This window comes from Amphiura filiformis, chromosome 3, assembly GCF_039555335.1.
Source record: "Amphiura filiformis chromosome 3, Afil_fr2py, whole genome shotgun sequence".
Classification (NCBI taxonomy): domain Eukaryota; kingdom Metazoa; phylum Echinodermata; class Ophiuroidea; order Amphilepidida; family Amphiuridae; genus Amphiura; species Amphiura filiformis.
In genome coordinates, this window is record NC_092630.1 from 85,941,448 (window position 1) to 86,159,733 (window position 218,286).

Below are 218,286 nucleotides of genomic sequence, written 5' to 3' on the forward strand. Positions count from 1 at the left end.
CCCCAGAGCAGCCAGCGCACATAACGCCCCCCCAACGTTTATGAGCGCTACCTGGCTCTGAAGTCAGGCCAACTCGGGGCCAATGAGGCTCAACTTCACCTGGTCAACTCGGCAACTCCCACATGGATTTATTATTATAATACATTATGCAGGCTGACATTTATGCGGCAACTTGCATAGCGCCATCTATTTAATATACAAAGTTCTAAAATTTTCAAATGTGGCCCTAACTGACTACCGTAGTTTCAATTTCCTATTTCTTCAAAAAAATTCTGATCATTTTATTGTAGAAATTATTATCTAGTATTAAAATATTGTTGATTTACTTCATGTTTACATGGTTTAAATGCTAATACAGAATTTGGTATTCAGATTATAAGTACAATTTTGTAAGAACTATTTCTTTGTGATAGGCATTCGCAAGATGTTGTAGTGATAAGGTCAGCCCATCCTCTCCAATGAAATCGGTCATTTCAATTATTGGCAGGTAGGTCCGTAATCCATCGACAGTAACACACGGGGATTCCCCGATTAAACACCTCGGTATTTGTTCATTGAACGGAAATTTCCTTTCGTAGACAAGTAGCTGGTCACAGTAAATTCTTTTTGCTCATATTTTCTCGCTTACTAGCTGTGCACGACTTCATTCCTTGCTGCATCAATCTCCTGTGATCTTTACCATTCGTGTCTGATTTTGTGTATCGTTCTCCGTGTATAGGTGCATGCACTCGTTTTCATCAGAGACCCCTGTGTGTTCATTTGGTACCGTCTTTGCTGTGTATTTTGTGTCGGTCACCTTTTCGCAATCGCTTCCGGTACCGGCATAAATTTCATCATGGACTGGTTTAGGTATGCACAAACCCTTTTCAACTTTCTTGCATGTTTTCTCTATTTTTGTACATTTTTAATTAGTTTGATGTAATTTAGATCTACCAAGTAAATAGTGATCGATTTGCATGTGATCGATAGCAGGATTCGCATGATGATGATGACGTCAAAATGATAAAATATCCATTGCATGACTGAGTTTATTTTCAATCGCATAATTTTTATTTGAGTCTGGCGAGCGAGCGAGTTTTATGACTCACCTTTGTAAACACTCCGTGCGTGGTCATTGCTATGTTTAGATGTACACGTACACGTGATGTGCGTTCTTGGAACGTTGATAATCACGTTATTGCATCACTACCTCACAACATCTTTTGTACTCCTATAGTGTAGACCTACCCGTTATCATAACCTAATTACATACGTGAATCTTTTGTGTCTACAAATCGGAAGTGAAACTAAAAGTAAATCTTTTAATTTTGGTGGTGGTCAATTAACATCAATGTTTCAATAAAAAGTGAATTATATGAAAGTATATATTGGATTAAAATAACAATAGATCTACAAGCACATCAAATGTCTCAACCTTTGAGTTTTGTTGGTTTTCATTTTCAACAAAAAGCCTTTGAATTGGCTGAATGTTCATCATCGTCATCTGTTGCGATGGCAAATAAGTCTTCTATCTTTTCTTTCCAAAATCTTGATGATTATCTTGATAGCTCTATTGAACAAATGTTTCGTTTGAAAATCGACAGAGGTAAGAAGAACAAGAACATGATGGGAGAGAATCAGTCGACACAAAGCGGCGTTACAACCAAACAAACATTCTCAGCTAAGAAGAATGCGATTACGGACGACTCATGATATATCAAAGAAAGTACTGGGATTAGGAATTAATGGCAAAGTTCTAGAATGTACACACAAACAGACCAAGGAAAAGTATGCTCTAAAGGTAGGTTGCTATTTTGTTATTAATTTGAAAAGAAAAATTGATAAACAATCCGATCAGTATAGTAAATCCATGAATCATAAATCTAAAATTCCTGAATAGGTGCATGTGATCCACCTTAGAATACAATTTAGCTTTTTGCAAATACGCCTCCCCCCCTAAAAACATTACAGTTAAGGTGGTACTACACCCCTGGCCAATTTTGTGCCTATTTTTGCTTTTTTCTCAAAATTTATAGCGCATTGGTGAGAAGTATCATAATACTAATCACAGAGTGTCCGTCTTATCGTGCGCCAAGAGGGCGCTAATGCATGCTCATGGTGTGCATCATCAGGCGCTGCTGCACTAGCGCGATGCAAAGCGTGGAGTACCGACGGATGCAGTGCGACTAATCGTGCAGGTGCATTTCATCAACACATAACACTAACAGGTACATCTAATCGGACCAATAGGCCTATTTTGAACACATATTTCACCGCGTGCATAGGCCTATTTCAGCAGAACGTGAGTCCTATTTCCGGGGGCCTCCAGAATGGTTGTTGGGCTATTAGAGCTAGGCCTATTACGAGAACCGCCAAACCCGAGAACCGCTAAATCTAGTTATATATATTTAGGGGCAAGGACTACAATTACTGCACTGGAAATTTTATTTCAGCACAGACAACAGTTGTGGAGTTACAGTCAAAAATGAGGGAAACCCAATATTTGATTGTCTTGAGTCACTGAAATTCCATTGTAGTATTAGTAACTGGATTCCTTGCCCCTATAATATACATAGCTTTTGTTACCAGTGTGTTATTTGTTTTTGAGAAAAATGCAAAAATAGTGACAAATTTATCAAGGGGTGTAGTACCACCTTAAAGCCATTATAACATTTCCATACAAAATAGATTAGTATTTCTTTGCTATAAAATGTTAGCAAAAGATGTTTACTTTGCTATAAAATGTTAGCTTTTATTATCAGATATGTCTCCTTTTAATTTTGAGCCGAACAACTGAGGTAAAGCAAAGAAAATTGGAATTTACTACCAGCGCCGATGTCGCCAATGTGTATCACTCCGTCGGTTGTGTTACGGTAGGCCTACTATCCTTTGATGTGTATATCCGTCCCACAAGCCATGTACATGTACGTACTGTACGTGTTATGAACATTGTGTACGAGTTCGACTAATATTTCCATTGTAATAATAAAACAATGTTTCCTGCGTTTAAAACTACTGCACCTAAAGTCTTGACTTTTGCAGGGTATGTTAGTTTAAAGTACAATATAATTAGGTAAAAAACAGAATTTTGAACATTTTTGAGGGCATTCTCCACAACAAATGTTATAATGGCTTTAATTGTGTTGTATGCTTGGATTATATGTACCTACCATATTTGTCCTAGATACCATACTTGGTTCAACTTATGACGAATTGCTGATGAACAAGAACAACATTATTACTTCCTTTTTAAAACACCCCCGTTCATGTACATAAATGTAGGCCAATAATGTTATCTTTTCAGAGCAAGTACCACACGTTAGAAAATGTGTTCCTCAACTTCCTAACTTCCTTCCTTTTCTTTCTTCCTGCATTGTTTCCTTTCTTCTCTTTATTTAAGAAGACAACAATCTTTAAAAATGATCAGATTTCTGTTCAAATTCGAAAACTGTTTTTTGCTATAAAATATGACACCTCACACATTTATTTTCAACTCAGTGTTCTGTGTTTTGAAGTGATGGGTCACAAATTATATTTTGGAACCCTGAAAATCGATATTTCTGTATGCAAGTTTTATGACCCGAAGTTTGAGACATTGATTTCATGCTAATGAAATATTAAATTCCTTTAATGAAATAGTAAATTCTTAATATCACCACATTCAGGTACATGTTGTAGGTGTCTTTTATAGCTTAGATACAGTCTTATTGAAATCACTATGATTCCCAAATTGCAGCATGCATGATTACTGTGGAATACCGGATATGACATGTGATGGGCTTGTCATATCTTGTGTGACCTTTAGACTTGGTTATCTATACTACAATGTAGGACAGTCGGTATGGTCAAAACTGGTAAAGAGAGATAAAGATACCGGTAATAGACATGTGGGCAGTAAGATAATTATAAATGCAATGCGAAAAGGGTGTTTTAAAAAACAATTGTCAAATAAGATTTTGTTTTGAGGGGGAGGGGGTGTCTGTTTGATCAGGGAGGGGGTGTCTGTTTGATCATGGTTGATTGCAGCATCTCTAATAAATAGTGAGCACTAAATATTAAAGGGGTACTACACTCTGTGGTAATTTATGATTATTTTTGCATTTTTCTCAAAAATAATAACACACTGGTAACAAAAGTTATGTATATTATTGGAATTCAATTCAATTACTACACAGAAATGTCAGTGACTCAAGACAAGCGGTTCAGTATATATGATCGGAATGAGGTACATCCTAGCGGTACCTTATTTCTTATCATAAATAACAAACAGCTTGTCTTGGGTCACTGAAATTCCAGTGTAGTAATTGGATTCCTTGCCCCTATAGATAAAATACATAACTTTTGTTCCCACTGTGTTATTAGTTTTTGAGAAAAATGCAAAAATGGACACAAATTTATCGAGGGGTGTAGTACCCCCTTAAAGCATGGGTGGGATGGAGGACTGGCAGGATAACTGACCATGTCAGATTGTCAGGTTTTGACACACAGTGGTTCTTACTAGACCTAAGGAAAATTCCATACAAGTGTGTCTTTATTTTAAAAAACATTTATGCATTTCATGTTTAAGGGTAAATTTTGTAGTGATTTTGACCATCACACGTTTAAATGCTTTGTTAATTGTTTTTGCTATGAGAAACTTGGCAATAATTTCTTTTAAATTGCAACCAAACTTGAGCCAAAGCTGCGTTATGGGAGCTTTCATGTAATGGTTAGGTTCAAGGTCACATATTGAGGTTAAAGGTCATTTGAGGTCAATTTGTAAAATTGGCTGGAAATGAAATAAAAATTCCCTTTAAAGGGAAAGCCAGCTTCAATGCAGAAGATGCCTTGTAATTAGTTTGGGTGGTGGCATTTTTAGGATCACTCTTTTTTATGATCCATCATGTTTCATGACAGTCCACCAAACCATCAATGATGAGAACATGCACACAGAAACAGCAAACCAAACAACTCCTATAACTTCCTGTCAATTAATTACTCCAAATTGTTCTGTCTTTTTGTCTTTTCTGCCTTTTAGGCTACCCTTAGCTCATTATTAATATAAAGAAATGCAGTTTTTAGTTAATTGGCTAAAAACTGCCATCCTACTTGCCTTATACATGCACATTAATTTTATATTAATTCGCAATTTATACTTAATATAGCACATTATAAAATGTATAAAGACTGATATTGTTCAATTATAATAGGCCTACATGTATATAAATTATACCCATATCAAAAATAGGCCCTGAAATTGCATCGAATTTTTCCCGTGAAAAGACAAAACTGATGTTTAAGATATAAATTATTTCATAAATGACATTTTGAGTCATTTTTATCCATAAAACGATACAGATTACAGGATATTTTTACTTTGACTTGTACGTCCATAAAGGTTTTAATCATGTTATCAATACACTCACATCTCATGCTGTGCTGATCTCCAGGAGGTCTGCGAATGTAAATCTAAGAACGCCTGATAACAAGGATTCTATAATTTTCTTTCGTTGATATGCTGTGGAAACTATTATAGGCCTGGCATGAACTTTTAATGTCATATTTCCTTCAAACCATAACTTTTGAAATTCTCACTCGTTTTCATTCGTTGAAACGACAAAACATACTTTCTTTTTCTTACAAATCCAATAACAGGTCTATTATATATTTTCACCATAAAAAGTTCCGCAAAGTAATTCAAACCAATGCTAGTACCCGTAATCTCTTTAGCAAACAAAGACGATCTCCGAATTAGATCATAGCCAGCTAACGCTGGCGAAAAGGAGTTTTGTACAAATGCAAAAAAATGTTTCACATGAATAGTTACTATCAGTATCAATGTGTAAAATTTTAGGACGACCTACGTGTATCTGGAACCGCCATCAGATACTTTACTTGAGAACCCCTGCTGTATTAGTTTGTATACCATAAAGTAGTATAAAGTCTGATCATTTACATGTTTATGTTTTTTGTGATTGTTTAAAAATCACATGAAAATGATGTTTCTTCATATTTGTGTATGGTTGCTATGGCAGCAAGCAATTAGACTCCCTCCAATCTTTGTACCAGCTGGAATTGCAGAATGTGCTGAGTCATCACCTGCCTAGCATTCCAGGAATAAGGCTTGTAACAATCATGGATGAAACTGGCTTGTTGCTGCTCAAGTAGATAGGATTAATTGGCAGCAACATGGAACGTTCAGTTTTATATGTACCGGTACTAATCTTTTTAAAAGATGGGAGTTGAATAAATGATGAAGATTGCCAAGTCCCAGTTTTATTGTTCACCATCAACGTGCAGTGCACGTCCTACAGTGCTTCCTTATTATACACAAGAGATTCATAGAGATGTGAATTGTAATTACAAAACTATTCTCTAGTTTGTTAACTGTCTTGGAATGCAATTAGATTCCTGAGAACTCAGTGGGAGAGTCCCATCTACAGTGACTACATTCACAGGGAGTAGCTAGGGATCCAACCTGCAGCGCATGGGCCATACATGTATATGCGGCCCCTGAAGATATCCAATACACCCTGCAAAGCCTTTTAATATTCACTGGTAAGCAAAAGTTTTCAACCCGGGTCCAAAATAAGTAAATTTTGGATCTGCTTTTAGAACTTTTGCTCACCAGTGACTTTTATGAATAATCTTGATGAATCTGTTCAGAACCTTAAAATATTATAACTGTATGCAGCCTACAAACTTGATGTCTAGCAATGTGGCCCTCAGTATCAAAAAAGTTCATATGGGGTATAATCGTCTTCCAGTTTGGTGAGTCCCAGTTGCACAAATGCAGCATAAATAGTATATCTGCAATAGCGCTAGATTGAAAAACCGGGGGTCTGCAGGGACCCCTGAACTTGCAGAAAATTTAAAAACAGGGGGTCCCAACTCTATTTTGGTGGGTCCGGGACCCCAAAAAGCAACTTAGCGCTACCCTTGATGGCAACTCCTGCAAGACAAAAATGATCATAGTACCCCTTTTCAAAAGGTTTGCCACCCCTGCTTCATGTTCATGAAAAATGTGCATTATAGGGGGGGGGGGAGGGTACCTAGAGCAAAGTTATATACAGTCTACAGAGAGGCCCTGCCAGGGCATAGAAAAAGGCAGTACTTAACGCGGGAACGTAGTTCCCAGAAAATGTTAAGAAGTGGCAGAAAATAAATGAAGTGACTGGCAAATTGCACATTATTTTCTAAGTTTCATGTGTAATTGTCAATTTGTGTTCTCTAATAAATACTCATGCTATTTTTATACGTGCCCAGCAAGGATCAGGTTACCTTTAATAGTGATAAACACACTGTTGAAAATGGCAGACATTTCTTGATTTGCTGGAATTTGGTTCCCAGTAAGGAAAAATTATTCCTAAGCTCTGGGCCCTGCAGTGACAAGAATTGCCTTAAATCCTCATTCCAGAATTTAAATAGCACCAATGTTTTGGTATTAAAAAATATATCCTGTTTTGGCAAATAAAACCTGGCTCAATATCACTGTGTACACTGTTACACCGACCACTTAGGCGACCACCGCCAATTTGGATATGAACCTGAACCATGAAGTGAACCAAAAAGAGTTGTATTCCTGGTGCCGCCACTGTGTTTCGCCACTGTCCTTCGTCGAAACAACCTTTCTAGTTTCGAAGCAATTTTAATTTTAATAATTGTCGAAGTAAAGACATGTGCGTGCACATTCGGAAAAAATGCTTTTTAATTTTTGTTTGATCCTTGGGGTGAGGCTGTCGATCAGATTTTGAAGCTTAAAAAAAGACCTAATTTTCATCAAACCTACTTTTAAACTAATTAGTAGATCCCCATAATTAAATCTGGTCAACCAGAAAAACTCACTTTTGGTCAGATGGAATCACCGACGTTTCGGCCAAAACCTTTGGCCTTCAGCTGGGTGGATGATTTAGGGTCATCCGAGGTCAATCGATGAGGAACGTCGGTGATTCCATCTGACCAAAAGTGAGTTTTTCTGGTTGACCAGATTTAATTATCTACTAATTGATCAAATCCCAGATGACTGAAAGTATACACAGTGTTACTTTTAAACTAATTTGACCACTTTGCAAGTGATTTGACTATTTTAATAATGATAGTGACTTTATGATTTGATGCATTTTACCCTATGCTCAAAAGGGCATTTCCTTGAGTATCTTGCATGCAGATTTTTGGTATGTGGTGGAAGCCAACATTGTTTTAAAGCCTAACCTCTTCCTTGATATGCAGGATACAGCATGATACCATTCATCAGGAGGGTACTATTTATTATCATTACTGGGCACCTCTGGTTACAATGTGTAAAATTACCAATGATCTCACTCAAATACTTCCTGTAGCTATAACCAATAGTTCTTGCCTAACATTTGGTAATATAGACCTGTACACCTATATGTAGGCCTATAAAGCCTGGAAATATCACAGGTTGTTAGGCTTCATCCCCCCCCCCCAGTTCCTGGACACTGGACAAATTATAGAGGCCGCCTATCTGTGCTCAGCTGTAGGTGTGTTCATTATTTTATTGGGGTTTGAGTTTAAAAATTAATAGAATTCACTTCTTCATTTTTACTCTGTTATCTCCACCTTATAAACAAAATTTACACTTTTAATATCCAGGTTTTATAGGACACTGCATTCACAAGGACTTCACAATGGAGAAGTTTATGATTCAGTATTTGGGAATTGGCATTGCTTAGTGAACACTATTGCATTGCATGTCTCTCTGATGAGGCACTGTTATTGTCCAAATAACTGAACCAGTCAAGCAAACAAACTATAAATTCTTACATTTGCACATATGCAATGTCAAATGTCATGAATTATAGAGTAGGAACTTCTTGGAAGCTGTAATGGTGCCAATCAACATGTGTACATGTAAGGAATTTAGTATGTTGTTTGAAATTCAAAAATAAGACCTTAACCTTGACTTGGGCTATCCAAATATGTGTGCACCCCCTACACATACACACACACCCCTGTTTGTACCTGCAATGAGGACCTCATTCTGCATTTTATATATGATTTAATCCTAGATCTAACTGACGACATATACACCCAATTTCAATCGACACACCGTGGACCTATCCCACACACACCCGACAACTTCCTTTCCAACCGTTACCCATCCTCAACCCCCTAAATGTGGACCACTTTTAAATATGCATTTTTTCCGTTAGTTGTGTTGTCCTAGTTCTAGCCAGCAACTGCGGACAACTGGACATCCACAGTTTATAGGTGTGTCCACAGTTGCGATGTGTGTATGTTAATCCACGGTTGCAGGTAATTTCAAATGCGCACACACACCCCCACATGCATCCCTCCTCAAAAACAAAGTGTTTTTTTCTTTGGTTTGCCACAACTAGTCTAACCTTCTTACGTCATTGCAGGTCCATTTCATTTCTTTCGAATTCTAGACATTAAAATATGATTTGCTTTAAAAAGAGAATGGTAAGGATATTGTGCAATAGACTTGGACAACCAACCACAATAGAGGAAGTGAATGTGTACAACTTTGTACATGGCGCTCTAATGCACTTTCAACGTTAAAATTTTTTACTATATTAAATTTACTATTTTCCAACATAAACATCAGAAAATGAAATGTGAAGTTTGTGTAAGCTGCTGATAAAAGCAAATACAAGACTTATGTATACATTGTATACACAGAACTAGTAATATACATTATTTGTATGAAGATACCAAGTTTTCCAATGCTGTGTGAGAGTGCATAGTTTAGAAGTACCGGTATAATCATGGTAATTGTCTACTCAATGGGGGAAATTTAAATACTGGTGACACAATATTTCCTTGACTCCAGTTTCAGTTCTGTTTTCTGAATTCCAATTATTCAAATTGCATTAATTAATTGTGATTTACAATTAATATGCATAGAAAATTATGGAAATTGCAAACATGGATTTTACCAGTATACAATCCCTTGCAGATCTATGGTTCTATCTAGAGAATATCTCTGAAACAGGCAATCATTGAAAAATGAAGGCGCAACCACAGCCAGCTAAACTGGTTTATGAAAAGTATTGCCTCAAGATATTTTGACCACAACCTCGCCAATATTGCTGTAAAAGTTGTTTAGTGCTGATGTCATGTACAAGTTCAACCACAAATGGTCATAAAATAAAGAGAAGTGTGGGAAAATTATGTGTAAGTGCATAGATGTTTGCCAGCAAATGAGGACACACACTTATACTTCACATTTAAACCGTGGACCAATCTGCAATGGGGGACCGTCCTCCGTTTCTGGAGGTCTGCAGACAACTGCAATTGCATGTCTAATGTATTTGCGAAATACCTCCTCTATCGTACATGAGATAACATTCGCAGTTGCTAGGTTTAAATCCATCAATTTCATGCACACAAAAAAAACACAAACAAAGTGGCGTAAAACCCTGGGTGTAAAACTTCCTCGGTATGTTGATTGAGTATGAATTCAAGACGACCATGTTTAGATATACAACATCCACGTTTGGAGGCGATTTCATGTGGGGGTGGGGTGTATTGGAGGGGTGGTGTTTGTAAACACATTCAAAGAAGAACACACTGCTTATATTGGTGTTTCAATGTGTTAATCCAAACAGCATAAGAATACATTATGAAAAATAGCCATTGGATAGTAAAACTGGGGCTTCGATCTGCACTTTGTTAATTTAAACTAAAAGAGTTCACGCTAAATTAGGTGAATAAAGGGTGCTTGTCTGAAGTTGGATTGTAAAAGCCAATTAGGTGTAAGAGAAATTAGAGGCAGACAGCTCACTACGCTTTACACATTCATTCAAAAGAAAAAATACTGATCACTGCTGGTTTTCTCTGCATTCATGTTCCCCAGCCAGCCACTACTTTGAATTCTAACCATTTACACAGTAAGCTGACATCATAGAATTCATGGATGGTAATCCGTACATGCTACCATGCATAATGCATAGCCACTTGCAGCGTAGCTACATAACAGCCGCCTACAATGTTTAGCCTGAGCTACGATGGAACAGCCATTGCATACATATAGATGCTCGTCTTTCTTAGCTCCATCAATTCACAGTTAGTGAATGCTGCATAATACAATGTGTGGGCTAATAGCTTTCTTGCCCACTAGCAGCAATCATGTGATTTATTCTGCCCATCAGAGAAGCCTGTTTTGTTCTAGATACTATTATAGAAGATAGTGTTTAATTTTAATTTATATTTATAAGCCGAAAATGGGGTCAAGCTGTTTAGAGCTCTGCAGAAAATGAAGCTTTTGATTTCTAGATGTTGAAGTCAATTTTACTCTTTTCTATTTGACCTTTGCAACTGCATTCATGTATTGTACTGATATTGACTTTTCAAATCAACTGAAAACTGCATTAATTAACACCATTTGCACATTGACAATTTACATGCCATTACATCTCATTAAGTATGCACGCTTGTTACACTAAAGGAGAAAATATATGTAAACCATATTCAGTGACAACATAAATGCATTATTGCAACAGCTTTTTGCATTGTGCAGACTTTGCTGCTTGGGTAGATTTCGCATGAATATGATAAAGTTTGAAGTGAATAAGACCAAATTATTTCACCTGAAAATGGGCCAGCTATTCCAGTTAGAATCCATACACCCCTTATGGAGATATTACCTTAATCTCCATTTCCCACACAGGGGGTGTAAATTTCAAATGGGAGTCTCAATTCATGTAACCCCATTTGAAATTCACACTCCCTGAATAGAAGATTACGGCCATGTCTTCCATAGGGGGTGTATGAATTTCAACTGGAATATCCCAATAGTCTGACGGCAAGAAGGATTTGTGAAGTCAAAATGTAGTTAATCACAGGGTTTCCAATTCAGCCCATTTGGTGAGAGCGACAGGGCTTTTGAAACAAAATTGGTCAAAAATTGCATTTAATATGGTCTGTGGCTTTCACCATATCCAAAAATCATTTTCAAAAACATGATTTGTTGTTTTCATAGCAAAATTGAATAAAAACAGGCTAAAATTTCCTACTCAAGCTCAAAAGTTGTTTAAATCATGGGAGCCATTTCCAAGGCACCCAATTGGGCTATCAAATGGGGGATTAGCAACCCTGAGTTAATCAGTGATGAAAATCAAATTAAGACTTGAATTTACAGAGATGGTTGGTTGCTACAATTTGAACATCTCTATTTGGCTTGTCATGGCAACACTAACATGTATCATGATGGATAGGGATGATGAAAATAACTCCTTCCTGTTTGCATTGCAGTGCAGTGCATGCTACAATTTATACTGCAAATTTAACTCAATAATGATTTCCAGGATGTACATGTTTGTCAAATTGAATGTTTCACCTGAAGAAAAATATGCAGGGGAGATCTAATACCAGGACAGGCCGGCCTATCAAGTTGATGCACAAATCTATAATCATCATGGTCCAAAAATAGAAAATGACATCACAAGAAATAGTATCCAAATAAGGAGTAGAAGTAACTGATTTATTTAAGTTCAAAGACAATCAGGATGAAGGCATACCACATTGAATCATTGTTTGTTGAGTCTGTAAACTGTAGTCATGATGGTTGCAAGGAAAAGAGCAATGAAGCAAGAAATAGCTAGAATTGCTAGCGGATGACTGGCATGTAGCTAGGACTAGCACGCTGGTGAATATTCATGCAAAATATGTAACAATGTGTTACAGCTGTTGAGAGAAGTCTAAATTGATTAGCTTTCATTAGGGATATTATGTAGTGCAAATTGAGCATAGTGGGAGAAATTATTCCATGGTTTCTTCAGCTGATTTAGGCCCTTAATGAATTTTTAATTGAAACAATTACATTTAATGATGATTATGTCATTAGACCTATAAATACAAGGTTAAACAAATTTGTGGATGCAGTTCATTCAAGTGAACAATGGAGAACTTCTCGAATAGAGTTCAATGTAACATCAGTGTTATACCAAAATCAAAACCTTAACAACTTGTGATCTTTTAATTTGAAGAAGAGAATGAAAATCATTTGACTAGTATTAGTAAATAACACTGAAATTAATAGTAATAAAGATTATGAAATCACAGACCAAACCAGTGCAAATGGCGCCACCCCACCCCACCACCATCATCATCATCATCATCATTATCATGTCATCATCATCACCATCCTTCGGTTGCGCAGGCAACCACAAGATTTCTCCATGCACAGCAATCTTTAGAAAGTGCAGCTATCTGTTCTGCTTGAATCATTCCTTCATCATACCCTAGCACACTTTGAATTTAGGTTACTTAAGAGGTGCGTTGATGTCTGTCTTCTTTTGCCATGAGTTGGTATGGTATGTCGAGAGCATATCTTCTTGCAGGCTCCTTGTCCAGAAAATGAAGGATGTGCCCCAGCAAAAGCACTGAATTTGCCCTGCATGTTAGAGGAGAATTGTCAGGCAAGTAGTGTGGAATAACTTCACTTCCAGAGAGGGATAAGAGACTTTCCTACAGATGTTCCAGCTACCCAAGCACAACATGCTAAATGCCTTGCATCTTTTTAAGAGTGGTTGCAGCAGATTTGGGAACCAAGATATTGAAAAATCTGTCACATGATGATGGGTTCTCACCATAGACTGGAAGTGTTGGATGGAGGGGTTGAAATTGTTGAGGAGAGTAGAAAATGTGTACATTTTGTATTTGTGGTTGGGGTTGGAGCTTCATTTGAGGTGGTGGGTGTCACTATAATAAAGATCCCACTATCCGTACCCCCAGCCCAGGTCCACCTGACCAGAACTGTAGCAGCAGAGGATCTCAGCCTCATAATAAGCACTGTATATGGCTGCTAATTGTCACCCCCGGCCAGTGATTTATTCAAGACCACACTGATTGGACTGACTATGAACACTGCCTCATATTGCAACCATGGTTAGCCATTACTACATGATGATTTACTCCGCCATTCCATGCCAATATCTCTGTTGTCAAGATGATGACTCGGAGCCTCATGGGACTTTGATCCTTTGTTGTCATTTCACTTGTCAAAGAAACCCAAACCAGACAGTGGACAGAATCTTGAATATGATGAGAGCTAGTCTACCAAGTTCAGGTTGAAAGAATTTTAAATGCATATTGCATAGTTTTGGTGATGCTATCTCAAGAGGGATGGTTCCTATTTATGTGATACTCTAAGCAGGTGACAAGTAATCTCTTAATTAATCTTAAGGAGATTCAATTTGCATGAACTCATCAACAGTTTGAACTTCCATGTAATGCTGATGAATTCCTTATCCTGATAATTATGAGATATATTTGAATTGATCAATTTCTTAAGCATCAACTTCAAAACATGCCATGTGTTTGCTTACTTGTGTTTTTTTTCCAATATTTGCTTAAAATGTTATTTCAATCTCAGTTGTGAAAAATAATTGAAAAGTTATATTAAACATGTTCTTTGAAAATACACGTAGCACCCATCCATGAGCAAACAAGCAAGTAATGCATCTAGATATATTTGTGTCAGCTACAGGCTATGTTACCAACTAATTTGATTAGATACTTTGAGGCATCCCTCAGTCCACTGGTGATTTGCTGTAAATGCCATACAACATAGCTTGTCATCTAAGAATGCACTGTCCGGGCTACACAATGGGCCTTCAGTGACAGCTAGGTTATACCTGAAGGATATGCTATGGCGCGATCAGCAGTGTCATGTCGAAAATGCCAACATCAGATGGCTCCACATTTCTTACGTCAAGTAATATTGAGGCCAAATAAGATACAGATTTTATATGATCGATATGTACACACATAGCTATGAAAGATAAAATTTAACCTGATGAATGTGACAAGCATGGCTTATAACCCTCTCCACGTGGGTGTTGACTGCAGACAACAAGTTCGCAATTTCCTTTAAAAATTAAAAAAGTAAGAAATTTACATTTGCATGACCATATTTAGAATCAGCATGAAAAAAACATTAAAATTAGTACAAACAAGCCAAGTATTGGTTCAGTGGTTCTTGAGATAGCTCTTGATATTTTGAGAAAATAACTCAAAATCTTGACCTTTATCTTGAAGCCTATGGCTAGCACGTGAAGTATTAAAGGTTAACATAACAACAATGTAAAATTGTAATCGTTAGACTGAATTGTAAATTGTAATTCTAGTTATGATGAGAGCTTGATGTTACATGAAAGTGACATACCATAGAAATGAATACGTCAATTACTACACATTTAATACTGTTGTAGTGTGAAATCTTGGAAGACATTGGAGGATCAAATTCTATTCTCTTGGTAAAATGAGCAATTATTCCTTGTAGTCAATTTATAGGCAGAACAGAATTCTCTAGAAGTGCTAATTTTTGTGAGGGTTTTATTTTTGTAAATTTCACAGATGGTTAAGTCACATGCAAAAATACTAACACACACAAAGGTCCTCTTTGTCAGAAATCACAAAAAATTCTATATGCAAAAATTACCACTGTAAGGCTATTGAGCTTACATGAGTGCACAGTAGCATGAGATGGTATGTTTACACACAAAAAATAAACTGATACTCAAGTTCAATGTAGCCATTATTGATAATGAAGATTACACAAAATATAATTTGCAAATAACGATAAGATATTCTTTTTTAAAATGTTAATTTTTCATTCATAATAATTACTTCATAGATGCATTGCAAGAACTGTGGAAGACATGACCGTAATCTCCCACAAAGGGAGTGAGAATTACCTGAATGGGCGACTCCATTTGAAATCTACACCCCCTGTGTGGGAGATTTAGGTAATATCTTCCATAGGGGGTGTATGGATTTCGATTGGAATAGCCTATTTGGGAAACCTGAATCCTGCTAGCATTCAATAATGCTTCTCATCACCATGCTGCCATCTAGTCACTCATCATTATCGTGTTCCTCTCAGCGCAACATCATCACATTATAAATTCTGTTTAATAAATCTTCACTTACCGTGATGTTGGCTACAATGGCTTGTGTAATTTGTATTCTAGTTTTAACATCTTTTACAACAGGAAATAGTGAACAGTTAAACCAATCCAAAGAGTTACAATTAAATAAAAATATTACTAACTTAAATATTACAATATTTTTTTCCAACTGGAAAAAGTTGTTTTTAAACTGGGGGAGCACTCTGGACAGTTTATAGAATGAACATGAATGGTGTTTAGGGGGTAAAAATGCCTCTTGTCTAGAAAAGGGTTCTTTTTCTGTAGTTTGTGTGTTTAGGGGTCATTTTAGTGTACTAAGTGTTATTTTTTAAAGTATGTGTTTCCTGATTTGCATCAGGACCATCACCCAAACACTTTTAATAATAGAAAATAATAAAAAACAATAAGGTTGTATAAATAGGTATATATCCTGTGTAGGTGGTACCTTTTGGATAAAATCCTGCTTTACCGACCTTTCAGATACAATCACATTCATGGGGTAACACTGAATTCCTGTTGTTTTTTGCTCAAATGGGCAAATCCTGTTTAGGGTATGTTGAAAATATTTGGTCACGCATGTGTGTACTTGATTAACCCTTATAATGTAAAAAATGTGTGAAATATATTTGATGATTTCAAATTTGAATTCAAAGCTAACTAATCATGTATTGTTGTTGTGTTTCTGCAGGTTTTAGGAGACAGTCCTAAGTCAAGACGAGAAGTGGAATTACACTATAGAGCTTGCCCTCATCCTAACATAGTATACATCAAAGACCTCTATGAAAACATGTACAATGGACATAGGTGTCTGCTGGTGGTCATGGAAAGGTAAGTCCTACCAAAAAAAAGAATCACCTTAATTTGATTTCTATAGCCCCATATTCTTTCTGGTAGTGTCTTTGTTGTGATTTTTCCTGGAAGTTGTTAATCTATTGTTTTGGATTATATTTGTTCACTGTAAGCAGTAGTAATTTGAAGAATTCACCCGAGGAAAATTGAGTCAAATACACACCAAGGTTGAGTGTACATGTACATTAAAGCAAAACATTTAGCATGAATCTCAGATTGCTTAAAAATATAAATCTATTTTTCTAACACGATACTTCCTTGATTTATAAAGTGGACAAAATTACAACCAAATCAGTGAAATCACAGTAATATGTCATTGCTACAAGTGACTGGTACATGATTGGCATGATTTTAAAGTGTGGAAGTAAAGATTTGAAATATGTTACCATCTCAAAAAAAACACTTTGATGACTTTGTGCTCATTATTTAAGACCAGGTCACAAATATTTGATGTACGGTAGTCAATGTTTTTATTTCAATGTCAATGGTCAATGTTTTTTTTTACCACTGCAACAGCTTACATACATGTAGCCTACATACCATTGATGGCAACATAATCTTCTCATAAATGTAGAGCAAATGTGGGCATGCATCATATTCCTTCAATTATGAAATCCTGATCATTTATTTTCGTCAATGCATCGTTTTTGACCTTGGCATACACAATAATAGTAATTAAAATCAGTTCACTGCTGAAGATACACAGGACCTTGACCTCCAACTTACATAAAAATGCCTGTCACAATATCATTGAACAAAATTCTTATACATGAAGTATTCTATAAAATACTGATTTATATTTTGTTAGATTACATGCTTTCAAATAAGCCTACATGTACAAGTTTATAATTCTGTTCTTTATTTAGAATTGATATTTTTGATACTGCATTTTTTAAATCTATTTTACCTCTTCTTCAAATAATGAAATTTGACATTAAGACAAGTTAATTTGAGATAGCAAAGATATGAATGTGGGCCTCTCTTGGTGCTCTTCTAAAGATAGAGGAAGTAGGACAACAAAGATTACAGATCTTAACCTAAGGCTATATATATTCCTGATATGATCATCATGTAACTCTATAGTGCCCAAATATGGTTAAAGCTATTGTACACTTGTTATGAATAAAAGAAAACAAAAATTGCATGTGAAAGATGGGACCTATTTTCTGTAGCACTAATAAAAATTTTCAAGTTTGAAGTCAAATTCTTGTACATGAAGATGTTGCTGACTTCAAAGTTATAGGAATAAAGGATGCTGCAGTCAATATGCCTATAATCAAGCATTGAATAAAGGATATCTATAGTGAGTGGGTAAAAATTCCAATTACATCATGTGAAATATTGAGCTAACATTCAATGGTTATTTTATGTCCGATGAGATCATGAGGTATGGATCCCTTAAATGTGTTGATGTTTTGTATCTTTCAGAATGGAAGGTGGTGAACTTTTTAGCAGAATACAAGACAGGACGGCATTCAATGAACGAGGTTAGTACTAAGAAGCCTATAGAATTGATTGTAGTAACATGCAATCTATATACAATCAGCAGCACCATTACAGTCGTATTCATCTTGTATGCCAACCACGCAGCCAAGTGTTAGTATTTGATATCAATGGAACCATTTAATTGAAAAAGCACAAGAGATTTCACACCAGCTTCCAATGCTATTGCATATGTGTGCAAGGTGTGTTGATGTGTACTGTCCCTGTGTAGATCAGGAAAAGGGAGTTTGAATGGTATTGATGTGTAATATGTGTGACAGTGTGTCTAACTGTCTTTCTGTTTGCGGGTATGTTTGTGTGACATGCATTGTGGTGGTGTGTTTTGGGGATGTGGGTGTACATGGCTTTTTTACAACTTGTGTACCATAAGAGCTTAGTTTCAAAACCCCTTACATCCACTTGCCCAATTTTGAGAACACATCAAAAAATCTTCAAAAAATCACTGATATATGGGAGTTTGCAACAAAAGCAGTTTTTGGCGGGATGCTCATCCTACCCAAGCATTCTGCTGCTTTTGTTGAAAACCCCCTTATATCAGTGATTTTTTGATAATATTTTGTGTGTTCTCAAAATTGGGCAAGTGGATGTAAGGGGTTTTGATACCAAGCTCTTCATATATGTCTTATCTCGGATGCTAAATAATCAGATTTAATTAAAACATTTCAGGCACGCTGATGATAACTTAAACCTAAATGTCAATTGAGTAAAACAAGAAAAGTGTTTAAACATCTATCAAGTGTACAAATCTGAACAAATTCATACAATATGCTCAAATTAATAACAAATGTTGCTTTTAGTGATAAAACAGAGCCAGAGGTGATCCGGTAATAATCACTTAACACCTCTTCATTAAGAAGTGTCAGATCTGTTGAAAAATAGGAGGAAAATAGCATCAATACTTGAACATCTATGTGTGAATACACTCTACGTTATGTAAGCCCGCAATATCACATAGTAGTTAGTTTTTAATCTACCGTCTACCAGATTGAAAAGTAATCAGACGTTGCAATATTTATCAACCATATCTGGCTTGTTTTCATTCCCAAGTACTGTGTTGACAGCGAGGAGATTGAAAATTATAACGATGCTCCAAAAATAAAGATGTCTTAACATTTAGGAATTTGTTCTCAGGATATTATCATTTTTCAGCATTGTTATACAATAATATTTTGGTTTCATACAACCCAAAGAGTTAGATGCCATGAGGGAATTCCCAGAGGGGAATTCATTGCAGATTATTAACCAATATTGACATTGATATTTTATCAGAAAGTATTTACAGTACATGATTGAATCCAATCTATAAGTAAGCTATATTATACTTATAGCAAGCAATGTTAAATGAGAGAAGTTACAATAGCAAGTGATTGATATCAGTCAATGTGTAAAGCATCTCCTACAGCAAGCATTAATGTGATTGTAGAGTGTGTAGAGCCACTTTACTCTCCTACAATGCGTTATATGTCAAGTATACAACAGACAGGTGCAAGTAATACAAGATTCATAGTCAATACCATACTACTGTAAATGGATAGATTTTAACGACATGAATTTTCACACTTTTTGCGCTTTTCCTATAAGCCTATTAACTTACGCAGAGTACACTGTGCATATTTAGTGTACAAGTATATATATATTCGTAGACTACTTAAAATAAATTAAAAACTAGCAAAAATATTTATATTTGAAAAAATTATCATGTGAAAATAGCCCTTACATCTTACCAGTACTTATCATGCTTGACTCTACATCCTTGCTTGTACAAGTAAGAATCCCTTATAGTCACAATTATTGACATTTTAGACTTGAAATGACTTAGGAAAATACAGTGTTATTCATGCCATTATTTCTTTCACCTCAAGTTCGGTAGTGAAGTCAGTGCTTTTTTTCTTGCATTGCATGTAGTACATGCTGTGTACGCTCTTCGCGATTAACTTTACGCCCGGGACTTTACGTGCAACAGGGGTGTTTATTAGAGGTCATTTTTAGAACGATAATACCCGTTTTAAATCATTAGGTAAGCTTAAAAGTCATGCTGAAATGACGAACTATAAACTTAGGAATGATGACTTTTGGTTCATTTCTGGGTTTACCGTCAGATTTTAGCCAACTACCGATGCCATTAACGACCATGTGTGCACCTAAGCTTTAAAGATAGCATGGAAATATCAGCATTTTTTAAACATCTTGGTTGAAAACAGTGGTGGGGCTGTTTGGAAAGAAATACGGTATATTTTGAATAAAATATGCTCTTGGAAAGTTACATGTCAGCCATTATAGGTGTAAAAGATGTCTCACAAGTGTTCAGCACCACAAATTGTACTTTTATGATGAATAATTACCAGATTTAAATGCAATCAATAAATTTATTTTGATTTAAAGCCATATAATATGCCAATATTTAAAACAGATTTTGCCCAATTGAACTCACCATTTAAGACTAGTTATTTGGGGATATCAATAGCATGTGTTGGCTGACGCAAGATGATAAATTACATGCGCTCAATAGCGCAAGTTTTTACTCTCAGCAAACATGACTGCAATGCTCCATGCAATTTGCAAGGATAGAGCTCTCATACTATGCTAGTAGTAGTAGTCTCTTACTAACCTACACGATACAATATCCTGGTTGTATATAGTCTGCATGTATTATATTCTATGTCGGTCTTTGATAAAGGCTAGAGACTGATCTAATTCTAATGTTAGCCACTTGACATTATTACTTAGTAAACTGCTTGCCAGAAAATTGAAATGCAGCTTTGTTTTTATACTGAAGGGTATTTATCACTTGAGTATATGTTGCTCAATGTGGTCCAATGCTTAGGAAAGATGGGTTACAAAGAGGATAGATTGACTGAGATAGGAGGTTAAATCTGGTTCAATTGTGTCTATAAATAGCAATGATTTACAAATCATGATGTTGTAGTGTAGAATATCACAACGTGACAACTCATGTGAATGTAGAGTTAATGTATGTGTGGGGGTGTGTGTGTAATGTATGAGATAAAATGTGTAAATGTTTGAGATAAAAATCAGCCTAATGTGTTAGTGATGCTGCAAATTAATTAGATAATAAAAACAATTAAATATTTTTTTAAGATTGAAGATTCAATTCCAGTCCTGTAGATTGCCAATGCTACAGTTTTAAAGCCCTTGTGCACATCATAGACCCTGGCCTATATAGGGTTTATGTGCACATGCATGCATGTATACGTACACATACACCATACAAGTCGCAATAGTTTTCAGTGGGATCATAATAGCTGGTGTGACTGTTTGTCCTTGGACTTCAACATTTATACAATTATAACTGTGTATCATTAGATTTCAATCATAAAGATTTGTGCACCGGTAACATTAGCACTCCTATTCATTTCCTGATATAGTTGAATGGTGCATAACAATGAAAACAGGACACAGTCAAGTATTCACGGAGGTCATGTACTCATATATAGTACGATGTTAATCTGGGATGAGCCATGTTTTAATTCCATTCTTAGAAGTCAGTATTTAAGTAGAGCAAATGGAATGTTTTGATTGATCTGAAGGTCAAAATTATATGTAAATCTTGATTTGTTATCAGACTACCCTTGGATATTGAAATCAATCAATATTTCATTAGTTGTGACTGTATAAATTTGAACAGTTTCATATTTTATGTTCTGATAAATGGAACCAATTACTTTTACAATCACTTCAAGAGAATCTTGTCACCATTCAAGGCAAATCGTTTTTATGCATATTTATCGCAAATTAAATCAAATTAAACCATGAAAATGCTGGTGAATAAACCAGAGTGCATTTGCTTCTCTTTCAAATATTAAGATTCCACAATGTCAATAAAATAAAAGAATGTGTATCTATATAATAATACGCATCGTCTGTCTATCTATCTGTCTGTGTGTCTGTCTGTCCGCCTATTTTCTCGGAGACTGGGGGTCGCCCGTTGCTCAAACTTGGTGGGTGGGTGCAGCTTGGTATGAGAAAGAACAAGTTTATATTTTTTTAAGGTCAAAGGTCAAGGATGGGGTCAAGTTCAATTGAAGTCTAATTTCAAACACTTTAAATGGCAAATCTAGCCATGCAATTGTGTTGACCTTGGACTATCAAACAAAAGTTTCGACAGTGACCTTTTCGTCAGACCTACGGTTAAGAGGTCATTGGTCAAGAAAGGTAAAAATTTCAAATTGCCCCTAATGGAGCTCAAATTTGGTGGGTGGGTGGACCTTGGACTAACAAATAAAGTTTCCACGGTGACCTTTTTCGTCAGACCTACGGTTAAGAGGTCATAGGTCAAGAAAGGTAAAATTCAAATTGCCCCTATGGAGCTCAAACTTGGTGGGTGGGTGGACCTTGGACTAACAAACAAAATTTTTCAATGACCTTTTTGTAAGACCTACGGTTAAGAGGCCATAGGTCAAAAACGTAAAGATTTCAAATTGATCATGGAGCTCAAACTTGGTGGGTGGGTGTAACTTTGGCCAAGAAAGCTCAGGTTTGCGTTCGTTAGGTCATCCATGGTAACAGATTTTGAGATCTGCAAAAGCCAATAACCATGACAGCCGAGAACCGCGAAATACGGGTAACCGCCTAGTAATATATATTAGAGTATATTTCTTTTATCCCAAGATGTCTTGTAATCAGTTTGATTGCTTACTGAAATGGATGTTTTCATGGAAACTGCAAGTATTTGTTTTTCAAGCCTCAATCCTGGAAATAAATGAGTTGGAACACTTGCTGCATCATGCTCCTTGTTTTCCTCACTATTCGTGCAATTTTTACCATTACAATGTCGTGCATTGTTGAACCCATCTATGATCTTGAATTCTTTCCTGCCCCCACCAACCGATGCTAAGGGGCCCAACAACACGACTGACAATATGGCTCCAATCAACATTTTAAGGGGAAACAGGATTTTATTTTAAATGCATAGTGCTAAAGTGTCCCAAGACTTTTCAGGATTACAGATCTCATAAAAAATGACTATATTCACATGTTTAATGTTTAAGATTCTCCATGTTTAAGGTTATACTGAAGAAACGTATAAAAACGATAAAAGACGATAAAGTTGTTCTCTAAAACCGCGTTTTCTCAGCAATCAAATATCGCAGTGAGTCAAATGTTGGTGCATGGATGTATCTTAACATTATTTTTGTGTGTTTATACAAATTTTTAGAATCCGTTTGAAAATCCTTCGTTTAAATCATTTTACGCACCATGTTCACAAGATCAAAAACACGTTCCATGCAGTTTTTTTTCAAATATTCGCTCCGTATAAAACCACGCAGAGTGATTGTTTTCCCCTTTTTTGTATTGTACTACAAATCGACCAAAGAAATAATGTTGCCATGGGGAAGAACCAAATACAGTACCGATTAAATTGTATTAGCCCGTTTTTTGGGAACAATTTTCGAGAATCTTGTACCACAAAACACTGTTATGTTACATTATCGATATCTGGATTGTGGAACGTTAATTTTGATTTCTAACTGCCTACATTATTTCTCAAAAGTATGTCGATTCCTTTACCATTTGAATTTCACTCCAAATTTAAGCTACTTTTGCAAAAATTGAGGTTTTTCGCCATCGATACCTCCGACATTTACAGCGGTGATGAGATTGTTTATCATAAGAGCCTGGTATGCACTATTCCATAATAGTCAGTTTGAGATCAATCGATTTCACAGGTCACTCAGTAGCTCAATCGGTTAGCGCGCCGAACCCTGCACGTTCGACTGTAGTTTTGAGCTGGAAAACTTTGGTACGCGTTCGAGTCCCTATGTGGTCCATTCCATCTATTTTATTTTATTTTTCTCTCACTTTTTCTTTTTTCTTGTTCGCTTTTTCTTTCTGACTGCAGCGATTGATTGTTTTTGCCCGTTTTTTTCATTAGATAATTCAGGAATTTTTAGGCTATACTAGTCTAATAGGCGCGGCCTATGAATATATTTTTACAAATTAGGTTAACAAAATATTGATGGTTGGTTTTGTTACTGTTGTTGTAGTTATTGTTGTAGGCCTATATATTGCATAATCAGGGTATAAATAGGCATACTAGGCCTATTATAGCCTTGATAGCATTGATTTATTTCACGACAGTTATCATCCAGGATAATTTTAAAAATTGAAAATTTAGAAAATCCAAAGGAAAATTGCCGAAAACGGCTGCCCACAATCACCCCCCCAATCAGCCCATATGGCCCTATCATGGTCGCCCCTTCCCTATCCCTGCAACATATAGGATGACTCACGAGCCGCGGTTTTTCCGTGGCCCTAGTTCAGATTGATACACTAAATTTGTACGCGTGAGTTCATTCTTTTCTGCATGGCTGTTTCCATTATTAACTTACGCCCCTCTGGAATCAAGCCTTGAAAATCAATTGTATTTAACCTTAATGAATCCATCTGTTCATCATACCATAACATCATTAACCTTTGCAATATGTCTTTGTTTTATGTTACAGAAGCAGCAGAAATAGTGCGTATGATTGGTCAAGCAATTCAGCATCTTCACAGCATGAATTTAGCACATAGGGACCTGAAACCCGAGAATCTACTCTTCCTAGACAAATCTACTAATTCAAATCTTAAACTTACAGATTTTGGATTCTGTAAAGAAACTACAACAAAAACTTTACAAACACCATGTTATACGCCATATTATGTAGGTATGTAACAAACATTGTTTCATCAGTATTATGCCAAGTAAAGCAACTTGATTGTTTTGATGTTGTTGACTTTGATGGTTTTGTTGTTGTCACATGACCTGTAAAACTACATGTACATGTATATAGTTGCCCAGGTACAATGTATAGTTGCAACAAAACCAACCAACGAAAGAAAACAAGCATCAGTATATAGCTAAAGGATGCCCCTGAAAGAACTGTATCGTCGGAAACTGAATTGTTTGGATATTTTAAAGCATAAACCAAACATAACTAAATAATCGATGTAGTTGAGGAATATATCGGCTACATGTACTACATACTGTTTGAATTTTGACAATTAACCGCTCCGTTTTTGAAATTTTCCGAAACTAGCTCTTTTTCAATCCGTTCCACAGAGTTAAATATCTATCAATGAAAATAGGCGTCTCATGCACTGATGATATGCAGTGATTAGCACTCTGAATACAGATCATCCATTGAATTTGAATCCGTGCAAAGGCTTGAAAATGAGGGAGTTTTGTCAAATTTATTTCAAGAACGGTGTGGTCAATTGTCAAAATTCAAAAGTATGTGATAACTGATGTATTCCTCAACCACACCACTTATTTACTTACGTTTAGTTGTGGTGTTAAAATTCCAGAACAATTAAGTTTTCGACGATTCAGTTCTTTCAGGGCCACCCTGCATGTGGATAATATTGTCATGAGTTTGACAGAGTGCCAAATATTGTTTCGTCTCTTTGCTAAATTCAAGTTTCGTATGAATTCTCTTGGAACTCTAGGAAGTGCAGGATTAATAGTTACCAGTGAAGCGTCATGCATGGGACGGTTTTAATAATTCAAGAGAATTCATGTGTAGCATGGATTTAACAAAGAAACTATTGATAAAAGACATTCTGTCAAAATTCATAATGATATGAAATATGCCTCATAATCTATTATTGTCTTGTCTATAGATATTTATTTTCATTGTCATTGTCAAATTTTATTTTTAAGGTTTTAAACGCAAACTGGCTGTCTTGATGATGTAACCAGTTTCTATTACTCTATAGGTCACAATTTTTACATAGATATTTTTGCGGTTGCTAGCTCCACTAACGCTTTAGTGGGGTGATGATTTTGTATGTAGTTGTAGATTTCTTAGTAAAATGCATTCAGGGGGGGGGGGGAGTGGGGTTGAATTCCTGAGCCTATGTCAAACCAAGAAATGTGAGAAAAATGGGCAGAAAGTTGCCAGGGAAGAAATGGAGATGGTTCAATCCAGAAAACAGAAAAGGAATTCTTTACTGAAATATTGACTTTTTAATGCAAAGGGAGGGAGCAACAGTGTCAAGTTACATTTTAAAACCTATGATCCAGAAATTATGAATCTGCGCATAACTCAATAAATTTAAATTTGTGACTTAAGTCTTATTTTGTTGGAACAAGTCTCATTCATTATGGCTTAAACAGTACTTAATATCAAGTGAAACCAACTCAACTTTTTTAAAATATGAAATAGTGGCTCTTGAGGCAAGGATATAGGTCAGAACTTATGTACTGTAGGTGGTTGTGATAAAAACACAATCCATTTTCTAACCACACACATTTTGCATAGGAGTTTTATAGACGCATATAAGCATATGATAAAAACAAAGTAATAAGATTTAAGTGCCTGCCAACATAACCGTGATAATTGGGTGTTGGAATGGAAAACTTGGTTAAAATTGGCTCGTAATTAATTCAAGAATTGCACACATCAGTGAAGTCATTGAGGACAAACAAATACAACATAAAGTGTGTTATGTTAGGTTAATGTTGTTGTTTGAAATGGGTTCCCCAAGTTGCAACATACTAAATGTTATTATTATTTTTCATAACTTTTACTTCTATGTTTATTAGTTTACAGTAAAAACTATTTTGCAATGGTTAAGAGAGTGAGAAAAACAAAGCTTTAATACAGAAGTTCAAATAGACAAACACTTTTAAAATGAATAAATACAGGGTGTCCCAGAAAAAATTACAGAGTGAATAAAATTGAACGTAAGTCGAGAAATATACATCAGAATCAAAAAATTCAAAATGTAGCGCATAGCCTATTTTGTTGTGCATTACATAGGAAACTTTTATTTGATTCGGTGGACTGGTTTCGAAGAAATGAACGATCGCCTAATGTGTGCATCAATGCAGTTCATTCCAAGTTTGACCAACAGGCGCTTTTTTCATACTCGCTCTCCGCTTCCTAAAGTTTGTGTATCTCATTAAATTTAGTCTACATTATCTATTAAAATCCGACAGTGTTATGTCATTCATGCTTTCACTGAAGATGAATAACAGTTTGTCCGAGAAAACTTTGATTTCTACAATTGGAAGCTCTCCAACTTTAATTCTTGAGGCTGTGCAAATATACTTTACAAAGAACATTTGAGCCAAGAATGACAATGATCAAGTGCTTACAGCTTTACGTGTGATTTTTGATACTAAGTTTTAAAAGATTTAAACTTTGCAGTACAATTTCTTGGAAATATTCCGAAAACATTAATGTTTGTGAGAAATTTTTAAGCCTGCTGGAATACTTTATGTAGTATTCTTCATGCAACATTTATATCAACATTAACGAAAAAAGATATTTACAAATACCGAGCATCATCTCACATGCAAGCTTTCATTTTCAATATCGTGCAGGTTTTCAAATTTGAACAAAACCTAATTAAATGTTTTCCAAGAAACAGGTTGTTTTAAAAGAACGAAAAGGATTTCAAATATGAAGCCCATTGACAGTTTAACTACTCGTGCGCATTGTGTTGAATGATCTTTCTTTCAAACTTGGAATGAAGTAAATTGCCACATGCGTTATGTAATCGCTCATTTCTTCGCGATCAGTCAACCAATTCCAGTAAAATTGGCGTATAAGATGCAGAATAATATGGGCTACACGCTGATGTTTAGATTTTTGGATTATGATGTCTATTTTTCGACTTACGTCCAAATTCATTTGCCCGGTAATTTTTTCTGGGACACCCTGTATAGGCTGTATCAAAATGATTGGTACACAACTGTTATGGACAAGACTGCCTGGTCAAAATACAACATAAGATCCAAATAATTTGTTAATTAATGTTACAAAATGTCCTAAACTGAAAGTTTGAGTCATATAATGGAAGAAAGTTTTTCCATTTTGATTCAACCTGTACGAGGGGGTATCCAAAAGTTTTTGACATCACCCAGAAGCGAAGGAGCTATATCGATGAAATTTTGTCAGTGTAATAACTGGTCCTTGTGTACACTATGGGGCAAAAATGGTCTCATAAGTATGTTTACTTTTTTTTACAGGTGGCGCTAGATGGGCAGTAGGCGCATAACCTGTAAAATGGTGAAAATTGAGGCACGCAAGCTCACGCAGTGTGATTAAGTTCCTGCATTTGAAGGGTTAGGCCTACAATGCTCAGAAAATCTATGATGAAATGAAAGCTATCTACGGTGATGATTGCTCATCATATGGCACTGTTGCTTTTTGTAAAAGGAATTTCCAAACTGGCCACATGTCCCTCACAGATTAGCCAAGAAGTGGGCGTCCATCACTTTGGATGATGCGGCCACAGTGAAGAAATTCAAGAAAGTGGAGGATCTTATCATGAAAAGGTTATGCGCCTACTGCCCATAGCGCCACCTGTAAAGAAAGTAAACATACTTATGAGACTATTTTTGTCAGTGTAATTACTAGTCCTTATGTACATTATGGTCCAAAAATGGTCTCATAAGTATGTTTACTTTCTTTACAGGTGGCGCTAGATGTAGGCGCATAACCTTTTCATGATAAAATCCTCCACTTTCTTGAATTTCTTCACTGTGGCGCATCATCCGAAAGTGATGGACGCCCACTTTTTGCTCATCTGTGAGGGACATGTGGCCAGTTTGGAAATTCCTTTTACAAAAAGCAACAGTGCCAAATGATGAGCAATCATCACCGTAGATAGCTTTCATTTCATCATAGATTTTCTGAGCATTGTAGGCCTAACCCTTCAAATGCAGGAACTTAATCACACCGCGTGAGCTTGCCTGCCTCAATTTTCACCATTTTACAGGTTATGCGCCTACTGCCCATCTAGCGCCACCTGTAAAAAAAAAGTAAACATACTTATGAGACCATTTTTGGACCATAATGTAGAGAAGGACCAGTAATTGCACTGACAAAATTTCATCGATATAGCTCCTTCGCTTCTTGGTGATGTCAAAACTTTTGGATACCCCTCGTATAATGGTTGAGACAAAATATTTTTCAATACTTCCATAAATATATTATTTAGGGTAGCACAGGTAGGCTAGTACATGTATGTACAATTATTTATTACCTAATTTGTCTACATTGCAAATGTCATTAGAGAGAATATGAACTTGATATATTATTGATACTTGGACTGTTCTCACTCTATGTTGCTGTATCAGTAAATTGCTTCATGATCATCAGATCATGTAATCGGTTTTCAATCAACGTTGCTATTAGTCGCAGATTTGTTACGAGTAACAACCCCATTAGCAGCATCATTTTTAATGCATTTGGTATTTAAATAATATATCTTTTGAAAAATAATAAAAAATTAGTGTTTCTAGCATTTTTACGTCAGCCTCCTTGACTAAATCCTTAAAACATTGAATGTGCAGCATGTTTATGTGTCTTTGTCTCTTCAGATTAATTTTCGCATCATTTGCAAATAAATAAACAAACTGTAAATTTGTCATTTACAAATAAAATAAACCAAGAATTGTTTTTGTTTTCTTTGTTACAGCTCCAGAAGTACTGGGTCCAGAAAAATATGACAAATCTTGTGATATGTGGTCGTTAGGTGTCATTATGTATATATTGTAAGTATATTTGGCATAGTTTGGTCAATTTAAATCAAATTAATTTGTTTGTTTGTTTGTTTGTTTGTTTGTTTGTTTGTTTGTTTGTTTGTTTGTTTATTTATTTATTTTGGGGAGAAATATGATTTTGTTAGCTGGAATTTTAAAACAAAGTAATGTGTACTGGTTGGCAAAGCAATTGTTCAATACTCACTGAATGTAAGATACATGATCTTGTAGTGTGTAAAGTGTCAACTCAATCAAGTCAAATGGATCAAGTCAAATGGCAATCAACGCAATACTGTAAAGCGTGATATGTTGTGTGAATGAAAATTTTGTGAATTTTGTGATTGCTGTTGATTTTAGCATAATTTTCTTGCACACAAATATTTTTTTCTTCCTATGCTCAAATTCGTGAAAATTTCATGTCCCAGAAACATGGATTCTCTTCAGAATACAAAATTTTAATGCTGTGAAAATATCATGCTTCACAATATTTAATTTTAAAGTCCGAGACAATGACATGTTACTTAATATCATAATGAATGAAATGTTTGACTTTATGCCAGAGGCAGCGCCTGCATCAAATATCCGCAGGACACGCTACCCTGCAACATAACATTTCAATTACCATGAATATTATAGTGATTTCTAGGTTGCACATGCAGTAAGCTATATTACATGGCCTGAGTGCACTTTCTCTGTTATTAATGATGGATAGTTCTGTCGTTTTGCTATGGTGCTCTAGGTAGCTGCCCTGTCTGCCAACTGAGTTAGTTGGAATTGGTGCGAGTTGTGTAGAAATAATGATGTAAGAGAATAGTTAGGTGTGTTGATTGTGAACTGGCACTGCAGCCATGTTTATTTTTTCTTAGAAATTGCTTCCGTTGAACTAATAATAGAAATAGGGAATGTATGAAGTCAGTACTTATCTGATTTTGGTTGAAGTCCAAATGTTAATGTGTACATGTGATGGAAGCCAGAATCAGAATTTAGTGGAAATCATTTTGACTTTGTTTAATACTTTAATTAAACAAGCACTTCGTTAAAACTGCATGGGCATTTCGATATGTCTGCACTGTAAACTTAATTAACACACTACATCAGACACAAGATTTTCTACATTGGTTTTCTGGTGAATATTTATAGCACTAGATAGTAGCATCTATTGCAGACCCTTATAATTTCACTCTATTCTGAGATTTGAATTTATGTGTAACACAAATTAGGACCCAGGACTCTACCATAATGTCATTTGAAAGATCAATTATTGATCTCATTGTTATTAATAGCTGCTGATTTATTAAATGATTGTATGATATGCTGTGAGCAATCAATATGAAGCATGAATCAGGATCAAGGTACAAGGTGATTGTACAAGTGATTGATGTCATTTTTAATTTCCCATGAAAATGTCATGATAAAAATATAATGATAAATGATCCAATGTGCATCATGTCATGATTTGAATTACTCAGACAAAATATCAAATATTATGCATATTCCTCAGATCTGATGAAGAATCATGAATGAAAAAAAGATCTTCATGTTGCTGGACCTGACAGGTGTACTGGCAAAGAATTCTAAATTTACAAGGTCAAAATCTATTCAATTGGGCAATTTTTGAAAAGTATTTCATGTCCACAATGTCAGGCACTGGTTGTTGTGGTTTTTAATAGGTCGCTGAACCCCATTGCTAGCGGTTTTCAGATGAAATTGAATAGAAAAAAGGTATTTGTTTTTGATGTTGAAAATATGAAAACATGTCAGGTCCTATGGTGAAAGAACATTCTTCTTTCATTATATTTCTTAACAGCTAATGAGTTTGTTAATATAAAAATAATATTTTTTTATTTATAACATTTGGCACAAAGCCAGGCAGATCCAATATTGAAAAGACAATAAATTGTACAATGGCTTGTATTTATATCTTCATTTCTCTAATTGCAAATATTATTTTGTTCTCTTCTATCCAGATTGTGTGGTTTCCCACCATTCTATAGCAATCATGGAATGGCAATCTCTCCTGGCATGAAGCGAAGAATTCGTAACGGTCAATATGAATTTCCCAATCCAGAATGGAGTCAAGTGTCATCAGAAGCCAAGGACTTAATCAGACTACTACTCAAAACAGAACCAGCTGAAAGACTAACTATCACAGAGTTTATGAATAATCCCTGGGTTAAGGTATGATAGGCACAATCCAGTGACCCAGTAGTATGTGGAAAATATGCATTCACTAATTCTTTGGTTCACCTCAAGTTTAGTAGTGATATCAATGCTTTTTCATAGTTGCATTGCAAACTTACCGATAAGCCCCCCCCCCCCCTATATGTGTGCGTGAATGCTCTGCGCGATTAACTTTACATGTGCGATTTGATACTGGCTACCAGCAAAATACGCAACTACATCACTACTAAACTTGAGGGGAACAAAAATTTCACTAGCCATGATTGAATGCAAATTTTCCAACTTTCTATTTTGCAGCAGACATTGCATTTATCATCGTTGGGCAGGAAAATCTTCCTATTTGTTTGTGGCCCTTGAACATGTTTAAAACAAAACTGCCAACCAGTTACATAAAAGGTTTTGCTTTAAGCATGTTCAGGGGCCAATGACACATGGGGTTGTTGCTGCCCAATGGCGATATTCTGCATAAAAAGCAGCTGTTAATTATATTAATTAACAAAATTTTTAGCAGAAAGCAAATAAATAATGCCCCAATTTCAACCATGATGTGTTCTCCACTAACACTTTGTTGGCCTGTACTGTTAATAGAAGTCTTGTCGCATTTGGCTCCTATCTTTATCCAGCATTAATTTCAAACTGCCATTTCAAATTCATAACCTCATTAATTTACGCAATACATGCGATCCGACCATTTTTATTTATTTGCCAAAACGCAAACGCTGAACACGGTCACTAACATTCAACAGTGGACCTCCGCGTCGTCAGTGTAAATATTAGTAACCTCCGCGCGCCGTATAGTGCGTTGAACAAATTACGAGAGCACTGGCCGCCGTATTTGGATTGCGTGCTACAATATTTGCACAGATTGTGATTCGCACTATTGTTATTGGTCATCCTGTTTTAGCTTGATTTTAGATTTTTGGAAAGGCAAAACATAAAAATAGTTTATTTTTTGAGAAAAATTGTGTGTTATTTTATAAAGTGAAGAGATGAAAGTGACGGTTATGAATGAGATTAATAACTTTGCATCGGTAATATGTCGGGCATTGTGAAAAATCTAAACACTTTGCTTTGGCCCTCGGAATATCCCTCGGGGCGAGCCCTCGGGATATTCCTCAGTTCCAAAGGCAAAATGTTTAGATTTTACACAATGCCCTCCAAATAACCGATGCGCAGTTATTAACCTTTATTTATTTATTTATTTATTAACCTCTAAGCATACACCTTAGTCTGGGGCAGACATTTTATAATTGAAATTTGAAGAGCAACGACACGCCGACAATATGATCTGTATTACATTACAGATCTATGGTGTATACATCAGGCATGACACCAATAATTTGTCATGGATCATACATCAGGCATGAGACCAATAATTTGTCACCTTGCACACAATGTTAACTACAATGATGAACAACCATTTTGTCACAGTATTTCTGTGATTGCATTTTCTAAAATGACACATGCATGGAGCAGTCATATACCATTAATCAGCAAGTGACATCAGTGCCCATATCTTAAGCTTCTCTTGGAATATGCACACCAATGAAAGGTTGCATGATACACACAATGGGTATCCCATTTAAAATCCACACTACCCCTCTGAAAGATGTTAGAAACATCTTCAAATGGAATGAGCACATTAGGTAGCTCCATTTGAATTTCATACATCCTCTTGAGAAAGACTCAATCACAGAGGGAGGGCGAGTTTCAAATAAGAGTTGGTGAATGTGCTAATTCCATATTAAATTCATAATCGCTGTGTGGAATATATTTTTAAAATCTTCCACAGGTAGGAGGAGTGTGGATGTTAAATTAATTGGCCCATACACGGTGCGAGTTGATTGAAAGTCACATTTTTAACCAGTTAATTTGTGAACAATGTAAACACTATTTGACATGATTTTTTTTTCTTTGTTTATATTACAGCAATGTCAGAGAGTTCCACAGACACCTCTACATACATCAAAAGTGTTACAAGAAGAGAATGACCAGTGGGTTGAGGTTCAGGTATGTTTATTATTATGATACAATAATAGAAAACAAACCAAAAAATGAAGCCCTATAAACATATAATGCTCCATGCATGAACCTGATGTCCCACAATTTCACGATTTTTGAGTTGGACTCAGCCTGGATATATGACCAAACTTACCTGTAGAGGGCAGTATTATTTTTCACACATAGGTTCATGTGCAGAGTAAAAACTTCAAATTGATTTTTCTCAGTTTATTGTGTGTGTGGGATATCAGGTTCATGCATGGGGCCACAGTATTTAACTAGTTTAGTTTCATAGCTGACCCCTCTCCATCTATATTGCCAATAAAGTATCCTTACACTTGGAAAAATAATCACAATTTCAAAACTGAGCAATATTGGGGTAAATTTGTTTTTTAATAGATGCACTATCTAATCCTGCACATTATGACACCACATTGAATCCAATGTGACCTCAAGAAGTAAAGTTACAAGCAATTGAATAGACAAAGGTCCCGTTTTAAAAGTGACAAACTGGCCTATACAAGGCGCAAAAAAGATTCCAACAAGCACAACAAAGAGACAACACCGTTTCTTCAATGAAGCGTTATTTAAAGCAGTTTTTATTTCAGTTTTTACTTCTCTGTACATTTCATAACTTTCATTTTATTTGTCAGTTCTTTTGTTTCAGTTTTCTTTTGTTCCTTTTGTTTTAAATTAAAGCCATACGCATAAATTAGCCATTCACCACTCTCAAACCAGATGTCTAGTCTGTGGCGTTTTGAATAGGTCCGTTTGTCACTTTTAAAACTGGACCTTCCTCTAATCAAATGCTTGTAACTTTGTTTCTTAAAGTCCCATTGGATTCAATGTGGTGTCATAATGTGAGGATTAGATAGTGCATCTATTAAAAAACAAATTTACCCCAATGTTGTTCAGTTTGGATATTGTGATTATTTTTCCAAGTGTAAGGATACTTTATTGGCCCAGTATATAACAAAACCAGAAGTGGGTCAACATAGGAGAAACGTAAAGTTAATTTGTTATTACTTCCGTGGTCTGTGCTGTGCCCCGAGCGTACACGAGCATAAACACAGAGGTGATAAACAATGATTCACGCTGATTGGCTGATCAACAGTCTTAACAACAAAACAGGTTACCCATTGGTACATCGGCGCGTAGAAGAGGATGAGACCTCGCCACTTAGAGAATAAACGATAGGAATTTTTATTTTGACTATCCTGTACCGTATTATAGACCATAGGCAGGTCCAATATTTTGAGTAGTGGATGCCGGTGCAGCCGGTATCCACTACGACTAAGAATTTTATGTGATTACCAATCACCAGCGCCTACCTGGACCACGGAAGTCATAAAAAATAACTTAAATCAACATTTCCCCCTCCATCCCTAACAAGGCTACTTTCATATCAATGGGTTTCATGGATCTTTGTCGACATACAAACATTTTGCTATCCCAAAGTTGTATGTTTCTGTCACAGCCGCTGAGACATTTAAGACTGCCCTCATTTGTTCATTTGTCATGCCGAATCACATGTGTCTCTCTCTATATATATCTATATGGTCTCTTATTCAAGAGAATTCATTAGTAACATTAATTTTTAAACAAAGAGAATTTATATATCTGTATTTATAAAATGAGTTCATTAGTATAGTAATATAAATTTAGCCAAGAGAATTGACATCTCTGCCAGTAACATGCATTTAACAAAGAGAATTTATATTTCTGTTGGGAAGAGTTTCCCTCATCATTATTTTATAAATTAAGTGTGTGAATATTAATCTAAGTTATCACTTTTATTTGCCTTTCAGGATGAGATGACAAATGCACTTGCCACAATGAGAGTAGATCCAGACACAATACGAATCAAGGAGGTATCAGCATCATCTAACAAATTGCTGGAGAAAAGAAGGAAGAAGGAAGTTGCTGCTCTAGGGACGATTCTATCTGAAGAACCTATGGATAAATAATCAATTCCAGAGTTATCATTGAGTGATGTGTTAACTGACAATAGTATCTGTTGTTTTATGGTCTAAATGGACAACAACAAAAAGTTGAATTGGCGATCAGTCTTGATTTGGACCATAAAGTGACCCCTCGCTGTCAATGGGCAAAAGAAGTTCTCATATTACTACAAGAATAGCAGAGGCTATCAGAGGCTTTCTCACTCGGTCATAGCATAAGAAAGACTCCTAAAGCAAAACGCCTACATGAGCCAGATGTAAACCCATTCTCAGGAGCAGGTAATTACTGAAGCCTGCACACTGTAAACTCTTTGACTTATAATCTGTCTTAATCATCATGACATTTAAGAAGTAAGAGTCAAAACCATTTTTGTACAGAAAAGTTGGGAAACAAGTTTGTTTTGAGGACAGGTGGTTCTCCTTCCTTACTGTTAAAGTGGACATTTTTATGGGACATTAATTTTTGCCCTTTACATGTCCAATCCAGGTACCGCAGATATAAAAATATGTGAATGTGTTCTTTTATGTATAGGCCTATGTAAGCAAACTTGTAATCACAAATTTAAATACAAAGCAATTCAAAATTGGCAGGGGAAAATTATACACACAAAAATAACCACTTTAACAGTATTTATTGGACTCTGAGTTTGTGATAAGTCACGGAATTATAAAATTGAAAGTCTGTTAGAATCCTGAGCTAAGTCATGTGTATAAAGCTCTTCACACATATAAAGGTTCAACTTACATTGATGTGACTTCTTGCATTACATGTTGATTATGTTGCTAAGATGGATGAAGTCAGACTTGGTTGTCAAGTAAAAGATGTTGCTACTAAAAGGCTTTATTAAATAAACTCCTCCTTAGCTCACTGTCCATTTCAATGAAAACCATGGAAACAAGTGGTATGTTTTCAGAGTGTAGTGACATTACAAATTCTTCATAACACATCAGTTTGCAAGTGTTATATTATTATTCTTATATAAAGATTGGTGCCCCACATATAGGTTGATGCATGTATATTTGTATGTTAATGTACACAGTGCATCCCTACTCAGACAACCACTTATCATGTATATTGGGACATACTGACTGACGCACTTCTTTACAATGTACTTAGTTTAAACATGACATCCACAACATTTATGTTCGGGACAAGGGATATGTGCACAGTGTGGTGGTTTGTTTATGCACATTGTTACTTTATTTTTAGAAATTAGAAACACTATTTTATTCTTTCGAAGTTGCTGAATTAAAATGAGGTGTTAGGTGTGATGTGAAAAGGAAACAGGTCCTTCACCTTTTGGCAGCTTCTGCTCTTTGACTTTGACTAAACTTTGTAGTAATATGAATGAAGAGATACAAGTAACAAGGGGTTTATAAAGCAGCTTGATATTAGGAGGAACGTTACAAATTCAGTCGGAAGTGATTATAACCAACAGGTCAAGGAGGTTGGCACAATATGCACCCTGGACCTCAGGGCTGTAGCAAGGTCGAAAAATGTGGGGCGGCCATCACAAACATGAGGCGGCCAAATTACAAATCTATGCCCATATTTAAATTAAGATACAAAGAAAAACAAAACAAATTTCTCAAAAAGTGGGGTGGCCATGGCATCCCCGGCCGCCCCGCTTGCTACGGCCCTGCTGGACCTCTCAGTCTGCACGAACAGATCAATAAATTTTCGGTCTACATGAACTGATCAATTTTATCTAATAAAAAAAATCAGTGATATGGTGATTGTATAAAAGCTTAATACAATGTGTGCCAATAATGGAAGAATAAATGAACTGGTAATGGACTATTCCATTTGATATCTGCCGTATCCCTGTTTAAGATTTAAGAAAACAGAGGGAGTATGTTTTTCAAATGGAGGTAATTTAGGGGTAATTATTTTAACACACATACTCTCCCTTTATATGTCTACCTATATCTTCCACATCTTCAAATGGAAGTTACCCACTTATCTTGTTCCATATGAAACATACTCCCTCCATGGAAGACTGACTTAATCTCCCACAGGGGAGAGTGGATTTCAAACAGAGTAGCCCAGCAAGATGCCTAGTTGTAAATTTGAGTCTTGAAGTAAAATGTCATAAACCAAACAAATATTGAAATAAAAAAACAAAACAAGTACATATTTTGGGCAAGCTGAACTGATAGCTTCATGAATGGGCTTGTTGATCAAAATGTTAAATGGGTTTTGAACACATCACATGATTCCTTGCTATCAGGGCAGTCCCCAAATATGTTTATAAATGTGTTCATAAAATGTATGAAATTTCTTGTAATATAATATTTTTACTCTCAGCAAGTCATTGATATCAGCCAGTTGAGGCAGCTGTTTCACACATATCTATGGTTTCATTAAACATATATACGTATGTATGCCAGCGCTTTGAGCAAATCCTCATGGGGATTTGAAGATGAAATAACACAGTGACTTGTGGAGAGTACAAATACTATAGTGATTGGAATTATGTAAAGTTTAATAGCAAGTGGATGGCACAAATGTACGTATGGTTCACATGTATGAAGTGTAGTAAAGTACAAGCCTTATTAACATTAGATACAAAGTCTAAAAAGATAATTATTGTAATATAATAATGCAAGTTGTTTCTTGAAATAATTCATGTTGGATTTGATCAATCAAACAGTTGTCATTTAGTAAGTGTCAATTATAAAATATGCTCCAAGATGCTGCAGCTCAAAAGTTACTACTTTTTAATGGCTTCTGAAAATAAAATAAAATGCTATCAGGAGATTCTTGAATGTTACAAATGTACTGTTTGGGCAAAATGTTCCTGTAAGGGTTGAAAATGAATCAAATTTGACAACATTTTTGAAAAACCCCATAAACACCTGAATATTCTCAAACCTGAGGCGTACATGTCATATAGATACAAGTCTAGTAATGTCATTGTTTAAGGCTGATACATGTATTAAGTAGCATGGTACTATTATGCAGAAGAAAATATGAGCCACAAATTTCATAATAGAATACAGTGATGAATCTTTCTGAAAGAAAAAAAATACAGGTACAGGAATGGCACCTTGTACAGGCAAAATGAGGCCTAAAACAAGAAATAGATGTCTCTGAATAACTTGGATGTGATCACATATCTTGCAGAATATGTAAACATTCCCAAACAGTTATATGTACAAATAAGTTACTGTTCTAAATGGATTTGCTTTCCAGATACCTTAAGCATTCCTGAAGGTTACAAACCTTTGTATACCGGTGAGGTTGTATTTAGGCAGGTAAAGAGCTGTCCATAGTGGGTTGAAATCTCAATGATCACTTAGGCACTATATAACTGCATGAGGCAAATTCAATTCAAATATTAGTCCAAATATTTGTGATCAGATTTGATATTGTGTTCTGTACCTCACATTGAGGCCTGTACCAAAATCATCTGATTACTAAGAAGTTTTGTGCTAAATTTCACCAGAAGTTTTGATATCAGAAGCAAAAACATGTTTTGCAATAGCCCATAGAAGAGTACCACCCAAGTAGCCACCATGTATGATGAGGCTATCCTCTAAACGGAGTATAAAACCAATATTTCAGGGCTTCAAACAGGATTATGAGAAAAGTATGAGTTTTCATTTTGATAAGATGCAGTAGGGATGAGGCTGTTGATTGGATTACGCCTCTTTATGTTGATGCACTGTTACCGATCATACTTTAAACATGCATACTCACACACAGGAGTATAACATAATGCGTTGGACACCACATCCACTGGTACTAGAGGTAAGTTATTTAAGTATGTATGGGTACAAAATGAGCACTGAGCACATGTAACTTTTTGTTAAACTGTATGAAATGATATAAATGATGCCATTGGTCCCTAGCGAATTGTGGTATAAATTATTATTTTCTCTCGTTATAGTTTTGTTTTACTCTAATAAGAGTATTTACAGTTGACAGTTAATGCATCATATTAAAAATTTGTAAATTTGTATAAAAATTATTTTTGTGTAAACATGTACAACTGTAATGACAAGTTATATAAATGTATCATTTGTAATTTTTTTAAAGAATATTATTTCATTTTTTGGGAAGTATTTTATGTAAAAGTATGTAGTTTTCATATTTGATAAATAAACTTCAAATGTGGAACATTTTCTGATTTGATCAGCGATCATGACTTGTAATTAATGTGACTTTTTATTTCAATTTTGTAACTTTTACCAAATGTCGAGATTAATTTTATAGTGTATTAAAGATGTGTATTGAAAAGATTACAATAAAGTATCTATATGCATTGCCCAATCTTGTGAATAAAAATTACAAGTGTAATGAAAAAGATTCATTTGAATTTTGTGTTGTACTGTTATGAGAGTGTAAATAGAGGGTTGCGGTGGGACCAGATTCTTAGAAGGGGTGCTATAGCTGTGTATCTACCTCCCATATACTCCAAGACTGTGTTGCTGTGGTGGAACCATACTGTGCACCCATGACCAATGCCACCCTGGCAGATGCAAATACATATTATGTTAAAGACAGCTACCTAGCTGTTGCAGATTTACAAGAATATAGGCATTTGATACCGCCAAGTCCAGTGATGGTAGGGTGTACCCAACCGCATCCCTAGGTGGTTGCTGCCACAGCCCCATGGTTCGAACCCTGGCAGTGCCTAATATGCTCTCGTGGAAAAATTGAGTTAGCTTAAAATTCCCCTGAACAAGGAACTCACTGCTAATTTGTTCAGTTGTTACCCGTACATAACTCGGGGGAACTGATCCTGGTTGCGAAGGTTATTTGTGGAATGTCTAGGGTGTGCACTTTTGAATTGTTGTTTAATGGTTTATGGAATGTGGGCCGTAGTGGTCAGCGACAACCAATAAAGTGTGCCGAGGCTTGTGGATCAACGTCTAGGCGTTGTGCCTGTGCGTAGTGCACTATAAAGCACTGCGCTTTTTTATTTGTTTAAATAATGCAGCAAAGCAGCTTCTCAGTACATGGACATAGATTATCTTGGGGTGAATTTATTTGATGAATCTTGCCCCTGATAAGTAGGTCAGCGATTCAGTATGGGCTAGAGAAGACATTTATAGAACCAACACACAGAACCAACATATCAGTGCACAAAAGGGGGATGCTTGAGGGCCATGCCTCCTTACCCTTGACCTTTGCTACCCTGTATAATACATGATATGGATGTTCACCCCATCACCAGCAGGAAAGTGCCAATTCTTGGAATGGTCTATAGCTTCATCTGGTCTATATGCTAGAAGTCCATAAAAAGAGCACTTAAACCGGTGAGTTTGGAAAGTCCATAGAGGGCACTAATTAAATTTGACACAACTAAATCTCTCGCTAGGAACACCACTGCGTAAGTCATTTTATATACCCACTGAATTGCTGGCCGGGGTCAGCAAGACCTAAGTGGCTACTGATCGGTGATCTTCTGCTTGGCATGTGAGGGGTCCGAGGTTCGAATCCCAGGGGTACCAAATAATTTCTTTGTTCATCTTCTCTCCTTTTTTATTTCTTTCCCTTCCGATAGCAAAAAAACAAATGTTCGGTCAGGGTTAATACATATGCAAATGGGGAAATGCTGATCCAAAACATCACCTCAGGTGATATCAGTGTTATGGTTATAGGATTGAAATTCATCTAAACCTAAACTTAATATCACCTGAGGTGATGTTTTGGATGAGCATTTCTCTGTATGCTAATGCAGGCATGTATCAGAATTGAGCTTTAAAATATTTGTTAGGCCCTTTACTCTGAGCTCTGCATCACAATGTGCAATATTTTTACACCCTATATGATTCCACCAAAAATTAAATGGATGCAAGAAGTGCAAATAACAAATGCAGGATATGAGGAGCGTGATAATTTTTGGCAATATTGCGAGCCATGTAAGATTTATGAACATAGGAAAACAAGGAATGCAAGAATTTCAAAATTGTACCTCATGCAGAGAAACATTTATAACAGGTATATTTTCACTTGCATTTTTGGCCCCCACACATATGTGGGGCTTAGGGGTGGTGCAATAATTATGTGTACCCCGGGTGGTGAATTCTCAAAATGGTCTGCCAAAATCACTTGCCCCCCCTTTTGCTGTGCCAAAAATCTTAGCCCCCTGTAATTCACAACCCCGGGGGTACACATAATTATTGCACCACCCCTTATGTTATCATCCAACTGGTTGCCTGTTTGTTTGGCTGTCTGGGCGGAAGTAAATTCATTAATCCACTGTGCAGTTCCAACGCAATAACCGATCAACTTCTAACTTGATATTGTGATAGCATATGGTGCCCTGATGTGCTGTATAGTTTTTTTGTCATGTTATTTGCATATGAATAATAATGAGTTTATTTGCATATTATTTGTATTTACAAACCTTTTTATATGTGCGGGCTACCTTAATAATGAATCGCGTAATTCTAGTTAATAAATTGTTCCCTGGCATAACTTATTTCAAGAGCTGCGTGGTTTGGACTCTAAGGAGGTACCGTATTAAAACATTCCTCGCATGAAATAATAACAAATTTGTGATATCCCATGATTAGAGCTGTTACAAAAGCACATGATGCCTGTGTCACTACACTGAATAGTCTTGAAACTAAAACCTGCAACATGATACATGCATTTGCTTTAAAAATGTTCAAATTACATGCTAACAGTGTTATGAAAACAGCATTTTATAGGCTTATAGTAAAAACTACTGAAACATTGCATTTATAATTCACATTTGATAACATCAGATTTTCACTTTGTTAGAAAATTTCATATAATTTTGTTTCAAATAGAGGAATAATTAATGAAGCATCACAATTGTTTCCAAGTTCTAAAATATAGTAGGTATATCTTGGCTTGATCATTGCTTTATTTTACTTTTACTTTGGTGGATATCTGTTGGAAGCTGCAATGAACTATCTCCACTGTTATATGTGCACGGTCTTACATTAGGCCTTTATCCCTGTCCTGTGATACATGTTTTGTGAAGTCTTGAAATGCAACCATGCCAATAAAACCAATAGTCATTTTGTCCCACATAAATGAATAAATAACAACAAAAAAACGATCCCCCGGTGGACTCACCGATTTAGAGACGTCACACCAGATAATCATCCCTTATCCGACTTGGGATCCCCTACTCTGACCAAACTTGTAGGGGGCCAATAAACCACCCTTGAACACCATCATATTTGACATCACCAAGTCACTACCAAACCCGTGGTGAAACATAGTGTAGTACAAGTGAGCATAATCAGGGTTAGATTTACCTTTTTGGGGGCCCTGGGTCAAGCCAGAACTTGGAGGCCCCAAACTCACCGTGAGGAAGGCATGTGCAATCAAGTTGTCATTTAGGTATAAGATCGACAGTGGCGACAGGAGCCATTTAGAGGGAGACAAGCATATTATTCTACTAGGACATTTATTTGCGCATGAAAAATTTTCCCATTTCAGACTACTTTAGGCCAAAATGAACGTGAATTTTGATATATAACAGCCCACGGGTTAGTGCGCACAAAGCGCGCTAAATATTGCAATTTTACCATAGTTTGGCCCAAAACATGGGTTTTTTTGGGAAAAAAGGAAGATGCACAGAGCAATTTTGGGGACCCTGGGCCCGGGCCCGGGCCCATCTGGCCCATCGGTAAATCCAGCCACGAGTATACATTGCATTCACATCAATTCTTTGCCAGAGCACTTAGGTATTTCATTGTCGCTTATCGACAGCCTGCTACCATAATTGCCAAAGTCATTTTTTGTAATTTTGAGAACAAAGTACAAATGGTTCAAGCATGCATTTTAATACACATATTTATTCACCATTCTTTGAACAAATCAGAAATAATTAGGGTAATTATATAACTTACTGATGCATACTTGAACCATGTTTTGTACTTTGTTCCCAAAATTACAAAAAAATGATTTGTTTCCAATGCATGGTGTGGAGCATGTCCATTGAGAGAACTCGAATTGGGAACAGCCCATTAGTCCAAAAAGGTTTAAATTAGGGGCTAGGCCATTTTATGTTAGGTGTAGGGTTAGGAATAATGTTAGGGTTTGCATGTATGATTAGGGTTTGTGATAGGGTTAGTGTTAGGCATAGGGTTAGGGATAGTCTTATGGTTTGGGTTAGGGTTGAATTTAGGGTTAGAGTTTATAACTAAGTTACTGGGTTTTTGGACAAATGACCCTAGAATTAAGCACAATATCAACATCATATTTCTTGACATGTAACATGTTGCTTTATTTCTCAATACAAGTCATGATAAAAAGCTAATAAATTACATTAATAAAGCACACACAAATTGTGGTAAAAAGTTTTGAGTGTGTTATTTGACCTGTTAACATTTTGTCTTTATTCTTTGTACACCACACTTATCTATTATTTAATTTGAAGACATCCTGATTATATTGTAGAATATATTTGGCAATAAGGACCCATGTCCACAGGGAACTATGAATGATGTGCAGCTAGCTAGTGTTCATTGAAATTACTCAAAGGGCAGGGACACTAATAAGATAATTATTAATAAGTAGATAGGCTTTGTCAATGGGAATTCGTAACAAGTTATATAATTGGAAGACCGAATTGAAAAGACTAGTTGGCGTATGACGTTCTCTCAACCAGACTAAAAATGCCGTACTGCGCAGGTCAGCAACCAATCATGTCGCGCCTTTGCCCTGACGTCAGACACAAACTAGTCTTTTTAATTTGGTCTTCAATTATAGTATTTCTACAAGTATGCCATAGGACTGATGAAGTCAGAGACACATCTGAAAGCGTGACCACCCAGACAGGGACCGGCAGCATCGGTATTGTGATAACCATTGGCTTACTCTTAGAAATACTATACCTCACCTAGTTGATTACTGTATTGATCTGTAACTTAATATTTTTAGACATAAAAATGATAAAATCAACCTCAAATTATTACATTGAGAATTGAACCAAAACCTCATTCATGAGTCAGAAAATATACATTCAAAACCTGAAATACCTTTGGCATTATTTTCGTCTGTTCACATTTGGCATTGAGATAGACATTTAAAATAACTTCTACATAATAAATGTCCTGACAGCCATTTGAACTGTAACTTACCACCATGAATTGGTGGTAGACATGAACTAGTGACAACATCTCGATTCTTTCACAATAATTGCCTGACTGGTGTACACACACATTAAGGGGATGAATCGGTGTTCGCAGGCTGCAGTGCCCATCTCTCTTTCAAAGTGACTTGGGACAAGCTCTTCCAAATTATGTTCCTGCAGGGGGATCTCTACACCGCAGAAAGCCAAATCTCGGAAAACTAAACAATTACTACCAAGTTGCCATGACAGCATTGATTTATTCCGTGTAGTAGTAACTGGATAGTTGTCCAAGATTCTACTAGCTGCCTCTACACCTCCTCCACAAGTGTTACCTTCCCGGCATTGAATAAAGCCAGTACCATTTGTAAACCTGGGTGGGGAGAGGCAATAGGGTTGAAGAGTCTTGTCCAAGTGCACAATATGTTGATACCGCAGGGATGGGAACCCATGACCTCAAGCTACTTCGCGATTAAGAGTCAAAGTTTTGGACCGCTGCACCATTGTGCCACCCAAGGGGCAAATGAAGAAATATCCTGATTGGCTGTGCCACCCAAGAAGAGGCAAATGAAAGAGAATCCTGATTGGCTAATATTGATTAGCAGAAATGCCAATATAGATAAGAAATCTCATCGATTCATACCGCAAAGTTGCATTGTGGGTACATCCTTTTATATTATACCATCATCAGGCTGTACATAGCAATTAATTTTTTACATAACTTGTGCCACATATTTCACAAATATCTGAGGTTTGTGACTTGCCATCTGAATAATTCAGTTGAAAACTTATCAACTATTCATTAATTCATTCATTTGTATGTTTAAATTGCTTGAATAAAGATGATGGAATAATAACATGATGATCTATAATCAATCAGTTGCAAATAAGTGTTGTGTCTGTGATTATATCAGCTATAAATACAGAGACACAACATTAATTGCCAGCCCTGGATGTTGATGCTTCATGTAACAGAGACTTATAACATGTTTGTAAAAAAATAAAAATTCTTGCTATGACTTGTGTCCTACACACTTCAAGAAGCTGCAGATTTAGGTGCACATTTGTTAGACTATCGGATTCTTGTTAGTTGTCACAATACATGAATATTTCACTTCCACGTACTGATTCTATTTATAGCAACAATGAAAAGTGTAACAGAATTATCAAGTATAAATAACATATATAACAAGTTTGTGTACACTGTATAGGTTGTGAAATATGTCCAAAATATTAGCATTTCAAAGAAAGAACTGTGTGCCTGTAATTGTCATTACTGTTGAGCTGCTTGCTTTCATACTCCACCTGGCTTTTATTTTTAAGAAATTTGTATGAAATGTCTCTGAGTCCATGGTAAGTCAGTTTCCTAATTGCTCAGAGTTCCATGCCATATGTAGAGTGTATATGAGCGAGAATGCAGATGTGATAAACAATCACACTGATTGGCTGATCAACAATCAAGACGGTTGACCCACTGGTCATTAAGTGCGTACATGGGGCGGAGACTTGCCTCTTCTACACGCTGGATGATAACCATCACATAACTAGAACTCCCAGAACTCTGAACAATTAGGAAAACTTACTTTTACATTAACTTATCCTGATTACACAAAAGTGTATCTAGCATTTTGTTTTTCATGCACACACGCTAACAATATTGGTTAGCACCACACAGATGCAGACTTTGGCACTGCAGTTCATTTTATATGCCACAATCTTACTTCATACTTCCAGCTAAATGATGTGGTATCTGGTTTCCTGGAGACAGTAGCATCTGTATATGATACACACACACAATCAAATGCAGTGCAGCTGTAGCACAAGATGCATGGATGCGGCGCAATATGGCACTGCCTTTGATCGAGTATGTATCACACATGGACACTTCTGTCTCAAGGAAGCCAAATAGACATCAATACATCATCACAATGTTGACCCTTCAATATAACTATGAGAATATGATGCAGTTCAACAACATCTGAGAGCATTGATTCCAGCTATGCTATCGAATCCGTTAAGTGCGTTATTCTGAGGAACAGTCTGCTGGATGTTATGGAACAAAAAGCTGTCAGATTATCACCCAGATCCTAGCCCATTTGGCACTCAGATGGCACACAGATGACTTGCACTTGGTCAACATGTCACCTAGTTATAAGAGATATTGCTATGGTGCTTTTCATCTTAACCAGTAAACCATCTTGCACATCATTTTGAGACGTTTTTAACATTCATCATCATAATAATTAGCAACAAAATGCTATGACAGCGATAGAGCTATTGATATGCACTGATTCTTAAACCAAGCATTCTTTTCCTTTTCAGGTTCTGTGTGTACACACTTAGGGTCCATACATCCTTTGTGTATACTGCCCTGTCATTTCATGCCTCTATCAAGAGTATAGATGCTATCCATGGTATGGATGCATCATGCAGTCTTGTTTTCCCGCCTTTAGGCGACAAGTTGTTCGTTATTTCAAGAAAAGTATATATACTGCCATTATTGCACAACAAATTGCAACTGGAAGATGTAATCGTGTCCCTATTATGGAAGCTGAAACAACAAATGGGAAGAAAAGAAACAAATATTCAACATTAATAGTAACATTTGCAGTTTGCACATTTATAGATATTGATTTAGATATTGTAGGTCACGTTGTGTAAAATTCAAATGGATTTAATAAATGCTAACAATTTTCAGCTGGAATTTCAAAACTAGAAAAAATGTCTGGCTGAATTGACCATAAGGTACAACTGAAACTGTGATGGCAGTGAAATCTCCCACAGAGGGTGTGTGGATTATAATTATGTAATAGCTCAATCAAAGGGCACTTTTTTCTTATTAATAAATCTTATTGTACCATGTTTAAGTTATGATAAGATTGAAATTGTGATGGATAATATACGTGGTACTCTGATATCCCCTGTTACAAAATACTTAAAGTGCCAAGCTCTCTCATAGAGAAAACCCATTTCCGCAGTAACCCTAGTTTTCAAATCACCTACCTTTGTAGAATACACCCATAAATCCTTTCTTTTCTGAGAGAAACCACTGCTTTAATCTAGGCACTCTCCTCATGTATGCACAGGTGCATATGACCAGAAGGCCAAATACTAGCAGCCCATCAAATGAGTAAGCTGTAAAATATCAACAACAAAAAATACAACATAAATCAGTCATTGCAGTTTTCACTGTACAATGTAGGTCAATGTTGTTAAATAAAATTAAATCTGATCTTAATTTTTTTTAAATGTCAGCAACCCTGACAAGTAGTACTATAGAAACATCCAACTTGATCAAGAAATCTAACTCCATTTTCATCCCTCTAAATGCCAGATCATATCGTTATGAATTCGGCAGAGTGACGAATCGAGAATTTTGAGCAAATTGAGTTTTTGCATGCTTATGATTATGTTTCAGGTTATCTTTCATTTCCACCAAAAATTAATGGTAAATCTTACTCACCGATGTAGTTATTGAAATTTTGATTTGGACGAATCGCGCCTAAGTGCGATAAATGAATTCGCAGAGAGACGAATCGTATACTTAGCTGTACAAATCATGTTGATCTATAGTATTGTATAGCGGGAAACCCCGAATTTTCTATATTACATGTCCTATACTAATATTTTTGATACCAACGTATAGCTGAAGGTATCTTCTATCCAGTCACATACCAAAATAAGTACAAACATTCCCCACATGATATTGCTGTTGTTTTATAATGTGAGTGCGCGCCCGTGAAATTGAAAAATCCCGGAAAATCATACGCAAAATATAGGCCAATATTGTTATTTTTGCTTTAAAAGCCTCGAGTTTTTGCTAAATATTACAGGGATGACTATTTATAACTTATATAGCAAGTTTAGTCTACATAGCCTTAGGACAACCAGTAATTTCTACACAAAAACCCCAAATCAAGAATGCGTGCTATGGTTTACACGTAGTTGAATGCGTATTCGACCTCTCTCTGCGCAGTGGTAGATACATTTTGGATACAGCATAAAGCCGAATAGCTGTTAAAATGCGTTTTGAGGGATATATCGATTATTTCAGAACATGCAAGTATTGCCAATAATTCGTGTACATTCACTTCTATAATATACATTTCAAATGAGTGCTCACGAATGTTCTCAATTTTTAGAAGGACCAATGGAATGGTACCAAGATTTTCAAACGCCGTTTACTCAGAACAGCAATTTTGCGTATTCGGCACTCTGCCGTGTTCATAACGATATCAATCACCAGAAGTAGGAATGCAATTCATGATGATTATAAATGGTACTGTTCTAGACCATGTTAGTTCCAGCAAATATCTTGGTCTAGATATTTCCTCATCTTTCACTTGGGATGATCACATTAACAGGGTTGTTAAAAAGTGTAATAAAAAACTAGTATGATAAAACACACTATTGGCTTCAATGCCCCTCATGTTTCCAGGACTTTGTACTCAGTCTATACTCATACCTCAAAGCACAACATCCAAAATATTGAGGGGGTCCAGAGAAGGGCAACTAAAAACTTGAGTGCCACAAGATGGGATTTTTTTTCAACATATGGTGCCCATTTGGAACCAGCTCCCTAGTATTATCAGATCTACAAATTCTGTTGCTTCTTTTAAGCAACAAGTTTTGCCAGTAACCAGTCTAAATTTGCACGCACCTGTGATCAGTATTCGAAATAAGTACTTATCCTCTTGTCCAAAAATCACTGGGGACAACCATATTGAGCTATGTACTTATCCCCTGGACAATCACTATATTTTACCTCCAAAAGTATGACACATTATGGGGACAACCAAAATGTATTGAGGACAAGCAGAATTTATGCTTTAGTTATCCTCGGGATAACCTCCAGATTTTCCTTATTTCGGACACTGCCTGTGATGCAACTTGTGTTTGTTTGCATTAGCCATTTGGATCTCATTTTATAAGCAACAAGTTTTGGTTTATACTTCTAGGTTGAAGCAGTACATATATCTGCAACTAAGAAACAAACACCCAACGAGAATAAGCAAACTCAAAATTTTGCTTTAATTGGTCAAATGGTTTGGGAGAATTGTATGAAAATGCAATTGTCTGTACACATTTTTCAGTGCCATAGGCAAAACAAAGAAAATAAAAGGAATGGACTCTGACCCTTCTTCAAATGTGATGCGATCAAGCAAAATCAGTCAGAACTCAGAAATATAAATGTTCAGTTTCTTAAAGGATAATAAAAAGCATTTGCAAAGCTGCATTTTGCAGAAAACCCAGAGTTTCAAAAACAACAGGAAACAAACGGAAATATTGCCTTTGACTTTGTTTGGCTATATCTCAGATCAGTCATAGACCTTAAGCATCATATTTCGAGGCGCGGAAAGACACCAAGTTGGTGTTGTATGACCTTTGACATTCTTTTGTGGCGAGTGACATGGTCTTTCAATTTACGCCGAGTGTCCTTGACAGGAGTGACTATGCAGTGGTCATGAAAGAATTCAAAAGATAACCTGAAACCTCTGCCCCAATAATCCCGAGCTATTGTCTGAAACTGCTCCTCGGAAGGTGTATCATAAGAACTCAGTCTTCAAATGATATAGTCACGTAACAACCAAAAGATAAATTAGGTATGCCAGGTGAATTCAAATTTGCCATCAAACTGCATCATTTTATATATCAAATTAAAGCCCTTGAGTAAAGAAAGCCAACACTGAAAACCTTTTTGTCATAGACATAGCACTTTCCGTAGCAAAGTTACATCTTGTCAAAGATTGACTTTCATCAAAAAGATTCTGCTGGCAAAATTCCCCAAAAGAGCATTACGGGGGTGTTTCTAGATCTTAGTCTCATGACGATAGCACCTTTTTTTAATGGAACTGCTATCAAAATCTCTCTGAAATTCCATGTGCGAGTCTCTCATCACCAAAAAAAATCATATATTTGGGCCAAGTGAAGTATAGACAACATATTTAGGAAGGTTTCCTTCTTAAAAAGCTTCTTTTAAATTTCAATGTAAATTTGTATTGCCGGTTTAGGCCATTTTGACTAGACTCGCTGAGTCTCATGGACGCCTGCTCCTATGTCCATCAGACTCAGTATTTCCCATTTTGGATGTCAATCGTAAATACACTCTTAACGATTTGCGCCGTTTAAAAACTAAAAAAAAAATCTTTAAAATTTCATCAATGTATATAAAAGTGGTACCAACCGTATTGTGCTTGCTAATTTAAGACTCGGTTGAAACAAAATTAAGGATCGAAAGCATTTTAGTGTCCAAAAGGCAAAATTATCGTCAAAGTTCTGTCGAAATCGGCACCCTTGCGAAGGGTTCAGAATTGAATCGGGACGAAAATATCCGATCTTTGCGATCAAAAACACAAAATTACAACTTTAAACATACTATTGGCAAAAGACATTATTACCAAACAATACAGAATAGAAAATTTGACATCATTTTCTCAAAATATTGAAAAATGTGCTCACTAGACATCGAAAAAGTACGCAATCCAATTCCCGTTCAAACGCGTGGGAAACGGAAAGTGCGATAATCGTGACTAATTTTGACTGACTAGCAAATGTGTTAACTGAGGTTTCCCTGTCATACCTAGATAAATTACTGACTAAATCATTGAAGACTGAGTGAGTTCCGCAGTCTAATCTCAGATAGATTCAGATCTATCATTGAATGAATACCATTGAGTTCTACAGTCTAAAAATGTGTCTTTTCATATGTATAATTATTGTTCATGTTATCTTTTTGACTTTGACTTTGAAGAATACTTCGCAACGCTTCCATACATGAAGTCAAGCGCGAAGCGATGTGAGGGCACGTTGGTTGCTTATGCTTGTTGTAATTGCTTTCTTCTTAGGTGATCTGTAACTTCGGTCTTGAATGTTGAGGTGATTGGTATGTTAACTATATGTTCAGGCAGTACATTCCACTCTTGAATTGTTCTTGGGAAGTACGAGTCTCTGTAGCAGTTTTTCTTTGCTCTTGGTCTGAGATATGCTAGGCTGTTGTTATGACGAGTGGGGCGGACGACTGGTGTGAGAAGCGTTTGCGCGGTATGGCAACCTGGCCAGAGTTGACTTTGTGAAGCATAGTCAACCTTGTTGCCTGTCGACGCATTTGGAGAGAATCCCATTGTAGTGATTTCATCATCTCTGTGACGCTGCTTGTTCTGCCGTAATCTCTGCAAGCGAATCTTGCTGCTTTATGCGTTGGACAGCTTCCACCTTCTGTATGAGTTCTTTATTAGCGGGGTCCCAAACGCAACAGCTATACTCAAGGTGTGGGCGTACCAAAGCTTTATATGCTGTGGCTTTTAGAGTAGTTGTACAGGGGTGTAAGTTTCTACACACAACTCCAAGCACTCTCTTTGCTTTGGCTACAGCTTGGTTAACATGAACATCCCATTTTAGGTCTTTTGTAAGGTGTACACCCAGATAAGTATGAGTCTCAGTTTCTTGAAGTATGTTTTGACCAAGTTTGTATTGATGGTCTGGTTTTTGTCTAGAATGAGTTATTTTAAAAGTATAACATTTCTGCACGTTACACTGCATCTGCCATGTCTTTTGCCAGACATCCAGTTTATCCAGATCTTGCTGGAGGGTTTCAACATCAGAGTTGTCGTGGATGGGGCGGTACATTACACAGTCGTCCATGAATAAACGGACCTCCGACGAGATGTTATTCGGGAGGTCGTTTATATACGCTTAAGAACAATAACGGTCCGAGGACGGTGCCTTGGGGAACGCCTCGATCTAACTGGCACCCACTGCGAATGGTCGCCATCCACGACAACTCTCTGTTTTCACCTTGTAAGGAAATTTGATACCCATGTATGAGTCCTTCCAACAACGCCATAATTTTCAAGTTTGTGTAACAACCTCCTGTGTGGGACAGTGTCAAACGCCTTGCTAAAGTCCATGATGACCATGTCAACAGGGATTTGGTCATCAAGGGCTCTAGCAAGGTCGTCGACTGTGAGAAGTAATTGGCTTTCACAAGAGTGGTGCTGGCGAAAGCCGTGTTGCTTACTGGTAAGAATATGATGCTTATTAAAGTGTTGTATGATGTTGCTGTGCAGGATATGTTCCAGTATCTTGCAACATATAGGAGTTAGTGACACAGGGCGGTAGTTAGAGGCAGTGGCTCTATCGCCCTTTTTGAATATGGGTGATATGTTGGCGGTTAGCCAATCAGCGGGCAGTGAGCCAGTAGACAGTGATTTTTGAAAGATATGGGTAAGCGCCTGTGTGAGTTCTTGAGCAAATGTTTTCAAAATTTTTGCAGCAACACCATCCGGGCCCGGTGCCTTGTTTTCATCAAGGTCACTGAGCAGCTTTTGAACGCCATCTTGGTGTATTTCAAAATCTGTCATTGGCGGGTACTTACGTTGGCTTGGTAAATCCACCATTGGCTCTTCATTCGTAAACACTGATTCAAATTGACTATTTAAAATCTCTGCCTTACCACCACTATCGGATATCAACTCACCGTTCTTTCTAAGGGCTTGAATACCAGTAGTGTCTTTACGCAGTTTCTTGACGAAACTCCAGAATTGTTTTTGTGACTCAATACAAGAGCTGCGCACCCATCTCCAGTATGCGATCTTAGTTTCTTTTTGGATTTCTTTTCTAATTGCTCTAAATTTTTGTCTGTCAACTACACTGCCTGTTTTTTTAGCCCTGTTAAAGATCCTCTGTTTTCTCCTGAGTTTCCTTCTAATGTCTTGTGAAATCCAAGGAGTGAGGTTCTTTTTAGATGAAAATTTAAAGGGTATGTGATCATCCATAGCTTGGGAGATACCATTTTTGAACTCATTCCAATCATCTTCCACTGTGGATGATTCATTAGCAGTGATGTTTGTGCTAAGCTTAATAAGATCTTCTTTAAGCCCATTATTGTTTGCTTTATGATACTTATAAACTTTCCTTGGTTTGGTTTTAATCAGTTTTGGAGAGGTAAACATGTCGATCATAGGAATGGCATCATGATCACTAATGCCAGGGGTTGAGATAACCCTTTCAATCAGCGTGGGATTGGAGGTTAAAAACAGATCAAGCAGTCTGTCTTCTCTGGTGGGCTCAGTAACAACCTGAGTGAGATTAAACTGGTCTGCTATCTCAAGGAGTTGTTTAGATATAGCGACCTCTCTACCTCCTGAAATGACAGAATTTGATGGCCAATCGATATCGCCCAGATTAAAGTCACCACCTAGGCAAATTGTCGCCCCATTTTTGGTGCTAATTCGGGCTAAAGAAGATCTTAGAGCCTCAAGATAATTTGGGTCATTGGTTTGGGGAACTCTATAAAATGCTCCTATGAGCATATCTTTGCATCCGATGAGCTGGATGCTAACTCAGACAATTTCGCACTCAGTGTCCAAGTCAATCTGGTGGGCTCCGATTAAATCATTCCTAAGAGCCACAAATACTCCACCTCTCTCATCGCTTGAGTCTCTATCTTTCCTGACGGCTGTGAAGTTTGGTGGAAAAACTTCATTGTTGCTAATGGTTTCATTAAGCCATGACTCAGAGCCAATTATTACGTGGGGTTTGTGCAGATCAATACAGGCGTGCAACGCCTCACGTTTAACCTTTATACTTTGGCAGTTAACAACAAGGACTCTTAGCGAACCTACCTTTTACGCTTTTTTGGTATTACCAGCACGTGGAGATTTAACATTTTTAACAGGTGAGGAAGTCGCTTTTGGCGAGCCAATCAACAGAGTACCATCATCATTCAGAGACGCTAAACTACTGAAACTATTTGAAGTCTCAATACCAGAACTCGAGGTGCTGAATAGATGACACTCGGAGTAGTTTGGCACCCCACAAGCTTCACAAATCCATATAACCTTAGAGTTGTCCAGGTTTTCATAAGTGTGGGTCGACATCCCCATACATGCAGTATGGTACCAGCACATACAGCTGTCACACCTAATACCTTTTTGACCCCACTTTACCGCTAACGAGCAAACCTGGCAAGGGAACTTAGGTTTATATGGACCTGGGTTCACTTCAACATCATGAGCATTTATCATAAGCAAGATATGTAAATACGAAAGTACAAGTTTATTATTGGTATTTATGTACTGTGGAGAGTGCTTAACAACACTGAAATTGCGTGTAAGATGTGCTGCACGCAATGTAACTTGTTTGGCCAACACCATTGACACCGCACTTTCATTGAACGAAATAGAGTGCCAGGTTGACCTTGGAAGTGCATATTGGTTGTAATGCTCCAGGTGAGAACCTAGAGTGATATCAAACATTGACAATGAACATGTATGAAATGCATTGTAGGCGTTTAATGGGTGTGACCTATTGGGATGATTCACACCTTGACTTTCAGCAGATAAGGCATCATAAACATTGAATTTAGTTTTCAAAAATACAAGTTTAAGCAGCAAGTAAAGCGTAGCTGTAGTAATGGTTAGCTTCATGTTTCCCTGGTGATTGAAACATCGATGAAATAAACCACCAAGGGGCCAGGCGCCACACCAGCGCTACTTGTTTTACTCACAACCAGCCGAACCGTCTCCCATGGGTAGCTAGCACATCATTGTAAATACACCGGTCGCCATCTTGAAGTTCCAGATGAGACACATGTATGTACACACAAAAAGTTGGATTTAAGATGGAATAAAATCCGTTCCACTCGAAAAAACCATCCAAAAACAATCACAAGGATATATATTTTCGGTGGTATAGGAAAATAATTAACGATGCCTGAACTAAAATGTGGAATTTTTAGATGGAATATTCCACAATCACCGCGATCTCGAAGAGCAACCTCTCCTCACGAACAGCGCCCTCAGTCATTCTACTGAAATTAATTTTCATGCATGCATGATAAGCTTAAAACTTTTTGTTAATAAATACATTACGGCAAAATCATTTCGTTCGTGCAAGCCTTCCCTACAATTCAACTGCTTCTTTTTATGCTTGAATGACATTTATATAAATTGCACCTACCGTTTGTCATCTTGACGTCATATCTTGCTGCATAATGAATGAAAACAATGACAATTTTCTCCACTGACAGACACTCCGTTAATGCGTTTTTGCTGTAGACGTGTTGCCGGAAGTTATGATGCTAAATTTGAACTGTATGATGGGAAGGCAAATCAACCTGTGACCCAATTGCGGCGAGTTGTCCACTATTTACGTAACACGTGCGTTGGGTACACACTAGACTTCTCCGTAGTCCACTTGCCCATTTTGCATACTTACTCTGGCCATTACATTTAAAGCATAAAACTCTGATTTATATTGATTTGTGTGCAACTGATAGATTTTCACATCTGTATCTGATCTTTTCAGTCACCGCACTCCCTCTGTTTGTTAGCTATCAATAAGGGAGCGATCGTTATTTATGGCAGGGGGGGGGGGATGGGTAAATTTAGGGGGGAACCTGAAATTTGTTTGTGGTCTTGAGGGGGGAACCTGAAATTTTTAGTTGAACCAGGAGGGGGGATTGTTAAATTTTAGATGGAGAAAATTGGGAAAACAAGGGGGGTACGCGAAAATTTTGAGTGGACGCGAGGGGGAACGCGAAATTTTTTGTTGATATTTTTGCCAAAACACCCATTCCCCCCCCCTGCCGTAAATAACGATCAGTCCCTAAACTGGTACCCGGTAGATTCCAAAATCATAATTGTTCAGTATTAAAGTGAGCCATTACAATTATGCAAGATAATGTTGCATTCAGTTACTTTTATTGTCACTAATTATCTGATATTTTTAACTCTTTATGACCATTTTACTATTGAATACTTTAATTTTAATAAACATCAGTATAATTTTGAGTTCAACGAAATGATAACATATTTTTAATAAAATTCGACTATGGCATAGGCCTAGTAGGTACACACTGAAAAAGCATTGGCCGCAGGCTACTGGCCGTATTAATTCGAATTTGATAGGTTTTCTTCATAAAATGATAAGATGATACATAGTATCTTTCATAGTTTTTCACTATCAATAGGCCTGAGTTTGTCCCCTTTACAGTTTGAGCTGAACTTGAGTCGTTTTAGGGGCCTATTCAATTCAAGGCTGTTGAATGATTAAAAACCAAACCAAGGCTATACAAGTATACAGCGGGTTTTTTTCCCTGTATATAGAACATACATTCCTTTAGTAAACTTTGATGTTGATGAAAAATCCAATTTGGAGGATGGCTTTAAAGGAACTATCAGTAATTCTATCGAAATCTACACAAAATCATCAAAAATTAGTTTACTTTTTTTTTTATAAAGAGGGCATATAAAGCTAACATTACAGTTATACCGCGGTACTCGTCAAGTTCAAAAGAATACTCGCTGATAAAATTTACTATAAAAAGTTGTAATGCATGATAGGCCTAAGTGATGATAACTTAAAAAAACACACCCTTGTTGAAATTGCTTAAATTGTTCATGAAACTCGAACATTTTAAACCCATCCAAAGATAACATGCATGGAGTTTGTTAGCTCGACTTGACACGATTTATAAGTCATACTTTGGTCAAATAAACTCTTTTCTCCGGGTCTTTTCTATCAGAAATATGTCAAGGAATGGAACTAGATTTTTACATTATATTTCAGATGATTGAGCTCAGTAATACATCAACGAATAGAGGTTATCCGTGTTCTATAAGTTGCATATCCTATCAGCGACTACTAGACTATAGCTTGGCTAGGACTTTCAAAAGAAGAACCTGCATGTGCAACCATGACTGCTTCAAAATAGCCTGCCAAAGTCACGCAGGTAACTCTGATGTCGTGCAATGAATTGGTTTGAATGAGGAATACTACGGGATTAATCAGCGCCTTTTGTTAGAAGTCACGCATGAGTATAGTGGATAACCTCTATGTCTTCCCAGGGTTCGGTTTTTGCCGACAAAAACCCGTTTTTGCCGGAAAAGTGGCAATAACTGGCAAAAACCTATTTTTGCCTGGTTTAAACCGGCAAAACCGGCAAAACTGGCAAAAACTGGCAAAAACCCATATATAGTCACTCAAATATTAACAAGTACACAGAAAGTTCATTAACAGCAGTAAACATACAACTTTTAATGAATCATTCAACATATTTTTTGTCTCATCAAGTCCTTAAAATAAAAAAGTGTTGAATTTGATATGCCACATTTCAGTTAATATCAGGGGGTTATGCGCCATTGAGCAATGAAAACGCATGCCTTTAATTTCTTAATATGTTACTTATAATTACCAAATCTGGCCTTGTTACACTCAGGAAATTATTTTTTTAAATTTCATAATTCGTTTTGAGATAAAAAAAAAATCTGAACTTTAAATCACTTTTGTAGTTTTTGCCATTTTTGCCGGCAAAAACTATTTTTGCCAAGCGGTTAAAACCTGCGAACCCTGTGTCTTCCAATTCATGAAAACAAATAGATAATCAGCTTATCGGATTAAAAGCTTAGAGGGAAGGTCTTGCTGTTCAGCGAGTGTTTTTAATTATCAGCAGGTTTTCTCCAAATTCATTCTCTAATGTACATATTATTCCACAATCAATGTTGTGTGAAAAAACAATTATGCTAGTGAACAATACAGTTGTAATAATTGCTAACGAAATGATCTTGAATTTAGTCTTTGGCATATTAAACCAGGAAAGTTGAGACAACATGTTACCTCAAATTTTTAAGTAACGTGTAGAAATCTCCTGCATATCCTTTTCAAATTTACACATCTCATCCCGCATGTCAACCTATCTCCTCATCATGGATATCGCTACTTGGCCTTTCCTTGGCGCGCTTTTCAAATGGACTGATGAAAGCATGCTTGACTCAGTCCTGAAAGATATTCAGTAGATAGGAAATAAGATTCCTTTCTCTTTTTTTTTAATAGATATTAAAAACAAAATAAAACAGGTTTTAGGGAAGAAAGGTAAATATGCTGATGTTACATTGTGACTTTCATTTGCACTTGACTAGGAAACTTATTGCAATCAAATGGGGAAATTCAAGATCAAACAAATCGAAACACATTACCTGTTCAATATTCTCTAGAAAATCACAGGATATGATTATTTCCATTTCATCATCTGTATGAGTAGAACATTTAGCATTAATTGGGTATCTAGACCTAAAATGTATCTGTCTTTATGCTCATCCATATCCTCTCCATATAATATCTCAGCTCTTCCCTGAAAATCTATTCTTTTCAATGTTGTTATTTGGGCATTAGGCCTATGATAAAGTTAATTAAAGAAAGTTAGTTAAAGTTAAAAAACAAACTAGTTTACAAATAACTTTGTATAAAAAATGGAACTTTGTATAATTTTCACTTCCTACAAGCATGACAAGCATTCCATATTTCCCCACAGACTACAGACTGCAGATAGTATTCTGATATCTCATTGGTCAGTAAGCATGGTAAGTGGAAAAGTTAAAGAACTTTTGACTATAGAATATGACATTATCGTGTGTTTCTAGACTTTTGGAATCCCAGATGAGTCGAAGAAATGAAGAACTCAATATTTTTCTCTTTTTTATATTATTATTTGATAAATTGATTGATTAATTGGTTCAATTTCGGATTTTATCTCCTGTGTATTGATTAGTGGTTTAAGTTTATTATTATTTTAATTTTGGATGTTTTTTTTTTTCAAATATTATTTATGATTATTTACATGAATATTCTTCTTATGTAAAAGTAAAAAATAATGATATAATAATATTATTATTATTATTATTATTATTCTTATTATTATTATTATTATTATTATTATTATTATTATTATTATTATTATTATTATTATTATTATTATTATTATTATTATTATTATTATCATTATTATTATTATTATTATTATTATTATTATCATTATTATTATTATCATTATTATTATTATCTTTTGTTTGAAAAAAAAAATATATATATATATTATAAACCATGCTAACAGGGAAGTGAGATAGCGTAACGTAATATATGAATGGGTGACCCACTGTAAAACTTTGCATAATTGATTGACTGGCGAACAGGTAGTCGCAGCAATCACATCATACCCAGAGTGATGCAGTAGTGTGTAAATTGATACATTATGTTGGCTTGTGATTACGTAAAAAGGATAGTGTTATGAGCTATTAAAAGACTGCTCCGCGATACGACGACTTCACATCACAACACAGTGTGCAGTCAGAATAGCGTAGTTCAAGTTGAAAGTTGAACAGTCCTTCAACATGTCAACATTGTGAGGTACAGGAATAACATTTATCTGAATCCCTAGACGGGACAGGAATACAATTCATGTGGAATTCTGTGTGAGAACTTAACGCACAACCACATCATCGTGATCATGGCGGACACATACGAAGCTAAATTTGACTATGAAAAAGAACGGGATGATGTCTTGAGTTTTCATAAAGGTGAACTATTTGAGATTGTAAACAAGACCAATGATAAATGGTGGGTTGCAAAGAGAGTCAGTGATGGAACCATTGGATATGTGCCTTCAGTTTATTTACAGGTACGTCACATTTGTTATGGAATATTATTATGTAAATTTGGTACTGCCAAGCAGACATAGAATAGATGGGCAAGGTCTGTTTTTCTTTGACAGCTTGTCTAAGCTTCATGGTTGAATTCATTTGAAAGAATCACCAATGGCATGACACCAAAGTTTGTTTACTATCTGGGACACAATATTTATATTAAGTTTATTGGGTGAATACATACGATTCATAACCTCATCAATAAACGCGATACGTGCGATCCAATCACATTTTAGTTATGTGTGAAAACGGGAATGCAAATCGAGGTCATTAATTAGAGAGTAAAGTTCTGCGCATAGTTTATTTAATAGAGGGCATTGTGAAAAATCTAAACATTTTGCCTTTGGAACCAAGGAATATTCCGAGGTCAAGCAAAATGTTAAGATTTTGCACAATGCCCGCATATAACCGATGCAAAGTTATTAACCTCATTCAAAACCGTTACTTTCATTTCTTCACTTTACAAAATAACACACAATTTTCCTCAAAAAATTAACCATTTTTACGTTTTACCTTTCCAAAAATCGATCAGGCTAAAACACAACGACAAATAAGAAAAGTGTGAATCACAATCTGTGTAAATATGGTAGCGCGCAATCCAATTACGGCGGCCAGCGCTCTCGTTGAATATTAGTTTTGCGTTTTGGCAAATATAGGCCTATTAAAATGATTGGATCGCATGTATCGCGTATATTATTAATGAGGTTACAATTGACCGCAAAATGCGTAATTGTTCGAAAGTAAATATAAGTAACCTCTGTGAGCGCCATATTGTGCGTCAATCAAACTGCGCGCGCTGGCTGCCGTATTTTGATTTCGCGCTACCATATTTGCACAGATTGTGATATGCACTTTTGTTATTGGTCATCCTGTTTTACCTGATCGATTTTTGGAAAGGGAAGATGTAAAAATCATCTATTTTTTACAAACTTTTCAGCAAAATTTTGTGTTAGGCCGATTAAAAAAAAATACATGTTTCTCGTCCGCGCCCTCCTCCTTTTTTGAAGATTTTTCCAATTTCTTTTTATTTTGTAAACTTTCAGTTATAACTTGTTTAAAAAGATGTTTCAGAAGTTGAAACTTATTTTACAGCTTTGTAAATGCCTAATACATCATTTAAGAAGAGTTTTGTGACCACTAGAGGGGCCTACCTCTCAAAACAATAAAATAAAAAGTGCCTCCTCCTTTTTCTCAGATATCAATCTGTATGTCGAATACCGAAAATATGGTGCCAAATACAGGTATTTAGCATCGTTTTCCAATTAAAAAAATAAATAAAAAGCCCCTCATCCTCCTGATTTTTAAAAACCCGGACGAGAAACATATTTGTATTTTTACTTGGCCTTATTTTGTACAGTGAAGAGATCAATGTGATGGTTATGAATAACTTTGCATCGGTAATATGTCGGGCATTGTGAAAATTCTAAACATTTTGCTTTGGACCTTGGAATATTCCTGGGTTCCAAAGGCAAAATGTTTAGATTTTTCACAATGCCCTCCAAATAACTGATGCACTTATTAACCTCTAAACTAGTAGTACTAAAGTTTGTTTGGTTTATAAAGGTGGAAAAAATAAGGCTCATAACACCGTGTATTGATATGTAGAATGATATAATTTGTACTTTTGGGCATTCAACATTTCAAAATTACAACACGGCAGCTATGGGGCGCTGACATGCTGTAATTTAAATTGGGCGCATTGGGTAACTTGAACGGCATGTCAGTGCCCCATACCTAGTTCCAGTAACTGTAACTCGTCATACCTAGAGTTACAGTTCACTCTATTGCTATCTTTTCCACAAATAAGAAACATCACAATATGTGGGCTCATTTTGGGCTCTAAGGATGTAGCTGAGGAACTCTCTCAAGGACAGTTTGGGCATGCACTGATGATTTTAATCCCATTGTACCAGGGTTTGGGCGTGCCTGGATGATTTTAATCCCACCCTGTAAGTCTATACTCACAAAGTTGAGGTAATTGATCTACATTGATCTCATCTTTTGGGTGGGTTCAAAATTCCCTGAGTTGGAAAAACCTGCAATCTTCATGGGAGTAATTTACTTAGTGCAAAAGTGGTCAAAATATTGCTCTGCAAAATGTCTTGATTTTCATGATTTGGATTTATAATATTGAGCAGCATTCTACTTGTGATGTTTCTACACTGTGTAGAGAGGGTCTACAGCATCTCTGAGGTAAAACTGACAAATACTTGGTATATTTCTTGATGCTTGAAGTTTGGATTTCTTAAACGTACAGTGCATCCCTATGTACCGCTGCATGACTTCAGGTCCGTAGATGTCATTATGATAAAGACTGAAGTCTTGCTGGCAGGACTACCCCATACCTACCGTGTTGTCATTTTGGGCTGTTGAATACCCAAAAGTACAAATTGGACAATACCTAAGTCAAATGACTGAATCTGCAAGAAAGTTTAAATAATATCACACGTGAAAATTCAATATGGACTATAAAGTTGGGGAGGATGAGGCTGTGGAGCAAACCATAATGTTTAAATCAACTGCAATTTTACTGGGGGACACTCACTCATGTATCATATGGTTCACTAACAAAACATGCTAAGGCTTTTATTTTTAAAGGGGGAGCCCTGTGTCCACTAGACCTTGACATGCTGGTACATGTATTATACAAATTAGCTTTTTACAATCAATATTTCCATTTTTTTTTTCAGTTGAGTAACCAGAGAGTTATTGGAAAACTTATTCCAGAAAAAAGGAGAAATACTGTAAGTATGAATAAAGTTTATTGAGTTTTACTCAAACAATTGGTTTTTCAAAATACAGTTATCATGTAGTCATCTTGTAAAATAGTCATGAGAATAACACATACATATGTAAGAATGTATTTCATTTCACTCCATTATTTCTGCTTTACATTAGGCTATATTAAAAAATCCTTTGTCTCAAAGCTCCCATGTGCATTATTGAAATCATGCACATTAGATTTTAAAGTCATCATTTTTTCATTTTTTTCCAACAAAAATCTGAAAGCAACTCAAGTTATAGTCTATAGTGATCTTTCTTTAAACAGTCATACAGCACCTTGAATATGGATATCACACAGTATCAAAAGGTATAACGGTCACCTTGACAAGCATTTCAAAATTCTATATTAAAAAAAAATTTTAATCGCATTCTGCATTAGGTTTTCAGAAGCTGGAGAGCTTTGAGATTTGAAAGGATTTTTTAAATATAGCCTCACAATGTATGAAAACCGAGAGGAACCTCCTTACCTCCAAAGTGAGCCTGGGATGTGTAGAATGAAAGGGTTCATGCAATAATATTAATTTACTGGTTCCATAATGCCTCTATATTTATGCAGTTTCATGTCTTGAAGTATTTTGTTATTTCCTGTAATACCTGTTGAGAATTACCGGAAACTGTTCTGTGATATTAAGTGTACCATTCTGTGAACATTGGCCACTGCTTACTGAAACTTGTGTGGCTTTAAAGATAAGTAGTTTTGGTTACTCTACAATACTATATTTATTTTATGCAGTACATGTATGCACACTTTATATATGCTTTAAATTCAAATCACATCATTCATACATACAAGGTTGTTATCTTTACCCCCAAAATATCAATCAATCAATAGATTAAGATTTCAAGTGGAGTCGCCCATTTAGGTAACCCATGTTTGAAATTCACACTGGCTGTGTGGAAAGGTAAGTTCGCATGCATGTTCCATAGGCGTGTATGTTTTTCAACCGGAAGTCCTAATTGTATCTCCCCCTATCCAGGGTGTTAGCTAGCCACCAGTCATTTTGGACAGGCAAATTTTATGGCTGTGACCAGCAAGGTAGATCAATTTCCTTCAAACTTTGCAGGATTTCCCAAATAAAGACACTACAAAATGTATCTGTGGTCAATGGTCATCCTGTGACTCCCTACATTTTGGTCATCAAAAATTTTATGACCCCCTCTATTTTTTCTTTCCAAACATTTATGACACATCACCCCTCATATATTTGGGACCCCCCCCCCTCTCCAAAGAAAATGATAGCCCTAGATAGAATGTAATAGTTTTTAAAGTAAATTATAAATTTAGACTTTGAGAAACAGAGCTGTTTTTGAAAAAAAAAATATTACCCCTGGGTTATTCACCCTACATGATGTTGACCAATATGTGTACAATGTATAGAAATTACAATGTATGTACAAGCAGAGAAGATGTGAGGAAAAGGAGATAGTTCTACCTATCCTCAAACAAAATATGTGTGCTGCCGCTCATTCAAAAGTAATCACGCTATTCAGGGTTAACAATAAAATACAACAAAGGGGTTCGAACCCATGATGGGTGTGATACACAAGTTGCTGCTTACTAGTTTTAGGGAGAGGTCAGTGTCTGTATCAGGGTCTTAGCTAGAAATTGAGAGTTGCCCGTCATTTGAATAAAATTGCCTGTCCTAATTTGACCTTTAAAACTTTTACCAGATGTATATAGCCCATTGGGGGTTCAAAGAGTTCAAATATGTGTTGATTATGGCCTTGTTCTACAATTCGGGTCTACTAAAAAAGTCAATTAGCTTCTCAAAACATACAATTTATAATATAGCATCTGTCAAAGGCATTAATTTTGCCCGTCCCAGTTGGAAACTCCCCATCTAAAATGACGGCCAGACGAGTGGCTAGCTAAGACCCTGGTCTGTATATCATCATAGTGATAGTATATGCATACCATGCATGTAGACCCTAACATCCAGTTATATTTCAAATAAAATATGACCGAAGTTCCACGGCAAATTATAATTTCTGACGCTTGTTGACTCTTTCAACCTCTACGATTTATGATACAGACTATTTTCAATTATCAAAATATCTTTATTAGGTTTGCAGGAAATGACAGGAAAATACATAAAACAAGAAAATAAACATGATCAACAATCATCCCTTTTCTAATAAAATCCTAAATTACTCTCCCTAAATAATTAATGTAATGTTCCAAAATGGGCGGATTTTGTGGGAATTTTTACAAAACTACATTTCTTTCTTGAAGTATCCAAGTGTGGTATCCCATCAGAGCAACAGCTACTTAACACACACGTGTCATATTTTCAAGGAATTCTCTATAGAAACATTGGAAATATTTCCAATTCTGGAGTGAAAATTAATCAACCGTGGTCGGCAGCACACATCACATCAACATGATCAAAGGCTACTTTCAAGTGTAGATGTGTAACTACTTGAGAATAAAGGACTATGAATAGGTGCGACAGGATTACCTACGGGATTATCTCAAAGATGTAATTCTGTTCTCCCTCCTTTTCTTACATCTTCTCTGGTACAAGTAACCATTTTGAATGGATAAATGTGGATTTGAGTTTGCCTACTATTGGTGAACTTTACTCTATTGTTATCTTTGCACAAACAAATGTTTGATATAAAATGGGGCAATGTATGATTATAATGATTGCAATACAGAATTCCACAAAACAGGATGCAGATTTACATGTGAATGTGTATGACCATGGACTGCCATTGCTCAAGGAGAGCAGTCATCAATTAGCTTACAAGTCATTTTGTTGAACTGGTTGAGTGATTTTTGCAACATACTGTATTCTCTCTAAGGCTAAATAAGTTGTTGTGTTGCCCTCTGCAGCCAGGTCAAAATCCTGAAAATCTAGGCCCTTTTTTTGTTATATATTTATTTTTTTAACAAATGATTTGTTTCATCATACCCCCAAACCCTTTCCCCGACCCCTCATCATGTTCGCTAAACAGATTGTGCCCCAAGCCAACACTCTAATTGGATAGTAGATAGTAAAATTAGCCGGCACTCAACTTGGGCTATATAGAAGCCTCATCAAAACTGATCTTTTGGTAACAGAAGAAAGCTCATTTTTTTCTTACCCCAGTAAAATTTAAAACCAGAGGTACGTTTTTGTTTATGTGATACTGTGAATAAAAAATAAATAAAAAGTGGTAACCACACAGAAGTATAAATCCTATGGTAACTGTCATCCACATTTTTTGCTTCTCGTATCAAAAACAGCCAGAGCACTACAACTCAAAATGTGGACATGGATGTTTATGGTAGCAGCCTCAATCAATGTATTATGGAAAACAAAAATCTAACCATGCACCTTTAAATAAAATTGCAATTGTTCCGTACGGTACAATTTTAAAGCACTATATTAGTTAATGATGAACCAGGCAACATAAACCCTGCTGTCTCTCATTTCTTCCTATTTTGTGAAAATCAGATTCTTTGGGCAGTGGCGGCGCTAGGAATTTTTCTTCGGGGAGGGGGGGCAATGAGGGAGCAAAGTGAATTTCAGGGTGGGCAAAATCAACAAATTTTGCGCAAAATTGCTGCAAAAAGTGGATATTTTTGTAATTTTGGGTTTTTACGGGGGGGAAACAGGGGGGCAAGAGTTCTGACTGCCATGCCTCCATGCCCCCCCCCCTCCTCTGTGGCGCGCCACTATCTTTGGGTCTGGTCACCATGTTGCTAGGGTTAAGACCTCTCCATCCACTGTATACCAATGTGTTCATTTTGTAGCCTACATAGAATGGCTATATTCATGTGATTGTGTACCAGCCAATTTTATTGACTTAAGTTATCAGCTGAGGGCAGTAACTGAATATTAGAACTTTAATCTCCAAGCATGCTTCAAGCCAGGGCAGCAGGACAAACCAGTTTGTACAGGAAGCTAGTTTGTTGTACCAAGCAATACCTATGGTTGTACACAGAACAAGTGAAAGGTGGAGGCCTCTGGTCAGGGGTCTTAAAATTTAACCCAAATGGGAAGTACAAAGTGGTGAAAATGACTCTATAGCCCCTCCCCCCCCCCAACAGAATAAGATGACAATAACCCCAGCAGTACCCAGTGCTAAAAAATACTACTCTAATAAAGCCCCTACAACACCAAGTATTCCATGTGATGTGATTGTGTAATCATCTGAAATCATATCAAAACCATTGGCCTGACAACACTGAGTCACACACATGGCTTGCTACAATATATCGCCGGTCTACTGTGCGACACCCAAGGGGTTGGTGGTTCAAACCCAAGGAGACAACTTTCCCCCGGAGGGGGTACTCGCATGTAAATGGGGTATTGGTATGTGCGGCGGTCAAGGGTCCCTTTTTCAGGCTCCCCGGCAGTTCCTTAAGACCCACATTTGGATCATGCTCCAGTTCTTTGAGCCTCAAACTCTGGCAATTGTAGCTCTTCCAAATTTTGAATTTTTAGCTCCAAAGCCTATAATTTGGCCCAAGCCTATAATTTGGCCCAATTTTAGTTCACAAGACCCACCAAAAGTGTTGAAATTTCAGTTCATCAAGCCCCTATTTTTCCCAAAATCAGTTCTTAACTTCTTAGTTCCCAAAGTTTGGCGCTCCGCGCCGCACACCCCTACCAAAATTTCAGTTGAGTGCCCCCACCCCCACCCCCGGAACTTTCCTTGTCATCTACTTTCTTTCTTCTTTCCTCTTTCCCTTCACTAAAACCAAATAGGCAGTTAATAGGGTTAGGAACTTAAATTATAGTGATTTTGATAATCTTAAAAGGATTTCTTTTTATTTTTAATACAGCAAATTGGCTACATTTCTGGGACTACATGTATTTAAAACAAAATGAACTCAACAAATGAATGAGGCAAAACAAAGAAAATCAATATTTAATTGCAGTGCCTAATGGGTGTGATTTTGTTTGTTGTGACTAAATTTAGTACTTTTGATGTGCTATGAGCTACATATATGACCATCTTGTTCACCATGTACATAAACTGAGCTCAAAAAGAAACTTATAATTTTTTACAACTTGTGAATCACAAGGTCATATCTTAAAATACTGTGAATCAAAATGAACCAAAATTACACACATGATCTTCTCAAAACACATGTCAGTAACCAAGCAGTTGTCCAACTGACACAACAGCAAAATGCACTGTCATGGGACAACTTCCTGGACTTCCTTCACTTTTACAGCCCAACATTTGGCACCCAGGACAAAAAATCTGTGAGAATGCACACAAGATCCTTGCACAGATGATAAACAGTGCTGCTTTCTGCTTTTCATAAACTTTTTTCATGAAACAGGGCTGGGCTGTGAATGTGGTCCAGGAAGCTGTCCCATGTCAGTGCATTTTGCTGTTGTGTCAGTTGGATAACTGCTTGGTTACTGACATGTGTTAAGAGTAGAGTATTGAAGTAAATCTGTGTGTAATTTTGGTTCAATTTGATGGACAGGATTTCAAGATATGACCTTGTGAAAAATTATAAGTTTCTTTTTGAGCTCAGTTTAGTATTTTGAACATCACATTTACATGTGTGCACTGTTCAACTACATGTATATAGGCCTAAATATGTTGATCCTATGAATAAAACAACATCAACAGGAGCAGGACACACAGTTTTATCGTGTAAAAATATCAACACCTTTCCACATCTCCCTCTCCAGTGCTGCATAGTCCATGACCTTACTGAGGTCATGAGAGTGTCATGTTTATATAGTGAAGCTAAGACAGGTGTCAAATTATTTGTCAAACTGTCATCTTTAAGACTCATTAATCAATACAATACAGACCTGTCAAAAACAGTGTGTGTGTATAAACCATGCACTACATAGTCTTTGTCAAAGACTGACTCGCGATAGTGTCTGACTCGCGATCAAGGGGGGTGAGCGGCAAAGCCGCGGAGAATTCGGATAATTCGGATTTTGGATAATATGTACACACGTGACACGTCTGTAACACAGACTATGCACTATACATATACATGTTGTACATAAAATTGTGTTTTAGCAATGATGAAATGATGGCAAACCTCAAAACATTTGCTCAAAATGTCATCAGTGGATTTAGGCCATAGCCAGTGAGGAAGGAGGGACCACCCCCCCCAAAAAAAATCTTGTACCGCTTGGTACATTACAGGTTGCCGGTAGACCATGGTCCCTCGGGCTGTTTGTACCGGCAATCCGTTTATATTGTGGTTTGCTTTTCCTGAATTGTGATATAGATAGTGTGTATATTTCAGAATTATGTTTTCACTGTCTTCTTACATTTAGCCTACATTTATTAAAATGCATACAAGTGCCCTTCACATTTTCTCAGCTTGATGTTTCAAATTTTGTATGCATAATAGATGCTGCATGGCATTTAATGCAGTGGCGGATCCAGGAATTTTGAAAAGGGGGGGCACAAACTTAGAACCATCGGTAGCGGCAGCGGCGAACGTCGCAGCTTCTTGCTGCGCAGAAAGGGGGGTGTCTGAGGGGGATGTGCCCCCTTAGAAATGAGAAACTTTTGCAAAATGAAGATCTAATTGAAGCTATTTGGTGGACCATTTTGGCACTATTATTGTGTAAAATTTTAATTTGAAAAAGCCGAAAATTTGCGAAATGACGGTCCAATTGAAGTCATTTGTCGACAAGCTTAATCTATTATTGTGCAAATTATTGTTTTAAACATAAAGGGTCGGGTGTCCAAAACAGAAGCGAAATGTTAACTTCTTTATGCATACGCAGGGGGTGCCTGAGGGGGATGTGCCCCCCTCAAAAGTGAGAGACTTATACAAAATGAAGACATAATTGAAGCCATTTGGTGGACCATGTTGGCACTATTATTGCCTAAAATTTTAATTTGAAAAAGCCAAAAATGTGCAAAATGACGGTGCAATTGAAGTAATTTGTCCACAAGTTTTAAATTATTGCATTAAACATAAAGGGTCGGGTGTCCAAAACAGAAGCGAAAAAGGTTAACTTATTTATGCATACGCAGGGGGTGTCTGAGGGGGATGTGCCCCCTCAGAAGTGAGAAACTTTTGCAAAATGAAGACCTAATTGAAGCCATTTGGTGGACCATTTTTGCACTATTATTGTGTAAAGTTTTAATTTGAAAAAGCCGAAAATTTGTGAAATGACGGCCTAATTGAAGTCATTCGTCGACAATTTTCCACTATTAATGTGTAAATTATTGCTTAAAACATTTCGGGTCTGGTGCCCAAAGCAGAAGTGAAAATGGCAACTTCATTATGCATATACGTGTAGAGCGGGATGTTCCTCCTGAGAAGTCGGAAAATTTTGCTAAATGAAGGCCCAATTGAAACCATTTGGTGGAAAATTTTAAGTCATTCGTCAACAAATTTACACTATTGTGTCAATTATTCCTTGAAACATAAAGGGCCTGGTGTCTAAAGCAGAAGTGAACTTCAACTTCTTTATGCATACACAGGGGTGTCTGAGGAGGGATGCCCCCCCCCAGAAGTTAGAAAATATGTGAAAATGAAGGCACAATTGAAGCCACTCGTAGATTACTGTAGGCCTAATTATATTGCTTAAACAACATGTTTAAACATAAATTGTACTGAAAACGGTCACCTGTTTATCTCTCCTCAGAAGTTGGAAAATTTTGCAAAATGAAGGTCCCATTTAAGTCATTTGGTGCATCATTTTTTACACTTTTATCATTGCTTAAAACAAACAAGAAGTTGTCTTCAAAAAAAGACAAGTCACGGATCAGGTGTATAGTACCTGAGACTATTATACCTGTGATTATTATATAGTCTCAGATAGTACTTTGAGCTACTTTGGTCTAACATTTAATATTCATATCTAACCTACTTTTGCACTTTAATACGACAATAAATAAGTGATATGACTTGTCTTGACTCGGGAAGACAATTTTTTTAAAGCCACCCACAGGAAACAAATTGGGCTATAACTACGAAGAAAATTGTATCAAAATGTCCACTATTAATATTTGCATGTTGGCAATATCTTAAATTTGTTGAATATAAATTATAATTTTCTATACAGATGCAAGATGCATATCACTAAAGTAAACAAATTACCAGTCTTGGTCTTGCTAGCTTTTGTCCGGGATATTTGTCTCATACTTACCACCAATTAATATTTTGTAACAGAACTCCATTTCTTTAATTAGAAAATATATTATACAGGTTTATACACACATTGCTGGGTTATTACAAGAGTGAATAAACATTCAATTAACTATAGATAATGGACTTAGTTTTGTGCCATGTAGTTTTCTGAAGTAAATCGCCCATTGTGTAGTTTTCAATACAGAGTAATCACAAAGTAAACATTCAATATGTTGGCCATGACCTGTCTACCTAGCTTTGATTAACCAATCAGTTATGTGTATTGTCATCATGTGATGGCTATAAGCCAATTGGTCGCATGTCAGAAATAGGTCACCCTAAAATGGAGGAGCCGTAACATGAAAATGCTTTCTTCCCACTTCAAGTTTGATTTATTCTAAAAGTATGATACCTATTTTAGAAAGTTTGGTGTCATTTTGTAGATAATTATGTTCTTTGTCAAATACAAAAAACCCCAAGTCAATTGGACAACTACTTTGAGATTTATACTTCAATATGTAAGATGTGTCAATGGAGGAGCCGGGGCGGGTGAGCCGGGCGGGTGAGCCCCCATAGGGTTGTACACAAAATTGTGAAAATATGGCAAACTTCAAACCCTTGTATCTTAAAAAGTAGAACTAGCATGGACCACAAATTGCACATTTATCATCCTGGATTGTAGATCTACCTCATAGTAGATCAACTATAACAAAAGATGTAACTAATTAATTGCCTAATTAATTGCTAATTAAGAGAGTTTTCCCTATACCTTACTGTACAAAGTGTGCACATAATGCTCCAACATTTCTAAATGGCCTATCTCTTGCCTGAGTCACCCTGCTTATTTAAAAGTACACATATTTTTAAGGAAATTTGATGAGGAATTCAATTTTGCTATTAGTTTTAGTGCCAGACATGGAGGAAAAAAGTTTTGATTGATAATGTCATACAAATTGTAAAATTATTTTACAATTTTTGACCACCCTGTATGTTTAACGCAAAGGATACCAATCTCTTTCTTCCTAATTTGTTTGAAGGGCCCATGTAATGTCTTTCTGAATCCATATTTATTTTGAGCTACATAGCTTTCAGAAAAAGAAAATACGGGGTTTACCATGACACGAATGATGTTAATTTTGTTGATGTTCCACCCTGTATATTTCTGACCCACCCTGTATTATGATGTTATACTTTGTTGATTTGGCATCCTTTTGTAATATAAGCTTTTCAGAAATATATACTTTTAATGGTCTAAAATGTATTGATTAAAAGTTGTGTTGAAGTGAATCAAAATTGGTGATATTTTTATCATTTAACATCATGTTACACAAAAGATGACCAATTCATGACATGCGACCAATTACAAACTTGTTTATAAAAAAAGGCTACTCAATTACTACGCTCAACAAGTCATTACAAATTTCCCTGTCATGTGTGGCAGGATTAGATAAAGGCATACAAACTAGGGTATGAGATGTTAGGAATTATTTCCTAGACTCTTAACCACACCGGGTTGATGGGCTACAAGCTATTCAAGACACATGACATGTAAGGGATAAACTGTGCATATGAGATGTTGGGGCAAGTGGCATCATTTCACTGCCGTGAAAAAAGGCCCCAACCATTTAAATATTACACTTGTCCCGGGACTGGTCCCGATTGACATTTTATCAGGCCTAGCATGCACGGATTGGTGTAGAAGTCATCATTGAGTCCGTCATAATACTGATGTTGGTGATAAAATGTGATGGGCCCTGCGTATCGGCGGGCCCGCAGTAATTTCACAGGATTTTGGGCAGAGGACCCGCCTTCAAGCAATGCCTAAAATAATCATAGATAAGTATATAGGCTTGGGCCCACTCAATTACGTGCAAATATTTTTCCCTTCTTCTCACCCGGTCTTCTCCATTTACTCCTCTTTTCTTTCTCTCATTTTCGCACTTTCTCTTCTCTCATTTTTTTAGCCGTGAAGGGGGCGGGGCACGGGCCAATGTGCCCTTCCATCTTGATCCGCGCCTGGTCCAAAAAAGAAGCCTTGACTTCTTTATCCATACGCGGTGGGAGAGTGTCTGAGGGAGGATGCGCCCCCTTAGTATTTGGAAAAAATTAAAAATAAAGGCCAAATTGAAGCCAATTCATGGACCATGAAAGGGGGTACGGTCCGGGTGTGCCCCTGCATGGATCCGCCACTGACATGGGAGGCCGGTGATGTAAAAATGAAAAGCAAAACAAAGGGTTTTATTTAAAAAAATTAGGACCCTCGAAGGGGGGGCACGGGCCCGGTGTGCCCATGCCTGGATCCGCGCCTGTTTAATGGCAAAATGGTCTTTCAGGGACTAGACACTTCACCTCAAAAGCCTTAATGGTACATGCATACGTGGTGTTACACATTATGTTACCATACTTTAATATTAGCCATTGCTATGGTAGAACATATTTTGCACATAGGAATTTGGCTGTTGTCAACAAGGCTGTTGTTGACAATATTGTCTACAAAGCAATTTTCCTGATTGTCAACAAAGACTAGTGATAAAAAATATTAGAGACAATTAAGCTTAAGAGATGGGGTACGAACATTTGGACAGTATTTTTTATGGGACATGAGAGCACATCACACATGTATATCGAATTGCATACTGAATACAAAGTATGTCCTCCTGATATCAAATAATTTTGATTTTTTGAAATTTGCGATATAAATAGGCCTACACATTTTATGCAGTTCTAAAGCCTGGCTGATACTTTTCTTTTCCAAACACTAAGGTCCGATTTCTCGAAGCTTGGCTAGTGGTCAGACTTCCTAAGCCAGTAAATCCATGATCTATCTTTTTAGCTGATGTATGATGTAAAATTGTAAGCACTGGTAAGGACTAATTGGGCTAAAAGCTTGATGGCTTAGGATGTCTGACCACTAGCCATGCTTCGAGAAACCAGCCCTAAAAGACCCTTTTTTTATATCAAAACAAATTAGCCATGTTCAGATCTGAAGTGTAATTACATAATTTGATGTGTTTTTCATTCTTATTGTTTTTAATGAAAATAAATTGACGTGAATGTGCACATAACAGGAGGAATGCCATGCACTGAGCATTGGACAACAATAAATAGAATTATTTGAATGAAGTTTTTAATCAGAGAAGATTTTCTATGGTTTAATACTGAGAATTGTACAAATATTGTTTAAAAATGAACATATTAATAAATTTGTTTTTGTTTTACCTGAGGAGACAGACTCCTCAGTGATGACACTGCTAGGGGTGCCCAGAGGTCAAAATACATAAAGAAAATTATACTTTACATGAATATATTGTACTGTACATTGTAGGCCCCTATATCATAGACCATATTAGATGGGGGATTTGTTATTTGGCTAGTTAGCATTTGGCTAGTTAAATTCAAAATCAATAGAGGGCGTCCTATTTTGGCTAGTTAAATGTTGGTCGCTCAGGCTAGTTAAATTTTAGTCCCCCAGGCTAGTTAAAATTTTGTCGCTCAGGCTAGTTAAATTTTAGTCTCTCAGTCTAGTTAAAATTTTGTCCCTTAGGCTAGTTAAACCAGATGAACATTACAAAATTGCTTTATACCACCCAGGTGGGGATTTGTTATTTGGCTAGTTAGCATTTGGCTAGTTAAATTCAAAATCAATAGAGGGCGTCCTATTTTGGCTAGTTAAATGTTGGTCGCCCAGGCTAGTTAAAATTTTGTCCCTTAGGCTAGTTAAATTTTTGTCCCCTAGGCTAGTTAAAATTTTTCCCTTAGGCTAGTTAAAATTTTGTCCCCTAGGCTAGTTAAAATTTTCCCTTAGGCTAGTTAAAATTTTGTCCCCTAGGCTAGTTAAAATTTTTTGCTTAGGCTAGTTAAATTTTTTCCCTTAGGCTAGTTAAAATTTTGTCCCCTAGGCTAGTTAAAAATTTTCCCTTAGGCTAGTTAAAATTTTGTCCCCTAGGCTAGTTAAATTTTTTCCCTTAGGCTAGTTAAAATTTTTTCCCCTAGGCTAGTTAAATTTTTCCCCTTAGGCTAGTTATAAAAATTGTGTCCCCATCATCTCAAATCAAGGGGTATTCCCCATCAATTATGTGGTCAGCCACCAAAACAAGGAGACCCAGACGCCCCTTGACCCTGTGGGGTAAACCGCTCAGACAGAGAAAGGTCACTTCTCCTAAACTCTATTTATATAAATGCAAAACATGTCATTATCGCCAGCCCATTCGGGCTGGTACCTGTTTCAGGTTTGGGGTCAGTTTACTCAAGAGATTATATTTTAGTGGTATTGGAATGATTTTTTTTTTTTACTTTTTGTGGTTAAATTTTTTAAAAATATTTTAATTCGATTTGTTAGGAAAAGTAAGTATGTTTTGCCGCTTCAACAAATGAACACGAGCAACTATTACCAAAGTTATGTTTGAACTAATTAATTATGACTTTAAAAGTTTAAAGGCCTAAATGTAACAATAATAGTTAATATATATAGCATCATATGGTCAGCAGAAGAAAATCTGACATCACCTATGATGTCATATCAGTGTCCTTGACCGGGGGTACTTACTCCTTGACCACTGAACAGCGTGATATCATGTTGATAACAGATAGAATCAAAATCTTCATCATATCCCCGGATCATATCACAGATTCTCAACAATCTGTGATCATATGGACCATATTGATGTGTAAATCATGTCAAAGGTGTATGTTTGTATTACTGTTGTATTTGTTTTATTGTTTCATTGATATTAGGAAAGTAAGGGAACCAGAAAGAAAAATGAGGGCCACCAATTAACTAGCCCAAGGAGCCAACATTTAACTAGCTTGAGAGACCAAAATTTAACTAGCTTAGCTGACCAACATTTAACTAGCCTAAAGGGACAAAATTTTAACTAGCCTGGCCGACCAACATTTAACTAGCCTAAGGGACAAAATTTTAACTAGCCAGGCCGACCAACATTTAACTAGCCTAAGGGACAACATTTTAACTAGCCTGGCCGACCAACATTTAACTAGCCTAAGGGAAAAATTTTAACTAGCCTAAGCGACAAAATTTTAACTAGCCTAAGCTACAACATTTTAACTAGCCTGAGGGACAAATATTTAACTAGCCTAAGGGACAAAATTTTAACTAGCCTGGGCGACCAACATTTAACTAGCCAAAATAGGACGCCCGCTATTGATTTTGAATTTAACTAGCCAAATGCTAACTAGCCAAATAGTTATCCCCATTAGATGGTCTATGCCTATATTAAAATAAAATATGATGACAATATTAAACATTCTCTAAACACTGTTTTTTAGGGGTGCCCGGAGGTCAAAATACATAGAGAAAAGATACTTTACATATTGTACTGTACATTGTAGGCCCCTATATTATAGACCATATTAGATATTAAAATTAAATATGATGACAATATTAAACATTCTCTAAATCAAATATAAATGAAATGAAAAAAAACCCAGACAGCTCAGTATAAAATATTATTACTAATGATATAATATTATTTACTGCTGTTTTTTTCTGTAATTGTGTGAAGTAAACCATACCAGCATTGACAACTAACACGATATATATTATAATTGTTATTCTTACTTTCTAATTAAAGGTACAAATTGAATTCATTTACTGGCAACCTTACCCTACAAGCATTTTGTTTTCATGAACAAGATAAAACAAAAGAGCCATCATTTCTTGTAATGGTAAAATGGTACACCTCTGAATTTCTATTAAATATGTGGCACTAAATGTCAGATGGCAAAGCGTGTTTACACTACAGGTTTTAAAGGTGAACATTTTTAAGGGTGCAAAAGATCACCATTTTTGACCATCTTTACTTAAATTTTGTAACTTTTGAATTCATTTCAGTTTAAAAACACAGGACATGCTTGTTGAACTTTTTCAATATTAGCACACATTTAAAATTAGTTTGTAATAATAAAGGTTGTATAAAATTGTGTAAAAAATGACTGCTGTGGAAATAGTTGTCACCTGTGTAGGTGTGAATGTGTGTAGATCTCGGTGGGGCTGTAATTCACATTGATAAATTCAACTTGCTGATCGATGTATTCACTCATTTATGCCTCTGTCTTTCATTTGGGTTTTATGCTCTTTCTGACTACAACAACTTGAGAGGAACAGCAATTCAGTAATTTGCAATATTTCAACTCCTAATGCTTCTACAGAATATTTTACAGAAACCGTCAAATTGTTGCAGGCTCAAATGAATATATTCATATATTTTGAAATGTGACTAGCAGGTTGATGTTTTTCATACCATTTTTTTCCAGAGATGATTATCTCTCATGCCTATGTCTACCTGCCCTACCTCAATTTTACCACAAAAGAAAACTATTCTTTTCAATCTGTGATTGATTATAATAATTCCAGAGCAAAATGGTCATTTGAATTCTTGTTTTGGATTTTTTTTAAAGCATATTTTTTTCTTCTTTCTTTTAACAATTCCACTTTCAAAATCCAGGTCTGAATGATTTCTATTCATTTGTGCATGTAGATTTTGATTACTTATGTCGGTATTAATCAATGTGCGGTTTCATCACAAGAAGCCATAATGAATAGAAGGTGTGCAGAAGCATGTCATGAGTATACTGGCCTGCCTGTACCATGCCTATGTCTACCTGCCCTGCCCCAGTACTGCCCTTTAAGGGAAAGGGGAAGGTAGGTCTTTAGTCCAGATGTACTGCAGATATGGAATTTGCAAAATGTTGACTTTGTTTCAAAAAAATGCTGTATACATAAAAAAAAATGGACGTAACCCCTCTAAATATGGACTTTTGATGCTATTTTGAACAGTTTCACATGGAAAGTGGTCCGATTGTTAATTTTTTTCTTTGTAATTGAACCTTTTTGGATACATTTTAGCATTGTTATCCTGCAAAGTGGACTTTTTTTGTCATAGGGAGGGGCTATGGGCTTGGTGGCAGCCAAAGCAAAAGAAAACCAAATTATAGAAACATCAGCTCCTGTATGAGTAAAGAAAAAAAAGTGGCTCCATTTCATTCTGATGCAAAAACCGCTCCATTTTACACTCCTACTGAACAGCATAATATTGATTGTGCATCTGCACACCAGGTTAATGACTTGAATCTTTCCTCCCATGTTATATTATCATAATATTTATACACCGTTTAATTGCACTACTAACTGTAGGCTATTCTAATAAAATATCAATTTCCATACTGAATGTCCAATTCATAAAATGATTACCCAACCCTGGCTATAGAGTGCAAGAAGTCCTGCACTTTTTAATTAAATTTCAATATGCTATGAACCTGCTTGAATTCAGACTAGTAATACTGGGTAGGTTGAGATGATAATTTGGTATTCAAGTCATAGATAGAACATGTAATATCATAATCATTGAATAATCATTATTTTATCTGCTTTGAGGTGATAATATGCAATGTAGGTGTTATTCAGATCATTTATATAGTTGAACGCTTGAAATTTTCATTAAAAAAAAACGAAAAAAAAAAATGCCGGCAGACTAAAAGAACTAATCCTGTTTTCTTACGAACCTTTAGGGATGTCTAGTTAGTTAGTAACCTCCAGATTCTGTATTTCACAGTTCATTGCATCCATAAAATGTGGACCAATGTACAAATATGTATACATTATAGCTGAGATTTATAAGATTGCAACATCAAGTCCAAATATTCATACTTGCATTATATTAAAATTGATTCATCACACTACAAGCAAATGTATAATCAAATAATTCAATTACAGGAGATTTTTTTCTACAAATACTTCATTAATAGGAAACACACACACTCATACATATTATAACTAAAAGAAGTATATCCGTAATTAGATCAATTAGTAACACGTTTCTTATTAAAACAGTAACATTGATTTATTGACAAAGTGTCATAGATGTATGAAATTTTATTATATATTTGTATAAGCTGCTTTGTGAATAAGGTCTAGGACATACAGTGATGATTGTGTCCATGTCACAATTTATTGACTTTGATATAGACTTTGGATACAAACCAAATCAAAAGCTAAGATAGATGTGTATTTGGAGCAAATTATTTACGCTAAATACAACAAGTACTGTGACAACTTGGCTAATTTACAGCGTTCGAAATTTTGGTTGTCCGGTTGCCCGGGACAACTAAAAAAGTCGCCGGACAACCAAAATACTGATTTGGTTGTCCGCGGACAACCATAAATCTAGCCAAAGTCACATTTGTAGGCCTACGGACAACCAAAAACTTAAACGGACAACCAGATATTGCAATCTGGTTGTCCGTGGGACAACCATTTATTTTTCCTAAATTCGAACACTGCTAATTTATCTGTGCCTCTGTCAATATTATGGGTAGGAACAGAATGGTATGAAGTCCAAAGTCATATTTGTATTGGGAACTGATGGTCACTTAAGTATTGATTGTATCCAGGGAAATAGATGAGGAGTAGGAAAACATTGTGTTAGGTATGTAGTTCAATGTTTGATGATATTATTGCATAGCATCGGTATCTTGTATCCAACCTTAATATAACACAGATGGGAAACCATTCAACATGTTCAAGTTTATAATAGTAGAACAACATTTGTAGAGTGCAATTTGCATCGCAGACGCCTCATTCCTCTAAATAAAAGAGTATTTCTGCTTCTCATAACAAAACCACTGGAGCAATACAACTTAAAATTTGGAAAGAGATTATTTTAATGGTAGGCCTCAATGTTAGATGAAATAATCTTACCATCCCCCTTTAAAAATAAATAGATATGGAATAATCTGACCACCCCCTTCAAAAATAAATGGATGTGAAATAATCTGACCACTCCGTTTAAAAATAAATGGATGTGAAATAATCTGACCACTCCGTTTAAAAATAAATAGATATGAAATAATCTGACCACTCCATTTAAAAATAAATGGATGTGAAATAATCTGACCACTCCGTTTAAAAATAAATGGATGTGAAATAATCTGACCACCCCCTTTAAAAATAAATAGATGTGAAATAATCTGACCAACAACTTTTAAAAATTACGCATTTAAAAAATATAATGTGACTTGAAGCAAAATGACTTGTATATTGCACAAAATCAGCACATTTCATATGCTTGAAAAATCTCTCGGCAAGTATATGATGAAAATTTGTTTATCAAAATGGAGACAACATTCAACATCTTCAATGTGTGATTTTATCAACCAAAATAAGTCGTACAATTCACAAATTGGTGACTTGATGATGAGTATTGCATTAAAATTTTGAGTTATGGTTTATGAGATGACTTCCCTCATCCTCATCTTGTTACAGTAATCTTTATCTCTCCTTGTTTCCCTTTTCACAAACCTTCACCTCCATCAAGTATTCAGAATTTTACTTTTACTGTGATGTAAAATACTAGAAGCAATGATACAAGTTTCTACACAAAACACAGCATACGTATGTAACTTAGAGCCAATTTCTGACTGTTCAAAATGAGAACCCAATTTAATGTTTTTACTCTTTCTGTTATAAATCATCATCATTTATATATCCATATGATGCATCATGTGCACATGCTTAGCAGAAGGGTTGCTTTTGGAGGATTATGCACTGTCATGTAGAAATGGTTTAGTGCCAGCAGGCCTCTGTAAATGTTTTCATTTCTGCAGAAACCCAACGGCAAATCAAATTGCCAAGAACAGAGAGACAGGGAAACTGGTAAATTTGTTTGAAAATCTGATGAGGCACATGAAGGATCAATCAGAAAAATTATATAAGAAAAGAATTCATGTTGCCTATCCTGAACAATATTTCACAGAAGTTAAAATTGAGTCATACAATAAGAAATAACTATACACGATCATGATCATACGAGCTAAACTGATGTCTTTGAATACTAAATCCTTCAATGTGTACATGTATAAACACTATAGTGTCTAAATACAAAGTTAATACCTAAAGTTAAAAATGGTATTAAGCAATTGTGTTTTATATTTTGCTAATTTTGTTCTATAGTGTTCTACTTGAGCGAGTATGTAGCCGTGCAGATCCTAATATATCTTGATTTGCAGTCACCCATGACATTTGTACAATTACCATTTTAAGGCTTCAATGCAACTAATTAATCAACTGGGCTGCAGAAATCTGTTTTCCATATTATATCATGCAAAGAGAAACATTGATTTAAAACCTTTGCTGCTGTACTGGTGATTATACAGGCTGTATCAAAAAGATTGATTCCCATCTGGGTTTTAAAAAAAATAGTATTATTACTATTATTAGAAAGCCTGCTTGACTACCAAATGAAATTGGATCCTCTTGAAATGACCAGAAATGTTAGTTTTTTAGCGCTCTACAGATGCACCACCTTTGGTCGCCCATGTATCACACATGGACAAGACACTGTCTTGAGGGAGCCAAATGGAGCTATAAATGTTGCATGATGTGACAGTCTTGTCCCATAATCCCTGCAAACTGATGAGTACCAATCATTTTGATATAGCCCATATGAGAATTGTGATTACCTAGTAATCTTTATCTCATGATCATTATTATTTATGCATGAGCACTATAAATAACATACTACCATCAAAATTATAATCTCTTAAGTACCATATTACATCCAGTGGCAATATATTTTAATTAAAATGGTGAATGATGTAGAAAATCTTACTTAAATTTACATTTATAAACTTAATATTTAATAAGCATAATATTGGTAACGGTATCAAATTTGTTTCAGTTCTATTTTGCAATAATACATTGTTGTGTTCTTTTTATTGTTTCAGAGAGAACATGATATTCACTTACAAGCTTTGGCAGAATTACATAGGAAAGTGAAACCATTACCAGGTTGGTATGCGATAACATTCTATAGTCCGTCTCATCTCAAATTGAGAATAACTCCATGTTGGAGTAACACCATGTTGGATTTCACAGTGGCAGATTTGAATCATGTGCGCTAACCTAATCCCGTGGGGTGTATAGTATACACATGTGTAGAAGGATAATTTGTCCGTATGCTGGCGATGAAACCGCGTAAATGCACTGATTCGAATCTGCCACTGCAAAATCCAACATGGCTGTATTCTCAACTTCAGACATGACACATTATATATAGATATGTGGCATGTTAAGGATAAACCATGAGATTGATGAACCCATAAATGAAAGAGAGCAAATAAAAAATGTTGACACCTTGATGAGATAGCATTCTAGATCTCTAACTAATAGCTAGATGAATCCCTATTCGCCTATTGCACGACGATTCCGCCATGATGCAAGGAGAGCCAGAATTACATAACTTTACGCAATGTTATATGACTGGTTCAATTCCCATTCATGCATACTGGCAGATCGAGGCTCTTCGCGCACATGGCGGAACCATGCAATGGGTGAATAAATAAAAGGGAGGGGTAAACATATTCACAACCTTTTCGCAGATACTTGTAAAAAACATTGTTATCTTTTACCCACGTTAGTTTCATTACAGATGGGTGGGCGAGGGGGGGGGCAACTTTGTAAAGAAACTTGTAACATTTCTATGAGTTCATCAATGTTTTGGTTTGCTCCCTTAATTAAGCCCAAGTCACGCGGTGATTGATGAAGAAGAACATTAGAGTTCCTTAGTTGCGTCATAACCATGTAAGTGCTAGCTTCTATGATGAATGTGAATGCTATTATTATTTTTAATAGTTGCATTTTGGTAACGAACAGCATCAAATATTTTGAATATTGATATGAGTTGAAATGAAACATGTCATTATCAATTTGTTGTAATGTTTTTATTGTGCTACAAACTTATTAAACATACTATATTAAACATACAAACTACATTCTGCAAAAGGTCAATGCTTGAACAAAGTAAACCCAGGTACATGCAGGTATGTATACAATTGGGAGAAAATGAATCGATGTAAATTGTTCAACATTTCTACACTGGTCTCATCTGTCTTGCCCAATTTTAAAGGGCATTCAGTGGCTCCAGCTTCTCAATGCACACCTGTGATCTGTCTTGCCCAATTTTAAAGGGCATTCAGTGGCTCCAGCTTCTCAATGCACATCTGGGATCTGCCTTGCTCAATTTTAAAGGGCATTCAGTGGCTTCAGCTTCTCAATGCACACCTTTGATCTGTCTTGCCCAATTTTAAAGGGCATTCAGTGGCTCCAGCTTCTCAATGCACATCTGGGATCTGCCTTGCTCAATTTTAAAGGGCATTCAGTGCACCTCTGTGCTGTGTACTGTAGTAATCAGTGTCCGACTGTCCGAATTAAGAAAATAAAAGGGGTTGTCCCACGGACAACCAGGTTGTAATTTCTGGTTGTCCACCAAAGTTTTTGGTTGTCCGTAAGCTGCTACAATCTGAAACAATTACATGTGACCAATGAAGTGGCTTGAGTGTAGTAAATTTATGAACAATTAATCTTAAATATTTAACAATTCATCAGTTGTGTCAGGTTTGAGCAAACTAACATGCTGAAAAAGTCCGGTGCATGTATTGGTTGTCCCAGGCGAACGGACAACCAAAATTTCGAACACTGGTAGTAATTGCTGTAAATGTTCAGATGCATTGCATTCTATTATGAAGAGATATAAAGTTGTACCATGATTGTATATTGGCTAAATTCAGCCAAGGCTTGAAGCAAATTTGGTCCCCATGTGTTGAGAACACAATATACATGAACAGTGTTGTAGCTACGCCACTGAACACTAGTGGGGTACAACCAGCACAAACTCAATATAAATAAATGTCCTGCCGACTGGCACAAAATTGAGCAAATTGCATCAAAATTAAGTAAATGTTGTACCCTGTAAAGTTGAGAAACTCCGTAAAGTTGAGCTTTTATGAAATAAATAAATTGTATTTTCAATTCAAGTGTTTTATTGGGTGTTACATCCCATCATTTATCAGTTTATAGGCATACTTTATCCATGCATAGGCAGAGTGCTAAGCCTTGTCTCATATTCTGAAATCAGTTCAATATCAGTTTTGGTTTCAGTTCATTTGATTTTGCCAATAAATATGAGCAATTACACAATTGATTCATTGATTTTAAAGAATTTAATTATGAATGTTTTGCATGTCAAACTTTACCAAATCTTAGTTTATGCATTTCAGGTTAGCCCCATTAAAAGTGGCTATACAGCTTTGTATAATAATAATATGGAAACCCATTTTTGTTAGTTTAAAGGTGTGTGCTTAACCATGTGTGTGCATTTCTGAAGGACGGTGAATATTTTGTACTATTGAATAACAAAAGCAAGGGCAATAGGCATGTTTTACCTATGTCTGGAGTGTGTAAAGGTTACAGCCTTATGGCTACATGTAGACAGTAAGACTTAAAAGGTTCATGTATGAGTGAACCGAGAATAAGTACAATGTAGTCCCAAAGAAACAACAATACACAAGTGAGTCTGATTAAATCATATACAAAATGTTACCAGGAATAAAAGCAAACATTCATAAGATGGAGAGCTTGGTAAGGGAAGCCCAAAGGCAAATGATGGGAGACAACTTGGGGCAATGGATTTGAAGCTTTTACATCATGAGATGGAGAGCTTGGTAAGGGAAGCCCGTAGGCAAGTGATGGGAACAAACTTGGGGCAATGGATTTGAAGCTTTTACATCATGTGTTTCCTCTGACAAAATAACTACAATGTAGCTCTGTCTTAAAAACAAAAAGTGCAGTTCAGTGTATTTTGCTACAAGCAAAGTACGCTAATCGTCATGAGAAAAAAACTTGACATAGAATATATCCATAATGTCAGGATTGCTTAAGCTGAGGAGCAAAAGAGGGCTGCACAACATTATTTGAAGGGTGGATTTTTAGAGTGCATGACACTGCAGTAATTGGATCTGATCATTGACCATTTATATTAATATGGGAGATGAAGAATCAAGCAGATTGAAAGTATGGACAGAATTCAGTAATCCCATCAAAAGTGTTCAATAAATTGCTTAGGAGTGGAGAACAAGTAATTAAAATTGTCATTGTGTATTTCTGAAATAAAAATTTGGCAAAATTTTTTTTTAAAAACCCATGTATTAAAGACCAAATAGGACATTTTACATGAAAATGTAGTATCTTATTAAAAGTAGAGAAAATCAATAGCTATGTATAATATTTTCAATATTTCTACAGGTACAACATATGAGTAAAATATAAAGCAAATCTGAGGGGGTCAGGTGGGGGCATGACCCAAAGTTCAAAATCCATTTAAAAAATACATAGCTAAATTTCTCTATTTTTAATCAAACTTGTAGAAATATTGCATTTTCATGTAAAATGTCCTATTTGGTCTTTAATACATGGCTTTCGCTTCCGAATGAGCAAATCGCTGAATAGGCCTTAAAAATGTATAGGCCTACATAATGTAAGCTAATTGGGGCAGCTAGGGAGAAATGATGTTTCTGGATTAATGACTCAAATCTATGGCCATCAAATTTAGCTGAAAGCTTTAATGGATTGCTTGTTGATGCATCATTTGAGTTCTTGAAAGTTCTCTATAATGTGAAACCAGTAGAGCAATCTCTTGTCTGTTTTACACATAGATAACATTTTGTATTTGCTACATACATGTAATGAAAGCCTTTCATCAGTCATTCATTCAAGTATGAATTGTGAAGGACAAACATGCTCATTCCTCAACACACTTATGGTAAAATAAGCTTATCCATTTGATGCATTTTGTGAGGAACTCATTTTGTAAACTTTATCGCAGGATTCAATGATGTTCCCTCCAATTCACAAGCACCTGCTCTATCATATCTGTTTATTTTGATGTAAATTAAACGAGATTTGAAGTAAAATCAGTGCAACTCGCACGCTATTGATACATTCCACATGGGTAATACCGTTATCGTGTATGCATTTATGCAGTTTCATTATAGCATACATAAACCATGAGATTTATCAATATCATGATAAGTAAAGTAACATGCAAATCAGAATTGGATCAAGTCAGATTATGGGGAAATTGAATCTTTGTATTACGCTTCAGGTAAATAGTACTGTGTTGTGATTATCACAGTAATGTACCGTATCTTTTTCCCTTGGAGACCCAGGGAAAAAACTTTGGTTCACTAAAGTAAAATAATGATAAGAGTGAGAATTATGGGTTGGATTTCTGCAGAAGGCAACAGGGTGATGAATTCACATCCCTAAGTTACTTTTGAGACCAACTAATCTGGTTTGGCCTGTACCCACAAAGCTTTAAACATTAAATAGGTTAACATTATTTGGTGCGCACAGCTGTGAAGTTCCAACTTCGCTGGAGTAAATTAGTAAAATTGTGCATCAGTCATGCAATAAATAAGCAAAGCACACATGGATGGTTCTATACAATCCAAGATTTTATGAGCTTGCATATATCCCAGCAAACATAAAATGTTTTACAGACAAAGTTTAAATGTCATGTTATATAAAGGGTTCAAAATATTTAGAAAAAATATTTGCCAAAAAATATTTTTACATACCGTAAACATTTTGACATTTCAAAACATTGTTGTGGTGTTGTTTCATACAAAAACATTTTATATTTGTTTTTATGATTTTTGGCCCCCACATATATGTGGGGCTTATGTTATCGTCGAGATGGTTGTTTGTTTGCTTCTTTCTTTGTTTCTTTCTTTCTTTGTATCTTTGTTTGTTTGGCTGTCCAGGCGGAAGCAAATTCATTAATCCACTTTGCAGCTCCAACGCAATGGCCGATCAACTTCAAACTTGGTACGGTGATAGGGTATGGCAGCCTCATGTGCTGTATAGTTTTTGGTCAAATTATTTGTATATTTATGAATATTAATGAGCTCATTCTTGTCCATATTCTTTCAGATATTTCATGCATGTTCTTTCTCATCCCTGCTTGTTAAATAATACAGGCATACACAAACAAACAAACAAAAGTGTTTTACAAGAAGAGTAAACTGTTAATGATTTGTCTGTTGTTTAATATAAATTTCTAAAAATCTGGTACTTGTTGACATTATTTACTCGGAGGCTGTATGTTGTAATTTTGGCCCAGTGAAATTAGCTTTGGCGCGCAAAAATTAGCAATGCTGTATTACAATTATTCAATTTGAGGAATTACCGAGCCAAAATTGGGTTAATTTAGGGGGAAATGCTTCATTTGACGCACCAAATTTCCAGAGAGAGAGAGGAAACACTGCTTGTTTTGTTGATTGTTTTTACCATTCTAGTCAACATAAGCAATGATAAACAGTGAAAGTTTCTCTGATGACAATATTCTCTCCTTATGAAAAGGCCAGTTACTTGAAGTTTTCAAACCTCTACTTGCCTCAGTCTGTTGACTTATATCTTGTAACTCTATACATGTATATCATAATGTGCATAACCACATCAAAAATGCAGCAAAAACAACTCCAAAAATAGTGGTCCGATATGAAATATTGCTGTGAAATCAAAACTACTATCCCCTAATGAACACATTTAAAACCTGAGACTGATTAACCTAGTCTTGGGTTAAAACAATACCATATTTGTAATGATGACATTTGCAATGCACTCAAAATAAATTGTTCAATAGCTTTCAATGTATTGTCACATGGACCCATTTGAGGGACTCTGCCAATGATATCATCGGCAGCACACATGCAGGCGTTATTACAAGGAAGGTGTACAAGGTGTGAGCTCAGCATCGAAAGCGGCAGAAAGAACAAGCTATCAATAATGCACAACTTGGTAGCGTTTTCCCTCACTAATGTTTCTCCCTGACACTCAAATGTTTCCCCATTTGCACATTATTTTGTACCTCAGGTCAAAGGAACTTTTCAAGATCGACTAGCTGTCCAGGTATCAATGTTACTAGATATAAATAAATGTGCATTTCTCAATTTCAAGAGCCGGGTGATCAATAAAATTGATGTAATATTATACATGTCTGCTGCTCAATAACTTGTTTTTCAAGTTCTAAAACACATTTTAAGTTCACTGTCCCAAATAGGTAAGCAAAGATTGCGTGCCTGGCTCCTGATTGAGAAATGAGTGTGTGTGTGTGTGTTTCCAGTTGCATGTCACCTGTGTGTTAACATCTATGAGCATGTCCTGATTCTAATTTAGATGTTTTTAATAACAGCTAGGGCAAATTTAGTGCAAATTTAGTGCAATTTTGTTTGTTACTGAGTGGATAACAAAAGGTGGTTCACAAGAAATGGCGACAAAATTATGAGTGATGTTTAGTATTAACATTGTGCATGTTGTATCTTTTAACATACTATTATAGATTAACATCGAGGGCTCAGTGCAACAAAGACTTATCTTCATTACCTTCTCTGGGTAATGTTATTTATATGCATGATTTCATTTATACATAACATACCCCAGAGGAGCTGATGGACTTGAGTCTTTGTTGCACTCAGCCCTGGACATATTACCCCTTGAAACTTCAACTGGTCATGACGAAGACCAGGTGAAGGCTGATGCCTTCACCATCAACCACCTCAATCAATCACCTTTTGAAGTGCATGGCATTTCTTGCTACTGAGGATGGCCGTTCGCAGGTGCACAGAAGATAAGGTAGAATGCTCACTATCCCATTGAATAAATTTTATGAAGTCATTTGGTTTAGGAATTATTAGGCATTTTGAAATATTTCATATGCATGGTCGTTGTTGACGTTGTTACATTTGTACGAGTCAAAATCAAAAGAACCGGTAAGGCGCTAAACTTTGATGCGCAAGAACTTGGTGGTACAAGTTCAAGCCCCCGCAGTGTCTATTCTGTTTTCAATGAAAAATTGAGCACACTTGAAAAGTCCCCTGGACAATGAAGTTACTGCTAAATGTCCTGATCTGCCCATACAGAACTTGGGAACTGATTCTGGCTGCAATGGTTATTATAATGTAGGCTGATTATGTTTTGCACACAAACCCTCTTCTGCACCTGTATAGAGCTGCATCAATCAATCAATCAATCAATCAATCAATCTTTATTTTCATCAATCTCATACAAACATTATAGCATTATTATATACAATTATTGTGTATTAACAAGATTTGATGAAGGTAGGTACATCACAAAGCCGAGGCCTGATAACGATGTACCACCTTTTAACTAACAAATAATTGCATCTGTGAATGAGGCTAAATAGTATCATAAAGTATGTCTTGGGCCAACATGATCAGTGAGTTTCTAGATCTTAAGTAATTGCGCTATATAAATCTTTGGCCTTTTTCAGACATAAATGTGTTCTGAAACAAAACACTTGTTTGCAGCTTTAACTCATCTGAATGCAAATAGAGTACATTAGTGAAATGGTAAATGCACTTGATAAAGGTTTAGCAAGTAAGCTTGATGTTAAGAGTAGTCCCAAATGATGAGATATTGGCAACTGATGCGCTGGGGAACATTTGTCAGCTTATATAGCGTATTACCAGTCATGTGCTTGTGTGTGTACACAGATTCATATCGGAGAGTTATCTCTCTGAATGGGGTATTCATTCCTCTTTCAAGTTTTGGCATTTAGATGAGAGACGTTCAATTCTTTCATCTAAATTGTTAATTTTTTTCTGTCATTAGTAAAAATTATTAACCTCTTATTTTAATGTCCAATTAGATTTTGTTTTTCTCTGTGTTTGGTGATGGTATGGTTGCTGTGCTGTATTTTGTGTGTGCAGTGTAATAGAGAAATTATCACTATTTGTTGTTGAAGTTGCACCAAATTGATAGCAAAACGTTTTAACAAGTAACAGATAATTTGGGTATGTAACAACAGTTGTCACATTTGATATTGATAACATTGATAAAAAAATAAGTTTTTGAATGTTGTCATTACTAAAATAACTTGTTAAAATGTGGGGAAAATGAAATATGAAATGAATTTTTAATCCAATGTGTCAGTAAGAAATAAGTATTTAGAAACATGTTGATTTTTGATGAAGGGTAATTAGACGGTATATCAATACACTATGTGGCCCTTCGTGTGATTGGTACAAAATACCACATTTATAACAAACATTATTTTGAGGAGCCAAAAACAACTTGTTGGCTATCTGTGTAAATTGTTATTTATGTGTTATATGTGGTGATGTGTGTCTAGTGTTGCCAGTGAACTTGTGTCATCTTGTATCTAATAAACCATTTTAACTTAATTAGTTGATGTCTAAGCTCATCCAGTATAAAATGGCATTCAAGTTTACAGAGCATCATTTTACAGACTGCATAAACAGTGAAATCATTTGGGGTTGTCTCTGCAATGCATTTAGGCATCATGTCTATGGTACATAGAGACATGACATAATCATCTTGCAATATATGATATCGTTGGGACGAGGCCTGGAAGCATCTTCCAATAATGTTAATTAAATGGGAAACTACTATGAGAGTGAGGTTAAGTAAGTGGGTCTGAAACAAATAACAGCTAAAACGAAAGCACAAATTAATGACTGTTCTATAGTGATTATGTTTACATGCTTCATAATTGCTAATTACCCCCCCATATTAGTACCAACTATAGTCGTTAACTTTGCATAAAATTCCCCCAAACGTTCATTGCTTTTAATTAATTGACCATGCAAACGAGCGGGGACTTTTCTTTTTTTGATGTGTTTATATATATATGCTAAAAAGTGTATGATGCTCTGTGTAAACACTTGTTATCGTAAAGATGAGCACTGCCTAGCAGGTTGGCCCAAAATATGTGAGATTTATGTGGAGTAGCTAGGTGTCTCATGTCATCCCTCATTCATCATCCTGGTATATAGAGATGCTGTAAGATTGAGGAGTATTTATTATGAATACACCAAACAGTAGCTTGGATCCTTTGGTGTCCCCTGTTGGTATAGCTGCATACAGAATAAACAAAAGACATTTTAGGTGACACAGAAAAGATCCAGGTTATTGCCCTGTTAGGTGTGCTGCAAAGCCAATGAAATTACTGTTTTGAACTTTTTTTGGTAAATCCCACCTGCCTGAATTTGGGTTTGGAACCCTGTTGTCACCTGACGTCACATTGATGTACACATTGTTAGCACACATCTTTACAGGGCATTTCAATGCCGTGCATTTCAAATGTAGAGTAATGATGTGCGAATTGGTGTGACGGCATCAGGTGTCCAAATGCAAAGGCTTATGAGATTTACCTAGAAGGTGAATTCAAAAGCACACTCCATTGCTCAACCATGATTTAGGGCTTGAACTCCCATTATTTTATGATTGATCAGTAAAAAGGACATATAAAGGTATTTACAAAAGGACATATAGTTCCAGCTCCATCACTTTATCATTGGGGTCCTTCTGATGCAGATATATGTGATTTGCTTTTTAAAAGAATATGCCCATAAGGCCCAGTTCATACTTTTATTTGACATTGAATATGTGGTGCAATCCATTTCCAGTCATGTGTAATTAACTTCTAACAAATGTTTGTTGATGTAAAATATATAATATATTTCCACCAGATATTAGACGTCAAATATAATTATTTTCTCGTCAATAAACATACATTAGAAGATAACAAGGAATTAAACAGATGAATAACGAATCGCTGTTGCATCAAATATTCGACATTGAATGTATGGAGTATAAATCAGCCCTTATATGTGATATACTTCATGAATAGAATAGATGAATATGCCCATAACTCTTGGTCAAAACTCATGTGTGTGATATTAAAGATCCTGGGTGATATACTCTGTGAAGAGAACAGTTGAATACGCTCATAACTCTTGATCAAAACTCATCTAATCATTGATATGTTTAATCTTTTTGTTAAGCTGCTCCGCCCATATTAAGAGTTCCAGTTTATCCGTCATCCTATCTCATGTGGCAGAATCGTGTCAAAGGTAGTACAAGTATTATCTTCATTCGATCCCAAACTCATGTTGTATGAAATAATTGTCATGGAATGGCATTCTGGGTAATGTGGAATGATACTTGTGTTCTTAAGGAAAAAAGAAGCTTATTAAAATTGCAGTGATTCAGTCAAAAGTTTTGAGGGATATCTAAATTCAAAATGCTAATTCCACATTGCCCTATAAACAGGCGCTGCATCCCTTTTATGATTTATTCCAATTTGCTTGAATACTGGCTGCTCCCATTCTCAATCCCATTATGATGTGAATTCCCATAGATAAGTGATATTTGAAGCTTTTGTTTGCAATGCTGCGCATCATTTGTAGGCATATTTAAAAATTGTATTGAAATTTTTTGTCTTATGTATTATTAGCTATTATAATGTGGCTGGTTGTTGACCTAATAATTGTTGTACTTGTCTATATCTTGTGTTATGAAGTCACAAATAGTAGTATATTTTGAAGAAGAAAAACCCAAGCGAGGTCTCTGCATGATTATTTTAGTAGCTTTTTATGAATCATTTATGCTGCAAATCCTGTGTAATCCAGTACTATTTATTTAATTTCCAATTCTGATAAGATGTGTTGTCATGTAAATGAAGCAGTAATAGAAATAGCAAGTTTATGGAATAGATCCTTCACAAGATCTTTACCTAGTTATTTTTCTAAGTAATAGTGTACATTTGGGTCATTGATTTGGAAGCATATTAATACTGTTTGAATTGCTGATTAGAGAAAGTGTTGTTCCTAGTATCGTGACCTACATCTATCTGCATGACACAGCAAAACTATACAAAGCTGAGATTGGAAAAAACACACAAAGCAACATCATATTTTGTCAGTGTTAGAATTAGAAACTATTTTCATATAATGTTTATATAATATTTGATAGATATGATAATTATAAAAATTTGTATATATTGAAATAACCATATATCAAATGTGTTTAGCATCTGAAAAAATTGATGACAAATTCTGCAATCTCAAAACAATGTATAATAACAAAAGAGATGCTCTGCATACTAGCCATGGGCTTCAATATGAAAAGCCAAAGTTTGGAGATATTTTCTCAAAATGTCAAAAGCTATTATCTCAAGAACCACTGAACCAATACTAGGCTTGTTTGTACTTGTTTTAATGTATTTTGCATGCTGATAGTCATGGAAATTTACATTTCTGAATTTTTTTAAACAAAAATTTGAAACTTGTTGTCTGCAGTGGACACTTGTATGGAGAGGAATAAAGTTGAAACAACAGTTACTTTGTTTGCATGTTACAATATTTTTCACCCTGATGTGGCAGTGATGTCAACGCATTGAGGCAGCTGTTTCAGCGTCTTTAAGCGTGTGCGTGCGTACGCCAGCACTTTGAGTGTCCACTAGCTATACTTCGAAGCTGAGCCCAATGAAATGTGCACAATATATGGAAATTCAGGTTTCTGAAGGTCTGTACCCAGTACCAGTAGATATGGTTTGCAATCATTCTTTAGATGCAAACCTGGTCTCCGGTGACATACATAAGCAAGCTAGGGTTGTCCATTATATATGCCAATGCTAGTAGAATTCAGAGAATTGCCTCTGAAGTATTTGAACTGAATGCAAATAAATGTGAGGAGGAAATTTCCCCTTCATTCTCTGCTCAAGTAGCTCTACCCTAGATCAAATACTTTCAATTTTAACAGCCGTACTGTAGTAGTATATATGGGATTTCACTATTGCTGAGTGAAAGCATGCATTAAGTTGACGGGATACTGACATTCATTCAATTTGACCACGCAGGGTTCACAATCCATGTTCAAATTGGCCTTGTATGTTGCATTGCAATTAGGAACATCAAAACATATTATTCCACATGAATGACGATTGACGACGAGTGCAGCCAAGCTGAAATTAAGGAAGTGGAATGAGAAAGATGGTTAAAGGAAGGAAATGAGAGACTATGAAATGTAATCATGAAGAAAATAAGAGGAAAAGACACCAACCAACGGATATGTGATGAGATGAGAACTGTAGTAGGGCTCTCTTTTTTCATTGTTGCAATCAGGTTTCACGGATAAACTGCCCTGCTTCCTCTAATGGACAAGGATCATATTGATGACTCAGCGGCAGAAGGATGTATCTCCGGTAGCTGCTGTGTGTATTATTGCCAGTGGTGAATACCCGGGATAGGGTATAAGCTGCATTAATAAGTAAACTCATGCATATCACAGGCAATCAGATACAGCAGCTATAGGACATAATGCCTTACTGTGAACCTGATAACGTGATGACCTACTGTGTATGTGTAGGGGTTTTCCCACTTGGTACAATCCCACTTTGTCCAATAGTCAAGGGTCCAATGCCCTTTTGCCAATGCTCCAATGTATTATGGAATCTATTTTAACTACAAGTTGTGTGTTTCTAATTCATTGTCAATGTTGGTATTTTCTGTTTTTGCAGGTAATCTAGTTTAATAAGGGGTAATAAAAGAAAACAAACAAACCAATTCAGCTTTTGTTACATTACACCCGCCTTTCAGCTAAACATTAACTCCCTCCACACGGGTGTCAACTGCAAAACGACAAGTTTCACCTTTTTTTTTTAATCAAAAATTTCAGAATTGTACATTTTCATAACCATATTTGGTATCAGTATGAAATATGCATTAAAATGAGTACAAACAAGCCTAGTGTTAGTTTGCTCTGGCACTGTGCAGCTCTGAAAATCCACCCAAGTACATAATATCCTTTCACTTTCCATGGTATTAAAAATCAAATTCTCCCATTTTCCTGTCTAATGAAGTGGAAATCAATTATATTGTGGAATTAAGTAAATGGATTTATTTTGTTTGTTCACTGGGTATTAAAATATGACCTGGTATTAAAGTAATATTCATTTTGCTAGAGATTTTTAAAAATTTTATTTCAAATACTTCCAGTTGATATTTTATCCCCCATATTTTAATCAAGTTAGATTTACCATGAGAATAGTAATTTTAAGGGAAACAATTACCATTTTCTTGTGAATATTAGATATTTACAAAATATATGCGGAAATAATCTGAAATTTACACGTATCGACCAAAAATACTGATTCGGTTGTCTGCCGGACAACCATAAATCAGTAGCCAAAACTCACCTTTGTAGGCCTACGACCAACCAAAAACTTAAACGGACAACCAGAAATTGTAATCTGGTTGTCCATGGGACAACCATTTATTTTTCCTTAATTCGAACACTGCTTTCAAGTAGGAACGGTTGATAACGGATGACCATAATAATGAAATAATAAGAGAGTGACCATCCCAAGGTTCTCTTCTTGATAATGAACTGTTTGCTTTTGGGACTCATCATGATAAACCGTTGAGTACCATGTCCAGATATTTATTACCTATTTAAAGATGGTCAATCAGAAGAGATCTCATTGAAGAGTCATTTTGCAATTTACAATAGAAGTTGTGTTCACATTTTGAGTTGCACCCAGCATAAACTTAATATGCTAACAGTGACAAAATTCCACAAATCTTTTCTCTACTCCTACCGTGTGTCCATACCTAGCCTAGTTCTACTTCTCCCAGTTCTACTTCTCTTCTGTTCGGTGTAAACATTGGCTATCACTTCTGGTGTTTCCGTCACCTTTTGCAATCGCGCAAAATGACATTTTCTTAGCTTTCGACCAAAAATAGTAAAACTTACACTGGGTGCCAGGCACATCAGCATTCACATTGCACCCAGCATACATCTGACAAAGATGTAATACACTCAGTTCGCTACTCCTGACTTTTGCCAGGAGTAAATCGTCAGACGTATGCCTGGCTGAACTTCAGCTGACCATCGTTCACACTGCCACGTGTACGTCCAGTCGTCCACCAATGTGAACACAGCTAATATAATAACATGATGTAATTGACTCTCTCATGAGAGTAATATAGTGTCAAGTTGATTATCGGCCCTCCTATTATCATCCTCATATCAGCCCATGATGTGAACATTTCATACTACTGTGACAGTATTTTGTCTTTGGTTTATTCTATCTTTTTATAATGGATTAAAAGTTGTGATATATTTTAGGTAGCTACAATCCCAGTCAAAAGTTGGAACACCTATATGTAAAGGTAGGACTGTTTTAAACCGTATTTGCATAAACTCCTCAAAAAAAGTTTGGAAAGTTTTTTCAAGCATCTATATCTTGGATTATTTGTCACAAGTTCATATATTGTGTTGCATATCAATGGACAGCTAATTTATTCCCCTTTATAATGACACCACATTTGAAACAATCACCTTTTCCATGGGTGAGTACACCTTTTGGATAGTAAAAACAAAAAATACCTATCATTTATTCTCTAAATAGGGTGATCAACCAAGCTTTTGCTATTGTACAGATAATAATAATATGATAATTTATGCTCTTATGTTGCAAAACAAATGGGTGCATCATTTAATAGTTCAGATATTTTACTAATGAACCACTATGCCTTTTTACAGTATTATTAGCCTTGGTATATACTGCACTTTAGATAATTTTTAGAATCGCGCTAATGCAATTCATCTTATCCAATCCATTTCAACACATCTTGACATCCAATATAAACAGAAAAATACTCTTCTGTTCAGATAGATTTCAAGAATGGTGAATGAATCCCATTAGTAGCAAATTACATCGCAGCCCAAGAAAAATGTTGACAATAATCTTGGAATGACTCAAACAAAAGCAATTTGCATCAAGCCCAGTTTACTCTCATTGTCATCTTCTTTCTGATGGCACATTCAATTAACATAATTACACCTAGTGCCACATAACGAGCTATTCCAGTTGAAATCCATACACCCCATATGAAGGACATGGAATGTAGATTCAAATGGAGTCACCATTCATGTAATCCCATTTGATATTCACACTCCCTGTGTGGAAGATTAAGGTCATGTCTTCCACAGGGGGTGTATGAATATCATCTGGAATAGCCTAATTCAGGGGGATCATGTGAATCTGGAGACTATATTATGTTTAATTATTGAATTTCCCAAGATGGTAAAATAATAATACAGGGTGATGGAACTGGACTCCTTGTAGGTTAAGTATCATCACATACAAACTGATCAGCTGCACCCTGAAGGCAGGCATGATTACGTGACGTAAGATTAAAATTGAAATAGGATTTAACGGACGGACTATTGTGCTATAAATAGCAGCGGGAATGCCTGTCAAGAACACTTAGATTTGGAAAACTAAAGAAATAGATATCACAGGATTAGAAGAAAGCTGTATCTGTCAGGAAGAGTCGGAGCTGCCTCTAGTAAGATAAATGTAGTGCACTTAATGCTGTCCTCCCTTCTAAGCGAAAAAAAGTGGGTACTAGGATGTCAGATGCACATCAGATTCCCGGAGGTTTTTTTTTTTTTTGGTTGAAGGTGTACAGGGATGTGCCACAGATTTGGGGTACCTTTTCATCAATTTTGGTATATATAGATAGGTGTGGTTTTAAGTGTAGACCAGTGCGTTGACAAAAGTGCCCAATCTGGGCAAATTTGGGTGCATATTGTGAAAAATTGGTATACTGTTGATTTGCAAAAACAGCAAAAAGTACGTATGGAGAAAGTCAGCATCCAATAGTCTGTGTGGCATATCCCTGTACAAATGTTTTCGGTTAACCAAAGCCTTAAGGTTTTACCGTCGTTACTAAACCTATCGACCAAATTTTTTTAAATTGACATATTTTGTACATTGATATGTGTAGATAATAAATCTGTAAAAAAAAACAGGGGGTGCCGGACCTCACTTTTGAGCTACAGCCGTTTTAAAAGAGGTGTACATTTCCAAAAATCTCTGTACACTTCAATGGCAAAATCAGCAATTTGCCCAAAGTATACCACTTTTTGCTTGTATAAAAAAAATTGTCGAGACAAACTTTTTTTAATTTTATATATGTTATGAAAAAGAAAAAGCTCTGTAAAATCGCGCAAAAAAAATTGGGGGTACCGGACCTTGTTTTCGCGTAAATTGACAAAAATAGGTCAAAAAAGCATTTTTTCTGCGACACCATGCGTAGTTAATTGCGTACATGGATATTTTGGTGCGTACCAACGCGTTGGTATACAAGCGCGATCTGATGCCGGATCAGCGTTCATTTACGCATATGGCCACAAAAAAGGAATTGTCTGTTTACGCAGGAATGTTTCACCGTAAAAAAAGTTACCTAAGATACTTCTTAGGCTAAGAAGTGTCCATATTAAATAGGAACAATTATAATGATGTCGACTATAAAAGTCTTAATGAAGCCTTAAAATTCTTAGCCTAATTCTAATTTGGTGTATTTTGGTGTATTTTGTAAGAAAGACTCCCATTCTGCAAAGACATTGGGCCAAAGAGTAATCAAGTTACACAAAGTGAGGAATTTTCAGCTTTATGTTCACCTGACTCGAATGACCAAAAAGAGGATTATTTTATCAAACATGTTAAAGCGAAGCGTTTAACACCATGGGCGGAAGTGTTTGACTATAATAGGCCTCAATTATTATATAGGCATAGGCCTACTTAGCATGCTTAGTGCCGTTTACGAGAGGAAAACTTTTTGGTCACAAAACTATAAGCCTCACGGAATTATCTCGAGGTGGATTCATATCATCAATGGTTGCAGTTCAATTAAAGCGAAGTTAAACACTGGGTTTCCTATTGCTGTAGAAAAACGTTTGGCCAATAATGATATCATTTTTGTAAATGTATGACCCTTTTTTAAACTGAATAGTTTTGATGGTGTTGTCTATATCGCATGTATAATGAATTCAGTGCACGTAGTAGGTCTTTATCCAATAACACAAAATGCTTTAAACATTTAAATGTTGGATTATAATACTTTCAGCAAAACATATTCTAATTTGGAACAATGTTGCCAAAATAATATAATTATGTCTACAATAACATTTTCACAACATGTTTTTAATTTTGTTGTAGTGTGTTTCATTATGAAACGTTCTACAAACGTATAACCTTTAATAGGCCTATAATATAGTGCTTACACATCATTTAGGACAAAATATTATTAAAACGAATTAACCAATTTAACCACCACTGCTTTAGGCCTTATGTTAAAAAAAAACTCTGATTATGTGTGGGTAGGCCTACTTCATACCATCTATTGGACCCTACTGTCGTAGGCCTACTCTGGGGAGGGGGGGGGGGGCCAGGTCCATTATCAGTGGAAGCACGCTGGCATTTGGTATGTACATGTTGTATTTAATATATTATAGAAGCGGCCACTTTTCTGCGCTCAGCAAACATTGTTTTCTTTATTTTGTGGCCCTAGTTATCGCCGGTGCGCAAAAATAGCATTGACACGCACAACACGCATCGTTCTCTCGCGATGTCTGCAACGCAACGCCGAAAGCCGACGCTGAGTACGCACGCGTTGAAATCAGGCGCAATGGTCAAGTTGAATCGACTGACGACGGTAAAACCTTAATATCACGAAATGCCATTTTAAAAGATGTGAAAAGAGGATCAAGGGAATTCAATCAGGTTGCAACTGATGAAATGGGACCATATTAGAACTTATTTTGAAAGAATTTGACATATTAATGTAAAATGATGCATTTAGAAGGTGGTTTGTTAGGTTGACTGTCTTATGTGGAATACATTGCACTCATCTGACAGGACATTGAATGCTCCAACCAAGGATGAGCTCTATGGTTCCTCATCAGTGGCAGAACATTGGATGGATATGATATTGATATTACTTGTGGCAGCTATTGTTTGCCTTTGTCCATACATGTTCCACTCATCTGGTAAGATATTGAATGATCTTCGAAGGAAGAGCTCCTTGTAAGGCTCCTTATCAGTGGCAGAATATGAGATGGATACGCTGTGTATATTTACATGTGGCAGCTATTGCTTGCCATTATCCATACATGTTGCACTCATCTAACAAGACGTTGAATGCTCTTCCTCTAAGGCATATTGGTGGCAGGTAGAATGTGGGATGGATTGGCAAAGTGCAGGTTGTTTTCCAGGTCATTTTCAGAAGCCACAGTGAAATACAATGAGACTAACACCAATTTTGTAATAGACCTGGATTAATAACTGATAAACATATTATATGTTTGGATGGATTGGTGGGTGTGTTGAAATTAAGGGTTTTCTTACATTTCTTCCATTATTTCTCTTTAACAAGGTGATACCTCTGTATTATTTGCTATCTATTTTGCACAGAAAGATATCTAAAGGCCATTTGCTTTAATAATTACTTTCAGGTATTTTATGTATTTTCCTGTCATATCCATGTCAAGAGACATGCATTTCCCAATTTCAACAAAACTAAAGCAGCAATAACTGAAATTATAAATGTGATGATGCAAGTCAAATTGTGTTGATTATAAACTTTGCTTCTGAGATTAGGTTGAATTACTCTGAAGACATACATCTGCACAAGTGGTTGTTTAATCCAGAACCTGTGTGTTTGCTAGCCATTTATAGCTATATGGAAAATTTTCAATTGGTTCGAAGAAGTTTAATAGGTGAAATGTCAAATCCTGGCAAGATGAAATCTATGAATTGTGTTAAAGCTGTGTGCTTATATTCTTATCTATGACTTAAAACAGTTAAATTTTTCATGTATTTGTATTATAAAATTACTTTTTAAATTAAATTAAATATCGTAAATCAACTGACAAGGAGAATATACTCGATGGAGCACCCATACATACAATTGTCTTAATGAGTAATGAACATTGCTTCAAAAATTTCAAATGAAATCACTTCAGGATACATAAATTCTGTATGTGTACTACATGTAGATGCATTAAATCTAAAAGTTCAATAGAAGTTGCATGCCATTGCCCCATTTCTATTCCTAGAATGCATTTCCCCAGTTCTCAATATAGGTTGCATAGAACTCCACAGTTGTTATTTAAGAGAACTATAGAATAGATAGATAGTATCATCTCCCATTGAGCATTAGTCAAATAACAAAAACATCTGGTTTTGACGTTTGCGGCTATTTTGTTGTGCCAAATTACTCGGTGATAATATACATGTAATTCAGACTGCTTGCCTGCTTGCTCTGGTAATATAGCACAAGAATTTAATTACTATTTTTGAATAATAGTTCAGGGCAATGGTCACTTTAAGGACTGAGCAAGAGAGATGGCCGTTCAACAGTGTTTACCGGTAGCTTAATTTAAAATAGCTACTGCTTATGGCCAGTCCAATTACGAAAGGCCTTCTCATATGTCAGGAGTGATGTTAAGAGCAGGTATAATATCCAGAAAACCTTTTTGCAATTTACATGTGTTGATGTCATTCTAGTACAGAAAATGCACAAGTGGGCAAAATTTATCCTTGACATTCAGCTTGCTAGAGTAGGTATCTAGCTAATGAAAGTTTAATGTAAATGTAATCTTAATGGCTTTATTGAGTAATTGACACTTAGTCAGACAGATGGTTTGAAACAGAAGTTCTAGTTATATTTTACCAACTGCTTTTGCCCTTTAAATGTGTAAACTTGCACATGATTCACATAATCTCATTCTAACATATTGAGGGGTAAGTTTGCATGTGTGGTTCATTGTATATTCCCATATGTGTTATTTTAGCAATTTTGGTTGTTGTTTTTTAATTTCATCAGGCCGTAAAATTAATATTTTGGTTCTCGTCCCTCCCTCCTCAATTTCTGGGATTTGTCAGATTTTTTTTTTTTTTTTTTAGATTTTTCAATTTTTTAGACTTTGGAATGATTTATGAAATTTTCATACATATGAATAAGTTTATTAGAGAACAAGCATCACTTCCAAGTCTTTTTGTGGTACTCTAGGGGTTTATCCTCAGAATCTCACATTTGAAAAAAAAAAAAAGGGCCTCATCGTTTCCTCGAGCACTGTTGGAGAAGAAAAACTACTGACAATGCTAATTTTACATTGAAAAAAAAAACAAAACAAAAAAAACACCTCCCTCCTCATCAATTCATGAAAATCCTCTGGACGAGAACCAAAACATTAATTTTATACGGCCTGACATGTGCAATGATACAGCAACAAAACAAATTGAATCATTTGTCGAAAACAAAAGCATTTTTTAGTTCATATTTATCATTTTTACCCCAGCCTTTGGCAGGCTACAATATGCTGCAAATTATTTTGAGATTGGACTTACTGATCCTTTTATATTGCTAAAAATAATAAAATAAAGCATTGCAGCAATATATAACAAACACCTCCATTTACCCAATTGCATCACATAATTAGAGCTAGCAATCAAATTCAAGAGATGCGCCTTTCCCTTCCATCTCAATAGGCACGTTCAGACCCGAATTATTACTCGAGTTAAATTTTTTACAACCCGTGATAAAATACCACAAATATTTTCGCTAACTCGACTGATTGTCCATACATAGCTTACCCCGACCTTTTAACACGACCTGCTGACGTGAATTTACCACGACCATTTTGTACCCAGGGATAATTTCCGGAAGTAGCGCGCAGGTTCTAAAAGTAAATATGCAGTCCGATTGTAAACCAATTTCATTCGAGTAAAATTCGCAATGGAAAATGGAAAACGTGATGCAAAACATTCTAAAAGAATTTGATTTAACTGTTGACAAAATATTTTACCAAAATGTTTGCCCAAATATAATGTTTTAAAAACGTATTCATGATCTTTATATAACCCGACCCGGGAACCCGACATTTCAATGCTATTAAAAAGTTTTGTATAACATGTATTTGCAGGGTCATTAGGCCTACACTCTTCAGCGAAGAAAAAAACGCACGCCTTGATTCATGTAAAGTAGTTTGGAGCAAGAACTGACTGAACGCCGATGGTTGTAGTGAGGTCAAATCTGCAGATGTTTACCTCGACTGTTACCTCTAGTGCGATCCACACAGGCATCAACCTCGACTGTTCCGGTCGGGTTAAGGATTTACCTCTGACTTTTTTCAGAGGTAAATCAGTCGGGTTAAGGTCGGGATAAGCTGCCCCGACTACTGTCCAGACGGGCACAAACTCGACATTTATCACGAGCTTACCCCGACTGAGCACTTTACTCGAGGTAAATACCCCTTGACTCGAGTTAAATACCCTACGTCTGAACACGGCTAATGTGTGTCATTTTGGTAGCTTGGGGCTTTCAACCTGTTTAGAAAACAAACCAGTTTCTGTTAAAGAGGTTCCCACATCAAAATTAAATCACATCCCCGCTTATAACCGTAAATTTGAACTGGTGACCCCAAATGAGGTAACGCCCCAATGTTGGAGATCATTGCTCTAGCTTTACCCTGAATCATATCCATAATCCTACGATAATCTAGGCTTAAACCCTAACCATAATCAATAAACTTCAAATGTAAACCCTGAATCATTGAATCATAACAACAGACTGTGTATAAAATGGCTAGAAAACCAAAAGGAGCAGGGAAAGGTACCAAATGTCACGAGTGTATGTCACACATTGGTACTGACTGTGATGTGAATTTCTACTGACTAGCTAATCTGATTTGTAAACCCAGATACAACGCATGGGAGTTGATTAAATGAGGTTTTAATGCCCCAGTTAGCTTTTATAGCGAATGAAACTGAAAGACATGAATAACTGAATGCTAAATGTACATTGCACCATCAGATATTTATTATAGGTGGTGAAGTTAGTGTATGGTTTGCATAGATAAACAAAATCACTCAAAATAGCCCCAAAATAATATACTGCATTACAAAGACTAGCACATGGGAAGCACTCAAGTTTATAGTGATGGAAGCTATTATATTATCTAAAATTGATTCTCATGTGAGATTCTCATCTCATCAACAAAATGAGATTTGAGAAAAGGTCAAGCATAGGATTACAAACATAACATAAAGCCAAAGTAATCATGATAAAGTGTACCATCAATTTGCATTTTATTCTGCCATAATTGTAACCAACTTGTAATGGATGCATATACTGCTAGTAAACATTTCATATGAATGAACACAGCTGTCAACAGCTGTACGCGATGCGACCACAATTTGTATTTCAAAATACAACATAAACGCACAAAGTTGCATACTTATGACAAAAATACTAACCAATCATGAGTGAGTTGGTTCCGTGATACGCACACACTGGCGTTCGTGTACGCGGACAATCGTATCGCTGTTAGCAGGTGTGTGAGATGAAAGTTGTCTGCATCTTCATCATCTATTACTATCTTCTGTAGACAGGTGCAACTAACACCTTGGCAATTACGGTACATTAATCTATTATGGCATAACTAGAATATCTCTTGTCAATAAGGTGCAAAGGGTTAGCAGTAAAAATTCTTTATTGTCAAGAATATTAGCGATTCGCTTTTGGAGGACCTTGTGGTCAGAAAAACGAATGAGTTGACAGTCTCTCTTATTGTGAATAAAGTAAATTTCCTAATAATACGATTTCCATTTTTTTATTTTGCTATTCTTTACTCAAAATGTGGAAATAATAATGCCGAAATAATATTAGTAATAACTGCCAGGAAAGGTTTTTGCCCATTTTAAAACAAAATGACAAGATAAGTGAAAGAAACCCCACTGGCTATTTTGGTTGTTTAACATGGAGTTCTAGTTCTTATATGCGAATTATGACATTATGTCATAACTGCTCTGTTGATTCGACAAACACAACAAATTTGGCTGATTCCATTTAGGTGTAAATTGGGACATGTGTAGGCTAAATGTTATAAATATGCACAAAAAAATCAGGATAGAAATAATAAATTAACCAATTTCATATTAGAAGATCGTACATTATGGCTTTATTATTGTGATGTTCAAAAATATTTGTACCTCAAAAGGTCAAAAGCTATACCCTGAATTGCACTGACAGAAACACAGAATATTGGAATTGTTATTGTCTTACATGCAAGCAATTATTGATTGCACACTTAGTAAAACCTAGAGAGAGATTGTGTATGTCAAGTACGGATCCTAACACTTACAAGTGTTTTCTAGAGTGCTGTTAATAAACTGCTAGACAGACCAGGCCAGCAGGTTGCCATATGAACACTCAATAATTTCAGCATTATTCACAGTCAATGAACAACAAACAATTGGTATTGGTTGCTGCCATTCACCTGTAGCAGTTTGAGGCACAAGGTGTAACTCTAATTTTGTCTTAATATTGATAAATATAAAATATTATTGTTGAGTGGAAAGCAATGAACTTGGAGTTCACTCTGTTTGAAGTTAATGTTTATCTTGAAACTGGATCACATAGGGCGATAGCTGTGTTTATGTAGATCTCTTGATATACTTGTCCATGTGTTAACAAGTTGTATAAACATTGGGATCATATGAGCTGTACATTCAAACTGGTTAAACAGTCTGAAAATTTAGCAGCTTGATATGAAGCTGTTTTTAAAATAATGACCTGCGGCAAAAGATGTTGGTAGTATGTTCAAGTTAATGAGCAATTTCCACTCTCAACAGATGCGTGTGTTTGTATGTTTCAGTTTTGTTAATTCTGTGTATGCTAGCCATAAGCTTCAACACAAAAAGGTCAAAGTTTTGAGATATTTTCTCAAAATATCAAGAGCTATCTTAAGAACTACTGAAACAATACTAGGCTTGTTTGTACTCATTTTAATGCATTCTACATGCTGATTCCATTTATGATCATGAAAATGTATTATTCTGAAAATATTTAATCAAAAATAAATTGAAACTTGTCGTCTGCAGTCGACACCTGTTTGGAGAGAGTTAAACAAGATGTTCTCATGTACTGTGATGTGTGAAATATGTCACTAATTAATGTATACAGAAGACTTGTCTGTTTAACAGACATATTGGTAGTAAGTAAGAATAATAATTTACTGCTCTGTAGTGTCTGTTACCAAAGGCATCACAGAGATTACCAATGTGAATGTCCTCACAGGACAATGCTACAGAAGTCACCCAATGAAATTCAACAATACTTAAAGTGAATCCATACTAACATTAACCGTGATGTTAAAAATGGGTTGAAAATTTATCAAACCTGAACACAGCAACATGTATGAAGCAAATCTTAAGCTGCAATTTTGTTACAAGATTGCTGTCTTCAGTAGATGGCTGTATTTCAGTGTTTGTTTAAACCTTTGCAATCATAGCTATCTACTGAAGATGAGAGTGCTATCTTCAGAAGATAGCTGTATTTCAGTGTTTGTTTAAACCTTTGCAATCATAGCTATCTACTGAAGATGAGAGTGCTATCTTCAGAAGATAGCTGTATTTCAGAGTTTGTTTAAACTTTTCAATCATAGATAACTACTGAAGACAAGTGCTGTCTTCAATGGATAGTTGTATTTCAGAGTTTGTATAAACCTTTCCAATCATAGCTATCTACTGAAGACAATCAGTAGATAGCTGTATTTCAAAGTTTGTAATCTTTGCAATCATAGCTATCTATGAAGACAAGAGTGCTGTCTTCAGTGTATTCAAAGTTTGTTCAAACTTTTGTAATCATAGCTATTGTCTGAAGACAAGAGTGCTGTCTTCAGTAGACAGCTGAATGTAAGCATAGCTATCTACTGGGGACAAGTGCTGTCTTCAGTAGATAGCTATATTTCAGAGTTTGTTTAAACCTTTGCAATCATAGCTAACTATGAAAACAAAGAGTGCTGTCTTCAGCAGACAGCTAAATTTCAGAGTTGGTTTATACCTTTGTAATCATAGCTGAGTATCTCCATGTCAAATCAACCAATTTGCTGAAAATCTTGGCAGGTCACCCCCTCAGATTTTGCTGAAAAATTTAAAAAAATTAGCACTCAACTCTAAGCGGTTTCGGAGATACGGCTATATTGCAGTTTGTTTAAACCTTTGCAATCATAGCTATCTACTGAAGACAAGAGTGGTGTCTTCAGTGTATTTCTTAAACTTATGTAATCATAATTATTTCTTAAACTTATGTAATCATAATTATTTCTTAAACTTATGTAATCATATCTATCAATGAAGACAAGAGTGCTGTCTTCAGTAGGCAGCTATATTCAGAGTTTGTTTAAACCTTTGCAATCATAGCTATCTACTGAAGACAAGAGTGGTGTCTTCAGTGTATTTCTTAAACTTATGTAATCATATCTATCATTGAAGACAAGAGTGCTGTCTTCAGTAAGCAGCTATATTGCAGAGTTTGTTTAAGACTTTGTAATCATAGCTATCTACTGAAGACAAGAGTGGTGTCTTCAGTGTATTTCAGAGCTTGTTTCAACCTTTGTAATCATAGCTATCTACTGAATGAAGACAAGAGTGCTGTCTTCAGTAGATAGCTGTATATCAAAGTTTAAACCTTTGTAATCATAGCTATCTAATGAAGACAGCACAAGTATTCATATGGTTTTATAAAGTGTAGCAGAACCCAAAATCATATTCCCATGTCACAAAGCACAGAAACATATGACATTTGTGAAATATTTTAACAATGATAAAAAAGATAGTCCACAATTATAGTAATTATACTACTGATTGTAAAAGTAGCAAATAATTTATTGCTGACAAGAAGTGTTATTGAGATTCAAACATATCATGAATACATCTTTTAACATTCCAGGTGCAAAGTGCTTGATCAATTTTGTGGATTTATTGTCCTATTGCTTAACTTTATTTTGTTAATTAGCATGCTCATTGTTATTAATAACTCTGTACATATCACAAAATATGTGTAATTTGTACTCATAACCTAGGTAATAAATCCATAAACAGAGACGACCAACTCTGAATCCCAAATTTGGTACAACAGATGTGGTGTATTTAGTAAGCATATATTGATTTTCAAAGTCAATTTGATATCAGTACAGTTTGTTACAATAATACTTTGTTCATGAAAATTTAGAGTTGCACAGATTTTTAATATTGGACAAGCAAATTAATTTTTTTCTGTTCACTCTAGCCAAACCTGTGCCAGTTCATAATGCTTCCAATACCAAAATAGCTTTATATGGAAGCGCTAATGAATAGAAAGCTATTGCTTGCATTAAATTGTAAAATTATTGAAGCATTTATTCATATAATAAACTTTATTGTCAAAGGTTAACCCAGTTAAATTTTGTTGTACTGCAGTAAACCATACTTAACATTCCTGTGATAAAGGACTGCATAATATTATAGTTTGAACAATGCACACACCATTGACAGAATTAATTTGTTTTATTGGTGATTCGTGTTTACTTAATTTCAAACTTTTTAATTTCACACAAGGTTATGGTTTACAAAGTTAAATGTGAATTAAATTTGTCGTTAGTAAATTAATTATTTGCCTCAGAGCCTATTTTATTGAAAAATTCTTGCTGTTTAAAATGAGCAGTTGTAACTGAAATCATAAAAAGTGGCATGATAGAAAATATGTGTCTTCCAGTATTTTATGAAACCAGCATAAAGGACAAAACGAATCCAACATAGCTCAGTAGGGTGGTGGTTTCAAATTCTGTTATGTTCATTAATCCTAGGAGTATATATTTTGGTGTATGTTCCTTTTGTATGTAGATTTATTCCAGTGGGAAATCATGTCAATTTGGGTGTAACATGACAACAAATGCATTGGGCTATTCCATTTGAAGTCCATGCTCCCTGTGGAAAAAATTGTGGAAATATCTTCCACAGGAATAAATTTCAAATGGAATTAGGAGAGCAACCAACTCGGTTTAAAATCTTTCTCAGAGGGTGTATAAGATTCAAATGGAGCTACTTAATGTGTTGATTCCATTTAAATTCCTACTCCCTTTGTGGAACTGGAAGATATTTCTAACATCTTTTACAGGGGGAATATAGATGTCAAATGGAATAGCCCAATTCATGTATGATCTAATCAAAGCAAAGTAACAATACACCACAGCCAGAAAACTTACGAGATGTCAAATTTTATGTGTGTCACGGTGGCACTAGCTTCTATTTTGTCCTTTTGCATACAAAATGTTATATCTATAAAGTGCAATGTAGCAAGAAAACAAAATAATGAATTTTGAAAGCAGGTGGTGCATTTTGTTGCCATATCCAAGGAATGCTGAATTTTGTGAATTTCATGACTTGCAATACAACTACAGTTTTTATCCCCCAAGTAATTTAAAGCGTGATTTTTTTAAAGCGTATTAATTTTTGCATTTTGAACTGTTTGGAGCAGTCTTGGAGTTTCTTATATTCGCGATTACAAACAGTCACATATTAAAGCCTATGGGTACAAATACTTTGCGAGCTTTTAAATTTGCCATTTTGAAATAAAAACAAAAGGCACAAAAATAAAAACCTCTTGAAAATTTGCCGCTTTACAGTATCAATAAAATATTAAAGAGACAAAGATCTTGGTTATCTTTGCTATGTAGGTGAGATGACAGATATGATCATTGTTTTCTCCTATTTCTACTGGTTACTGATCATTGCTGATAGTACAATTATTGTAAAATAGAGAAAAAGTAGCTATTATATCATCAGCAGTTCATTTCTCATTTGACACTGAGCATGCTGAGTACAACTATGATAAATATTTGTTTAAGCCTGAATATAATAGATGATAAGTCAAGAGATGAGCAAATGAGATATGGCTCATCTAGGGGCATTGTTTGTCCAACATCAAAAATTCATTTGTTAATTATGTGAAAGTATTTCTTTACTTAGCAGAAAAGCAACTAGTTAGTGGGTTCAATTTTGGTATAAAATGATGTCCTTTTTTCAATTTTGTTTTTGGAAAAAATATGCGAAATTGTGTTCACCAAAAAATCTAGGACTCTGGTATAAAAATAGGTCAAATTTTCTTGGAAAAATTTGTATAAATATGGGTCCACTTTGAGATTGAGGCATATCCCTATCTAAACCAAGCTTATACCTCCCTCCCCTGGGCTAATTACCTTGTTCAAACCATGAATTCATGCAAAATTTATGAGATATATGGAGTATTATAGAATAATGCAAATTATGAGAGAATAAGCTACAATCTGTAGTGATATAGGTGGGAAACAAAAAGAAGTGTTAAGTGGCGACTTGTAAATCCTTTCTGGAGCTCACTCGCATCCTTGATTAGCATGATTAGTATTCAGGAGAGTGTACTGCAGAGTTGGTGCTATTTTGACTCTTGAGAAAGTGGAATTTTGATTGAGTATTTGAGGAACTGCGTGTTCTATTACAGAGAGATGGATTGCAACCACTTACTGGTAATATCCTCTCCTCAGGAAGTGTTTTCTCATAAGTTTCATGACCTTTGTAAGAAAGGTACTTGCTCCAGATTAGGTTGTACACATTATATGGCAAGATCAATTAGGAATCAGGTGGATTTATTTACAAAATACTGAAAGTAGAGATGTTAATAAAATGACCAGATATTGGTGATATCATTGACTTTTGAAATTGTAACAAAATCTTTTTAGTTACAATGCTAAAACTGGACAAATATGGGTCCTGTTGTCCTACTAATATTTAAACAGGATTTATTTGGGAGGGGGCTGATTTTGAAAAAGTGGACCTTTTTTAAAAATTTGGACCTTTTGGAGTGAGTAGTAGGGCAGATTTTGAAAAAGTGGACTTTTTTTTTCAAATTTGGACCTTTTTTGACCAAAAAGGCATTAAAAAAATCCAATATGTTTTTTGGGACTTGTTGACGCTCGCAAAAGGGACTTTTGGGGCATTTTGGGATGGTTACGGACCTGTACATGGGCTGAATGCAACATCCAATCTGTATTCTGCACATGCCACACCTGTAGCCACAGTTGTACCTTAAGGTTAAACAAAGTGTTGAAGGGCTTTACCTCCAGAAAAAATATATTATTACCTTATACGTAAGAAAATATGTCTACTTATCATGTGAAATAAAAAATCCGGAAAAAATGTGTGAAAATGTGTTTTTAGCCTATTTTAATAGCTCTTGTCAAGCACTATTATTCGATTTGTTTACAAGCGCCAAGCAACTGTCGTCAAGGAGAGTGATTGACATCTTTATTATTAGAGAAGAATGGAATCTGTATAGTTCATGAATATTCATGTAGTATTTATACAACCTGTATCCCAGCCATTTTTGCTTAGCTATCATAATCGTTCATATAAGACGCCCATATGATCCATGGTGTTAAACTGATATTCAGCAACTTTATATCTCTCGATCTTTGCGATCCGAAATATTGAATTTCAACTTTAGGCACATCTCTAGCAAGATAAATAAATACCTGTCACAAATAGAGGTCTTGAAATGTTACTTGCAACGTTAAAAATGTGAATAGAGAACAAATCGGGTTCAAACATGCTTCAAAAATATAGGTAATTGTCAACGCCTACTACCAGAATAGCCGGAAGAGGGCAGACTTCATAAGGGAGTGTTCATAATATATTTTAGTGCGGGACAAAGAATTTGGAACTTATTTCGAAATGTCCTGGGTTTTTGGTTTTGTTTTTTATTTTATCTTCCTGTTCGGGTGTTTCGGTTGGCACATTTTCGGGCATTTTCATGCACTTCACAGGAGTTTTTCGTGGCTTCTCTGTAGCTGTCGTGGTGTCTTTTTCCCCACGTGCAGGGTAGGCCTATAAATAATAAATGAATATAAATATATGAAAAAAAGAATCTGGAACTTCAACGTCAAAAAACAAAACAAAAACAAGACAAACTGTACCCTGCTAAAAATATCAACCCCTATCCTCTCTGAGAATAAAATAATAAGACTCCAACCTCACCTGCAAAAAATATTTTTTCGGGGCGGATAATTTGGGATAAGTTCGGGCCTATTTTATTGCGACAATTTTCAAAATCTATAAGGTGAAATGTGTCGGGGATGTGCGGCAGATTTGGGGTGCATTTTCAGCCATTTAGTTTAGACTCTGTTGTATTTTTAGCCATGATTTTATTGACCCTCAGTGTCATGAAAATTAGGTTTAAGAAGGGTATTTTTCAATAATTTTCTCGAAAAAGTAAAAATTTGCGACTTTTTTCAGTCCAAAAGTTGATACAATTTTGGGTCTGTTTTATTCAAATTTGGTTTAAAATCGCATCCTTACCCAACTTGAGAAGGTTCCCCGGGTGTGTGCAAATTTGCAATTTATAAGCCTACACTCATCATTAGTAAGCCTAAAATCAAAGTGTTAATACCATTAACACTACCATGGCCCGTTTTGTCGTGATGACTGGCTTCCAAAATGTAGGCCTATTTTAAATTATAAATCTGGTCCCGCTAGAGGTGTGTTTTTACCCGCGGAGGTCTCTCCCTCGGGTTCGTGGATGTGCCACAGTTTTGGGGTAGGCCTACCTTTTCAACGACTATGATGGGTGGGTTTACAGCGAAGACCAACTTTTGGGCGCATTTTGGCAAAAGTGCCCTTAAAAAAGCGTCAAATTAGGCCAAATGTGGGTGACTTTGATCCCCGCGGCGGTACAAATGTTTTGAAGAGACCCGCCCGAGGTGTTTTTATAAAAAAATGGTCGGGCCTGCTAAAAACCTCCCGGAATCAAGCATGGGTAGGCATACCAAAATGCCTTGAGACCCCCCCAACCCAGCGCCGGGACCTCCATGACATGATATTCTCCGCGAGTCCACCAGAAAATATAAAAATATAACATTTTGATAGGCCTACTAGGCCTATATTAGGCCTATATTTGTCTGTAAACCTTTCTTGTAGTTGTACTACAGCAGATGTCTACCGTGATGACAGTAGCGTAGCTGCCGGGGGGGGGGGGGCAATTGCAAAATTGCCTATTTGGGCCCCCGCCCCCTAGTGCAAGGAAAAAAGGGGGAAAGAGGGGGGGGGAGAAGGAAAAAAGAGAGGGTGAGAGGAGGGGCAGAGAGATGGGGAATCCAAACGATATGCAATACAGCTCAATAGGCCTACCATATATTATTTATCAATAGTAAGCCTGGCAAACATTGTCAATTTGGGCCCCCGCCCCCAGTGGGAAAATTTGGTGGATTTGGGCCCCGCCCATAGGGCCTACAGTCTTGCCCTCCTGGAAAAAATCCCAGCTACGCCGCTGCGTGATGATGTTGCAAAGTTGCGGAAGTTCATTCATAAATTTCCCATTTCCACTCGACAACAACAGGCCAGCACGAAGCGCGCAGTAGCTAATCCCCGAGCTAATCAGAGACATGTGCGTTTCTCTTTCAACAGAAAATATGTGACCATGTGACTGACACGATGCATCGATGTAGGCCTACGCTTCAAATAATTATGCTCTCGGCGTCGAAAGTATGAAAATGGAAAATATTTATAATGAACACTCCTTATTTAGCCACACCTCTGTTCCTTTCTCGGGTTGCCTGGTATATATCAGCAAAATCCTACACCTATCGCCTTCCCTTGGTAAAATCCTGATAAAAACTCGTGATATTGAAATTGAATTTCAGCGCCAGAACTTCCGTCATTCTAGCATCATGGATGGATATGCAGTGGCGCCCGCTAGAGGGGGGCAGTATTTCCCCAATATTTTTCTTTCCCACTCAGTTTTTAGGCAAAATCCCCACAATTATGTAATTTTCCACTTTTTGCGGCAATTTAGTGCAATGATTTCCAAGTGCCCCCGTCCAGTCAAATTCACTTCCCCCATGCCCCGCGAAAAAATTCTGGCCCGCCACTCACGGGTATGGCCATAGCTAGGGGGCTTTCCCACCCCACCCCCAGTTGCCCTTGGTTATGCTGGACGTATGAGAAATTTAGAGCTTGTTCAATTCCACCAATTTTAGACATTTTAAAGGTAGGCCTATATACAGTGTATATAGCCTATTAAAACGGATCACAGTCAAATAAAATATCGTAGGCCTAATAATTTTACCACTGGCATTTATTGAGCTGCTCACTTCTTGAAAATTATATGGTTTAATATTGATATTATACAATTGAGCTCCTTGTCAAGCTCCTCAGTACACATAGTGAGCTCCCGCTATTTTCAGAAATGAAGGCCTGGCCTATTAAATGAATAATTAGGATTGAGGCAGCCTTTTGTTTCATTTTACAGAACTTTTTTTTATCTTCTCACTAATTAGTGGGTTTTTTTTAATGGAGAGTAGGCTTTTAAAACGAAATTCAAATTTGGCAATATTTTCCATTGCTTAATGAATTGATCTGCGTGAAAATGCCTAAACATGTGGCCAGAGCGGGATGAGTGGTATAAAAATCTTAACTTGTGAGAAAGGACGTGGGCCTATGGGGTTGTATGAGGCTGTGGATCACGAAATGCCCCTTTAATGTGTGCTAGGTAAAGTCATTCTTCCTCCCTTTCGACTTGCCAAAATTTATTCCCTCCCCCGGCCCCGGCTTGCCAAAAATTGCTTTCTCGAAAGGCTGTGCAATCCGCAGTAGGCCTACCGGTATTAGCCTACTAATTAGGCCTATAAGCCAAAATTTCCAAGCGACTCGCTAAAAATCGCTTGCCTCCCGTCTCGGCCAGCCAAAAATCGCTTGTCCGCACCCCTGGACTGCCAAATTTTGTGGCCCCTCCCCTTGGCCTGCCAAAATGCCCCACCCCTTTGCATATGCTATATGCCAATTTTTTGGGATCCCCAATTTCCATACCCATACCTTAAATGGATTTCTAAATATCTACCTGTTGCAAGCGCAGCAAGCATGAAAATGTGCACATTTTTTCGCCCTAACTACCCCCCCACATTTTCCCTCCCATGCACCAGTTTCATTGGCGCTAGATTTTAAGCTAGAAAATACCTAAATATTTTAAAATCCAAACTCGGCAACACCAGCGGCAACACCACAAATAGAGCCCGTCGTACATGTCGTACGTAAACAGCGTGTGTAAAAAAAAAAATGAGAGTGCCACTTTTGTCCAAAAAATTTCGAATTTTGGCCTTGAGCAGCGACAATCAGAGGTAAGAAAAACACAGTATGACGCAGCTTGAAATATAGAATCACTATATCAATTTTGAAGTTTGTACTTCAAAGCACAAGCCAAACGAGGTGAAATGGTTCTAAAAAATATTGATTTCGCTGTATCTTTTATCGCGAAACTAGACAATTTGACAGCAGCGAGTCGGAAAAATAGCAAATATCTCAATTTTCTGCTATCGAAATAAAAATTTAAATAGCACCTGCATATAGAAGAGGGTTTATAGAAATAATGTAGGTCAGAATTTTGTCTATGAAATCGTGCACGGAATTATTATTACTGGTTACAAAACGACATACAAGTGGAGGCCATTTTACTTCAAATTCGGCCAACATGTAAGCTTACTAAAACAAATCGAGACAAGCAATATCAAGAATGAATATGCACATTCTTTTATTGACTTGTTTGTAATGTCGTCGTAGTTCCCAACAAAATCGCCACTTCCACTGAGAAATTATGGCCTTGTTCCCAAAAATCTTGATGCTCGGATATTGAAAAAAATTGAAATGTTTGAAAAGTACATTTCTTTTTGAGCCAAGTGGAAAATTCAAGCATAATAATAACCCTTACACTTTCAGCTTTTAGACGTAGTTTATGCGTTTTCTCTCTCGATATTTATTTCCAGAAATAGATAATTTTAAAGGGGGCTACATGCAGTCTCATTCTGGATCGATCATTACAAAGTTTAGTATAACCTTAAAGCTAAAGGCGCTTGCTTAATATTGTTACAGTGTCTGGTAAGTCTGCAACACTTCTAATGTAGATTTCCAAGGCATCAGATACTTAAATTGGTTTGAATGAACTTTAATTGGATTGAATCATGGAGTGACTCAATTAACTCAACTGTCTGTTTTCATTGCACTCCAGTCTGTATAATATCAGGGATTTGTATTGCATTGTATTAAATGCATTTTGCTATCGTAGTGAATACGTCATACCTTAGTTACTGGTTCATGACTTGGTTTGCACACCTGTTAAGAACCCATTGACTTTTGTGTTGTGATCATTTTGATCATGATTCTGAACACAGAATGAACCAGTTGACCTGCAACGATCAATTTTGGTGTCGGCAAATACCTGACCATTTATTCCATTTACTGTGAATGTGATATGCACCATTCTTCAATGGATCTACATTGAAAACCTACAGTGGTAGGGTATTCTAAAAAAATTCCACATTTACATTTTTATATATGTATTATTGCATGTCATGTTAGATGCTACACACTATGGTCCTATCAGGACCCAAGTGTGTTTGGCAAAGATAGACCTTGAAGATTGGGTATTAAAAATAACAGATAACCACATAAATACCAGCATTTTAGTTACACAGTTATCATATAGGCCTAGATAGCTCACTGCATTGGCAATTCAAGAACACCATAAGCGGATGTAGTGGATTTTTTATCATTTTCAGTTGCAGTTTTGGTTTGTTTCTTTATATTAAGATGTAGAGATTTTACACAATGAGCCGTTTTAGTTGAAAGTCCAGTTTCCTGGAGTTCTGAAAGTCAAACTAAACGGGGTCATTATTGTGGAGTATACAAAATCAGGTTGCATGTACATGTTAATAATATTAGAGAAACAAAAATGATTATTTTACATGCAACAAAAGAGAATAAAATAACCTTAATACATGCAATGCCAACAACACAAGTATATTATGTGATTCCACCCACAAACACTTTACCCAATGAGCAGAGAATGGAATACTATCAATACACTCAATGTCAACACACTCCATATATTTTGTTAACCTCTTTCTTTATTTGCTCTTCACTTTTAGCAGTGTTGATTTATAAAGTATTGACTTGTTGATACACCCATGTGTCACATTTTCATTTATGCTCCATTGTCAAGTATTCATTGTTTCATGAAACATGTTGATTTTGTTGCATTTGAACTGTCACCATTTGATTAAAACTTTAAAGTTGTGACACTGACAGTCAATAGCAAGGGGTTGTGCAATAATTATCAGCCCGGGGGCACATAATTTATAGGGGCTATTCTTGCTGCACCATTCAGATTATGGCCATCATCGAGTGCTGAATCCAGTTTGGAATTTAATATAGTTTAAAACCATTTGAAACAAGGTTGTAATGTATCCCAACATTTGATGTTTTTTTAAGTGTCATAAGTTTGCTAACTAGTAGATTCATACACCTACATTGTATATAAGCTCATAATAGGTTTGAATTACCATCTTATGATCAGCCTACGGGAAACAGAGAACAAATTTGTAGGGAAATTGTAGATGCTATAACCATGATTACCTGGCATAGAAAAGATGCACAGGTTTCCAGGTGCATAACTGCAAAGTTGAGTGACAAAATTCACCTGAGGAGATTAAGCAAATGAAAATGAAAGGCAACAAGTAAGGATACATGTAAGAATGTATATTGGTAATGTTTCAAAAATTACATACAAAGCAAATCTGATGAAGTCCCATGGATGTGGTGACCAAGTCACTATTTTTGTTGAGAGAATTGTTTACCCGGGGGGGGGGGACTCAAGTTTGGTTTTGGTAGGGACGTGCCGCTGAGAATTTGAAAGTGGACCCATAAATATACCAAATTTTCAAGAAATTTGGACCCATAAATATACCAAAAGTCAAAAATTTCCGCCGAATTTAACCCAAATTGTCTTAGTTTTTACAAATTTTCCCAAAATTTTGGGAAAATTTTGGCTAATTTAAGGAAAAATTGGGTTATTTTCGAAAAAATTGAGAAAATTTTGAAAAAAGGGCCCATTCATATACCAAAATAGGCTTTGAAAAAGGGGTCCTTGATATACCAAAAGGCTGAAAATGCTACCCATATTTGCGGCACGTCCCAGTATAGTCATTTGTACTGAGTACCCCCGGGATTGTTTACAAATTCACTTTACCATAATCATTATGTGCTTTCCATTTCTGATATAAATTATTTTTAACTTCTGCATTGTATGCATGTGTTGCATGAACTGTACAAGCTAACTTGCATGTTTGAAGCTGCATTTTCTGATATTTTGGTGTGAAATAATCATGTTTGACTTCAGCATAATTACTTCCTATGAATTGAAAATTTCATTTCATCAATGTAAAAAATTAATCATTGGGATGGACTAATGGGAAAAATAAATGAAGGTCGAACACTCTGAACTTCCGTTTTCAATTAAATGCAATAAAGGTGCTTCTTTTCATTACTTTATGATTAAAATTTCATATTAGGATGAGGCTTGAATAACAGTCAACAAGAAGAAGATCAGAAATACTCAATATGTGTTTTGATCAAGGGGAATGAGTCACATGTCGGCCCTGGACAAAAATGAGTTTTACACAGGTTTCTAAAGAGGACATTTAGAGCTTGCAGAAATTGACAACCCCATGTTGATACGACTTTTCGTTGCGAACTTGCATCAATTTATCAATCACTGAAAATAATATAAAACAAATGAATTTTAACATTTTCTTTGCCAATATTAATGACATACAACTCATTTCCATATTATGGCCAGAAATGTAATGATGGTTTTATTGTACAAAGAAAATTAACCACTAGTGGAAATGGAATGTTGTGTGCATTCAAATTGAAATCAGAAGCAAAGATTGAGGATGTTTGGTACAAAAATAATCTTGACAGATTTATTTTCTTAATTTTGTTTATTTTTTACATTTATTTAGTTATTTTGACCTCTTTGCATCCAAATTGTGCAAAAACTTTCAGGGTGTAAGCTGGGACAATTGTTAGTATTATGCAGGTTATACTTTAACCAAGAATTTTGTTCTCCTTCTTGGCTAAGGATAAGTCAAAGAGATGAGATGAAAAGTCAGGGTTATGATTGATATGTATTCTCCATTAATTTAACAATTGCTTGCTTTTATTGAATTAAAGATATATTTTTCCATCATATTTATTTTGCATGTTCCATCATCAATGACATCACAACTAACAGCTCATGTGATTGGTGCAGCACTTGGCATTCCCATCCCCTCATCAGATGAAGATGAAGAGGAAGATAGCAATATACCAGCCCACCAGAGGAAAACAGGTAGGTCAGAGGACATGAAATCAAAGGATGTTACCGAACATCACATTTCTAATGGCATATGAGCTGTTCAGGAGTTCAAACACACTAGTCTACAAACTAAGGGATGAAATCAAAACTCGACCTGTGGTTCTAATTGTTCTAAACAATGGAAACCGGCGGTTGACCGCCGGTTGAGTTTTGATTTCATCCCTAAAGAAAGTTGCCCTCTATGCAAAAATGTGTGTAAAGGTGTTGTAGCTCTAAAACTGTCCAGGAAATCCTCTTCTCTCATGTTGCGCTGCCCTTGTTAATCTTGTTTCATACCAATCAGCCCTAGCTGAGATGCATGGATCTTGCTGGCTTGTGTGAAGAGAAATTATGTCATATAAATGCACATCACCAGCTTTGTACATTCACACTCTCATTCAGGCAATGAGAACATAATCTTAGTACTGGCTAGGATATCTTGATATTGAGGTAAGTCAAGTATTTCATTTCCAAGCATATATTCTGCAGCTTAAAAACATAAATGGTGGTTCAACTTGAAGGGTCTTTAGAAGAAGATTACAAGATCTAATCCAGGAGGACCTACATAATCACACAATATGTGGAAGTATGCATTTATAAACCATACTTTAACCATTCAAAATTGTGTGATGCACATCCCAATACAAGATTTTAAGATCAAGCCAGACATCAAGTGGATCCAATGTTGCCTTTGGAAGAGGCGGTCATTAGGTATACATTCTTTACATGAGCTGTCTTCTTCATTTGATTAAATTATTTTTATTTGCCAAATGTTCTGACACTCATGACAAGATAGGTAAATGACCTCAACTGAACCAAAAACAAGAAAGTTTTTTCTTATCATGACATCCGTACAAGAGGTCCCATTCTTTGGAATTCTTTAGATAAAAATCTGATGGCTTAAAAATCTGTTAAAACATTTCTGCAATCAATTCAAAATAAAACTCATCTCTAAATCTTCAGTTTCTTTGCTTTGGTAACTTCATTTGAGTTTAGGGAAATGCTAACATTCAGGCCTCTTTGGTCTTCCAGCCTTTTCCTCCATATTGTGGTTGTAATAATGTTTGATGCCTTTTGTTGTAATGATTTTTATGGAAAGAAAATATGAATTTGAATATGAAATATCTTTCCAAAACTAATGGATACCAATTATTCATGCACATAATGGTAGCTACTTTTGCTCTGGACACTGACTGTATGCTTTAATGTACTGGCTTGTCTATCAATATAATGCATTGCACAGATTGCAAATAGTTTTCATGATGAATATATTTATGTGCAATGCCTATATGCAGCATTAAAACAAGCATGCCTTCATTAATCTTCAATAAGTTATATCAACTATACTGCCATCCATTTGCATCCAGTCACGATTACATACTTAATAATATACACCAGGTGGGAGGTTGTCACGTTGCTGTCAGGTCATTTCATCAAGGTGAACAAAATAAAACCGAGTTCAGTCAATTACTTTAAATTAAACTAGCAGTTTGCTACAAGTACTCAACTCACTAGATAGCAAAGTTCAGTATTCCACTTTCAACATATAGTTTCACAACAAATTACTATGATATGTAAATGGGCATTAGAAAAAATACCAGTAGTCTTCATCAGACTGTTTTCTCTAATGCACTATTAGTACATGGTAATGAATGGCCTTGGTGCAGTCTGTAATTATAAATTGCTGAAGTAATTATCATGATCGTGCAGATGTAACCATCGTTTACAACGTCATATGAACAGTATGGTTTGTAGCATGCACATCAGTCATTTGCTTTAAAGGAGTATTTTGTGATCCTAGCATCATCTTTTTATGACATTTTTCAGTACCTATCAACGAAATAAGCGTATTCCCAAAATTTCAGTTGATTCAGATTTTGCGTTTGTGATTTATGCATGATTATGTGTATTACACTGCTCCATAGGCCATTGTGATGAATTTTGTTTTGGTATACCAGAATGTAATTCAACTTTGATGATATTTTTGCTAAATTAATTAATCTGCAAGAAATATTTGGTACATAAACATTACATAGTTAGAGGTTTCCAGTGGTATAAAAATCTCAACTTTTTTTGAGAAAAGTGGTGGATGAGGCTGTGGATCACGTAATGCCCTTTATCTTCAGAATATACATTACTATAATGAAGATTGTAATAACAACTCGGTTCATCTGCTGGTTCAACTCTTGTCAATATTAACATTTGGCATTGTGTGGTAGGCAATATTTTAAAAGAGACGTGCAGAGTGGGCTTTGATTAAAGAATATTTTAACAAAATTATATCTATGAGTTAAATTAGATTATTAATTCCTTGCTGCAGACAATTTAACATTTTACATGTTGCAATGTCGAAAGAATGGAGTTTATGTGAAATTCTTGAGGAAAGATAAAGAGAAAAGATAAAGGGTGTCCTGACTATTGTCAGTAATAAATTGTTGGACGTACGCCTGGCGGAACTTACACTGACCATCATTCACACTGCCACTACTCTTTCCAGCGCCTACTGCTACTCATAGCAATTTGCGCCAACCATGTTCTGCTGGGTGTATGTCCGACAATGTGAACACAGCTATAAATGTGAAACCTTTTAATGTGTTATTATTATGTATGCAGCTGTTTCTCACATTTCGGAAATAAAATTTCCACATGAGTAGACACTTTTGACACCTTTAATATCGTAACTGTCATGTTACATCATTGGATGTCCATTTTGTCGTTATTAAAATGAAATCAAAATGTTAGCTCTGACGAAATATTAACTCGGTGCTTGCAAAGGTAAGATATGTGTGTAAGGAGCTCAGAACTGAGAGAAATTAAGTTCCAATTCCAGTACTATGTTGTGAAACCTAAAAAATAAAGGTGGTTGAAGAGACAAACTCAAGCTTTTGTGATTTTCTTGATATCTAGAACAAGCATTTTATGAGGTAATTTAATGGTCATATTTTGTTTTAGCTAATATGATTCAAATGTTCTTTTGAATCTGTTTTGACAAAACTGTAAGTGAGTGAGTCACATTTAAAATGCAAGCATATGAATATTTTATACTTTATATCCATAAACTTAGCAAAAGATCATCTTGTAATGTCCCTTTTTTCATCCTCCAAATTGTCTTACTTGCATCATTACTGAATTTCAAAACACTTATCAATGATGCAATAAGACTATAGCTGGGGGCAGGTGAAATATTTAGTAGCTAAGGAACACTAGTGATACTTGTGTCAACTTTGAGTCAGTGCATCATTTTCTACATACTTTATTCAGAGTAGTTCAAATTGAGTTAAATGATGAGTTTGTAAGATAAGCTTATTTATGAGAAGCCTTGAGCAGTTTCTAAATATACCACATTTTGCTGCAGTAGGTTTATTTAGAAGTGGATAAGCATTGCCATTTTATTTTGCCGCCTACATAAGTCATAAATATTTAATGCCACATTTTTCATTAGTACCATGTATAATTTGCTGCTCACCATGCCATATTTTGTTTTATTTTCAAATGCATTCAGCTCCAGCCGCTGTTCCAACATTTCTCAAAGTATTCAATCCAGCCGAAATTCAACCACAGAGAAAATCCTACTCAGGAAGGGGGTCGATGACCCCTGAGCCACCGTCCCCTACCACTATTCAGCCTCCTCCGATGCATGCCCGATCCAAGTCATGGAGAGGAGAGACAACATCCACACCATTACCACCTTCATCTTCATCATCACAGACATTTCTCAGGTCACCTTCAGCAGAGTACAAAGCACCACCAGGGGTGTTTAAGAAACCACCACCGGTAGCAGCGCCTAAAAAGCCACCGGTATCACCCCGCATATCACCAATGTCAACATTTGAATTTAAACCACCACCTAAGATTATAAATACAGCGCCTGTAATCAACAACAATACAAGTAATGGTACATGTATCATCATCAATGTAAGTTATTGCATGAGTGTGTTGTGATGTTTACTTGTTCATTCCTCCAGTTGTTTAATACTTCCTTTGTTTGTGTTTTATCTATTTCAGCATGAGTTTTGGCAATAACTTGAATCCTGGCCTAATCTCCTAACATTTGTGATATAGTCCATATTCGGACATGTAATAAAGATTTATGGGAATAGGACAGGATCCAGGTTACTGCTGAATTTTGACTGCAGCATGCATTTTGTGTTGTGAACCAACCTTTTCCAATATGTGTCTTTTTCCTCACTAGAATAGTCCAGTAAATTTGGGAAATATATTATAATATGATATAAACAATTTTATGTTCAAGTTGTTCCTACCCATGCACACATGCAGTGCGTTTTTCCTCATATTTGAGGCTGCACTTTAAGGAAGGAAGGAAGGGAATATAATATAATATAATATAATATAATATAATATAATATAATATAATATAATATAATATAATATAATATAATATAAAGTAAAAAAAAGAAGAATAGTATTTAAAAAATCACAATTACGGTTAAGGTATTTGACTCATTACTGTGAGGTTGTGAGTTTGAGCCTTGTGCTTGGGTAAGACACTTTATCTCACTTGTCCCACTCCATCCAGGTGTAAAATGGGGAGCTCTGTATGGAGTATTCATATTGGAGCCGTTATTGTTGGCTGTCAAAAGGTGTGATATATCCTAGTGGTAGCAGCATAAATGTAAAGCGTTTAATTACGGGTCTAAGGCGCTCTATAAAATGCTTACATTTACTTAGTTATTTATTTTAATAACAATTGTGAGAATGAAGCTTAAATTGAAAAACAGTGCTTAGAAATATATTTACATGAAACATCAGAATAATATTAATAAATATAAAAAAATATGATGCCTATCATGTAACCAATGCATGTACATCACCATCAAATATTGCAGTTTCAGTTTTGATAGGTTTGATGAACTAAATGATTTTTAATACATTTGTAATAATATATCATTTGGTTTCAACAAGCAAGTAAGGGTATAGACCAGGCTCAGTGTGATGTTTGTTCATCCTGGTTAGTTGTGCCCTCTCATCTCCATGATAAAGGTAATATGAGCCAGATATTCATATATTCAGCTGAAATATTTAGTCTAGTTTTTGGACACGGTTATAAACAAAATGTGTGAGAAAAACAGGAAGTTATGTACAGCAATTAATTTTACCCAAATTTCCTCATATTTAATTGTTTTCAAATATTTATTTTACTTCTTATCAAGCTTTCATTTTATTTGATTGGTTGCTAGTATATGAGTAAAACTAAGCATTGTTTTCCATTAAAGTGAATTCAACACTGCTTCAACATAATATCGCTATCATGATAAAGGTTAAATGAATGATTGGTTCAATTTGTATGTGAGGACAGGACATCATTTCTATTGAGGCTTGCTTCACTTGCAACATTTAGTAATTATGTAGCAATTAACATCAAAATGTAACTAGAGCACACATAATCTGTCTGAAACATGTCTAGCCACAAATGATTTTCCGCTGCGTAATAGAATAACAAAATAATGCCAAAAATTGATTTTCAGCTGCTACAGGTGTATGATTGTGATTCTGTTTAAATTCATTCCTGCTGTTTAAATCTTTACAGATATTTGTTTTAAAATGGTATTTTTAGATTATGGAACTGAAACCAGTCCAGTAGCTTCTGAAATTTAAGAAAAAACTTGAAAGCATTGGCCTCATAAGACGGAGAAGATAGAAGACAGGGAAGGAATTTAACCTTTACACCTTGATGCTGCTTGGATTGGTTCATATTACATTATTAGTGTTATGGGATAATTTGGCAAGAAATCCAGACAACAGTCAGCATCTATCCAGGCAATTATCTAGGCCTACTCCTGATTCCAGAAAAATATAGAACACTATATTTTTGGATTTTAATAAATATGATCCAGTTTCGCCAAATTAAACCCCTAATCCGAATCCTTCAGTTGGAACTAACTGGCAATAGTCAAATTTAATATTTGGAACAATTTTTGGAAATAATTAAAGGCCCAAAATATTTTTTGTAAGCTGTGACAATCAAGCCTAAAGACTGTTCAAAGTCTTTTATCAGGATATGCGCTCTAATTGTTTCAGCCATTACATTTTCCATTTTATATTAACCAATTATTAAAAATAACAAATATAGAAAGATGAAGAGCATTTTATAATTGCATTTGTAAGAAAACATACATATGGCCCTTAAATTCCCAACATATGCCAAATATCTGCAAAATTTGACATTTATTGTCACTTAGTTGCAACTTCAGGATTAGGACTTTACATTTTGGCAAAACAGAATAATATTTTTATAATCTTAAACATTAGTGCTGCATTTTTCTGTTATTGGAAATAGGATCAAATTTGGTTGAATTGAAACTTTGATGGCACAACTTCATCATCTTGATAATAATTATTGGAGGTATTTCAATAACTTGTTTAATAAAGCAACAACAACAAACTATGTTTATATAACCTTTATATCAAAATTAGTTAATTTGCATTTTAAATAATCTTTTGGAATGTGTGATTTTCTCTTGAACTTTGGAAGCAAATGGACAAATAGATAAACACCATTAAATTCATAGATATTAATTGTGTAACTGCTAACTATTACTGACCTCAAAATAAAACAAAATTGTTTTATCATATTGTTGGGAGGATGATATAGTAACAGTCACTGAGAGTCAAATCAATGGTGATTATATGGTGTATTCTCTGATAAAGTACTCACGTTTGGTCTCACAAATGATACAATATCAACCATGAAGAATTCATGAAAATCATACAGAATCGTAAACTGTAATAGTTTCAGAAACTTCTAAGTATAAGTTATATTAATGCAAGTAATTTCTCAGGGATGTAACAAATCTGAATGTGGCACAAGACTATAGGGACACAAAAATGGCATTTTGAACACATTAGCGGAGAATGTGCCAAATGCTAGTAGCAATTGAGGAAACTGCTACCGGCCATTCTGTCTTTGCCAAAGTCACAGCATAGAATGTAGAGATAGTCTGTGGTCACAGAGAAAGTGCATTGGGCTATTCCAATTATTGGGTTTTAGCGGGTTCGCCGTCGGACAAGTTTAGAACTGTCAAGCTTTACGTCAGGAGTAGCTCTGACTTCTTCAGGACAAAGTACCTAAGAATGAGACATGTAGACCGCCCCTTGTCTACTGATGACTCTGAAAAGAGTCGTTCACTGAAGACTGCCAACAGAGAACAAGCAGATCTCGCCTATCTGCTAATATAGGCGAGATCCATCTGCTAATATGGGCTATTCCATTTGAAGTTCAAACTCCTTCTGTGGAAGATTTAGCTAAAGTCTTTCACAGAGGAAGTATGGCTTTCAAATAGAATAGGAAATTGGGTAACCGCCATTTGGAATACTCACTCCAGTTGTGGAGAATAGAGGAAAAGAGTATTGATTTCAAAATACTAGCCAATTCCAGTTGAAAAACATAGTCCCTCTGTAAAGATGTTTCTTAAATCTTCAACATAGGCTTAGGAACTCGGACTCAGCCCCCTCAATAATTTTGCCCCCCAATAATCCTAGGTGAAGTTAAAAAATTGTGATAAAATAGAGGGAAAATGGGTGTTTGTTACCTATTTTTTGCAATATTTTCTGACTCCAAGGGGGAAACACCCCAGGTACCCCCAGGGTGGCTCACCAACATTTTTTCAATTTTCAACCCTTCCCCATGTTGAAAATCTTCCTAAGCCAATGTTCAACAGAGGTATGCCAGATTTCAAGTGTAATAGCCCTTTCAATTGCCTTGAATGAATTCAACTGGTAATGAATTTGAAACTTGTGACTGCTAATCAATATACCGGCTAGTTTGGCTTCTGACAAAGTGTCAAAAACTTCATTAAAAACGCTATGCTTTGGTGAGTCTGGCGACCACATACGACTATCAATCCACTAGCAATCAGCTAATAACTAGAAATCCATGTGGCTCAGTAAATGACAATCTAAGTTCATCAAGATATATGGCTCACTTCAGAAAATCAAAGGGAGTTTCATGTTGCCATAGTAACAGGGAATTGATGCATCGTTTAATAAATAAAAGTAAATTGCTATTTCTCTCTTTACTGGGAAGAAACTTTACCATAGAATACATGTATCTTACACTTCCCACAATTCATTGCTTCCATTTCAATTTTCGCTACTGATCTGCTATCTGGTGCAACATCTGTAGATATTGACAAAAAGTACCTCCATGAACAGAGGAAAAGTAATATGAGTGTCATTTGATGTAATAAGGCAACACATCATGTTGCAAAGGATTCTGGGAGGGGTAAGATATATTCTCTGAAGTTTCACAGTCCAGTATATTTAGGGCTCATATTGAAATACCCTACCACGTTTTCACACAGAAAGAAGGCAGGATTCCCCTCGCTAAGCGCGCGCCTCAGGAAAGCTCGGTCATAAAATGGATGGATTATATGCATCAGTGATACACCCTGCCCAGGATTTTAACAAAAGGCGGCTAGCACAGGAAAGCTGCAGGATGGCGCACACCTTCCTGTGTAAGGGAATTTCAATATGAGCCCTTATAGATCTGCTATTCTAGTAGTGCAATCCCTGAGTGGCATAAGGTACTATTATATAGCCAATATAATAGCATTTAGATTTAATGGACCCAAATATGGAATAAAATATGCTTGTTTCAACAGGTGTAGCATTATTATATGACCATGACGATGATGAGATTGATGATTTGCCCCGTAAGTTGTAGGACATTCATACTCCTAGCTCCCTCTTTCTGACGTCGCCTACTTTCCTAGCTCCATCATTGCATGACGACTACATTGGCTTCAGAGCCAACGCTATAATTATTCCTTTTTCTTGATGACCCTATTCCTCCAGCTATTCCTATAATAAAATGTAATCATATTTCCTTGCAGTGCTAACACAGATCTACTAGAGATGAGTTGATCATATTGAGTAATAGACTAACTCATATACTTACTTCATCAATTAACAGTTTTAACATATCAAACATTATGCCTTTTTGTACATTAAAGATGGGTGGTCAGATGTTGTGTCATACTATATATACATGTAGCACCAAAACATTCTGATTCTAAGTTTTGATTTTAATAGCTCCAACTGTTGTTTGGATATTAGCAAGGATTCTCGAGTACTAATATACTATAGGATAAGCCACTCGTATGCGCAAATGAAGTCAGTCATTCAGCCTATGCGCCTTCATGCATGTGATGGCCTAGCTGTACCCTGGTACGTGTAGGAGTGTATAACCTGTGGAAGAGATGATGCAATGTTTACGTCATCGTTTCCAAAAAAATTAAATGGCGAAAAACGGCAAACATTTGGTCGAATCTTTCTATTACTATCATATTGTGAAAAACCAAATAGCTGAGGAGTTAGCTCAATATGCTAGGAAAATATTCTGTTCGATGACCCTATGACGAGACTGGCTAAATAAGCTGTATTTTTGCTGGAAAGGGTCCGAAAAATTGGCAGTCGATGGGCGCCATCTTGGATAAATTTGGTGTACTGAAAATGCCCAGCAACTGTCAATCAAATACGAACTTGTCAATTGAATATAGGATAAGTCTGTTCCACCGTGGCAGAAGTACGCACAACGTTGTTCTGTGAACCGTGCGTAAATTTTAGGCTAAGGTGCCTGAGCGTTACCAGGACGTTACTAGGTGTACTGAAAAAGCCTAGCAACTGTCACTCAAACTGCCGATGTGTCAATTAAGTTGCCGTAAAGTGACTTCAATTTTTATACAGGGTTTGAATACGAGTGTCACAGCCCTGATATTAGAAGCAAAAAAAACATGAATCAGAATGGCCCATAGAACAATAGGTATACCAGCCACCTTGGGGAATGAGGCTATGTGCATACCATCTAAAGGAAACATCTCAATCTCAGGCCTAAAATATGCAAAGCAGCATATCAAAAGGGGAGACTTTGCAGGTGAAGTCAATTTTGAGTTCAGTATATCTGCTTTGAAAGCATTTTGCAAGCTTTAGGCCTAAATTAACACAGCATTTGCTAAAATTCACATTTTATAAGTGAAAAAGCATTCCAAATTCTTATTGGATGTATATGCAGACCAATAAATATCAGTGCAGTTCTACATTAAACTGTACACTTGAGAATATAAATGTATTGTGTATGGCTATACAACCTGATGAAGAGGAGGAAAGTTCAGAGTTTGAAATCATGAAAAAATGTGTGCAACTGAATCATAGTGAATGTTTAAAGGTATACCAGGTCAACTTGTGATTACCATGTTTCTCTGAAACCAGGATGTATGCTTCATTGCTTGCATCTGAATAGTGCTTTTCCAAAACTTGTTCATTCCACCAAAATATTTTACTTGCAAGCAATAGCTTGCATATACAATAATACACGCAGTCTCGGTTTTAATTTGATCACTTAATATTTGTAGTGGACTTGCGGAATTTGGAAAAGCAGTTTTCATTTGTCAAGCTAATACTGTATCAGAAAATATAAAGTCTCAAACTGACAATGAATGACATCTGTATGTATTATAATAACAATCATCCAAAGTCATCTTCTACCTGTATGAATATTCAACATTTCTCAATTTCATATCAAACATTACAACAATTTTGCTTATATATACCTATGATTATAATTAACATTATCATTCCATTGCATGCTGTTAATTTTCTTTTTTTTATGTATTTTATGCTAAACTATAGCATTTTTGTTTTATCATGAAAATACTTAAACCACCATATTGATTGTACGTGTCAATAAATCACGCTCAAGTGAAGCCATTTTTATAATGGTTGAGCTATTCCATTTAAAATCCACACTACCACTTTGGAAGGTGCTAGAAATATCTTACACAGAAGGAGTATGAATTTCAAATGGAATGAACACATTACATGTAGGCAGCTGCATTTGAGTTTCATACACCCTCTGAGAACGATTGATTCAACCTGAATCTTCCACAGATGGAAGCTGAGTTTCAAATAGAGTTGGTTAATGTGTAATTCAATTTGAAATTTATACTCCCTGTGTGGAAGATATTTCTTACTTCTACAGGGGGAGTGTGGACTTTGAATGTATTAGCCCAATAATACTGTACTTTCAAATGGTATTTGATACTTTGCTAATACCGTATTCGTCCGAGTATAGTCCCACGTTCGAGTATAATCCCACCCCCATTTTTCAAAAATTTCAGAAATTGTAAAAAAAAAAAAAAAAAAAAAAAAAAGATTTTTTTTTTTTTTTTTTTAAGTTTTTTTCGGTTTTGGAGTGTCCTGGACCTAGACCTAGATGCTAGGATCAATCATGGTTGACCTAAAAAAAAATTTTAAAAAAAAAAAAAAAAAAAAAAAAAATTCAAGATATTTTGTATTTTTAATATGAAAATTGATACTTTGTTTTCATGTCATACTCTATTAATGATTTCAAATTCAATGCATTTTGAAATCATTAATAGAGTATGAGAGTTTTTTTTTTTTTTTTTAGGTCAACCATGAATGATCCTAGCATCTAGGTCTAGGTCCAGGGACACTCCAAACCGAAAAATAAACTTTAAAAAAAAAAAAAAATTCTTTTTTTTCTTCTTTTTTTTGTTGTTGTTGAAATTGAGTATAATCCCACCCCAATTGTGAAAAAATTTCACATAAAAAACGGGTGGGACTATACTCGGACCAATACGGTAATAAGATAGATGACATTACACAGAAGACTTAACAAAAAAGTACTATTACATTTCATATGAATCTTGTATTTAATATAAATGACTTTCACCATACGTGATATGGATTTGTAGATATGGTGACCTTCAGAAAGAAAGAAATGATAACCTTGACGTGTCAGTGATGATTACATAATATAGTGCATTATTAATAGCCAATAAAGTTTCAATATTTTTATGTAACCTCTGGAAGCGATTCATTTGAGGATTTAATTGAGAATAAATTCACCAATCTAAACCAATCGCCAACGAAAAGGATTTATGTAAAAACAATATAATATATTCCCATGGGCACTATTGTCTTTCTTATAGTACCCCTAATTGGTTATTTATGTGATATAATCATCTGATAACCAATCAAAATAGAGCTTTTATTTATGTGATATAATCATCTGATAACCAATCACAATAGAGCTTTTAGACTTACTTCCCTTCAACACTACTGACCATTCTTACCATTTATATCTGTGATTGGCTCAATAGATGATATAGCCATTTTTGTAACCAATCAAAATAGTTCTTATAATTTATGTAGTGTCCATTTGCACCCAAACCTTAACATAATTATGACTCTAGTCTTAATCCTAACCCTATAACTATATAGCATTCCTAACACTTGATTATCACCTTATGAATAACAGAACAAAGGGTATTATTAGATGCTGTAGTATAAAATATAAGTAACCAAAAAATGAAAAGAACAGCAAAAGGGAATGGTTACAAACCATGGATTCTAGCTCTTATCTCACACTAACCAATGTAGTTGTATTCAGTAGGTAGGTCAAACTTGCTGTGCTTCATCATTGAAACTGAAATATAAATGTGTATTAATTTATTCAATCTTTTTCCATGTTACACTTTTCTTTGTCCACAATACAATTATTTAACCTACATGTCTATAGTACATTTTGCTCCAGTTTACTTCCCCTCAGCCCCATATCTTACTATCATCATGCTTTGTTTTGCATATGCATTAATATATAGAGCTACTAGGTCTGAGTTAATACTGTAATTATTACCCCAGTTCATCCCTTTATCTTAGTATCATCATGTTTTGTCTGCATGCATCATACATGTATATAGAGTTACTTTGTCTGAGTTTATACTGTAATTATTACCCCAGTTTACTCCCTGTCATTCTGTTGTTTTTCTTGCATCATATAGAGCTACTAGGTCTGACTTAATACTGCAATTATTATTACCACAATTTATTCCCTTCATCCCTTCATCTTACTGTCATTATGTTATTTTGCATGCATCATATATCGAGTTACTAGGTCTCAGTCAGTACTGTAATTATTACCCCAGTTACTCCCTTCATCCCTTCATCTTACTGTCATGTTGTTTTGCATGCATCATATATCGAGTTACTAGGTATCAGTCTGTTAATAGTAATTATTACCCCAGTTTACTCCCCTCATCCCCTTATCTTACTATCATCCTGTTGTTTTGCATGCATCATATAGAGTTACTAGGTCTAAGTCAGTTTATGTTGTATAATTCTTGTTAATGTATTCATCATCATACTTGACATAAACCGATATGAATATGAGTATATTCAACTGAGAGCACTAAAGTGAGGTAAAATATGGTGCAAGTCCTTTTCAACAAGAATCATAATGTTTATGCACAAATGTTCATTTTTTTAAATGTGCAATCCTTGAAATGTAAGGATTGAACTGCCTTAAGGGCTGGGGTATGAACGTTTGGACAGTATTTATTTTGGGACATCAGAGCACATCAGACATATCGAATTGCATTCTGAATACGAAGAATGTCATTCTGATATCAAATAATTTTGATTTTTTGAAATTAGCAATTTAATACACATTTTATGGCAAATCATTAAAATTGATATTTTTGATATTTAACAGTACTTGAAGTAAACTTTATAAATCTGATGGTTTATACTTAAAGTGTATGTAGGTGGGATGAAAAGCCGACGATCAATTGAAAATTTTGACCTTTCAGTATTGAAGATATGGATTTTTTTCCCAAAACACAAAAAAAATTAGGTCTTTTTGGGAAAAAATCCATATCTTCAATATGAAAGGTCAAAATTTTCAATTGACCGTCGGCTTTTCCTCCTGCTACATACACTTTAAGAATATATCATTAGATTTATATAATTTACTTGAGGACTGTTATATATCAAAATTTGAAAAATATCAAATTTTTATAATTTGTCATAAAATTTGTATTATATTGTGATTTTCAAAAATGAAAATTATTTGGTATCAGAAAGACATGCTTCAGATTCAGAATGCAATTCGATAGGTCTGAGGTGCTCTCATGTCCCACAAAAATACTGTCGAAACGTAATAAACGCTCATTTTAGATCCCTTAAGAAAGTAGCTTTTGTTTATTTTGTTTAAAGCTTGTATGAAAAATGTTTTCAAAAATGTTATTGTAACTTTGCATGGTGAACATAACATCAGTGTTGCTGCATTAATTAATTCAATATAATTAACTCCAAGTGTGCCTCAGTCACTTTTGGGGAGCGCTCATTATTAAAATTATGAAATGTAAGTCAATGGGAATTTACACATAATCAATGAAAATGCAGTGTATGTATCTGAAGACCAAATCATCATAATCTAAGCTGGAATGTATAAATGTTTTTGACAAGACTTTAGTTAGGTGCATTGGGCATTTATTTAGACATTTGTCCATAGGAGGCTGTTAATAGGGGAGAGGTATAAATTAGGTCCAAAACAGTATATTTGTTTTGTTATTGTTAATACAAATTTGATGTGCTAGATTTTGTATTTAAACTTTAATCATTGTATAAACCAGTAACCAAGCATTAAGAGTTGTCAATCCTGTTTGATCGAATTGATTGAACTGATTTATCAAAAATTATGACAAGTTGGGTAAGTTGTTTTGTGAAAATTTAAAGGTCGTGTTGTATATTTCACTTTTGATGATCATTCTTGCCAGTTTGTTTCTTAGAACTAGTAACGTACTGCCTGTTCACCATTCATTGCAAGCACCATACACAACAAGTCTTATACCTGTGCCAATATGGCAAGTGTGGTGTTATTCAGTGCAGATAAAGGTTGTGTTATACATTACACAATATGGAATATGGTTAATTCATAAAATAGAACAAGAAATCAGCTATTATTCAAAATAGTTACTTTTGTGATTTTTTCATTCTATATAGATACATGAATCCTGTGTTTTTCTACTGGTAGTCAGTGTGACAGAAATTGTTTCCCACACGGTAACAGGTGTATTGCATAACAATAGATAGAGATGGGAGGTTGGTCCATCTGCTTTGTTATGCAATATGCATATTGTATTGTGGAAAGGAGTGTCGGTCAAACTCACTACCGGTAGAGAAACCCAAGATCCATTGACGTATAGATTATCATATAATGAAGTCAAAAATCCAAAATGTATTTTCCATACTATTTTAATAAGGGCATCAATATCATTTCCATTATACTTCTACATTTCATCTCTAACTGGTCCTTTTACATGCAGTTCTTTTCAACTTTTATTTGTTGCACTTTGACATTGTAGTATCACACAAACATACAAGTTTTTTTTTGTTATCTCATCTCATTTTACAGTTCCCCCTCCCCCAAGTAGTTTGCCCCTCCTGAGCCTGATTACGACCAAGAAGATGACGACGATGATGAAATTCCATATCACCATCGATGTAAGTGCACATCTAGTCAGATAGATAGTTTGGATAGTGTTATCACTATCAGATAGCACATTAGTTGCCAAGACACACACATGATAGGCTATCATTATCATATTGTATGTGATAATGCACACATGATTTGGTGATACGTGTATTATGTGGACGATAAGAGTACAGGCTGTATCAAAATGATTGGTACCCATCAATTTTTGGTGATATAAATATCCCTGCCACATCAAAATGCAATATAGGATCAACATAATTTGTTTATGAATGTGATAAACACAGGGGCGTAGCCAGCTTTCTTGGTCAGGGGGGGCAAAATAAAAATTTTGGGGCACAGACGAAAAAAATTGCAGTTGCATCATACAATACATAGAGACTGTATGTCTTTGAACTTCCCGAAAAGGACCTTATTGGGATGATGTGCTGCGTAGCCTTGAAAAAAATGGCATTTACACTATTTTAGCCCATTATCCGCTAATAAAGGGCTTTATTGTTTACAATGTCTTGTGCGTAGCGTGGAAAATTTTGTATTTTACACTATTTTGGCCCTGAATTTTGCTAGAAAAGGGCTCCTTGCCCTTTTTCTTTTCCTTTGCCCTCCTGATTTTCTCTTTCATTTTTTGTCAGAGGGGCCCTTTTTCTTTCATTTTTTTGTCAGGGGGGCACTCTACCCCGCTGGCTACGCTACTGGATAAACAGTCATATAACTACAAATTATGGTCATTTTAAGAAGATAATACGTTACATTTGGAAGAGGCAGGCTTTTCAATAACCATCAATTCTGATGGGTACCAATCATTTTGATACAGCCTGTAGCTGATGAATCAGTGATAGGCTATCATTATCATATTGTATGTGATAATGCACACATGATTTGGTGATACGTGTATTATGTGGACGATAAGAGTACCTGATGAATCGGATTATATGTCACCAGACTGGTACAACATCAAACTTGTGATGTTATGAAACGGCACCAAACCATATGAAAACATAACAAATCAACACATAAAAGTTCTTTGTCATTGTTACTTAATGAATGCACTTATTGCCCTGGCAGGCAAAATATTAGCAAGCATGCACATACTTTTGTTAAATCATTTGGAAATCATGATGCTACATGGGAACTCTAGGGGCATGATTTCAACTTCAAATACATATATTGGCAAAATGCGGATCATGGCTTTTAATGCAAAAATCATGCCAAAAGCTTTGTGGGTGATATCATCTAAGTTTGGGAAGGAATTATTGCATAATAGGTAATGTTGTGTGATATATGTGTGATATGTACATTGGAAAGTCATTCATCATGTGTTGGGGAAGAAGATAATGATTAATAGGTGCTAAATTGTAATTATATAAGATATGAAAAGTTAATATTTGAGAACTTGTAATAATTTATGCCCAAAAGTAACAATGTACATAAGATGGGAGCAGTATACAAATCTTAACATGAGTTCTTGCATTTTGCTCTCCATTTTCAGTGAATTCTTCTGGTCGCATCTCATCACTATCTTCAGATGAATCCAATGATCTTCCATCACCAGCAGGCCCCAACCAACATAAATCCCCGTTAGATCTGCAGCATCCATATCAAGATGAAGAGAAACTGATTCATCCCAAACCACTACCAAACCCTGTCAAGTCTTCACGTAATCACCAACAGCTTCATAGAGATCTCAAGATGAGGTAAAACTCATTTCATATCATCAGGATTTTTGCATAATGACCTATAATGCACTCTATAAATAGTCCCTATAGTGTTTTGTTGTAAACCTTTGACAAGAACGTATTTCTGCAGTGTTGAGAAGGTATTAGTATGTGTGCTTTATGCATCATACACGTCATGTACCTTGTCAACATGGCAAAAGTATGCTCTCGTCAAAGGTTTGCAGCAATTTACTTTATCTGATAAATGGAGTGCTTTACACGATTCGCTGAGAGCGAAGAACGACCAAGGCAAAAAAAAGGCTTTTTACTATAAAACAATTCGATCGATTCACAATATGACGCAGTTGCAAGGGAGAGCCAAAATACGGAGTGCATCATGTGAAAAAGTCGACATCCAAAGCCCACGTATTGCAAGTACAACACAGGAATATATGTCATTGTGTGTTTAAATGTCAATATAATGATGTTACACAGTAAAAACAGCAATTTATATTTATAGTAAATTCATTTACTATCTATCGATCACACAGAATTCTTCTTGGAATTGTTTTCAACATTATTATTATCACACTTGCGTAAAAATCCAGTAGTGGCTAAAATGCAATACAACGGATGTGGCAGGTTTATATTTGGCACTATATATTACCCCCTGGAAGGAATTAGTGAAAAAACTATTATTTGAGAGGTTGTGATTTCTTAGGCATTGGTGGTTATGCCCATCTAACATCTCAAAATCAGTCGCTTATGGCACGAGTTTGATTATTTGTTGAATAGTTAGACAGGTGTAAGCACTAATGCATAAGGAATCACAATGCAACTTTATTTTAAAATTTTCAAAGTAATGCATGTTTTTGTATATCCACAGTATCAAGACACATGGTGTCGGTAAAGTGCCTATTGATTCTAAACCTGAACTAGAAAAGAGATTCCAAGAGAGAAAGAGGGCAGAAAAGAAGAAAGAAATGGACAAAGTAAAGGAGGAAAGAAGGACAAGCATGGAAGTCAAACTTATGGAAAGACTAAAAATGGTAATGCATGTGTTAAATTATAGTAGGAATTCCAATTGAATGAACTCAGCTTTCAACAACTGCACTAGATCCATCCACGAGCGTATATCGCATATTTCAAACTACAACGTGAACACACAACCTTGGATACAATGCTAACCAATCACGTCCGTGTTACTCGCAGTCTCACATGCTGGCGTACATTGCGCAGTGTATGCAAAAATTCATCACGATATTGAAAGCTGCATTCATTCAATTGGAATTCCTACTATAAACACCTTATAGCACCTAGGGTTGCACGACTTTTAGTGTTTTTAGAGCCAACTAGTTGGCACCAAATTAGTCATAACTACAATGACTTTGATGACTATTCGGAGGTCATAATCTGAATACAAGTTATTGGTATCTTACTCTGTGGTTCACCTCAACACCTCAAGTTCAGTTGTGATATCAGTGCTTTTTTGTGGTTGCACTACAAGCATGTTGACAAACCACTATTGTACTTGGTGCATGTATGTTCTGCTCGGCTAACTGAACGTGAAAACTGAATTCGATATGATGCCCAGCACCTATGTCATTACCGACCTTGAGGTGAACCATATATATAGTACCCAAAAAAGCATAAATAGGCATATTGTATGATCTGTATAGAGCAAGCAACACATTGTACAAACACCTGAAACTTGTAACACTGTTCTGCAAAAAATTTATTTCTTGACATAATATAGACCCAGACCAATGTCAACAACATTTTTTTTAAAGTCACAACTACCACTAAAAATAGTTGCAACTATGGGGATAGTTGAAAAAATACTAAATTAGTGTGCAATATTTAATTGAATACTTGGTGCATAAGATGAGTTGTCAGCAGCATTTATGAAGCTTGTATTCCCTGCTTAGTTCATTATGTAGTTCTTACCACAAATGTGGGGCAGTAATTGCTATCACTCTGAATGATTTGACATTGTTTCTTTACTAAGTGTATTTTAGGCCACAATGTATGAAGCCAGGATATACATATCAAGTTCAGAAATATATTGCAGCAATATTATACAGTATTAAGTCTGGTCAAGTTCATATTATTGACTTCTAATGTTGTAGATGGAACTTGGAAGAAGCAGTCTTTAAAAACATAGAAAACTTGTTGTACACTAGCTTCCAGAGAAGTATGGCACTCTTTTGCTCTGATTGATGAGCATGCCCTGTTAATGAGTGACCAATGCCAGGCTTTGTTTTCCCTTCATGAGCGCTGCTCTGCACAAAACAAAGCTTTGACACATAAGATTACTGGTCTGTTGTCATGGGCAAGCGAGTGCCACACTTCTCTAGTAGCTGGTGAAGTATTCTCATTTTATCGTGTTTTTCTAATGACCTTCTTTGCATTTTTGACTATTTCGTATACAGGAAGAAGAGAAGTCTAAAGAAAAGGATGCATCACTTCAGGAGGTGAAGGAAAGACCAGAATTTATGAAAGTGCGATTGAAGCAAACTCCCAGCAAAACATGATGACAACTGCAGTGTATAGCTAGGGCATTAGGTAGATAGCTGATGTGGTACAAAAATAAGACAGATTATTGAAATAAACTAATACTTTTGTTAGCCATGTCCAAAATTACTACTCACAAATCTGAGCTTTCGCCATCTTGGCTTGATCACAGATGAACTGGTCCACTGCTTTTCCCGCGAGACTTGGTTGCTAATGATGCAACCTCGTTACATGGAAGTGATATTGATTTTAGCAGTGGGTCATATACATGATGAGGGCACTTACTTGCTAGATCTTGTATATGACCCACTGCTAAAACAAAAGTATTAGTTTATGATCTTAACAATCCTACCAAATGAATCTCTCTACTGAAGACAAATTATTGATTAGAGATTCATTTGAATATGATGTCAAGATGGAGGATGTGTGATGTCCAATCATTTAAGTCTTGTTGAGGTGAATATTATAATGCAGAAAAAGTGAAGGATAAACCAACTACTGTTGGTGTATTTAATTTTCAGACAGAGGTGTATGTGCCATTCATTGTGTCAATGCGCATGCGTAGTAACTGTGTGCATACAAGTATACAGTGTACTTGCAGAAGCTCTGACCGTTGTAGCCAGCTGCTTATAAGTAACAACATTGCGTAGCGTAAATTTTTCGAAATGTGCATAATTTACAATGTCATATAGACTTGTAGAATTGTATGAGATGTACTTCTTGCTTTCAAATGTACATGTCGTGTGTGAACATTAAATATAGAAACAGTTATTGGAATATCTTTTGTTACAATTTCCTCAAAAGAGACACGAGATGATTGATTAGATTGGCATCGTAGAAACCTTCAGTTTTGTGCTTATTTTGATATTTTTGTAATTTTTTGCTATCTTTTTGTACCACGTCAACTATAAATTAGATTTTTAAAGTTGTTTTGTTTCACTCAGGATTGGTAATGAAGAGGGTTTACTTTGGAAGGTTTAGTCATTTAACCATTAACAGTATTGAAAGTAGATCTCTATTCATGTCCTCCCCTTAAATTGGCTTCTATTGAAAGTAGATCCCTATTCATGTCCTCCCCTTACATTTGCTTCTATTGAACATTTGTAGCTCCCAAAAGTCTAATGCTATTTTATTTGTAGCTTTCAGAAGATCTGTTGCTTGGACAGTTTTCTACTGTTATCACTGCTTTTTTTTTCTTTCCAATTTGCTTTACCTTTTCACATTCCTGTTTCTTTATCAAGCGCATATTGCACTATAAGTACCAACTACTTATGACCATTTTGCTGTGAAGTTTTTGTTGCTTTAGACTGTTTTTGTTGCTCTTTTGAACATTTTCTTACTTTATTAAATATTATTGCTCTGTGACATTCCTGTTATCTTATGATGTTTATGTTGCTTTCTGGATTTCACATTGTCTTCAAAAGTTACAGTCCCTTACTAAAGTATTTTATCGCATTTCTGAAACACCTTTTGCTGCTTTCCATTGTTTTCTTAGCTACAGTGTTTGTTTGCTATTATTGTTTCACTTTATTTCTGATACTTCCAAAGTTTACTGCTATGTTCAATGCAGTCTAGATATGCTCTGAAGTTTGTGTTGCTTAAGTGAAAACAAATGGCTGCTGAAGTGCCTCTGCTTCCTACTCTTTGATACTTTGTTGCCCTTGTATTTGCATCCTCATCTGATTTATTTGTTTTCATTGGACATTAATTTTTATGATTATAAAAATGGGTTAGTTTTCATTACCAGTTCTGATGTGATGTAATGTTACTCAAGGTGCTTTCTATTAACCCAGAGAATACTATGTACCTACTGATTGGCTACAAGAAGGCTATATATGATTTGTTGAGCCAATCAGCAATGTAGTAAGAATGGTGGTTGGGCTGAAGAGGCTTAACCGCATGAGTACTACCTACTGATTGGCTACAAGAAGACTGTATATGATTTGTTGAACCAATCAGCAACATGTTAAGAATCAGTTTACAGCTGAAAGGGATTTAGCTTATATATTTAGAAGCTGTATTTTAATTGGTCACTCAAATGAATATATTGCATAAAAAACCAATGAGAAATGCTGTAAGGCAGTTATAGTGATGTGTTCCCTTTATTGGAAACCACACCAGTTGGAATTATATGATATTAACACGAAGAAACTATCACTACAAGATTCCTATTGGGATCACCTGCACAGGTACACTGTCGCCAAGGTACCAGTGTAGTACCAGTGCAGTACCACTGCTGGTGGATCCTGTGTAGTAGCATCACTGGCTCTGTGTAGGTACACTCTGTGTGTACCAGGTAGGCACCTTGGCAATGGTGTACCCGTGCAGGTGGTCCCAGTAGGTATCTTGTAGTGTATGCATTGCAGAGCTGCAGTACTGTGGGTGTTCTCCTCAACAAATGTAACAATAATGGCTTTATTTATATTTGTGGTATCCCAAACTGTCCTCATCATATTGACTTGCTTGGATTGTTGCTTCTTGATACTTGATATTCCTATCTAAGGACTGATCACAGTACAATTGAAGAAGATGGAGTGATTTGGATATGAAACAAAATTTGACATGTTTCTATTGAAGACACTGTATACACTAGGATTCTGTTATTATATCACTCATACATAAATTGTAGGCAGTTCATTGGTTGATTACCATTCAATATCATTACCATATAGAATCAGTACTAGCAAGCATTTGATAACTTTCTTACCATCCCGAGGCAGCTAATGCTGTGCAACTTATTATGCATGTTGTGCATATGTAGGAAAAGAGACTGCTTGGCAACAATATGCATGTGCATTTCCTCTTAGATTCATGGATTTGTTTGAGGGTAAACTATTGAAAATATGAAGTATATAAGGGAAAAACTGATGTTCTATATACAATTTAAAGTTCATGAAATGTAATAAAATTTATGTATGAGTGATGTAAAAACAGATGCCAACTATCTTGTAATGGAAGAAATATAACCCCATGGTAAAATTATATTGTCAATTTCACCCATTACACTCATAGACCATTAATGTTGGGCTATTCCAGTTGAAATCCTAACACCCCCTATAGAGGACATTACCTTAATCTCCCACACAGGGGTTGTAGATTTTAAATGGAGTTGTCCATTCAGGTAATCCTGTTTGAATATCACACTCCCAGTGTGGAAGATTAAGGTCATGTCTTTCATGGGAAGTGAATGACTTTCAACTGGAATAACCCATTTGTATACTGGTTGTAGGGATCATGTTATGTTACATACCATGTGTACAGTGCTTGTATGCATATATCATGTAAATTTGACATTTGTCATTTTAAATGTACATCACATTATACCAAGTACTTGTATTGCATCATATAAACTCTTTGGAACTGTGTTGAACCTCAAGTTTGGTAGTGACGTCAAGTGCTTTTACGCTCTTGCACTGCAAGTGTCTGGCAAAGCGCACTGTCAGGGTATGTATACACGATGTGGGATTAGGTTAGCTACTGCAGTTAGCGAAATATGCACCTAAGTAACCAAACTTCAGGTGAGACACATTCAAGTATATTTATGCATAGTGGCCTCACTGGTGCCAGATCTATCATAGCACTTGAAGCCATGTTATAACATCATTCATAGGAAGAGTGCCACCTTTTATCACTCGATTTCAATCTGTGGATCTATTGGCATGTCAGTAAGTAATCATGCAAAGAGCGGAAGCATGTTACATGATATGTACATTTAGGGATTCAATCATGTTTCACCGTTGTTCATCACCGTTTAACAACGATGCGGCCGCGTCGTCTACGTGGTTTACTTCGCGAGGGCAGCTTTATGAATCCCTTTCAACAACGAAAAGAAGCTAAATATCGTATAATTCACGATTATTTTACAAGGAATGTCAGTTAATCATTGCCACTCAGCCTTACAAAAACTTCGATGATTTCTCTTTTGATATCAGCAATAAAACTACAGAATAAAACGGCAATGTTTAGCCGCTACCTGAAAAATACTGAATTCAACTTGTAAGCTGGCATACGCACAAAGGTTCCAGGCATGACGAATTTTACGCGCTCGCGGCAGTAACGCCAGTAGTCTCGCTCACGTTCACAGTATACGCTACAGTAAAAGTGTGGGTTCATCACGGTTTAACAACGGTTGGCTCCTGTACAAAGGTATAGGAAGAGTTGTTGAATATGTGATGTATAGTAAATCCATGTTACCAGTGCTATACCTTTACTCTATCACAAACCATAGGAACAGGTACTTTATTAATTGCCTGATTTGATAAATGACAGTAATCTAACCTGTTCAAATTGACATTACTTCATACTTCATCTGTAGTGTTTTGTACAGTCAGTGATGTTTCATACTCTACTTTGTAAAAATGTCACGAAGGATGCTTTCAACTGGTGGATTACCTCAGGTTTGCTTGTTATACTTGTTTTAAGTTTGTGAGTGGTATATTGTCCATGCACATGATACAGAATTTGAATGTAGTCAAGATATAATCAGTCAAGAAATTCATGTAGGGTACTTGGTATTCTGTATGCAATACATTATGCTCTCTCAGTATGAGCAACCCTCACAGCTGGCACCACCTGCAAATAAGATGACCAATGAGGTCCCGGGTTCAAGCCCGGGCGCGCCCAAGGACTCATGTGCACTTGGTTTATCCCGATTCCATGCTCGCTCTCGCAGGTTTTCTCCGGGATCTCCGGTTTCCTCCTGTATCGCAAAAATCGGTGATTAGTTGTTTGGTTATCAAAAACTTCCTTCACCCAATGGAATTTGGGGAGCTGCACAGATAATTGGTGGATGTTACAATCTAAATGCGGATAGGTGTGCGCTGCTTCGGCAGCAACCTAGTTGATGCGATCTGATTGTGATGATTCACCATTGCAGCGAAATTACAGCGCTTTGAGTCCTCTAAGATCTGGAAAAAGGCGCTTTATAAATCCAAAATTTATTATTATTATTATTATAATTCTAGTTTCAAATCTTCATGACCAAATCAGTTGACATATCTTTTAATGATCAAAGTGCCAGCCTGGGCACCAACATTTTCCAAGGTATGGTTAGATCCATTTTTATAGCAACAAGTTGTTTACCATAGCAGTTACAAAAAGTTGCCCGTTTAATTTTTGACTGACAAACCTAGCTCCCAAAATGAGTTTTCTTACACTTATACCTCATTTGTTGAGTACAATTCAAATAATATTGAGATGAAACAAGATCAAAAATATGTGCATTATGCATGTACTTGATTATGTAAATTATATATTCAATGTATATTCAACAAAGAAAAATATGCAATAACAAACATTTGACTCTGTGCACCACCCAGTGTATCCTATATAATGTAATTGGAATTGAGTGCATCCATTATAGCACCCACTAATAAGTTTTCAATGACTTTGTATTGATCAGTGTTGTCTAACATGTAATGCTTATCATTACAATCATTGTATTGTAAATGTTATTTACATGTTTTTTCTAAGTATTATTGTAAATCATGTTACCTTTTAGAACAAAATAGAATCATCACATATAGAAGTTATTCTTGACGTCAATATCTGAAAGAATAAGATATATTTTCTTGTCAAATATTTCATATTGTTAAAATGATTATTTAATAGTTTGCAAGTTATTCAATATTTTTAAGTGAAACTGACGAGATATGAACAAAAGTTACTGACCAACAAATTATTGTATAATACTCAGAGTGTATAATAAAATTACTATTATTTTGTACTTGTTAAGATCTGGTCTGTAGTAATTCAGAAGTGGTGGTGAGATATGGTTTATACTCTAATCACCAGTTATTGGAGACTCAAATCTGACCAATTAGCTGGTCTATTAAATGTTTTTTGTAAGAACAATTCACTACATACATATTGAGCATTTATAAAGCGCTGCTACATAAAGAGCGTAGCGCTATGTAGCATTGGTCAGAAAACAGTTACTGATTGCTAGTGTTAATAGGGTACTAAATTCAGCTTTATGGTGTTGTTGAAACTTATACAGCAATTGAAATTATTTGGAACAATAAATTGCAATAACAAATTGTTTCAATGGTGCTTTACCAGGTGCTTGAAGATCACAATATAACAAATATCTTAACACCGCTTAAATTACTACTGATCAGATCTTAATCTCACTACTTACCATAAGAGTACTATTTATATAACTTGTAATATATCCACTGTATTTCTATTTAATATTTTCAAACCAAAGTTACATACATCCATTATGTTGAAATAGTTATATATTATATCCCCCTGGGCACTACCTACCGATCTAGCATTGCCTCTGATTGGTGAATTACATGATATCTTCACTTTAATCACCAACCAAAATGGAGCTTTGGAAATAATTCACCCCAATTTTTTGTGTGGTGAAATTATTCTAACAATGTTGCTGATTGGTCCAATTGATAATGAAAACTTCTTTTTTGCCAATCGGCAGGTAGTTCTCATGGGGATATTATGTTGAAATAGTTATATATTATTATATGGTGTAGGAAGGATAACCGGTGAGCAACTGTAAGTAGTAATTATTCAATCAGTATTTATTGGAGGAGATGGACAATAACTAAAGATTAATCAGTTCGTAATCGGCGGGAATTGTTAGGTTTTGACCATTACGCCGAAAAGTAGACCCAGGTTCAGAATGATATTGTTGACCTTTCTGGTCTATAGTGTGCGTGTTAAATAATGTATAGAGAAAGTATAGGACTTAAATAATAATTTGTGATACTTCTGGCGAGTTGTCACAAGACAGTTCTCAAAATAAAATATATTGGTATTAATCTGCGTTGTTATAAGGCCCGCTGATTACGAGCTGATCAAACTACTAGTATATAATGATGAGAGAGATATGTGTGTGTAAAATTTAGCAACTGATGATGTATAAAATAGAGTGACGACAATTTGGAGTATATGATTAGATCACTTGTGTGAATTGAATTTCCTTATCTCGTTGCAGTGATATCATCACAAGCCTGTGTTTTAATATTTTGGCTTTAAGTAGGTATATATTATATGACAGTGCTTTGAGCCAACAGATACAAGCATCAGAATGTGTGAGTGATTACTGGTCTGAAGTAGGGAAATTCAATATAATATTTATTCCATTTCTGTGGCATGAATGCATACTGCAAGTGCTAAGTTCAGGTGGTGATTCTTTGTTTGGTTTTTCATTTTCATTTTATTTCCAAAAATTTCTAGAAAATCATTCCGGGTCTAATTTTAATTGCAAATAGGATTTGTGAAGGTCAAGACAGACCCATGTAAGTTGTGATGTTTTGTGTTGCACTTTATTATATAGTTGTTACTTTACTGAACAAAATTTTCATGCCAAAACATTTGGGAACAAAATCAAGAGGTATAGTAAAAAAGATGTTTAGGAGATAACATAACTGTGAACAAAACAATATTTATGTATTCATTGACACACACGTTTTTGAAAATAATGCAAGATGTATCAGCTCCAAATAGGCGAGAATTACTTGGATTTTGTTATTGCATGAGTCAATAAAGTTTCTACTTATGCCTGTGTATAATCACAAAAGCGTATATCAGTCACACACAATACACAATGCGCATTTTGCATAGGTGCTGCTCCCAGCTGTGTGTACACCATTCTATACCAATCCATGATGTCATGAGTCCCGCCTATTACGAGCTGATCAGAGTATAGGGTGGTGGGTCTGCAATCTCTAATTTTGAAGATATTTTTGTACTTCTGACATTTCTAGAGTATTTTTGTTTGAATTATACATGTATTTTCAAGATTTTTGTCCAATATTAATAGGCAGTGTATCATCAAATACTAATGATGTTCCTTTTGCCCAATTTTACACTGGATTATTGAGTTTAAGCCTAAACAAATCTTTTGATAACCCACCATAATTTGTTTCAAATTTGATTTATTTTTTGTATAATATAATTGGTACATGCTACTCAAATGCATTGCATTTAGGAAAACTGTGCTCTTTACCTAGTATTGGCTTATTGCAATTGTACATAATTATAAACATAGATCCTCAAGATCTATGGGAACAGTTATGTAGACTTGGGCTAGGCCGTGTCATGTGCACTTAATTCAAGCATTTTGAAACATTATTGATGATAGCTCCATTGTTTTCTTTTGCTAAATTATTTCAGATTAGAATGCATATTGCTAATATTATTTCATCCATTTTTGAAGAAAAAAGATATAGTTCACTAAGGTTTAAATGTCGGGTCTGATATCCATAGCTGGTTATCACAATAAGCCAAATCGCTATTGTAACTTCCGGGTTTTTTAGGACACTTTGCCCTTTGACCTATCTGGAAAATTCAGAAAAATTCGGGTTTTGTGCGTACAAAATATAATTTAAAATGTGTTACTAGAATAAAAACAAACTTAAAAAACATTATTATTAAATGAATTAATTATTTAAATATTTTTAATGATAACATTATGACAATAATAAACAAATTATTAATAATTACAGCAGTTTTCCCGATAGGTCAAAGGACAAAGTGTCCTAAAACTGCAAAAACTGTCCCACAATGCATTGCAAACTTCCAATGCCGATTGGGCTTATAGGTCCATTACAAGACTGAATGGGTGATTTGTCCAATTATATAGAGACCTTGATTTCTGTAACCACCTTCATTTCTATAAACATCAAATCACTATTAACAGACAACAGCTTATCATTTTCATGCTGTTTGATGTAAGAAAAATGGGGGGAAAATGGGTCTTTCTATGTTAGACCAGCACCCATTTGGGTCAAGTGGCGAACAGTATCATGTTTTCTAATATAGCAAATGTAATGAACTTCATTATTATTTTACAAGTAATAATTTATAAGGTTTTCAATTATCAAGTTTATCAAAAAAGTATTCAATTAACAAGTTTATCACAATTTTTCCTATTCACCATAGTATACCTAATTACAGGACAAGATAAAGCATTATGTCTTTACTAGTGTTTTCCATTGTAACAGATACACACATCATTTTGGGCAGTAAAAAAACATTGAGAAGAAGAATGAAGCCCTGAACAAAGCTAATCACTTCAGTAAAACCTGCTGCGACAAATTTGCAACAGCATTTTTAGCTGCAGCAAAAATTTCCATTTTCCGCATCGAAAAACATTAAGGAAAACAAAGCCTGAACAAAACTAATAACTTTCATAAAATGTATTGTGACAAATTTGCTTCCCACAGTAAAAAATGTCGAGCAGAAGAAGAAAGCCATAAACAAAGCTGATTGCTTCAGTAAACAATCACAGCTGAGAGCAAAAAATCACTGCAGAGAACAGAAAATCACTGTGGAGAACAGAGAACACTGTCTGTCTCAAGAGAATAGCATTGTACAATATCAAGATCAGCTCATAATAGGCGAGAATTATTTGGTTTTTGTTACTGCGTGAGTCAATAAATTCCCAACTTACACCCGCGTAAATTCACAAAATGTTATGAGTCCCGCCTATTCGGAGCTGATCAGAGTATATATGCTGGCCCTAATAGTGTTATTCATACACATCTTCAATGAATGTTGATACAAGTTTGTAATGTGTTGACAGTATGTTCATTTGTGATTTAATGGTGTAAGGTGATTGGTAAAATGCCATCTGGTCAAATGAAGGCATTATAAACAAACAAGATTATAACAGTAAGAAGTAACCAACTTTATATCATATTATATCATAGATATGTTATAAGACACATACAATGTTTTCCATTCTATTTACTGTAATAACCAATGGAGCACACATTATCCATTATGCTGATCTAACATTGCCTCTGATTGGTCAATTACATGATATCTTCATTTTAATCACCAATCAGAATGGAGTTTTGCAAATAATTCACCTCCATTTTTTTGCATGGTGAAATTATTCTAACAATGTTGCTGATTGGTCCAATTGATAACGAAAACTCCTTTTTGACCAAAAGGCCGGTAGTTCTCATGGGGTTAAGTTGTCATGGGGTTAAAATTGTTCCTTCTGGAGCACTACCTGCTGATCTAACATTGCCTCTGATTGGTCAATTACATGATATCTTCATTTTAATCACCAATCAGAATGGAGTTTTGCAAATAATTCACCCTAATTTTTTTGTGTGGTGAAATTATTCTAACAATGTTGCTGATTGGTCCAATTGATAACAAAAACTCCTTTTTGACCAATAGGCCGGTAGTTCTCATGGGGGTTAAGTATTAAAATAACACCCTGATTGATATTGTGATATCCATCATCTTTAATGTTATTCTTAATCAAATACATCATCAAAGTTCCATTTTGTACATGTATGTGCTACCTGTTGTAAACAGATCAACTATTTACTGAAAACTTGATTGATATTGAAATCTCGTATAGAGTTTTACAAGTGTAATCAATTTGAAATATTTGTTTCCTTCACATTATATTCTGTCAGTGTAATATAGACAATACAAAGTATGCTATCATTGGTATTCATGTAAATAATGAACAACATGTAGCACTATACCATTTTTCACCTTGGCAAGGCAGTGAAGTCAGTGGCCATATCATCGGGTGCAGCTTCAAATTGTGAGTGATACCTCAAATTGCTGGTGTACACACGTTTGAAGATACCGCATAGATATGCACACACGGAACAGCTGCTTTAATGCATTGCCATCACTGCCTCACCAAGAAAAAGAGTGATATAGCTTCCAGAACAGAAAGGTCCTCTCTTGCTCGGATCAACGAAAGCGTGCCCAGTTAATGAGTGATATAAGGGGAGCTTTTGTGTACACTTTATGAGCGCCCTCTTGAAACCGAACAAATCTTTGACTTGCTTTGAAGCATAATGGGTCTGTGGTTACGATAGTGGGACACTTGAATTATTCAATCGGGACAGCACTTCTGTGTTTACGCTGTTTACACTCTAAAAAGGTAAACAAAGCCTGTTGTTCTCTGCAAGCAATTGTAAGGGAATACTTGTATTATTGTTAATGCCAGTCAGATGTAAGGAATGTGAAAGTGTTTTCAGTGTAGATGTAAAAAATGATGAACAAATATTTTTTATTTTGATTAAGTTTGTATTTCTGTTTAATGAATATGTCAGAGGCGTACCGATTGGGGTGCAAGCTGCCCCAACTCCAAATACCAGAACAAAATGATTGAAATATCGAACTGCAACAAAATTGACCAAAAGTTGTAATGTACATCTTGTGTTGGCCTGGTTTCAATGTGTGATGTGGGGGCATTGGACGTATTGCAATTTTGTCAAAAGTATTATCAACAAAAGACAAATTTGATTTAAAAATATTTGTCGGCCACCCCCACTCCACCCACTGTTTAGATTCTTGAATGCCCCAGAGAAAAAAATTGGGGTCAACAATTAACTTCAGTCGGCAATTAATATTTCTATCAGCCAACAGTGCAATTTGGGAATTTGCCCCTCACAGCTTGCTGGTCCCTGTACGCCCCTGGAACATGTCCCTTTTTTACAGAGATACTTGTAGATCGTTAAGTTCAATTAAATATGTTTATTTTTTGTAACAATAAAAGCAATACATATTTATGATGAAAGGTTTAATACACATGTCAATTTAAGCCAAACCACAAAAAGTCTCAGTAATCAGAGTTATCGTCTCTTCCATTTCATTTTGATTTTGTTTAAATTTTGCTAGCATTCCATATTAAAAAGAATATATGTACATTTTGTGTTTGTGTAAATGATTACAGACAAATTTCTGTGTTTATATAATGAATGGAGACTGAATAGAAAGTTTATTTAACACTTTTTGATTGTAGTTTATATATCATGTATGTTATTGATCAAATCTGTACATATTTAGATATCATGTATACTGTAATGTCACGTCAGAGGTCAAGAATATCTCTGGAATATTTTATGAACAACAAGGTTTTTTTTATATTTTGTTTTAAATACCACAAAAAATAAACATTCATGAGTCAACTTCATCGGAGCATTTTTGTTACTTAATTAGTGACTTTTCTTGATATCATTGTAGTGTCTTGAATTCAGGGCCATAGCAAGGTTGAAACATGTGAGGCGGCCATCACAAATGTGGGCGGCCAAAATACAAATATATGCCCAAATTGTAATAAAGATATAAAGAAAACATAGCAAATTTATCAAAAAGTTGGGCAGCCATGGCCTCCCTGGCCACCCACTTGCTACGGTCCTGGTCTTGATAGTGACAAGCTGGGGCACACCGACATTGCCTGGTTAATAATTACATTGTACAGCAGAGAAACTAAAATCAATACCCGGGATCGATACACTTGTATTTGCTTACACGGCTTGATATTCAGATGATAAATCTTTGGATACCGTGGTAGAATATGATGAATATCTCCTGTAATTTTTTTTATTCTAAAGAAGCCAATTTCAAGGCTTGCACTTGAATATATGTGTTGAAAGAATATGATAGTCGTTAGCTTGCGTATTGAGAAAGAACCATGTGTTTTGAACTCAAAAACTGACAAAAATTCTGATTTTATATGTGCCAAACAAAATAAAAGACAGCTGCCCTCATTCGTAAACACTTGGGTCACGGAAGATACGCGGTACTATACAGTTTGTCTACTCTGAAGTACAAAGTGACAACGTGCATGTATACAGCGCATTAACAGTGCGTAGTGCTGCGTCTCTGCTGCAGGTATGCGTGCCTTCAAAGTCGGCACAATGCGTGCGTCCGCGTCGGTACTTTGTACTTCAGAGTAGACTGACTGTAGCGCAGCGAAGGCCACTGGTGGCGGCAGTCTAAAAGCAGATGACGTCGTGCCGTATACCATGCTCACTGACATCTACAGAGGTCAGTCACCAGGCCATTATGAGTCTCAAAACTATTAAACATTTAGGAACAAAATGGCCATGGATTCAACCTACCATCATGGCGATTTCTGCCATGAAGATATCGGGGCGATGACACTGTGTGGGGCGACAAGTTTCAGATTGCTGAACAGGCTTTAGATGAGAAAATGCATAGAAAAAGTGGAAGTATACATGTACCGACAGTGAGGGCAGCATTGCAAAATTTGTGTGAATGCAAACAGTATTTGCTGCCCCTGCTTGGTGATGATAACAAGTTTCTTTTTAAACAAATCTTATGCATGACTGCTTAATAACTTATAAAAAATAACTTATCTTCAAGATGTATCCAGTTCATGTTATAAAGGGATGATTTACAGTAATCTGATTTTTGTCTCTAAAAAAAGCCACCCCCATTTGTTGGTAGTTTTAGAAAGAAGTATATATATTATAGCATACATACCCCCCCTTCCAAACACACCCCCACACACTCAACTAACCACCAGTAGCGTAGCCAGCGGTGGGGCAGAGTGCCCCCCTGACAAAAAATGAAAGAAAAAAGTGCCCCTCTGACAAAAAATAAAAGAGCAAATCAGAAGGGCAAAAGAAAAGAAAAGGGGCAAGGAGCCCGTTTCTACCAAAATTCAGCCCGATCGTGGGCCAAAATAGTGTAAAATGCGAAATTTAAAAAAAAATGCGCACATTATAATAATAAAGCCCATTTCCATCCTGATAATGGACAAAAATTGTGTAAAATACCACGTTTTTGCGCCCTACGCGCGCACATCATCCACGTATTGTATGATGCAACTGTCAATTTTGTGTCTGTGCCCCCGAAATTTTATTCCCCCCCAACGAAAAAAGCTGGTTATGCCCCTGCTAACCACCAACAAATTCGGACAGCGACCCCATGGGTGGGTACTAGGGGTGGATCCAGGGGGGGGGGCAGCTCCCCATCCCTTTCAAAAAAAAGGGGGGAATAAATCACAAAAAGGGGGGAATAAATCACATATGGTGAAAATATCCTAATTAAAAGGCATTTCGAGATCCATAACCTCATCTCCCAACTTTTCTCAAAAAAAGTTAAGATCTTAATCACTGAATAGATTCATCAGGTTTGTAGATATACATTAGGGAAAATTTTCATTGAAACAAAACCGAAACCGTCAATAGTGAGTAAATTATTTGGTTTTGTTTCAATGAAAATTTTCCCTAAAGTTAAGATCTTTATACCACTGGAAACATCTGGCTGCATAAATATGTTTATGTACAAAAAATTTCTTGCAGGTAAATTCGTTTATGCGCCTGTCACACTATACCGAATAGGTCTTCCGTACAAGAAACGGATGGTATTTTAGTAAATCCGTTGTTGTTCGTCAATGATCGTTTTATGTTCTTTTTATGTCCTGCTATCATCCGCCAAATGCGTTTCATGTTAGGCGATGTTCGTTAAGTCCGTCGGCAAGTTTTGTGCATGCACAAAACTTGAAACGGAGTGTACCGAATACACGTGTTCGGTATTTATCCGATGTGTGTTCGTATGGTGCTGCATATTGCCGGAGTTTGTTCGCTCTCCTTTCGTTCATGTTCGTTCTTTGTTCGTTGCACTCGGCCCGTGTTCGTTGCAAATACGTTCCTGTGAGGCCTTCACCACCGGATAGCATATTTTTGCCTTCGGTGATGTACGTTGACCCAGACCGTGTTAGTGTCACACTACACCGGATCGGTCTTCCGTATAAGAAACGGATGGTATTTTAGCAAATCCGTTAGTGTTCGTCAATGTTCGTTTTATGTTCTTCATATGTCCTGCTATTATCCGCCAAATGCGTTTCGTGTTAGGTGATGTTTGTTTAGTCCGTCGACAATACGTTTCAAGTTTTGTGCATGCACAAAACTTGAAACGGAGTGTGCTGAATACACATGTTCGGAAGTTGTCCGATGTGTGTTCGTACTGTTCTGTATATATGCCCTGGGTTTGTTCGTTATTCTTTCGTTTATATACCGCAGGTGTTTGCAAGGTTTCGCAGGCGCTTGTGCCGGATGTAGGCCTATGGCGAACGTGTGCATCGATCATGGGGTGGGGGGGACTTTCTGAAGGGTGTGTGGCGCAATATCATATTTCCCCCAGTACTTTAGTGACTGACAAGTAGAAAAAGGGGAAAGGAGAGAAAAAGAAAGAAAGTGAGAAAAATTGAAGAGAGAAGAGAAGAGAAAGAGTTAAATTGCACGTAATTTAGTAGGCCTATGCATGTAAGTAGTATTGAGGCAGGGGCACTTTCTGAAGGGTAGAGGACGCAATATCAAATTCCTACCAGTTTTAGTGATTGACAAGAAAGAAAAAAGAAGAGAAAATGTTAAATTGTACGTTATTGAGTAGGCCCAGGATAGTATATAGTAAGCCTAAGTATAGGCCTGTGATTATTATAGGCAGTGCTTAGATGTGGTTCCTTGGCCTAAAAGCCTGTGAAAATTACTGCCGGCCCGTCGATATGTAGGGCCCGTGACATTTGTCACCAAAGTCAGTATTTAAGACGGACTTAGGTCTATTACTGACTTTAACATATCAATCCATGCATGCTTTACCTGAAATTACGAGTCTGAAGTCTTATATCTAAGTGTCAGTGGATCAGTGTAACATTTTAAATTTTGCAAATTCAGTTCGGGCCTTCTTTGTTTTTTGTTTAAGGCAATAATACAGGGTGTATCAAAATTAAGTAAACAATTTGAAAAATGCCGCTAGATTAAACAGTATGAGGTCTGTGGTCAAAATTCTCTAATTGATAACTTAATTAATATCTTTTCCTCCTATAGCTGAAAAATCACTGGCGTGTGACCAATAATAAGGCTTTGGTGGCTACTTTTGTGAACCGAGTACAAAAAGCAGTTGCGCGAAGTCAATTAAAATCAAAACAACATACAAATCACAAAAAAAGTCTCACCACTTTCTTTACTGTTTACAGTTATTGACAGTTTTAGTCTTAGTCTTCCACATGCCCACGATTCTTCTGTATGTAGATTTCGGCTCTTCTCAACATGGCGTTCACACCACGTCTAATGAGATGTCTGTCCTGCCTGAGAATGTCAACTTGTGCAATTATGCGTCTCTGAAGTTCATCAAGGTCTGCAGGAGGACTTGTGAAAATATTTAATGAAAACTCTACTTCATCGCCAATGATGAAATCTTCCAGGAAACGTAGAGTGCGGACAAGAAGCCACCGACAGAACACAGTGCGACGTTGGTGTTCTGCTTGCTGAAGTTGATATCTCTTTATCGTCTGATAGGGAAGAAATCGCAAGTCATAAACGAGATGTTAAAGGTTGCAGATGGTATTCCAAGTCCATTTCGACGGCAGCTAATTTGACCTCCTGCTTTCCCCGCCAGCAGAGTGTTATGGACTGCTAGGATATTAGCAACAGATCTTCCAGTTCGGGGGCGACCACAATGTTCTCTGTTCAGATTACGACTCGTTCCAGTTATCTGATACTTGAAAGGGAACGTGAAAGGGAACGTGCATTTGGGCACTGCTGAAGGAATCTCCGAAGCACTTCTGCTGGACTCTGAGTACGATGGTACACTGCAACAAGAAAGGCCCTTTGCTCTGGCGTGTACTGTGGAGTATCCATTTTAATGTTGCTATTCTCCTTGTTAAGTAAAACCTAGCATATGTAAGGAGATATGCACAGGATTGGAACCCTAACAATTAATGAGGACAAATGATCTGTACACCTGCATATTTCTCTTGGCTGCACAACAATAACAAGCACCGGGCATTGAAACCCAATTGACTTCGCGCAACTGCTTTTTGTACTCGGTTCACAAAAGTAGCCACCAAATCCTTATTAATGGTCACACGCCAGTGATTTTTCAGCTGTAGGAGGACAAGATGTTGATTAAGTTATCAACTAGAGAATTTTGACAGAAGACCTCATACCTTTTAATCTAGCGGCGTTTTTCAAACTGTATACTTAATTTTGATACACCCTGTAGTGTAAAAATGATGCACTAAAAACAATTTTCCAAATTGTCCATTTTTAAAACTAAATTTTTACACAATAGGCCTAGGCCTAATAATGTAAATAGGCCCTACAGTCCCCATGCAAATGGCTTCAATTGGACCTTCATTTTGAAAAATGGACAAGTCTTCCTTTTTGCTTCTGCTATGGACATCCACGTGTTATTTTTAAACAATTGTTTATATTATACAATAATGGTGAAAACTTTTCAATGGCTTCAATTAGGCTTTCGTTTCACCAATTTGCGGCTGCTTCAAACTAAAATAGTACCCAATAATAGTGCTAAAATTGATCCAAAAAATGACAAATGGCTTCAATTGGGCCTTCATTTTCCAAAGGTTTCTCACCTCTATTGCCCCCGGACGCTGATATATCAGATTTGTAGCCCTTTTGTACTTATTAGCCAATATTTGACCATTTTCGTCAAAGTTATCCCCCTTAAAAGTTGTCTTTCCCTACTTTGTTCACCCTCTGAAAAAGTGCTTGCTACGTCACTGCCTCTAAGGGGTCAAAAACCCTCTCAAACACCCTCTCCTCCGCCACTTTTCTGATAGGGTGGACGTCCCTGTTGGTGCCACATGCCACGGATTCGCCGGTCATTTGTCGGACGTTGAACGATTGAATATAAAACGCCTGCAGGATTATTAGCGGCCACAACGCATAGAGAGACGAACGGGAATCGGACCCCAAATCCGGAAATTTGTCGGACGTTGACCCCCAAATCCGGTCATTTGTCGGACGTTGAACGATCGAATATAAGACGCCTGCAGGATTATTAGCGGCCACAACGCATAGAGAAACGAACGGGAATCGGACCCCCAAATCCGGTCATTTGTCGGACGTTGAACGATCGGATATAAGACGCCTGCAGGATTATTAGCGGCCACAACGCATAGAGAGACGAACGGGAATCGGACCCAAAATCCCACCGAATCTTCTGCCGGACTGGTGATTTTTCCACCGAATAAAATATTTTTGTATTCGGTGATGTACGTTGATCCAGTCCGTCGTAGTGTGACAGACCTATTAGCAAAAATGTTGTCAAATTTGAATTACGTTCTGGTGTACCAGAACAAAATTACAACAGTGACCTATGGAGCAGTGTAATTTACATAATCATGAATAACTGGCAAATAAACATTTTTAGTGAATATATCTACTGAAAAATGTCATAAAAACAGGATGCTAGGATCACAAAATATTCCATTAAGTAGCAGATTTGCATAATTTATGCATATCACACAAATAACCTCATGAGCAGATTATCTGGAGATCCATATGGGTTACAATTATGTAACTTTGTGGGGCTAGCACAGCCAGAGGTTCTTGATCGGATTAGATTTTCACCACAACATTTATATGTATCAAGCCAAATGACCTTGTGAACATATTATCTGGTGATCTGCAGGGGGGGTAGCATATGGCCAGAGGTTCTCAAGCTTATTTGGTTTTCAGTGCAAAATATGTTACTTCTGTAGCTAATTTGCATAATTTATGCATATTAAGCATTTATGGAAGCCAAATAATCTTGTGAATAATTTATCAGGAGATCCGTATGTGGTGGAGTGACATGAGGCTGTGCAATAATTATGAGCCCCCTCCCATTTGTGATACCTTTATCCCGGGGGGGTCACTCACATATCAAAGTGGTACGCATGCTCGTCCCCAAAAACGTCGAAAAAGGGTCGATTTTTGGCCTTGTGGCGGCGTCGCCGTTTTTAGAAAAAGGGTGCTTTTCAGGTAAAGTTTCGACGTTTAGGGTATCTTTTTCAATTTTAGTGGGTTTGTTTTATAGTTTACGCCATTTAGGGTCCATTTTAGTTTCTTACACTGAATTATACCATATTTTAGGGGTAAGATTTTCAGAGCCTTACGCCAATAAGGGGTGAAATTTTTCTACACTGATTACGCCATTTAGGGTCCATTTTTGAGGTGCTGGGACGAGCATGCATACCACTTTGGTAAGCGAGTGACCCCCCCGGGACCTTTATATGGAGTAGAGTAGTGGGGTAAGCTGGTGGTGGTGGGGTAATGGGTTAGGGTGGTGGGGGTGTGGTGGTGGTGGGGTTATGGGTAGGGTAATTGCATGGGGTGGTGGGCTAAGCTGGTGGGGTAGGGTAAATTGTTAGCGATAGGGTGGTGGGGAAATTAGAGTGGGTGGTAGGGTATTAGTGGGTGTTGGGGTAAGCATGGTGGTGGGGTAATGGGAGGGTGGTGGGGCATGGGGTAAAAGTGGGTGGTTGGGTAAGGTGTTGGTGGTAGGGTAGGGCCAACGACTCAACAAACAATTCAGTATACTCCTCAACTCATTATGTACACCACCCACAAGCTACCACGTTCCTACAGGCATTGATTCAGTCATATTGATTTAGGCTACACTGGATTTAGGCCTATTGAACATTTTCAACAGTCCTCATTTCCTCTGGCGTGCTGCATACAGCAAAATTCAGTTATCGTCAACAGATATCGCACCTGGAGCACTAACCTAAATCCTGAGCACTTTATTCCAGGATTTGTGCCCTGACCATACGAGGGCGGTCAATAAGTTCATAGCACAAGGTACTTGAAAGAGTACTAGCCAAATTCTTCTTATCTCAATCTTGAACATGGTCATTGCATACCTTAATGCACCCGTCGCAATTTTACTTGAAACCCTCTGTATCAACAAAATGGAAGTCTTCCGATTGCCTCATGAGCCACTCTTCAGTGAAGAGTGGGGCTTAAAATTCTTAAATAGGTTTCACTAACTGGAGGCCGTGCCTGGACCACAATATGGTTGCTTTAGTCAACTGACCCTCTGTGGTGAATGGCAGCTTGACAAACTGAGAATAGGGTACAGGACACAATCCAAGAACAGCCACATTCCTGCCGCCAACCTTCTTCACTTGATGGCTTGCCTTAATTTTGATATAAAAATTGTATGATATATGCCTATGATTGTACTTTCATTTGGCAAATGAACTGTCTTCAAAACTCCCTGAATTTCAGAAAACAGCTATGAAGACCTTCCACGATGGTAAACGAGTGATGAACTTCTTAGGGGTGGGAGATCCAGGTGAGTCCACTGAATGGACTCGTAATTCCTGTGACTAATGTATGTCTTATCACTTTTAACGTAATATAAATGAAACTTCTTGGTCCTCATTCTAAGTGTATAGAAGTTGTGGACCTGATTATGGCAACTGCTATTAATTGTGTGCATAAAGATTCTGGGACCCCATCTAGAAGACACCATGGAATAACCAACTGTTAATGGATTTATGTTGAAAACACTTTCATCAGAGTTGTCATATTTTGTGGCTATCTCATCGTTGTTATTTGATTCTTTATTGATTATCACTGCCACTGTACCAACACATATATCATTAGTGGTGACGTCAGCAAGTCTCTTGGACCTTGGATGATCTTCAAGGACGTTCATTCCATCCTTGAACTCTAAGGACCATTTCGTTACTGTTGAATATCAAGGACTTCATCGCCATTTACAGCAACTGTACATTGTTAAATTTCATTTGAGTTTTCAGCACCATCAGAAGAAATTTACATGATGACCCTGTGTTCACTTCTGGCTGTAGCTGTGAATTCAAGGAGGTAGGTTTCCTCTGCAGAGTGTCCTGCTCATATACAGTTATGCAAAAATCGTATATTTTTGCACTTATGTTTTTAAGGAACAAGCTTTCAAATGAGACCAAATTCATTACCGCGCGACAAAGTAGCATACCTTGTTCTACAAACTTTATGACTGCCCCTCGTAACTCTATGTATGTAATCCTTGGGGCTCCAGGAGCGCTATATGTTGACGATAACTCAATTTTCCATTCGAGCATTACGCAATATTGACGGATATGCCTTGATACGCACGAATTATGAAAGTAAGGTCAATGTATGTAATCGCATGGTAATGTAGCTCAGTGTACAGTTTACATAAGATAGACCTGTGCTGTGGAGATCTATACCAAGAGTTCGACAGGAGATACAGGCCTACGGTAACTGAAATAAAGATGTCGTCGTCTTCATCACAGACAAGTTACAAACTTTATTATTTCAATGCGTATGGTCGCGCGGAGGTGCTGCGATTTTTATTTCACCTAGCAGAAGTTGAATATGAAGATGTCAGGATTGAGTTTGCAGATTGGACGAAAACAAAACAAGGTAAGCCGGCCGGCTCTTGTCTCAAAGCTGGGTAGCACCAGCGCACCATGCACCACGCACCACGCATATAGCACCATCATTGGCGGCGCCAGGAATTTTTTCCGGCAGGGCATGGGAGAGGCAAAGCATGTTTTAAATGTACAAAGTGACGGAATTTCAGGGGTGGGGCTTAATGAACCATTTTTTTTAAATTGCTTACAAAATCAAATTGAGAAATATCGTGGATAAAAATCTAGCCTTGGTCCAAGGCTTGGGCCTATAAATCACAGAAAATCGCATGCTTTATATGTCACACACCCCTCATTGGTCAAATCAGTGAAATCACCAATAAATGTGTTGATATTATGACTAATGATGGTTTCTTGGATGTTCAAAACCGTTTATCACTTTATAATGGATCCCATTGCACCAACAAATTCCTACATCCTGTGGGCTTATGATGTAGGGCCTAATAGGCCTAGAACCAATTAAAAATACCATGGATGATGATACCCAGCATCATACCTTGCTATACTCAGCCGTACACCGCTGATGGGTTTTTAAAAACAAAATTTAAAAAAATAATATAAACTTGTATTAATTTGTTTACTTTCTATACTATTTACAGGGTTATCTTCTAGAATTCTAGGTCAGTTCTTTCGTTCAAAGCACCAACCAGGATTGTGTGACCATGTGACAAATTTTCTTTGTGCATGTGCACTGCGTTGTCCTTCGCACTTTCGGCCCATCTGGGTCTAGTCTCTGTATTGAGTATTCCCGCAAGGACCAATTGGTGGTCCTAAAATTATTATTATTTTGTTAGTTATACAGCTTCTGTTGAGGATATCAATCTTCAGTATTTGGGACCCATGGTTTTACTAGACTTGGCCAAGTCTTTTTGACATCAGTCTTAGGACTGAATTATGAATGAATGCTTCAAAAATTAAAAATTCATGTAAGCCTATGCCTATGCTATGAGGGTGTGACATAGGCAATGGTTAACAGGCCTATAGGCCTAGACCTATATCATGTTTTTAACGTCATAAAATTAAAAATTCATGTTGTAATTTTTTTGGGGAAATGTATGTCAATTTTACAGTTTATTAACTTTCTGACCTATTCTTTCAGAAATGGGCTTTAAACAGGTTCCTGTTTTAGAAGTTGACGGGAAAAGATTAACGCAGAGTTTGGCGATTACTCGCTATCTAGCCAGAGAATTTGGTGAGTCGGGTTTTTGTATAGGCCTATGGAAAATGTTGATATCATATGAAGAGTATAGAGTAATACAATCGTATCGTGTTTTGTTTGATTTTTCTTTGCTTTTTCAAACCTATTTCTTCAGTCTGCATTATTTTCTCTTCTTATTTTTGTGTATGATTAGGCCTACAACGCAATACATCATCATCCACATGGGTTTGACACAATCTGTCTATCTACAAACCTGGTGAATCTATCCAGTGAATAAATTTGAAAATTGATCAAAACGAGTCTCTTGTATGAAATATATGTAGGGCATAGGCCTACAACCTGACCACATGTGCCAATGGGGAAGGGTTTGCGGACATTTTATAACTAAGGGAGCACATTCCTCCATAGGACGACCCTGTGCCGAAGTCCACCCCACCCTTGTCATGGCTCGACGGGCCTGATAATAATGCTAAAGAACATTATTCTTTGTTTCAGGACTGTATGGGAAGGATAATTGGGAATGTGCTCTTATTGATAGCTTCGTGGACAATTGCCAAGAAATCATTGAACAGGCCATTGTTATCATCAAAACCTTCGAACCAGAACAAAGGGTAGGTAGGCCTATATCAATACTATATAAGCGACTAACTGTAGGCTATGTAAACTGTATATGGCTGTAGGGTGGGGGCAGGGGCTATTTTAACGTGCCTCACCGTCACGTACGTGTCGCGATAAAATATTCGTGCAGTGACAATTAACAATCCGTGTAGATATGCTTTAGTAGTAGACAATGGTAGAGCCTTTCTTACGGTCACATTCAGGTAAAATGTCAATTTTTTTATTTTTGAAACGCACTCTACTTCATCAACACTTTTATCTCATTGCCCGAACGTGACGGTGAGACACGTTAAAATAGCCCCTGGGTGGGGGTGTGTGGGGGGGTTTTTTTATAGGTGTTCAAGTCAATGAAAGTGGTGTCGTCGAACCTCAATAGTATACAGTTCGTATTATGCTGTCATCCGTCAGTTTAGGATGTCCACACGCAGGCCTAGGATCTCATCAATGCGAGTCTTTCCGGTTTCCGTTTCCCGTATACTGGTGGTTATACCCAATGAACAAGTAGACGCAGGTGCCTCACTTCTGGAACAATTCCAGCAAACCAGGTTCTTCTCCATTTTACATAGGCCTAGACAGGAAGATAGTACCACTAGCTTTTGAGACCATTTTCGTTGAACTTCGGAGCACTTTTAGTTTTTGACCCCTGTACTGTATGGTAAAAAAAAACCACCCACGACTTATAACTCAAGAACGGTATGTCGCAAATATAGGTCAAACTATACCTTTTCAGAATAAGAACATTTGAGCAAGTTTGAATTTAACCCATGGTGTGTTAATCGTTGATTGACCTCTGCGGGCTTATATGGTCACTTTTTAATTTTGTGAACATTTTGAATGTGGTTTGAGACCATCTAAGGAACATAAAATAGTTGTTTTTGCCAGTAGCTAGTGCCAGTAGGCCTATAATTATTTTGCTTCTTCCTGTGTAGGACCTACACCGCACCGCTCCAACTCCTTTGCTATATAGTGCATGCGTGCCGTGAAGCAATGACACCACTGTTGCAGCAAATATTCGAAATTTTAATCTGTTGGGAGAGTCCTTTTGGTAAGGCCAACACATCCAGATTCACATTCGCGTGTGCGAAAGTTTTCGGGAGGAGTCTAATAATATAACGTGTTTCATCATTTTGTGTATTTCTACAGAAGAAAGAAATAGAAAAGTTACAAGCTGACGTTCCTAAAGAATTTGAAGAGCTAGAAAAGCTGGTTGGGGACAATAACTATTTCATTGGAGATCAGGTAATGCATGCGGCAAGTTCGGTGGCGGCACCAGGTTGGGCGTGAGAATACTTGCCCCTTTTTGCGGAAATTGTATGCTTTGTGACCTCCTGGAATTCACTTTCCCCCCGATGCTCTCCTGGAAAAAATCTTTGGTGTCGCCATGGCAAGTTCAATGAATAAAACCAACCTAGTATACCAAATTTATGTTATAGGTTAAACTGGCCAAAAGAGCTATACTGAGGTTTCTTTCACTTTAATTGTTTCGTTTACAGACAACCTTCTTGACAGTTACTACTAATATTATTCAGCATCATCTTTTTGGGTAAAGAATAACAGCATTTTGACGGAAATCGTACATTTTGGTTATAATTCGGGTTATAGATTTACGGATTTTACGCTATCAAAAATCCGGTTAGTTTAGGGTTAGGATTAGGGTTAGGACACCGGGTTAGGATTAGCTTACACGAAATAATTACATGAAGGATCGACCCTGCTACGTCATATAAATGTACTACTATATCTTGTTTTCAATTCGTTACAGATAACCGTAGCTGATCTGTTTTTCTATAACACAGTATCAATTGTCAGCCAGTTTGCCTCAAACTTTCTTCAAACTTGTCCAAAACTTGAGGCCCTTCGTTCAAAAGTGGAAGCACATCCCAGAGTTGCCGACTGGCTACAAAAAAGGCCCGCCACGAGTTATACTGGTTGAGCTTGCTTGAATATGGGGCTTGGATGGAGTGGATAGACCAATGAGTCGAGTGTTCTCCAGTTATACCAAGCTATATACAATTATATATAATTAAATATTTCAGTATTTTTCAAGAATATCGTATAAGGACATTTTAACATAGCGGTAAGGGGGTACTACACCCCTGGCCAATTTTGTGCCTATTTTTGCATTTTTCTCAAAATTTATAGCGCATTGGTGACAAGTAAGATATGTATATTATAGAGGCAAGGACTACAACTATACTGCACTGGAATTTCAGCAACTCAAGGCAAGTAGTTATTGATTTATTGATCAAATATTGGTTTTCCCTCATTTTTGACAGTAACTCCACAACTGTTGTCTGTGCTGAAATAAAATTTCCAGTGCAGTAGTTGTAGTCCTTGCCCCTATAATATACATATCTTATACTTGTCACCAATGCGCTATAATTTTTGAGAAAAATGCAAAAATAGGCACAAAATTGGGCAGGGGTGTAGTACCACCTTAATATAATTAGTGGTAAATGCCCCTTGTGAAGGCTTTGCATTTGGTATTAATCGTAAGCAGCACCTCCTATTATTTTACGTGTAATCCAAGTTTCCGTTTGATGACTTTGTAAGAGCAATAAAAATACAGATGCTATATCTATGAATGTTTATAATATTAATTTATGAAATTTTCATCTTTCTCCGGAGTGAGCGTCAGTGAAAAAGAAAAAAACACACACCCACACACAATACAGGGCAGGGATAAGGTGGATCACGGTTGCCACCGATCTGTTTCCACTGTTTCCCCACATCACCCGCTAACTACGCTGATAGTGGACTTATTCATACATGGTATTGCGAAAAGTGGAAAAACGACGTTGCTCTGGTATTGTGCACTGGTGAATATTGTGTGTATATCAAATAGCGTTAACTATAATAGCCTAGGGAATACCAGGGACCTGGCGCGGCGTCATATTCTAACAGCACTATGACATGAACTACTCCTGAGTCCTGATGTCAAAATACATCAGTGGTTTTATGCTGAACCATGGTATTTTTTCTAATTTTTTGCAAAAAAAAAAAAATAATACGCGATTTGCAGCTTAATATGTGCAGCCCCGACCGACCTACCCTATTTTTTTTTTGTTACGCCAATCAAACAATTGCCGCTCCCTCAATCCCACAATGCCCCCAAAGTCCCATTTTTTTACCCAAAAAGTCCCATGCGAGCGTAGCAATCGAAAAAATAGGGTTTTTTAATGCCTTTTGGTCAAAAAGGTCCAAATTTTTGGAAAAATTCCACTTTTTCAAAATCAGCCCCAGTCCAAAAAGGTCCAAATTTTGAAAAAAAATCCACTTTTTCTAAATTTTTCTCCAAATAAATCCTTGTTACGGGCCTGATTTGGGGCTAAAATCCCCCGGGGGAGGGGTCTTCGAATTCTTTTTTTACGGCTGAGATGTGCCATGCAGACTTTTGAATGCTGACTTTTTCTATAGGCCTATACCTACCTTTTGTTGTTTTTGCCACCCATACCTATCTGATTATTCTCTGAATAAACACACAAAAGCACCCTAAATTTGCCATAGGCTGTTTTTGGTGGCAATTTTGACCAAATCAACCGAAAACCCACTGCATCGATAGGCCTATACCGAAATCGCTGAAAAGGTACCCCAAAATGGTGGCACATCCCCGTACCTCCAACCTGGAAGAACTCCCGTCCCCGAAGCCCTAAAATGAAATTGAACATTTTCGCGCAAAAACATGCTTTACCCCTCCCCCTCCCTTAAATTTTAATGCTTCCGCCACCGCACACCGACATCGCCCGGTTAATATGAATTACATTATACAACCAGAGGCACTGAAATGAATACACGGGATCGATACACGTAAGTGTGCTGTGCACGATTGATATTCAGACAATAAATCTTTGGATACCGGGTGGAAAATGATGAATATCTCCCGTAAATGATTTCGTATAAAGAAACCAGATGTGGTTCCTTGCACTTGAATATATATTTTGAACAGATATGATAGTCGTTAGTTTGCGCTTTGAGAGAGTAGCTTGCGTCTTGAGCTGAAAAGGTGACCAAAATTCAAGATTTTAAATAGCGCAGCGTAGACCCTCGTGGGGGTAGTCTCGGGCCAGACTGTATGTGGCTATCACGAACATACACAGGGAAAATATGCCACATAGTGCCAGGTTGGCACTTGCCAACTGATGCCAATGTGGCATTTGCCAGGTTCGGCCAAGAAGAATGTGCAAGGGGTACGCACAACCAGGCATTTGCAGTCACGGGCCAAATTGGCATTTGCCATCAATATCCAGAGTGTCAGAAATCATTGGCATCTGCCAATTGTATCAGGTTGGCAAATGTCAATTTGGCAGGGGTTGGCATTATCATTTTTTGGTGATTTATAGATTTGTATTATTTTTGAACAAAAATGAGATTTTTAGATGGTTTCCAGCGGTGGTTCCCAGTGTTTTAGGTTCCATATTGTTTTGAACATACAAAACATTGCATGATCTTTGTTTTCATTGGTTTTTGTAATTTGAATAAATCAAAACAATGATTTTGTATAAAAATGAGCTATTTCTGATGATTGAATTTCTTTTTCATGTGTTTTTAATTTTATTATTCTCATTTATTTTGGAACAAAAATGCAATTTTTGGTTCCTGTGGTGGTTCCCGGGGTTAGGTCCAGGTCGTTTTGATAATAATTATGAATTTGCAGGTTTGTACTTTGATGTGTTTTTGTTATTTTGCAAGATTTAAATTATAATGGAACAAAAACAAAAATGCATTTTTGGATAGTTTCCTATGGTGGTTCCCGATGTTTTCGGTTCCGTGTTGTTTTGATAGTAATTGTGCATTGGTTGATTTGTGCTTTCATATGTTTTTGTTACTTTGCAAGATTTAAATTATTTTGGAACATTGAATGCATTTTTGGATGGTTTCCTGTGGTGGTTCCCGGTGTTTCGGCTCCGTGTTGTTTTGATAGCAGGCCTACTGGTGCATTTGTAGTTTGGGCTCTCTCATTTGCAAGAATTAGGCCTAAATTATTTTGGAACAACAATGTATTGTTAGATGATTTCCTGTCCTGGTTCACGGTGTTTTCGGCTCCATTTATGCATTTTTAGATTTGTGTTCAGTCGTGAGCTCCCTCAAATGCTGTTGTATGTGAAAGAGCTCTAATGACAAATTATCATACCAAACCAGTAAATGTGCACGTCGCAAAAAAAAGTAGATTTAAGATTATTCAGATGAAAAATTAGTGTGTGTTTCAGTCAAAAGTAAGAAGAAACGCCATTATTAAACTTAATTTTTTGTTTGCAATTTAAATAACACAATCTTAAAAATCACAATGAAAGATAAAACGGTTTTGTACACAATTCCACGGAAATGGTGTACATATTGGCGTAAATCAACCGGGAGGTTGACAAGTATTGGCGAAGATTAAATTAAATGAGTTTTGAAATTTTCAGTCTTTTTTTAAATTTTGTTTACTTTTTTATGGCTTGAAGAACTGAATCGCGTATTACGCAGCCCACCACTCGCATGGCGCAGAGCGCCACGCAAAGTTCATTGGGCGTACCGGCGCGTAATTTTAGCGCAATCGCGGATAAGCCAAGTTGATTGATCGGTGACGCAAAATCACGCACGAGAAATGCATTATTTACGATCTGCATCATTTTCTAGCTCGGAAGGCGCGCGCGCAAATCGCTATCTTCTGAAGATAGCATTGCGGGCCTAATAAAGCAACAGAAAACATTTCACACATTTGAAAAACATCTGTTGTTAGGAAAGTTTGTTTTTGATGTGTTTTGTTTGTTTGTTTTTCCACTATCTACTCAAGATAGCGGTTTTTTTATAATAAAATAGGCCTAAGAAAGTAAGAAAGGTTGACAATATTTTGTTATACCATTTGAAACCGTATGAACTAATTTTTTAAAAAAATCAAAGAAGTCGGACATTTCATTTGGTATATTTTTTGTACTACATGTTTGTTGTTTGTTTGCTTGTTTGTTTGTTATCTACTCAAGGTAGAATTTACGGTGTGATTTGCAAATCATTATAGGCCCTTTGCGACATCACGAATCATGCATATGCTGTCAAAAAACGCGCTCAAATCCTACTTACGGCCTGCATCATTTTGTCGGCACTCGCAAACGGCTTTACGGGCTTAATAAAACAACGCAGAAAATATTTCACAAATTTAGAAAACGTCTGTTAGGAAAGTTTGTTTTGATGTTTTTTCTTTGTTTATTATTATTTGCCTACTTGTTAGTTTTTCCGCTATCTACTCAAGTAAAATACAAAGAAATTGAGAAAGGTTGAATATATTTTGTCAGGCCTATCTACTGATGATAGCATTATAAAACCTAATGAAATAATACAAAAAGAAGGAAATTATAAGACTTAGCATGAGACGAGTCAAAAGATAATTTGATATGTTTTTGTATATTTTATGTTTGTTTGTCTGTTTTTTTGTTTTTGAAAAACATCTGTTGTTAGGAAAGTTTGTTTTTGATGTGTTTTGTTTGTTTGTTTTTCCGCTATCTACTCAAGATAGTAGTTTTTTTAATAAAATAGGCCTAAGGTCTAAGAAAGTAAGAAAGGTTGACAATATTTTGTTATCTCCTGATGATACCATTTGAAACCGTATGAACTAATATTTTAAAAAAATCATAGAAGAAAATATAGGCACAAATTTAGAAAACGTATATAGCCCAGACAAGCAACGTGTATAAGTAGGCGTAAAACTAATTTTGGTGGGTTTAATTAAAATGATCTTCGGTTTATATATCAGGTAAAAAATGTACCAGTGTATATTTGAAGAATTAATACTTTCCAGCAAAATCATGAAACGTTTCATAATATTTTAAAAAGGCCTACTAACGGTGCCTTAAATTAAATATTGTTGTATACGTTTTTCTAACATTTTCACAAATCATATCGGCTTACTGTCAATATCAATACGGCGTATTTTTATTCATAAACAAAACATTGATTATAATAAAAGTATTTTGTCAAAATTTAGGTTTTCTATTAAATATGTAAAACAAATGTTAAAAAAATGTTTTTTAATAATTTGTGTTTGCTGGGTTCGTGCAAGATCTCGACAGAAAAAATACGTTGTATTTTATTAAGTGGCATTATTTATTATAAGGGCATTATTTATTATAAGGGCATTAAGGGCGTGTATAGGCTATAATCTTAAAATACAGGGTGATTTAAAATGAACTGTGCCAAACTTCAAAAATAAAAATAAAATACTTGCCGACATTTAAATAATTTGTGTTTGTAGGCTGTAACAGGATAGTATGTTTTCTATTATTGGTGAAAAAATCATGTCTTTACCTCTAATGGTTTGGACGAAAAATACATTCTTAGAAAACACACCAAAAACGATGTTGCACACATGAGTATTTTAATCAAATATTCTGTTCTACAACGCGTTAACGGTTTGATCACTCAACTGCCCTCAGACGCTTTTAGTTCAAAATAAATTGAATTGCGCATGTTTATTTAAAAATGAAAATAAGATGAATTGATAAATGAATAAAATTAAAATTAAATACTTACCGACATTTAAATAATTTTATGTAGCAAGCTGTAATAGGGTAGTAGGTTATGTTTCCTATTATTTGTGAAAAATTCTGTTCTCAATTACGAGTGATACGGTATTGCACCAGCACCATTTCTATTTGCATTTAAATTTCCCTCTACAATTTCAAGTCAACGAGTCCTTTGTTCTACATGTATTATTTACATGTAATCTTTGGAAACCTGACATTGTCATAACCGTCATAATATATTCAATTTAGTGATACAAAAGTTCAGCAGTTTAAAAATTGTAAAATGTATACGACATCGTTTTGTGTCAATTTTTATTTATTTCGTTTGTACATAAATTAACACGGAATAAAGCTAAATTAACTTTGAAATCTGATTTTCTCAAAATCAACTGATTTTACAAATATGATGTACGACAAACGAAAAAATGATTATGTCGAATAACACCAATAATGAAACTGCTGTTGAAATATTAACCATGAAACGGTAGGTCTACTCGACTCATGGTTGTAAAAGAAATAGGCCTATGTAGCCCCCCCCCCCCACACAAAGGTTGACAACCACGAGAGTAACCAAATCTTTCAAAGATCCCCTTTGCAATGATTTTTCATCAAATTTACCCCCCTTTTTCATGCAAATTCGAGGTCAACAAATTAAATAGGCCCTACACCATATTTTGCCAATTTCACGATCCTTGCTTAGACTGGATCCTTCAGTCTTTCAACAACTACGCACGGTCATCAGGTTAAGGCAATGTGAAGGATTGTGGGTAAATAAAAGGCGCCGCCATTAGAGGCCAGAAGGATTCAGGCTAGTCCTTGCTGCTGGTAAAAAATAACCCCTTTTCCGCGCAATTTCAATTTGGTAACTCTCATGGTTGTCAACTTTTGTGTTGACTAGGGTGCCGGGGTAGGCCTAAGGCCTATGTATAGTCATTTTCAAATAACCGCAATCTACAGCTGCTAGTATAAGTTCTGAAGAAAGTTTTATATTTTTTGCTGACATTTACCCGAACATTTATTTTAACCTACGTCATGTAGGCCTATATTCCTGAAAACAATCACCAGCATGTACTTTTCAAATAATTTAGCTATTCTATTTTGATAATTTCATAATAGTTGAAATTGTAACAAACTGACATAAGAACACCCCAATTATGTTTTACCTTTTCATTCCTATCGTGCTTTTAAAAAACCTTTAGATCATTGAGCTGCTGAAATATGCTTATCATACGAGTACGAGTTTAGCGAAAATAGTGAATCATACAAGTATTATAAACGTGGCTGTGTACTCTACTCCCCATTCCAGAAAAATACAGAACTAATTTTTTTGAATAAAAAAAAACATTATCCTAGTAATAAAAGTCAAATTTTGATATCTAGCCACTTTTTGAAAATAAGAGCCAAAAACATGCGTTTTTAGGGTGTTTTCCGTATGTTGTGATAATCAAGCCCAAAGACTTGAACTAAGAATAATAACATTTTATGCCTTCTAATTTTTGGAAAAGACATGTTTCATTCTTATATAAAGCAACCATTTATTAAAGTAACACAAAAAAGTGAAAATTAGATCAAAATTTCGGCATATACTGAAGATTTTAAATGCTTAGATTTGTTCCAAGTTTGTGATTTTCGTGATTTGGTTGTCAGAAAACATGCCGAAAATGCATGTTTTTGGCTCTTTTTCAAGATATTAGTGAAATAGTGAACTTTTTCTTTTATCTCCAGTTAGGACTAACTAAAGGATTAGGATTTAGCTATGTTTCATTTGCCAAAACGGGATAATATTTTTTTAATCGCAAAAAAATTAGTTCTGTATTTTTCTGGAATGGGGGTAGACACTGTTTCTTTCGCGAAATTGAGTTTTTTGAAATGTATTTACTTTGTTATGTTTTTCATAAATACAAGAAAAATAATCCAGATTTGTTAATAACTGTTCTATTTTATGGATTTTATTTCACTATTTCACTTGTTTCCGCAATTTAGAAGGAAAGGAAATCTTTGTTGTACCATCGGGGTACACGCGAGCACATCGCGTTTTGTAGTCGCGCAATTTGTTAACGCACGGATACGCTACGCATACGCAACGATTATCTGCATGCGCGGCGCATCTTATGGAAGCACCACGGAAGCACTGATTTCAAAAAAACCTTGCGGTCCAAGGGCTCCGTTTTAGCTACTGTGATTTTTTTTTCAAGTTCTTTCCCCCGACTTTAACATCAAGATATGAAAAGATTTCGCCCAAACTTCTCAAGGGGCTGTGGATTTACTCGATGTTTACGTAATGTAAGGAAGAAAGACGAGAAATGCCGCATTCTCCTGTGATCTTTGATCAAAGTACAAAATGTGACCACTTAACTTCAACTGCCTTTATTTCAATGTTCATTTTCTCGGTAAAATGACTATTTATTTACACGATAACTCAATGAATACAGCATTTATTAAGCAATTGTGCTTATCATAAAACGCATGATCGTTTTTCTCATTTATATATTTTAGTCTATTTCCAATTTTAGGCATCATTTTGTGCAAATAGGCGTTTGTGAATTTTAAAAAGTACATTTTGATGCTTTATAGGCCTATGGTCAATATCTCAAAAATAAGGCTAATATCAAAAACTAAAAAAAATTGGAAAGAGTGTTTTTTTTTGTTATGATGTACAGAACAAAAATTGTCAAAAATTCATTTTTGTAGGTAAAAATCAAACAAATAAAAAAACAGACAAACAAACATGGAAAATACAATAATATACCAAATTATCTTTCCGACTCGTCTCATGCTATAAGTCTTTAATATAATTTCCTCTTTTTTGTATTATTTCATTAGGTTTAAAAATGCTATCACCAGTAGATAGGCCTAACGAACAACCTTTCTCATTTTTTTTGTATTTTACTTGCGGAAAAACTAACAAGCAAACAAATAAATAAATAAACAAACAAAAACATCAAAACAAACTTTCCTAATAGACGTTTTCTAAATTTGGGAAATATTTTCTGGCCGTAAATAGGCTTTGAGCGGGTTTTTTGAGCAGATGATGCTTGGTGCCGCAAATCACATCGTAAATTCTACCTTGAGTAGATAACAAACAAACAAGAAATTGGTTCATACAATTCCAAATGGTGTCATCAGTAGATAACAAAATATTGTCAACCTTTCTTACTTAGGCCTACTTTCTTTGTAATTTAAAACAAAAATAAATATCTTTAGTAGATAGCGGAATAAACAAACAAACAAAAAAAACCCTCAAAAACAACCTTTCCTAACAGATGTTTTCTAACTGTGTGAAATATTTTCTGTTGCTTTATTAGGCCCGCAATGTTATCTTCAGAAGATAGCCGTTTGCGCGAGCGCCTTCCGAGAAAATGATGCAGATCGTAGATGATGCAGGCCGTAAGTGGGCTCGCGCGTGTTCACAGATGCATGTCGCAACGGGTGATTTGCAAATCGCACTGTAAATGGTATCTTGAGTAGATAATATACAAAAACATATCAAATTATCTTTCTGACTCGTCTCATGCTAAGTCTTATAATTTCCTTCTTTTTGTATTATTTCATTAGGTTTTATAATGCTATCATCAGTAGATAGGCCTGACAAAATATATTCAACCTTTCTCAATTTCTTTGTATTTTACTTGAGTAGATAGCGGAAAAACTAACAAGCAGACAAATAATAATAAACAAACAAAAAACATCAAAACAAACTTTCCTAACAGACGTTTTCTAAATTTGTGAAATATTTTCTGCGTTGTTTTATTAAGCCCGTAAAGCCGTTTGCGAGTGCCGACAAAATGATGCAGGCCGTAAGTAGGATTTGAGCGCGTTTTTTGACAGCATATGCATGATTCGTGATGTCGCAAAGGGCCTATAATGATTTGCAAATCACACCGTAAATCTACCTTGAGTAGATAACAAACAAACAAGCAAACAAACAACAAACATGTAGTACAAAAAATATACCAAATGAAATTTCCGACTTCTTTGATTTAAAAAAAATTTTAGTTCATACGGTTTCAAATGGTAGATAACAAAATATTGTCAACCTTTCTTACTTTCTTAGGCCCATTTTATTATAAAACAAACCGCTATCTTGAGTAGATAGTGGAAAAACAAACAAACAAAACACATCAAAACAAACTTTCCTAACAAGAGATGTTTTTCAAATGCGTGAAATGTTTTCTGTTGCTTTATTAGGCCCGCAATGCTATCTTCAGAAGATAGCCGTTTGCGCGCGAGCCTTCCGAGCTAGAAAATGATGCAGATCGTAAATAATGCATTTCTCGTGCGTGATTTTGCGTCACCGATCAATCAACTTGGCTTATCCGCGCTTGCGCTCAAATTACGCGCCGGTACGCGCAATGAACTTTGCGTGGCGCTCTGCGCCATGTGAGTGGTGGGCAGCGTAATACGCGATTCAGTTCTTCAAGCCATAAAAAAGTAAACAAAATTTTAAAAAGACTGAAATTTCAAAACTCATTTAATCTTCGCCAATACTTGTCAACCTCCCGGTTGATTTACGCCAATATGTACACCATTTCCGTGGTATTGTGTACAAAACCGTTTTATCTTTCATTGTGATTTTTAAGATTGTGTTATTTAAATTGCAAACAAAAAATTAAGTTTAATAATGGCGTTTCTTCTTACTTTTGACTGAAACACACACTAATTTTTCATCTGAATAATCTTAACTCTACTTTTTTTTGCGACGTGCACATTTACTGGTTTGGTATGATAATTTGTCATTAGAGCTCTTTCACATACAACAGCTTTTGAGGGAGCTCACGACTGAACACAAATCTAAAAATGCATAAATGGAGCCGAAAACACCGTGAACCAGGACAGGAAATCATCTAACAATACATTGTTGTTCCAAAATAATTTAGGCCTAATTCTTGCAAATGAGAGAGCCCAAACTACCAATGCACCAGTAGGCCTACTATCAAAACAACACGGAGCCGAAACACCGGGAACCACCACAGGAAACCATCCAAAAATGCATTCAATGTTCCAAAATAATTTAAATCTTGCAAAGTAACAAAAACATATGAAAGCACAAATCAACCAATGCACAATTACTATCAAAACAACACGGAACCGAAAACATCGGGAACCACCATAGGAAACCATCCAAAAATGCATTTTTGTTTTTGTTCCATTATAATTTAAATCTTGCAAAATAACAAAAACACATCAAAGTACAAACCTGCAAATTCATAATTATTATCAAAACGACCTGGAGCCTAACCCTGAACCACCACAGGAACCAAAAATTGCATTTTTGTTCCAAAATAAATTAGAATAATAAAATTAAAAACACATGAAAAAGAAATTCAATCATCAGAAATAGCTCATTTTTATACAAAATCATTGTTTTGATTTATTCAAATTACAAAAACCAATGAAAACAAAGATCATGCAATGTTTTGTATGTTCAAAACAATATGGAGCCTAAAACACTGGGAACCACCGCTGGAAACCATCTAAAAATCTCATTTTTGTTCAAAAATAATACAAATCTATAAATCACCAAAAATGATAATGCCAACCCCTGCCAGATTGACACTTGCCAACCTGGTACAATTGGCAGATGCCAATGATTTCTGACACTCTGGATATTGATGGCAAATGCCAATTTGGCCCGTGACTGCAAATGCCTGGTTGTGCGTACCCCTTGCACATTCTTTTTGGCCGAACCTGGCAAATGCCACATTGGCATGCAGTTGGCAAGTGCCAACCTGGCACTATGTGGCATATTTTCCCTGTGTACAGGATCGACGAGTGTCAGACCGACTGACACAAACTGGCTGTGTAGGAGACTATCGTAGAGGCAGTCTATAAGCAGATGACAATGGCGAATGTATGCTCGCTGACCGTACAGAGGTCAGTCACATGCTAATGTCATTAGCCTAGGCTAATGTCATTAGCCTTAGTCGGATGTCCTTCAGCCCACTATGCATTTAAAAACTATTAAACAGGTGGGAACACAATGGCCATGCGTGGCTGTGGATTCAACCTACCATGGCATTTTCTGCCATGAAGATATCGGGGCGATGACACTCTGCACCGTGCCACTGCACAAAATTCATAGACTTTTATTATTAAACTATGCATTCAACATCATTTTCTTGACAAATTTGTTCAACATGGAATTTCAACAACTTATTAGGATTGAGCTATGCTGTGTTATGCCGGAGGAGTGTTGTCCAAAATATTTCACATTTTAATAAACTGTCTTGGTGGCGTAGTACACGTCTGAAATTTTATGACGTCACTGGCTGGGATTCCCCGTTGTTCTAAACAAAAACATGTGGGTATTCCCCAGGCCAGTTGACGCAATACGTACGTAGGGGGAAGTGGGGCAAATTGGTCCACCTAATGTCCCATTTTGCCCCACCAGATTTTACTCGGCTATAATACTAATACCCGACAACTTGCGACAAGTGACCACTACAAAACAAAAGGTACATCACCAAGTGTCTAGTAGACTTACGTTTCACAAAAATTGGTGCCGGTCGGCCTCCGGCTTCATTATTTTATTAAGGTGTCTTTAAGGCGTCCCATTTTACCCCACTGCAAGATTTTTCTGTAACAGAGGCTGGGGTAAAATGGGGTAAAATGGGACGCCATTGATTTACTATGGGACTTTTTTTGTTGGGGCAAAATGGGACAGTTTGAGTTAGCACACAGTAAATCAATGGCGTCCCATTTTACCCCAATTTGGCATATTCCTGAAAGAAAGCTTTTCTTATAATTTTCGAAGAAAAAAGTTACAATTGTTGTCTTATTTAATTGAAAGGGTAGCTTAGAAGTTATTTTTTAATTTGAGAAACACTAATCCGGACCATTGATTCAGATATTGAGCCACAAGTCGTGACCTCTGCTTAGACATGACAAAAAATGGAATACTTATTTTGATGTGTTAAGCTTACGGCCCTCAAAAGTTCCTGTTTAATGAAGAATGGTACTTTTAAACGGTTTGAAATATAAATAGACATTATATCAAAGTTATTTTGTTGCAAAAATGGGCAAAATGTGACTATTTTAAGGTATAAAAGTATTTCCGAAATCACTGTCCCAAATTACCCTGTGTCCCAATTTGCCCCAAGTTACCCTACGGCAAAAATACAAGCCTGGAACCAGGTCTCATATAATGTCTTCCTTCCGCTGAAGTGTTACACGTAGAGCTGTCTACTGTAGATAGTACTCGATATACTCAGTGTAAGCTTCTGTATTATAGGTGAAATTTTGAGGTAAGTTGATTCATTTTCATTTTAAATCATTGCGTTATTATTAATCTACTGACATGACAGTACAAGAGACTGTTGAAATGTATCTACAAATACTATTTTGTGTTAGGCATTTATGTATATTAATAGTATAGTAGTAGGCCCCTATTATTTAAAATCTAGTTATGATAGTACGTACAGCGTTCTAAATCCAGTGTAGGCCTATATTTAAACAACCATTGCATGCGCTACCATTTGATACCGTGTTCACTTCATTGTACTGGAGGCCCTATATCATTATGGCCGAATGTTCTACTCCATTATAAGAGAAGCATTTGCAATCTGTAACAATCACCAGTTTATTGCACAGTTAGGGGCTGTGCAATAATTATCAGCCCCCCCGGGGGGGTAGAATGTCGAACGGCTCGCCAAAAATCCCTTGCCCCCCCCCCCCCCAAAATTGCTTTCCCCCCCCCCCCCCACGCTCGGCCCGCCAAAATTCTTTGCCCCCCCCCCCCTTGAACATGCCAAATTTTTGGGATCCCAAACTCCAAACTTTAAATGGTCTAGATGTATGTTGCGAGCGCAGCGAGCAGGAAAATTTGCATATTTAAGCGTTTCCGTACCGTTTTCCTAAGCCTTTTTAAAGCCTTTTATTAAAAAGGTGCCCCGTGAATGCGTGCCAAAAATCTCTTGCCCCCCCCTCTCGGCTTGCCAAAAATTGCTTGCCCCCCCTTTCGGCTCGCCAAAAATGTCTTGCCCCCCCCCCAATTTTACCCTCCCCCAGGGCTCATAATTATTGCACAACCCCTTATTGAATACTGCATTCTCGACTGCATTTAAGTAGGATTATAATGCTAGTTCGATTCCTTTGTTCGAAGTCATAGATTTATCTTACATTCACAGTCAACCCCCGAGTTTTGAGCTTCTGGGAAATACGAATTGCTTATGTTGCCCTCAATGCATGGAAATGAGTTGTATGTATTTATACATGCGTGTGATTACATTGTAATTTTATCTTGCTTCATCAGTTAGCCCACCTTTGAACCCAAACATATTATTAACGCACAGATTGCATGACTATAGGTGAGGGTTGAGAACCAGAAAGCCGTAACTCACAAAGGAATCCTTGGGTTGAGGGAATCCTTTGTGGGTTGAGGGAATCCTTTGTGGGTTGAGGGAATCCTTTGTGGGTTGATGGAATCCTTTGTGGGTTGATGGAATCTTTTGTGGGTTGATGGAATCCTTTGTGGGTTGAGGCTTTCTAGCCCGGCGCAATGACCCCCTTTTTGTATTAACTTACACCCAATGACCCCTTTTAGAAATTGACAGAAAATCTGTAAATGTTTCCGGAGCCATTCCATGTCAACTCCAGGGATGTGCACCGCAGCACCTCTTCAATTTTTTTCTTTTTCTGTGTGATGGTAGATATTGATGAAAAAGTAAAATCCTGAAAATTTGAGCTTCATACTCCATTTCGTTTTCCCGTGGCATCAATTTGGAATTTAGGGGGGTTAGCGTAAAAAATGTGTCGCAACGCGAAAGACGATGTTTGGAGGTCCATAAATGTATAAAGGGAACCCCAACAACTTTGAAAAGTATGTATCCTGGGGTACTTTTTTGTGTAGAATTCAACTTGAGAGAGCAAAAAGTGGGGGCCTGGGCCAAATTTTGACAAGCCATATCTCCCAAACCGCTTGGAGTTAAGCATTCATTTTTTTCCATGTGTTCATTATGCTCATAGAGGTATGCTAGAAATGATTTTCAGCAAAATTTGAGTGGATGACCACTGACCAACCAACCAACCCATTTTGTTGATGTGGTTGGAATGACATATATGTGAGTAGGCAAACCTAACTGACGTTTTTAAAGCAAAGTCATTGAGTCCCAAAGACAATATCTCTCAGAAATGTTGTCCAAGAACATATTTTCAACATACCTGAAGTTGATGATGGGGCAAATTGTCTGACATTGGGGGTCAAAATGTACAAAAAATGTACAATTGGAGTTTTGCATGGGTAATAACTCAGCTAAAATTATTCTAATAGGCTCAATATGGAATAAGAGTATTTTCCTACCAAAGGGCTCTGACTGGCAAAAAAATGGACCAAAAATTATTTTTACTTTTGGAGTTCTGACCCCCCGAAGTTGGTCCTGGATGGACGAAGTTGCAGTTTGAGGGCCCTATATCTTTTAAAGTAAAGGAGTCACAAGTTTTCTGATGCCAGATTTGAATTCTACACAAAAAGTACCCCAGGATACATACTTTTCAAAGTTGTTGGGGGTTCCTTTTATACATTTATGGACCTCCAAACATCGTCTTTCGCGTTGCGACACATTTTTTACGCTAACCCCCCTAAATTTCAAATTGATGCCACTGGAAAACGAAATGGAGTATGAAGCTCAAATTTTCAGGATTTTACTTTCTCATCAATATCTACCATCACACAGAAAAAGAAAAAAATGGAAGAGGTGCTGCGGTGCACATCCCTGGAGTTGACATGGAATGGCTCTCCGCGCTTTGTGCGCATTTTGAACATTTTACATTTCTGTAGCAAATTTAGCTTCAAAATGGCAAAATTTGGCAATTGTTTTGCTCAGAAAGTTATATTTTGTCTTTGAATCAGTGATTCCAGCGAAAGTGTCCAAAAGTTCAAATATATGTACAGGATTTGCTTATAAGTGACGGGAAATTCAATGGGCAAAATGGGCAAGAACGAAGAATACGACAGTGTTAAGCCTATCAAGGCTACATAGTTTATATACGGACCAACTCCACCAAAATAATTTATTTATTTATTTATTTATTTATTTTTGTTATTATTTATTATTATTATTATTATTATTATTATTATTATCGATTGATTGATTGTACGAAGATATACCGTAAATATTCGCCTAATGACGCACAAGGGCTCCCGTTGCCTTGTGGTAAATTTTACATACAAATAGAGAGCCCCTCCTCTGAAAATCCCAACAAGAATGAAGTGCCTGTGCCCTTATTTGCAGGTGAAATTTTTAAGTGAGGGCACTTATAGTTTGTGCCTAAAATTCTTGTTATGTCAAGGAGCTCATATGCGCCATTAGGCGAATCTTTACGGTATGTGGATAAAATATAAGGGACCGTTCACAAACACTTGTTAGGGGGGCCTGATGCAAAAAGGGGCCCTGAAAAAAATGACCACAAATTATCCTGGGAAAATTGAGTTTATCCTACTGCAGTTACTGTCCGTTTTCCTATACACAATACACAGTGCTCTTTCCCATTGACGCGTGACCTCTACAAATAGCCCTACGTTAAAAGTATGGGGATATGACTAGTTAACGTCGCTGTGTGAAAAATAACCGGCCAATATTAAAAGTACTCTTCTAAAGTTCTAGAAAATATAGTTTTTAACATGTCGTAAATTTTAGCTAATTTAGATGTTTGGAAATATTCGTACTTTGGTGTTTTAGTTATGTTATAGGTAATAGTACATTGCCTAGTTAACGTCGCTGTGTGAAAAATAACCGGCCAATATTAAAAGTACTCTTCTAAAATGCTAGACAATATAGTTTTGTAACATGTCCTAAATTTTAGCTAATTTAGATGTTTGGAAATATTCGTACTTTGGTGTTTTAGGAAGGATATGTAAACGACAGATAACACCAAAAATATGAAGAAATTATTTCCAAACCGTGTTAAGTCAACAATCATTATGTTGCTCATTTTCAAGAATGCTGGTTTACAAAAAGCAGGCAATTGTCTCATTTCGTGAACAAAGCTACACATACCATTGTTTCCTTTCGTTTCCTTTATAATCGGTTACCCAACTGAAGCTATAATACCAGCTTTATTGCGATATCGCACATGAAAACAGACACTTGTGCACAACCAGAGAAGATCCGATTTAATCAGTTGAGCTGTTTCAATGAGTGTTATCTTGGTTTAATAGCTTTTAATGGGGTTAAGTCCTGCAAAGGTCGAGATGAATTCTACTGTAGACATGACTGCATCATGTATGCTTTTCTATGGGGTTGACCCATAATTTTCATGTCAAAAAGGGGGGCCCTGAATTTTTTGAGGTCTGTAAAGGGGGGGGGGCCAAAAAATTTCGCGATGAAATTTTTTGCATCAACACTTAGGCCTACAAGTGTTTGTGAACGGTCCCTAATTGAATTTAATTTACTTTTTGAAAAAAAAAACTTCTATGCTGAATTTGTCAATCGTATATTTTGCTTGTTTTCTTTGTTACTTACTTGTTTAATTCTGCTCCGTTGATGAACTTTTCCATGGTTCTTTTTCCCCAGACAATGGCTAGTGCCTACAATCCGCATACTTCTCATCGTGGTGATGGGTTGTACGGAGGAGATAATGAAATTGATGCAGATTTAGCCATTGTACTCGAAAGATCACGTCTTTCGTATAGTGAGGAACAACACTGGGAAGAAATCAAAGAGCATGTATTGGATGAATCTGCCAGAGGTAAATATCTTATTTGTTAGACAATACACTACCCCCTTCTCCCCTGGCTACCCCACAGCGCAAGGCCTGTTAAGACATTTAATTCAACTTTGTAGTTGATGACACATGGCCTGACGTAGGATTTTAGGACTTTTCATTCAACTTTGTAGTTGATGATGACACATACATGGCCTGGTAAAATGATGTTAGATTTTAGTTGTCATTCGATGCTGCAGTTGATGATGACACAGACCTGTTACGATGATGTTAGATTTTAGGACATTTCTTTCAACATGTTCAACGTTATAGTTAATTTTAGTTTATCTATAGACTCGGTTTTTAGTTTATCAAAAGAAAATGCATTACTTTTAAAACGTAAATACAGCATATCACCCTGACTTTACTAGTTTTATACCTTCTAAAGATTATCCTATATGCACATTAGAGCACATTAGCCTGGTCGAAGCACAAGAAATGCTTTTCACGAAACATGTTGTTTCTTTTGTTCACACAGAGGACTCCAATGAACGTCGATTCGTTGTTATAGGCGAAACTGGTTCAGGGAAGAGCGAAACCTCCAACAGCATTCTACACCAACGTGGCCTGTTTAAAACATCAATGAGTGCTTCGTCCGTCACTAAAACTTGTATGATAGAAAAGGCAGAAGTGAAGGACAGGGTCATCTCCATTGTCGACACACCAGGATTTTTTGATGCAGATATGGACCAAGAGAGTCTACAACTGGAAATCACAAAGTGCACCGTAATGACTGCCCCTGGTCCACACGCCTTCTTTCTTGTCATTCGTATTGGACGAATGTCTAAACAGGTCCAAGAAACGGTCCGACTCTTTCGTGAAATTTTCGGTGAAAAGTGTACGGATTACTTGGTGGTAGTATTCACCGGGAGAAATTCGCTGTCGGAGGTCAGAGACGGTCTCACAATCGAAGAATATGTTGGTACCGTTGAGAAAGATGTTGCTGATATATTGAGGGATTGTAACAATCGCTATGTAGTGTTTGAAAATACGGTTGATCCGGACTCGGTAGAAAACGAAGAACAAGTGGATGACTTACTTGCAGTCGTCGATGATATGGTGAGGAACAACGGTGGCAGACATTACACAAACGATATGTTAGAAAAAGCAGGAAGAAAGGTGAGTGAGAGAGAACAAGAGCTTCGTCAGGAATTCGAAGAAGAAAAACTACGCACAATGCAGGCTATGAGAGACGAGTATGAAGAACAGCTCAGAGAAATAGAGCGAGAAGCTAACCAAGCTATGTATGACCTGGTGACGGAAATGCGTGATAATCACTTGCAAGAAACAGAACAAAAATTCAAGAAGAAAGATCCGCGACACGAAGCACGAAAAGATAAACGGCTTTGGGAAAGGTTTGTGGACGCAGTGCCGACAATGCTCAAACTTGGCTACACGGTCTTTCAAATAGTTCGTTCTGTTCAAACGGGTTCTTTCGCGAATTTGCCAGCGCACATTAACAATCTGATGAATTTACTACCAAAGAACAAAATGAAAGGTCGCAAAAAATGAAGACAATAATTAGTTTGTTTCTTTGATGTATATAGACTTTAATTTTTTCAATGTGGCATTAAGAAATTTAAAAACCCGACAGCTATACGAAATTATCATAATGATTATTTGTGACACCGTTTAGTTTATTTTGAAAAATGATTGTTATTTCAGGTAATGTACAAAAAGCTTGGATAGACATGGTTATATTCAATTCTGAAATAATTTATATTTATATATATTGTGTGTTTATGTTCATTATTGTTGATTACAATAAAATGTTCGTAGAGTCTATTGTATCAAAACATGTTGTAAAACTTACAATATAGGCCTAGATGCATGGTCACGTTACAAAAATTCGAAAAAGACAATATCCTATAGGCGTGTTTGTTCAACATGAAAAGATCTCCAATCTAATTGCTTTCACTTTATTGAATCAAGTGCACGATCATATCGATGTGAAATAAAAGTAGATCAATTGAATTAGACCGCTATGAAATGACATGTTTGACGAGCTCCAATTCAAACATGTCAAATTACCCCCGTTACCAGTCTGGACCGCAACGAATAAACAAGGGGGCTACCTGGGGGGGGATGGGGCTAGCGGGCTTATCGAATTGTTCACATCACACGATTAGGCATAGCCTATAATGTGGTAGAAAACGTACCAAATTTTTAGGAAATGATTTTGAAGAAACAATTTATAAAAGCACTGACGCTGCAAACACGCATTTTGAAGGCATTTCCTCGTTTTTTTGTCAATCATCAAGAGCTCAAAGCTCTGCGCTAAAGTTGACTATAATCGCAATGCGTTTTGAACAGTTAAGAGTGTTGAAAACGATGCGAAGAAAATGAGTTATGTGCGTTTTTACAAAAGTGTTGTTGTTTCAGCCCTCTTTTTACAACATAACTCAAGAACCACAGAACCCACAAAAGTATATCTGTGATATTTTAATTCTTCTACACACTCGCTATGAAATGATCAATGCTATTTTTGCCAAAGCTCACTACCATTCGCAATATGCTGTGTGAACTGCCAAAGCTCAACAGTAAAATAGTTATACACCTTGATCCCAGAATACAACGGGGATAACCCGTCAATTTCAGAATCGACGCACTTTTAGTTGGGACCAGACTGATTAGCACGTTTGATGTTATATTATTAGTTATTACTAGGTGAGTTTGGGTTATATGTCGGGCAGATACGAATTATATCTAACCAGGAGTACAAAGTCCTATCCTCCTCATTTATGAACACTCCCTAATATTTGTTATTATTATTTTTTAAATCTACATTTGCTTTGATATTTTGTATTTTACCTTTATACTAGCCTTTCACATAGAGGTTATTCACTTTACTCGTGTGTGACTTCGACTAATACTAATACAAGATCATTTATTTCCCACAATTCACTCTCTTAATGTAAAAGAGTGAAAATTCACTCTTTTAGAGTGATTTTTTTAAACTCTTGCAAAGAGTCACTCTAGGGACCAGTCCTTTGTAAAGAGTGAAAATATTTCACTCTCAAAAGAGTGCTTTCTTACTCTTAAAAAGACTGAAACCCACTCTCAAAAGAGTGGAAATGAAATGACTCTCACTCCAAAAAAGTGGTAATTCACTCTTAATTCACTCTCAATCTTTTTAGAGTGAATAATATTACTCTCTTTTCACTTGAAAAGGAGCCAATTTTACTCGATAAGAGTGAAAATCAGTTCACTCTTGACAGGGAGTGAAAATTTCACTCTTTTACATTTAAAGAGCACAACAAGTCACATGAATATAAATAAGTATAAATTTTAAAAACAAATACTTAAAGGCAATATCAAACAAAACGAATTATGTATGGAGGGGAAGGCCAGTACGGCCAGAGGAAGTTTCACTGAATTGGCCGTTTTTTATTGAGTTTGGCAATGAATTCCATAATATTGGACCAGCAGTACTAATGGCATGGTCAGTAAATGTTTTATTGTTCTTCATTATGTTGAATCTATTAGGCGTTTCTCGTTGGGTAATTATGAATATAGGAACGCAGTGTAAAGAAATCATCAAATACGTCCGGTAATTCATTATTACTGTACTCTGACTGTACTTGTACATATCCCCTCCCCCCCCCCCCCTTCAAGCATGTAGGTGTCGGCAAGAGTTGAAATATTGTATTTGGTAAATAAGGGAGCAGTATGGCTTCTATTATTATGGTTATTTGCTATTGTCCGCACAACCCATTTATCTAATTTCATAATTTTATCTAAGTATGTTTTACACGGGGGGGCACGTCGAAAGGGGGCACATCGAATTTTGGGCACGGCCAAAGCCAGGGGAAGAGGGGGAAGCCATATTTGGCGGACTATCTTGAGAATTAACTTTTTTTAAATTTTATGACAAACTATTAAAAATGATATTTTTGACATTTAACAATGCTCGAAGTAAACTTTATAAATCTAATATGATATACTTCAAGTGATATGTACATGTAGCTGGGATGAAAAGCCGTCCATCATATGAACATTTTGACCTTTCATATTGAAGATAAATTATAGGCCTACTTTTTTTTGGTGTTTTGGGGGAAAATGTTTATCTTCAAAACGAAAGGTCAACATTTTCATGGATGACTTTTCCTCCCAGCTACATACACTTCAAGTAGGGATGACCATCAAAATTTCATGTTGCCCCAATTGCTACAAAATATTGTTTTCTGGAAATAACTCAGCAGCAGAAGTATTTTGGTGGTTAAATGGTCAAAATCGGTCAAAAACTTTTCGAATTATGAATTTTCAAAGTTTCCCATTCTGACCGGTCATTGGAACGAAATAAAATGACAAAGTCCAAAAATAGCAATGGGAGCAAAATTGGTATAAGCATATATTTACCTTTTTATATTTCTTTATTTTAATATAAAGCAAACATGAAACAATCATATTGTGAAAGTATCAAAGGGGTTTCTTATGAAATGGCACTTTACTAGTCAATAGCATAAATTATTTCTTCAAACCGAGGCACTGAAATCATGCTTTTAGAAAACATTTGCTAAAAATCATCCAAAATGGCTGAAATGGCACAAAATCAAAAGTCCAGGTGAACTTTTTTTCCACAACAATATAAATTATACTACACATTAAAAAAAACTACTACAAGGGATTTTCAACATAGGAATCCAAACAATCAAGTACCAACATGCACAGCTTTGTCCTGATATCACTTTTGGGGTTTTAACAAAATGTTTAACCTCTACTGTGATTGGCAGCTGCATGAGGTATCTCTTTGATAGCTGATAATGCCCAGCCATTCAGCAAGTGGCTAATAACTGACCTTGATAGGCTTGAATGAACACTGTCATCTGCTTCAAAACCATCACACTAGGACCTGGTCACTCCATAATGCTACAGGGAGCACAGTACTTTAACAATGGAGTGAAAGACTCATTATGGATTAGGCGAGTATTTTAAAAGTACAGTTCCTGTGCGTGTATAGCAGCAAGTCAGTGTAGATGGTATAAATATAAGAAAACGTTTGGGGTTGAAATCAGGTGAAAAATACATCAAATGAGCACGAAACTTCACATTTATGCTCAGAAAGGTATCTATTTAACATGACTCGAAAGGTGTATGGAAATTCCAAAGGGAAGCTGGTGATTTATTTTTAACTCGAGATCTACTTGTCCATTTTTTAACCTTTTTACAGAGGGTATGATAGAGGTAATAACGGCAACTCTGCCAAATTACAGCTCAGTAGGTCAAGGTTTTCACCTGATTTTATTGATCTGAATATTTTGTGCCATTCTGAGCAGTGCTGTACTTGGCCACTGGCAATTAAGCGCACTGTGGCGATGGACCAACTTTGACTCACACTTACAGGAAAACCAAATAAGTTATGTTGCTGTAATGTGCAGGATAGTTACAAAATATAATTGGCATTAACATCCCCAATTTTTACAGAAAAATTTTGCAAAATAAAAGAATAAGCTCAATTTAGAAATGTCTGTGCAAGCAGTGCATAGTTGAGCTCCCTGTATGTCTATGGGAGTGTTCTAATCAACTTGATGGTTCATTGGTCATCCCTACTTCAAGTACATATCATTAGATTTATAAAAGTTACTTCGAAGACTGTTAAATATTTTTTAAAAATAGCAATTTTTAATAATTTGCCACAAAAAATGACATTTCTCGTATATTCAGAATGCAATCATGGAAATTTAGTGTGTCTGTGTGCTCTCAGGGCCAGGCCCCACAAAAATATAACCCCTTAAAGACAACATCAGACATTTTAGGTGAATTTGAGATTTCTCTACTTGCGGGTAGACGAGTTACAGTGGCGTACCGTGGCTGCTCCTACCCCGGGGTGCTGAAGAAAATTCAATTTTGCCGCCCTTCCTCAACAGCCCGAAAAGGTTGACCCAATTTTTTTCGGTGGTTTGAAAAAGTGAAGAGCAAAAAAAAAAAGGATTATAGGCGCTAGCGCCATAAAAGCAACACATTTTTATGTATACGCCCTTTTTTCTTTTTCTTTTTGCTGCCCCTTCTTCTTCCGCCGCCCCTCTTTTGCCGCCCTTCTTCTTCCGCCGCCCTTCATTTTGGCCGCCCCTGCTTTTTACCCCGGGGGAGCTCGCGCCCACAAAGCCCCCCAAAAAAAATACTCGCATGACTTATTGTTGGTCGATTTTCACTATCTAAATCAATATATTATTGAAAAATAACACTTTGATGTTTTGCAAAAGTTCATTCTACAAATCAAATCATATACTTTGAAAACTTGCTTAATTTGTTGTTGTTAATGAGTTATGTATATACGTTTCACAAAAGTGTTGTTGTTTCAGCCCTCTCTACAACATTTGTCAAGAACCACAGGATCTACAAAAGTATATCTGTGATATTTGAATTCGTCTACACGCTCGCTATGAAATGATCAATGCATTGCCAAAGCTTACTACCATTCGCAAGATGCTGTGTACCAAATTGCAACAGTTTAAAACAGCTGCTAACCGTAAGTATAGAGAAATTAACTACATTTTATTTGAATGGGGTTTCAACTTTTCAATATTGCTGTTTTCCTTGTTTTGTTTTTTTTGTTGTTTTTTTTTGTTTGTTTGTTTTTTTGCCAAATTTTTCATTTTAGACTTAAAGGCCTATCCTTAACTGTTAAGCAATTTAGCTTATATACAATTTTAATTTGTGACACTTTCGCTGTAATCACCGAATAAGCCTTTAATAATATATCGGAATTAATTGCAAAATTATCCGATATATTGATAATAACGTTTGTCAACTGAACAGGGACCGTGTATAATACACGGTCCCTGCCTGATCTGAACAGTTCATGATGAAGGCCCATTAATAATAGGCCTAATAATAACAATAATAACTTAATACGGTAAAAACATATTCAATACAATATTGATCTTCCACATGTCCGTGTCATTTTTCATTTCGTCATCAAGAATTTTCCAGATTGTTGATCATTTGATCACAAATCATGATTGGCTGCAAATCATCAGGATACATGATCAACCAATCAGCATGTAGGGAGTTCATGTCATGAGAGGTGTGATTTCCCGGGGGCCGCTCAAGTTTCAGTGTGTACACAATGCGTGACCAGAAAAACGCGAAAATGGGTCCTTTTCAGAGAATGAACGCGAATCGTTTATGGGGGGATGTCAGAACCGCCTGTAGAAAATAGTTGTATTTGAACCTCTAGTTGGTGCTTACATGCGGGTATTTGGGGGGGCTTTGGGGCGCCAGCCCCCCGGGGTCAAAGTAGGGGGCGGCAAAAACGAAGGGGCGGCGGAAGAAGAAGGGGCGGCAAAAACAGGGGCGGCAAAAACAAAGGGGCGGCAAAACGAATTAACAAAGAAAAAGGGCGCAAAAAATTGAAAAAACATAATAAATTTTGAAAAACGGTTGCTTTAGGGCGCTAGCGCCTAAAATCTTTTCTTTTTTTTTTTTTGCTCTTCACTTTTTCAAACGACCGTGAAAAAATTGGGTCAACCTTTTCGGGCTGTTAAGGAAGGGGCGGCAAAATTGTTTCTTCTTCAGCCCCCGGGGTTGGGGCGGCCACGGTACGCCACTGACTTAAGGGTCCCTAAGTGTTTTTTTAAGTGTTTCCTGATTTGCATCAGCTCAGGCCCAGGGCCATCACCCAAACAGTTAGAAAATGATTTAAAAAAAAACCACAAAAACCCATGATGTGATACAAACCTGTTAAGGAGGTAGGGCCTACATTTAAAATAAAATCCTGGTTAAAGGTATCTTTTAGATAAGATCAGTTTTAGGGGGTATTGGGTAAGATTTGTTACGAAACCATGCTAAATTCCTGTGTTTTTTCTTTTCTGTTTTGAAAATCTCTGGACGCGCAGGTGTACACCCCCGGGTACGATGTGTACAGTGCATAGATTGTGTGTGTTGTTTATTGATTTATTGATTGTTATTAATTAACATTTCTAGCTACAAATTACAATGGAATATCTATCTGTCTACCCGATAAGAAGGATGGTTTTGAACTTGATTAAATTAGTCTGGTTACAATTGTTGCGTTGGGCATGAACTACACGGAAGCAAAAGTATAACTTCATTCATTGACAGACGATATCGAGTTTTATTATTATTATTATTATTATTATTATTATTATTATTATTATTATTATTATTATTATTATTATTATTATTTATTATTATTATGTATTATTATTCGTGTGTAATCTAGTTCAGTATTACATTATTTTGAATTTCTAGCTGTCCACGTTACTAGTAACTCAAGTTGTTCTAAATGGCAGAGGCTGAAGTTGTAGTGCACCCAGATGAAAGGAGCATTCTAGTTGAAAACATACCTTATGAGACGGACGATGCTGGACAACTTAAGGATCGCCTTCAAAAACATTTTGAAAACTCATCAAATGGCGGAGGGGACGTGGACAAGATAGTATGTCCTGTTATGGGCACACTGACTAAATCCATAGTTGTTTTTGTGTCCGCCAGAGGTAAGTTTCCTTATAATAAAGTTAGAAATACTATAGACTACAGCGGTGAGCAGCATAGGCCTACATCTGGCAAGCTTGGGCGGCAGAAGGGAAAGACAATTTACTGGGTGGGCAATTTAAGTTTTTTGCCCTCAATTTATGCAGGGAAAATAATTAACTGGGTGGGCAGCTGTATGCTAGGTGAATTCAAATTTGCCATCAAACTGCACCATTTTACATATCAAATTAAAGCCCTTGAGTAAAGAAAGCCAAAACTGAAAACATTTTTGTCATAGCACTTTCCGTAACAAAGTTACATCTTGTCAAAGATTAACTTTCATCAAAAAGATTCAGATAGCAAAATTCCCCAAAACGGCAGTTAGGGGTGTTTCTAGATCTTAGTCTCATGGGGATGGCGATAGCAGCTTTTTTTAATGGAACTGCTATCAAAATCCTCTAAAATTCCATGTGCGACTTGATTATCACCATAAAAAATCATATATTTGGGTCAAGTGAAGTATAGAAAACATATTTATGTAGGTTTCCTTCACCGACCTATTCTCGAAAAAAAATTCAAATTTCTATGTAAATATGCATTGTGTTTGGGTCCCGGTCTTGGCGAATTTCGCTGACTAGCAAATGTGTTAACTAAGGTTTGCCTGGGATACCTATGTAATTAAGTGGTATCCAGGCGTATTGATTTTCCATAGTGTAGTTTTTGCGAAGAAATCGGTTTCGAGTTTTTCGACTGTAACAAGAATTTGTCTAAGACAAGTTCACGGATCAGGTGTATAGTACATGTACTTTGAGCTACTTCGGTCTAACATCTAATATTCATATCTAACCTACTCTGCACTTATTCGACAATAAAAAAGTGATATGAGGCTCAATAATGATGGCTGTGTCTTGACTCTGGAAAACAATATTTTTTAAAAACCTCATTTTGCATTTAGTTTTTTAAGCCACCTCGGGAGCCACCTACAGGTTCTCATTTTGCATTTAGGTTTTCGATTACGTTGCAAAGTAGCAAAACTTTCTTTATATATGGCCCAATTCGTGCCTGGAAAAGGCTATCGCCTCTTACATCCTATCGACAGGTCTGATTTCTTTTTTTTTTTTTTTTTTATCTTTCCACAAGACACAAAGTGCCCTGTCTTTTATTTTCATTATATATTTTCAAAATCACAAGAATCAATAAAAAGACAGGTCTGATTTCTATAATGAGGTGTCACCGGGTTTGCAAGAGATAATAATACCAAATCTAAACACCATGAAATTCACCACATCACGACCAAGCTCACATTGGGCGCCCCATTCCTTTTTTAAAGGAATTTTATTAAGCCACCTACAGGAAACAAATTTGGCTATAACTACGAAGAAAATTATATGCAAGATGCCTTATCACTAAAGTAAACAAATTACACAGCCATTTGCTCTTGCTAGCTTTTGTCAAAATTAAAAACAGGGAAAATATGACACAACATCCAATGGGGGAGTAACACAAAATATATAAACAGAGTTAAGCAGTATTCAGACTTTTTATTGTACGTACAATATTGTATGCAACATATCTACGTTGTTTAATCTATTGCCATTCTATTTCCAGTAATGTTTAAGTTCTAACGAATGTTTGATGACGTAAAATCGATAATATATTTCTACTAGATATTACATGTAACATATTATCGATTTTTCGTCATCAAACATTCGTTAGAACTTAAACATTACTGGAAATAGAATGGCAATAGATTAAATAACGTAGATATGTTGCATACAATATTGTACGTACAATACACGGAGTCTGAAGCTAGCTTTAAAAACCCGTCGTTTCGAAAAGACAAAACTTTTCTTTTTCAAGGAGTAGAAAATGAGACCAGCTCTGATCATAAAAAGAAGAAGATAAAAAGCTGCATTGACTAAAACATTGATTAAGCAGCAGAAAATAAAAGAAATCTAAATAACAGTAGAGTCTAGAGTGGGTTATGATAGGTGTGAAAAACCATAACAGCAGGCAAGGTATGGGGAGCCAAATGGGACAAAAGACTGGGGAAAGGCACAAAAAACATATGGTAGGCCAAGCAGGTCACAAGGGAAATCGACATGGTAAGGAAAATTGAAAATAACCAAAATCTAATGAAAAGGAGGACCACTGACCCCACAATCCGGCACACGGAACAACATAGCCCGCCTTTCATTAGATTTTGGTTATTTTCAATTTTCCCTTACCATGTCGATCAGGGTGCGGGTTTTTTTTGCACACATATGTATACAAAGTTATTTCAATTGATATCAAAAAATGCACAAAAAGTGATTAATTATGCAAATTAGCAGATTACAGGTAATTATGTATTCATGATATTTTTTTGTAAATTAGGCATGAGTAATTTTGGATTTTTTTTTTTTTAATGAAAGTCTATTCATTCACCATAAATATGTCAAGTATGAACCTGTTATGATGTTGAATAGAGAAACTGCAGTTAATTACTGAAATATAATACAAAACATACAAAGTTTGACATTTTGACGATGTCTGGAATAGAATTTTCATTTTTTTCTGTAAACATGGTATGTGTCACCATTGCTCACAGCCAAATCCGAAAAGTAAAAATTAAAATTTATTTGCAATGAGACTTTAAATTAACATTTTGTTATCTGGATCAATATGGGAGGACAAATGGTAAAAGGAACTTACAGCCATTCCACTGTACCGCGTATGCAAAAATAGTATGGCCTTGGACACACACAATGGCTTAGAGCTATTGTGGTTTGGAAAATTACTCCCTAAAAAATATCTTTGATAATGTTTTGTTTCAACTAGTTTTCCTCAAGTGTTTCATTCGTTGTCGACGGAAATAATTTACATGCTAAGAAAGATTAGTATTTGAGCTAAATGGTGGTAGGTCCCTTTGTTTCAATAGGCCTATATTTACTGATTTATGAGCGATTTTCAAAAATCCATAAAAATCGGCAGTAGCTCTTAAACAAAACAATTTTTAATTTTTGAGGACCCGATGATAGCCTCAGAAAGGCTTCACACACCATATACAGTATTAAAAATTCAAACAATTTGGATAAATGAAGCATATGAGGAAATTCATTTATCGACATGGATGTTTTCTAAAAATTGGCCAACTTTGAAGCGCGCGCTTTTCAATTCACTGTTATGCTTGCATGCACAGTGTATAGCAGAATTATTGTGCAGCCAGTAAGGCACCATTTTAACACAGTAGTTATTACGTTGACATAAACATTTAAATAAGTGTACATGCATAAGTCATATCCATGACAAAACATGAATGTCATTATAGAAGGAATGGATAATATTGCTTTGTGTTGTAGATTCTGGTTGGTTACTGGTGTTTGAGCATTATGAAGTACACGTAGATCCCACAGTAACGTTCATTTAGCCTACATAGTATGTAAATAATTTGAAGTAATTTCTTAGAAGTGTTTAAAATGACATAAAAATGTATTAGACTAGAGTTGTAACGGTGGAACTTGAATTGGTACTTGAATTGCTTAGAATTGACATTGATATACAGGGTATCGATAATAAACATGGTGTGACTATGAGAGCTGTTTGAAAAGGAATAATTTTGAGGTATGTTTGTGAAAAATATGTATTAAAAGTAAAAGTTGTAATCGTTGTAATCGTACACATATGTGAAGTAACTTAGCTTAATAAAACGAAGTATAAAAATATATGTTAATGTGGAAAGTAACTATGGGTTTTGACAGTGAATGTTTCACGTTCATTCAATATGCAGAGTTAGGCATTAATGAGAATAATTATACTGACATGTTAAGTATTAAACGTCATAGAATACATGCCTGATTTGTCGGGCTGATAATAAGGTCCGATTTCTGGATGACAAGTGCATGATCAATGCATGACCTCGTAAATAGGCCAATTAGGGCATTCCCCTTTGACCTTAGGTAACATGCTCTTGTATATCTCATGCACGCGTGCCAAATGTACTAGTATTCGAACATAACAAAACGCTGGTTTTCCTCATCACTCATGAATTATGAAAGCAAATCAATGTGATTACAACTCAACTGAACACATACGCAGTTTCGATGGCATTTATGTCGATTTTGGTCTTCAGTGTTTCAAAATACGACAATACAGAACATGTATAATTGGTATGCCGTGTTGTTTGCATACAGTTTGTTGCCCAATTGGGCCACCATATTGCAAGTTTGGCAATAACCAATGGATTTTATGGTAATTAACAAACAAAGGCCATCGGTTTAAGAGGCGTTTCACTGCCTCGTTATCTTACTATCAAATGCCACCGTCTATCGAGTTCTAAGAGGCGGTAAACTGGTTTAAGCAATACAAAGGTCTCGGTTTATTTGGTGTTTTTATGAGTCCATTAATTTTGTATTTTAAACAAAGAATATACGCACAAGATTTCATCCCGTGCATATTAGTAAATAATAATAAAATAAAAACCAAGCAAATTGTGGTTTTATTTCTAAGCTGGACATACTTTAAGCAAAACAATTATTGCGAAGTAAATCTAGCAAGAGTGAAATTAGAAGCTTTTTACAAAGTCATGCCAAATAAGGGGCCCGCCGTAGCGGGCGCCCAAAAACAACATAAGCAGCATGAAAAGAATAATTGCATATTCAGCGTGGTCTCCGAGGAGTAGACATACGAATTACAAGTAGTAGGCCTACTGGTGGTAGTTAGTAGTGTATTAGGTGCCTTTTTGAGGTGCCCAGTGACGTTATATCTATTTTAGTTCGATGTCATGGTGGGGTCCCCGGATCTGTATTTAGCAATGACATCATGGAGGGGATTCCCCCGTGATCTTACGTTGGGGAATCCGTAGTATTCTATATTTATCACCTTGTTTCTAGAAATAACGTTGGGGATTTAGCGATGTTTTTATGGGGAATCCCTATATCTAAATTTAGCACTATCGTAGGGGAAATTCCCTGTATAATGTTACTTAGTATAAGACGTTGTTAACTTGATTCTGTAGATGCGCATTTTACGGCAAAGCATGGAAATCTTAAATTTGCTGATGACGATCTCAAAGTTAGTCTACTTCCACCGGTAAGTAATCATTCATGAAACAAAAAAAAAAGCATAATCAGATGATAATCGTGTTTTTGACAACAACAAAAATAACATAAACAACATCTACAACTTAAAAGGTACAAGCTTAAAACTTACATCTTAATATATATTATAGTTTCCATATAAAGTCAATAGTGACATCATTTCGTTGTCTAAATGGCTTTTGAAATACGAAATCTTATCAAACAGTGGTGAATCTGATTGCAATCTTGAGTAACCAGAACCGGTGTTGGATTTTTTCCTTCAGGTGTTTCGAAACCTTTCTACGACCATCAACCAATTTTACTGGAATATCATACATAGGTATCAATCTAGAGATATCGCTGAATGAATAGAAGACTTATTGGGAAAGACAAAAAAAAAAAAAAAAAAAACACACAAAATTACCAAAGCAAGATGTACACTGCAGCAACTTCATGAAATCCAAAGCATGTTAGTGGCAGCTGGACCTCTAGGAAGCCAACAGATTCAAGCAGATATCGTTGATAGGAGCATATACATCACAGATATTCCATACGTAACCAATGAAATACAGCAACTCAAAGAGGAACTTGAAACATACTTTCAAAGAGTTACCGACAATAAACTAGAAAGGCTCGTTTGTGGAATCCAGGGGAATTTGACAAAGGCAATAGCAGTCTTTCATACGATGGAAGGTGAGTTTGTTATCAAAACGTATCTTTGTTTAACAACAACAAAAGCATCATCAACAACAACAACAACAAACAAACCCTTCATCAAATAACGAGGTTTACCTTAAGGGTTGTGCAATAATCATGTGTACCCCGGGGTGGTGCATTATTTATGGGGGGCAAGCATTTTTGGCAGGTCGAAAGGGGGGCAGCGATTTTTGGCATGTCGAAAGGAGGCGGGCCAAGCGACTTTTGGCACAGATGTTTTGGGCACCGTTTCTATATTGCGCCCTGAAAGGTGCAGGAAAACGTTAGGAACACGTTCAAATATGCAGAATTTCCTGCTCGCTGCACTCGCATTACATAATAAGATAATTTAAGGTTTTAAATTTCGGTTCCTCAAAATCTTGCATGTGTAAAGGGGCAAAGATTTTTGGCACGTCAAAAATATACTAATTAGCTACGCCCTTCTCATGAATATTTAGATATGCTAATTAGCCACGCCCTCATGAATATGCAAACCGAAAGTGACCTCGGTTGACCTTTGACCTCATGACACGGAAGTGGTCCTGGAAAGCCCTCTTACTACTCTGATCTCGTTTTTCTTAGATATGAATTCATTTCTGGAGCCAAAAAACCAAAGAGACACTGATTCAAGATTTCTTGATGAAGAGATTTCTGTGTCAAAGCTACCACCGGTAAGCATCTATTATAAAGTATTGCACTTATTACGGTACCTCTCTACTATGTGGCTATTGCAATCCCCTGTATCATATTATTATACAGGGGTGGCTGTATGTTGACATTTTTATGGTATATTTTGTTGTTGTTATTTTTTTTAAACTTAATTTAGGCCAGGGGTACTTTACAGGCCATGCGGCCTTCCGGCCGAGTACCTCCTCATTCAATGTTTGTGTTTGTATGTGACAACTCAAGGTACCTCTCGTTCGTGTAGGCGCTTTCATGTGACTTTCGTTTCATCACTTATTGACAGTAGCCTACCTATTATAGCGTTAATACGCTGTCAGGGCAGTTACCGATTTTATGGCGGAAGCCTTTTGTCCCGAACAAAAGATACCTCTCGATGAATAGCGTTTCGGTAAATCAAATCGGCACAAAGGAACAAAGCATTACGTAATCTATTTCCGCTCCTTTCTATCTCTAACCTCCTTGTGGACTAGAGTTACAAGTGATTGAATATCTTCCTCTGAATCTGCCATTAACACAATGTCATCGACAAACCGCAGGTTGTTGAGGGTTTTGCCGTGGATTTTGATGCCAGTGTCCAGGTGCTGGATTGCTATTGACTAATTCCAGTAGTATGTTAAATAACTGTGGCGATAGGATGCAACCTTGTCTTACTCCTGTGGCAGTCCTGAACCCCTCTGTGATATCTTTGCCCACCCTCACTGCACTTTTAGATCTGATCATCTGCCATACAAGCCCTGTAAGAATAGAACTATCTTGTCCGGGTAACCTAGGTGCAATCCTCGATTTCAACCGGAGGTCAACCATCATGACCAGTAATTTCTACACAAAAGCCCCAAATCAAGAATGAGCCTTGCTATGGTTTACACGTGCAATTCTTTGCGCGGCGCAGAGGTTGAGACTTTTTGGATAAAGCTGAACAGCTGTAAAATACCCATTTTGAGGGATATACCAATTGTTTCAGAACATACAAGTATTGCAAATAATTGGTGCACATTCACTGCTATTATACATTTCATATGAGTGCTCACGAATGATCTCAATTTTGATAAGGACCAATGGAATAATACAAGGATTTTCAAACTTCCTGGCAAACGTCATTTACTCAGAACAGCAATTTTACGTGTACGGCACTCTGCAGTGTTCATACGAATCATGATATTATTTTTTTTAAGGTCATCAAGTTTCACAATCATTATGAGGTCAATAATAATTGTTGGATTTTATGACATTCGATTGAAAGAATGGTCAAATTGTCTGTACTGTTTTAACAGTAGGCCTATCAAAATAACATCTTAATTTATGAGTAACTTAATACTGAAACCAGCACATCACATTCTTACATACTTTCTTACAGATGTTCACCGATGTTACAGCAACGTGTAATGAGCTGTACTTCAAGTTGCTTCCATTGAACGCAAAACAGAAGTTACAATCAGCAATGGAGGAAAGAAGTGGATATGGTTTGACAATTACGAAAAATATAATCAGCGGATCTTTTCATCAAGTTTGCAACGGAAGAAATGTCATTATGGAGGCTGTTGGAATAGCTTCAAAAGGTAGAAACGTTTGATTATAGGACATTTTTAAAGTTGATGATGACGCATGACCTGGTATAAAATGACGTTAGATTTGAGGACATTTTAGTCAAGTTTGTAGTTGATTGTTACACAGGGCCTGGTACAGGGTGTATCAAAATGAGTGGTACTTGTCATTTTTCAGTGATTATCATTATGGACAGGACTGCCACATCACAATGTAACATAGGATGCACCTTATCTTAGAAAAATTTGAAGGATTACAAACTGCAAATTGAGGCCATTTTACTGTGATCCAATGCTGCATTTAAATGGGAGCAGCAGGATTGTCAATAAACATGAAAACGGATGGGTACCAATCATTTTGATACAGCTTGTAAGATGACGTATAGATTTTAGAACATTTCATTCAACATGTTCAACGTTATAGTTGATGAGGACACTGTGTCTGGTAAGAGGACGTTAGGTTTTAGTTTATCAAGAGAACATAACTTATTTCTAAACTTAAATACATGTATAGCATATGTTTCATTCTGCCTTTCTCGGTTTTATACCCTTTAAAGCTTTCCTACATGTCACCTTTGTTTCCAATGGACATTTTATTGTGAAATTTCATTGTACAAGGAATACATTAAAAACAATTGCACATAGCCTCCGCATGAAAAGTAATGCAATCACTCAAAAAGCATTTTGTGTGAATTTTACATCCGAATTGAACTAGGTGCTATTAAATTTTTATGAGCCTTTTTATTTTACATGTAAAGTCTATGGGGGTGACGATTAGAAATGGGCGGCAATATTGAAAAACCCTCATTTTGGGCCATTTTAGACACTAAAATGCCCATAAAAAAAGAATAGCACTTAGTTCGGATGTAAAATTCACACACAATGCTATACCTGAGTGAGTACAAACATAATTAAATACATTTCATACGGGGGCGTGATGTATACATTAGCCTGGTCGAAGCACAAGAAATGCTTTCACGAAACATGTTGTTTCTTTTGTTCACACAGAGGACTCCAATGAACGTCGATTCGTTGTTATAGGTGAAACTGGTTCAGGGAAGAGCGAGACCTCCAACAGCATTCTACACCAACGTGGCCTGTTTAAAACATCAATGAGTGCTTCGTCCGTCACTAAAACTTGCATGATAGAAAAGGCAGAAGTGAAGGACAGGGTCATCTCCATTGTAGACACACCAGGGTTTTTTGATGCAGATATGGACCAAGACAGTATACAACTCGAAATTACAAAGTGCATTTTGATGACTGCCCCTGGTCCACACGCCTTACTCCTTGTTATTCGCATTGGACGAATGTCTAAACAGGTCCAAGAAACGGTCCGACTCTTTCGCGAAATCTTCGGTGAAAAGTGTACGGATTACTTAGTGGTTGTATTCACCGGTAGGAATTCGCTATCAGAGGGCAGAGACGGTCTCACAATCGAAGAGTATGTTGGTACCGTTGAGAAAGACGTTGCTGATATATTGAGGGATTGTAACAATCGCTATGTAGTGTTTGAAAATGCGGTTGATCCGAACTCGGAAGAAAACGAAGAACAAGTGGATGACTTACTTGCAGTCGTCGATGATATGGTGAGGAACAACGGTGGCAGACATTACACCAACGACATGTTAGAAGAAGCAGGAAGAAAGGTAAATGAGAGAGAACAAGAGCTTCGTGAGGAATTCGAAGAAGAAAAGCTACGCGATATGCAGGCGTTAAGAGACCAGTATGAAGAAGAGCTGAAAGAAATAGAAGAAGAACCTAACCAATCTGATCTGGTGATGGTAGTGCGTGATAAACATTATAAAGACTTGCGAAAAACAGAGCAGAAATTCAAGGAGAAAGATCCGCGACATGAAGCGCGAAAAGACATCTTGCTTTTGCAAAAGTTTTTGTACGCATTGCCGATGATGATCCAAATTGGCTATGTGGTTTTCAAATAGTTCGCTTTGTCAAAGGGGGTTCTTATGATAGAATACCAGAACACATTATCAAACTGATGGATGAACTCAAAATGGAGGCAATCAATGAAGCGTGGGTCAATCTCGCCATGAAGCGTGGGTCTTTCAATTAAAGCAATATTATAACATTTTCATTCCAAATAGGCCTAGATAAGTATTTCTTTGCCATAAAATGTTAGCTTTTATTATCAGATATGTCCCCTTTTAATTTTGAGCCAAACAACGGAGGTAAAGCAAAGAAAATTGAATTTACTACCAGCGCCGATGTCGCCAATGTGTATCACTCCGTCGGTTGTGTTACGGTACTATCCTTTGATGTGTATATCCGTCTCGCACGCAATGCACGTACTGTATTGTCAATATCGTGTACGCGTTCGACTAATATTTCCATCGTAATAATAAAACGCTGAATCCGGCGTTTTATTCAAAATCTCGGATTATGACAAAACAGCACCTATAGTCTTGACTTTTTCAGGGTATGTTAGTTTAATAAAGTACAATATAATCATGTAAAAAACAGAATTTTGAAAAACTATTGAGGGCGTTCTCCTCAGCAAATGTTATAATATGGCTTTAATTAGCCTGTAAAATCGTTCACTTAGCGAAGGAGTCATTATCAACTTTTCCATAAAACACTCGCTCATCTTAAAACTGAGCTACAGACTTGATAATTTCAGACAAGTGGAACTAAAGTACACTAAGTCTTTATCTTGTCTTGAGTTTAAATTTTATACACGATATTAAAATTTCGATATGTGAATAAATTTACAGATTTTTACAGTCACGACTAAAACCTAATAACCTATGGTAATTGGCAAACTACGGTTACAGTAATATCATACCTTTCCAGTGTGATATTTATGTTTGAGAAGAGTTTGCCCACCTATGTGTGCAAATTGTTTTAGGTGAGACTCGTATGTTTGAAGAAATAAACGTTTTTGTAACACGCAATTTACTTCGGTACAGTTGGATTTCTGCACTTCCCACCATGTGATTGAACCCAGGTCAAACGTTTATGTAGGGCTTGTAGGCCTACTAGAAGGCGCTTTTTATATAGTAGTAGGCATGTCCACTAAAAATTGAAGTACTTTTAAATTCAGACCTAACCTATTGGCTGGGACTTGACGAAAGAAACAGTTTGGCGTTTAAATAATCTTAATCGGGCGTTCCATTCCAGAGATATGGCCTTTCGAGTGTCACGGTTTTATACCGTATGGCTGCAAGAACTTGTTAAAAAGTTAAATTCCAAAAAGTAATAATTACAGAAAGTTTTTCTTAATGTATTCATTAACTAGCGTTATCTGGAACATTATATTTGCTTATAACAACTTGAAATAAGATTATCCTGAAAATTTAAGCGATTTTGTTGACATACAACAAAAATATAAGACCTCAAAACCCATGGTTCGTTTGGTGGAACCTCAAGCATGATCCTAGATGGCTACCATGGAAAATATCTCCATAGAGGAGCTGAACAATAAATGCATTATTTTAAATGAATAGTGGTAGTCTTAAACATCGTTCAAAATAAGATCAGCACATTTTATCTTCAAAAATGATGGTTATATTTCATCATGACATAAGTTTGGTAACATTAATCACTACTCATTTTGAGAAATTTGCTCCAACTCGAAGGTGAGTGATGTACAGAATGCTGTCACTTCAACCAGTTGTAGTTCTTATCTCGATGATTTTTTTTTGTTTGAAAAAAGTTCATCCCTTGATAAAGGGAGGTCCTCTTTATTTATTGACCAATCAGGAAAGAGTTAATCTTTTCTGGTGCAATAAGGAATTTCTTGAAACACCCTGTTTTAAGCCTAAGTGGACCACAGCATGTATACTGTACACCATTTAACAGGTCTGGTACTTGGTGCATGGGGGTGTGTTTGCATTGACAATACATGGTTGAGTGCTCACATACAGTTTGTCAGTGAAAAATTGTGTATATATAGGTCAATGTTTTGTTATTTCAGATCAACTCCAGCATAAACAAGCTTGGATAATAGCTGTAGGTTTATTCAAACCTGAAATCATTAACGTTTTATAACTGTATGTTCATATTGTCATTATTTAATTGTTGATTACAATAAAACACTAAAATGTTCGTATTGTTACTAGTCGGGAAGACTCAAGGCCAAAAAGATATTCCCCCAGTTCTTACACGAATACACAACGGCAATACACTCAAAACTGTTTGTATAAGTTAACAAAATTTAAAGTAGCGTATGATTGTAAAATATTCTTAATTGTATACTAACATGAATGCATACAATAAATTACAATTAATAAAATATACGGATATATTTATAAATTGTACTTATCCATCAATCTTGTTGTTGCTTATAAAGGTCTGTTGCAATCAATGTTTCAGACGACATTCTGAAAAAATGCCCAGTTCTAAGTTTGTATTTCCACAGCAAAATAAATCCTTTGGCAATGACGATACTCAAGATGACGTTACTTTCCCCTATAGCAACCGCAAGTAGTCCACTTGGGAAGCCAGAGTTGGGAAGCTAACAAACAGAGGGAGTGTGGTGACTGACAGTATCAGATGTGAATCTATCAATTGCACCCAAATTAATACAAAACAGCGTTTTATGCTTAAATGTAATAGCCAGAGTATGCAAAATGGGCAAGTGGACTACGGAGAAGTCTAACTTTACGGCTGATTCGTAGTGTCCGGTCACATATCTTTAGTATTTGAGCTAAGACTTTTCAGTGAAGAATTGTTGCTTAGATTGAACAATGACTTTATTAACTTTGTCTTCCTGATCGAGTAGTGCGTCATCATAGTCTATTACAGAGCGAGCCTTAGTGCCACCTGCTTCCAGACGTCTTCTGACGCGTCGTTCCTGGTTGATGTTGTCGTTATACCATCTGTCTTTACCACGCGTTCTTTCGTGACGGCAGGGCAGAGTTCATAAGAACAGATAACGTAGTGATTCATACATATCGCAAAGTGTACCAGGGTCGTGATCATGGACATTATATTCTATAAGCTCCATATTTCCACAAATGAACTGTCAAAAGCCTGCAATAAATGGGGGATGAAAATAAACCTTACGAAATGTAACATCATATCAAAAGACATCATACTTGAAAACACACCAATTAACAAAGTACAAGACTTTGTTTTTCTGAATAAAAGAATGTGCCCACAGTAGACATGCACGGGTGTATGATGTCAAACGTCGTACCAGACTAGCAGCCTGGGAATTTGGGAGACTTAAAAGCACCATCTGGTCGAACCAAAACATTTCAAGGTCACTCAATATGTCGATCGGCAGAGCTCTTATTATCCCTATTGTTCTTATAATTAAATATTTTGATTTCAAGGCCATATCAAGCGAGACTTGTGCACGTCTTAGAATAGGCTATTACCTGCGACTATACCAATTTGTTCACATAATCAAATGTCTTGATTTCAAGGCCATATCAAGCGGGACCTTAGAACACCTTAGAATATTACGTGCGACTTCCAACTTGCTCTCATACATTCATAATCAAATGTCTTCATTTTCAAGGCCATATCAAGCGGGACACCAGAATGTCTTAGAATATTACCTGTGACTCCCAACTTGTTCTCATAATCAAATGTCTTCATTTCACTACTGTAGTATATCAAGCGGGATCTCAGAACATCTCAAAACATTTCCTGCGGCTACCAACTTGTTCTCAAATCAAATGTCTTGATTTTAATGCCATGTCAAGCGGGACTTCAGAAAGTAGACTATCTGCGACTACCAACTTGTTCTCAAATCAAATATCTTGATTTCAAGGCAATATCAACCGGAGCTTCAGAACGTCTTAGAATATTACCTGCGACTACCAATTTGTTCTCAAACAAATATCTTGATTTCAAGGCCATATCAAACGGGACTTCCGAACATCTTAGCATATTACATGCGACTACCAACTTGTTCTCATAATCGAATGTCTTGATTTCAAGGCCATATCAAGGGAGATTTCAGAACGACTTAGAACATTACCTCCCAGCAAACAAAAAACGTTTTCGACACCATTCGCAAAAGGTTAGAAAAGGTTGCCAGAAAACGTTTAAATGTCGGGTTATATAAAGGGTATATGTAAATGGTATAAAACGTTTTCATAACATTCAAAAACATTTTATGATAACTTACTGCATATATTCTAACATATAATGTTATTTAAGTGTTGACAAAATATTGGGCAAAAAGTGTTTGCCAAAAATATTTTACAATAACATTTTTAAAACATTTTACAAATATTTTTGTATATTTAAAACGTTTTCATAATATTCAAAAACATTTTATGATAACTTACTGCATATATTCTAACATAATGTTATTTAAGTGTTGACAAAATATTTGGCAAAAAGTGTTCGCCAAAAATATTTTACAATAACATTTTTAAAACATTGTTACAAATATTTTTGTAGCGTGTTTTCATACGTTTCAAAACGTTTTCATGATCTTTATATAACCCGCCATGTTTTGTGTTTGCTGGGCTGCGACTACCAACTTGTTCTCATAATCAAAATGTCTTCATTTCAGGGCCATATCAAGCGGGACTTCAGAGTATTACCGGCAACTACCAACTTGCGCTTGGAATAAACTGTCTTCATTTCAAGGCCGTATCAAGCGGGACTGCAGAAAATCTTCGAATATAACCTGCGACTACCAACTTGGTCTCTTAATCAAATGTCAAAAGGCCGTATCAAGCGGGACTTCAGAACGTCTTGGAATATTACCTGTGACTCCCAACTTGTTCTCATAATCAAATGTCTTGATTTTAAGGCCGTATCAAGCGCGACTTCAGAACGACTTATTACCTGCGACTACCAACTTGTTCTCATAATCAAATGTCTTGATTTTAACGCCATATCAAGGGAGATTTCAGAACGTCTTAGAATATTACCTGCGACTCAGTACCAACTTGCTCCCATAATTTCAAGGTTATATCATGCGGGACATACCCGGGGGGATCACTCACATAAATGGTCTGTATGCATGCGTGACCAAAAAAAGGTAAGGCAAGTTACGCGCGTGACGCGTTTAGGGTCTAAAAAACATTGATTTTCAAGAATAAGGGTAGTTTTCTGAAACTGGACATTTTGGTACCGTAAATTATGAGTCCAAAAAGGGTACATTTGTTGCATTTTCACCAGCCAAAAACTCATTAGGGGGTAAATTCTACACTAAATTACCTTATTAAGGGGCTAAATTTGCTGGTAGTGTAAAACTCGTTTAGGGGGTGTTTGAAAAAAATTTAGTCACGCATGCGTACACTCTCATATTTGAGTGGCCCCCGGGGGGACATAAGAACGTCTTAGATATTACCTGCGACAGGGAATGATTATTTTTCGTATCAGGAAGTGTAAATATTTTAAAGATTGTTTTCAAAGTTGGGTACACATCATTAACTGTGGTCTGTATTCTTATATACATCCCGGGATATACATTTCCTTTCTGATTTTGATGCTGTATGATGCATGATGTAAAGTGTTTAAATATAATTTATAAAAACAAGATAGATGAATGAAAAGTAATGAATTTGCAAAAAATATGTTTTCAAAATTCACTAAATTATGTATTATAAATTAACAATAATTCCACCTATTCCTAAGTCTGCATTTGGCTATATTCCTTTTGTTTATACTCTGTAAAATGATGTTCGCCTTGAACCTTAGAAGTCCCATAATAGCACAAAAGAAACTGTTTTTGACAAAATAAAATATAATTTTATTTAAAACCTACTTCAAAAGTCAAATACAATGAAAATATTGCTATAAAATCTATAAATAAACAACCCATGTCTGACTACTGATTCCAAGGTGAAATTACAAGATGTAGATTTGTTTTGCTAACAAAACTTTTAACTGGGCAAACAAAACGAGCTTCAGCAATTATTTATATTTGCTCACCAATAATGAATGCTGCTAAAAATAGCTATCTCAGGTGGTCGGTTGGCATCTTTTGTAAAGAAGCTTAGTGCTACAGTGCGTCTCTGAAAGAAATCGTACCGTCGTAAATTGTAATTTTTGAGTATAATTCCTTACCAAAATAAGATTGAATAATTTAACCAATTACATAGACAGCTTTTATACATTTGTTAAATTGTGAAAATTGATAGGTTCGTTCTTGGAATCTAAGACTTTTACAATGATATTTTATTTGGAATCCTTTCCGTGGATCCAATGCAGCAATGGGCTGTTCCAGAAAATAGATGCACACCCCTGTAGCTGAATTCGGATTTGAAAGTACGGTAACTTCTTTATAGGCATGATAGGGGGTGTGCACTGATTTTTAGAATACTAGTAGTAGCCACATAGTAACCTGAAGTATCAAACACTGATTCAATTTACACTAAGTTATTGACTCTAGCCGCGTGGAATGGATTGATTTTCATAATTACTGTGAAATTCAACGGAACGGAAAATATGTGATTTTTATCATTTAATACCATACATTATTCTGGTCTGTTTTGTTGCGGCAGTACTAAAATTCTCAACAACAACAAAATCCGATGGTACAGTTTTTTCCGAGACGGACTGTAGCCTGCTGTTGGTTGCTATGTTTTAAGACAGTTTCATTAGCGACATGACAATTGCACCAAGGTGGCTCAGCAGATCGGCGCTTGTGATTCCGCATTCACTAACTCGCAATACATTACAGCTACATTATGAAAGAAAATTGTGCTAATTCTTAACTATGAAGAACAATGGAAAAAACACGGATACTAATTATGAAACCGTTAATTATATTTTCAAATTACTTCAATATTGTTCGCCTCGAGACGCATGTTATTAACTGCTCATTTCAATATTATATTGAATCTGATTGTGACGTTTGACCAATTTGTTTGTGGTCATCCTTTACACCAAGAAGACGTTGAACATTACTGATAATTTGAATTGAAATTGGATATAATATTTATTTGAAAATTTGATTTATTCAATATGGCTGTAAAAGCTACAATGAATAAAGGATTTAGGAACCCAGACAACATCGGACATCTTCGCAACACGAGAATGTCGGAGTTGAGCACGGAGGTTCGCGCACAAAATCTTGCCCATTCCGTTGCATTGAGAAAGCAACTAAACAACTGGTATAAAGAACAACATATTGCTGTTCATAAGTTATCTCATGGCCAACAAAAGGTCTTCAGGAATCTCATAAAGGTAAGAATAAAATTACTTCTTGCATAAAAAACTACAAGGAAATAAAATATTATTAATATATGCAAATATCGTTATAGTTATTGTTTTGTATATACTTTTGTATTATACTGCATATTGACAATATCTGAGATTTGGGAGAAGTTATAAATAAGAATTTATTAAAATCTGAATTTTGTATCCATTTGCCTCACTATCATGTCATCATCTGGATACACGCACTGGTACGTATGTTTGGGCTATATAGCGCTTATTTTCTTATTATTTTGTCTTGTTTCAGGTACAAAACGACAAGCGTCGAATTGAACGACAAACTCACATTAAAAAGCAAGAGGAGCTCCGACAAACGTTACGAGAGAGGGCACAGAAACAGAAGGAAGAAGCTCTTAAGAAAGCTATGGAATTGGACATGCTATCATTAGCAATAGGAGTAACCAACAGTGTTAGTTATGACAACAAACCAGAACATGATAACCTAGTTAAGAAATCAACGACACAAAAACTACCTAAAATTAAAGAAATTACTGATTTCAAGAGTAAAACCGACGGACAAGCAATGGGTTCAAAAAGAAAGCACGAGCGTAGTATATCATTAGAGCCATTAGATCCCAAACGTCCGACACGTTCTTCTGGATTTCCAGCAATAAGCAAAATGAATAAATCTGAAGTTCTACCCGTCATACAGAATGGTTTCAAGGATTATTCCACGCCGCAAACTGATTTTGACATCATTGCTGCGGTATCAGAAGCCAATGGAATTGAAGAGGCAGAAGAGACCAATGAAAACCTTAAAGACATTTCTCATAGAGCAGCTGGTGCGTTAAGTACACCGCATTTTCAGCAGCCAAAAACTGCTGCAGATGCAGAAGATGATTTCAAGAACGATGACAATGCAGATATGGTGGACAAAACCAATGAGGATGAATTTAATACAATGTGGACTCCTAGTCAAAGTCGAACAAGTCTAGATAGGGGTAGTACTGTATCCCCGAGTACTGTAAAGATCGCCATTGTAAGAGATACGTCTTCTCCTCATCTATTGCCAGAACTGAACAAGACACCTGTGCTTAAAAATATCAAAATTAACTCAAAACAATACGATAAAGATAAAGAAAAACCTCAGCAGCAATCGCACAAATTAACCAACAATAATATGAATTCAAACCAAGTATTGCCACCGATTACTAGTGAAATGGCAAATGCAAATAACGGTACTGATAATCCATTACAACTTGCGACACACAATCGTAAACATTCTGTTACATCGAGTACGAAAAGTGTCAAGAAAAGACGGAAACTAAAGGAAAGACAATCTTTAATTGACGATATGCATAGATATCATATAAGTATTGCAGATACCAGGAGATACACTATACCCAAATACGAACCACCTGTTGTTGAGAGTGTGGTCAAGTATACCAAGACCAGTCAAGGAAGCTTCGTCTCGAGTGACGTCGCAGTGAAACCAGCAGCAAATGACTTCAAGCTGCCATCGAAGAAGTCTCAGTATTTGCTCGAGAAAGCACTGCGATGGGAACAGGCACAGGTGGAACCACGTCAGACAAAACTTGAGCATTTCTACGGGCAAGTCAGTGATCACATAGGTAAGTATTATATCTATAAATACTTTCCCTTTCCCCTTTTCTTCACCTTTCCTTTCCCCTCTTCTTGTTATTCAAAACGTACATTTAACAATGGGAAATGTTTTGATGTTTTTCTGGGGCTTTGCTACGGAACTAATACCAATGGTTGTAATCTATAATCAGTTTACTTATCATGATATCTCAGTCATAGGTTACGATAATTACGATAATATTGTTTTATTTGTCAAGCCGTTGCACAGGTATAATTATAAATCCTAACAACTAATGGCACGATCACGTACCTGGTAATCTGCAATCCCGCCAAATTCTTTAGCTTAATATCTTATATATGGTACAGAATATAGGGTACAAAATACCCTGAAATGGTATGGTATATAAAACGTGGAAGATTCTTTAAGGTTCCTTGTTTAACACGATACAGAGCACAAATTTGCGTTTGGAGAGGACGGGCGTATCTTATATTAATATCAGACCTAATCTCTAATTGAACTCAAATCTCAAGGCTTTTAGTAATGCAATTCAGACGTATTCATCATGTTGTAGGCCTGTATCTATTTTATTTTGTACTTTTATTCCGTTTTTTCCAAACAGATAAATCCAATAAGTCAAGCATTCCGAAGCCTAAAGTTACTGAGCCTAAGGACACCTTACCAGCAATAAAACTAAAAACTACCATACACAGCCGTACATTTGGTAATTCTTTGGAAGGCTTCCATCTTCAACAAGATGTGCATGATCTACGCAACTGTCGTTACCTGAGATTCAAGGGCACTAGTCTGCCACAAACATTAGCCGATTCGGAGCAGCCTTCTAATGTGGGTCCTTACAGAATGAAATCAACGAGTTGGGGACAGGCAGAAGTATCAAGATACAACGCCAAACATGCCAAAAAACGATAGATATAAGCAATGATAAATTTTGTGTTGTATGCCTAATTCTTGTAACGTCTGCAACTTAAATAAAAATTCCTTTAAAAAGGAAATGGGCGTACCAAACAATTTTACGTTATGACTTTGAGTTCACCTAGCAGATCGCGGAACTGAGATGTTTTATTATTTAATTTGCCGAATTAGTTTTGTTGTTTGTATTGTTTCCCTCATACAACTCATTGACCATGTTGACGAACGGTCAATATGATTGTTAAACAGGTACAAATAAAGAAAAAATTCGTCAAAAATAAAAGATCCGTGTATTGCGTTCAATATTTATGAAACGTTGATGATGAGAAGCTTCTAATTGTCTAGATTCTGAGACTGAAATATTGGCATTGCACAAAGAACACCTGCAGATGTAATGTAAAAATCAACACTATAACCGCTCTATACTAAAATGCAGTAAACCTTTGACGAGCGCGTATTGTAAGGATACATCGCGTATTTACTGCGTTGCACGCACTTGTCTATGATTGGATGCTGAGGCGATCTGTTGTTGCCGAGTGGAAATTTATGAATGAACTGTGCGCCGTAAGGTTTGCTGCATTTTAGTATAGTCGGTGTAACAAATCAGCGTCACTCTCGAGTAAATTATTATAAGTACTAAGTAAAGAGATCAAAAAGTACAGAAATTGAAACAAATGGAACTTATGTTTCGTTGACACGACGTTTCGTCCGAAAGCATCGGACATCATCAGGTCTTCTTAACGTTTCTAACTAGTAACTTTGGGAATGGTTTCGGACGAAACGTCGTGTCAACGAAACGCAAGTTCCAGTATTTGATTCAATTTCTGTACTTTTGATTTATCAACTGGATGAATAATCTGCACCAAGATATTAAGTAAAGAGATTGTTCAACAGGAGGTTGAAAAAATACGAACGTTTTGTATTGAACATAGTGTCATTTTGAATGATCTTAATATAACTTGCTCGGAAGTTACGCTGATTTGGTGCACCTAGCGGTTAGGATTATGCCATTATCAAATTGTTATGTAGGCCTGCAGTTTCGCGCATATCATGCATATTGAAAAAATCCGGGTGGCCAAATAAATTTGGGACACAACTAAATTTTTCTAAATTCAAATCACATTAAGGGATCTGGAATGAGCGTTTAAATTATGCGTTTCGACAGTATTTTTTGTGGGACATGAGAGCACCTCAGACGTATCGAATTGCATTCTGAATACAAAGCATGTCTTTCTGATATCAAATAATTTTCATTTTTGAAATTCACGATATAATACAAATTTTATGACAAATTATTAAAATTTGATATTTTTCAAATTTTTGATATATAACAGTCCTCGAAATAAATTTTATAAATCTAATGATATATTCTTAAAGTATATGTAGCTGGGAGGAAAAGCCGACGATCAATTGAAAATTTTGACCTTTTATATTGAAGATATGGATTTTTTCCCAAAAAAGACCCATTTTTTGTTGGTGTTTTGGGAAAGAAAATCCATATCTTCAATACGAAAGGTCAACATTTTCAATTGATCGTCGGCTTTTCATCCCACCTACATACACTTTAAGTATAAATCATCAGATTTATAAAGTTTACTTCAAGTACTGTTAAATATCAAAAATATCAATTTTAATGATTTGCCATAAAATGTGTATTACATTGCGAATTTCACAAAATCAAAATTATTTGATATCAGAAGGACATTCTTCGTATTCAGAATGCAATTCGATATGTCTGATGTGCTCTAATGTCCCACAATAAATACTGTCCAAACGTTCATATCCCTTCCCTTAACTCGCCAAAAACGATTGTTCGCCTACAGAATTGATTTCGGCGAATGATGATAACCAAATTAGATCCAATCCAGGAATCCAATGCATGCAATGATACAATAATATTTGTTATGCACACATCAAAGCTTATTTTAAAATAATAATGTTGTCACAAATTCTGCGTGCTCGGGTGATAAATTTATTATAATTAACTGATAAATTTCATGAGTGGAAATTTGCCGATCATTTCAGATTTATCTCGTTAATATTGGATAATGCAAATGGTCAATGGTTACATGTTTTCCCATTTTCCTGACGGTCCTATATTTAGACGGGACTTTTTTCAATGATTTTGGAATAGTAAACTGTTGATTTACAAATGTATAGCATAAATTGGGTTTAGCAATTTACAAATGTCAAAATAAACCCGACGACAATCATGACAATGTATACAATAACTGGTAAAGAATATGCTTACAAAATGTTAATGTTGATCAATACTGTTAATGAATACATTACAAAACGCTGTGCAATAAATCATTAAATGGAAAGACCCCCTGAACGACTAGCTTTTGTATGTAGAAGGAAGTTCATGGGAATAATTAAATACGTATTACCAAAAGCTATATTTCTTGTTCAATTGATAGAGTCAAGAAAGGCAATATGATGATAGATTAGTAGCCTCAAGTCTTCGTAGTTCAAACCAGTCCGGCGCAGTCACACATCCGGACTAAGAACAGACCTATATACTTATCATGCAGCCCTGTATCATATAAATACATCATGGTACGGTGGATAAGGGTTAAAATAAAACCTTTCCGAGATATATATCCCGAGGGGTGGGTAGGGGGGGTAGGTGGGTATGATATTTTCACAACAGTACAAGCCGGGAGTACAAGCAGTATAGGCGTAAGTCGTTTTCTCGGCACATCCAAGCTCTGGAAAACGAACCTTATCATCAAGTGTGTCTTTTAATATAAATTTAGACGCAGAGCATGTCTATGAGCAAAGATGTAGGCCTATTATATAATAGACATCATTCTGTTTCAGCGCGTTAAATTTGAGTAGGGGTGTGGGTGTATGGGGGTGCACCGCAAAAACTCCGGTGTTGAATATGCAACACCGAGCTGGTGTTGAAACTTCTGGTGTCAATTTACGGTGTTAGATTGTTAGATTAACACCACGTGGTGTCAATACAAAATCTTAAATGTGCACTGACTGCATGGACTTTTTGTAGATCTAAGTGATCTATTATTTGGGGGGAAACTAACAGAAGCAAACAGAAACAATTCAAGCTCATTGATTAAGATGTTAACAATGATTAAAGATGATAATTTCAACACCCGTAACAGTGTCACTTCTACACCAAAGAGTGTGGACCTCTCAGAACACCGCCGCAGTGTTAAATATGTTCCATAAACACCCAGTGGTGTTTAATTTTACACCACAGTGGTGTTGAATATAGGAGATTCAGGCAAAAGGATCAAATCAACACCCAGCGGTGTTGAATAGGAAATTAACCCCGGAAAAAGGATCAAATCAACACCCAGCGGTGTTGAATAGGAAATTAACACCGGAAAAAGGATCAAATTAACACCAGGATACAATGTCAAAATAACACTTCGTAGTGTCAAAACAACACTTAGCAGTGTTTCATTAACACCGAAAAGTGTGAACCTCTCAGAACACCATGCACGCCGGTGTTAAAATCAACACCCTCGGTGTTACTTTTAACACCGACGTTTTTGCAGTGTGGGTGGGGGTGTGGGTGTGCAGTGTGTGTGTGTTGGAGGGGGTGGACGGGGCTCTTACCATTATTTAAAAAAATCCTTCTCGTGGTACACCAGGATGTGGAAAACGCACTATACCATTAATTTTGCTGTTTCCGGGAATGAATTAAACACGTCAAATGAAGCAGAAGCCGTATACAAGTGGTCGAGATTTGGGGAATATGTGGGTGTAATGTTACTAATAAAATAACTAAATACTGTATGTCCAACAGTAAATCGTTTTCATGGCGCATCCAGGATCTGGAAAACGTACTCTATCATCAAATTTGGTATTTCATAGAATCTACATAACTTAGCGATGAATGCGTGGGTGGATGGGGTGCTGTGTGGTGGCTATATCGCTAATGCCCTGCGGAACCACTTACGGGTTTACGAGCCAATTATGGGTTCAAGTACAACCTTATAGATGGAGACAAGTTTGCTCCAAAAGGAAAAAACTCTGTGTGTGATTTCTAAGGTATGAAGTTCGCGTATGTGTGTAAGTTTGTCTACGGTGTTTGTGTGTGCAGTGCATAGTAAATGGTTGGAGGCATAAACATGAAACCTCACATTCCAACTGGGGACATAAGTTACCTTTAAAGATGCAATCAACCCAAGGAAATAACCCAAATGGAGGCTACATTAGCAATTAGGAGCTATTAGGGGCTGTGCAATAACCCTGGGGAGAGTAATTTATTTTTTTGTTTGGGGGGGGGGGGCAAGAATGTTTTTCTGAAACGGGAAGGTTTAGCGATTTTAGGCACACCTTCATGGAGCACCTTTTAAATAAAATGCTCTAAAAAGGCTTTGAAGAACAGTACGGAAACGCTCAAATATGCTAATTTTCCTGCTCGCAACGTGATGGGCCATTGTATAGCTGTTTACCTCCCGTTTGAAGCTCCTGGTTGGAAATAACATGTTCAGGAAGGGCATTCCATAAGCTGGCAGACAAAGAGAAAATTATTTCTTGTCGCCGTCACAAGTGAAATAGGCCTAAGGAGAGAAATGATGTGGATGATCATGAAGCTACTCCCCATTCCAGAAAAATACAGTACTGATTTTTTTTTTTTTTAAAAAAATATTACCCGGTTTTGTCAAAAGAAACATAGCTAAATCTTAATCCTTTAGCTACTTCTAACTGGCAATATAAGTCAAATTTTAATAGTTTTGTAATTTGAGGGGAAATAGGCCAAAAAAGTGCATTTTGCAAGATTTCTTACAATTTCAGTCACAAAATTCAAAGACTTGGCACAAGTTTAAGCATTCAAAGTCTTGAGTATAGGCTATGAATTTGCTCATAATTTCAATGTTTTATGTTAATTTTGATAACTGGTTTTAAAAGGTATTAGAAAAATGCATTTTCCAACAATTAGGATGCCTAATCTGAAATTAGTTTTAGTACAAGTCTTTGGGCTTGATTGTCACAGCATACGAAAAAACACCCTAAAAACGCACGGTTTTGGCCCTTATTTCCAAAAATTGGCCAAGTATTACTTTATTGCCAGTTAGAACTAAAGGATTAGGATTTAGCTATGTTTCCTTTGGGAGAATTTGATAATATTTTTTAATCCCAAAAAATGAGTGCTGTATATTTTAACTTTCACATCAAGGTTTATGATCTATCATCTCAGGAACGCAGGAGGCGTGTTGAACTGTATGAAGCTCTAACCCCTTCCCCCTCACACACACACCCCCACCCACATAATTATACCACCACCCACAGGTCGTGATCACAGTTTTCCGAGTAGGTGTTACATTTTTGTGAATAATCTAATGGAAATTGCACTTCAGCAGCATCAGAGGGGGGTGGGGTGGAGCAAGGGGGACCGACGGGTTTGCCCTGAAATAAAATGTCTTTTTCTTCGCTGATTAATGCTCCATGAGTGGTACAACTTGCGATACCCAAGGTCAAAGTTTATACAAGGTCAAATTGAAAATTGTTCAAATTTAGTCTATTAAAACCATACCAAATCATTCCAAGGATTCGGAAAATAGTTTAACCAATCTACGACTATTGTAGTTGCATTTAGGGATCTACACGGGATAAAGCAGAAATATGCAAGTTCTTACTGTAATAACAAATCTGAAGAATAGTTTGTACTACCTAGGATGACCCGTTACTATGCAGCACACCAAAAATAAGTCATTGAATAAGTCATAACCCATTGAGTGCTATTAATGATGACATATTTTAAACAAGTCGTTCCAGGAAGTTCAACCTATATTTTTAGAAATATATTTGACATAACAGGATCAACTATTTGATTTTATAAACCGTTTTTCTCTTCTATTTAGACCCCAGTGGATCGTCAAAATAAACTGTTTTCTTCTCATAACACCCAAACGATTAATCATACAATCAGAGGAACATTTTGGTATAGGTATAGACATTTGAGCCATTTATAATTGTGAAGCTTGTATAAACTTTGAATTCTTGATTGCCTAAGTTGACAGTTGTACCCCCCCCCCCATCTCATTTTGTACCACACATAGAGCAATTATCAGCAATGGAAAACACTATAAAAAGCATCTAACCAGCCAAAGCCAATAGTTTGCAGCTGGACTATTATATAACAAAATGATGAAAGCAATGAAGGTGTTTTTTTAAAAGAAACAGGCTAATCTAGAACCCTCTTCCAATACATGTAATTTCAGGTTCTACATTTTTGTAGACAATTCTCAAATCTGAAGAAAGTCCTGGCTACTAGTATACTACAGGCAATAATCAAACTAGTGGTTCTGTTATATTTCACACAATATACGTTGTTACATGCAAATTGTCAAAGTCGCTTTTTTATTGTCAACAAGACAAAATACACAATGTTTTAACAATAGCACAATATCAGGTGTGAGAGTCCATTTGTGTGTGGGGTATTCTAAATCTTTGGGAAAAGCTATATACAGAATAATACATTACATTCCAAAATGTGCTTTATAAGAGTTGAATTAATACAAACATATTCCATACAATAGCAATGTAAATATCACATCCACTGCTCATACATTACTTAATATTTCAGCTTTCATTATTACATCTATTTGCGGATTTCAAGAGTCACATGTCAATTCACACTCAATGTATATGTATAGGTATACAACTTTTTAAATTTTTTTGCAAAAAAATGAGAAAAAAAGTCTAGGGTCAGGCCTAGTCGGTCGGGTTACGCCAATCAAACAATTTTTTATTTAGGCCTCATTAACAAGTTACACCACTTTTATTTGATGCATTTCTGAAACTTGACAAGACAACAAAATGGGCTATTCCAGATGATATCCATACACCCCTAATGGAAGACATGAACTTAACAGGGCGTGTGAATTTCAAATGGGGCTACTACCTGAATGGTGACTCAATTGGAAATCTACACCCCCACCCCCCGTGTGTGGGAGATTAAGGTGATGTGGATGGAGTATGGATTTCAACTGGCATAGCCTAAAGTTAATTTTTTATTATTTCCATGGTCCAGGTTCGCACTGGTGATTGGCGATCGCATAGAAGTGGCGAAGTCTCCTCCCCTTTTACGCGCCAATGAACCAATGGGTAAGCCGTCTTGTTGTCAAGACCGTTAATCAGCCAATCAGCATGATTGTTTATCACCTCTGTGCTCGGCTCATGTCCATGGTGAATGGAACATGTTATTATAATCTCTTCATAATAGAAGCCAATGACCATTCAATAATCTTCTATAGATTTGTAACTACATTAAGGTGGTACTACACTCTGATAAATTTTGTGACTAATTTTGCATTTTTCTCAAAAAATAACTACACACTGGTAACAGAAGTTATGTATATTATAGGGGCAAGGAATCCAATTACTACACTGGAATTTCAGCAACTCAAGACAAGCGGTATATTATTTATGATAAGAAAAGAGGTACAGCTAGAATGTACCTCAATTCTTAATAATGAACCACTTGTCTTGAATCACTAAAATTTCAGTGAAGTAATTGGATTCCTTGCCCCTATAATATACATAACTTTTGTTACCAGTGTGTAGTTATTTAATTAGTCACAACATTTATCAGGGGGTGTAGTTTTAATGTAGTTACAAAACTATAGAAGATTATTGAATGGTCATTGGCTTCTATTATAAAGAGATTATAATAACACATTCCATTCACCATCAACAACATTGAAAGTTAGAAGCCGTAACTCTGAGAATATAGATTTCATCAGTGCCAGAAAGATGTAACACAATACTTATAGGAATACAAAATAATTCCATTATTCTTCATCATAATTTACATTTGTTATAATGAATAGGATACAGCTTCCAGTTAGAGGACCAAATTTGAGTTAAATCAGAAACATTGTGATTTGTAAATAGGTTTAGTTCGCAAAAATATAAAAATTAGTTTTTCTCTAAATAGCATTTCTTGAGTTAACATGGTTAAGGCTTATATTGGCAAGAAACTAAGACTTGCAAAGCGATCTAAATATTGTAACTCATGATTAACTACAGCAAAATAAAAGGAATATATATATATAAAGAGCTTATTCCCAAACCGTGTTAAGTCGACAACCACATGTTTCTCATTTACTTGTGCGATGCAATCACAATTACTTTGACGAGTTTGACATTAGCAACAATGAGTTGTACCATCAACAAGCCATTATTTACCACAACAATGCTGGTGCAGACTATTGTTCTCATTTGGGAATCAAAGGCCTCACACAGTATTGTTACTGTGCATCATCCACTGTTTGCTTTGTAATGGTGCATCCAACTGAAATTATAATACCTAAAGTTAATTTTTCATTACTTTTGTGGTCCGAGCTGTGCGCCAAGCGTAGACGAGCGTACACACAGAAGAAATAAACAATCACGCTGATTGGATGATCAATGCACTTGAGAACAAGCCGGTTGACCCATTGGTCGTCGACGGGGGCGCGTAGTGGGCGACCTTGTCACTTCTACGCGATCGCAATTCACCAGCGTGTACACGGACCACGGAAGTAATAAAAAATTAACTTTATAGCACCACAACCCATTGCAATATCGCACAGGTAAATCTGAATCATGTGTTTGTGGACTTAAAGGGGCATTTCGTGATCCACAGCCTCATCCCCCACTTTTCTAAAAAATAGTTGAGATGTTTGTACCACTGGATACGCCTGGCTACATAATGTTTATATACCAAATATTTCTTGCCGATTAATTCGTTTAGCAAAAATATCGACAAATCTGGTACACCAGAACAAAATTACAACAGTGGCCTACGGAGCAGCAGTGTAATACACATAATCATGCGTAACTCGCAAACGCAAAATCGGAATCAGCTGAAATGTTGGGAATAAGGTTTTTTTCGTGGATATCTACTGAAAAATGTCATAAAAAGAGGATGCAAGGATCACAAAATCCTCCTTTAACAGTTTGGAAATAAGCTCTTCATATATTAGCAAGAAACTAAGACTTACAAAGCAATCTAAATATTGTAACTCATGATTAACTACAGCAAAATAAAAGTTATTCGTCAAATTAATAGAGAAAACACTGATTACACTCATTCAACCATGGAGGTATATAAATAAATGGAGAATGATCGCCAGAATTCTAATCTCCTAAGTGGAGATTATCCCGTTACCTCTATTCAATGAGTCACCAAACTTGAATTGACCAGCCACTTCAGCCAAGCTATTGATATCCACGATGGTTATGAGCCTCTACCATGGTTCATTGATTGTCACTCCCAAAATTTCCTCATAGGAATTGACCCTACATTGACCCGCATGCGGAAGCCTTGTAAAAGAGACTGTATAATGACGTCAGCTAGTCAATCAGCTAGTTCAAAGTCACCAGTTTTGATAGCTTATAGTTTCAATGTATGATCGTGCGAAAACCCGAAGAAATTCGGATGTTCTGTTCTCAAGTTATGAAACTGTTTTCTACACTAGTTGTGCCGTAACTTGACAAATTTACTTAGTTTTCATGTTCATATATCAAGCTTTTAAGGGGGTCTGAGGGAGTTCAAATATAGTGCAAATGAAAGCAAAACGTTTTTACCTTCCGATTGTGAAACAATTATGTTGGGCCAATTTGGGCCATTTGAGTTACTGAGCGAGCAAAATTTACGGAAGTACTTGAATTCAAGCAAAAGTGATGATCAGACAATCTTTTCTAGAGAGAAATTGATTTACTGGAATGTATAGGCCCTATATACTTTGTTTAAACAGTTTCTCATAGTTTAGTGTATGATAATCGTGATTTTGGTTGAAGCTTCGAGTCAAATTGATTGAGTGCCATGACGGATATGTCATGTTATTTTAAACTTTTAATTCTGTAGGCCTATTGTCATGAAATCGTATAGGCCGCCTAAATCATCATCATTAAACTTCTCATTGTATAATAAATAATTATCAGTATTTAGGCCTAAATGATTATTAATATTATTAGGAGGCTATAATTTTCTTTTTGAGGAGGGGTTTCAAATATACGGGGGTCATAACTTTTTGGAAAAAAAAGTCATAATTCAATTTTTTCATGACCAAAATGTAGGGAGTCACAAGATGACAACA

The 218,286-nt window shown here is 36.2% G+C and overlaps 7 protein-coding genes across 7 annotated transcripts; 6 read left to right on the forward strand and 1 right to left on the reverse strand.

The window, feature by feature from the left end:
* Positions 1–382: 382 nt before the first annotated feature.
* LOC140149302 (MAP kinase-activated protein kinase 2-like) lies at positions 383–36,421 on the forward strand. The gene is given in 10 exon segments (XM_072171568.1): positions 383–487; positions 1,584–1,686; positions 1,688–1,780; positions 16,546–16,685; positions 18,135–18,193; positions 24,674–24,877; positions 29,643–29,718; positions 31,674–31,884; positions 33,817–33,897; positions 35,697–36,421. Coding segments are annotated over 10 exon segments (1,155 nt in total). The 5' UTR covers positions 383–458; the 3' UTR covers positions 35,856–36,421.
* Positions 36,422–44,043: 7,622 nt separating this feature from the next.
* On the reverse strand, positions 44,044–56,001 carry LOC140149303 (protein kish-B-like). The gene is made up of 3 exons (XM_072171569.1): positions 55,874–56,001; positions 47,918–48,049; positions 44,044–47,465 (listed from the first exon to the last, which is right to left on the reverse strand). Exons 1-3 carry the CDS (start codon positions 55,881–55,883, stop codon positions 47,383–47,385), a joined length of 225 nt encoding a protein of 74 aa, XP_072027670.1. The 5' UTR covers positions 55,884–56,001; the 3' UTR covers positions 44,044–47,382.
* Positions 56,002–59,903: 3,902 nt separating this feature from the next.
* LOC140147573 (uncharacterized) lies at positions 59,904–139,131 on the forward strand. The gene is made up of 11 exons (XM_072169353.1): positions 59,904–60,368; positions 63,084–63,137; positions 81,980–82,043; positions 87,966–88,001; positions 91,922–91,990; positions 118,685–118,780; positions 122,289–122,701; positions 134,041–134,110; positions 135,589–135,793; positions 136,641–136,803; positions 138,187–139,131. Exons 1-11 carry the CDS (start codon positions 60,198–60,200, stop codon positions 138,286–138,288), a joined length of 1,443 nt encoding a protein of 480 aa, XP_072025454.1. The 5' UTR covers positions 59,904–60,197; the 3' UTR covers positions 138,289–139,131.
* A 19,796-nt stretch (positions 139,132–158,927) lies between these two features.
* Positions 158,928–163,586, forward strand: LOC140149305 (hematopoietic prostaglandin D synthase-like). Its single transcript, XM_072171570.1, has 5 exons — positions 158,928–159,207; positions 160,315–160,407; positions 160,870–160,985; positions 162,136–162,231; positions 162,755–163,586. The coding sequence occupies exons 1-5, from the start codon at positions 159,057–159,059 to the stop codon at positions 162,923–162,925; spliced, it is 627 nt and encodes a 208-aa protein (XP_072027671.1). The 5' UTR covers positions 158,928–159,056; the 3' UTR covers positions 162,926–163,586.
* Positions 163,587–175,603: 12,017 nt separating this feature from the next.
* LOC140149306 (GTPase IMAP family member 7-like) lies at positions 175,604–182,186 on the forward strand. Its single transcript, XM_072171571.1, has 3 exons — positions 175,604–175,735; positions 180,002–180,176; positions 180,670–182,186. The coding sequence occupies exons 2-3, from the start codon at positions 180,005–180,007 to the stop codon at positions 181,701–181,703; spliced, it is 1,206 nt and encodes a 401-aa protein (XP_072027672.1). The 5' UTR covers positions 175,604–175,735; positions 180,002–180,004; the 3' UTR covers positions 181,704–182,186.
* Positions 182,187–188,150: 5,964 nt separating this feature from the next.
* On the forward strand, positions 188,151–194,052 carry LOC140147575 (uncharacterized). The gene is made up of 4 exons (XM_072169354.1): positions 188,151–188,233; positions 188,406–188,650; positions 193,624–193,697; positions 193,969–194,052. Exons 2-4 carry the CDS (start codon positions 188,440–188,442, stop codon positions 194,050–194,052), a joined length of 369 nt encoding a protein of 122 aa, XP_072025455.1. The 5' UTR covers positions 188,151–188,233; positions 188,406–188,439.
* Positions 194,053–205,536: 11,484 nt separating this feature from the next.
* Positions 205,537–208,228, forward strand: LOC140147791 (uncharacterized). The gene is made up of 3 exons (XM_072169537.1): positions 205,537–205,725; positions 206,003–207,326; positions 207,918–208,228. Exons 1-3 carry the CDS (start codon positions 205,576–205,578, stop codon positions 208,223–208,225), a joined length of 1,782 nt encoding a protein of 593 aa, XP_072025638.1. The 5' UTR covers positions 205,537–205,575; the 3' UTR covers positions 208,226–208,228.
* Positions 208,229–218,286: the final 10,058 nt, after the last annotated feature.

Bases quoted from the DNA above. Each gene is read 5' to 3' on its own strand.
- LOC140149303 (XM_072171569.1), bottom strand. The intron at 47,466-47,917 runs GTAGGTGATTTG...TTGTTGTTTCAG, and splicing joins TATGGGTGTATTCTACAAAG to CTTCCATAATAGGGACACGA.
- LOC140147573 (XM_072169353.1), top strand. From the start codon at position 60,198: ATGGCGGACACATACGAAGCTAAATTTGACTATGAAAAAGAACGGGAT. The intron at 91,991-118,684 runs GTAGTACAAGTA...CACAACTAACAG, and splicing joins GTGGCAGAATCGTGTCAAAG to CTCATGTGATTGGTGCAGCA. The intron at 136,804-138,186 runs GTAATGCATGTG...TTTCGTATACAG, and splicing joins TTATGGAAAGACTAAAAATG to GAAGAAGAGAAGTCTAAAGA.
- LOC140149305 (XM_072171570.1), top strand. From the start codon at position 159,057: ATGTCGTCGTCTTCATCACAGACAAGTTACAAACTTTATTATTTCAAT. The intron at 160,986-162,135 runs GTAGGTAGGCCT...GTATTTCTACAG, and splicing joins CCTTCGAACCAGAACAAAGG to AAGAAAGAAATAGAAAAGTT. The intron at 162,232-162,754 runs GTAATGCATGCG...AATTCGTTACAG, and splicing joins ACTATTTCATTGGAGATCAG to ATAACCGTAGCTGATCTGTT.
- LOC140149306 (XM_072171571.1), top strand. From the start codon at position 180,005: ATGGCTAGTGCCTACAATCCGCATACTTCTCATCGTGGTGATGGGTTG. The intron at 180,177-180,669 runs GTAAATATCTTA...TTGTTCACACAG, and splicing joins ATTGGATGAATCTGCCAGAG to AGGACTCCAATGAACGTCGA.
- LOC140147575 (XM_072169354.1), top strand. From the start codon at position 188,440: ATGGCAGAGGCTGAAGTTGTAGTGCACCCAGATGAAAGGAGCATTCTA. The intron at 188,651-193,623 runs GTAAGTTTCCTT...TTGATTCTGTAG, and splicing joins TGTTTTTGTGTCCGCCAGAG to ATGCGCATTTTACGGCAAAG. The intron at 193,698-193,968 runs GTAAGTAATCAT...TTTTTCCTTCAG, and splicing joins AAGTTAGTCTACTTCCACCG to GTGTTTCGAAACCTTTCTAC.
- LOC140147791 (XM_072169537.1), top strand. From the start codon at position 205,576: ATGTCGGAGTTGAGCACGGAGGTTCGCGCACAAAATCTTGCCCATTCC. The intron at 205,726-206,002 runs GTAAGAATAAAA...GTCTTGTTTCAG, and splicing joins TCTTCAGGAATCTCATAAAG to GTACAAAACGACAAGCGTCG. The intron at 207,327-207,917 runs GTAAGTATTATA...TTTTCCAAACAG, and splicing joins GCAAGTCAGTGATCACATAG to ATAAATCCAATAAGTCAAGC.